The sequence below is a fragment of the Pristis pectinata genome, chromosome 12 (assembly GCF_009764475.1).
Source record: "Pristis pectinata isolate sPriPec2 chromosome 12, sPriPec2.1.pri, whole genome shotgun sequence".
NCBI classification, from domain to species: domain Eukaryota; kingdom Metazoa; phylum Chordata; class Chondrichthyes; order Rhinopristiformes; family Pristidae; genus Pristis; species Pristis pectinata.
The window spans coordinates 39727638-39950285 of NC_067416.1; the positions used below are offsets into that span (position 1 = coordinate 39727638).

Below are 222648 nucleotides of genomic sequence, written 5' to 3' on the forward strand. Positions count from 1 at the left end.
GAATGCAGCAGCCAACTTACACAGAGTAAGCTTCCACAGACAGCGTGCAGACTGAGTGTTCAAACTGGCCAACATGCTAACACCAACTCTTGAGATATGGGATATTTTACACCCAGCAGAGGAAGCAGCTGGAACTAGTTTTAATGTCTCATTTGAAAGATGACACCTTTGGCAATGCAACATGGTTCAGTTGCATGCTGGAGGTCAACTGGGGTCTTTTTGGTCAAGTGGCTGGAGTGGGACTTGACTCAAATTCAGAAGCTAGAATGCTATCTACTGAGTCATAGCTGACACATTGAAATAAAGTGTATGTAAAATATTTTCCTGAAAGCCACCAGGACTGACAGCAAATTTAAACACAAATGTACTGGTTTACACAAGATGGGTATTTTTGGATAACAGATGAATTGATTTTATTGCAAAATGTAAAACTTCTTTGAATTTTAATGTATAAAGCATGTAACACTTGTACTTTAACAAACTGAAGCAAGCTACGCTTTAAAAAAATACATAGTAGATGTATATATTTATATGTATTTACATAGAATATCAACTTTCTCCTTTAAAAGTCATTTTACTTGCAAAAGTCCACAATAACTAATATAAAACAGAATGTCATTTTGAATAAATTACGACACTGTAAAATGTTTAAATGTTACAATGAATACTTAATTAAAAGCTAATGCATATAGTATATCCATCCAGTCATTTTCTGTACTATAAGGAACTTCAAAGTGTATTTCTTTTGGCAGGACTTTAAGATATGACATGGATGGCTGTGCGATTCAGCGATTTAAAAATAGGCATTGCTGGTAATTGCACCTGCCTTTTCACAGTAACTGTCTCAATGTAGTGAAAAATATCAATTTTAGCAAACTAAACTGTACAAATCACATTTACATTAGATCTATAACACAGCATAAAGTTCTGTAATAATTTTTCAAAAAATAAATACATCTGTCATTTGCAAAATGTACAATATAGTACATGGAACACAACAGTGCTATTTTTTCCGCAGACTTATAGTTACATTTAATTTTTCTAATTTTTATACATTGGCCAATAATTATATTAGCCACTATGGCTGCACTTTTCTTGGCACTGTAGATGTTCATTTTTAAACAAAGGTGATGTAAAGTCACAATAACTCAGAAAACATTAAACCTTCTGATGAGTCTTTTCTTCATGCAGTCTCAGAGCTCCCACAGCATCTTTAACAGAATGGTAAATTATATTCTTTATCTGCAAAAACAAGTGAGAATTGATTAGTATAACAACTCAAGCAATAAATACTGGCTATCATTTACTGTACATCGTAGAAAATAATGGTTCCTACATTGTGTTTGTTCCATTGCTACTTTGGGAAACGTAGCTAGTCAGGTGGAGGGAGTAACAGTGGGGGAGCATTTTGGAGATAGTGGCCATAACTCTGTATATATTAAAGTGGGTAGGAAAAAAGGTAGGGATGGACCAGGAATAAAAGTCTTAAATTGGGGGAAAGCCAATTTCATTAACATGAGACAGGAGCCGACAAAGGTAGATTGCGAGCATCTACTTGCAGACAAGACTACATCTGCACAGTGGGAAGCATTCAAAGGAGAAAGAGCCAGAGTTCAGGACCAACACATTCCTGTAAGAGTGAAAGGCAAAGGTAACATATCCAGGGAACCCTGGACAATGAGGTATATCGAGGGTTGGATAAAGAGAAAAAGGGAAACATATGGCAGGTAGAGAGAAATAAATACCGTGGAGGCCTGTCGATAGTGTAGGGTGAATCTTAAAAAGGAAGTTAGGAAGGCAAAGATAGATCACAAAATACCACTGGCGGGCAGGACTGAGTTAAATCCAAAAGGCATTTTATATGTACAAGGGAAAAAGAATCACCAGGGAAAGAGTAATGCCCACTGGGGACAACAGGGGCAATCTGTGTGGAGCCAGAAGATACAGGGGAGGTCATAAATAAATGGTTTTCATCAGTATTCACAAGGGAAGCAAACTTTGTAGTTCAAGGATTCAGTGAAGAAGGTGGTGAAATTACGGTGCAAATCTCCATAAATAAAGAGGTATTCAATGTCTTAGCAGACTTAAAAGTGGCTAAAACCCGGTCTGGGTGAAATGTATCCTAGGCTGCTATGGGAAGCAAGGGAAGAAATTGCTGGGACTCTCATTGAGATTTTTAAAGAAGAAACAGGAGGACCTTGGTGTACCAAAGATCCTTGAAGGTGGCAGCAGAGGTAGATAATGTGGTTAAGGCATTATTCGTTGGGGTATTGAATAAAAGTGCAGGGAGGTTATGTATCAACTTTGTAAAACACTGGTCAGACGTCAGCTAGAATACTGCATTCAGTTCTGGTTACTGCACTATGGAAAAGATGTGATAGCATTGGAGAGGGTTCAGAGGAGATTTACCAGGATGTTGCCTGGGATGGAGCATTTCAGTTATAAGGAGAGATTGGAGAGCCAAGGTCTATATTTACTGGAGTGGAGGTGGTTAAGAGGGGACATGACTGAGGTATATATCCATCGAGGACATCTTCAAGAGGCAGTGCCTCAAGAAGGTGGCATCTATCACTGAGGACCCTAACCATTTCGGACATCTCCTTTTCTCGTTACTTCCACCAGGGAGGAGGTACAGGAGTCTGAAGACCCACATTCAACGGTTTAGAAACAGCTTCTTCCCCTCTGCCAACAGATTTCTTAAAGATCCATGAACCCATAAACACTACCACATTATTCATTTTTATTTTGCACTATTTATTTCGTAATTTATAGTAATTTTACATCTTTGCACTATACTGCTGCCACAAAACAACAAATTACATGTCATAAGACAGTGATAATAAATCTGATTCTGATAAAATTATATGGGGTAAAAATGGGGTAGACTGGCAGGTAAACTTTTACCCATATCACAGGTTGATAAAACTAGAGGACATACATTTAGAGAAAAGGGCAAGAGGTTTAGAGGGGATCTGAGCGGGATCTTTTTCACGCAGAAAGTGGCACTGCTGGAGAGAGTGGGGGAAGCAGAGTCACTGACAGCATTTAAGTATCTAGACGAGCACTTAAAATTGCCTAGGCATAGAAGGCTATGGGCCAAGTGCTGGAAGATAGGATTTAACAGGGATTGGTTGGACGCAGTGGGTGGAATGGCCTGTTTTCATGCTAAATGACTGACTGAATTATTGTCCTGACTAAACTTGTTACAAGTTCAGATGCCAGTGTGGCAGGGGTGAATGATCTTGGCTCTGGATCACGTTCCGAAGTTCCACAACTGACTATTTTTTCACCAATAGATTCTGACAGAAATCCTTCTGAGTACTCTGGACAACAACCAATGAAAACTAGTCAGCTGAGGCAGAAATGGTGAGAAGCTATAAGGATCAATCTGTTCACCTGAAGATGGAGTGCGTCACTGCAGCATTCCACTACCCCAGACCGTAATTTTCATTGTGAAACAATATATACCATTCCTGGTTACATTCCTGATCCTTTTTAAAAGGGATGGAAACTACTGGTAGCACTTAATCCTAGCACTCAGCTGGCAATTTAGGAGCTAGATATGAATTTTTAAACATGAAGATATAAAGATAAACTTAAATTTCAAGACAGGAAATTACCAGGTATTGATATACTGGATGCAACAACACAGGACACAAAAAGAAAAATGTGTATTTTTGTAATGGTCACTTGAATCCTCACAACATCCCAAAGCTTTACAGTTGATTTTTAAAGTGCCAGTTCAAAGGGTAGCCGACAAAGTGATGTAAGCAGCCAATCTGAATACAGAAAGGTCCCACAAATAATATGAGATTGACTAGATAATTTGTTTTTACAATATTGATCATGGGGAGGAGTCGATGGGAATATGGAGGGAATAAAATAGGATTTGTGTAAATGGGTGCTTGATGGTCAGCACAGATCCATATTTGAGCACAGCAAATATTTGAGGATAACATACAAGGTTACTGATATTATGAGACTATAAGAAGCTTGTAATATTCCCAAGTCTAGCAGTAGTAGCCCATCTGAACCTATCAGCCCATTCTGCCATTCAACAAGATCCTGGCTGATCTTTCAATTTAGTGCTAGCTTCCTTCACTACCCCAACATCCCATGATTCAGATAATATGCATCTGTTTTGAATTGACGCAGTAATAGCTTTCGCAGCTCTCATGGGTAGAGAACTGCAAAGAGTCACCATCCTGTCCTAAAAAGCCTACCCATTTATCCGATACTGTGAAGTTTGATTGTAGACTTCTCAGTTGAGAGAAACATCCTCCTAGCCAGTAAGAATTTTCTAAGCTTCAATGAGATCTCCTCTCATTCTGCTAAACTCCATGGAGTATTGGCCAAGTCTGCTTAATACCTCCTTAATGTGACAAATCTGCCAGCCCTGGAACCAGTTTAGTGAATCTTTGCTGCACTCCATACACGGCAAGTACATTCATTCTCAGGAGTGGAAACTGAAATAAAAACAGAAAGTGCTGGATGCAGGTTGGGCATCTTCTGTGGAAAAAGAAAGAGGATTAATATTTCATACTGAAGACTCTTCATCAGAACTGGAAAAATGAGAAAACAAGGGAATTTTAAGTTTCAGAAAAGGGGAGGAATAGACAGTAAAAAGGGAATATTTTTGTTAAGGTGAGGCCAGGGATACCACGATAATATGTTGTTTACAAAGCCTCCTGGTTGATAGATAAATGAGGGCATTTGGAATCAGAACACAAAAGGGGATATGTACTAACTCTGAAATGCAGATCAGAACTATTACAGAGCACTACCCAAAGCAGAATGTTGGAAATGCCCAAAAGAAAGCATCCTATCCGGATGCATCACTGCTTGGTACGGCAACTGCTCTGCCCAGGACCGCAAGAAGCTGCAGAGAGTTGTGGACACAGCCCAGCACGTCACGGACACCAGCCTCCCCTCCTTGGACTCTGTTGTTACCTCTCGCTGTCTTGGTGAAGCAGCCAGCATAATCAAAGACCCCACCCACCTGGGTAAATCTCTCTTCTCTCCTCTTCCATCAGGTAGAAGATACAGGAGCCTGAGGGCACATACCACCAGGCTCAAGGACAGCTTCTATCCCACTGTGATAAGACTATTAAATGGTTCCCTTATACAATGAGATGAACTCTGACCTCATGATCTACCTGGTTGTGACCTTGCACCTTATTGTCTACCTGCACTGCACTTCCTCTGTAGCTGTGACACTTTGTACTGTTATTGTTTTTATCTGTACTACGTCAATGCACTCTGTACTGACTCAATGTAACTGCATTGTGTAATGAATTGACCTGTACGATCGGTATGCAAGACAAGTTTTTCACTGTACCTCAGTACAAGTGACAATAATAAACCAATACCAATATCAGGCTGTGCCTGTAGAAAAAGATAAAATGAGTTAATATTAGAGATGAACAACCCTACAGCAGAACTGACCAGTTCTGATACCAACAGAGAAAGCGAGTTACCTGAAATTAATGAATTCACTGTTGAACCTCAAAGACTGCAACGCGCCCAGACAGAAAATGAAGTGTTGTTCCTCAAGTTTACTGTAAGCCTTGTTGGACCAATGCAGGGTATCACAGACAAACAAGTCAAGGTGGAAGTGGGATAGAGAATTAAAGGGACAAGCAACTGGAACCTCAGGGTTGCCCGTGGACTGAATGAAGGTGCTCTGCAATAGCAGTCACTCAATCTGCTCTTGGTTTCTCCAATGAAACTACCACATTGTCAGCACCAAGTGCAATACATTAAACTGAAGAGAAGTAAGTGAATTGCAGTGTCATCTGAAAGGACTTTTTGGGCCCCATCTACATTACCGAAATCAAAAGCAGATTATGTGATTGCTTTACTAAGCTCTTTTGTTCAGTTTGCAGAGGCATTCCTGTACTTTCCATTGTTAGTCTTCTAATTTTCCATCCTGCTCCCACTTTGAGCCGTCTATGGCCTCCTGCACTGTTTCAATGAGGCCCACAGTAAGGTTGAGGAACAACATGTCACATTCTATCTAGGCCACTGCAGTCTTCAGGTCTCAATACCAAATTCAACTTGCTGGGACATGGCATCTTCTTGTTACCTAGCATCTGGGAGGAGGTACAGGAGCCTGAAGACCCACATTCAACAATTCAGAAACAGCTTCTTCCCTTCTGCCATCAGATTTCTGAATGGTCCATGAACACTACCTCGTTATTCCTTTCTTCCCCCAAACCCCCCCCCCCCCCCCACCACACTAGTTATTTTTGTGATTTATAGTCATTTTTATGTCTTTGCACTATACAACTGCTGCAAAACACAAATTTCACATCATTTAAGTCAGTCATAATAAATCTAATTGATTTTTTTTCCTATCGGATCTGGTCAGGTCTGCTGTTAAGTTATCTGGCTCTAATATTAACACAGTACATCTCTCTCCACAGACACCGCCTGATCTGCTGGGCATTTCACACATTCTTTTGGTTTCCGTGCTCTGCAACAGCTCTGACCTGAATTTTACAGTTTTTACATGCCCCTTTGTTTTCTTACTTTTCCATTTCAGTTGAATTGTCTTTGACTGAAAAGTTAACTGTTTCTCTTTCCACAGATGCTGCCTGACCTACTGAGTATTTGCAGCATTTTCTGTTTGTACATCTTTTAGGTGAGTAGACCAAAGCTGTACATAATGCTCTAAGTATGGTCACACCAAGGTGGTAAATAATTGCTTGAGACTCCTGAAATCTCTTTCCAAATCCTCTTGTAATAAAGGCGAACATACCATTTGCTTAATGGATCTGCATGTTAACTTTTAGTGACTTGTATACAAGCACATCTTTGAAGATCAACACTACCCAATCTATCACCATTAAAAAACTCTGCTATTTGTGTACCAACATGGATAAGTTCACATTTTTCCATTTCATATTCTATCTGCCATGTTCTTGGACACTCAGTCAATTTGAAGGCTCTCTACATTCTTCCCCATACTCACAATCCTACCTAGTTTAGGTATCATCAGCAAACTTGGAAATATGGTATATTTTGGCCAATCACTAACATAGATTAAGAGGTTGGGACCCAAGCACCAAACCCTATTGTACCCCACTAGTCATAATCCATTTGTTCCCACTCTTTGCTGTCTGTCCAATAGCCAATTATCAATCTGTGTCAGCATATTATGATATCTGGGTGCTCGAACCTTGGTAACCAACCACCTGTGTGGGACCTTATCAAAAGTCTTTTGAAAATCCAAATATATCACATTCACTGGTTCCCCCTATCTATTCTACTCGTCACATCCTCAAAGCTATCCAATAGATTAATCAAACATGACTTTTTTTTCATAAATTCATGCTCATTCTGCTCAATCCTATTATTCCTTTCAAGGGGTTCTGTTATCACACCCTTCATTATAGATTCCAGCAGTTTCCAAACTAATGTTCTAAACATTAGTTTGTAGAACAGGTTGGCATTTCCCCATTTTTCTCTCTCCCTCCTTTCTTAAATAGTGGGGTCAATGTTTTCAACCTTCCTACCCACAACTCCAGAATGTGATTAGTTTTGGAAGATCTATTATAGGAGCAAGAGTTTTGGAAAATCTGTGGAATTTTGGAAGGAGGACTGGCAGTTTTAGGAAACTGCAACAGATGACCAAAAAAACTGAGGGAGACGGTAGATTAAGAGAATAAATTATTAAATGTAAAAAAAATTTTTAAATTTTTTAAAAAAATTTACAGAGTGGTAACAGGCCCTTCTGGCCCAACGAGTCCGCGCCACCCATTTTAAACCCCTATATTAACCTACCCATACGTCTTTAGAATGTGGGAGGAAACCAGAGCACCCAGAGGAAACCCACGCAGACACGGGGAGAACGTACAAACTCCTTACAGACAGCGACGGGAATCGAACCCCAATCGCTGGTGCTGTAATAGCGTCGCGCTAACCGCTACGCTATCGTGCCGCCCTTATCAGGAATTTAAAACAAATGCTGTAAGACATTCCACAAGCCTGTAAAATGTAAGAGTAGCAAAGGTAAATGTGGATCCCTGAAAGACAATGCAAGAAGAAATAATAAAGGAATGTTTGAGACTTTAAATATATTGAACCTAAATTATTCAAAGATAACACAATAATCATAGCAGAAACAGTACAAAATTGAGGATCCAATGACAGTGAAGTAGTAAGAGAAATACCGGAAGAATAAAGAGAAATAAAAGCTAACAAATTCCATAGACTTGATAACTTCTATCGCAGAATTTTAGGCGATGTGGCTACATTGGTGATGATCTTCCAAAATTCATCAGATTCTGGTAATGTTGCTGCTAAATGGAAGATAGCAAATGCTAAACACCATACAAAATTAGGAATAAGAAATAGGAAATTATAGGTATGTCAATCTGGCATCAAATGTCGGCAAATGCTAAAATCAATGAGGTCATGGCAAAAGTACATTCAGAAATCAAAAATAATCAAGGAAAAGTCGACCTGGTTTTATGAAAGGCAAATCTTATTCAACATATCTAAGGTGTGCAATGACCTAGCAGGATAGGTTCAGCGTGAAAAAGAAGTGCATGGAATATACACATACCTTCAAAAGGCATTTGTTAAGATACTGCTCAAATGATTATTACATAAAATTATGACTTAAAAAGGCTGGAAGTAACATATTAGCATTGGATAGAGAATTTATAAAGAACGGATGTAGAATAAATGCATATTTTTCAGGATGAAATGCCATTATTAGTGCCAGGACAATACTACAGGGATCATATTGGGTCCCTGCCCATTTATGATTAATATTAATAACTTGTATGAAAGAGACTGAGCATAATCTATTTGTTTGCTGAAGACTCAAACGAAGATGGGTAAGTGAAAAGGGCACACACAGGTTAAACATGTTGACAGAAAGGTGACAACTGGAGTACAATATGGCAAAATGATAAGAACAATAGAACAATCTTTAAATGGCAAGATTTAGCATATTTTGATTTGTAGAGGAATGTGTTATACTGGCCCTTGGGACAAAAGTAAAGATGCAGTTAGCAATTCAGAAAGCAAATAATCTGTTGGCCTTTACTGCAGATGGATTGGAGTGCCTAAGCAAGGGAGCCTTGCTGTAATGTACAAGACTTTGCAAGTCTAGCTCTGGACTACTATATTCTGTTGTTCCCTGCACCTTAAAGTAGATAAAGTTGCCTTGTTAACTGTGCCTTACTGATTCACTTGATTGATTACTGGAGTTTTCAATGAGTGGTTGAGGAAGAATGGCCTAAACTCACTGGAGTTTAGAAGACTGAGAAGCAATAACAGACATAAGACTCTGAGGGAGTTTACCACAGTAGAAACTGAGATGCTGTTTCTATAAGCTGAGGAATCTCAAACTTGGTGCATGCTCTCATAAGAAAATGGCTATTTCAGACAGAAAAGAGATTTTTGTTTAAACCAGAGAGTTGCATATCTTTGAAATTCTCTATCTAAGGGTTTCATATATTTTCTATTACTGAGAATATTCAAGGTTGAATTCAACAGAGTTTTAGGCACTTAGGACATTAAGGGATCTGGTAGGGATGTAGACTAGGACAGGATCAGGTTTTGAATGGCAGAGCAAACAAAGCTTTTATGACCTACTTGTGTGTTTATTTCCTATGTTTTTAAAAACCTGCACTGCAGCTTTGAAAGGAAGCCAATGAGGAAGAAAACTCAGGCGCAAGTAGAATTTAGAAAAAATGAGACCCTGCACACTATTTCAAGTTAAATATTAATTCAGCACAGGTGAACACTAGAACAACATAAGAACACCAGAACAACATAAGAACACCAAGCACCATGAAACTCAATAATGTCTCGATGCACAAGACTGCACATACTTTCTTCTGAAGGCAGAGGCAAAAGGGAAAACCTTTCCAAATAATTTTATAGAACAAAAATTAAAATAATGATGTTTAATTGACTGAGAATTTACTGCACAATACTGTCATTCTCCCTGTCATATCAGTATTTGGAATGACACTTGGAAAACAGGGATTTGGCCTGTATTTTATGGTAGGAAGTAGGGGACAAAATCAGACTACATTCTGATGAAATGCTGATGTAGGACATGAAACTGAAGGTGACTGTACTATCCCCAAAAACTGTGAATGACATGAAGCTTGGTAAATGTAGGGATGTAGGCAAGGGGAGCAAGGTGCAGGGGGTGAGCAAGCACAGGGAGGTGGGCAGGCAACATCAACAATGTGGATTTGGTGTAATTACAAAGTTAGATTATTCAAAATACAATTTTGTAAAAGCCTAGGAACATAAGAAATGAATCAGGAAATGACCATGTGTCTTCTTGAGCCGACTCCAGCATTTGTTGGTCTGTGCTGATCCTCCAATACATCAACTTCACTTTTCCACCTTCATTCCCATATACTTCAAATCCACTGTAGTCCAGAGGTCTATTGATCTCAGCCATGAATACTTTCCACAACTAAGCACACAGCCCTCAAGCGAAGACAATCTCAAAGATTCACAACCATCACACTGCCTCTAGGCAAATATATTCTTCCATGGAGTTTTCTTAAGTGTGGTCTCATCGTAAACTGCTGGCTTCGGGTTGGCAAGCTGTAACTATGGGGTGCTTCAGGCATCAGGGTGGGCATCAGCTATTCACAACATCAACTAAATAAAGGCATGTGGGAAAATAAACCGAAGTGAATGCAATGTGCTTGCAAAGAGATATAGATAAATTAGTGAACAAGACAGATGAATTGTAATAAGGGAAATGGAAGATTATTCACCTTAGTTGGAAAAATAGAAAAGCTGTATATTCTATAAATGGTGTGAGACAATACTGAAGTTCAGGAAGAATTTGATATCTTCGTACAGGAACCACAAAGTCAGCATGCAAGTGCATGCAAGAAAGATAGCAAATTGAATTCTGGGCATTATTGCAAAGGGTTTGGGGTATCAGAGGAAGGTATTCTCACTTCAACCATAAAGGGTTTTGATGAGATCAAACTGTGAACAGTTTTGGTCTCTGTTAAAGATCAGTGTTTGAGAAGTAGTTTAGTGAAGGTTCACAAGATTGGTTCCTGGGTTGTGGAAAATATGATTAAATGGGCCTGTACACATTGAAGCTTAGAGAAATGAGAGATGATCTCATCAAAACATACAAAATTCTGAGGATGGCTTGACAGGGTTCATGCTGTGAAAAAGTTTCGCCTCTTGTGGGAGTATAAACTGGAAGGCAGTCTTGGGTTAAGGGATGGCTTGTCAAACACTGATATGAAGAGTTATTACTTTCTTTCAGCAGGTTGTTAAGCCTTTAGAATCCTCTTCCCTGGGCAGTAATGGATGTGATTAAGCATGTTCAACACTGAGACATAAATTTTCAGATAACAGCAGAATCAAGTGTTATGGAGAAATTGGGCAGGAATGTAGTGTTGAGGAGAAGGTCAGACTATGACCTAACTGAATGGTGGAGCAAGCTTCAGGGTCTGTATGACCTATCCTGCTCATGTTTATGTATTTATGATCTAAACAAATGATGCAAGACCTCCTTATTCCTGTACTCAACCTGCTTATAATGAAGCCAGCATACCATTTTCCATCTAAGTAGCTTCTTGAACCTGCAGGTTAGCTGTATTTCATTATAGAGTCAGAGTCATACAGCATGGAAACAGGCCCTTCGGCCCAACTCCTCCATCCCCATTGTGTTGCCCAGCAAGCTAGTCCCAACTGCCCGCGTTTGGCCCATAGCCCTCTAAACCTCTCCTATCCATGTACTTATCTAGTTGGCTTTTAAATGTTGCTAATGTGCCCACCTCAACCACTATTTCTGGCAGCTCATTCCAAATACACATGACCCTTTGTGTGAAGAAGCTGCCCATGATGTCCCTGATCTCTTGCCTCTGATCTTAAACCTATGCGCTCTTGTTTTTAGCATCTCCTCCCTGGGAGAAAGACAGTGTGCTTTAACCCTATCTGTGCCCCTCATGATCTTATATATCTCTATCAGGTCACCCTTCAATCTCCTACAATCCAGGGAATAACGTCCTAGTCTAAGCAACCTTTTTTTGTAACTCAGGCCCCCAAGTCCAGGCAACATACTGGTAAACCTTTTCTGCACTCTAATTTAATAACATCTTTCTTATAACAGGGTGACCAAAACTGTACACAATACTCCAGTTGAGGCCTCACCAACATCTTACATAATTGCAACATAATTTCGCAATTCCTATACTCAATGCCCCAATCTATGAAGGCCAGTGTGTCAAACGCTGCCTTCACCACTGTATCTACCTGACATATGACTTTCAGTGAACTATGCACTTCCACTCCTAGGTCCCTCTGTTCCATAAGGCCCTACCATTCAAGGTACAAGTCATACCCTGGTTTAATCTCCCAACATGCAATACTTCACATTTATCTGGATTGAAAGCCCGTCCTCAGCCCACATACCTAGCTGATCAAGATCCTCTTGTAATATTTCATAATCTTTTACACTGTCTACAACACCACCTATTTTAATATCATCTGCAAACTTACTAACCATGTCTTGTACATTTACATCCAAATCATTGATATAAATTACAAACAACAAAGGTCCCAGCACCAATCCCTGTAGCACACCACTAGACACAGGCCTCCAGTCCAAGAAACAACCCTCGACTATCGCCCTCTGCTTTCGACCACTGAGTCAATTATGAATCCAATCAGCAATTGGATTCCTTGGATCCCATGCGATCTAACCTTCCAGACCAGCCTGCCATGCGGTCCATATAGACAACATCCACTGTCCTACCCTCATTGTTACCTCCTCAAAGAACTCCAAGAGAATTATCAGGCATGACTTCCTACTCAAAGCCCCGTGCTGGCCGTCCCGAATCAGACCACGTCTTCTTCAAATGTGGGTAGATCCTGTCCCTCAGAATCCCCTCCAGCAATTTACCCACCACTGACATCAGACTCAGCAGCCTGTAGTTTCCAGGCTTGTTTTTGCTACCTTTTTAAAACAATGGTACATTAGCCACTCTCCAGTCCTCTGGAACCTCACCTGTGGCCAGAAATGAAGCAAAATTCTCTGCAAGGGTCTCTGCTATTTCTTCTCTTGCTTCCCACAAGGTCTGAGAATGCACCAGGTCAGACGCTAGGGATCTATCCACCTTAATGTAGTTTAAGGCCTCCAGTACCTCCTCCCTGCTAATTTGTATGTGGTCCAAGACATCACCACTCATTTCCCTCATTTCCTTAGCCTTCATAGTTTTCTCCACAGTAAAAATTGGAGAATATTCATTAAAAATCCCCCATTTCTTTTGGTTCGACACACAGATGGGCATGCTGATCTTTAAGGGGACCTATTCTCTCCCTAGCCACCCTCTTATTCTCAATATACCTATAGAATCTCTTGGGATTTTGCTTCATCTTGCCTGCCAGATCCTTCTCATATCCTCTTTTCTTCCCTCCTAACTTCTCTCTTAAGTGCACTCCCATACTTCTTGTGGTCATCAAGAAATTCACTTGTTCCCAATTGCTTATGCGCAGTGTATGCCTCCCTCTTTTTCTTAACCAGAGCCTCAATATCTCGTCAACCAGGGTTCCCGAAACTCTTGACATCACACTTTTAAAAGCCTCCCACTTGGCAGACGCTCCTTTCCCTGCTAACAATCTCACCCAATCAACCTCTGCAAGATCCTGCCTACTGGCTCCAAAGTTTGCTCTGCCCCAGTTCAGGACCCTAACCTGTGAACCAGTCGCATTCTTCTCCATAGCTATTTTAAAACTAATATAATTATGGTCACTGGACCCAATGTGCTATATTAATAAAGGAAGCACTTCACAAATTCCACTCCATCCAAGCCTTTCACAATATGGTTGGCCCAGTCTCTGTTAGGGAAGTTAAAATCTCCCACTAATATTACCCTATTATATTTACAACTAGCTGCAATCTCTCTACGTATCTGCTCCTCCAATTCCTGCTGACTATTGGGGGGCCTATAATACAATCCCATCAGAGTGACCATCCCCTTCTTGTTTCTAAGTCCTACCCATATGGCATACAGGGTGATCCCCCAAGATTATCCTCTCTAAAGAGCTGTTATGTCTTCTTTAACCAAGAAGGCAACTCTCCTTCCTCTCTTATCTGCACCTCTGAAAGACCTGTATCCTGGAACACTGAGCTGCCAGTCCTGCCCTCCCTTTAGTTATGACTATGATATCCCAGTCCCCAGAGCCATTCCACGCTGAGTTCATTCACCTTACTTGTTAACCCTCTTGCAATGAAATAAATGCAGTTTAAACCAATGGTCTTTCCTCTCCCTTTACTGTGCTCCTGTCTATCCTGACAATTAAATTTGATTTGTGTTCGGAGAGACTTAAATCCCTTTGAATGTCAACAATTAAATTGACCATACATTTCCTCACATTCTGTACCATTTGTTACTTTCTTTCTCACATACTTCATCTGTTTGCCTCCTCACAGGTTAATTTTCCACAGCTTTGTATCATCAGTAAACTCAGTTTCTTTATCTAAATTGAAAGGCAAAAACCTGCATGTGCTGGAAGTCCGAAATAAAACAGGAAATGCTAAAAATACTCAACAGGTTGGGGTGGAAATTAAGAAACCCTAAATAACAAGTTGTGGTGGTGAAAGTTGAGAGGGTGTTGGAAGTTGATTAACTGTAAATATCTGCCTGGAAATAGGAGACAAATGAAAACAGAGAATGACAGGAGGGAAAACTCAGTACTGGAACTGTGAGCTGCAAACTGGACAAGCCAGACAGAAGATATTGTAAATGTGAAATAAAAACAGTGGAGGCTGGAAATGCTGGCCAGGTCAAGCAGTGTGGAGAGAGAAATACAGCTGATGATTCAAGTTGCAGCCAGTTCTGACACAAACTGGGAAGGCTATGCATCTGAAAAAGTTGAATTTAATGTCAAGTCCTGAGGGCTGCAACATGCCAGTCAAAAAAAAGATATGTTGCTCCTCAAAGCTGTGTTGGGCTTTGTCAGAACAGTGCAAACAGCTAAAGATGGAACGGTCAGAGAGAATTAAAGTGGCAAGCAACTGAAAGCTCAGAGTCACCCTTGCGACTCAGCAAAGATGTTCAATATTTCAATCTCACACAGGTTATTTCTTCTCGTCTTGACTTTATTCTTTCTGGTGGGATACATGACCTTACCCAGTCCCCCTACCTCACCACTTTCTCCATTATATCGTTAACTGGTTGGTACTGCCTCCTTATCTCATGCACAACAAAAGTTTCACCATTTTTGTTGGGAACGTCCACCCTGCTCACACTTTCATATCTTCCCTTCCCTTTTCCCACTGCTTTATCTCCACTCTATCTTCATTGCTGGGGATAGATTGGTGACCAATATCCTTCACAAACCCATGGACCCCAGTAGCTTCCTTTTACTACCCAGCTCCCTCTAAGGTCACCATTCTATTCGCCCAAATTCCCCAGCTTTATCATATCCATTCTGATGATAACACCTTCAACACCACTGCTTCCACGATGTTTTCCTTCCTCCTCAACTACTGTTTGCCCTCCACCATAGCTCACGGGCTCTCAGCATCACCTGCTCCATTTCCTACAGTTCTGTTCTTACTTTGTCTGGTCTCTTCCCCTCACCTTCCACCTGACCAGCCTCCACATCCTGTAATTCCCTCCACCAACTTCCCCCTCCCCTCTCAGTACTCTAAAGGGACCATTCCCTCCACGACTCCCTGGTTTGCACTTTCATCTCCACCAACACTTGCACCTTTTTTCATGGCACCTTCCTATGCAGCTTTAGGAGATGCAACACTTGCCCTTCACCCTCTTCCCTTCCTGTGATCCAGGGACTCAAATACTCCTCCAAGCGAAGCAGTGATTCACTTGTACCTCTTTCAATCTGGTATCATGATCAACGAAATCAAATGCAAATGGGAGAACACTCACTTGCAGTCCACAACAGTAACCCTGGGCTTCCAATTCCTTGTCACTTTAATCCTCCATCACACTTCCATTTCATGGTCTTTGCCCTCCTACTGTTCAACAAAGCCCACTGCAGGCTCAGAGAACAGCATCTCATTTTCCAAGTTCATATTACAGCCCTCAAGATTTAACACAGAGTTCAACAATTTCAGATAACCAATCTTTTCAGTTTGCATTGGAACTTGCTGGTTCCAATGACAGGTTTTCAACCTGAAAAATCCATTTGGATCCTCTCTCCTTAGATGCTGCTCAACTTAGTAAGCATTTCCAGCTTTGTTTTTGTTTCATATTTCCAGCGGCCTCAAAGTTTTGTTTCTTCTGCCTGTATTTTACAGCATTATTTTTATTTCTCTCCCTCTGTCCTTCTCTGCTTCTATTCATTCATTCCATTTATATCTCCTCCAGGTACACCTTCTCTGCCCTTTGTCAGCCACTGATAGCACCAGCATTTGTATCATTCAGTCCCTCTTGGTCTCCATCCTATCACAGACAATGTCCATTGCCCTTTGCTGCAATTTATGATGTTTTAATTTTAACTCTTCTGATGAAAGGATTTTCTCTCCACAGACGCTGACTGCCTTGCTGTGAGTATTCCCAGCACTTCCTTGTTTTTATTCTTTTATATGTTGTTAATACAGACTGCAAACAACTGAGGCCTGAGTAATGATCCTTGTGGCATTCCACTAGTAACAGGCAACCTTACAGTGAACATGTTTTCCTATTCCTTGTTTCTGTCTTTGAACCATTCCTAATGTAGTACCCCAACAGTGAATCCTCATTTTGTGTAATAATCTTTCACGACACCTTATTAATGAAAATGCACTGATACTACATCCACTTATCTATTTTCCTTTCACAATTCTTTTGATTGCATTATCAAAAAATTCAGATATGACAAACACCACTGAAAGCAAGGTGTTTCTACCTGATATCAAGATTTTCCAAGTGCCTTATTAAACTTCCTCCATGATGGATTCCAACAATTTCCCAACAACCGATATCAGGCTAACTTACCTGTCGTTCCCCGTTTTGCCCTCCCTTCTTTCATGAACTCCAGACACATCCTTGATCCCAAATCGTAAATATGACTCATTTCCATTCTGGTTTTGTACATTCTGAGGTGGGAAATGAGACCAGTGTGGAAATCACTGACTCTTGCACAGAAAGGACAGATGGTGGCTTTTGAGGTAGGCAGTTGAGTAGTTTGAGGTGACAATCTCCTTCTATTGCTTATGCAGGGACTCTCTGTGCTGCCATTTTATGGCATCAAGATTCTTAGTACCCATCCCAAATGCTCCTTCCCTACTTTGAGTGGTTATGTGTTGGGACATTCCCTGGAGTCAGTGGGGATGTACAGCTGGTAATCTCTTTCCAAGACAGAGCTCGGAACAGAAGTTTGTTTCAGGAGTCTTATGTCAGGCATGTGAATGATATGGCTTGGCCAACATAGCCAAACGTGTGTAAGTGGAGTCTCAAGTACCAGAGAATGTAGGTTCACTTATCCTTCCAGAAAACTGAAGGTTTTGCAAAGATAGTTTGGTGATATTTTTCCAATGCTTTGAGATGCTATAAGTAGTCCTACAAACCTTCCAATTCACTGTGATCATTCCATAGTCTAAGGAATTCTTGAAGGTCAATGTACCCACTTTTACTAGAACCTTCTTTTTTGGAGTATAAGAATACTGGCCATTAGGTCCAAGTGATTTTTCTGCTTAATTTCTTCAGCAGTAAAGAGGTGGATAATAAAAGAGTTCTAAAGGTTATGGAGCACATGTGGAGAGATGAAATTTAATACTGAGATGTGATGTATTTTGTTAGAAGAATGAGGAAAGGCAACATAAAATAAACTGCAAAATTTTAAAGGAACTGCAGAAGTAGAAATGCATCAATATTTGAACTGGCTAAAACAAGTTGAGTACATTCTTAAAAAACATGGGACCTTTAGTTTTATCGATAAAGTACAAAAACAAGAAAATGCCAAAAACTATAAAATACTGGATAGAATTCAGCCAGAGTACAGTGGTTAATTTTGGGCACCGCACTTTACTAAGAATGTTAAGCTCTTGGAGATGAATCACAGGGGTTTTTTGGAATTAACTCAGTTACGTCAAGGAGCTGGAATTGATCTTAGAATGGAGATCAATAGCAGATTTTATAGAAATATACAAGTCATTTTGATAAAATAAAGAAAACTGTTTAATAGCAAAAGGGTCACTAACCAGAGGATACATATTTAAATGACTGGCTAAGAACCACAGAAAATACTGGAGATTTTTTTTCCTGTCTCCCTATTTATGTGTACAGTAAATTGGTGGAATTTGAAAAGGGTGGCAATGTTCAAGAATAATTGAAAATTATTGAAATACTCAGATGAAAAGAAATAGAGGAATAAGATTAAATGGATAGCTTACCAAAGAATCAGAACTACTAGAAGAGGCCAAATTTTATGCAACATCATTCAGTATCTACGATGTAAAGTGGAATTACCTGTGCCACACGTAATGTGCTTCCTATAGGAGGGTTAGTCAGTGAATTCTATTTGTCAAAATTGTTGTAACTCAAATGCATGCACAGTAGATACTTATAAAGAAAAAAATGAAGTACAATTCCAGTGAAAAAACAACTATTATTCACATTTATGAAGTGGAAATGAGCGGTTCTGCTGTCTCCAAGACCTGAAACTAACATGCATTCCGTAGACCTATTAATCATCTGTTTATACATCCTTGCAACATAGCTGAGGCAATAAAAATGAAATGGTTAAATTATGTGAAATTATAAACTAAGAATTCAATGAACAACACAACAATAATTTAGAATTCATTGATATCACTTCTCATCAACTCTTCCTCTTCCAAAACGTTTTTCTACAAAGCCTTAATTGGAACTGGCCAGTAAAATATCCAGAAAAGTCCATACCTGTAGTTTATCCTCATAGTTTATCTCATCTTTTGACTGGTGTCTTAGCTCATGTGTCAGATGGAAAGACTGTGCTACGTGCTCGGGTGACACAAAGTCTTCAGAAATTTGAATGCAACTATAAATACTCTGCATCTGTAAAGCAATAAACAGACCACTTTTCAATGAATCTACCATACATAATTAGCCAAAACAAATTACTTTTTAGTAGAAGAACAATTAAAGCAATGATTCTGATTTTTAAGAATAACACCTCAAAGAATTTAGAAATATGCATTGTGCACTGATTTTGGAAGCAGACAACTGCAATTAAAATATAACTGAAGCTTACAGTCTGAATGAGAAACTTGTATAAAGTTCATTCCTGGAACTGCTAGGTTTTGCCTTTTATCTTTATATGAAACCAGGATATAGAATCATACTGCACAGAAACAGGCCCTTTCAGCCAACCTGATCCATGCTGACAAGTGATGCCTACCTACGCTAACCCCATTTGCCTGCATTAGGCCTGTCCTGTCCAAGTAGCCACCCAAATGCCTACTAAACATTGTAATTGTATCTGTCTCTACCACCTCTTCCAGCAGCTCATTCCAGATAACCACCACTCCCTGTGTGAAAAACTTACCCCTCAGATTCCTTTAAATTTCTCCCCTTTCATCTTATACCTGTGCCCTCTCGTTCTTGACTACCCTGTCCTGGGAAAAAGACTATCTATCCTACCGATGTCCCTCATAAGTTTATGAACCTCTAAGGTCATCCCTCAGCCTTCTACATTCCAGTGAGAATAAACCCAGCCTGTCCAATCTCTCATAACTACAGCCCTCCATCCAGGCAACATCCTGGTGCATCTCTCTATTGCTACCACATCCTTCTTGTAGTACGGCAACCAGAACTGTACACAATACTCCAAGTGCAGTCTAATCAATGTTTTGTACTGCTGCAACATTACATCCCAACTCTTATACTCTATGCCTTGGCCTACGAAGGCAAGCATACCAAGTGTCTTCTTTGCTACCCTGCCTATCTATGTCACCACTTTCAGTGAACTATGAACTTAGACCAAAAGGTAGTCAAATTCTTTGATTCTATATCCTGATTTCTTTGTCTTCCTTCACATGAAGATAGAACACTAAACACAACAGTTCCAGGAGCAATGCTCTCAAGGTCCCTGACACTTACTCGATATGTCCTACTAGAATTTGACTTTCCAAGGTGCATTACCTCGCACTTGTGTAGATTAAATTCCACCTGCCACTGCTCTGCTCAGCCTTCTAGTCAATCCATGGCCCCACTGCACCCTTAGGTAAATTTCTTTGCTATCTATGACTCCACCAATTTTTGTGTTTGAAAACTTACTAATCACACTACCTACATTCTCATCCATTTATATATAATACTACAAACAACAAAGGTCCAGACACCGATCCCAGTCAGAAAAGCACCCACCCACCACTACCCTCTGGCTCCTATCACCAAGTATGTATCAAGATTTACCGGCAGAGAATGTCCTGAATTACCTGACGCAGTGTCCCAGCTGGTATTAAGAATGTATCACCCAAGAACTGCAAGATGGACCTGCACTGTATTCCGCATTCTTCATAGAGCCTCTGGCGTAGTTTCTTGTCCAGGTAACAGATCTGATCATGGAGTGGATCGTGTTCAGAAGATTCTTGACCCAATTCCTCATTAACCTTTTTGAAAAAGTAAAACAATAATGTTTCAATCACCATTGATAAACTCAGTCTATCAAATAACATAATATGATAAGCAATTTTTTCCAAGCACGGCCCAATTTCAAAAATTTACATTATTTAACAATGTTTAGAAAGCATAAAATCAAAGTAAATACAACTTCTCAGAGGATATATAGCAAGTTGTCTTGTTTTAATTAAATCCATTAGATTTTAAAAACTCCATCAGTATCAAACAATGCAGTTCAAGTTAACGAGTTAAATTTCTCAGTTTCCCCTGATAAAGTGGTTCAGCTTTGGGATCTGCTATATCAATAAAATCAGAAACAAACCAAGGCAAACTTGTCCTATCTAAGCAACCCTAAAATGCATTTCATTTCCTAAACATCTGACATTACTGATATTTTGTTTCTTTACTACTATAGTTTAATGGTTGCACTTAAATTTTAAATTTCCCACCACATATGACTGCACCTTTCCTGAAGTCTTACATTCAATGAAAGCATACCTTTTGCAGGAACTCCTTTATTTTGTTTGTATCTTTGGCTGAAAAGATATGCCACAAAGCACCTGGAGTCTCATCACTGTTCTTCAATCTATTCTTTGTGCTTTCATCAATTTCTTCTTCAGTTTTTTTCAAGATAGCTAGAAAAACATGATATGGGAATTTTAGTTAATATCATACGGTATTGGCTCTTTGATTTAAACGTTAAGCATATTGTACTCTAAACTGACTTTCCAAACAAACAATAACTAGCTATTAAAATGTTTGTAAGGATCTAACAAGGAATTTCATCTAGCACACATATCCTTGCTCTCATCCTTTATGAAAAAAACTAACCAATGATATGGGAAAATATTTCTTCAGGCACAGGTCATTTTAGAGAAAGTGTGTAATTTTGAAATTCTCTGCTTTTTTTTTACTGTGATGTTATGGGTAAATCTTCTCCTGTAAACTGTGATAATGTAGGCCTAGACCACAGTAATAATGGTGAGCTAATTCACTGATATTACAAGGCAAATGTGACAGCTATTTGCATGTGAACAATTATATGTGGAACTTGCTTGTGGAGGTGTCTTTTCTTTCACATGTGCTGTTGCAGTCCTCAGCAAAAGATTAGTCATTAAAATAATTGCAACAATGTGAATTGCTGTGCTGGCTGCATTAAAAGTGACAAATAAATTTAGGAGATTGAAGAATGAAGTGAGCTTTAAAATAACATGATAATTACTGTTTAACAATCAGCCTGTGAAAAATTAATATTACAAATGTGGATTCTCATTTCCCCATGAAGTGGAAATGAGCTGTTCCCCTATCTCCAAGATCCTGAAACTAACATACAGTGGTGGAAATTTACTTTTTTTTAAAAAACAAGCTTTTCCTTTGTCTCTTACCTTTTCTTTATTCTCATTGTTTTCCCAAACATTATTTGGCTTAGGTACATATAATTTAAATATAAACTTCTATTTCCTAATTTTGAACTCTGTTTATTTGCGAAGATTCTTCAGTCCAATTGGACAATTTTTTTTTTATTATTTGGTCACACAGGCAATACGGGATGGAGCAAGTGTGCACTCTAAAAAAAATCAGTCAAACCTTTGTGGTAAGCCATGCTATCCTTTTGCTGATGTAAGCAAAATCTAGGACATGTATCCTTACAGGAAAATACTACAAGATTACTTACCACCTACAAAGTTTTGCAGGCTGAGCTATCTTAAGCAGAAGAGGAGCAGGGAGGAGGTTTGGTTTTAGGCAGATGATCGGGTGTGTGGGAACTACAGTATTAATTATTTAGGTTTTCTGCCAAGACTGCCAGTTTGGTTTTCTCTTGTACTGCATAGTCACTACAATAATTTAGATTTCAAGCTGTATCAGGAGTAGCCCAATGAAAACTGAAGTATGGGAGTATTCCAATCTATAAATCAAAAGGTCTGAAGACCATTGGACTTCAAAGTCAACATTCACTTTGGAGCTGTAAACTACAGGGTGAAGCTCATGGCACATCTGTATTGCTACTTGAAGGCCACTTGGCACATGCAGTAAAGTCAAATTGCTTAAAAGGTTCACTTGTCCAAAATTCTATCATACATACAAGAACAACTCTCTGGTTCCAACCCTTGTAGGATGGAGCTCTTTAACACTTCAGAGAGAAGAAAATCTGAGGTATCCACCTTCCACCATGCAAGTGCCATATTTAAACTTCCACTGTTACTGATTGCCCCTACCCCCTTCATGGCCAATCCTGAGGCATCACTAACCATTCCCCTCAACCCCAATTCATCTGTATAGGCAAACCCACACCAAGATCATCTGCCTCACTCAACCAAGGCCATCTACCTGACCACACACCTTCGTTCATTTGCCCAATCCCACCTCCCAATGTGCATTCTCTTTGATTCCAAAACAATCAAGTTAGTAATATCCAAATACGTAACTTTGAAGCTCAGGTAATACCTTCAATTTTCTTGAATGTAATTGTTGAAGAGCAGTTTCCAGTAGTTCAAAAGAATTGAAGATTATCCCTCAACAACTACATTCAAGGTTATTGCATTGAAGGTATTTCTTAGAATTGCAGTGAGAACTGATCAAGTTGCCATACATCTGAAGGAGCAGGACAAAATCTTCTGTTTTAAACATTGTTCGTTCCATCACCATTTTATCTGCTTTTAAAAGCCATTTTGGCATGCACTTTCTCTGCCTCCACTCGCCATCACTCCTTAGTTTGTAAGTGAAAGAATTGTGTTGCTCCTGAAAGTACATGCATTTCCTAGTAATAAAATAACCACCTTTTTCCCTATAACATTGTGATTAGTTGGATGAGTTAGGAAATTAGAAGATTTTGGGTGGAGTAGGGTTGTCAGAAGATGGTTGAAATGCACGAGGGTGGGAGGGTGATGTGGGTGGATGACTGGCTGTTTCTTGTTCTCTTCAAGTGTATTGTCTCATGCTTCTCTGGATTTCCCCACCTGACACTGATACCTTGCAGCCTATAACTTTCTGAAAAAATAGAGGTACTCTTATCTTCCCTACTTTAGAAATACCTGTCACCAGGTGATACCTGTCACCAGTTCATTTTAACAACTGTAGTTTGAAAACCAGTGTGTAAATTATATCCTAAACCTCTGTGGGAAGCATGGTAAAGAAAATTAACCCATATTTGTCTGTGGATACCAACATTTCCATTATAAAATCTTGGTTCACATTTACAGGGGAAATGGATCAAGTAAGTTTGTGCTGTCATGCTTTCTACTGGCTATGAGCTGTGGTCGGAGTGTAAAATGACAGTACAACAATTTCCGTATACAGAGCGGTTAATAACAAGGAGGTATAGATTTAAGTTAATAAGTAAAAGGATTGCCAAGAAATTGAGAAAGACCATTTTCAACCCAAGAATGGTAGGAGCCTGAAATTCAATATCCAAAAGGGGTGGTGGAGGCAAAACCTTCACACTTAAGTAACACCTTGATGTATATTTGATGTACCAAAACCTTCAGGGCTACAGCCTAAGAGCCAAGAAAACTGAATAGTTCTTTTTCAATGAAGGTGCAATGTCTAAATGACGATCTCCTGAAATTTGTGTCTACATTTGACACCTCATCCTGCTTCACCTGGTGAGCAATTTTCAAACCGTGCTGCTGCACGACATCCAATAGTCATTCATATTAATTTGGTCAATTTTGAAATAGCTCCAAAACCTTGACCTACCACTATATGTAACGTAATGCTATACATTTTCTTCACTTGTCATGTGCACAGTAAGTAAACAAAAAACACCAAAGCCATAACTTGCTTGGTGCTGTGAAAAACTGTTCTGGAAAAGGTCTGAACCATTTGTATACTTGGATGATGGGGGAATTTGCTTGTTTTTTCTTTCTTGAGAGGTTTCTTCAAAGATTCAGTGGCCCAGATATTTTATTCAGTATTGGAACCCTTGAGATCCCATGCTCATTCAGACCTGAATGGTGCATTGTTGAAGTCCACAATAAGGAATTCAAGGACTTTAAATCTTTACGTCATTTTAAGTGATAAGGTGTTATTTTGCTGAGTAATTGAATGGACCTTACTTGAGATCTGTCCCGGGTTGTGCGCTCACAGTGTTACTCTTTGAATGGTGGCACAGTGAGATTGTTTTTATAAGAGGCAATGCCACAGTTATCCTGTAAACTACTATTTGCCTCAGACTTTTCACTGAATCTTCCTCCTGCCCTATGATCTACCAAAAATATTTGTTCTCTTCAAAATCTGGTCTCCAGCAAATCCTCAATATTCTTCAGCCCAATATTAGTGCCCAAAACTGCCTAGACTCCCAAATTCACATCATAATTTGCCAGAAAATACAATAAACCAAATGATCAAACTGCCAGTTTGAGAGCAATGTGCTGAAATAGAACACGTTCATTTAACACCGACACATCTAGGACCTGAAAACATGGGAATAGTTCAAAATACAGAAAAAGCTAGAGTTTCATTTTACTAATTAGATTGAAATAAACATAAAACTGAAGTTAATGAAGGACCCAAATAAATGTCTTTAGAATAACATCACTCTTTGCAATCTGTATTTAGTGTATAATCTCATTAATTACATGTACATATGTCAAAGCAATTACTTTATTGCTAAATTGAGATTTAAATTTCAATTTAGTTCTTGAACAGTCAAGTAAAAATAAGATATCTTTATTAGTCACATGTACATTGAAACACAATGAAATGCATCTTTTGCATAGTGTTCTGGGGCCAGCCCTCAAGCGTTGCCACGCTTCCGGCACAAACAGAGCATGCCCACAACTTCCTAACCCATACATCTTTGGGATGTGGGAGGAAACCGGAGCACCCGGAGGAAACCTACGCAGACATGGGGAGAACGTACAAACAGTGGCTTGAATTGAACCCGGGTCGCTAGTGCTGTAATAGTGTCATGCTAACCACTGCACTACCGTGCCTGCTAACTGTTAGCTTCAGGCTAACTGTTGAGAAAATTAATATAATAAAACTCCCAATAATCCAATTCAATCCAATCCAATAATTCAGGCTTATCTTCAGGCTAACTGTTGAGAAAATGAATACAATAAAACTCCAATAATCCTCCAGCTGACCATTTAGAAATTCTAATAGTTTAGCATCTGCTCCCCAGGTAATATTTGCTGTGTTACCTCCTGCCTCACTGGGTCCCCGGCTCCCACAGTCCCTCTCTGACTCACAGGGCCCTGGTTCTTGCATTTCCTTCCAACTAACCGTGGACCCATTACCTAGGCTCTCTTTCAATTGACCTGGGTCCCTTTTCTCATGTTTCCTTTACATTTACTGAGTTCACCGGGAACTTTATTATAACTGTGTAACATCTAAAAAAGTGAACTAAAAATGTTACAGTATTAAGCTTGAATAACAAGCAATAGTCTGCAAAATTTGCTATTCCAGCTCCAAAGTCCCAAGAATGCCAGATTATTGGAATTTTATTGTACGTTGTTGATTCTGACTTGCCCAGCACCATAATGTAATGAGCTAAGTGGACATGGCAATTGCAATAACCTTAATTAAACAAACTTGCCTGTGCCATCGACTTTAATGAGTAGCAAAACTTACAATAACTGGCTTGTTCAACTTTTTGCTGCAAGATATCTAAGCAGCATCACAAACATCCAATTGATCAAATGGTACTTGTAAAGGCACGGGGCACACTGCCATAACATTCTATTAAACGCAAACATTATGTTTTCATTAACTTCAAATCCTAACCCCCCCCACACCCCCCAAGAACCCTTTGTTGGTGGATATCATCGTCCATCAAATTAGTAATAGTCAATATGTCAGTAGAAATAGATGAATTTTTGATCTGATTTAGATTATGGCTTTGTAAAGCACAATTATTTAAACTTCTCTGCTACACAATTTGTTTAAGTTTTCTTACTTTTAACATTGGTGATAAAGTTAGATAGGTAGAAAGACTGAAAACATTGCAGTAATGACTCATTAAAAATCTGTTCACAAACTGATGGTTTGTGAACATTACCTGCTCTGTGATTGTTTCCATTCCCTTTTGGTACTCCAACATAGACAAGGACATTGACTACATCAGCAACATCTAGATGGAGGTTAGTAGTTCCATGTTCTTTAACTGTGGTCTGTCCTGCAAACAATGCAATCACTTACATATTAGACCTTCTGGATCAAAAGAAAGTTGTTTTGAATACTGCATAATGCTTCCTGCTTACCATAAACACCATATAGTTTTGGACCCAAATCTGGTTGCACAAAGAAATTTGGTAGCCGGGATGCCAGATTTAGATTTCCTTCAGGATTACAATACTGCGGCAGTGGTAAATTTTTCATAAAGTCATCATACCTAAAAGGGAGGGAAAAATAGTTTATATATCCCATATATGTAAGAAAAAAAAACTTTGCAATGACTTAGTATCTCCAAATAGCAGAATACTGAGCTGCATGCATAAACAAAAAGTACACATAATTTCACGACACAGCAACATTGTTTAGGAGTTGGATCACATAATTGAATTGTCTTCTTCAGTACCATCTCAAAAGGGATAAATTCTACCTGCGGTCAATTCCAGGTCAAGTCACACCAATTGTGAAATCTGACCAGGCACTTCCTATCGTGAGTCATGCTTTCTATTCCAAGGTGATTTTAGGAAAACAGGTGATATTTTGGAGCACAGCAAAGAAACCTGACTACACTGTGCTGGGAATGTCTGTCATTGGATACTTAGTCTTAAAAACAGTGCCAACCTGGGAAGCCTGCAAGGTAAATAAAATTTATTATCTTCAACCTTGTACCCTCCCTGCACTCCAAAACTACCTTCAGCTTTCTCCAAGCTCCTGATCTGTGTATATAGTCTTAGCATTTCCCACTTCTTTTGCCAGAACATGCCAGACTCCCTCATCTTACCATACCTACCACCAATCCTGCCAGCTGCCCTCTCCTCCAACTACTGGATTGGTTATGCCCTTCCTCATTCCCAATTGCAGGGCTGAGCTCCACCCATTCCCCTGCAGCAAACTGCAGCAATCCTCCCCAGTACCTGACCAAAAGACAACAGCACCACTTGTGTCACCAAGACAAATTGAGGGACCAACTTCCATTGTTCCTCTAGCCAGTGGATAAGAGGTATGGGAGGTGCACGAGCGCAAAAATATGCAGTGTGATTGAGCGGAATTCTAATACGATGAATAACCACCTGAACTCTCATTGCTCCACCATGTCCATGCCATTCCAGCACATTCTTTAAGGCACACTGGAATTTCGAGGCATTTGTGCTTCTAGAAACAGAGGGATCTGAGGTGTATAGTGAGCACAACAAGAAGGTAGAGCTAAATGGCCATTTCCTTACAAGTTCCCACCGTTTAATTTTGAAAGAAATCAAAGTGCTACATTTCCTTTTGCACATATCTTGAGCAGGATTTGGGTTTATTTATTACTCTTCAAATGTTACCGATTTTATCTTCTCCACTACTGACTCAATTATGAGAGGTAACTAAATCATACGTCTTACAGATACCCTTTTCTGATTTTCAAAACAAAAGATCATAAAATGCTATTGAGAAGAATGCTGTTCTTCCAGGAACTATAAATGCTGCAGACAGACACAAGGAGGAAAACTAAAATGTGCCACTACTACCATATAACAGATAATCATTAAAATTCAGAATGTGTTTCAGCTTTTACCTAGAAGGCATCATGGTTTGAAAATCTTCACCAGAAGGCCAATCATTGAGCTTCAGTAATAAAGACTCCCCATTCTTGGACTTCAATCGCTCTGGATAAGAAATAAAGACTTCTATCACTCTGGACAAAGTATAAAGTACTCAGCTTAGAGAGGATCAAGTGTTCTGGTTATTCAATTAAATTTAAATCATCAAATGAACATTGGAAAAAGGTTCGTGACAGAGTGAGAACAAAAATTACTTCAGAATCAGGTTTATCATCACTGACATACGTCGTGAAATTTAGTGCTTTGCGGCAGCAGTACAGTGCAAGACATAAAAATCACTATGTTACCATAAATAAATAATAAATAAATAAAGAGTGTGAAAGAGTAACGAGGTAGTGTTCATGGACCATTCAGAAATCTGATGGCAGGGGGGAAGAAGCTGTTCCTACAATATTGAGTGCAGGTCTTCAGACTGCTGAAATTCCTCCCAGATGGTAGTAACAAGAAAAGGGCATGTTCTGGATGGTGATGATTTCGCAAATGAAGTCAAGAACAGTTAATTATTATTACAATCATGGCAACCTAGGGTGGTGGAAGCAAATTCATTAGGGGCTTTTAAGAGGGGCTTGGATGGGCACATGAATGAGAGGAAAATAGAGGGATATGAGCATTCTGTAGGTAGGAAGGAATAGCTATGTCAGCGTAGGAAGGAATAGCTATGTCAGCACAACATTGTGGGCCGAAGGGCGTGTTCTGTGCTGTACTGTTCTATTGTTCTATAGAATCATATGCAAATGATACTTACTAGTTATATCTTCAAAACCATCCCAGAAGTCTTGAATTCTTACACTGGATATTATACTGCCATCCTTGCAGTTAACTAAGTCAGCCTTCTGGTCTGCAAATTCTTCATTAAAGCTTTCAGGTTTCCAAATGTTGGAATTTAGTTTTTTGTGCACACCAGACACAACAACAGGCTGCAAGGTAATTTTTTTTTAAACAGTGATGAAAAGGGAAGAAGCAATTTTCAAGGGAATATTTCTAAGTAAACAATAATTGTGGTCTGATTTCAAATGAATTATTTTTAAAAATACTGTATATGGCCAACAATATCTAAATTTTTGGTTATATTACTAATATTTTCAACTAAAACATTATCCTTAAGTCATTTAACAACAATATATCTATAACGATAGCCACAAACCTAATTTCAGTGCTTTGATTTCCTCAATCCTAATTGATACAGACCTGTTCTTGTCTCCAGCATTCTCTGAATATCTTACAATTGCTGGGGTGTCCAGGATCGTGGAGCCACAGTACATTTCCCTCACAAAGCCAAGAATATGGTACTTCAGAATTATTCTTGCTCCTGGAATCTAAATTTAGGTTTTTAATTTCTTTTTGCAAATTTTGGTTTGTTTCTTCTTTCCCATGTGATTTCTCCGACTTAATTGCTGGGATCTTATTTTCCACAACCGATGCAATTATGTCATCCAAGAGATTTGGCATGCTTCTTGTACTTCTGCCAGTCTAACAAGTGACAAAGAGAGTACTGTCAAATGCTCATTAAGTACAAGTCATAGCTTATGTAAAATCTTGTACTAATGAAGAAGCCTACTGTGCTCAAGAACATTTTGTTGCTTATAACCCACTTAGAGTTCAATGATTTGGTTGTGTGTTCTTCTTTGTCTCTATTGCTAACCAACATTGGAGCAAGTACGGGAAAGCACAAAACCAGCTCCATTGAAGAATAAATCAGCACTGAGGTAAGCCACATTATATAACTAGTTCTACTATTCATTCATTGTTTGGTAGCATTGTTCAGTTTCAGATCTTTAATATAGAGGACCATAGATAAAATTAGTATTTCTGGAAATAAAATGCAGGCTGTAGCATTATCAATTGATTATCATGCTGTCAGCAACAGTTTTATTATATTTTCACTTGCTTCCTCCTACTGGGGCAGTTGTCCCACATGAAGAAATGTTTACACTACAAAATGACAAACCCTATAAACATCTAAATAATAAAATTCTACTTACAGGTGTCTCTGCAGAAAACACTGGGGCAAAGGCAATACCGGCATCAGTTGAACCTAACCGCAATTTGCCAGCTGTTGTAGTAAGTAAATCCCGCAGAGTTGACCCCTGTTCATTGTTGACACACGTGGTGGCAGTTTTACAATTTTCTGTTTTGTCCATTTGGTTTAATTCCATCTTCACTGCCTTGGACACATGCAATTCTTTGTTTTCTACAACCAATCCAAAGAAAAAAACATGTTTTGATTTAACATTTTACATGCAAATACAGATTAGTCTTGTACTAATATCACATCACTACAGGATGGAAACAAAAATCATGCAGTAACTTGATTTGCAGAATTATGAAAATAAATCATTAGTAAATTTACAATCAAGAATCCACATAGAACAAAAGAACAATATAAAATAGGATATGAATTTGCTGATTATAAAGGTCTGTTCACAATACCAACAATCTAATACGTTTGATATTGCAGGGTTTTTTTTTAAAATGAGGTTCTGTTACATGCTCAGATTGCTCTGCTTTTCAATATGCCCATTTATAGTACAATAGGAGTCTATCTGAAATTACTTAAATATTTATCCCTAAATATTAGCACCTATGAGTTGGAGCAAGATTCCAAATGCAAGATTGTAGGCTTTGCCCATTGAAGAAATGTCATAAAAGACAGTTGGAAGCAGTGGGCAAATCTTTTAGTGCCTTCCATGATGCAATTAGCACTTTATTTTGAAAGTGCAGCCATCAGCATGCTTGCCTTTAAAGGCATTCCAGTACAGTTATATCAATTATCAATAGCAGCTCCAAAAGTTACACAAGTTGAATTTATGGAACAACAGAGAATAGATTATGCTTCAAGGCCAAATTGTGTAAGAAAATAGTGGAACACATTTCTGCTTCAGTATATATCCAAGCTGATGAGAAAAGACTGGACCTAATTCTGGGAAATAACATGAGCAAATGGAGAGCATTCTGAAAAAAGATAGGTGGTGAGTAATTAAAGAAAATTAACTGTGATTAATTAGATGGTAAAAAAAAATCAAATCAGAAATTTCACCTGGCTTAAATCATAAAGTGAACAGTAAGGAAAATGCAATATTCGTTAACTATGCCATCCCTGGGTTACAAACGGGTTCCATTTTTACAGATGTCCATGTTGCATATACATGAAATCACTTGGTACGGTAACCATACTTCCACAGCATTGTAATAAATGGTGTTGGTTTGAAACCAAATAACATGAACATTTACTGTCTTCGCCTGTCTGGTTAAAATGGTACAGAACCAGGATGTCCCACGCTCAATGGCCTTGAAGTAACAGTGGATGCTACATTGTTTAACAGATACCATTGCACAAGTATCAATAGAAGTGATTGTTTGTCAATTTCCAAAGCAACTCTCTTATGTGGCTTCCTACAATGAAACTGGCAGCCTGTTTTCTTAAGAGACAATGGTGTGCTTACTTTGGGCAGGTAAACATTGTTTTCTTCCCTTCTTCTGCCACCAACACCCCGCCCCTTCCCCAAAGACTGGTTCTCGTTTGAATTTAATAATATTTATGGGAGCTCGTTAACGTACTGATGTCCATAAGTCAGGCTTTCGTAACCCAGGGAGGGCCTGTACCCAAGGGAAAACATCCCTCCTTTAAATTGAACGGCGAATGGAAAAAGGTTTGCCTTTATAACATAAAATAATACAATTTAAAACTCCCTTTTTGTTTAAATCCATCTGAGGAATTCAACCTTTTTATCTCTGCAATCTGCTCCATTCCTTCAGATCTCTGCATTACCCCGTTTTGGTTTTTCTGCCTATCTCCAATTTTCTTCATACAAATATAGTAAAACTCCGATAATTGACTATTTCATTGAGCCAGATGGAGAAACAAGGGGGCCCGATCCTGCACTGCCTTTAGACTCACTGGAGTGTGGCTTAATTGTATACCAACTGCAAACTCTACTGTTGCAGTTCATCTGACCTACTCTAATAGCATCTCCCAGAGCTCTGATTTATGTTACCAAGGACAGGACAGAAAAAAATACCCTCACAGGTCCCCTGCTAAGCCACACAAATCCCAGTTTTGAAATGCTTCACTGCTCTTTCATCATCGCTGGATGATGGTTCTGAAACTCCTTTCCAACAGCACTGTGGGAATATTTACTGCAGTGGTTCCATCCACCTTCTCAAAGAAAATGAGAGTAGAGGCCTTACTAACACCCACAGGTATCTCAAACAAACCAACCAAATATTTAAAATATTCAGAGCAAGAAACAAACTGCTGGAGGAACTCAGCAGGTCAGGCAGCATCTATGAAGAGAAAGGAATGGTCGACATTTCAGGTCAAGGTCCTCCATGAGGACTGATGGTCAGTCCTGATGCAGGGTCTCAGCCCAATAGATCCGGTATTCCTTTCCCTCCACAGACATTGTCTGACCTGCTGAGTTCTGCCAGCAGTTTGTTTTTTGCTCCAGATTCCGGCATCTGCAGTCTCTTGTGTCTACATAAAATATTCAGACATTGAAAGAGTGCTATTTAGTAACTTAATAAACATTAGCTTTCTTTAGTAAACCGAGGGTCACAAGGTATCATTCAAATAGCACAAAAGTGTTCTGGTATTGCAGCCAATTTTGCCCCTTAAACCACCCTCATTGGAAATGAATTAGTCATTATTCCTGGCACTACTGCTGACACAAAATATTTATTGTATTGCTCAACATGAAACACGCTGCAAAACTCATTATTAATTCATTCGACATAAATCAGTTTGAATGAAATTTGAGGGAGATGATAAGGCACTATATATTTACTTGTCTGAACAGTGAATTCAAGAATTTCCAATCATAATCATTGTTCCTATTTCATCATATGGCACAAAGTGGTAGTGATTATATTGTTGCCATTTAAGAAAAGATATCTTTTAGTCACATGTATTTCACTGTGTTTCGATGTACATCTTTTGCATAGGGTGTTCTGGGGAAGCCCGCAAGCGTCACCACGCTTCCAGTGCCAACACTGCATGCCAACAACTTCCTAACCCATATGTCTTTGGAATGTGGGAGAAACTGGAGCACCCGGAGGAAACCCACGCAGACAAGGGGAGAACATACAAACTCCTTACAGACAGCGGCCGGAATCGAACCCAGATCGCTGGTGCTGTAATAGTGCGATGCTAACCACTACACTACCGTGTCTGCCCTACATCCATTTTGCTTCACTGCAACCTATATCACACCTTTTTTATTGCACCATCAAACCTTTTGTTATTCTAACACTCATGCCTTTCAACCAAAGTTTCTTTTTTCAACATACAAGATGCTGGACAAACTCAACGGGTCAGGCAGCATCTACAAAGGGAAGTGGACCAGTCGACGCTTCAATTCGATAACCTTCATCCAGATTTCTGCCGTCTCTTGCGTGTCCAAAACTTTCTATTTTATTTATTCTGTCCCTTTCTCTGGCTTTGTGTTTAATTAAAACTTTCAAGCCCTCAACATTTACCAACAGAAGATCAGAAGGCTGAGAAGTCAACCCTTTATTATCACCGATTCTACCTAACCAATTCTAGCAATTTGCCATTTCATCAATCTCATTTTTTGTTATAACTGAAATTTCCTCAAGCAGAAAGCACTTCCTGTAATTGCACATACTGCTATCATGTAAAAAAGTATTTGGACTTCAGCTGGGGGAAAAAGTGTCAACTTATGGCTAATAGGAATTGGTAGCATACACTTGGATATTTAATATGAATAGCATTGCTCAGAATTCTTATGCACAAAGACAATATTGAGTGGACAGTCAGAGACCTTTTCCCCAGAGTGACAATGGCTAACACGATGGGACATAATTTTAAGGTGATTGAAAGAAGGTACAAGGGGATGTCAGGGTTAAGTTTTTTTTTAAAACAGTGGTGGGTGCGTGGAACACACTGGCGGCAGAGGTTGTGGGGGCAAATACAGTAGGGACATTTAAGAGACTCTTAGACAGACACATGAATGATAGAGAAATAGGGGGCTATGTGGGAGGGAAGGGTTAGATAGATATTAGAGCAGGATAAAATGTCGGCACAACATTGTGGACCAAAGAGCCTGCATTGTGCTGTAGCGTTCTATCTCTTATGTTCTATGAAATCTAGGGTTAGGGACAGTTGGAAATTGAACTTGCAGTGGTACTCTAACTGTGAACTCTCCAGTTAAGACTAAAGTTGTTAAAGGATCCAGCCAACTTTTGATCATTACTGTATTCCTGGATTTTTCTTTGTATCTACCTTTCTTTTCCACTAGATATGCCAAATCAATGAAGGAAGAATCAAATGGTGCCAACTTACTGTCTGCAATGATGTTTCTCCTTGGGCTGTTTGAACCACCATTAGTCTCAGAGTTCTCCACTGTAGAATGTTGCTTAGCCACTGAGTTGATGGCATTGCGATTTAGGACACACTGCAGAATCGGGCAATAGAAATGACAGAAAATACATTAGAAACTAGTCAAGGCGTTTATCATGAGGGAACATTGATTCTTTAGATTATAGCCTTTGTCATCAATAATTCAAACGGCTCTAAATTCGATTCAATATTCAACCCTCAAGCTGAGAAGCAATTCCCAGTAGCAACGTCTTCTGCTCAGTGCCAGGCAGTGTCTCTTTTTATCTAACTGTCTCAGTCCAAGAGAGCAATCAAAAGATGATGTAAGCTAGGGCAGTGGTATACTCCTCCTGTGTCCCTGATGGCTACACCTGCAGGAAGTGTATCCAGCTGCAGCTCTTGGCAGACCACTAAGAACAGTTGGAGCTGTGGATGGCCTCCTTGGGGAGAAAAGCAGCAACAGCCCCAGTTCATGGCACCATGGTGGGCACTGCTGTACAGAAGGTGTGGGGGGAGGGGGTAAGAAGAGATTAGGAGAACGACAGGGATAAATAATAAAGGTCTTAATTTGGGGTAAGGCCAATTTCATTAACATAAGGGAGATCCTGGTAAAGGTAGACAAATCTACATCTACACAGTAGGAAGCATTTGAAGGAGAAATAGCAGGAGTTCAAGGCCAACATGTTCCTGTAAGGGTGAAAACCACGGAGAGCAAGTATAGGGAAGCCTGGATGTCAAGGGACATTAAGGGTTGGATAAACATAGAACAGTACAGCACAATACAGGCCCTTCTGCCCACAATGTTGTGCCAACCTTTAAACCTCGCCTAAGACTACCTAACACCTTCCTCCCACATATCCCTCTATTTTAAATTCCTCCATATGCTTATCTAGTCATCTCTTGAATTTGACCAATGTAAATGCCTCCACCACCACCCCAGGCAGCGCATTCCATGCCCCAACCACTTTCTGGGTAAAAAACCTTCCTCTGATTATCTCCCTTGAACTTCCCACCCATTACTTTAAAGCCATGCCCTCTTCTATTGAGCATTGGTGCCCTGGGAAGAGGCGCTGGCTGTTCACTCTACCTATTCCTCTTAATATTTTGTACACCTCTATCATGTCTCCTCTCATCCTCCTTCTCTCCAATGAGTAAAGCCCTAGCTCCCTCAGTCTCTCCTCATAATCCATACTCTCTAAACCAGGCAGCATCCTGGTAAATCTCCTCTGCACCCTTTCCAGTACTTCCACATCCTTCCTATAATGAGGCGAACAGAACTGGACACTGTACTCTAAGTGTGGTCTAACCAGAGATTTATAGAGCTGCATCATTACCTCGCGGCTCGTAAACTCGCTCGCACGACTTATGAATGCTGACATCCTCTAAGCTTTCTGAACTGCCCTATCCATCTGTGAGGCAACATTCAGAGATCTGTGGATATGGACCCCCAGATCCTCCACACTACCCAGAATCCTGCTATTAACTTTGTACTCTGCCTTGGAGTTTGTCCTTCCAAAGTGCACCACCTCACACTTTTCCAGATTGAACTCCATCTGCCACTTCTCAGCCCAGCTCTGCATCCTATCAATGTCCCTCTGCAATCTTCGACAATCCTTCACACTATCCACACCACCAACCTTTGTGTCATCTGCAAACTTGCCAAACCACCCTTCTACCCCCTCATCAAAGTCATTAATAAAAATCACGAAAAGCAGAGGTCACAGACCGATCCTTGTGGGACACCGCTAGTCACAGCCTTCCATTCTGAATGCACTCCCTCCACCACAACCCTCTGCATTCTACAGGCAAGCCAATTCTGAATCCACACGGCCAAGCTTCCTTGGATTCCATGCCCTCTGACCTTCTGAAGAAGCCTTCCATGTGGAACCTTGTCAAATGCCTTACTAAAATCCATATGGACACATCTACTGCACTACCCTCAGCAATCTGCCTGGCACCTCCTCAAAGAACCCTATCAGGCCTGTGAGACATGATCTGCCCTTCACAAAGCCATGCTGGCTGTCCCTGATCAGACCATGATTCTCTAAATGCCCACAGATCCTCTCTCTAAGAATCCTTTCCAACAGCTTGCCCACCACAGGCGTAAGGCTCACTATAATTCCCTGGACTATCCCTACTACCTTTTTTTGAATAAGGGGACAACATTTGCCACCCTCCAATCCTCCGGTAAGAGATAAAAGGAAGCATATAGCAGGTATAGGGAACTAGTGCCTGTCAAAAATGTAGGGAGGTGCTTAAAAAGGAAATTAGGAAGGCTAAAAGGGATCACACAAAATCAATGGCAGATAGGATTAAGGTAAATCCCAAGGGGTTCTATAAGCGTAACGCTATTACAGTGCTAGCGACCCGGGTTCAATTCCCGCCGCTGTCTGTGAGGTGTTTGTACATTCTCCCAGTGTCTGCATGTTAGGAAGTTGTGGGCGTGCTACGTTGGTGCCGGAAGCGTGGCGACACTTGCAGGCTGCCCCCAGAACACTCTACGCAAAAAAGATGCACTTCACTGTGTGTTTCGATGTACACGTGACTAATAAAGATCTTCTTAGAATATTAAGGGCAAAACAATGACTGGGGAGAAAGTAGGGCCCATTAGGGATAACATTTCCAATCTTTGCATGGAGCTAGAAAGTGAGGTCCTAAATGAATAGCTTTCAGTATTCACAAAAGAAACAAACTTTGTAATTGGAGAATTCATTGAAGGGGTAGGTGAAAGTCTTGTGTACATCTCCATAAATAGAGGAGGTACTTGATACCTAGGTAGGTTTAAAAGGAGATAATTACCAGGAAAGGATGGGATTTATTCCAGGCTCCTGCAGGAGGCAAGGGAAGACATTGCTGGAACTCCAGCTGAGATTTTTAAATCTTTACCGGCATAAGTGAGGTACCTAATGACTGCAAACCAAAAAAAAAATGAGAGCAAACCTCCTCTCCCTTTCCAAGAAAGGCAGCAGGGAAAATCATGGTAACTATAGACCTGTGAGCCAATCACCAGTGATAGGGAAGATACTGGGAAAAATATTGAGAGAGAGAATTAATGATCATCCAGAAAGGAAGAGACAAGGCTTTGTCAAAAATAGATCCTCTCTGACAATTTGATCAAATTCTTTGAAGAATTAACAAAATGTATTGAGGCTGGGAGGGCAATAGATGTGATTAACATGGACTTTACCAGGGAAGATTAGTTCAAAAGAGTAGGGACCATGAGGTCCACAGCAAATTGGCAAACTGGATCCAAAACCAGCTTGGCAATAGGAAACACAGCATGATGATAGAGGGTTATTTTTGCGATTAGATGCCTGTGACTAGTGGTGCTGGGACTCTGGCTGTTGTAATGTACGTGAATGATTTAGATGTGGAGACATGATCAGCAAGTTCTCAGGTGACACAAAGATTGGTGGAGTTGTTGATAGTGCGGAAAGTAGTCTTGGGCTGCAGGGTGATCTTGATGTGTTGGTGAAATGGGCTGAGAAATGGCAAATGGAGTTTAATCCTGATAAATGCAAGGTGAAGCATTTTGAAGTACTAACGAGGCTAGGACATTACACCAATGAATGGCAATGTCTTGGGGAGTACTGAGGAAGAGAGGGACCTCAGAGTACAAGTCCATAGAACCTTGAAGGTGGCAACACAGGTAGAAAACGTGATAAGGAAGCATATGGGATGTGGCCAGCACACTGAATACAGCAGTAGAAAAGCTATATACTGATGTTATAAAACATTGTTCAGACCTCAGCTAAAGTACTGTGTACAGTTCTGGTCAGCATGCTATAGGAAGGATGTGATATCGCTGTAGAGAGGAGATTCACCAGGATGTTGCCTGGGATGGAGCTATTCAGTTATGAAGAGAGACTGGAGAAGCTATGCTGTTCTTCCTGGAGCAGAAGTGGTTAAGAGGGGATATGATTAAGGTGTTTAAAATTACGAGTATAGATAGTGTAGACTACTGGAAACTTTTCCCTGTATCAGAGGAAGATAAAACGAGAGGAGGCAGATTTAGAGTAAGGGGGAAGAGATTTAGAGGGGATATGAGTGGGAACCTCTTCATCCAGAGAGTGGCAAGAACCTGGAATGCCCTGCCTGAGGGAGTACTTGAAAGTGATATCGTTGATGGCCTGCATCACATTATGGATGGCCTTTGTGGTTTTGTACAATCTCCAGAATTGCTTTATTAACTGCTTATCTTGACCATCTGAGGGCCCATGGAAGGTATTGTTAGTCTTGATACTGAATATGACACCTTGGTCCACTGGCTGGGTAGGAGATGCTGTGTTTGGTAGAAGGTAGATCATCTCCACAGGCTATCGAGGTTCTGTGGATGACCTGGAGCAGTGTCAAGCACCCGTAGTATTTTACATTCAAGGTTATCTTTCTTGCAGAAATGCTTTAATACTGGGCAAAGATATGAAATGAACCACCTACTGGAAGTTGGTGACTGTTGCCTGAGCACTCATTTGCCTTCCACATTACAGGCAGCTGCTCTTTAAAAAAACTCCTTTATCGCTCTCAGATTTTCAGCTTGACAGATGACTTCTCCTCTTGGGAGATGATGGTGTGGCATCCTTTCCCAAAAATGCTCAACTCATTTACACTGAAGACAAGCAGAAGATGATGGTTGCTGTGTTTGATGGTGGCTTTGAGTGCACCAGGGTATTCCTGGCCTGCCTGCTTACCAGCACTTGCTGTTTTACTGTGTGCACTGGAGAGGGTGCAGAGAGGATTCACCAGGATATTGCCTGGAGTGGAGGACTTCAGTTATGGGGACTGTTTGGATTGGCAGTTTATTTTCCCTGGAGCAAAAGACACTGAGAGGTGACCTGGTAGTAGTATAAAAAATTATAAAAGGCATAAATATGGTAGATGGTCAAAAATCTTTTTCCCATGGTAGGGATATCAAAAACAAGAGGGCATAGGTTTGAAGTGAAAGAGGTTTAGAGGAGATCTTATTTGTAAGTTGTTTTTAAACACAGAGTGGTTGATACCTGAAATACAATCCCAGAGGAGATGATGGAATCAGGTACCATTCCTATATTTAAGAAACTTTTACACAGACATAGAACAGTACAGAACAGGAGCATGCCCTTCAGCCCACAATGTCTGCACCAAACGCGATACCGAATTAAATTAATTCTCTTCTGCCTGTACATGATCAATATCCATCCATTCCCTACACATTCATGTGTCTATCTAACAGCCTTTTATACACCACTATCATATTTGCTTCCACCACTCTCCTGAGCACCCTCTTGAAACTCTGGAATTACAAGGATGTTCCCTGAAGAGGTCTCTTGTAGGATGTAATCTTCAATACAAAATTCCTTGAACAAAATTCAATTTCCCTCCCATATAGGGTGAATTTTTTTTTAATCATTTGTTTGAATTAGTTGATAACACTGCAACCAGAGAATTAACTTATCATAGCAAATGTGATTGTTAGATCACGAGAGAAGCTTTTTCTAACTGCCACTAGGATTTGTGTAACTGCAATACAAGGCTCTGAATTCCTGAAGTGAGCCTCTCACCCAGGTTGGAAGCAATACCTAACAAGTACTCAGTGAGGAATATCTAAAATACCACTGAGGTTTACCAATCCAAATAATTTCTAAATGCATTTAGCCACATTTGTACTATACCTGTAAAACTCCATTAGTTGTGGAGAGTTTGGAAGGTTGCACATTTTGCTCCCTGCGAGGATAACGTGTAGCAATTTTCCAGCCGTCATTGATGGAATGCACTACCTCTCCAATATCTGCCAAGACTAACATTTAAAAAAAGTAAGAAACTTCTCTTTGATTTTTTTTTGAAGAAACAAAATGCATACAAGTCAAAAAGTTGTTCAGGTGACAAACTGTGTTATTTAACATTTTCTATAATGCTCAAGAACATCTAATAAATAGGGATGCTATTTTGACTCAAATTTCACATGGCAGTGTTTCTGTTCTGAAACAATGATATTTTTCAGAGAACCAAGTATGATATTTCTATTTAATACTGAACAAAATTGCCCTTGCATTCTATGATTAAGTAAATGGTCTTTTCTTGGTCATAATCATAGTATTAAAAACAAAAAACACTTACTGCACAAATGATTTTTTAAAACCTTTTCATGCTTACCAGAAGTTTAGCAAAACAGATTCACAATTAAATTGCAAATGTGGAACCTTACCAGAGCCGGGGATAATCTGTGTTGGCATCAGGCTCTTTGGATCATGAACTTGACCTTTGACACACTTCAGCCAGACAAAAACTTCTTTAACAGCTACAATCGTAAAAAAAAGGAAACATTCACTTATGGCTCCGTTAAAATGATCGTTGATTGAAGAAAAAATTTAATGTGAACATTCATACAGGTTCTATCAGTGATGAACACATTCTGAGTGTTGAAAACAGAAGTGTTTTTTTTAAAGCCTAAAATTAATAAAAATCAAGAATTCTTATATATTTCCAAATGTAATGACTCGAGGAGTTCTTTTCTTTTATATTTCCACAAATGGATCAATTGCTTTTGAGGAATACCCAGCTGATATTTTGTGATTCGAATACAGTTTGTGTAACTGTGGGTGGAAGGGAGAAAAGTTTGCAGAGAATTCCTCTTTCAAGAAAAACAGCAGAAGGCAAACCCTACCATTAATTATAAGAGCCAAGTCATGTTGCAGCTGTATAAAACTTTGGTTAAGCCACATTTGGAACATTGCATACAGTTCTGGTCACCCCATTACAGGAAGAACGTGGAGGCTTTGGAGGGTGCAGAAGAGGTTTACTAGGATGCTGCCTGGATTAGAGGGTATTAGCTATAAGGAGAGGTCAGATAAATTTGGATATTTTTCCTCAGGAGTCAGAGACAGAAGGGAGACCTGATAGAAGTTTATAAAATTATGAGAGGCATAGATAAGGTAGATAGTCAGAATCTTTTTAACAGGGTAAAAATGTCAACTACAAGACGGCATAGTTTTAAGGTGAAGGGGAAAGCTTAAAGGAGATGTGTGGGGCAAAGTTTTTTTTCTTTACACCAAGTGGTGGAGGCCTGTGGAAGTAGATATGATCGTAGCCTTTAAGAGGCTTGTACAGTAGATAGGCAAATGAATATGCAGGGATTGAAGGTATATGGATCACATGCAGGCAGAAAAGATTAGCTTAATTTAGAATCATGTTCGGCACAGACAACATGGGCCGAAGGGCCTGTTCCTGTGCTGCTCTATGCACCAGTCTAGCAACAGAAATCTCTTTTTTGTGACAGAAGAATCCTTGATTCTGAATTACGTGGGTGAAGCTGCCTACGCACCGAACTCCGTAACTGTTAAATACAAACTAGCAGAATCATATTTACATTGCTTGAATCTTTTCCTGAGACTACTTACATGGGGCTCTGTCACAATGGTTGGGGAAGGTACATGATTAAAGCGAGAATTGGAGAATATCAGCTCCTGAAACCTTTAAATTTACATACATTTACCAAATGATTTCCTGAGCACCTTGTAAAGCAGGTTTACAACACACTGGACTTTACACCTAAAGACATGCAAGGCAAATCTGTCCAGTACATGTCAAACTGTTTTGTTCCAGAATCAGTTTAAACCTCAAACTGAACTTTTGTTCAATCAACTTTATAAACCAGAATTTTGTGTTTGAAAAGGCAAAAATATTCAGCAAAATCATGCTACGTATGGCAGAAGACTACAATATCCTTTCATCTTGCAACATGAATTTTGGTTAAGAGCAATTGAACAAGCTTGCATTAATATAGCTTTTCATTGTCTCCAGATATTGCAAATGATTCAATCTTTTGTGAAAGTGCATTCACTGTCATAATGCAGCCAAATACAACAGTCAATTTACATAAAGCAAGGTCTTACAAACAATGATGTACCCATTTGATCCACTTTTTTGACACTTCTTGAAAAAGTAATGGCCAGAAAATGAGAATTATTTCTCATAAAAATCAGCTGTTTTGACACTTGCATTTAGAATTTATGATCATTTTAAATGATGGAAAAGAAACAAAGAATTCATATACTTCAGGGAGAGAGAGCAAAATAAAAGTAGCATTCAGCTTTCTGAAAAAGTTCATTTTTCATTAGCCAAGCATCTTAATTAAGAATGTGCTGTGGAAGTACTGAACAATATACTGACAACTGAAGTCTTGAAGAGGTACATCAACTTCACTGCACATTTTTACACACCTTGATGCAATTTTCATAGAACGGCACACTCAGTCAGATTCACCATTTCACACATCGATGACCCTATGCACTGATGATGAATGCATCACTTGGTAAAATTCCAAGAATTAATGATTTCTTATGGATCACAATAGCATGAATGCAAATGCAAAAATTACCACGACTTTCATTCCAATGACAAAAACAATTGCAGTCCCAGCATCAAAATTACTGAACAGCTAATGAATATTGCTTGCATACCGTTTTACTCATGGATCAGATTAATTCAGAAACTCACCTTTGGAACCCCTTCTTTCCTTTGCTTCATAACAGTCCAAACAGACCACAAATCCACATTTCTGGCAAACCCAATGGATGTTAAACAATGTGGCTTCACATGCATCACACATTTCTTGAACTCCTTTTACTGCTCTCTTCCAGGCTAGTTTGGCTGAAATACAAAATAAATAGTGTTAGCATACACTGAAGCTTTCAGTTAATAGGGGAAAGTTCACCAGTTTTGACTGCATTTTGTTTAGGCTACATCATGATTAAAAGTAATAACGATGGACAGTATTAAATGTTCCATGAATCATAAAAGTCCCCACAATGTGATGACTGGCACAATAAAAATATACTGAGGCCCATATCCTAAAACATGTAAATAGGAAAATACATACTTCAAACATAAATTTGCCTACATTATCTATTCATGTTCATTCAACATTTTCTTCTGATGCAATTCTTGAAACAAAATTCTCTTCATCAAAACAGACTAATAAGTAATTATCAACTTCTTTACAATGTAAATAATGTATAATCTATCAACATGGAAATCTCAGCACTACAAATGAGAAAAAAAAAAATCACAAACAGAATTCACATTACAGAAACAGTTCAGTAACCAGGTATGGTCATTAAACCATATTACCATCTGGTTTAAGCCATGTCATAGCAGTCTTCTCAGATGTTTCTATTTGACAAAATTTATCTCCAATATTTCTCAGTATGTATTTGGAAGATTCCATGTCCAAATTCAAATCTGCAGAATATTTGGGTAGCCACAAGTTTATTGCTTCCTCATCATACTGGTCTGGAGTTGAAAACCCATCTGTCCTTAGTACAGCATTCTTACTGAATGCCAGTCTGAGAAAGTAGAAAGAGAAAAGTATAATCATACAAGTTCCAGTTTATTGCTTTCTATAAATATAAATTCTCTCTCAGAAACTTCTCTATTTGAGCTACTTGAACTCCATTTCCTTTCTCTGTATTCTTTGTCGACCATCAAATATCAAATTATATTTTAAATATATTATATTTTAAATAACATTGTAAGTGCAGACTCAACAGCCACATGATAAAGTGCCCCATGCTCTCATTATCCTACCCTTGTGATGCTATTTCTCAGTCCATGTTGGCTAGTTACTATTGAACAATCCATGGAAAAAGTATTAGTTAACCTGCCAAATCTTTATATAATGTTGAATCATTGTAGCTCATTAAAAAGCTTAAGTTTTGACAACATCCTTTCAAGATATAATGTTTCACGATGGCTTCATTATATTTATAATTCATTGTCTAAAACAGGTCAACAACTTACTAACCAAAGTGTTGTTAGAATTTTGTTATTCCTTCTATTCAATTAAACTTCAGTATCTCCTTATTATAATCATCGGTTTATACAAGTTAAAGTAGGTAAACCAGAATTTCTTTCCAAGTATTTTGGTAAAAATTCAATTCTTAATCTATTCTCACTTTGTTTTCAAAATATGAACATACATCACTGGTATAAATTTTGCGTAATTTGGAAGTATTGTTCAAAATTCTTTGTTGTATCTTTTTTTAAAATTGTTTTATTGCAGTACCAAAATGGAGTGCTGGAACCAGGGCCCCCCAGGCAAGAGGAAAAGGAACATGGGAACAGCCCTTCCCTCCTCACTCCTGAGTTTTGCAAAACATGACCTGATGAGCCCAATGTCAAACTATCAGGATTTCCAAATAATCCAATAGTGGAGTATAAGAATTTTTACAATATAACTCCTGCTTACCTATTATTATTCTCATTTATAAATGACAGAAGAGTTATATTTATTGGACACGCAGCATAAAGTTTCCCTGCACATCTTTCATGTTGTCATCTGCGGATCTCCTTCCTCCATTCTTTTCATTATTGCCTCTTTCATCTGCTAACCACATTTTTAGAAGATACATTCCAGAAACCTTTGCTCCTCACAAGTGTTTGAGCACAGCCAAATTGATGTTGAGCTCAGTATTTTCCTATACGAGAATTACAACCCTCTGATATATTGTACCTCTTGCACTCTTAAATTTTGCAGGTCTAGAACATCCCCGATGTTACATAAGCTAACGTGGCTCCTGATCTCATCAGTTCCATTCTCCAAATTACTTGAAAAATTAGTATTTTTTTTTAGGTAAGAAAACAATTTTTTTTATTTATCACCCCGGCTTGGAGATCCTAGGCTACACTCTGATTATCAAGTTAACTTGACTGGTTCAGTTTAACAGGAAAAAAAAATCTAGTTTTCACTTTTTTGTTTCATTATGAATGGTCTCTCAAATATCAAGAACCCAAACTCGTATTTACATACCGGCGGAAGTAGTAGAATCTGCAAAATACAGCTGAATGACTGAACTCCTCATTTTTCCGATAACGAATCATACGACATTCCCTACACTTTTGTAGATTTGGGGCTATTTCAGAGCATGAGCCATCTTGCAGGAAAGGTTCTCCAGTCTGCTTGAGCTTTTTAACTTTCCTCCAGTCTTTCAAGACAGAGCGTGGTAAACCATCTGCAAAAGTAGAACAAGTATCCTTAAAACTATAGCATAGAATTATACAGCACAGATATGGGCCAATCAGCCCATCACACTCATGCTGACTTTTGCACTTAGCTATATTAATCCCATTTGCCCATACTAGGCTTGTAGCCTTCTAATCCTTGGTTATTCAAGTGCCTGCCTAAATGCCTCTGAACTGTTGTGATTGTACCTGCTTCCACCACTTCCCTTGGCAGCTCATTCCAGCTATCAACCACTGTGTGGAAAAACTTTCCCCGATACCTTCCAAACCTCTTCCCTCTTAAACCTCCGAGACCTGGGACTCAACACCTTGCTCTGCAACTGGATCCTTGACTTTCTGACCTACAGACTACAATCAGTGAGGATAGGCAGCAACACCTCCAGCACAATTATTCTCAACACTGGTGCCCCACAAGGCTGTGCCCTCAGCCCTCTACTCTACTCCCTATATACTCATGCCTGCGTAGCCAGATTCTGCTTTAACTCCATCTACAAGTTTGCAGATGATACCACCGTAGTAGGCCATATCTCAAATAGTGGTGAGTCGGAGTACAGGAAGGAGATAGAGAGCTTAGTGACATGGTGTCATGACAACAACCTTTCCCTCAATGTCAGCAAAACAAAAGAGCTGGTCATTGACTTCAGGAAAGGGGGTGGTGTCCATGCACCTGTCTGCATCAATGGTGCTGAGGTTCAGAGGGTTGAGAGCTTCAAGTACCTAGGAGTAAACATCACCAATAGCCTATCCTGGTCCAACCACATAGATACCACAGCCAGTAAAGCTCACCAGCACCTCTACTTCCTCAGGAGGCTAAAGAAATTTGGCATATCCCCTTTGACACTCACCAACTTTTATCGATGCACCATAGAAAGCACCCTATCTAGATGCATCATGGCTTGGTATGGCAACTGCTTTGCCCAGGACCGCAAGAAACTGCAGAGTTGTAGACACAGCCCAGCGCATCATGGAAACCAGCCTCCCCTCCATGGACTCTGTCCATACCTCTTGCTACCTTGGTGAAGCAGCCAGCATAATCAAAGACCCCACCCACCCGGGTCATTCTCTTCCCTCATCTTCCATCAGGTAGAAGATACAGGAGCCTGAGGGCACATACCACAAGGCTCGATGACAGCTTCTATCCCAGAGTGATAAGACTATTGAACAGTTCCCTTATACGGTGAGATGGACTCGACCTCACAATCTACCTTGTTTGACCTTGCACCTTATTGTCTACCTGCAATGCACTTCCCCATAGCTGTGACACTTTACTCTGTATTCTGTTATTGTTTTTACCCTGTACTACCTCAATGGACTGTGTGATGAACTGATCTGTATGAACGGCATGCAAGACAAGTTTTTCACTGTACCTTGGTACAACTGACAATAATAAACCAATACCAATACCTATGCCCTCAATCTACCCATCTCACTATCGATCCTATCTAGGTCTCTGATAATCTTATATACTTCCATCAGGTCATCCCTCAGCCGCCTTTGCTCCAGGGAAAACAAGCCCAGCCTATCCAATCTCTCCTTATAAAGCCCTCCAATCCAGGCAACATCCTGGTAAATCTCCACCGTACCCTCTCCAGCGCAATGACATCCTTCCTATAGTGTTGCAACTAGAACTGTACGCAATACTCCAAATGCAGCTTAACCGTGACATCCCAACTCTATATTCTCTGCCCCTTCCAACGAAGGGGAGCATTTGATACGTCTTCATCATCCTCACCTGTGTTGCTACTTTCAGGAAACTTGGACTTGTATCCAAAGGTCTCTTTGTTCATTAGCACAAACAGTACAATGTTTGCACAAGATGATATTTTACTAAAAGGCAAGCAACTCACTTGTACTCATCCTCAATTAATTTACCATCCAAAACTATACAATGAGAAATCAGAATTTTGACACAATTGCTCTCTTTTATTTTGGCCTGATGACAAGTTGAGTCGTAACTTCAAGACATATGGTCACAACAGGTTATGCATCCACATTTCCATGAATAAAACTTCTCTTCCCCTCAAAAAGGTTTAAATTCTATCAGCAATCACTGGAGCCCGACCTTGAATGGGTAATTTGGCATACTTTACCTGTACCCTGATAATGCCAAGCAGGTGTGGGAGAAGTTGTTCCTTCAAAGCCTAGTGAATATAGCAAAAACCTTTCTACTCCAGATACTAAGGAAGAAACATATCCAAATTATGCTGTAGTGCAGACAAGGTAGTGATTGGAATCCCATAAATGACCGAATAGAAGTATTACCAATGTAATACTGGCATGTTTACTTGTTGAAGGGAAATACAGTTGATCTTCAACTGCTGAGAAAGCCTTGTGCTACATACAGCAAATAAGAAACAGGACAGAAATTAAATTTTTTCATCCAATGGATGGTGAATCTTTGAAATTCTTTACCAAATGTGCTGCGAAGTCTGTCACTCACTATATTTAAGACAAATATTGACAGAATTTTCAGATACCAAGGGAAATCAGGCAAGTGGTATTGAGGTAAAAGATCAACCATGATCTTATTGAATGGTAGAGTAGGCACTCAGGGCCAAATGCCTAGTCCAACTTCTATTTCATATCCTTTTAAGCCTCTATCACTGCAGCAACTGTAAAGCCATTTAATAACACCAACTTTATTTAATGTACCAAAGATTGGAGACGACAGCAAGCTCAGGATTTTGGTGATGGCGGACTAATAGATTTGGATTATTGGATGCTGTTCGTACTAATGCAGTAACACATTTTGATACGTTGTTTTTAATAAAAGCTGCTAAATTGTTTTATAATAAAAGTTCCCAGTGTGGCGACTCACCGTCTAGTCGGGCGAACCGGCTCGGCAGTCGGGTCGCGCGGCGTCAGAGCGACGAGGCCCAAGATGGCGGCGGGCCTCGTCTTTCCGAGCGACGGGGAGAACCCGCGCGCGGGAAAGTCCTGATGACGTAGGACTTATGTCATTGCCGGTTTTTGGGCGGGAGTTTTTCTCCCTTAAAGGGCCCGCACAAGGCGGGAAAATAAACCAGTTCTGTTTGGCAATCCTCCGAGTAGAGTCTTGTTTTATTCCGCGGTAGCAACCGCTACATTGGTGACCCCGACAGTCCAAACGGCTTTTGGACCCGCGAAATGGACGACAGCGCAGCAGCCAACGCAGTGGCCCTCAAGCTGCCCACCTTTTGGACACCGGCCCAGCGTCTGGTTTGACCAGGCTGAAGCGCAATTCCACCTTCGGCAGATCACCTCCGACTCCACGAAGTACTACCATGTGGTTAGCTCTCTGGACCAGGAGACAGCCACCCAGGTTGGAGACTTCATCCAGTCGCTTCCGGAGGAAGATAAGTACCCGGCTTTCAAAGATCTTTTGATCCGGACCTTCGGCCTCTCCCGTCGTGAGCGCGCCGCCCGCCTGCTTCATCTGGATGGCCTGGGGGACAGATCCCCATCCGCCCTAATGAATGAGATGCTGGCATTGGCCGAGGGACACAAGCCATGCCTGACGTTCGAACAGGCCTTCCTCGAACAGCTCCCCGATGACATCCACTTGTTGTTAGCTGATGCCGACTTCAGCAACCCCCGTGAGGTGGCCGCCCGGGCAGATGTCCTGTGGAGGGCCAAGCGCGAGAGCGGTTCGTCCGTCAGTCAAATCACCAGGCCGCGAGCCCAACGCCTGCCTCGCCCGGCCCCAGCAACCGAGCAGCCACGCCCCAGGAACGCAGACGATGACACGGGTGACCAGCTGTGCTTCTACCATCAGAGGTGGGGTGCGGAGGCCCGTCGATGCCGCCCACCCTGCAAGTTTCAGGGAAACGCCAGGGCCAGCCGCCGCTGATGGCTACGGCGGCTGGCCGCCGACAGAGCCTCCTCTTCGTTCAGGACAAGAAATCTGGACGGCATTTCCTCATTGATACTGGAGCGGAGGTCAGTATTTTGCCCCCGACAGGCCGCGACACTCGTGACAGGCCACCAGGTCCTCTACTCAATGCCGCCAACGGTACAACGATACGGTCTTTCGGCACCCGTACGCTTCAATTACACTTTGGCGGCAGCCGTTTTACCTGGACTCCATTACCCTTTCTGGCGACGATTTCGCCAAGCTCCTAGCCAAATTCCCATCGATTTTGGCACCTTCGTTTACAAATTCTCGGCCCACACATGGGGTACGACACCACATCATTACCACAGGGCCACCCCTTCATGCCCGAGCACGACGATTACCTCCAGACAAGCTCCGCCTGGCAAAGGAAGAGTTCCGTCACATGGAGGAGCTGGGGATTGTTCGCAGGTCAGACAGCCCCTGGGCCTCCCCCCTGCACATGGTCCCCAAAGCCACCGGAGGGTGGAGGCCCTGCGGCGACTACCGCAGGCTGAATGACGCCACCACCCCGGACCGCTATCCCATCCCTCACATCCAGGACTTCGCAGCGAACTTACACGGGGCCCGCATCTTTTCCAAAGTGGACCTCGTTAGGGGATACCACCAAATCCCGGTCCATCCGGATGACGTCCCCAAAACTGCGATTATCACCCCATTCGGCCTGTTCGAATTCCTTCGGATGCCGTTCGGCCTTAAGAACGCCGCGCAGACCTTCCAGCGGCTGATGGACGCGGTAGGCCGAGACCTGGACTTCGTGTTCATTTACTTGGACGACATACTGATCGCCAGCCGTAACCGCCAGGAACACCTTTCCCACCTCCGCCAGCTGTATTCCCGCCTCCGCGATTTCGGCCTCACGATTAACCCGTCCAAGTGCCAATTCGGACTTGACTCTATCGATTTCCTCGGCCACAAAATCACCAGCGACGGGGCAACACCCCTACCCGCCAAGGTGGATGCTATCCGCCATTTTGCCCGCCCCGACACAGTCAAAGGCCTACAGGAATTCCCTGGGATGGTCAACTTTTACCATCGTTTCATCCCTGCAGCAGCCCGTATCATGCGCCCTCTGTTCTCGCTGCTGGCTGGTAAGGGCAAGGACATCACCTGGACTGACGAGGCTGCGGCTGCTTTCGTTAAGGCCAAAGACGCCCTGGCAGACGCCACGATGCTGGTACACCCTAGGACTGACGTCCCGACTGCCCTCACGGTAGACGTGTCCAACACCGCGGTGGGTGGGGTACTGGAACAGCTACTCGAAGGCCGCTGGCAACCCTTGGCATTTTTCAGCAAACACCTTAGACCGCCCGAACTGAAGTACAGCGCTTTTGATCGGGAACTTCTAGCGCTGTATCTGGCGGTCCGGCATTTCCGATACTTTCTAGAAGGCAGGCCTTTCACCGCTTTCACCGGTCATAAGCCTCTGTCCTTTGCCTTCTCCAAAGTCTCCGATCCCTGGTCAGCTCGTCAGCAGAGACATTTATCCTACATTTCCGAGTTCACAACTGACATCCAACATGTCTCCGGAAAGGATAATGTCGTTGCTGATGCACTTTCCAGACCAACCATCCACAACCTATCCTTGGGTGTCGACTACACGGCCCTGGCTGACGCACAGCAAGCCGACGACGAACTGCCCAGCTACAGAACTGCAGTCTCGGGTCTGCAGCTCCGAGATTTCTTGGTTGGTCCAGGTCAGCGGACCCTACTTTGCGACGTTGCGACTGGTCAGCCCCGCCCTATTGTCCCTGCAGCCTGGCGGAGATGCGTTTTTGACTCGGTACATGGGTTGGCGCACCCGTCCATCAGATCTACTGTCTGACTGGTCGCCAGCAAGTTTGTCTGGCATGGCCTGCGCAAACAGGTCAGTGAGTGGGCCAGGACTTGTCTGCACTGCCAGACGTCAAAAATCCAGCGACACACCAAGGTCCCACCACAGCAGTTCGAGCCTACCCGTAGGAGGTTCGACCACATACACGTCGACCTCGTGGGCCCTCTGCCGGTTTCAAGAGGAGCCCGGTACCTCCTTACCATCGTGGACCGGTTCACGAGGTGGCCTGAGGCAACCCCCCTGACTGACATCACAACTGATTCCTGCGCCCGAGCGCTGCTCACAACTTGGGTCTCACATTTTGGCGTTCCGGCCCACATCACTTCAGACAGAGGCACCCAATTCACTTCCAGTCTCTGGGCTGCATTAGCGAACCTGCTAGGGACGCAGCTGCACACCACCATGGCCTACCATCCTCAATCAAACGGGTTGGTGGAACGTTTTCACCGCCATCTAAAATCGGCCTTGATGGCCCGCCTGAAGGGTCCTAACTGGGTTGACGAGCTGCCTTGGGTCCTGCTCGGCATACGCACTGCCCCCAAAGAAGACCTCCGCACTTCGTCAGCTGAGCTTGTATACGGGGCGCCACTAGTTGTCCCCGGGGATTTCATACCTGCCCTTCAGGACCAAGGGGAACAACCCCCAGCAGTTCTACAAAGACTGCGCGAGAAGCTCGGCGCCTTGGCCCCGATTCCCACCTCATGGCACGGTCAAGCCCCATCCTGCCAGCCCAAGGAACTACGGGACTGTAAGTTTGTTTTCGTTCGCAGGGGCACACCTCGGGCGCCATTGCAACGACCATATGAGGGACCGTTCCGAGTCATACGGAATAACGGATCCACTTTTATTTTGGACATTGGAGGCAGGGAACAGGTTTTCACGGCGGACCGCCTCAAACCGGCCCATTTGGATCTGCAACAGCCTGTCGAGGTTGCCACGCCACGACGCAGAGGCCGCCCCCCTAAGCGGCAGCTGGCACAGCCCACGGACCTTGGGGACTGTCTCGCCGGTTCTGGGGGGGGTTGTGTGGCGACTCACCGTCTAGTCGGGTGAACCGGCTCGGCAGTCGGGTCGCGCGGCGTCGGAGCGACGAGGCCCAAGATGGCGGCGGGCCTCGTCTTTCCGAGCGACGGGGAGAACCCGCGCGCGGGAAAGTCCTGATGACGTAGGACTTACGTCATTGCCGGTTTTTGGGCGGGAGTTTTTCTCCCTTAAAGGGCCCGCACAAGGCGGGAAAATAAACCAGTTCTGTTTGGCAATCCTCCGAGTAGAGTCTTGTTTTATTCCGCGGTAGCAACCGCTACACCAGTGAACTTTTTAAGTCAGAAACAGGGCCCCATTGAGTCAGAAGGGAGTGTGTCAAACATCACCTGGTGAGCCAGATGCTGAACCATTGGGATTTCTGAATGTTTAGATACTGGATCATCAGAGTGTTACCGTAAAACTACAATTCTCATTCTGAAGGTGGACATACCTTGATAATATTCCTTTGCCCCAAACAACCCCCCGACTTAGCTGTTGAGGAACATCCACCCTGGCCCTCAATCTCTCCCCTCCATTCAAATTCAAAATTAAAGTGGAATAAATGAACTATCTTGGCTCAAGCCTTCCAGGGTTACTACACCCTTCATACAGTCAGTGCATCTTCCACCAATGACCCCTACACCAGATCCCCTACCCCTCCCACTCCTCAATTCTTAATTCTAAGTCATTGCCAACAGAATAAATGACCCAGATTAATTTTATTTAAATGGGCAAACTATCTGTGGAAGTGCCACAGGTACCAATGGTTCTCCCAGTTAAACTTTATCAATGTTTTTCCAGCCAGGTTAGAATAATTCATCAACATTTCTGTTATGTGATTCCCATTTCCATTGACTGAGGGCCACCACACATTACACCAAACTAAGCTCCTGCGACAATTTCACTCAGCAGAACTGCACTCCATCACTCTCCCTCCATCAGCATTTGTCTATGTCTGACAGACTATTATCAAAAGTCAACTGAATCAAAAAGAATTTGTCAGAAAGATATACTGTATCTGACTGGATGCATTGTTTAATAGTGACATCATTTAAGTCATAGACTGGCAAAGGATGTTGTCAGTCATTGAACCCACGGATGGGGTTTCACCAGCTGTCAAAGACATTCAGGTACAGAGCCAGCCATGTACAGTCGGTAACAGTTCAGCTGGTCCAAGAACAAGGAGTTTGAATTCAGATGGCTCATCGGTCCTGGGAAGACCCAGCCCATTAACTACTCATTTCTGGCCACAGTTCCCACTTTGATTGATTTCACAACTTCACTGGAATTGCATGCTTGTGAATACCAACAACAGACAGATTCTGTGACATAAGGCAATGAAGCAGCATGATGACATGCATTGCACGTTCCCAGACATAAATACAGTAAAAATTCGATAATCCACTATGCCATTGTTCAGAAATCCTGACGGTTCAGCATCTAGCTCACTGGGTGCTGACTCCAAGGTCCAAGGACACGCTGGGGCCCTGGTTCTCATGCTCCTTTGAAACTTGTAGTGTTGTTTCCCCACACTCTGCTTGAACACACCAGGTTCTTGCTTTCTGTACTCCCTTTAATCTTACCTGGTTCACTGGAACATTCATTGAGATACAGCATGGAAACAGGCCCTTCAGCCCAACTCATCCATGCCGATCAAGATGCCTATCTAAGCTAATCCCTTTGTCTGAGTTTGGCCCATATCCTTGTAAACCTTTTCTATCCATGTACCTGTCTAAACATTTTTTAAATGTTGTAATTGAGCACTCTTGCAGCCCATTCCACGTTCCCATCACCCTCTGTGGAAAAACATGCCCTTCAGACATCCTTTAAATCTTTCCCCTCTCACCTTAAAACTATGCCCTTCAGTTTTAGACCCCCCCCCTACCCTGATTATTAACTTCTATCTATGCCCTTATCATTTTATAAACTTCAAAGTCACCCCTCAGCCTCCTTCGCTCCAGGGAAAGAGTCCCAGCCAGTCCAATCTCTCCTGATACCTCAAGTCCTTCAAGTCTAACATCCTTGTAAATCTTTTCTGTACCCTCTCTCCCTTAATCATACCCTTCCTGTATATACTTGTGATTACTAAAACTATACACAATACTCCAATGCAGTCTAACCAGCATTTTGTACAACTGTAACATGATGTCCCAACTCCTGCACTCAATGTCACAGACTAAGAAGGCAAACAAACCATATACCTTCTTCACCACCCTGTCTACCTATGTCACCACTTTTAGGGAACTACATACCTGTATCCTTTGGTCCTTCTGTTCAACAACACTCCCCAGGACCCTGCCATTTACTATGTCCTGGGGATTAACTTCCCAAAATGCATCATTTCACACTTGTCAGAGTTAAATTTCATCTGCTATTCCTTTGCCCAATTTCCCAGTTGTTCTGTCCTGTTGTAATCTTAGATAACCTTCACTCTCCACTATACCGCCAATTTTGGTGTGATCTGCAAACTTACTAGTCATGACACCACATTCTCATCCAAATCATTTATATGACAAACAACTGGAGACCAACACCAACCACTGCGTCACAGGCATCCAATCTGAAAAACAACCCTCCCCCACCACATAAGGAGCCTAGTGGTATGGTATCAAGACAACAACCTTTCCCTAAATATCAGCAAAAGAAAGGAGTTGGTCATTGACTTCAGTAAGCAGGGTGGAACACATGCCTGTCTATATCAATGGTGCTGAGGTGGAGATATTTGAGAGCTTCAAGTTCCTGGGTATAAATATCACCAACAATTTGTCCTGGTCCAGCCACATTGACGTTATGGCCCAGAAAGCACAACAACACCTCTACTTCCTCAGAAGGCTAAGGAAATTTGGCATGTCCCCAATGACTCTCAATTTTTACAGATGCACCATACAAAGCATCCTATCCGGATGCATCACAGCTTGGTATGGCAACTGCTCTGCCCAAGACTGCAAGAAATTGAAGAGTTGTAAATGCAGCCCAGTCCATCACGCAAACCAGCCTCCCCTCCACTGACTCAGTCTGCACTTCCTTTTGCCTCAGGAAAGCAGCCAACATAATCAAAGACCCCTCCTACCCCAGTCATTCTCTCTTCTCTCCCTCCCCACCACCAACCCCCCCCCCCCCCACAAAGACAGAGCGTACCACCAGGCTCAAGGACAGCTTCCATCCAACTTATGAGGTCCATTCAAATGCTAAAAGATGAACTCTTGATCTCCCAATCTACCTCATCATGGTCCTTGCACCATATTTGTCTATCTGCACTGCCTCTATATTCTGCATTGTTTTCCTTTTTATTACCATGATGTACTTATGTATGGAATGATCTGTCTGTTTGTATCCAATTGGCTAGCTCAGCTGGATCCCTTGTGTTCTAATCTTCCAGACCAACCTACGATGTGGGACCTTGTCAAAGTCCATTTAGACAACATCTTCCCCCATTATTCCTCTTGGTCACCTCTTCAAAAAATCAATCAAATTGGTGACACATGATTTCCCACACACAAAACCATGATGCCCATCCCTAATCAGTCCTTGCCTTTCCAAATGCAAACAGATCCTACCTCCACTGATGGCACGCTCAGGCCTGTAGTTCTCTGGCTTCCCCTTGCAGCTCTTCTTCAGTAAAGGCACAACATTAGCCACCCTCCAGTCTTGTAGTACTTCACCTGCAGCTAACAAAGATACAAAAACCTCTGCCAGGGCTCCAGCAATTCTTCCCTTGCTTCCCACAATGTCCTACGATACACCTGGTCAGGCCCCAGGGATTTATCCACCTTTATGCACTTCAAGACTGCCAAGACCTACACTTTTGTAATGATTACATGTTTCAGGATAACACTATTCTCCTCCCTGAACTCATTAGCTTCCATGTTCTTCTCCACAGTAAAATCTATCACACTACTGTGTAAAATGTAAAAAAAAACAATATGGAGTGTTAGTAGAATAACATTTGATAGTCCTGAAAATCTGTCAGTCCAGCACCAAAACTCAGAACAAGCCAGATTAACATTGTTTAGGTGTTAAGAACAAAAGGTGCATGTGCAATTGTTAATCCGCAAAGAGTTACTATCATTAGGAAGAGAGAAATTTTACATAAAAATTGATTGAATACAATTCTTGACCACATTCAAATCACTGAATTATTGTCCCCTTCTTTGATTCTAAACTAATCATTTTTCTTCTGAAAATATGGCGGTATCCCTCTTAGTTTACAGTATCATTTAGTTTAGAACATTTGTTCATGATACATAGTGTGCAATAATCTGGTGATCATAATACTGGATCAGCTACCCAAAGCAATTGAGAAATGAAATTCAACCCATCTGATAACTTGTGGGCTGATAGCAGAAAATCGACTGTAAAAGTGGTTCACTAATGTCTATCTGCAAGAGACTTGTCGTTAATTTGCCAGGATTAGTTTGCAACTCCGATTCTATTATTGACTCCCAACTTCTTCAAATAACAGAGTAAGTACTTTCCTAGCTTTGCTACTCAGATCCCAAGAATAAGGTCAGAAGTTCATTCAAATGCTTGATTGTCCACAAGTATCTGTCAACATTGCACCAGAACATCCAATTATAAGGATACATAATTCAGTTCAATGATTGCTGATATTCTACTGTTGGACCCAAAAAACATCTAAACTTGAAACATACCACTTTTTGATATACTTTTAAACATTAATAATTTGAAACTATAAATTTCAAAGTAAGTAAATAGCCAACTTACTGCTCTGAAGTTTACTTTTCTTTTCCTTTGCATTTCTATATAAAGCACCATTTGGTTTTATTTCCACTTCCTCCCTCTCAATTTCAGCTTTTCGCTTTTGCAGATCATTTTGCCTCTTTTTATAGGTTGGCTTGGGTTGACGCTTGACCCTGTGCTCCAATTTATTTTCGCTTTCATCTGACACATCGCTTTCAGAGCCAGATTCATAAGTTCTTTTTGTTCCTCTTGTTTTTCTTTCTTCCTGCTCAGTCTTCACTTCACCAGAGTGAGCTTTTTTGTCCACATCATCGGTTGTGGAAGCTGGTGAACTAATTGTAATTGGCTTCTTTGCATCATTCGTTATAGTTTCTTTATTTTCCATGTTACATGTGTTTTTGTCTTCTTCAGAGTGTCTAGTTAGCCAAGCTTTTTTCAGTTTTGTGTGAAAACTAGGTTGATTGGATTGAGAAATCTGGCCATTGGTGACAGAATTTACTTTACAAAATGCACTTATTGTTCCAGTATTTTTGGGAGGTACAGCTGCTGAACTTTTATCACTTTTGAAACTAGCAGACTCATTGTTATCAGGAAAAGTACTTCCAGAATGGGCTATAGCCAGTGCTGCTTTGTGTTTCTTCAGCTGGTAGTAATCAGTTGTATTTGGGATTCCTGTGTTACTTTGCACAGTAGTTCCTGTTCTTCCAGCATCTGCTGAGGAAACTGCAGCAGATGTGGTATAAATCGTGCATTCCTCTATCTGCATTCTTAAATGATCTGAAGTTTTGGGAATAATGCGTTCTGATATACTGTTATTGACAGGGGTGCACGACTGACATGAGGTTATACTTGTTTCTTTGTCACCTAAGATGTTAGTTGTTGTGGCTCGAGAAGTTGAAGGGTTGGCACTGCTATTGTATAAAGAGTTGGTGACAGCATTGGAGTCCAAATTGTTGCCTGGAAGGAAAACCTTGAAGTTTCTTTCATGTTCTGCACTTGTAGTATCCAACTTCAGGTTAGGCAAAATGATTTTACACACTTCTTTGACTTTTGAATCAAAGGAATCTGATTGCATTAACAACCTTTCCTTTCCAGAATCCTTTGCTTTACTTTCTTGCTTAACTGTGGAAGACGGTCTTACAATTACAGATGCTGGGGAAACTTGTAATACTTCACTGTTTTTGTTGTCCAAATGGGAAGCAGGCTTATGAAGAAATCCTGCACTGGTGTTCCAACTGATATTAGAAGTGACTGTATGATTATTCACACAAGTTTTCACTTCAGGCCTTGGCTCTGGTAGTAAAGTTGGAGGTTTCTGCAATTCAGAAAGCTTAGCAGCATTGACAGGCAGTACTGGAGTTAGGGTCGGTGGGGAGAGATTGCGATAGTTACCTTCTTTTCGTTCTGTAACATGATGAGATGGATGTTGGTAAACAGGAGCTCGATGCAGAGATGGCATGCCTCTCGTAACAACTGATGGTAAAATTGGCAACTGTTCTGTAACTCCCTTGTGATCAGAAGTATTTGAGTCGTGACTTTGAGAAGTCACTTGGTGGGCAAACTGTTCTGTAGCTTTGCCAACTGATCCCTCACTCTTAGGTTGATGCTTAATAAGCGGAGGTGGTTTGGAAAGAGTCTTATTATAGGAAAGGAGAGCAGGAGTTGAAGGATTTGTCTTCTCAGCATAAGGATATGCATCTTTAGACAGATATAACCTAGGTGGTTCATTTATAATACTGTTTGACAAAGTAGTAAAATAGTTGCTTTGGGGCACAGAATGAGGTACTGAGTTCTTTGATGCATAAAGTTGGATTGCGTAACACTTAGTTTCACTATCCTGTTTTATTTTCTGGGGTTTTAGGCTTTCAGTAGGCAAGGGTGGAACTCTAGAATAGCTATCTTTAGCAATTTCATTTGTCTTGATTGTGGAAGCAAGACGAGCTACTTCAATGCTCTCCTGTAGAATCTTACGACTCTCTTCTTTATATTTAATCTGACTGTCACTTTGTTCCTGGAGTGATCTTTTTGGCTTATTCTGACAAAGAACAGTGTTCATAAATCCTCGGGCCAGCTGGTTTTCCATCCCTTGTGAATGTCTATCGTGATTAAATTCAAGCTTCATTCGAGTCGAAGTAACAGAATGGAATGAATCAATTAAAGTTTTCTTGTCAATTTTTCTATTTGAAAAGCAAAAGAAACAGAAAATTACACACAATGATTTCCTTGAAAGAATATTCATATATTCAAATTGTTGCAAACCTTTCCAAGGGTTTTGAGAACATTGAAAAGCATAGATATTTGTTTTTCCTTGCAATACATGCATTTTTTCCTAATGTACCAATATTAAAATTGAATTGTTAATGAATTTCTGTGAAAACAACTTTTATCCATCGTACTATTTTTCAACACTTTGCAGCCACAACATTTGCACTAATCATCAGAAGGCACTTGCATTTGCATGGTAGTTTTGAAGGATTCAGTTGATAAAAAAATTATTAATGTAATTGTGTCATTTGCATCAGTTAATTGCTGAAGCAAATCTGTTTCTAAAATAAATAGCTTCTATCGAAATAGCTCTTTTAAATAGCTTTTAATTTTTTCCAATTATTTAAAATTTTCCCAACCGTTTCTTATTAGAGGCATTTGCAAAACATGAAAGGGCTTTCTGACAACATGAGCTATCAGGAGGTTATCTGGGCAATCAATGGAAAGGGCTTGTTTGCGTTGCGTTGCCTTGCACATGAGGCAAGTGCAAAGGGGTGAATGCAAAGTACAGGTCAGCTCCAGCATGATCCAGCCAATAGTGAAGTTATCGATGCTCATTCTCATTAAGTTGAAAATCAGAGACAAACTTTCAGTGTCTACACTCATGCAGTTAAATGCAACGATCAAGAGATTGTTGCCTACATTGAGCAATTTAACAGTGGAATAAAGTCTTAATTACAATTAAATGATTTCTCTGGCACTGGAAAATTACTTTTATAAATGTGGAGCTTCACCTGTAGTTTAATAATCACTGGAGTTTTTCTTTTTAATATTTTAATGGTCCTTTTTTTCTTTCACTGCTCAATCCAATCATTTTCCCCTCTTTTTTTCTGTACTATTAGGCATTCTAAACTTCCTGGTTTAGATACTGCCTTGTTCATTAAAGTTCTTCAATTCAATTGGTTGATAAGATAGTTTCTCTATTCAGCAAAGGAGGACTAACCCTTCGATAAGGAAAGAGAAAGTCGAACAGTAGACTTGCAAAAACATTAAAACAGATTACAGGAGCTTATCTGGCAGGGATCAATGCTGAGACCTTTACTGTTTGTGATATATGTTATATACAGCTTGTATGTGAACGTAGGAGATGTGATTAGCAGGTTTGAAGATGACACAAAAATTAGTGCTGTTCTGGATGGCAAGGAAGGTTGTCCAAGACTACAGCAGAATATAGATTACATGGAAAGTTAGATGAAGCATTGGCAGATGAAAGTTAAACCCAACAAGTGTGAGATGATGCATTTTGGAAAGTTAAATTGGGGTAGGAAATATACTGGACATGGTAGGGCACTCAGGAATGTTGATGAACAGAGAGAATATTTACACACACACACACACACACACACACACACACACACACACACAGAGTGGTTGACATCTGGAATGAGTTTTCAGAGAAGATACAATTTCTATGTTTAAAAGGCATTTAAGCATTTAGACAGACACTTAAATAGAGAAGGCAAAATATGGTCCTATTGCAGGCGAGTGGGATTAGAGTAGATGACAAATAGGTTGGCATGAATGTGGTGGAATGAAGGGCCCATTTCTGTGCTGTAGGAATCTACAATTTGGCTCTATGAATATTAGTTGAAATGGTTTATTGGGCTTCTCAGGGAAAAAATGTGAGATCTTGATAGAATAAATAGAAAGGCGAAGTATTTTTTTTTAAATGGTGTGAGATTGAAAGGTGTTGGTACTGAGATGGACATGGGTGGCATGCTTATGAATCAAAGTTAAAATTCAGTTGCAGAAGGAATTCAGAAGCCAAGGAATTCAGTTGACCTTAATAGCAAGAGGATTTGAGTACAATTATAATTAGAGAGAGGTACGGTGAGACGATATCTGGAATACTGAACACAGACTGGTCTCTCTAGGCAAGGAAGAATATATTTGCAATAGAAGTGCAGTTATGGTGCACCAAATTGATTCCTGGAATGGCAGATTTGTCATAAGAGGAGAGAAATGTGGTCCTTGAAGTTAGAAGAATGAGAGGACATCACATTGAAATATACAAAGATTTTAAGGGGCTTTACAGGGTGATGCCAGGTTGATGTTTCTCCAGACTGGAATGTCTAGAGAGAGGTGTCACAATCTTAAAAAAGGGGTTTGGCCATTAAAGGCAATTGAGAAGAAAGTACTTCAGTCAGAGAGTAGTGAATTATTGGAACTCAGTTGTTGAGTATATTCAAAACAAAGATGAAAAACGTTTTAGACATCGATCAAGAGAAATGGAATAAAGCAAGAAAGCGGAGCCAAAGTAAAACAAAATAACCATGATTTTATATGAACATCACAACAGGCATGAGGAGCCATTAATCTACTTCAGCTCCTATTTCTTGTCCCTAAGGATCAAGCCCTTCTAGAAACCAAGTTGTCCGCAGGTCATAATCCAATGGCCCAAAAGTATTCTGTGGGCAAATGTCATGGAGTCATACAGCAAGGAAACAGGACATTTGGGCCACCATGTCCATGCTCACGGACATCCATCACTATTAATCAGTCTTCTTGCACTTGGCCCATAACCTTTTACGCAAAGGCAATTCAAGTGCTTGTCTTGACATTTCTTAAACTCCGTCAGTGGCTCTGCTTCCACCACTCCATCAGTCAGTGTATTCCAGGTACTTGCCACTCTCTGGGTGAAAAAGGTCCCCCTCAAATCTCCTCCAAATCTCTTACCCCTTACCTAAAAACCAAATCTTTTAGTTTTATCCACCTCTGATATGGGGAAAATGCAGCTCTGTCAAACAATTAGCACCTTTCATTCATAATCACAATATTAAGCCCCCCATTCTATTTTAATGTGCCCTCTTTAGCATGACTCACAAATGCTTAATTAGTTTCACAGACAGGATGGCTTACTCTTTTTGATGATTGACACCTGGCTTAGACAAAGGTGGACTAGAACGCAGGACCAGTTTCAAGGGTCGATGAGGTTCAGCACTGGCAGGACGAACAGGAATGTGGTTTAATAACCCCAGATCATCAGCTGAGGTCACGGTGGTGTGCTGAGGTAGCCAAGGACTGGATGCATTCTGTTCCAAAAATACAGATGATTACATCAATAAATACTGCAGAAGCTGATAGCACAGAAATTAAGTGAAATTATTTCCTCAGGTAGAAACAGAATAAACCTGATCATTAAAGGAACATAAGAAATGCATTAAATATTTATTCTATTGGAAGTAATTCCAGCTACCCTGTTACAAGTAATCTTACTCCAGCTGCTTCTCAGTTTTAAGATACTCAAGTTAACTATACAATAGATATGTAGATGTGACAGAAGTCAAAAAAATTACACAACATAGAAACACGCAACTTTAGCCCACCCATTTATCCCATTTCCTTCTCCCTACATTCTCATTAACTTGTCCAGATTCTAGCACTCACCTACACACAAGGAGAAAATTTACAAATAGTCAATTAACCTACCAACCTACATTTGGAATGAGAGGGGAAACTGGAGCAGTCACATGGAGAACATGAAGATTCCACACAAAAGCACAGAGGTCAGTTTTGAACCTGGGTCACTGAAGCGGTGAGGGAGCAACAGTACAAGCTGCACCACTGTGCCGCCCTGATCTGATGAATTCAATTGGATCCATCCAATGCCTCCCAGTCAGTAATGTAATTAGGAAAAAAGAAAACATCATCTCCTATCATATGTTAATTCTTTGACAGCAAGCAATCTGCTTTTCTTCAACTAATGTGGTGAAAATGGGGGACAGGAAAATATAAACTAGTTCATCTTGACTGCTCTCAATTAAAAGCACTCAAGTCCTCAACTTAATTGTACATTTTAGCAAAACAAATGTTGAAATGTTTAGGGTATTTCCTATTACAATTATTTTCCACCTTGTATGATCCCCATTACCTCTCGTCATAAAGTTGGACAGCCATGCTGCTCCTATTCATTTATTCTTCTAATCTGCCTCTCAGGATCTATATATACCACCATCTGATTTTCTCTCATGCTAAGGGACATGATTTGATGGACATGTCCAGATCAAAGTCAGGCAGTACCCCAGAGAATCAAGTTTGGAAGTTTTAAAAGGGCTGCACCACCTGACTTATATAAAAAAAATCTATGCTTGATTTTCCTAAAATGCTATATCAGTAACTACTTGCCTAAGGCATACATAAAATCATTTTCAATGAACTAGATGCCATTTGAAGTCTTAACTTATTATCATTCCAATAAATTAGCCACAAGTATGAGGTATGAACTACCTAAAACAAATAATTTTGCAATCTTTCCAATAGCTTCCAATTAGAATTCATTAAAATTGTTTTTCTTTTTAAAGATGCAATTCTGTTAGTTGTATCAACCATTATCAATAATAGTTTACAACTTCAAAACATTTATTCAAGTAAATTAAACTTTAACATGCTACAGATTATATGTATCAATACTGAATATTGTCTTGGGTATTATTAAAATACAACCATAAGATACTTACAAAATCATATTTGAACAGTGTAAAATGTGTTTAACAAAGGAACATACCCTCTTAAAAGCTTCAGCACTCACTGAGTTTTCAGGGTGAATCCACTTAGGTGAGGCCATGCTTAGAGCCGAAGACAGATTCATGCTATTTGAATATTGCCATAGAACGGGATAGAGTCCAAGCTGATTATAAGGAGCAGGTGGGTGAGTCCGGCCAAGGAGCGGAGATGATTGCAGCTGTAAACACTGTTGCTGACACTGTGTCAATGTTAAAGGGTTTAAATTTCTTGCATGCACAGAATCTAAATGCCCACACACCAAAGATGCTGATGGAACTCCTGGTAACACTCTAGGAAGGAGATGGGAAGAGTGAACCGAGTGGGAAAGCACACTGCTGACAGCTCGAGCATCATTAGAACCAGAAGTCTGTGGAGAATTGGCAGAATCATGTGATGATACTCTTGCAGATAAATTAGAACTATTTGTCATCAAACAAGTTGAACGCGATGAAGTGTGAAGGGGGTGAAGATGTGGTTGCAAATATGGTGACAAAGATTTTGTTCCTGGCTCAGGCCCAACCAAAGCAGGATCCCTGTATACAGTAAAATGCTCATTTTTATCGACAATTAAAGGGCTTCTTGTAGTTTCCACAATTGTTCTTGCAGGCAAAGGCTGGAAACTTGATGACTCATTTTTATATCTTGAAGTTGACCTGGAAACTGAATCAGCTGGGCTGCGAGGATAAGAAACTTCAGGCTTCAGCGTTTCAAGTGAAGTAATCACTTTATTTGGTTTACTGATTTTGTTGATAGCATGAACAGAAACATTGGATTGTGGTCCTGAAGGATTCGATGCTTTTTCATTCTCCAAACTATTATTGTATTCAGTAACAACTGAGAATTTATTAACTTGAGATTTGACTTTGTTAATTCGGTTGCTCAACTCTGCATCTACCTCTGATTTTTGAATACCTGATGCATGTTTTTTTGAAATTGAATGTGTTGAGCTGATAGAATTAATTTCCAGTTTCTGAGATGCAACACTGAGGGAACAGGTATCGCCAGCTTCATGAAGCACATTTTTGGATAAGGTTCCATTACTGAAACCAAGTATAGGTTTCTGTACAGAAAAATTTAACAGCTTATCTGGAGACGGTTCCACAGATTCACTGATGGTTTTCAGTCCTACACCAGTGCACCCACCAGTTACTTTTTGCGATGTTATACTTTGTTGACAATCAACTTCTGGCTTATGGAGATCAATATCAACTAATTCAGGCCTCTGAGTTTCATTGTCCTTTTTAACCTCTTGCATCTTATTACAGTGAGAAGAGTTAGCAATTACCATCTTTTCCCCTAATTCTGTATTGTTCTGAAAGATTTTTTCATCTTTATTGTCATCCAAAATTATCTTGTTTGTCAGTTCATTTTCTGAACTCTGCTCAGTGGAAGAATCTAAGATGACTTTGTTAACAGAACTTTCAGACTCACTGCTTTCAGTGTCCGAGTTATTATTTGTTTTCAGTCTTTCTGAAGTCGCTTGCTTTTCATCTTCTAATGGCTTTCTCCTTTTATTAACCAACTGCTTTGTTTTGCTCCTTGAAGATTCTATATGAAAAATATGGAGTATGTTTAGCCAGTTACTATACTTTGCAAATAGTTAAGGTGAGAAAAAATGAAAAACAAAACACATGGTTTTACCTTCTTTTACAGAATTTTCACATTTATCCTCTGTCTTATCTTCTTCCAGTAAACTGCAATCAGATTCTTTCCTTTTATTTGAGCGGATGATTCGTTGTTGCTGCTGATTCTGCTTTCCTGATGAAGTCTGGGAACTCATCACTAATCGCGGACTATTGGCTTGAGCACGTGTATAATGACCCTAGACATGATCAAATAGTACTATTTATACTTTGCCTCAATATTTGTTACAATAGTTCTCAACAGATTTCAATAAACTTCATTACATCTACAATCAGGAGGTACTTAATGTTTATGTGGAAGAACACGATTGATAACTATTAATTCAGTTTGGAAAAGTGTGAGGTAAGACATGTGAGAGGTAAGCAAGACAAGGGGTTACCCTATAAATGGTTGTAGACAAAGATGTGTAGAGACACAAGTGAATTTTGGAGTTCTTGAATAGGAATGCATACGAGGTGGCAAAGGGGGCAAATGAAATACTTATCATTATAGATCAGGGCTTAGAATGAAAGACAAGAGGGGTCATGGTAGAATTGTACAAAATGCTTCACTAATTCATGCTATTCTGGTCATTACTTAATAGAATTGATGTGATAGCACTAGTAAACTCCTAGGGTACAGGATACTTATGAGTTTGTTGCCAGGTCTAGTGAATTATGGTTATGCTGAATGAGGCTGGGGTTTTCTTTGGAGTGAGGGGAGATTTAAACGAGGTATATAAAATTATGGGACATGTAAACTAGGTAAACAGTAAGGACCCATTTCTCATAGCAGAAGGTAATTAAGTGGAAAACACATAAAACTGCAGATGTTGAAACCTTTAACAAAAACAGAAATGTTGAAATAACTCAGCCAGTCAAGCAGTATCTGTGGAAAGAGAAACCAGTCCGTTTCAGGTCAACAACCCTTCCTCAGAGCTGGGGAAAAGTGGAGGATTTACAGTTTTCAAAGCAGAGCTGGGATTTAAAAGCAATGGGGTAATAAAAGGATACGAGCATGATAATGGGAAATGATGAGCGAGCAGTTTACCTTAAGTTGGCAAATTCAATGTTTCACTCCAGAAGGTTGCAAAAGTGCCTTGACTTAATACAAGATGTTCTTCTAATTTACATCCCTGACAGTGGGGGCCACAGACAGACAGGTCATAAAGGGAGTGGGATTAAGAATTAAAGTGGCATAGGTTTAAGTAAATTGATAGGGGGATTAGAGAGGAATTAAGAAATTTCATCACACAGTGATGAGGGGTGGATCTCATTGCCTGTAAGGGTGGTGGAGGCAGAAACCATCACCACATTTAAAAAGTATCTGGATAAGCACTTAAAGAATCATAAGAAACAATCTGCTGAAGGAACTCAGCAGGTCAAGCAGTCTCAGTGGGAGGAAAGGAAATGTCAACATTTCGGTTGAAATCCTACATAAAGAAGCATAATGTGCAGGGCTACAAACTAAAAGCTGGAAAATGGGATTGAATGAGTAGCTTCCATTTGTTCTATAATTTTCTAAAATTCCCAAGGGACATTCCTTTGCGCATTTTATCTTCTTATATTCTATCGAAATATAGCCAATGATTTCCATTTGCAATGCTGCAGATGTCTAAGAATTTGAATTTAGCATCTGATCTGCTTGCAAGATGCAAACTACAAAGGAAAGTTGAAAATCAAACTGTTACAGTTTTTGGGTGCACAGAAAGCCAGGAAGATATTCAGACTTGTATAACAGAAGGACAGATAACATGCTCTAGCTCTGACCACAATGATGCAAAGAGAAAAGGAACTAGACTTTGAGATACAGGGTGATAAGCATAGATTTGTTGCTAGCAATTGTCCACAGGCCAAAGTCTTTGGACAGCAAGATAATGCTTGAGCTTGTATGTGTATGGGAGGAAAAGAGTTGGAAGGGTGGGCCATGTATCAAGTAGGCTGGCAATGGTGATAATTGAAAGAGGCTAACACTTTAAAGGTAAAAATCAAATAGAGAAGCTCAGTAAACACATGCAAGACCACCTCAGAACTGATAAGGATAAAGAGAACAGTTCTTGTTTGTATTTCCAGTGTTTGATACAATCTTGTCTCTTGCAAATTTGTGTACACCAGAAGCATTTACAAGAAAATACCAGTAGTGAATCTCAGTATGATAGTTACTTGATAGATATTTAACCTAGTGAAGAATAAAACTCACAATAAATGGAAAGCTGGAATTCACGGGTGAAGAAAAATGCAATTTCTATTTACATTGCACCATTCACAACATTAGGACATTACAAAGTGTTTCATAGACAATTAATTACTTCTTGACACATAACAATGATGCACTTTAAGAAAACACGGCAACCAATTTATGCACAGAAATACTCAATGGACAACAACTTGGAGAAATCTGCTGGCTGAAGCCAGTGGTTCCTCCAGGTTCAGCGATTCTCATGCAAATCTCGGACTCCAGATTCATCTCAAGTCTGAGACTTGCTTAATGCCACTGCACCTTTAACTCTGCTGTGTCACTGCACTCCATGGCACTGGAGACCCCATTCAATTGAATGGAAATTCTCCATCTGGTAAATGGGGGTGGAAAGTGATTTTTCTTATTATTTTCATTTAATGCCAATGTATCAATGTTTTAATTAAATTTGGTTTTAATTTTCCAAGTTTTTTAACAATTTTTTTTATAACTGACATCACTTTAATAGTTCTTAAATTCTCCACATCAGAATCTGCAAACTCAGGTTTGATGAGAAATCAAAGTTCAGTTGCAGCTTTGCCCTCTGTCAAAGGCGACTGGGATATTCTGTGTGTGGAGCCTTGTCCTGGAAGCTTACTCAGAATTAAACTCTTGCTGTACCTCACCACCCAACTCCAAGATTACCCCTGGCATCTACCCAAGTTAACATAAGCAAGCAATAACCACAGGTTCCAAGCAGAAGGACTAGTAAAGGAAAATTTATCCCACAAGATAATTGACTGAATAACAATTTCAATAAAGCTAAATGAGGGACAAAATATCAAGAGGTCCCCTGTTCTTTCCTGAATAGTACAATGGGAACATTTATAATCAAGTCTATGGCCATGGGCATCAAGGGAAAAAGTTGTGCCTTGCACAATGTTGTAGTTACTAGAAGTCAATCACCCCAGCCCCAGGACATCACTGCAGGAGGTTATTAGGGCAGCAATCGAGGCCCAAACAGATACCTTATCAATGACCTTGCTTCGTTCACAAGGTCAGAAGAGGGGATTTTCAGTGATCATTGTGTGACAGCCACTTTCATTCACAACTCCTCAGCAAATGAAGCAGCTCGTGTTTGTATGCAGCAGCACCGAGACAACTTTCAGACATGGACTGAAGTGGCAAATAACACTTGTACGAAAAGAAAGTGTACCATATCCAACAAGAGAATGTCTAACCACTTAACCTTGATGTGCTTCGGTATTATAATCATGAAGTCCCCTCCCGTTAACATACTGTGGATCACCTCTGATGAGAAACTGGACCAGCAACAAGCAGTATGGATACACAAGCAGGTTAGAGGCTGGGTAGGCTATTCTGATTGCCCATCCCAAACCTGTCACCTCTAGCACAAAGAAGGGAAAGCAAAGCTTGCAAATAGGAAGACCACCACTATGCAGACTTGGAAATGTAATCGCCTAGCCTTCATCATGATCAGGTCTAATTTCTGGAGTTCTCTACCCAAAAGTAATGTGGAGTACATTTATCAAAAGGACTACAGTCATTCAAAGCAGCAGCTCACTGCCACCTTTTCAGGGCCATTTTGAGGTGGGCAGTAAATGGTGCCCTTTGCCAGCAACACCCAGGTCCCAGAAAATGAATAAATAAATAAATAAAGAAATGAGACTGTGGATGGGCTTTGATTTTATCGGCTGCATCACCAGTGAGAAGGCAACACTCCCTCAGAATGGAACCGAACTGTTATTCTAATTCATTTACTGAAGTCTCTGCAGTCATGCTTGAAACAAAGACATCTAATTTAGAGGCAAAAATATTACCCCTGAACTGTAATACCACATTACTATGGGCTTCAGATTTGGGGGGGGGGGGGGGGGGGGGCGCGGAATGGATACAGAAAGAAACACTGATGAATTGTAAAAAAAAAACCAGCAAAAGAAAATATGAGAGGCAAATAGAAAGGTATGCAAACAAAATTTATTATCATAGAATGTCAAATTAAGGAAAGCAGGTAACATGATGAGATAATATAAAACCTTGCTGTTTTGCAAGTTAAATGAGAGAATTTCAACCAAACCACATTTAACATTGGATTTCCCAAATGATTCAAGGCCATATTTAGAAAGTGCAGTAAATTACTGCTTCATGACCCACTACAAGGAGAGACTGGATAAGGTGAGGCTGATTTCCCTGGAGTGTAGGAGTCTGAGGGGTGACCTTATAAAGGGATATAATATCATGAGGAGCATAAATGAGGTGAATGGTCTTTTTCCCACGGTAGGGGAATCTAAAACTGGAGGGCAGAGATTTAACGTGAGAAGAAAAATATCTAAAGGGGACCTGAGGGGCAAATTTTTCCCCACACAAGATGGTGGGTACGTGAAACAAGCTGCCAGAAGAAGTGGTAGAGGCACACGAGTGAACATGAGGAAAGCACCTGGCCCAGATGGTGTTCCTGCCCGTGTGCTCAGATCTTGTGCTGATCAGCTGGCAGAAGTATTTGCGGACATATTTAACCTCTCCCTGCTTCAAGCTCAGGTTCCCACCTGTTTTAAGACGACCACCATCATCCTGGTACCAAAGAAAAGCAAGGTAACATGCCTCAATGACTACCGACTAGTGGCTCTGACATCCACCACCATGACGTGCTTTGAGAGGTTGGTCATGGCACACATCAACTCTAGCCTACCAGACAACCTGGACCCATTGTAATTCGCCTATCGGCAAAACAGGTCTACAGCAGATGCCATCTCCCTGGCCCTACACTCAGCTCTGGAGCATCTGGACAGTAAAGACACCTACGTTAGACTATTGTTTATTGACTACAGCTCTGCCTTCAATACAATAATCCCAAGTAAGCTTTGTCACCAAACTCCGAGATCTAGGACTCAACACCTCTCTCTGCAGCTGGATCCTTGACTTTCTAACAAACAGACCACACTCAGTGAGGATAGGCAGCAATACCTCCGACACGATTATTCTCAACACTGGTGCCCCACAAGGCTGTGTCCTCAGCCCTCTACTCTACTCCCTATGCACTCATGACTGCGTGGCCAGATTCTGCTCTAACTCCATCTACAAGTTTGCAGATAATACCACCATTGTAGGCCGTATCTCAAACAGCGATGAGTCAGAGTACAGGAAGGAGATAGAGAGCTTAGTGGAATGGTGTCATGACAACAACCTTGTCCTCAATGTCAACAAAACAAAAGAGCTGGTTATTGACTTCAGGAAAGGGGGCGGTGTACATGCACCTGTCTACATCAATGGTGCCGAGGTCAAGAGGGTTGAGAGCTTCAAGTTCCAGGGAGTGAACATCACCAACAGCCTGTCCTGGTCAAATCACGTAGAAGCTACGGCCAAGAAAGCTCACCAGCACCTCTACTTCCTCAGGAGGCTAAAGAAATTTGGTTTGTCTCCTTTGACTCTCACCAATTTTTACAGATGCACCATAGAAAGCATCTTATCTGCATGTATCATGGCTTGGTACGGCAACTGCTCTGCCCAGGACCGCAAGAAGCTGCAGAGAGTTGTGGACACAGCTCAGCACATTATGGACACCAGCCTCCCCTCCTTGGGCTGTGTCTTTACCTCTCGCTGTCTTGGTGAAGCAGCCAGCATAATCAAAGACCCCACCCACCTGGGACATTCTCTCTTCTCTCCTCTTCCATCAGGTAGAAGATACAGGAGCCTGAAGGCACGTACCACCAGACTTAAGGACAGCTTCTGCCTCACTGTGATATGACTATCGAACAGTTCCCTTATACAATGAGATAGACTATGAGCTCACGATCTACCTTGTTGTGACCTCGCACCTCATTGCACTGCAATTTCTCTGTAGCTGTGACACTTTACTCTGTACTGTTATTGTTTTACCTGTACTACTTCAATGCACTCTGTACTAACTCAATGTAACTGCACTGTGTAATGAATTGACCTGTACGATCGGTTTGTAAGCTTTTCACTGTACCTCGGTACAAGTGACAATAATAAACCAATACAAATAACAACCTTTAAAAGACATTTACACAGGTACAAGGATAGGAAAGGTTTAGAGGGTTATGGGACTAGCTCAGTTTGGCATGGACAAGTTGGGCTGATGAGCATGTTTCCGTGCTGTACAACTCTTTGACTCCATCACACTATTCAGGTATACAACTTTAGAATTCAGCAGATACCAGAGCATGGTGTTTATTTGACTACATTAGTAACTCAGCAGCCTGGATGAGTCATCTAAAAAGGAAGAATTCAATTCCATAATGGTGTCCCTGAATTAATTAGATAAATTAGCACTACAGTCTAGTATCTGTAATTATGACCATGAACTTATTGGTATCACGAAAAACTCATTTGATTCACAGATGGCCTTCAGAGGTGGAAAAGAAGTCTGCCATTGTCAACTGGTTTTGGCTATTTTCGATTTCAAATTCCAAAAAACACCCAAACAAGTTCCTCAGTTGTTTTAAATTGGAATATAAACTAAGGAAACCGAACAAGTCATTTGGCATCAACCTATATACAAGCACAAAAACGGCACCCTTTGCTCAGTAGGCCCACTGCCCTACTCACTAACATTTGGAGACTTGTGTCAACACTTGAACAGCTTGACAATCACATTCATAGAATCACACCAGACTCTATTATCACCATCACTTTGTTCCCCAGTTGGACATATGTACCACAGGTGACAACATAGTGGTACATATAGCCTGGGAGTCCTCAACATTGACTCCAGATTTCCTGAAGTCTCATTTCATCAAATCAAGCATGGGCCAGGAAACATGCTGATTACTAACCACTGTGCACTCTTAGCTGACAAATCAAGTTTCCTCCATGTCCAATAAGCACATGGAAGATTCAGAGGACAACATAGCACAGAATGTACCAACTGGGCTTTGAAAGATCATAATGTCACAGTAAACCTGTAGCAGGTTGTCAGCAAAGTAACACAAAGCAAGATTAGTTGCCTTCATCCTCACCAATCTACTTGTTACTACTGAATCTACCCACTTCAGTAAATTAAAATCAAAAAACTGTCAATGCTAGAAATCTGAAGTTAGAAGCAGAAAATACTGGAAATAGTCAGGTCAGACACATCAGTTCTGACGAAGGTCATCAGATCTGAAACATTAACTCTGTCTCTCTTTCTGCAAATTCTACCTGACCTGCTGAGTTTTCCAGCATTTTCTCTTTTTATTATTCATTTCAATAATGATTGGAGGAGCAACCACTACATGGTATTTGTGGAGATAAAGATGATAACATGAACGCACTTTGTTTTCTGCAGAGACACAAACATGTTAAATAAGAAAGCATCTCAAGCTGGTCATCCATGAGGAGTTCTGGAGTCAAGGTAATTGGCCTAAAACATTAACTTTGTTTCTCTGACCACAGATGCTGTCTGACACATAAAGCATTACCAGCATTTTCTGTTTTTATTAGAAATTTATTGCATTTACACTATTTGGCTTTTGGATCATAAAGGAGTGCTCAGCGGCAAAAATGTTTTTTATCACTATCTGTAAACTCACAGTCAGTCACATCTCTCACTCTTCCATTATTATCCAGAAAGGACAGCAACATTGGTTCAACAAATGGTTGAACAAAGTGCAACTTGATGAAACTACATGAAACTAAATATGCATGTTAAAGGAAGCTACAAAATGTAGTCAGAATTAAATGAACACCAAATAGTCCAACTAATAGAGAGGACGCACAACTTCTCCCATTTTCAATGATGTTGGTACTCAATGTGTGTGCAAAACACAAGACTGAAAGGTTTGGAATCATCCATAGGCAGAAGTGCCTACTGGATAGTTCATCTCAGCTTCCTTCAGAGATTGACACCATCACAGAAACTGGCATTCAGCCAGTTTAATTCACTTCACATGATGTAAGACTTAGCACACCAGATACAGTTATAGCTACGAGCATTTGGACTGCAGTGCAGAAACCTTAAGCTCCAGAACTAGCTGTGCCCCTAACCAAGCTGTTCGTGCAGTTACAACACAGTATTTACAAAATTCTGTTGAAAATCCCCCAGGTATGTACGCTCTACAATCTGACCAATTACTGACTGAACAGTCTACTTTTAATCATCAGCAAAGTAATGGGAAGAGTCACTGGTAATACAAACAAGCAACAACTGCACATCAATAACCTGCTAATTAATGCCTAGTTGGTGTTCTGCCAAGACCATCTGGTTTCAGATTTGCCTTTGATAAACATGGACAAAAAAATAAAATGAATTCTGAAGCTGAGGAGAAAGTAAATACCTTTCACATTAAGACCAAGGGCAGAATCAAGGAGCTCAAGTAAAATTGGTCAATGGGAACGATGTATGGTGGGTGGCAGGGAGTAGTGGTGGAAGAAGAGACTTCAGTGGATGGAGTCATACTTAGCACAGCCGATGATTATCGTGCTCAGTCTCAGAACTCAGCAGCAAGAGCAAGAGCACACCTGGGCAATATGCTACCTGCCTTGAATGGGTAGGGAATCACCATTAACAGGAAACTTGACTGTATCAGCAACATTCATACCATGGCTGCAAGAGTAAATCAAAGACCAAGTATTCAGTGGCAATGATTCATTTTCTGCTTCCACAAGCCACAAGGAAAAGACACATTTGGAGAAGAATGTGGCTCCAATGACTCAAGAAACTCAACACCATTCAGGACAAAGCTGTATTGCCATTCAGTTCACCACTGCCACATTCAGCACAGTGTGAATCATGTACAAGATAGATTGCAGCAACATGCCAAGGCTTCTTCAGCAGCAACATGCCAAGGCTTCTTCAGCAGCACCTTTCAAAACCATGACTTCTAACACCTGGAAAGACTCTCTAAGTATCCCAACCTGGTAAATTAATCACCTTTCCTTCATTGTCTCTGGATTCAAATCTTGCAATTCACTAACAGCATTTTGAAAGTACCTTCACACTATTAAGGCTGTTGAGTTTCAAGATGGTGGCTCAGTGCCAGCTCTCAAGAGCAATTAGAAGTGAGCAATTAATGCTGGCATTGGCAGCAAACTTCATATCCTGTGAATGAATAAATGATAAGAAATTTAATGAGCCAGTTATAAAGCAGGGATTAGGCCAAAAAACCTTAACTAGTGGAGAAATTATTTATCCTTTCAGTGAGGATCAGTGAAATAATTTCGAAGACACAAATTGCTAGACAGATTACGTGCCTACAGTGAACAAATATTAAAAATTAGAAAAGGTTCACCTCAATGTGGAATAATACGTTAACCTGTCAAAAATGAGAAAAAATAATCTTCACAAGAAAAAGTGAAATGTTTTACAGTAAACTTCAGAAACAGTCATTATGCACAGGAGCACAAATGTTAGTCTGTCAATGGGCACTAAACACAAACTTCCCTACTTCTGAGGGACTGTTATCCCAAGAAACCTGATTTAAACTAAATTATCATATACCTGGATTTTCAAAAACCATCAACAATCTTTCTCTGAAAATCTTGTACATGAAATGAAAGTAGTTGTTGTCACAGACACTGAATTCTAATTAGGGCAGCAATGTCGACTGAGAATGTGCAATCTATATTAAAAGCTTGCAATTCCAAACCATGATGGAATAAAATTAAGTCTCAGGCACAATATTGAAGGCGTGGGCAAGACCCAACTAAAACCCAAAATATAATTTCTTTATCTGAAAATCCAATTTTATGGTTTCAAAATGTTTTAAATTGAATACACAAAAATCTGCGTTATTGCATTTCTTTAAAACATGCTGTACTTATTATTTATAAGCAAGATGCTAACTTTCATGATTGAAGATAAAACAAAAGGCATAAATAGAGTTTTCCTCAGATTCCAAACTTTCACTTGTTGGACACCAGTTATCAATGTTTCAAGGGGAAGATGTGTGTAATTTTTAGTGCGACTTCTTTACACCATTTTAGGAAACACCAGACCATTGGGCTGCATTTACAAAGACCAGTGAGCTGCCTCAACTCACTGGTCATCAGCCTTTAAAGACCATTTTTACTCGAAGTGGATCTTCAGGTGCAATCTTTTCTTGGGAAGACTGCAAGGCCAGCACAGCAGAGCACCTCACTGTATAATTCAGAGGCTCTTCCCCTAGAATTGCTTGGGCAACCCCTAGCTCATGGACTGCCAAAGCTATCTTGAGATGGAATATTTATGATTAACTCAGATATTTGAACATTTAAAAGTCAATGTCAAAAACAAAGTAATTAAAAAAATATAAAAGCACTAGAACACAATTATAAATAAATATCTTATCTGAATGAATTAAAGCAAATAAAAAGGAAATTACTTTGTAATTATCCATCTACCTGCAATATTAAGTGCTGGGAAATCTGTAGGTGTTTGGACATCCCTGGAAGACTACATGAGCTCAGAAGGTCTAAACTCTATCCTGCTAACTGGGCAAAGGCTGGTAGTTAGGACTAGAATTGCCAGCTTATAAGCAGAAGATGCATCCCATTTGAGTCTCTTTGCATGTTGCCATTTGACATGCTCTTTTAAAGGGCAGGAATTAACAACTGTGGAAGATGAGTTGGATCAAGTATATGTACACTCAAGGTAAATATCAAAAGTAGGAACTGAACGTTAATTACTTACATGAATGAAACATTGTTTTCAAGCCAATTGATTTAAAGAACCTTATCTATTGATGAGGAACAAAGGTGTCCCTGTACATACACATTTATGGCAGTAAAATATGAAACGTTCATAGAATAAAAGGTTGCACTTTACTTAGCTTCGTTTCTAATTTAGCTTTGATGATGGACATTGGCCAGAATGTACTGACAATGAGCTGGCAGTTCTGTAGAGAACCGCTGGCTAGCTGCAGGTATAGAAACGTGGACTGAGTTGGAGGTCAGATGCAGGTATGCCATTGCTCACACAAAGATCCCTATATGTGCTGCATTCACTTTGATGTTCAGATGTGTGGAAGTTCAAGTTCCTCATGTTATAATCAACATATCAAATTAATCTACTGACGCCTTCCAACTGCCTCCAGACATTTGACTATTATGCTTTATTTAAACAAAAACAGACATTGATTAAATAAATCAGATTCTTTGTCTGGAAACATAGGAGCAATTAGCATTTACATGAAATAATAAGATTCTGAAAAACTCACATGAACTGCTGAACTGTTTTGATTAGAGCGAGACCTTCGTCTTGATGTGATGCCTATGTTTTCACCTTTCAGCAGAGAATGAACAACATCATCCAAAAAAGTCATTTGTACCATAGAAGGATCGACATTCTGTGGTTCTAGCACCTGGTTTGTTCACAAAAGTAGGACAGCATTTATAATGTGCAGCAAAAAAATTATACTTATGTTCTCATGTCAGAATACTGTACATTAAACCCTGCAGTGAATAAATGTTAATGCCATTCAGCATTGGTAATATTTACATATTTCCTATCCTCAACAGATTGCTGGACGGTATACATGTTGAATATCCTTTCAATATTCATTATTGTGGTTCACATCTGAAAAAAATGCCACTTTGATAAGGTAAGTGAAGTTTTCTAGCACCAGGAAAACTGAACCATTTTATGCATCATCACCTACCTTAAGGTGATAAACAAACATATATTCATAAAGTTATGCAAAATTTAAGGTAGGGATAATTTAGCTGAAATTTGTGCAATGTCCACATTTAATTTTTCAAAAAGAAAATGAACAAATTCATGCAGCCCTAGTAAACATCTCCTCAAGTCTGTTTACCTGGTCATTCATCACGATCATAGTGCGACTTAAAAGATCGTGGTAAGTAATGATACCAGTGAACCACTGGGTGGCAGAATCTTGCCTGTATACTCGTACTCTATAGCCGTTCAATGAATAGGGACCTGTAAGGTGCAAAACACAAATTGAGCAACTAGTAATTGCATAGGTAGAGAAAGGGCTGGAAATAATTTTTTTTACATCAGTTTTGCTGTTGTAAGAGTTGAATAACTCATCCTAAAAATCCTGTTTGTATTTGAGGATTAGAATCTAGGACACAGTGCTCATAACATTTAGCATGGGTATAGAAAAGGATATGAACCACTCCAAGATTTTAAAAAAGTCAGTGGAGAAGGGCCAATTTCAATGGATAAGAACAGATCTGGACTGGTTAAATAGGAATCAAAGCTTGGTAGACAAAATTTCAATTGAACAATGGAATGTCTTTAAAGTGGAAATGTTTCAACCTTCCTTTTAGAGGACAGTGAAAGACCAGGCTGCCTGGATGACAAAAAAGAAAGAGAAAATGACAGTGAAAAATAAGCATATGACAGCTGTCAGGTTGTTAAATGATAAGAACAAAAATGATAATAGGAAGTTCAAAGGGGAAATAAAAAAGGAAATGAGAAACAAAGAGAGATCATGAATAAAGACTGGCAGTAAACATATAAAGGAACCCAAAAATATTCTTTTTGCAAGTAAACAGGAAAGGGCTGTGAGAAGAGAGGCAAGGCTGATCAGACACTAATGAAATCTTTTCATGAAGGAAGAGTGACAGCTGAGGTACTAAATCAGCACATAGCATCACTCTTCTCCCAAGCTGAAAAAGCTATTGGCGACTCAGTAAAAACAAAGTAATACAAAAGAGTTACTAGAAAGGCTAGCTGCACTTGAGTGAATAAATAACCTTGTCCAGACAGGATGTATCCTAGGCTGTTGAGGAAAGTAAGGGAGGAAACAGCAGAAGCCAGTCCATAACCTTACAAACATCTACAGATACTAGCAACTAGAAAATTGTAAATGTTACACTCCCATTCAAAAAAAGGGGCATAGGGATAAACCTGGTAACTTCAGAGCAGTCAATTTACACTTAGTGTTGAGGAGAGTTCTAAAAACAATAAATCAGGGACAGAATTTGTGGTCACGTGGACAAAAGTTGGATTGATTCGAGAAAATTGGCATGGAATCGTTCAAGGTAAACATGACAATCTAATGACAGTTTTTTTTGACAAGGTAACAGAGATGGTTGAGGAGGAAAATGCAGTTGATATGTTATATATGGACTCTGCAAGGCTCTTGACAAGGTACAACATAATAGGTCTTTCATCAAGATTGAAAGCCTTGGAATAAAAGGGGATGTAGCCCGATGGATAGAAAATTGGCCAAGTAAAAGGAAACTGGGAGTAGTATTTACTACAATCTAATTTAAAAAACATCTTTATTTTGTAAATAAATGTGTCTTGTAAGGATTTTTCCGACTGGCAGGAAGTGCACATTGGAGTTTCCCCAAGAATCACTATTAGGACAGAATGCCCAAAAGGACAGGTAGGTTACAGATGAATTTTAATACTGAGCAATATTAAGAGTTACATTTTCAAAGGAGGAACAAGAACAGGTAATATAAATTAGAAGGCATAATTTTAAAAGGAGTACAAGAGCAGAGAGATCCTGGCATATGCCGTGCACGATTCCTTTGAAAGTGACGGAAGGTTGAGAAAATGGTTAAAAAGAATACAGAATCCTCAACTTTATAAATAGTGTACAAGGCAAGGAAGTCATGATTCAGGTTTATAAAATGCTGTCAGCCACAACATATCAGGTGCCATATTTAAGTAAAGATACAAAGGCTTTACAGATTAGAGTTACTGAAATGATTCCAGGGATGAGTAATGTGGATGAAATGCAGAAGCTGGAGTTGCCCTGGAACAAAAGAGGTTGCAAGAGGATCTGATGGAAATATTTAAAATTGTGAAGGGTACAGTTAGAATACATAGTGGGAAACTGTTCTCATTGGCTGTATGGTCAAGAACTAAGGGACTAATGGCCATAGTTCAGAAGTGACATGAGGAATTTTTTAAATTTAACACAGCAAGTGGAATACACTGTTGGGTGTACTAGTGAAGGCAGATTCAGCTGTAGCATTGTAGCTAAGTACCTGAAAGGAAAAAGAAAATCGCAAGAGTGGGAGAGGGGACAGTAAAGTGGGATTTGCTAGATTGTTCATACATAAAGCAAGTCCAGACTAGACAGGCCATTTGGCCTCCTTGCATGCTGAAACCATTCCACGTTGTATGAAAATTAAGAGGATATTGCTATTGATTTTTATAATGTTACCACAAGATAAACACAAAATAATACCTTGCATAAAAATTTCCTGAACTTTTTGTTCTTTAACCCAGGCTTTCACTTCTTCATGAAGCGGGGGGTTGTCCCTGAGAACTGGGCTCAGACTGTCTATGTCATCCTTTTTAAAAATAACAAGTGACTGTTATTTTGAAAATTTCAGTATGGTTGCATTAATTAACACTAAGCATACATTACTCAAAAAAGCAATCTTATGTGATATTTCTTTACCAGAGACCTAGCTAAACACACTTATCCCATTAATTTTATACATAAGTTTAATTTTTGCAGATCTAAACCAATGGTGCTTGAAGCAGTTTCTTATAATCGATATTCCAATGAAAAAGTGGTTGAGAGTAAAAACTGTTCAATATTCTGTAGCAAGATATAACAGCAGGGCATGAGATGAGAACTACACTGAGAACTCAATTTTGGAGGTTAGCCATTTCAATAGCAGGGTGAAAATTCAATCAAAATAGTCATTTCTCTAGTTGGCATAGCAATGTGCTAAATGGCTCAAGATTCAACACAGTTACTTACAGCCTTTAGGGAAGAAAATGAGACAATTAGACAAAAATAGTGTTAAAACATTCTGATTTTTACCATCAATGATATTAATTTAAGACATTATTCAAAACACAGCTTTTTAATTAATACTTAAGGGCCATGCATTCAAGCCTGCCCCATCTTCAATGTGATCATGGCTGATCTGCCGCAGGATTTTCTCTTCTATGCCAGATTCCTATTGCCCTCAACTCTTTGATCATTCAAAAATTTATCTACTACTTCTTTAAATCCCTCACTGATCTATCCTTCACAATCTTCTGGGTAGAGAGTCTAGAAATTCTCCACCCTCTGCAAGAAGTTCCAATGCACCTCAGTTTTAAATGACCACCTCTAGTTTTGTAATTATGTCCCCTTGTACAAGATTCTTCCCTAGTGGAAACATCTCGACATCTACCATGTCATGCACCCTAAGGATCTTATATTATTCCATAAGATCACCCCTCATTCTTCTAAACTCCAAAGAATATAGAACTAATTTCTTTAGCTGCAGATGATTGGGAAACCCTCTCAAGAAGTTAATTAGCCTAGTGAACCTATCTTTAGACTGCCTCCAATGCTAGTAATATCCCTTCTTAAATAAGGGGACCAAAACAGTGCAGAGTATTACAGGTGTGGCCTCACCAGTACCACATAAAATTGCAACAATACTTCTCCATTTATTAACCCAACCACCTTGCAATAAAGGTCAATATTCCATTTGCCTTCCTTAACACTTACACCTGCCAGCTTTTGGCAAATTCATGCACAAGAACATGAAGAACCCTCCGCACTTTGCTCATCTGCAATTTTTCTTGAACTGCAACATTCTAACTTGGAGGTGAGAGTGCTGGAATTGAGCCACAGATGATACATGAAATGTAAATAAATTTAACTAAAAGTGTTATTTTATCATTGTTCCAAGGTATTGGCTACATTATGCATTCAATGCTGACCTTGCATCACAACAGCTAGAAAAATTCAAAACTTGAAAAGAATATTGCATAACAGTTAAGACATTTCCTTCATCATTTATATCTTATTAATTGAAATTTGGCAGAATAAAGTTTCAATAAAAGGTTTTATAATGACAACTAACCCCATTCCCTCAAATTTACCTCCTCCACATCCAGACAACCTTGTTGGCCATGATGGGTCCAAAGCCAAACACAGCCCTAAGCAGCAGCAGAGTTTCATTTCAAGTGTGGTACTGGGGTTAATCACCCTGGAAACTTAGTCAGCAAAATCCTACTCCCATGTTTTTCAATGCTTCCAAATATTTCTGAATGTCAAAGCATTCAAGTATTAAAAATGAAATATAATTAAAACATTTGAAGATTAAAAATATTTTTAAGATATATCAACCAAAAGCTTTAACACATTAAATAATTTAAAAGTTTAACTACAAGTAATTTAGCTTATTCTGATCTTCCTTCTTCTCACAGCCTTACAATTCCAATTTAAATGAATGAACTCTCAGGCCCTGCAAAAGGTATTAAGCCAGGTCTCTTTTGGGAGTCCAGTGGTAGTGCAATTTCCCAGCCAGTGAATTCAAGACTTCTGCATCTGCGTGAGCACACTGGAAAATACTTTAGCTGAGAAATACTACGTTCCATGGGAATGCTATTGAGAATCCTGAGTCCATACTGGGGAGCAAGCCAGTCCACTCTTCAGTTTCTGAACAAGTTTGTCAATGACCTTTTGATTATTTCAATGTACACTTGATATATTTCCACTTCTCTTGACTTTATTTGCTTATGTTCTTAATCTACACATTCTTGAGGCAAAAGGACAATTTTCTCAGCTAAACATGAATAATTCTTATCCCCTTACTTGTATTCTCCAGCATAGGCAAGAAAAACTAATTGCTCTAACTTTGAAGGGATGGTAGAAACAAGGCGCTGAAGAGATGTACAATGGTTCTTTGAAGTTAGGAGAACAATTTGAGAAGGTTATTGTGAATCATACTAATCCTTGGCTTTAGAAACAGAACAAAAACAAGGAAAATATTAGTTCTCACTTAATTTTATCCTAATAAAACTTTAGGCTCCAAACAATCTGCTGCAGGAACTCAGTAGTTCGAGCAGCATCTATGGGAGGTAAGAAACCAGATGCAGGGATTTGAACTGAAACGTCAACAATTCCTTTCCTCCCACTGATGCTGCTTGACCTGCTGAGTTCCTCCAGCAGATTGTTTATTGCTCCAGATTGCAGCATCTGCAGCCTCCTATATCTCCAAACTTTAGCCTCCAACTGGAATTGTGTCTACCTTTCTGGGCAATATGCATTAGGTGGACATGGTATGTAAAAATACAAGAACATAAAAGTAAATCCAAAAGACCATACCACTTCTCAACTTTACTCTGGTCATTCAAATCATGGCTAATATTACACTTCATCTACTAACTCCCATGTATCCAAAATACAATTCACCACATTCTCAAGCTGAACACCAGTTGGAGCCAAAAGTTCAATGGGGGAGAGAATTCCAAAAATTTGCGACTATCATCTCTAGAAATTTCTCATCTCAATCCCTATCCTGAGGCAAAGTCTTCTAGTTCTAGATGCTTCAGATGGAAGAAAACAGCCTCTTAACATCTACCCTGTACATCCTCTCAGAATCTCAAATGTCAAGCAATCACAGTCATCCTTCTCAACTCCAATGACCATAGCCCCTACTTCTGATAACCCTTCCCATATCACTCACTCCAAACATCTCACTGCAGCAATGAATCAACTAAATATATGCTTCACAGACCACAAGGCAAGTATACGCTTCCCTGGGTATAGAGACAAAAATCATACAGCAATACAGATGGATTTGCATCAAAATATTACACAATTTCATGAAGACTTTACTTTTACACTGCAAACCTCTTTCAATATAAGGCAACATAGCACTTGAGTATCTAATTATTTGCTCTACAGGCACATTTACTTACTGCTTCTCATGAACCAGAACATCAAGATCCTTTGTGTATACCAATATTATATGTTATCATTTATAAATCATTTTCTACCAAACTGAATAACTTCATATTTTAACAGATTAGTCTCCATCTCTCACACTCTTGCCCATTAACTTAATGTGTATATATCCCTTTGTCATACCTCTGCATTCTCTGAACATTTCACTTTTTCCACCTAGCTTTGCTATCAGCAAACTTGAACTCATTCCACTTAAATCTTTTTGTCGAAGTCATTCATAACAGTTGGAAATAGTTGAGAGGGTGAGCTACCCCCAATTAAAACAATTGATTAACCTAAAATATATTGTTTTCCTGTTTATTCATTCCTCTATCTATGCCAATACATATTATCCCAGTCAAGTTCACGTAACAACATTTGGTATGCTTTAAAATGCCTTTTGAAAGTTCAGATAAATTGTATTCTTTGGTTTCCCCGATCTATACACATAGTAACATCCTTGATAAATTATTAGATTTATCAAACATTTTTCTATTTATAAAATAATAGTGACTGCCTAATCATTTGATTATCCAAGTGTCCTCATACCATATCTTTAATAATGGATAGTCTTTTGGCTTCAACTGATATTTGGGTAAATATAGTTTCCTATTTTCTCTCTCCTTCCTTTCTTAAGGAATAGTATGAAATTAGATACTATCCGACCTGATGGTTTTAGGTTTCAGGTTTTAGGGAAATCTGGAAGTTCAACCCCAAAGCATTCATTTTTTTTCCCCGTTGCCACCTCTTTCGGAACCCTGGGATACAGCATATCTGCATAAGGGAGTTCGCTCGCACTTGGACTGCCTAATTTCTTCAATATTTTCTCCTTAGTGACATTTTGCTCTCATTAATCCCTTGCTTCCCCTCTATTTCTACTACCCTTACTGGGTTTTCTACGGTTATGACGAACACAAAATGTTTGTCTATTGCTCAGGCTTTTTATTCTCCAATTTCTTCTGCCTTTGATTTCATGGAACCCACATTTATGTTTGGAATTTCATTCTTTTAACAATCTCTTTTTTCCTTAAAATATTTAATTGTAATTTATTCATGTACCCGATCTTCCCTATCATTTGCAATCATACAGCACGGAAACATTCCCTTTGGCCCACAGTATCCATGCCAACCATCAAGTATCTATATCAATCCCATTTTCCAGCACTTCTCTCATCAACTTTGAAGGCAATTCAAGTGCTCATTTAGATGCTTAAATATTGTGAGTCTGCCACCGCCACTCCCTCAGGCAGAGCGTTCCAGATTCCAACCAAACCCTGGGTGAAAAAAATTCTTCCCCAAATTCCTCTGTACCTCCTGTTCCTTACCTTAAAGCCATGCCCTCTAGTTTTAGACACCACAGAGTAAAGTTTCTTACTTATGTACCCTATGTCTCTCATTATTTTCTAGACCTCATCTGACCCCTTAGTCACATTCACTCAAAGGAAAACGTACCCAGCCTATCCAGACTCTCCTCATAACTGAAATGCTCCATCTTCTCTGCAACCTCCAGTGCAATCATGCCTTTCCTTTAGTGTTGTGACCAGAACTGCACACACTATCCTAGTGTGGCCTAACCAATGTTTTATGCAGTTGTACCGTAACTTCCCTGCTCTTACATTCAATGCCTCAGCTAACAAAGGCAAGTATCCAAGTATGCCTTCTTAACCTTTTTGTTTACCTATGCTGCTACTTTCCAGGATTCTTGGACTTGATTACCTCCTTGGGCTCTTCCATTCATTGTGCATGTCCTAGCCTAATCAGTCCTCTGAAAAGCATCACCTCACATTTATCAGGATTAAATTCCATCTGTCTTTGCTCTATCCACCTAAGCAATTCACCATCATCACCCTGTAGCCTAAAAGTACCTTCTTCACTATCAACACCACGATCAACTCTCCTGTCACCTATAAACTTACTAATCATACCTCCTACATTCACATACTATTTGTTATATACATTAACAATTTGGAAGGGTTACAGCATTAATCTGTATGGTACACCACTAGTCGATAATCTTCCAATAACAAAAACAACCCTCCACCATCACCCTCTACCTCCTTTGACCAAGCTAATTTTGGATCCAATTTGCCAACTTTCCATGGATTCTAGCCTTTTGGATCAGTCTGCCATGAGGGACCTTGTCAAAGACCTTAATGAAGTTCAAATAGACTACATCAACCTCACTAGACAAAAGATTCTGCAGATGTTGGAATCTGGAACAACACACACAAAATGCTGGAGGAACTCAACAGGTCAGGCAGCAACTATAGAGAGAAGTAAATTGCCGAAGTTTCAGGTCAAGACCCTTCATCAGGACTGGAAAGAAAGAGGACTGAAGCCAGAATAGGATGGGAGGGGGAGGAGCACAAGCTGGCAGGTGATGGGCGAGTCCAGATGAGAGCGGGAAAGTAGGTGGGTGGGGGAGGGGGAATGAAAGGGAGTGATGTAAAGTAGCTGAGAGGTGATAGGTGAAAGAAGCAAAGGGCTGAAGGAGGAGGAATCTGGCAGGAGAGGACAGTAGACCATGGAATAAAGGGAACGAGGTGGGAAATAGATGGACAGTTCATGAGGGCAGGGGAGGGGAAAGAGAAGGGTGAGGGGCCACAGAAATGAGGGAAAACAAAGGGGGGGGAAGAAGAGGGGATCTCACTAACTTTGTTACTTATTCATTCAAAGCTGTCAGATAAGATCTCTCCGCTAACAAAGCTATGCTGACTATCTTTGATTAATCTTTGCTTTTGAAGGAGCACTTACACACCCTTAGTGTTATAGAGCCAGTGTTATGTCTACTATCCTCTCCTGCCAGCAAATACACCTCCAAATACCCAAATGAAGAACTTACAGCCCCTTGCATATCATCAAACTGTTCACACTCTCTAAGTTTGTACATCCACTACTTCAACTGAAGGACAATTTCACATGTAATCACTAAGGAAACAACATTCGCTGTTTGATATTCTGAATCTTGAAAATGCGTCCTTTTAAAAAAGTTCATTAACCTTAAACATGTTACTTCACCTACTTTACACGTGAAACTAATTTTTTCCTCTAATGACTTATTTATCTGGGAATAGTACCAATCTTGTAGCATCATCTCCAGGGTTAATTTCCAACATCCACTTTGGTGACCAGAACTGGTCATTGTGCTGGAGCATGGCTAACCAACACTGTCCAACAGATCTGGGTTGTTGGGTTTAAGTTGGGTTGGGTCAAAGTTCCGCTAAAACATGCAGGTTCTATTCAGTACCTATGCATGGCTGGCCTGAGTCAGTACTTTATCTGGCTCAATGTTTTGCTTAGTGTTACCTCATATGTCCTCTGCTCTACATCAATATTTGGTGTTTCATGCTCAAACAGATCAATAACATGTTTGAGATTGTTTTATTTACATTGATGGCTGGGTCAAGTATATCTGACAAGTTTAGCAGAGCCTACTAATATCATCTCAACTACCTAGCCTGTTAGCCTGCCATCAGTAGTAGCATAAGTGCTGGAATCAATTACTAAGAAAATAGTAACTGGGCACTTGGAAATAATAAGGTTTGGTCACAGTCAACATGGACTTACGAGGGGAAAATCACATTTGATAAACCTGTTGGAGCCTTTTGAGGTAATAACTAGCAACATAAATAAGGACAAACCAGTTGGTATGGTGTGCTTGGTCCTTCAAAAAGGTTTTCATAATGTGCCACACAAGATTATTAAACAAAATTAGAATTTATGGTTTTCAAATAATATGGATTAAGGACTGGTTAATCAATGTGAAACAGTAGGATAACTGAGATCATTTTCAGGTTGCAAGACCATGTCCAATGGGGTGCTGCTTATATCGGAGTTTGGGCTCCAGCTGTCAACAACCTATATCAATGATTTGGATGTGGAGATCAAGTGTAATATATCCAAGTTTGCAGATGATACAAAGGTATGTGCCAGTGTGGAACACGAGAAGGATATAGAGAGGTTTCAAGGGGCTTACAGCCAAATAAATATGCAAGGACAGGCAGATGGAATATAATGTAGAAAAAGATGAGTTCACCCACTCTAGTAAACAAAATAGCAAGGTAGAATATTTTTTTTAAATGATGAGAGCTTGAAAGGTGTTGGTGTTCAGACAGTGTTAAGAGTACAAGGGTTGGGACATTAAGTTGCAACTTTACAAAACAGTGGTTAGACTGCACTTGGGAGTACTGCATGCAGTTCCAGTCACACCATAGGAAGGATGTGATTGGGCTGGAGAGGAGATTCACCAGAATACTGCATCAAGGATGACTTGTTATGGGAGAGATTGGATAGGTTGGGCTTGTTTTCCCTGGAGTGAAGGGGGTCAAGGAGTGACCTGATAGAAGATTGTGAGAGGCATAGATAGGGTAGGTATTCAAAATCATTTTCCCTGCGGTGGGGATATCGAAAACAAGAGGGCACAAGTTTGTGACGAAAGGAGTTTTAAGAGATCGGAGGACTACGTTTTTTTTTTAAAAACAAAGGGGGTGGTTAATATATGGAATGCCGTGCCTGAGGAAGTGGTGGGTCAGAAACAATTATTATGTTTAAAAAAAAAATTGGACACACACTTGACTTGAATAGACAAGGCATGGAAGGAGACAGTAGATGGGCAAAAGGGTCAGTGTGCACGAAGGGCCTGTTTCTGAGCTATATGACTCTATGACGTGGGTGTCCTTGTATGTGAATCATTGAAAGTTAACATGCAGATACAACAAACAATTAGAAAAATGAGCTGTATACTGGCATTTATTACATGATGATTTCAGTACAAGAAGAAACTCCTGGCTTCAATATATTGGGGTCTGGTGAGGCTGCATCTGGATTACTGAGTACAGGTCTGATATCTCTCTAGACAAGGGAAGCTATACTTGTGATAGAGGGAGCGCAATGAAAATTTACCAGATTAACTCCTGGGATGGCATGTCTGTCATACAAGGTGAAATTAAGTAAATTGAGCCTAACTCTCTGGAGTTTTAAAGAATGAGAGGTGATCTTAATTAAACATAAACAATTCTTAGTGCTTGGCAAGGTACATGAGGGTTTGATGCTTCTCCTGGTTGGGCATCCAGAACCAGGCATCAGAGTCTCAAAGGTGTCAGCTGTTTGGGACAGGGATGAGAAGAAAGTACTTCATCCACAGGGCAGTGATCTTTGGAATTCTCAACTCAAGAGGACTATGGAAACCATCACTGAGTGGATTTTTAAGATAGAAATCAAGGGATGGGGGTGGGGGAGAGAGGGGTGGAGGGCAGTGCAGGAAAATGGCATCAAGGTAAAAGATCAGCCACAATATTACTAAATGGTGAGGCAGGCATGATGAGCAGAATGGCCTGCTATTGCTTCCCTTTCTTGTTTATGTTCTATTTCATCACACGAATTCATAATGATCCAAACTAACTCAGATTTTGCCTTGTTTTTTTTGCAGCTTCCCAAGTTTGAATCCTGAACTAAATCATTAGTCCAATATACATGTCACGTTTTGCCTTCCTGCAGAAAACTGCACACAATAAGGTTCCACAGTTTATACAAGATCATGTAATCCACCTTTGTCAGATCTGGCCAATTTTAATGTCAAAACATTAGAGTTGAGACTCAACAATGCTGTTGCAATTGGATAATGCACATATTGAAATACATTATGGATCAGCACTTAAATACAATGACTATAAATCTGCAGCTGTGGCATGAACAGAATATTTTGATTACTATTGTCATTAATTGGCAAAAGGCACAGGTTTTGAAATAAGGGTGAAAGAAATGGGCAGGACTGTTTGCACAGAAATACATTTTGTCAGATAATTATAATACCAAATGAACACATCCCGAGTCCTATGTAGCTCCCATCTCCTGCATTGCTGACTGAATTTGCATTTACTCCAAAGAGATTTGGATGTCCATGTACACAAAACGCTTTAAAGAAACATCAGCAAAAACAAACGAAGTGCAAAGGTAGAAGAGCTGAATTCTATTTCAATGAGAGAACAGCCACAGTAGGCTTCAGAGATATTGCAGATGCTTGAATCTGGAGCAAAAGTGTCCACCTGGTGTAGACTTTACATTCCGATGTAAAAGCACTGTTGTTAAAAACAAGTTGCCAACATATCATATGTATCTTCTTTCCAAACAATGCCATAAAACTCTATTTCAATAGCCTATATACAAAACGCATTTAAATTGAATTCCATGAGAAATCCTTGAAAAGGCAAATAATGAATCTGTCTATTGTCACTGCAGAGCTGGAAAAGCTGCATTCCAAATCTCTTTCCAACGGAACTCAACTGTGATGAGAGCACTACTCAGCAAGAAATCTGTCTGTCAAAAATGCATTGGTGGAAAAAAAATCAACTGCGTTACCATGAAAAAAATAAATCAGACTGATATTTTCCCACTTCAAAAAAGTAGGTAAATGGAGTTTCATGTTTGAAAAACACATGAATGACTATTAGTCCAATTGGTACAGGACAGCATTATTGATGACATTTCTAAACCCTGCTCGTGCATGAAACTTATTCATAATAGTCACATGGTATCTGCATAGCCACAAGTTAGAATGATTCCCAACTGTGAACTTTGTTCCAATTACTACATTCTCACATGTATCCCCATCAAATTGGCAACATTTAAGAGAAGCACAGGCACAGAACAAAGACTTGTGAAATTGATAATTTACTCTGACCTATCTGGATGCATAAACATACTAAAGCATCTATTGGGACAGAATCTCTCCAGTCAGTCTTTTCTAGTTCTTGTTAACTTCCAAACTTCCATAGTTGACAAGTAACCTCCCAACAAAATTTGATAAGAATGCAAAGGCCTTGAAAGTAGTCAAACATTCCCACCTCAAAAACTTGAATTTTCAATCAATGCATCAGAATTCAGATAGTCAAAAATTTGGTTTGCATGGGGGTTGCCAACTCTTTGGCGGTGGGGGGGGGGGTGGTTGGGGAATGGAATTAAATTACAAAATTACTGCAAAATAAAAACAAACTGCAGATACAAGAAAACTGAAGTAGAAACAGAAAAAGGCTGGAAATACGTAGGTCAGGCTACGTCTGTGGGAATAGAAATAGAGCTAACATTTCAGGTCAAAGCTGTGTTGTCCGAACTGGGAAGTAGAAAAAAAAGACTCGTTAGGCTGCAGGGAGGGGGTGGTGGAATGTGTTTAATACATTAAAACTGGGATGACAATGGGGATAAACTGTAAAACAAGGTTATCTGGTCAATAAATGAATGGGAGCAGATAGAGAGTGAGAACATAGATTAAGGAATGTAGGAGTTGGAAATGCGGAGCAGAAAGACCTGGCCAGCAGATGGGGCTGGGCATGTCCTCCCCTCTCCACTTGCAGAGGAAAAAAAAGAGGGGAGGGGGGGAAAGAATAATAAAAATGGGGAAAAAAGCCAATGAGTGGATGACTGATACAGACAGAAATACAGATTCAAATTCTATCTGTATGACTTATCCAACTGTGAGACTGGCTCGGCTTATTTTTCTTTCCCCCCTTTTCTTCCTCTTGGTCTGAAGAGTGGAGGACATGTCCAACCCAACCTGCTCTCTAACTGTTCCTATTGACCAGATAATCTTTTTATAGTTTACCCTGTGGTCACTTGGGTTTTACCCTACCAGAGATGTCCCTCCCTCCCTCCCCACCCCCACCTTCCCTGCAGCTTAACAAGCTTCTTTTGTCTCTTTCCCAGTTCTGACGAAGGGTCTTTGACCTGAAACGTCAACTCCGTTTCTCTTCCCACACATCTGGCCCAACCGACAAAATGATTTTTTTTATTTCACAAAACCAGTCAGAAACTGCACAGGCACAGACACCAAAAACCACTGACAATTCCTTAAGCTATTTACTCAACCGATCCTATATGAGTTATGGAAGGAACATACTTAAAACTTGGATGTCCTGCAAAGCTGCTACATAACCTACACTATCTTTTGCTGCTGCATTTCAAAACCTGACAGTTTCCATCACTGCTGCCTTCAGAAGAAAATTCCATATGATGGCATGGGGAAATCCCAGCTTATTGTAGGATAGGATGCAAACAATTTTGTTTGAACTAATAACCATTTCAGAATATGTGCAGATTTATATTGTCCAGAAATTCTACCAGAACTGAGAACAGCAGGTGGTCCAAAAAAAAGAGGTGCACAGATGCACTCAGAACTAAAAGTTTACAATATTCATGACAGATGAGGTACAACTGCAGAGAACAGTTATATGACACAAACTCTGCAATTTCACCACAGACTCAAAGAGGAATTAATCCAAGGTCTTTACTATCAGCACCTCAGCAAATCACTACCTAAATGTATGTGACCACATTTGTGGATTACAGATTAACCTTATTTTACACAAAGAAGTTTACTGATAAATAAGGTGCTTTGTATCAGTGGCTCAGTTCGTAGATATGTTATATATTTATATAACAAAAGAAAGAAAAATGATGGAAACACTCAGCAGATCAAGCAGCATCTTTGGGGAGAGACAGTTGACATTTCAGGCCTCACCCTCGCCTCTGCATCTGAAAACATGCTTTTTCTCCAGTTCTCGGTTTTCCCGTTCTGATGAAACACAACTTTCTTCCTTTATAGATGGTGCTTGACCGACTGAGTGCTTTCAGAATTTTATATTTTGTTTGGATTTCTGACATCTTCAATTGTTGCTCCAATATGTTACTGCACAAGTCTTCTCAAGCAAGTCAGTTGATGACACAAACCCAGGTCCCTTCTATTGATATTGCAGCTCAAAGCCATAGTCGATTTTGTGTGTGTGTGTGTGTGTGTGTGTGTGTGTGTGTGTGTGTGTGTGTGTGTGTGTGTGTGTGTGTGTGTGTGTGAGAGAGAGAGAGAGTGGGGGGGGGGGGGAGGGACAGGATACAGAAAGGAAAAAAAAAGTGGGCACCAACATTTATCATCAGAAAAATGAAAAGAAATAAGGCATACAGAGATTTGGAAATGATAAAAAGCATTAGATTAAGCACCAGTTCACTATTAGAATCAGGTTTATTATCACCGATATGTGTCATGAAATTTGTTGTTCTGTGGCAGCAGTACAGTGCCAGACATAAAAATTACTACAAGTTACAAAATAGTGTAAAAGAGGAACAAGATAGTGTTCATGCACAGTTCAGAAAGCTGATGGTGGAGAGGAAGCAGCTGTTCCTAAAATGTTGGGTGTGGGTCTTCAGGCTCCTGTAACTCCTCCCCGGATGGGGAGGGTCCTTAATGATGGATGCCACCTTCTTGAGGCACCGCCTCTTGAAGATGTCCTCAATGGCAGGGAGGGTTGTGTCTGTGATGGAGCTGGCTGAGCCTACAACCCTCTGCAGCCTCTTTCGATCCTGCACATTGGAACATCTGTACCAGGCAGTGATGCAACCAGTCAGAATGCTCTCCACCGTACATCTGTAGAAATTTGCAAGGGTCTTTGGTGACATACCAAATCTCCTCAAACTCCTAATGAAGTAGAGCCATTCATAGGCGTGCCTTCTTCATGAATGCATCAATGGGTTGGGCCCAGGACAGATCCTCTGAGATGTTGATGCCCAGGAACTTGAAGCTGCTCATTCCTCAATGAAGACTGGTGTGTGTTCTCCCGACTTCCCCTTCCTGAAGTCCACAATCAATTCATTGGTCTTACTGACGTTGAGTGCGAGGTTGTTGTTGCGACACCGCACAACCAGCCGATCTATCTCACTCCTGTACGCCTCTTCCTCCTCATCTGAGATTCTGCCAACAACAGTTGTGTCATTGGCGAATTTATAGATGATGTTTGAATCTGTGCCTAGCCACACAGTCATGCGTGTAGAGATTGGAGCAGTGGGCTAAGCACGCTTCCTTGAGGTGTGCCTGTGTTGATTGTCAGTCAGCAAGGAGGAGATGTTACTACTGATCTGCACTGACTGTAGTCTCCCAGTAAGGAAGTCAAGGATGCAGTTGCAGAGGGAGGTACAGAGGCCCAGATTTTCAAACTTGTTGATTAGTATTGAGAAAGTCAATTAAATTCAAAGACAGGTTTAGCATGTATGTGCAAAAATGCACAAATTGCAGTTACACAGGTTGATTGGCTGCAGGAACAAACTGATGTGGGAAATGATGTGACAAAAGGACAGGCCTGTGCAATAAATATTTTGTGTTACAAGATGCCCAGGTAAGATAGGGGAGGGGAAAAAGGTGAGGAAGGGTAGTGGAAGTTAGTGCATATTAAGGAAGATATGGTACTGGAAATGTTTTTAAGGGGCCGAAGACTATATCCATAAAATTAAAGTTAAGAAACAATACTTCACTGGGCATTTTCTACTCGTCACCAAATAGAGACAAGGAGATAGAACTGCAAATCTGGTGAGAAATTACAGAATGACAAAAGAGATGCACAGCAGCTGGTAACCCCAATATTAATAGAACTGATCGTCTCAGACAAAGAAGGGGAAGGGACTTCCATGAGAATTTTCTCGATCTCTATGTTCACACTCCAGAGGAGGAAGAGGAGGAGGAGATGGTGATGGATGTGCTTCTGGGCAATGAAATGTACCAAGGGGCACTCTGGGAATATTTAATCATAGAACAGTACAGCACAATACAGGCCCTTCGGCCCACAATGTTGTGCCGACCTTTAAACCTCGCCTAAAAACTATCTAAACCCTTCCCCCGACATCTCTCTCTATTTTAAATTTCTCCATATGCTTATCTAGCAATCTCTTGAATTTGACCAACATACCTGCCTCCACCACCGCCCCAGGTAGCGCATTCCATGCCCCAACCACTCTCTGGGTAAAAAACCTTCCTCTGATTATCTCCCTTGAACTTCCCACCCATTACTTTAAAGCCATGCCCTCTCGTATTGAGCATTGGTGCCCTGGGAAAGAGGCGCTGGCTGTCTACTCCATCTATTCCTCTTAATATTTTGTATACCTCCATCACGTCTCCCCTCATCCTCCTTCTCTCCAATGAGTAAAGCCCTAGCTCCTCTCGTCTCTCCTCATAATGCATATTCTCTAAACCAGGCAGCATCCTGGTAAATCTCCTCTGCACCCTTTCCAACGCTTCCACATCCTTCCTATAATGAGGTGACCAGAACTAGACACAGTACTCCAAGTGTGGTCTAACCAGAGTTTTGTAGAGCTACATCATCACCTCGCGGCTCTTAAACTCGATCCCACGACCTATGAATGCTAAAATCCCATAAGCTTTCTTAACTACCCTATCCATCTGTGAGGCAACTTGCGGGAATCTGTGGCGATGAACCCCCAGATCCCTCTGCTCCTGCACACTCCCCAGAATCCTGCCATTAACTTTGTACTCTGCCTTGGAGTTTGTCCTTCCAAAGTGTACCACCTCACACGTCTCCGGATTGAACTCTATCTGCCACCTCTCAGCCCAGCTCTGCATCCTATCAATGTCCCTCTGCAATCTTTGACAGTCCTCCACACTATCCACAACACCACCAACCTTTGTGTCGTCTGCAAACTTGCCAACCCACCCTTCTACCCCTTCATCCAGCTCATTAATAAAAATCATGAAAATTAGAGGTCTCAGAACCGATCCTTTTGGGACACCACTAGTCACAGCCCTCCAATCTGAATGTACTCCCTCCACCACAACCCTCTGCTTTCTAAAGGCAAGCCAATTCTGAATCCACACGGCAAAGCCTCCCTGGATCACATGCCTTCTGAAGCCGCCTACCATGTGGAACCTTGTCAAATGCCTTACTAAAATCCATGTAGACCACATCTACTGCACTACCCTCATCAATCTTCCTGGTCACCTCCTCAAAGAACCCTATCAGGCTTGTGAGGCAAGATCTTCCCTTCACAAAGCCATGTTGGCTGTCCCTGATCAGACCATGATCTTCTAAATGCCCATAGATCCTATCTCTAAGAATCTTTTCCAACAGCTTGCCCACCACAGAAGTAAGGGTCACTGGTCTGTAATTCCCTGGACTATCCCTACTTCCTTTTTTGAATAAGGGGACAACATTTGTCACCCTCCAATCCTCCGCTACCATTCCCATGGACAACGAGGACTCAAAGATCCTAGCCAACGGTTCAGCAATCTCCTCCCTCGCCTCGCGGAGCAGCCTGGGGAATATTCTGTCAGGCCCCAGGGACTTTCTGTCCTAATTACTTCCTAACAGCTCCAACACATCCTCCCTCTTGATATCTACACGGTCCAGAACATTAACCTTACTAACACCGTCCTCAGCATCATCAAGGCCCGTCTCCTTGGTGAATACTGAAGAGAAGTATTCATTGAGGACCTCACCCACTTCCACAGCTTCCAGGCATATCTTCCCACCTTTGTCTCTAATCGGTCCTACCTTCACTCTCGTCATCCTTCTGCTCTTCACATAAGTGAAAAAGCCTTGGGATTTTCCTTAACCCTACTCACCAAGGCCTTTTCATGTCCCCTTCTTGCTCTCCTCAGCCCCTTAAGTTCCTTCCTTGCTACCCTATATTCCTCTCTTATCTGATCCTTGCTTCCTAAACCTTATGTATGCTGCCTTCTTCTTCCTAACTAGTTGTTCCACTTCTCGTCACCCATGGTTCCTTCACCCTGTCATTCCTTCTCTGCCTCACTGGGACAAATTTATCCCTAACCTCCTGCAAGAGATCCCTGAACAACGACCACATCTCCATAGTACATTTCCCTTCAAAAATCTCATCCCAATTCACACTTGCAAGTTCTAGCCTTATAGCCTCATAATTTGCCCTTCCCCAATTAAATATCTTCCTGTCCTCTCTGCTCCAATCCTTGTCCATGACAATGCTAAACGTTATGGAGCAGTGGTCACTGTCCCCCAAATGCTCACCCACTGAGAGATCTGTCACCTGACCCAGTTCATTACCTAATACTAGATCTAATATGGCATTCCCTCTAGTCGGCCTGTCAACATACTGTGACAGGAATCCGTCCTGAACACACTTTACAAACTCTGCCCTGTCTAAACCTTTGCTACTAAGCATGTGCTAATCAACAGTTGGGAAGTTGAAGTCTCCCAAGATAACAGCCCTATTATTCTTGCATCTTTCCAAAATCTGCCTCCCAATCTGCTCCTCAGTTACTTTGCTGCTACCCGGGGGCCTCTAGAATACTCCCAGTAGAGTAACTGCTCCTTTCTTGTTCCTAACTTCCACCCATGCTGACTCTACAGAGGATCCCTCTACATTATCCACCCTTTCTGCAGGGTAGAACTTAGGGTACAATGCTCATAGTACTCTAAGTCTAAGCTTGCAAGGATCAAGAGCAAAGAGCAACCTAAATGAGAACTTCTCAGCTGAAGGAAAGGCAACTTCAAATGGAATGAGGGGGGAACTGTCAGGGATAACGGGAATAAAAAATTGGCAGACAAAATAGAACAATGGATAGTCTTTAAAGTTTAACTGATATGGGTACAGTCTAGGTAATCCCCATTGCAGCAAAAAGGCACTGCAATCAATTCCCTGGTAGGTGAAAAAGATAGATATTATCATGAAGCAGAGAAAGGGACTTTTGGCACATTAGGTTAATAATACTAGTGAGAACCAAGCTGAATACTGAAATTTCACAGCAGTGGTGCTCAGCATGTAGCCCAATCAGTACATTGCTATACCTAATGTGAATTAAGTTGTCGCTCACATAATACTGCCAGCTGGAAGTGTGACCCACTAGAGCATATAGGTTGTGAAGCAGTAGTTCACAGGAAAGTGAAAAAGCATGTAATAGGGATGAAAAAACATGGTAACAGACAAACATAAAAATGACCTGAAAATCTGTTTGTAATTAGAAAGCAGGGATTAATTAGGGATCAAAATGTTGACTTCTGTATGGAGACAGAGGGCATGGCTGGAATAGTTAATAAGTATTTTGGCCCTGTAATTTATCAAGAGGATGCTGGCAAGAATTGACAAAAGGGAAGGTAGTAAATATAGCAGAAGCCATGAAATCTAATGAGAAAGTACTCGATATACTAAGATTAAAGGGTATAAATTACCCAGTCTGAATGAAATTGAAGTGGGGGGGGGGGGGGGGTGGCAATTTTAGAAGCAATGTCCATAATCTTCTCATGCTGCCTTCCTCTGCTGTTGTTTGAAATGTGGCTTAAGGATAAACCCTGTAACTAAAGACCAGTTAGTTTAATCTTGATGATGGGGAAACATTGAACTGAAAAAATAGTCACAGGGAGAATACTGAAAGTAAAGGACCAGCAGCATGGATTTACTAAAGGCAAGAATATGTTTGACAGATCTTTCGCTTTGGTGACAAAAAAGTTGAAAATTGTGCAATAAATGTTGTCCGTTTGGATTTTCAGAAAACGTTTGACCAAGTCTCTGAGAAAAGGCTGATTAGCAAAACTGAAGTCAATAGAATAAAAAGGTCAGAATCAGATTTATTATCACTGACATATGTCGTGAAATTGGAATGAGGAGGGAAACATAGAGAATGATACAATTCTAAAGAGGGTGCAGGAACAGAGAAAGCTGGCTATGTACAGAATTATTTGAAGGCAGGTTGAGAAAGCAGTTAATAAGACATATGGAATCCAGGTTTCATAAATAAAGGCACAGAGTACATAGCAAGGAGGTTAAATTGAACATTTGTGTAACACTAATTAGGCCACAACCAAAATATTTGTTTATGGTCACAGGATCAATATGAAGGATGTTAAAGCCCCAGGGAGGGTGCAGAAAAATATTTGTGGGATGGTTCCAAGAATGAAGGATTTCAATTACATGGATAGACAGGCAAGTCTGAGATTATTCTCCTTGGAGCAGAGTAGGTTGAAAGGTTTGCCAGAAGCATACAAGATTGCGACCAGTTTAGTTAAGATAAACAAATAGAAACTATCCCCTGAAACAGCAGAGTGGTCAAGGGTCAGATAATGCAGATTTAAAGTGAGAGAAAAAATCCCAGAAAAAGTTTCATGTCATGAGCAGTTGTAATGTGTAATCCACTGCCTCAAACCAGGGTGGATGCAGATCGTGGTTCTCAAAAGGGAATTGAATAGATATTTGAAAATATAAGTATATGCACATACAAGGGAAAAGAGTGGGCAATGAGACTTAATAGATGAGACTCTACCAAAAGCTGATACAGATTCCAAAGGCCAAATGGCTCCTCCTGCTCTGTAACACTTCTATGATTCTGGTATGTCAATTTCTCTTGACAGTAAAATTAGAGTTCAAATATACTATAGGCTTAATTTTAAACATCAAGTTGTCTTCTTTCGTTTCCTGTTCCCTTTTCTAAACTAGAGCAACAGTTTCTATACTATAAATCCAACACATTACATTCAAATTGCACCATCTTTAATCAGAAAATTTTATCAAATCCATAGCACTCAAGCAACCTTTAAGTGTGGATATAATACTTCAACAACTCCAGGAACATCCAAGACAAACAAACATGAACAGCGAGATTACAATACAAATTGGGTGCTAATACCTAATTATACCCCAATTCTAAAGCCTTGGGCTAAATTATATTTTTGTATCTTAAGCTTGTGTATTTCTAGTTTCTCAGTGCCAAATGTTTTAATAATTTCAAGCAAAAACAAATTTAGTTGCTTCTTAAACAACTTAAATTCAACTCTGTCAAGAAAATTCTCACACCCAAGGACAGTGAGTTTTCTTCATGTCTCATGTCCTGTGAGCACAAGAAAGAACACCTTTCTCTGTATAAATGACATATGAAAAATAAATCAGCACTCAACAAGCTGTAAAATATCTCAACTTTGATACCACAAATATTTTTCCAACCTCAAAATATATTCGTTACTGAAAATTTCTTGCTGATACTATTCACTCATTTAGTCCTCTTTTTATCAAAAAATAGCATAGTGTAGCTTCCACAAAATGGCTCATTGCTGCCATGCAGTACCCTGTCTGATGATGGTACACCATCTCTTTCTATCATGTTCTTTGTTGTATTCACCTTAGGAATAATCCCTTTTTCAACGACTGGTGCTAAGCACAAGGTAGTTCTGGGCAGTGCATCTTGTGGTTTTCAATTCATTTCCCTAAACCACTTCCATCTCCTCCTTGTCATCATTAATTAATAGATTCTTCTTGGCCAGGAAATTCCAAGGATCTTTTATATACACATTTTGGAAAAGTCTCAAGCTTAAGGACTATTCCTGTTTTAAGTTTCAAGCAGTCCAAGTCTTAGAGCATGTTGAGAACATTGCTGTTGCAGATATCTGCCCTGAAGTTGGATGTTCATCAACATGGTAGAAGTTAATGCCTGAATTCTGTATGACTTCTTAATTTGTCAATCAACTTCACCTGAAATTTTTGCTTTCCCTGCTTTCTAGTTATCACAACCATAAACTGACCTTAATGGAACTTGCACAACAGATTATGGTGAAGAACTTGCTGTTTCTTCGTCCTTATTGGCAAATTTTCAACAACATGGGCTTAATGTTAAATAATTACAATATTCAGCTACTTCCTATGTATAACCCACAAACACAGAACCTTACAATGATCTTGTCTCAGAAACGTAAATGATAATTTAATTAAGTTAACTTTAGATCTTAGTTATTAAGTTACCCTTAAATGAGTAATTATTTTCTGAAGTTGATGGAGACATTGGCTATGTATTTCAGATCAACAATGGTTTTATTTTCTGAAGGTTATAGGAGATGTATGCTGAACAACACTTAAGCTGTTTTAATTCAAACCACAAAGCAGATAGTATGAAATGGCTGAAATGAGGCAGTAGCATTTGCCTTGGATGAGGGAAAACACATTACTCTCATTAACTGAAAAGGTAAATCTTAAATTTAGACTAATACTAAATGAAATCAAATCTTGCCAGTGAGGCAAAGTTCTGCAGGTTCAAACTGAGAACAGTTTTAACAAATGTGTTGCTTGCGTAAGGGACGGCCTTTGTTTGGCTGTTCACTCAGGCATGCCACCAGCAAGTAGTTCTAATCTGCAGGAAAAAGCACCAGCAATAAATATGAACCCACCAATCCCATGAGATATTGTTTTCTTGCCCTAGTTATTCATCCCTATTATTGAGGTAGGGATGCCTGGAAATTCCTGCTCATCTTAAAGCCATGCTCACTCATCAGATATGAAAGTTGCATCTATCCACCAGCTGCAATAACCCTTGTCTTCTGAGCATAAAGAAAATTTTTAAAACTTGGCAATTTTCATAGAATCATAAAATCATAGAATCGGGCCCTTACGACCCACCTCATCCACGCCAACCATAATGCCTATCAATGTTAATCCCATTTGCCCGCGTTAAGCCCTTATCCATTTACTCCTTTCCAAGTACCTGTCCAAATGCCTTTTAAACATTGTAACAGTATCTGCCTCCACTACTCCCTCTGGCAGCTTGTTTGGAGGTTGTGGGGGCAGATACTTTCTTTCACCAACCCTTCTAACTTCATTCTACCCAACTATCTCTTTTACATTTTATAAAGTCATCAAGTCAGAGTCATAGAGAGATGCAGCTTTAGCCCACTGAGTTCACGTCAATCATCAACCACCCAATTCTATACTAATCTTGCCCCAACCCATTTTATTCTCCCCATATTCTCATCAACTGCCTTCCCAGATCCTACCACATACCTACACACTAAAGACAATTTACAGTGGCTAATTAACTTAGCAACCTGCACATTGTGGATGTGGGATGAAATGCACAATGTCACAGGGAGAATGTGCAAACTCCACACAGACAGCACCGCAGGACAGAACCAAAGTTTCTATAAATATTACTGAGGCCGCAGTCAATATTTATAGTAACTTTTCTTTCTATTTGCTTCCAATGTTTTACGTATGATCTTCCCAGTTATTCTGTTTTCCCCTGATTTCACACTTTCCTGGCTTAATGTGCAAATATTGAGAGTTCCATTGACGATTTCCAAGTGGAAGTTAGTTTAAGAAAGGCAATAAGATTAAAGTGAAGACAATCAGTCAAATGAAAGAGTAGAATATATCATTTCTGGAGGGCCAAGGAAAAAAATTTAGTCCATCAAGAGACTGAATGGTGGCTTAAATTTACGATTTAAAAAACTATGGAAAAGAGTCCAACGTTAAGTCGGTTTGGGAGCCTGTTCACCCTGCTTATGGCTTGTACCAGTAAGGTCAATGATTACGCATCAGGTCCCCAAAATCAGGTCCCCATCAGGTCTTCATTGGCAACATTGGTAAGAGTGCAAATAACTGATAGGCACATTGAAGATAAACTCTATTCAGGACAATAAAAAGACAAATTAAGGAAATTTACTAATCTTAAGCATGTCTAAGACCTTTTAAGAAAGAAAATACAAACTTCAAAAGCATTAATTTAACATGCTTTCTGAACTATAATTCATGTCCAATTTTAGCTTATTCCACAACAGCACTCCCTTACCATTTAAACAAACACACCACATGCAAATCATCCAGAATTACCTTTTCAGATACCTTTTTATAAGACAGTACTCACACATTGGTCATTAGTTAAATATAAATAATTGTGTTTTTGATTTTTTGTTAAAAATTAGTAATAATCAAAGTCTTTGGGCATGTCATTCAAATGTAGAGATTAAATTTTCTCTAGGCATCTGTTGAAAAGGTGGATAAATGAAAAGCAAAAATACCAGTGTGGCAAACTGAAGAGATTCAAATAGTGAATTTGAAAATGATGGGTAAAGATATACAAAAGATGAGACATGCTTAAGGAGTTGAGAGAGAAATTGGAAATGGAATGTGTATTTAAAGGATGGATTTCTTCAGAAAGAATGTGATAATGACAAGTTTGAAAACATATGTTATACTACCCAAAGCAAGACGTTGGGCTAGCTTGTATAGGGACCAGGAATACAAGGTCTTATAACAAGGAGTGTAATAAGAACAGGGTAAAAGGAGGTGAAAGGGTTCCAATCAATGACACTGCTTTGAAAGCAGAGCTGGGGCACATGCAAAGTTTGCCATGGTAGGAAAGATAATGCTGGAAAAATAGCACATTGTCTTAACAAACGATCTCAACCTTAATAAAGAAGCCCATGAGTTCATACTTGTTAGAAAGAGAAGGTGAAGTAAGCAAAGGAGTATAATTTGAGAAGGTGGTTGGTCATGGGGATAAAATGCCAATCGTTATCTTTTCAGGATAATACTGAAGATCAGGTGGATTTGTCAGAAGAGAGTGAAGCAACCAGCAATAAAGCTCACCAATAGTCCGGGACGTTCAGCCCAACTCGTTCATGCTGACCGAGAAGCCTATCTATGCTAATCTGATTTTCCTGCCTTTGGCCCATTTCCCGCTATTCCTTTCCTATCTATGTATCTGTCCAATTATTTTTTTAAACACTGATTGGATCTGCCTCTACCACCTCCTCTGGCAGCTTGTTCCATATACCCACCTTTCTGTGTGGAAAAACTTGCCCCTCAGATCATCTTTAAATATTTCCCCCTCACCTTAAACCTCTAGTTTTAGACTCCCCTACCCTGGGGAAAAAGACTGTGACTGTCTACTTATGTATGCCCCTCATAATTTTATACATCTCTATAAAGTCACCCTTCAGCGTCCTGCACTCCCATGGAGACATTCTCATCCAAGTCAGGTCCCAGAATCAATCCCTGCAGTACATTACTGTTTATAGTTTTCCAGTCAGAAAAACAACCGTCCACCACTACTCTCTGCCTCCGATCACCAGCCAATTTTGGAACCAATTTACCAAAACACCTTGGAGCACATATGCCCTAACTTTCTGGACCAGTCCACTGTGCAATACCTTGTCAAAAGCCTTGCTAAAGTCCATGTATACCACGTCCCCACCACCTTGCCGCCTTCAATTTTTTTTTGTAAACTCCATAAATCAGATTTGTGATGCAGAATCTTCCAAGTACAAAACCATGCTGATGCCCCCAAATCAGTCCCTGCCTTTCCAAGTGATCCGAAGTCCTATCCTTAAGAATTTTTTCCAATCGTTTCCCTACTTCTGATGCAAGGCTCACCGGCTTGTAGCTTCCTGGCTTATTTGTACTGCCCTTCTTGAATATGGGAATATTAGCTACTCTCCAGTCTTCTGGTACCTCACCCGTGACTAACCCCCTGCAAAAATCTCTTTCAGAGCCACAGCAATCTCCTCCCTTGTTTCTCATAATACCCTGGGATCGACGGCATCAGGCCCAGGGATTTGTCCACCTTAATGTGCATCAGTATTTCAAACACCTCTTCTTTCCCGATACACATATGTCTCAGACTACCAGCGCACACATCTCCTAACTCCCCATCCTTCACCCTGGCAAAATATTCATTCAGAACACCACAAATAACCCCCTTATCCACAGAAAGACATTCCTTCTGGTCCCTGAGGGGACCTACTCTTTCCCTAGTTAACAAATCCCACCCCATCTAGACCTCTTATACTCAGGCAATCGCTGTCAATATTCAGAAAATTAAAATCACCCACTACAACAACCTTATGGCTTTTACATCACGCTGCTGTTTGTGTACATATTTGTTCTTCCAAGTCCTGCTGACTATTTGGAGGCCTGTAGTATAATCCCATCAAAGTGATTGCCGCTTTCTTATTTCTAAGTTTCATTTGCTGATCCCTCCAGTATATTCTCCCTCAATATTGCTGTAATGCTCTCGCTAATCAGCAGTGCAACATCTCCTCCCTTTTGGACGTGCCCCCCCGCCCCCCCCCTCCCCGCGGTCACACCTGAGAATACTACACCCAGGAACACTGAGCTGCTATTCCCGCCCTTCCCTCAGGCCCGTTTCAGTGGTTGCCACAATATTATAATCTCACATGCTGATCCACGCTCCCTGCATTAAAGTAAATGCAGTTTAGCCCACCAGCCCTCTTTTGCACCCCACCCATCCCTGGCTGCTCTGCATCCTAGACTTGCCTGTCCATTTACTACATATATTTCTCTCTTCCCTCCTGCTGCACTGTCATTTTGGCTCCCACCCCCTGCATCACTAGTTTAAACCACCTCAAGCACCACTGGCAAGACTTCCTGCTAGGATATTAATCCCCCTCTAGTTTAGGTGTAACTCAAATTCTTCTTGTAGAGATCACCCCTGCTCCTGAAGACATTCCAATTATCCAAATATCTGAAGCCCTGGCTCCTGCACCAGCTCCTTGGCCATGCACTTAGCTGTTCTGCCTTCCCATTTCTAAACTCACTCCTGCGTGACACAGGAAGTAATCCCGGACCAGCTGATTTGATGAAGTATCGCTAAGACAACTATTCACCACATACTTGAGTTAGTCTGCACAACCTGGAATTTGAGAGAGCTAAGTGGATGACAGTGAGTAAATGGGGAGAATAAATATTTTGCTGGGTTTAAAGGCAACCAAGCAGAGCAAACAAGTGACTAAAATATTAGCAGATGCTGAGATTTTCTTACAAATGGAAGGCAAGATGTTTGGCATCGTCAAGTGCAGTTACAAATAATGTGCGATGTACTATCTTCATGAAGTTGACAATACAGAAATATAGGTTGTGAAAGATATTAGAAAGTGACCAAGGAAGATGGCATGGTCAGGAAGTGTCCTTGCATATGGGTGCAAGAGATTAACTAGTACAGAAAATTGAGACAGAGGGAAAGGAGAGCTACATTAGAAACTGCAATCACCATGGATGAGCGGCATCATAGCAAACAGGCTGAGAAACGATTTTGCGAGTAGAAATCAGGATGGGTGGGGGTGTGGAGGGGGAAGGGAGTTACATTAGAAAAAGACCTTTAAAATTTAAATGGGGGAACACAATGGGATGTATAATAAAAAAAAGGTAGGATGAGATGTTTGATGAACAAAGAATGTGTAACTTGACGAGATGATTGTGGTAATTTAAGAAATATTACCAGAATACATTGTTAGAAAGCATATTAGGATGGAGAGAGAACAACAAGGACTAAGATGTTGTCATTCAAGAATGAAATTTCAGTCAATTCACTGTCAATAAACTAATGGAATCAAAAGCCTTGTTTCATGGTGAGCATGTATTCCGGAGGAAGATGAAGAAGTGGATGAATGCTGCTCCATTGACATAGTTAATGCAAACAATAATGCTGGCAAGACCAAAGGAGATTGGTGAGGTTAGCTTCAATCAGACAGTCACCTAGCAAAGAATATGGGGCAGTTGTGGTTTTATTGCAGAAATGAGGTCAATGATGTGTGCCTCAGCTTATACAATTATCAACACTACAATAACGTCTCAGGGATCATACCTATTACAAAACAATCATTTTCAAATATTTCAGGTCTAATTTTATAAAATACTTCCATTTCATAAAGTTGAAATATTTTATTATCATTTTCTGACATTACAGAAATGTTGAACACTGTCCTACCTGGTAGACCTGGAAAGCACTGTCCCCAGGTATAAAATTCAGCTGTTTATCCACGAAGAATTCTATTGCAATTAATAAATGAAGCACAGTCTTTCCAACTACAGACTTGAATGTCTAAACAGAACAAGAAAATAACTTGGTTGACGCTTGATTGATTACAGGTGCTGCAATTAAAATTAACATTTTTAGCAGAGAATCCAAAATGAGTTAAAAAACATGGGTAAGCCACCTTAATTAATATATTATGTAACTATCCAACAAAAATACAACAACTTCTTAAAACTTGTTGATTTGAAAAGTCACCAACCTGAAACGGGAACTATAATTTTCTCCACACAGAGCATTTCAAGCATTTTTTGTTTTAATTTCAGATTTCCAGCATTCATTGTATTCTACTTTTGCATTTTAACATAGTTCAAGCACACCACATGCAAACTACAACATAGCACACCACATGCAAACTACAACATAGAGTCATTGAGTCGGAATCACAGTCACATAGCACAGAAGCAAATATAATTGCATTTTTTGTTGTTTTGCACTTCATAATCCACATTCATGCATGATCACATATGAAAATAATTCAATTGAAGGTGTTCTTAGGATAAATAAACCAAAGCTTATGTTTTTTTAAAACGGTTGTCACATAGATAAGATATGGAATCAAAATTTCAATGTCATTTTGTGGTGCAACTGTAAAATATGCAAAAAAAAAGCGCGAGTCCCTTAAATTACTACTCAGCATAAAATATTAATGCAAGGTAGTATACAGTCTGAAGAGGTATTAAGAAGCAGCTTTAATGAAAGAAGATTTAGATTGGATTTGCCTCCAGTCCTGAAGGTTTGCACAGGGAATGGCAATTTTGCTGAGGGCCAATGGTCTCTCACCTTAATAATGAACTACTGGCCCTTGCCAATATTAGATCTTGAAACTGACAACAACTTCAAGAATTCCACGCATTCACAGCTTACGTGAAGATCCCATAATCGTTGACAGTGATTCAACTCTCCTACAGCATTGTTTTACAATATTTGGCATCATGAACATCCTATAAAATGACCAATAGTTTAGTCTTTTATTAATCTTACTCTGAAATGTCCAAAAGTATGACATTTTGTTGCATGAGGTGCAAGGAAGTTTTTTTAAAAATGGCATAAGCAGCCATGATTACTGCTTGGAGAAGGGAATAAAGGAATTAGCAAAACTAATAGTTAGACCCAAGGGTTAAGGGTGGAACAGAAGCAATTGCTATTTGTCCTTGGGTATAGCTGCACCTTGGAATGCTGGGAAAGAAAGGGAGTCTTGCAAGAACCTCTTAATTAAATCTGAAATGTCTCTGAAAACCATTGTGAAATATTTGATGAAGTATTGTAAAATTAATCTGATTAATACTAACCAAAGACAGGATGAGATGAGGGCAGGACCAATTGATGTGACCAAGGAAGAAGAGCAGAGATTAAATTAACACCTCTGGTGCAAAGACATGGGGGAATGATTGAATAAACAAAAGATATCTGTTTTACTTGATCCTGTAATGTACATTAAAAGTATATAAACAGAGGGAAACTGTGCTTGGGCAGAACAGTCTCAGAGTTTCTGGGCTGTTCTACTGATTAATTAGTACTGCGCAAAAAAGCTTCTCTCTACTACTCCGGACTTCTTGATTTTATTTCACCTCTACACTGCTCAGTAAACTTTTTCGGATACAAAATTAAATTTTCTCTTTGTGGATATAACTCCCTCATAAAACTTTATCGGTATGTTCCAATTTTATACAGCTTTCTGTATTTTGGAGGAGGAAATTGTACTTCTTCCTTTGGTGCCTATGAGACATTATGATCAGCCTCTCATGAAGCTTGATGACATAACAGTTAACAAGTTCCAGGGATCTCCTTGAACTGATGACAGAAAGTAACTAATTTGTGAAATATATGGCAATAATACTTCATTGCGAATAGTTTTCCTTGAAGTCAGTGCTTTGCTGCTAACCACAAGACCCAGGCTACAAATTTGAAAAGAGGAATAACTCACGAAGTGAGTTAAAAAAGTTTTTTTTTAAAAATGGTGGATTTTACTATCTTTGATTTACTTTGCTTTGCTATATTTCACTAAAAAAAATGCACTTTTCACACAGGATCCAAGAGAACCACAACACAAAGAATGTTATTTTCATAAAGCAGCACATCATCTTCAAACTATCATATCACAGAATTGAAACAAAATTAACAAGTATTAAAACAACTGGATAGCATGACCTTTGGTTGGTCACGAACTTATACTTGACATTATTACAAATCTCAATTTTAAAACACAGGAACGTATGAATTAAGAGCAGAAATAGTTCACTCAAACCCACTCAGCCATTTAATAAGATCATGCTGAACCGACCATAACCTCAGCTTCACATTCCCATCTACCCCACAGTAACTTCTCATCCCCTTGCATATCAGGTATCTGACTACCTCTTCCCTAAAATAATTCAAGGACACAGCTCTACAAACAAATGACATATTAACATTTTTTAAAAAGTTAAAGCCTCCAGAAAACAGTGAATCACTTGAACAGGTACAGTAGTTTCATATCCAAATCAGCAGCAACGCAGTCATTTGCACGTGGCATGAGTGTAGATTTCTGTTGCTAGTTTTTCAAACTGTCATCCAACAACAATGGAAAAAGAGAAAATGGAGATTTGTGGTTTGATCCACAGCTGCCTGTTCTGCAGTGAAAAGCTGGCAGTTTTCCACGTAAGTGCTACCAAGTACAAAATGTTCCTGCAAACGCCAAAATCCCAAGCTTACTGAACATTCTTCTTTAATTTCCCCATTGCACTGCACTGCAACATTCTGGAGTCGAACAGCAAAGGAAACTTGCTTCAGTGAACTAATATTTATGCTGCAAAATTTGCTTACGGACAAATGAACAGTCCACTAATTCCAATGGAGAGAACATAGGACACAGAACAGTACAACAAAGGAACAGACCCTTCAGCTGACTATGTTGTGTTAAATTAATTAAATGCTTAACTAAACTAATCCCTTCTGCCAACACAATGTCCATATCCCTCCATAAACACCCGTGAAGGACTAAACAATTTACATTTAGTTTTTGGTAACTGAATTTACTTAAATACTGCCAAATTTGTGCAAGGAACTTGATAGTTTAATTTAGACTCTTCTTGATGATGGTCACTATCTGGTACACATATAGTGTGATTGTTACTTGCCACTTATACAATCATGCATGATGTTGCACAGGCATGGAAGGCATCATTTGCTGAGCAGTTGTAAATGAATTGAACATTGTACAAACATCAGGAAACGTACCCACTTCTAACCTTAAGGAAGGAAAATCTTTGATGAAGCAGTTGAGCTGGCCCTAGCACCAGACCCACAGGAATACCCTGCAGTGATATCCTGGAACTGGAATGATCGACCTCCAACAACCACAACCATCTTCTTGTGTATGAGGTACGACTCCAACTATCTTAATATTTTCCCCAATTTCGAATGACTTCTACAAGCCATAAAATACTGCCAATGATAGCAAGGGCTTCACTCTCATCTCACTTCTGTTGTTCAGCTCTTTGGTCCATGTGTGGTCCAGGGGAAACCCACAATGGACATTAGTGCATTGGTCAGTAAGCGCTGCTTGACAGCACTGTTGAAGATGCATTCCATCATTCTCCAGGCAATTAAGATTAGACTGAATGGGCACTAAACAGCCAGAATGGATTTTTCTTGGTTTTTTTTTGTGGACAGGACATACCTGGACAACTTTCCACATCATCCAGCTCATGCCACTACTTTAACTGTACTGGAACAGCCTAACTAGAGATGCAGCTAGTTCGAGAGAGTGCAGGCCTTCAGTACTACAGCTGGGATGTTGACTGGCCCCATTACCCTTGCTGTATCCACTGCTGACAGACATTTCTCAAAATCGAATGGACAGAAGACCAGGCGGGTACTGTGATGTTGGGACTGAAGCAAAGTGCATCATCCACATGGCTATTCTGGCTGAATGTGGTAGTGAAAGCTTCAGCCTCGCCTTTAGCACTTACATGGTATGCCCCATATCACAATGCCAGAACAAACTTGACCCATGAACCTCCTATGGAAACCTTAGATGAGCAGTAAAATACCATGCCAATTATGTCATTAATCATCTCAGTTTAAAGTGAAAAATGAGGAATTTAAAATTACAAAAAAAAAATTCTAAACAAAATGAATTAAAGATAATTACAAACATTGCAACAAGCAAAAATAATTTTTAAAATGTAACTTACCTATTCTTCTTTCCTCTACCACAATTAGTGAGATCTAGAACCTACCACCTTCTGGATTAAAGATTTCTTCCTCCATTCCCCTCTAATCTCACCACCAATTACTATACATCTATAACGTTGTGTTTTTGATCCTCTGCAAAAGGGAATAAAACTTTCTAATTTATCTTGGCCCCTCAATTGTTTTTTTTAAGGTTTCAAGTAAGTTTCTCCATAGCCTTTTCTATTTCAAAAACAACAACCCAAGCTCAACCAATTTTTCTGGTTGGCTACAATTTTTCAAATTGTCATGAGATGATTATCTCCACTATGCTCTTGATGGATAGAATTTACACTGTAATTCAGGGAACTACTCAATAGCCACTGTACAGGGGTTGAGGATGACTCTGGCAATGACTTTCTCTATAGCAAAGAGCTATAGCAAATTCCTCTATGGAAACCACAATCAATCAGATTCATCTCCTTTCTTGAAGATGATCACAATTACAGAATCACTGAGGTTTCTTGCTGTATCCCCTTCTTCCCAGAAGTGGATAATGAGATTGTGGAGTTATAACTGAAGCTCTTCACTGCCAAGTTTTAGGATTTCAGCATCAATGCTGTCTGCCTTCAAGGCCTTATTTCTGAGCTGGAATGCAGCCTTCAACTTCTTGTTGGTCAAGGGCAGCAGTAAAAGTGACCTAAATGCGATGTTGTGGGATCGAATCCAGCGTGCTCTTGGTAAAGACAGAATAACCGTTGCAGTACTCTTCGAAGTGTTCCTTCTGGTGGGTGTCGAATGCCAATCTGTCCCTGATGAGTTCACTTCCATTCCTGGCTCTCAGTGGTGTGTGGCCTTCAGTGTTGGAAAGAAAAATCTTGTCCTAACTGGAAAGGATTTAACTGGATACAAAAGTACCATATATTTCAATATCATAGAAGAAACAAAGAGATAATGTTTTACTGTTCCATGTACACTGAAGAACGAAGTTACTTACAGTGGCATGCAAAGGTTTGGGCACCCCTGGTCAAAATTTCTGTTACTGTGAATAGCTGAGTAAAAGATGACCTGATTTCCAAAAGGCATAAAGTTAAAGATGACACATTTCGTTAATATTTTAAGCAAGATTTTTTTTTATTTCCATCTTTTAAACTAACAAAAAAAGAAAAGGGCCCGAAGCAAAAGTTTGGGCACCCTGCATGGTCAGTACTTAGTAGCACCCCTTTGGCAAGTATCACAGCTTGTAAACGCTTTCTGTAGCCAGCTAAGGGTCTTTCAATTCTTGTTTGGGGAATTTTCACCCATTCTTCCTTGCAAAAGGCTTCTAGTTCTGTGGGATTCTTGGGCCGTCTTGCATGCACTGATCTTCTGAGCTCTATCCACAGATTTTCGATGATGTTTAGCTCGGGGGACTGTGAGGGCCATGGCAAAACCTTCAGCTTGTGCCTCTTGAGGTAGTCCATTGTGGATTTTAAGGTGTGTTTAGCATCTTCAGTTTTTTTTTTACAGACGGTGTGATGTTTGCTTCCAGAATTTGCTGGTATTTAATTGAATTCATTCTTCCCTCTACCAGTGAAATATTCCCCATGCCACTGGCTGCAACATAAGCCCAAAGCATGATCGATCCACCCCCGTGCTTAACAGTTGGAGAGGTGTTCTTTTCATGAAATTCTGCATGCTTTTTTCTCCAAACTTTCTTGCATCCTCACCACAAAATTCAGCGTCAGAAGTTTGCAAAGGAACATCTAAACAAGCCTGATGCATTTTGGAAACAAGTCCTGTGGACTGATGAAGTTAAGATAGAACTTTTTGGCCGCAATGAGCAAAGGTATGTTTGGAGAAAAAAGGGTTTACAGAAAGCGTTTACAAGCTGTGATATTTGCCAAAGGGGGTGTTACTAAGTACTGACCATGCAGGGTGCCCAAACTTTTGCTTCAGGCCCTCTTCCTTTTTTGTTATTTTGAAACTGTAAAAGATGGAAATAAAAAAGTAATCTTGCTTAAAATATTAAAGAAATGTGTCATCTTTAACTTTATGCCTTTTGGAAATCAGGTCATCTTTTACTCGCTTAGCTATTCACAGTAACAGAAATTTTGACCAGGGGTACCCAAACTTCTGCATGCCACTGTATCTGCCATTTTGAGATGTGGCTGCAGAAAAACTGTGTAGACTTTTTAATTGAAGCCATTAGGAACACTTGAAACATTGTGCTACGTAACAATAGAAGCACTAATATATTTTGAGTGCTCTGCTTAGTTACTACAATAATCAGTCAGTTTTTCAATTATTATTTATATAGCAGTGTCCGATCAAGAATGTTCAGAGGTTGTAATAAATTCAAGATACTATTCCCTCGTGATGACAAGATATATTACAATCTGGCATCCTTCCATGAAGTACTTGCATCTTATAAACCAAAAACCTTTATGCTAATGTTTATGGGCAACTCTAAAGGCTGCCTTAACTGGTTATCTATGAACAGACTTTTAGCTTCTCTAAACGAGAGATTGAGGTGCTAATTAACCATAAATACAAGCCATTCTTAAGACTGGAAGCTCCAGCTTTCCTCAAGGAAAAATAAACAGTCTTACAGACACCTAAAGGCAGAGATCCAGCAGAAAAATGTTCTGCTGCATCAGATCCTTCACAACTCTCCACACCATCAATCATCCATAGTTATTCATAAAACACTCATGGGATAGTATTGAGTTCTACATGAAATTTACAACAAATATTTCACAAGGCAGCGTAATAATTTTTAAATACTTAATGAATTCAAGCAAAATGGCACTACTCAGTAACTTTACAACTGCATGACAAGGACATCATTCAACATGTTGTGCGGCACTTCTAATGTGCTTAATGGGAGAGATTCAAAAAAGATCCAGCATTCAAAAGACATCTATGAGGAGCTATGGACCATACACCGTAGAAGTGTATTCTACCATAAATTGTAATTTCATGGACCAGCATATCCCTCAGGCTACCACTGCAATCAAACAAGGGCTCAGTAAGGAGTGCAGAATGACATACCAGCTGCAGTACCGGACATATCAAAAACTGAAGTACTAACCTGTTGAAATTGTAATGAAGAACTGTATGCTTGCTCAATTGCAAAGACAGCAGGAAATAGACAGACTGATGTGATCTCACAACCAATGGATCAAACCTCTACAGTCATGACAAATCAATCATGAATGGTGGTGGACAACTTAACGGCTAATACAAAAAGGAGTCTTCAAAAACGACTCCATCCACAAAGATGATGGAGCCTAGCCCATACTTGTATTTGAGGTTGACGCATGTGGCACTTCTGGCTGAAGATGCTTCTGATCAGATGATCCATCTTGAGAGATCCTTCTTTGTTACTAAAGCCATTTTTCAGCCAAGTTATTCTATATATCATCAAGGAACAAGTGCACTGGATACAGTAAAGACTATGTATGGGACCACACAACATCATGACTGAAATTTGTGCTCCTGAAGCAGCCACCCCTTTAGTCAAGTTGCTCCTGTACAGTTACATAATCAGCAACAACCTTGCAATGTGGTAAATGTTCATATATATCCTGTCTATAAAAAGCAGGATAAAACCAATTGGGCTAATTATTACCCAGAATACTCTTAATTATCAGCTAAATAATGGAATGTGTTCTCAATAGCGCTATACTGAGTTATACCTCCTCACTAATAACCTGCTCCTCAATGTTCTGTTTGGGTTTCACCAGCAGATTCTGGACACACCAAAACAGACATTGTGTTCTTGTCACTCCTCCTTCTCTGCAAACATGATAGATTTCTAACTTATCCTTGCTCTGATTAAAAGGTTATTGACCTGAAACATTAACTGTGTTTTTCTTTTCACTGATGAGTATTTCCAGCATCTTCTTGTTTAATTTTAAGTTTTGCTAGTACAACTTAGACCCAGACCCAACTACATTAATATTGTGGCTACCAGAGCAGATCTGATGTTGGATATCTTGTGGCAAGTGATTAACGTCCTGACACCCAATGCTTTTCCATCATCTGCCGGGCACAAGTCAGGAACATAATGAAATATTCTCCACTTATCTAGATGTGCAGTTCCAACGACACTTCAAGTGTAACACCATGCAAGACAAAGGAGCCAGTTTGACCGGGCACTCTAACCACCACCTTAAGCATCCATTCCCCCCCACTTCCGGCACACCACAGCTGCAGCATATACCACTTGGCCATTTTGACAACAAAACTATAACCTCTGCACCCTATCCTTCTGGTAGCAGGTGCCTAAGAGCAGGAGCTCTACACTCCCCTTCTGGTAGCAGGTGCACAAGAGCAGGACCTCAATACTCTCCTTCAAGTTGCACATCACCTGTTTTGAAAATATATTGCTACGCTTTTATTATTGCATGGTTTAATTCTTGAAATCCCAACCTAAACAATACTGTGGAAATACCTTTACCAACATTTAGACAAGCATATAAACAGGTAGGGAATGGGGGGATATAGACCACGTGCAGACAGATGGAATTAATTTGGATTGGCATCATGGTTGCCACTGTGGGCTGAAGGGCCTGTTCCTGTGCTGTGCTATGTTTCAACACAAATGCAGCACTTCCAAGGTGATGAGGAGCCACCTTCTTTTCAAAGGCAATTAGGAATGTGTAAGAAATGCTAGAATTACCAGTAACACTCCCATCTTGAAAAAAAAATTCTTGAATTTATCACCTAGTTATGCCAATATGCATCAAGCTGGGATCCAAGATTAAGCGGTACACTTTTGTAGAAATGTAATGTGTGATTAAACCACCATTTAGAAACACAACACCAAACCAAAAAAGTGTTTCCATTCTATAAATAGACAACACTACAGCTTCTAACAATTTAACAACTAAAATGAATTTGAGCTTGTCTACACACATTTCCATTAATAACTAAGATCTTAATGGAGTCCTACCCACAGTGCAGCTGGACTAACCCAGTCAGACACTCAGATTTGCAAGACCTGTGAATTCTTCGTGGCATATATGATACAATGACTACGGAAATGTCTGCAACAACTATATCCTGTTTTGGGTTTGGTGCAGTACCACATTCCATTCACAAGAAAAGTGCAAAACTAATGAATTCTTACTGTATTTTTAATCAAATGTTTCAACTAAATATTAACACAATTTCAAACTTACTAAATTGAATTAACTGCAATGTTACAGTAACTATGGCAATGAGAGCAGCCAATTACCCAAGTCACAAGAACGACAAAACTCAATAAACAAAAAAAATTGACCGAAGGTAATCCTAGGAAATGACTATAAATTGTTAATAGATCTGCCGTACAGTGACTTAATACTCACCCACAACTGGGGAAAAACGATATTCTTCAATGCTAACTTGCAATAGAAAATGTAATCTCCAACCTCGGCAGAGCAACCAAGTCTCTTTATATAAACACGTTGAAATTTGAAAGTCCAGCTGTTCAGCCAATCAATCAGCAAATCGAGGTTATGCTTCAATAATTCAAGGTTGCATTGAAAATTGTACTGCCATTTTTATATCTTAGCAGTCCTCACAAATGAAATATGATAATTATTTACTGCATGTATTTGATTAAGAATTCTGCATTTGAATACCGTCCAGTTTTGCGTAAATGCTAACCGGTGCAATGTTAAATAAATCAGCCTCACCGAGATATTTTTGTTCAACGGTGTCAAATCAAACGGTAATCCACTATCGTTGCCCGACTCAAAACACACTCCAATCCATAAACAACGAAAACAACATCCGAGAAAAACTATTTCCTCCCAAGGAATTCCTCTTCAAACTGTCGCTGATGTGTGAACAGACCAGATGCCCATGATTACAGACTGATATTCTTGTTACAGATCAGTACACGTTCACTCGCAGGATCAGTGAACTATTTGTTTAAAGTGCAGAACAGTTGAAGGCGCCGTACTACATTCCAGCGATTCAGTATCTAACACACAAAAGCGGCAAGCAATATACGTGTTTTAAATTTTCTCTTTTTTTTCGGAAAAGCAGCTGAGTACCTCTGCTCAGAGAGCGCCTTCTCCCTCCCTTCACGCTCGAATGCGGATTGTGCAGAGGCGGATCACTGATCTCCCTTTGTCATTATTACGTAGTGTTAACGAATAATAAACCTTGCAACTGTTCGCGCTCCGTGTAAAGATCTAGGTCACGAATATTACCCCAGAACTAGTCAGCCGCCCAAAAAGGATAAGCGAAAAAAATAAATACAAAATTAATCTAAAAGGTTTTGTGCCGTGAGATATATTTTTTGGACTTGATGAACTTTACAAAATAAACCGCAGAGGAGCACGGGCAACCCTAATTCGACCTCCTTTTATAAAGACAGCTCGAACGAGGCGGAAAAGGGCGGTCATTCGAACTAAAACCAAGTCACAGGTGGTAAAACAGTCACTTCCAGCATGAGTCATGTTAATGATTACTCAGTCTAACCAAGAGATATTCGGAAGGAGGCGTTTACTCGCTGCACCAGATAAAAACCAGATTAATGTCAACTCTTGGGCAATTCTCGGCTGGTTTCCTTGTAGACAATACCCTCGTGTAACAATTCATTCTCTTATGAAAAGGATCACTTTAGACTGTTTCAAATTTTACGGATGCTGCCTAACCTATTGTGAATTGTCCTTTATTTTGATTCAGACGTAAGTTTTTGTTCCTCTTTTTTTTTGGAGAACGGGCCTAAATGTTGATACCCAGACCAGGGAAGCTGTCAATATTTTTTTTTAAAAGCCAACAATACCATAGGCAGTACGCAGATGCCACTTGCTTAAGTGCACACTTGGAGGCTGAGCTTCAAGTCATTGTTGACTAGTTCACTGAAGCATGCAAGAGAATGGCCTTAACAAAGGTCCTCTACCAACTGCCCCTCCATACAACACTTCCTCTGACGAGACCCTGGAAAATATGGGCCACTCCTGCGGGATACCTCTCTGTAAAGACAGACATCGATGAAGAAATTAACCATTGCCTTTAATGCACCTCTACTATCTCTGGCTGCCTAAGGAATAGGGTGTTTGAAGATCAAGACCACACCACAAAACTGCCATAGAGCTCTTGGTCTTTCAGACTGCAGTGATCCCTGCCCTCCAGTATGCTTCTAACAATTGGACTGCTTACAGCTGGCAACACAAGCACTGAAGAGATAGCACCAACACTGTCTCCACAAAATCTGAATTCACTGGAAGGGTAAGTGAACAAATGTCAGCATCTTCTCCCAGACCAATACTCTGAGCACAGAGACCTTAATTACTCTGTTGGACAGGTCACGATATGCACATGCCAGATTCCCACAGCAGACATTTTATTCCATGCTCTGTCATAGCAAGACATCACCAGGGGAACAGAGGGAAAAATTCAAGGATGTTTTCAAAACCTCCTTGAAAAAGTGCAACATCTCTACCAACTCCTGGCAATGCCTAGTCCAGGAACATTCCAAGAGAAGAATGAGCATTTGGGCTCGAATTGAGAACATTTGCGTCCATGCATCGAAACACAGGGAAGCCAAGCATCAGGGAGTGAACCACCTCTCAAACACCACGAGTCTGCAGATCTCAATTCTGCAGGATCACCTAAGAAAATGCCATATAATCTTTATCACACACACCAAACTTTAATGCTGAATGACAGACCAGCCATCTGAAACATAGAAGTCATACAGCATGGAAACAGGCCCTTCGGCCCAACTCATCCATGCCAACCATGGTGCCCACCAAGCTAGTCCTATTTGCCCGTGTTTGCCCCAATCCCTCTAAATTCCTCCTATCCCTGTACTTATCCAAATGTCATTATTGTACCTGCCTCAACCGCCACCCTCTGTGCAAAGTTGCCCCTCAGTTCCCTTTTAAATCTTTCACTTCTCCCCTTATACCCATGCCCTCTAATTTTTAGTTCCCCTTCCCTGGGGAAAAGGCTATGTGTATTCACCCTATCTATACTGCTTGTGATTTTACACACCTCCATAAGGTCACTCCTTTATCACCTAAATTCCAAGGAATAAAGTCCTAGCCTGCCTAACCCCTTCCTATAACTCAGGACCTCAAGTCCTGGCTGCATCCTTGTAAATCTCAGCACTCTTTCCATTTTAATGATATCTTTCCTACAACAGGGTGACCAAAACTGTACACAATACTCCAAGTGTGGTTTTGCCAAAGTCTTGTACAATATAAACTGCAATTCTTTTGCATGGATGCTGCCTGACCTGCTGAGTATTTGCTGCATTTTCTGTATTCAAAGCTAACCTCTTCTTGAAACATGGAAAGAAGCCATTTGCTCACTGTCAAAGCCCGTTCAAGCCTGCTGAAAACGAAAGAGCCATGGGTTAATCTCACTTCCCCAATTTCATCCACGTACCTCCAAGTTAAGGCATATCACATTCTCATCCAGGTTTTTTTTTGTTAAATTAAATGAGGGTTTAATTGCTTTATCAGAGGGACACGAGGGACCACTGTGTACTTGGGTTCGCAGAGACGTGGCTCACCCCCAACTCTCCTGATATGGTGCTCTAGCCCAAGGGTTTTTCGATCCACCACATGGACCAGATGGCAGTGTCGGGTAAGGGAAAAGGTGGCAGCATCTGCTTTATGATAAATTTGTGGTGCACAGATGTGGCAGTCTTGTCCCATTTCTGCTCCCCCAACCTGGAACATCTAGCAGTGAGGTGCTAACCATTCTACCTACTACAGGAGTTCTGTGCAGTCTGCATCTCACCTTAGGCAGACATCAAGCTAGCACTTGAAAAACTAAGCGCTGTAATCAACCACTGCTAAAGCACCATCAAATGCCATATAATCTTTATCACACACGCCAAACTACTGCTCCATCCCTCACCTGCACTTTGGTCAGTCCAATCACCTGGATGTGCCTCTTCTGTCTGCGTACAGACTTAGACTGAAAAACACAGCACCGGTGAAGAGGACTATGAAGACCTGGACAGAAGAGGCATACGAGTGAATTCAGGATTGCTTCGAGTCAGTGGACTGGACCACGCTCAAGGATTCATCAGCAAACATAAATGAATATGCCAGAGTCAGCACTGACTTCATAAGGACATGTGTGAACAAGTGTGTACCCACAAAAATAGAGTCTTCCCCAACCAGAAGCCCTAGATGAACCAGAGATTCATAGTCCTCCGAGAGCTTGATCTGTGACGTTTAGGGCTAGTGATCCAGAGTGATACAAGAAGTCCAGGTACCACCACTGGAAGGCCATTGCGAGTGCAAAGAGGCAATTTCAGACTAAACTGGAATCATAGATGGACACTCAACAGCTACGACAGGGCTTGCACAATATAACTTCCTACAAGGCGAGATTGGGCAGCATAAGCGTCAACGACCCATCACTCCCTGATAAACTCAATGCCTTTTATGCACGCTTTCATAGGGAGAATCATGACACACCCAGACAAGCTTCCACAACTCCAGATGACCGTTGATCGTTATCTCAATGCACAAAAGGAGTCTGGTCCAGACAGTGTATCTAGATCTGTGCGGACCAACTGGCTGAGCATTTACAGACATATTCAACCTCTCACTTCTGTGGTCTGAGGTTGCCACCTGCTCCAAAAAGGCATCTATTGTACCGGTGCCCAAGAACAGTGTGGTGACCCGCCTTGATGACTACCATTCAGTAGCACTTACATCAACTTCGAGAGGTTGGTTATGGCGTAAATAACCATATTCTCAACCAAACTCCTGCCTCAGAGATGACCTGGATCCACTTTAATTTGCCTACTGCCACAACAGGTCAACAGCAGATGCGATTTCTCTGGCTCTTAACTCCGCTTTGAACCATTCACTACAGCTCGGCATTCAACACAATCATCCCATCCAAACTCAACATCAAGCTTCAAGACCTGGGCCTCTGTACTTCCCTCTGCAACTGGATCATTATCAGCAGACCTCAGTCAGTGAGGATTGGTAACAACATATCCTCCTTGCTGACCATCAGCACAAGTGCACCTCAAGGCTGTGTGCTTAGCCCTCTGCTCCACTCTCTTTACACATATGATTGTGTGGCTAAGTACAGCTCCAATGCCAAAAACAAATTTGCCGACACCACCACCATTGTTGGACAAATCACAGGTGGTGATGAGTCAGTGTACAGGAGTGAGATAGGACATCTGGTTGAGGGGTGCCACAACAACAACAACCTCTTGCTCAACGTCAGTAAAACTATAGAGCTGATTGTTGACTTCAGGAAAGGGAAGAAGGGCAAACATGCACCAGTCTATGTTGGGGGATCGGTGGTGGAGCGAGTCAGCAGCTTTAAATTCCTGGCCGTTAACATATCAGATGACTTCTCCTGCGACACAGCACATAGATGCAATCACAAGGAAGGTGCACCAGTGCCCCTATTTTCTGAGGAGATTAAGGAGATTTGGGTTCTCACCGATCACTCTAACAAACTTTTACAGATGTACTGTTGGAACTATCCTGACTGGCTGCATCATGGTACAGCAGTTCAAAGGCGCAGGAACACAAGAAGTAGTGTACTTTGCCTAATAAGTCACGGGCACATCCCTCCCCACCATCGGTAGTATCTACAGGAGGCACTGCCTTATGGCGGCAACATCCATCAAAGATCCCCACCATCTGGACCATGCCATCTTCTCACAGCTACCAAGAGGCAGGAGGTACAGACGCCTGAAGTCCCACATCACCAGGTTCAAGGAAGCCATTTCCCTTCAACTATTCAGATCTTGAACCAACCTGCACAACCCTAATCACAATTTCAGTACAACAACACTATGACCACTTTGATCACATTGCACTGAAATGGATTTTTTGTTTTGTTTTAATTGTGTTCTTTCTTGTAAAAGTTGTGCATAATTTGTTTTTCTTGTGAATGCTGCTTAAATGATGCCACGTGCCTGTGATGCTGCTGCTTCAATTAAGTTTTTCATTGCACGTGCATATGACAATAAACTCAACTTTGACTTTGCTTCCATCACTTTTGGACACTGAGTCCGTACTCTCATCAAAACAATTTATCTTAGTTTTCTTCTCATCCTAAACTTTTGCCTGCTGGCTAATGACCTCTCTGCTGATGGAAATGCATCATTCCTGCCTACCCTTTTTATACTTTTCTCTGTCTCTGACAAGAGAGAACATACCTAACCTCTCAATTAAATTTCTCCATTCCTGGCAATATCCTTAATTTTTCTCCAGACCTCTCTGATGCTATAGTATAATTCTAAAATATAGTGACCAGAATTGTTCACAGAACCCTGACTCCAAGTAATCATAGTTTTATTAAGTTCCAGGATGACTTCCTCACACTTTTAATTCTTTGGCTTGGCTAATAAAAGCAGGTATGCCACATCTATCCATTAACTTTGCCTATAAAGATGAAGAATAAAAGGTTTGGGGAGGGCACTGCTGGAGTAATCTGAGCAATTAACTTCAGTGCATTTTGTAGACGATGCATACAACAGTCCACCAACTACTCTGCCACTGATGCATTGTGACTAAGTGAAATTTTAACATGGTGGATGAGGTGCTGATTAAGCAAGCTTTTTTGTCCTGGATAGGGTCAAGCTTTTCAAGTATATTTTGAACTGCATTCATCCACGGATTTTTAATTACATTCCTGGCATACCTCGTAGTTGGTGATCAGGCTTTGGCAGGAGAGTAACTCGCTGCAGGAAATCCAGCCTTTGACCAGATTATGCAGCTATAGTAATTATGTGGTAAGTCTAGTTAAATTTCTGGTCAACAGTGACCACTAGGATGTTGATGGGGAGGCATCCAATGGTAACAATGCTGCTGAATGTCAAGGTTAGGTGAGCAAACAATTTCTTGACAGAGATGGTCAGTATTTGGCACTCATTAGTGCAAATAATACTTTCCATTTATCATCACATACCTGAATGTTGTCTAGGTCTTTTACACATGTGGGTTGCTTCATTTCTGAGGTGTTACAAATGAATTGAACATAATGGCATCATCAGCAAACACCCCAACTGACTTTTTGATGGAAAGACTCATTGATGAAATGGCAAAACATATTTAGGCTTTGAAAACTGCCCGAGAAACTTATCCAGCAATGTCCTGAGCATGAGATGGTGTCCCCAAACAACCACAATCATTCTTGAGCAAGTTATGACTGCAGTCAATGAAGAGTTCTTTATGATGCCAACAAACTTTAGATCCTTGATATATACTCAGTGAAATTCTGCCTTGATATTTAGATCAGACAAACACAGTACACTGGTGATGACAAGATCAAGTACATATATCCCTTAGATTGGTTTACTCACCATCTATCAACACCCAGTCTGGCAGCTATCTTCTTCAATATGCAGTCAGCAGTGCTAATGCCAATCCATTCTTGATCATAGACATTGAAGTTCCTATCCAGAGTACATTTTGTGACAAAGGTGTCTAGAATGCTGACTGGATATTTATAAATCTGTCAACAGATACTAGGCTTTGATTTTAATAGTCTGTAGAGGAACCCTCCCTATTTAGGCACCGGTTCCATAGATTCAGTTAGGAGGATTTTGCAGTTTTGAAATGGTCTGGGCTGGAAGGAATTTTGCCACCTCCAAATCTAATTCCAAGGCTGATGCCAGGTGGTCAATCTAGCTTTATTCTTATTGTATATTAATATAGATATAATTGAATTGTGTGATAGCCCAATACAAAGGGCTATTAAGAATCAACCATTTTGTCTGGAGTCCTGAATCGCATGTAGACCAGACCCAGGTAAGAACAGGAAATTTTCTTTCCTCAACTAAATTTAGTTTCCCGAGTTGCCAAGGTAAGATTTGAACTCAAATTTTTTTGTCCAGGTCTCTGGGTTACTAGTAATTTGATGTCTGTGCCAGCATTCTGCAACTTCCCTTAGGAAACCATGGACATTTTTTTTTTAACCAATTTTCCATGTGGTTCTTTGTCGAAAGCCTTGTAAGTTGATGCCAAATTTATTGAGGAACTACTGGTTTGGACATTTTGTGCATGTACTTGAATGAGGAACCAATGGTATGAAGCTATCTTCTTTAGGAATTATGACTCTGTCTTGTAGTATGAGAGCACATGGCTGTCACGTGACCATAACAACACTGACCCCTCTGGTCAGAGGACAGCATTGCTTATCGGATCGGAAGTGACACCACTGTCAATCAAGGTTTGGCTCCACCCCGCCCATCAGGTGTGGGCATAGGGATTGGCCTTGGAGAGCACCTTTGTTCCTGAACCTGCCTGACCATTGGCCTGGGTAAACACCTTTGTCCTTGACCTCCAAGCCATTGGCCTGTCTAAATCACCTGGCCGGGCTCCACCCAGCCTCCCAGCGCTATAAAAGGTGTTGCACTCCCCTGGCCCTTCCTCTTTTGACTTCCCTAGGAATAGTGAGACAACGCTGCAGAGACCACTGGTAAGAGTGTGCACCACCACGTGATTTGGGAACATTTTAGTCAGATTCCAGGGAGTGTTAGGGCCAATGCTTGTCTGGGTTAAGGAGTTCAGGCTTTGAAGTGTTTATCCCTCGATAAGCTGTACCTTGTTTATATTTTTAAGCATATAATCCTTGTTGCGATTCCCCCTCACATTCATGGTCTCCTGCGTGTTTGTGTGCGAATGTGCATCTGTTCCCATTCATTCTGTCCCTGCGTTTGCCTTTGTGATTAAACTATTTTTCAAATCCAAAGCCTGTGTCCAGAGCCCTCCATCTTTAAGATTCCAAAAAAACCTTTTCACACAACATGTCTCTACTTCAGAATCTCACTTAAAACACCCAATTTTTTTTAACACATTCTTTTTAACAGGGTTACAGCAGCATAGTAGTGTGAATGGGCTAACAATCTCGAAACGTGAACTACACGAGTTTAAGTTGCCGCTACAGTAGTAAGGGAACTTATAATAAATAAATCTGGGGGAATAAAACTGTAATGACTATATTGTTACAATCACTCAAGAAGGAAATCTGCCCTTCTTACCTCATCTGGTCAATATGTGTATCTAGACCACGTAACTCAGTGTTAAGTGAAATAATCAAGCAAGACACTGAGCTCAAAGACAATTCAGGATGTGCAGTAAATGCTGACCTTGACAGCAATGCCAAAGTTTGTTTGTGGAAACGAACAGGGATTGTGTTACAGAGTTTCCACAGCAGGAAAGTAAAGCGTCTTCTGATGCATACTACTACCAACCTGCTATGGGAGCACACAGTTCATTGTATTAACAAGCCATGACCTTCGATTACAAATTTGCTGCACAGCCAGCAAACGTTCACAGTAATATTGGATGAATAAATTCTCTGAAAACCAGAAGCAAATGTGTTAATAGGAAATAGTTTATCTGGTACAATTATTGAATTAATACTTGGATGAAATGAATTTTGTTACCAGTGAACTGTGGCATTAATGTAAATATTCCATGCACCTTTTATGAAGTTTAAAGTTATGGAGTTGAACAGCACTGAAACAGGCCCTTTGGCCCATCGTGTCCATGCCTACCTTTTTAGCCCATCTACACTAATCCCATTTGCCTGCATTTAGCCAAGTTCAGTAAAATTGACACAGACTTCACTGTACTTTTCAAACAAAGCAAAAAAACTAATATTTACTTAAGTACACAGTTAGGCCACAAAGTTAGTTTTAAGTGAGCAACAAAGGTCCTCAAAATGAACAGTCTCATTAAAATATGTCAAGCCCATTTTTAAGAAAATCTGTTGACTCGTGCATAGATGAATTCATTGAAAATTCATACTGTGAAAGGAATTTCTTAGACTAAGTGTAAAAATAAAACCTGTATTTTGTCTTTATGGTCATATTACTAATTACTTTAGATCAGCTTTCAAAGCCTCATTGCTCAAGCATGTAGTGAATACACAATAAGCCAAAGTAGCAGAAAAATTATTTTCTTCCCTCCTTCAGGAAAAAATGAATTTCATAGAACAAAACTATTTAGTAATTTGGCTGAAAACTAGCACTGCATTCTCAGTTCAATTGAGTGATACTTAAGGCCTTACTTATATTGTGACATCATAGAAACTGCAATCCCAGTTATTACATTGAGCCTCTACTGCAATTGGTTGATCCTGCATTTTGGAAGGTCACCAGCTCGGCTGGCCAAATCTGCAACTAATTGAAAGAAAAGCACCATGATGGCGCAGCAGTTAGTGCTGCTGCCTCTTAGTGCAAGGAACCCACATTCGATCCTGGCCTCTGGAGCTGCAGCAAAGACTTTACACATTCTCCCCGTGACTGCATGGGTTTCCTCCAAGTGCTCCAGCTTCCTCCCACTTCCCAAGATGTGCTGGTAGGTTAACTGACCACTGTAAATTACCACTGAGTGTAGATAATTAGTAGAAGAATTTAAGGGAAGCTGGGCATGAAGGAATAAATTTATAGGAGAGAGGAATGAGACTGTTAAGACTACCCTGCTGGGAGATGGCATCAACCCAAAGGGCCAAATGACCCCCTTCTGTCTCATAATAAGTAAAATATTACTTTCACACAATTGTGTTATGTAAGCTGTGATCCTAAGTAACAGGCTCACATGTCCAATCTCAGTCAAGATTACTGTCAAGCACGGCTGCACCTTCACCCCAAGACTTCTTTCAATCTTTCTCATAGCAATGCTCTATTTCGCCTTCAACAGGCTTCCCACTGGACTGGAGCTAGTCCACAGGACTGATTAGTATTGGTTTATTATTGTCACTTGTACCGAGCTACAGTGAAAACTTTGTCTTGCATACCGATCGTACAGGTCAATTCATTATACAATGCAGTTACATTGAGGAAGTACAGGTAAAAATAACAGTACAGAGTAAAGTGTCACAGCTTCAGAGAAAGTGCAGTGCAATGCACTGATGCAATGATGATAAATTATTTAACCTAAATCAATGCCACTCCAAAACCAAGGCACCCAAACCCCAGAAGCTGAGCTGCAGTATACAGATGATGTTTGTAAATTAGCAAGTTCCAAGTTATTATTGATTCATTCAGTGAAGCATATGAGAGGGTCTCATACTCAACAGCTGCAACAAGGTCCTCTATAAAAGCATAAATCAAGAGTCAATATTTCACATTGATATTTGCGTATCAGTGTATGCAAGTGAACACTAGACCAAATAAGAATCACTCTCCTCAACTACCTCTGCCTATTGACAGAATTCACTTTAGGAAATCTGATATAAACCATAGGAGCCCAGAGCAACTGCAAGAGAGATTGAAGATTTTGTTTAAATCTCTCAGGAAATTGGTCCAATAGGACAAAACACTGGCAAAAGAAAGAAATTGGGGCAATAAATAGTTAAGAGTCAATGCCAACAAAAGGTAATGAGGAGAGGACTTTAAAGTGGGAAAGGATTAGTGCTGGTGCAAAACTGGGAGAAGAACTTGAATTGATGAACTGAGTGGACAAAGAATACAAATTTACATTAACAAGGGAAGTGACAGGATCCAATTGAAGGGATAAAGGAAGGCCAGCAATATGAACTGGAAGATTTGGAATATGCATAAAAAGCCACAGAGATGGATTCCTTGTTAACTCAAGTTTACAGTCTCTGAATTGAAAGTCCAAGAAATCAGAAATTCCAAGACTGCTGTTCATTTAATTTAGAAGTTTTTCATTAGTAAACTGAAGTAGTGAAAAAATAAAGATATATCTATTATGACACAATTTTAAAGCAAACATCTGCTCTCCTCCAAAAACGCAAATATCATCCACTGTCTTTCAAATACTATTTTTCTTCTTAATACTAGGAAAGTTGAATACACTCACATCTTGTATTCCAAGGCTGTTGGAACTATTCTTCCAGAGTTGCATTCACATTGACAAAGATATGTAACTGAAGATTAAATTTACACAGTACATTCTTACAGGGAAAAAAAAGGTGGGTGTAGAAATGCTAATGCACTCTAAAGGGCTTCATTAAACTGATGTTCTGTCTGCCTTCTTTAGCTGATTCAAAACAAAGAACAGGCCTAACCAACTTCTATCCATAAAGCAATTTTAAAATGATAACCTTGACAATATTTCTGATTTTTAAATGGGCTTTCACTGCTGCAATTTTTTTTTTGCAATTAGCTACAAAGTAGTTACTGGTACATTGTCTGCAAAATGTTTTGGGATATTCTAAGGCCCAGGTCAGGGAGTTTCAAAAACTGAAATATGTATCACAAAGTACTTATTTCAGAGGCCAGTACCGCAGGTTAGGCAGAGGCAGTGGATTCTAGGGGGTCAGAAGATGAGATGAGATGAGATTGGGGGACAAAGGGAATAAACTGGGCACTGACATCACAGTGGTGGGGAGGGCTGAGTTGTAGACTGGCTTCACATGGAAAGGGGGGGCAGAAAATTCTTTTGATTTTCATAGTGGAGAGATGGGGAAGAAAGAGAGATCTGCAGGGTCTGGGATAGCAGCGGATAAGGAGTCTCAGGGAGGCTGGCTGGAGGGAATGGGCTTCTTCAGGATGAAGTAGTTCACTTATCGAACAGTCATTCTTGGGCATTCCCAGCATAATGTGATTCAAAGCTGGCCAAAACTCCCCCACGACACTTCAAAATGAGGAATGCATAGGGAATGGCATCTTTATGTGCTTCCCTAACACAGAAATCAGGTCAAGGGTGCAATGTTGACTCACACCAAGAAGTCCCCAGTCGAGTTTCCAGAGTGAAATGCAACAAGCCTAGGAAAAGAAGCATTTTGCAATTGTTTTTCTGAGCAATAATCTGAAGTTAAACTGGTTAATGTGCCATTTTTGGTGATGTTTACCTAGAAACTCCATATAACAGCTTGTCTTGTTAATTAATAAATGTCATTATGTTAGAGAACCCCTGATCTTGAGCATCCAGCAGGAGGATAGCAAGGGTTCTTCAGTTGGTTTTGACTTGCACAAGGTACGCTACAGAGGAAAACACTGCCAAGGAGAAATTTAGAAACAGGGTGTGCCAGGGCAGTCAAGATTTGAAAAAACATGCGAATGTGGAGCATTTAAAAGTGCCACGAAAAGGATACAACTTAGGGTGAGCTCAAAGGAAGCTCTTTTACAACAAATAAGATGACTTGATGTGGGATGTAAAGCTTGTTACTTTCACGTTATTACAAAAAGACAAGTTGCAACAATTAAACAAAGAAAATCAAATCATAAATGCTGCTCTGTAGGTCTTTCACTTTAAAAACAGCAGTTTAAATACTTGCATCAAGTTCCATCACCCCAAACATATTTCAACTTCGTCCATCATTGGAGATACTCAAGCACAGATGCAGATAATATGAGTATTTAATCCATTTCACAAAATAATTCTATTGTATTTGAGTTGATACAGGGTAGTGAGAGGTAATTCTGAGTGAAATGAGAGACCACCCACTTTCTTTTAAACAGTGCTCCCAAGTAGAAACATAAAATCAGTAAATTTATTTCCGTTGAACATAAAAACTTGCAGTTACAGCAATGTTGATGACTTCTGGACATTCCAAGAACTTGAAAACCCATGAAGCACTTAAGCAGACCCGCTGGAACAAGTACGAGTGCAAATGAAGTTGCACTAACAGGAACAAAAGAAATGATAAGATGCTTATTTTAATGATGTTGGTTTTGAGATAAATATTAAGTAGGGCATCAAGGAAACAATAAGTAATGACATGGATTATTTGACAGAAATCATGTTTGATAATCAACCAACCATTCATTACTGCACTGTGACCTGAGCCTAGATTGTGTTCAGATCCCTTAAGCCAGTGGTTTTCAACCTTTTTAATGCTGCGGACCCCCAGAACATGTCCTTGTTAGATGGCGGACCCCCAAGGTCCACAAAATCAAACAATCGATAATTCATGCATACAACACTTAACTTACTGCACATAGGCCCTATTGAAATAGTGACTATTTCAATCACCAATAATTACCAGCAGTGTCTTTCAGTGCTCAGTTCAATGTGTAGGTTGTGCCCGTTTTGCATTGCAGAGTTTGTCCAAACGTGGTGGTATATGCGACAAACATACACGTATGTCATCCTCAATATTCAGTCTTGATCTGTATTTGGTTTTCATGGCAGTGACTGCAGAAAATGCTATTTCGCACAAGTAAGTGGTTGCAAATGGTAACAGAACATTGACGGCTTTGCCAGACAGCAGTGGATACTCCTGGGAACATGCTATCCAGAACGACAACAGTGACATTCGGTTGAACTGCAAGCACAAAGTCCTGTCAGATGACAGTTCAGCCAATTCTTCTTGTTCACGTCCAGTTAAATCAGTAAGCATGCATTCAAACGGATTTCGAATCCAATCAAACATGCTCGCGTGATTGTCGACGAAATACTCATGGAAATAATGTGACAGCTGTTGAATATAGTTCAAAACGGTGCTCGCAATGGCCTCTGTCTTAGTCTCGTTCACTTGTCAGAAAGTCAGCTAGCAACGGAAACATATCATAGACGCCTTGCTCGCATCTTCCCTTCCAGATACGGAGTTTTTTCTGGAAGGCATTGATTTTGTCATGCGTTTTCAGAACATTTGAGCCAGGTCCTTGCAATGATAGATTTAAGCTGTTCAAAATGTTGAAAATATCTGCAAGATAAGCTAATCTGGCAACCCGTGTCTCATCTGTCAAGAACTGTGCCAATGATCCGTTATGCTCATTTAGAAAAACGAGCAGTTCATCTTGCAATTCATATACACGCTGCACAACGCGGCCTCGTGACAGCCATCTGACTTCTGTATGTAGCAACAAATGCTTATGCTCGGCTTCCATTTCACGGCATATGTTTTCAAACAAACGATGATTGAGTGGCCTGGCTTTGATAAAGTTAACGATTTTAATGCACGTGGAAAACATATCCGCAAGATTTTCATTCATATCCTTTGCAGTCAAAGCCTCATGGTGAATCATGCAGTGGGTTGCTGCTACATGTGGAACTACTTCTTTCAATCGTGCGACTAGACCCGACTTCCGTCCTGTCATTGCGGCAGCACCATCCGTGCATACTCCAATACACTGTGTCCACGCCAATGCCGATCGTACAAAAAAAAAAGTGTCAAGCACACGGAAAAGTTCTTTACCGGTTGTATGCCCTGGAAGCGCCTTGCAAAACAAAAAGTCTTCCAAAGCCTCTTCTTCCCAGCAATATCGAACATAAACCAACAACTGTGCAGCACTGGCAACATCAGTACTTTCATCGAGCTGAATCGCAAATCTGACTTGCTGAAGACATGCTATCAGCTGGCTCTGTATATCTTCCGCCATATCGCCAATTCTTCTGCTTACTGTGTTATCAGACAGTGGAATGGCTTTCAGTTTTTGACTGGATTCTTTTCCCAGTACAACTTTGCACATGTCTTCTGCTGCAGGTAGTATAAGCTCTTGTCCAATTGTGTGAGGCTTTCTAGAACGTGCTATTCGTAATGCTACCAAATATGATGCGCAAAGAGCCTTCTCATTTACAGTGGCACAGGCTATCATTTTGCCTTTCTGCCTGAGGTACAGCTCCTTTTCCGCTCAAAATATTCCTTCGGCTTGCTGGCAATATCTGGATGTACTGTTGTTAAATGGCGCTTCAATTTCGCTGGTTTCATTGCATTGTTGGACAGTGTTTGCAAACACACAACACAGAGAGGTTGGTCCGCATTTGTCCCCACTGCGATGAAGCCATATGAAATGTATTCTGGATCGTACTTGCGTTGTTTTCTCTTTCGGTCACCCTTATCCCCTTCGTCATCAGAATCTTCTGGTTTCTGGTCAGATTTTCTCTTCAGAAATTTCTCCATACTCAGCAATACATGCTGGACAGTTTAATTACTATTACTGATAAACAAAATTATCAAAACTAATCTAAAATTTACACGCTTGCGCACTTTTCATTTAACAGTGACGTCGCTGTGGCGTAAATGCACGGTAAGTAAGCAATATTATTAAGGCACACCAACAATGTCACTCAGTCTCACTAACACTACAGTGCACAACAAAATAGTAGTGAGTAGTGAACACTGCTGACTACTCTGACTACACAAATTGAATATTAAGCAGCAGCTTACCAGAAGGGAACACCGTCTAAGTCTCTAAGATTGTCGCCTATAACAGATAGAATAGATACGGCCAATTTTCTGAATAGTGGAAAACTGGAGCAAGTAACTAAGCTACGTCTTTGTAACAGGTCGCTTTTCCATTTTTTTCTTGGCTTGCTCGCGGACCCCCTGACAACCCGCCGCGGACGCCCAGGGGTCCGCGGACCACAGGTTGAAAACCTCTGCCTTAAGTGGTTGAATTTGAACTCTCAACCTGATGACTGAAGAGACAAGAAAACATGATCACTGAGACAAAGCTGACTAACCTTCAATCACATATATTTTCAATTGAACACGTTGCAAGGAAATGGGGCCTTCAATGATTAATTGGCAGAATACATAATGGGATGCTTCATCACTTCCTGATTTTATAGACCAGCTTTTAGATCTTAATGAAAGTTATGTACTGATGAAAAAAGACAAGTTTAATAAGGCAATGTTTTAATTGTTTTCTAAAGAGTCAATTCCTCAGCTATTCAAGCAGCTTTATTTTTTGTTTTATTCAATTTCAGTTATGTTCAAATTGGACAGGTGGGGAAATAATTTTCAATAAAGCATAAAAGCTGGATTTTTAAAGCCAAGAATTGATAAACCATGCCATTCTCCTGTCATTCTGATCATTCAAAGACAGCCAATTCACACTTTTATCAATGTTTATAATATTTGAGGGTGTTACATTTACTGCCAAAATGATGTTCATTCTATCACCTTATTACCCCAGTACACTAAGATCACAAAATATGCAAAATACCCAAGTTGCATTTTCACTAGCATCAGATTACCACTGATGTATGATGTGAAATTTGTTGTTTTGCAGCAGCAGTAGTGCAAAAACATAAAAATCTATAAATTATTAAAATAAATAGTGCAAAAATTGTTTCTTCAAATGAACAATATTCTGATAACCTGTTTACTATTATATCAGTGATTTACTATAATTTGAAAATTGCAATATTTTTGAAAGTATGTTCTCATTTTAAAAGTAAACTTGTATCGCGTCAGGTATCACACTCCATAGAAATGGAAATGAAGATCAGAGTAACACTAAAATCTAAACCAGTAGTCAGATCATCAGATGAAAGATATTCAAACGACAACTTAAAAAAGTATTTTATTTCACCTTCTTTGCAAGTTCCAAGAGAATGCACTAAAACAGTTATTTCTGCTGATTAAAGCTGAGAGAGAGGGGCATTTCCTTTACTTACTCCATTGGACAATTATTTTTCTCTCCTGTCTCAGAAAAATACAAAAGAGAAAAAAAAATCCCAGGATTTGTAGCCTGCTAAGGAAGTCACAGGGTCAAATGGCATTGAAAAAAGTCAAAGTCCAAATTATGGGAACCACCATTAGTACCACGCCGTTTCTCAGCATTTTGCTGCGAGATTGGCATCCAGTATTTTGGGAGCACTTTGGAAGCTCAATGGGAGAGGCCCAAAATGTTTCAGTATTAAAGGGGAAACATGGTACTACAGTACAAGTACATAAATGGGCAATGTGGCAGGTGTTAACAATAGTTCACAAAAGTGTGTATTATCCTGGAAAACTGATCTGTGCTTTTGCTGGATCTCTGTAAATAATTATTTAGGTTTTCCTTAAATGCCACATCTTCAAAAAGTGAATTATTCCACCCTCTCTTTCTCTCAGTGGAACAGTAACAGAGAAAATGATTGCTTTGGTTCTATCAGAAAGTGGGTGGAAGAAAAAAATGACTATGGCATCATTGACAAAGGGCCTGTTGTGCCCAAAATATTTAATTTTGCATTATAAACCTGATCAAATGGCATACAAAATTAGTGTGCACATTTTAAAGTTTTCATCAATTTCAAGGACAGCAGATTTTTTAAGATGTTAATGATGATATGTAGTTGTAATTCTACAAGTTCTAAACTGAGGATTTTAGCTAGAGACATGTTTAGTGAAAAGTATCAGGTCATCTACAGAAAACAGAATTTCAGTTCAGAAAAGTGATAAACATTCTCAGCCACAAAAGACAGTTTTGTGTGGCACATTTATTGTGATATATGCAACCTTCATGACAATTCTAAACCTTGCTTGTTTTTTGGGAAATTTCAGATAACAAAGAAAAAAAAACGACAAAGGATATAGTTTTCATGTTTCTGTATTCTTTTCAACTAATTGATCATTTTCATCAATTAAGTTTCTTAATCTGTTATTAATATGCAACATCACCACTGAATAAGTAATACATTTATTCAAATATAAATTGATATCTTTAGCTTAAAGATATCAACATATTGTGTTCAGGAAGGAATACATTCAAGACTTGAGGCTGAGTCTAATCAAAAGCTATAGGGGATGCTGTCATTTGAATAATAGGTTGAATTGATATCGCATTGGTCCCCTCAGTCATAAGTGATTCCACAATATCACTGAAGAGCAGGAAGTTCTGCACCCCCCCCCCCCCATATTTAATCGCTCTTTAAAAAAAACATACAAAAATAAAAATGGGTCATTTGTGTCTGTTTGTGATAGTTCACTATGCAAAATTAGTTGCTGCATTTCCTACATTAAAACTGTGATGACAACACAAAAGAATTTCATAAACTCTAAGGCACTTTCAGATATTTATATTTTAATGTAAAACACAGGGCTTACCTGTTCACTTTTTTCTTTGTACTTAACCATGACAAGCAAAATGTGAAAGGCATATTGTGTGACTGTTATAGGGCAATCACAAAAGTGTACAGAAATGTGGAAAAAATGTTGAAAACCTTGATTAAGATATATTTTAATGTTTTTCCTATTACATTATTCATGGTAATTTAGTAACGCAGCTTTTTATTTTTACCACAGTTCAGCCAATATTGCAATTTTCCAAAAGTAATACATCTTGATCAGCTTATCATAGACATATCTCACATTCTATTAATACAGTCCTCATTAATATTTTTATATCACAATTTACTTATTACTTAAAAGATTCAAGTTTGTTCCTTTCAATGTTTAGCAAAATTATTTTTTGTTCAAAATAAATACAAGTTCTTTCTTTCACTCTTCCAAATACTAAGCATTTTGCTTACCCTCATTACTTTAATAATAGTAACTAAAATGCGAGTCATTTGTTTACTACAAGTGTTTTTGCAATGCAGCACTGCAGGAGTTTTTATTTCCCCCAAACATTCAGTCTCCAGGGATCAAGTAATGACATCTTTTATTTTTATCAACAGGATATGGACATCACTGGCAATAACTGTACATCTCAAATAGTCCCTTAAAGTGAATGGCTTGCTAAACAATTTCAAGGAAAAGAATCAGGCACATAGATATTGAGTCAAAGGCTGGGGAATGGGGCAAATTTCTCTCCTGGAAGGACATTGATGACCATCTGCATATTTAAGATAAATTAATAGCTTCTGATACCAGCATTTTACTCCAGACTTTTTGAATGTAAATCTCCAGCTCAGTATTCATATTCATGCTCATGTCTCCAATTCAACAATTTGGATGCCAATGCAGTATCTTAACCCAATATCCAGGTAGGACAGCTTGGCACATAACCAAGAACTTTGTGTTTCTTTGTTGTTGTGCAGCATGCTATAATCAGTCATGGTAGCCACTATAAGACATGGTTAGTGAGGAGTGGGTTGTGAGAAGGTGGACAAAAAGGTCCTAGTCACTATTTATCAACAATTGCCACAAGTATCTATGTGAGAATGTTTGGTAAGCAAGCAATAAGCTTAGGTAATGAACAAATTAAAGTGAAAGATATCAGTGAATGCTGTATACTTTTGTAACAACCACCGAAAGAGCCAAGAACTAACTGGAAAAAACAAAATTGTTTTCTTTAAAAATGGGATAAAAGTTTCAACTGACACATTACATGATTGTGAAATACATACAATTTATCTCACCATACAAATATCCCCTTTAAAAGCAAACACTGACGTAGGTTGACAGAACAAGCAGCACGAGATAGCCATTCAGCCCATCATACTTGTGTTAGTTTTGGTTGGCAAGAAGTCCAAACTCTTCCACAATTCTCTACATATTTTCGCATCAAATGTTTGTCAAAGTTCCTTTTGAAAGTTGCTATTGAATCTGCTGCCACCACTTTTTGCACAATACATTCAAAGTCACAACTTGCTGCAATAAAATTCTTCTTCTTCTTTAACCAAATGTCTTTAATCAGCTCCTCTGGTTATTGACCTCTCTACCACTGAAAATATCTTTTTTTAAAAAATTATTTATTACTCTAATTACTCTATCAAAATGCTTCTTGATTTTGAGAACTTATGTTAAAGATCATTTTGACCTTTCCCCTGTAAGTCGTGAAATCCAACCTTTCCAATGTCTCCACATAACCCAAATTCCTCTTCTCTGCTTTCCTTCTGGTAACCTTTTTCACCTTGTCTGAGCCCTCAGCATTGTTCCTGAAATACATACACCAGATATAAGCAAAATATTGCAGTGATGCCAAAAGCTTTATTAAGGTTTAGATGTCCCAGACATGAAACAATAACTGTTTCTCTTTCCACAGATGCTGTCTGACCTGCTGAGTGTTTCCAGCATTTTCTGGTTTTATTTGAAATTTCCAGCAACTGTTTTTCTCCTCTCATTTTCATAAAGATTTGGTGCTACCTCTTGCCTTTTCACTGTGCCATTATTAATAATGCCAAGAATCCTGTGACTTCTTAAACAAGCTTCTCAACTTTTCTTGCACCTTCATTTGTGCAATCCTCTATCCCTGTGTTCCCTTTAATTGTACCACTTAGCTTACATTACCTCTTCCCATTGTTCCTTCCAATATGTAGAAATTAGGCTAAACTTCATCTGCCATTTATCATTGCTTTCAGTGCTAACCCCAAAGTCTGCTGCTATTCTCATCATGTCATCATTAAACTTTAAATAAATGGGACAAATTCACAAAAACAAGCAGCAGTCTTAATATCAAAACTTCAATATACTACTGCATCAATTCAGCACTAATCCTTACTTTCTGGCCCTTCACCAATTCCATGTTTTGTTCAATAAGCAGAAAAACACAACTGCTGTAAAATCAGAAATGCAAATAGAAAATTCCAGAAGTACTTAATAGGTCAGACAGAATCTGTGCAGAAAGACTCTACGAATTCCATTTCTCTCACATTTGCTGAGTACATTTAGCATTTTCTGCTTTCATTCCATACCTATGTTGTCACTGTCCAATTAAGCCCATTGCTTCAAACATTAAGGGTTACTTCATCAAATGATCTTTGCAAGTCCATTGTGCGATGTAATGCTACTGAATATGAATGCATTCTAAAGGATAATTTGAGTATTGTTAATTTCAGCACATATGGATAGAAACATGTCATCATGTGAGTTAAAGGCCAGTTGCAATTTGCTAACCAGTTCTAGAAACGGTAAATGTAATGGAAGATGCATTAAAAAATATTGTTCACTATCATAAGAATATTGACAACCCATAAAACAAAGTGAGAAATTAAGGTGAATGGCTATATCACAGTACCTATTAATGTATAAATGCGTAGCATTTAAAACAATTTTTATAATTGGGTATATTTACTGGACACATCAACTTTCCTTACTTTAAAGGATGTTACTTGCATCTTTCTTTCAATTTAGAATAGTAATGTATTGTAGCGGTTGCTACCGCGAAATAAAACAAGACGCTAGTCGGAGGATTGTCGAACAAGAACTGGTTTATTTTCCCGCCTTGCGCGGGCCCTTTAAGGGAGACTGTTCCCGCTCAATCCAACCGGCAATGACGTAAGTACTACGTCATCAAGACTTTCCCGCGCGCGGGTTCTCCCCGTCGCTCGGGAAAGACGAGGCCCGCCGCCATCTTGGGCCTCGACGCTCCGACGCCGCTCGACCCGACTGCCAAGCCGGTTTGACCAACTAAACGGTGAGTCGCCACACAACCCCCCCCCAGAACCGGCGATACAGTCCCCAAGGTCCGCGGGCTGTGCCAGCTGCCGCTTAGGGGGCCGGCCTCTGCGTCGTGGCGTTGCAACCTTGATAGGTTGCTGCAGATCCAAATGGGCCAGTTTGAGGCGGTCCACCGTGAAAACCTGTTCCCTGCCTCCAATGGCCAAAATAAAGGTGGATCAATTATTCCTTATGACTCGGAACGGTCCCTCATATGGTCGTTGCAACGGCGCCCGTGGTGTGCCCCTGCGAACAAAAACAAACTTACAGTCCCATAGATCCTTGGGCTGGCAGGATGGGGCTTGACCGTGCCGTGAGGTGGGAATCGGGGCCAAGTTGCCAAGCTTCTCGCGCAGTCTTTGTAGGACTGCTGGGGGTTGTTCCCCTTGGTCCCGAAGGGCAGGTATGAAATCCCCGGGGACAACTAGGGGCGCCCCGTACACAAGCTCAGCTGACGAAGTGTGGAGGTCTTCTTTGGGGGCAGTGCGTATGCCGAGCAGGACCCAAGGCAGCTCGTCAACCCAGTTAGGACCCTTCAGGCGGGCCATCAAGGCTGATTTCAGATAGCGGTGAAAATGTTCCACCAACCTGTTTGATTGAGGATGGTAGGCCGTGGTGGTGTGCAGCTGCGTCCCTAGCAGGTTCGCTAATGCAGTCCAGAGACTGGAAGTGAATTGGGTGCCTCTGTCTGAAGTGATGTGGGCCGGAACACCAAAACGTGAGACCCAAGTTGTGAGCAGCGCCTGGGCGCAGGAATCAGTTGTGATATCAGTCAGGGGGGTTGCCTCAGGCCACCTCGTGAACCGGTCCACGATGGTAAGGAGGTACCGGGCTCCTCTTGAAACCGGCAGAGGGCCCACGAGGTCGACGTGTATGTGGTCGAACCTCCTACGGGTAGGCTCAAACTGCTGTGGTGGGACCTTGGTGTGTCGCTGGATTTTTGACGTCTGGCAGTGTGGACAAGTCCAGGCCCACTCACTGACCTGTTTGCGCAGGCCATGCCAGACAAACTTGCTGGCGACCAGTCGGACAGTTGATCTGATGGACGAGTGTGCCAACCCATGTACCGAGTCAAAAACGCGTCTCCGCCAGGCTGCAGGGACTATAGGGCAGGGCTGACCAGTCGCAATGTCGCAAAGTAGGGTCCGCTGACCTGGACCAACCAAGAAATCTTGGAGCTGCAGGCCCGAGACTGCGGTTCTGTAGCTGGGCAGTTCGTCATCGGCCTGCTGTGCGTCAGCTAGGGCCGTGTAGTCGACACCCAAGGATAGGTTGTGGATGGTCGGTCTGGAAAGTGCATCAGCAATGACATTATCCTTTCTGGAGACATGTTGGATGTCAGTTGTGAATTCGGAAATGTAGGATAAATGTCTCTGCTGCCGAGCTGACCAGGGATCGGAGACTTTGGAGAAGGCTTATGATCGGTGAAAGCAGTGAAAGGCCTGCCTTCTAGAAAGTATCGGAAATGCTGGACTGCCAGATACAGTGCTAGAAGTTCCCGATCAAAAGCGCTGTACTTCAGTTCGGGCGGTCTAAGGTGCTTGCTGAAAAATGCCAAGGGTCGCCAGCGGCCTTCGAGTAGCTGTTCCAGTACCCCACCCACCGCAGTGTTGGACGCGTCTACCGTGAGGGCGGTTGGGATGTCAGCCCTAGGGTATACAAGCATCGTGGCGTCTTTGGCCTTAATGAAAGCAGCCGCAGCCTCGTCAGTCCAGGTGACGTCCTTGCCCTTACCAGCCAGCAGCGAGAACAGAGGGCGCATGATACGGGCTGCTGCAGGGATGAAACGATGGTAAAAGTTGACCATCCCAAGGAATTCCTGTAGGCCTTTGACTGTGTCGGGGCGGGCAAAATGGCGGATAGCGTCCACCTTGGCGGGTAAGGGTGTTGCCCCGTCGGTGGTGATTTTGTGGCCGAGGAAATCGATAGAGTCAAGTCCGAATTGGCACTTGGACGGGTTGATCGTGAGGCCGAAATCGCGGAGGCGGGAATACAGCTGGCGGAGGTGGGAAAGGTGTTCCTGGCGGTTACGGCTGGCGATCAGTATGTCATCTAAGTAAATGAACACGAAGTCCAGGTCTCGGCCTACCGTGTCCATCAGCCGCTGGAAGGTCTGCGCGGCGTTCTTAAGGCCGAACGGCATCCGAAGGAATTTGAACAGGCCGAATGGGGTGATAATCGCAGTCTTGGGGACGTTGTCTGGATGGACCGGGAATTGGTGGTATCCCCGAATGAGGTCCACTTTGGAAAAGATGCGGGCCCCGTGTAAGTTCGCTTCGAAGTCCTAGATGTGAGGGATGGGATAGCGGTCTGGGGTGGTGGCGTCATTCAGCCTGCGGTAGTCGTCGCAGGGCCTCCAAAGTGGCTTTGGGGACCATGTGTAGGGGGGAGGCCCAGGGGCTGTCTGACCTGCGAACAATCCCCAGCTCCTCCATGTGACGGAACTCTTCCTTTGCCAGGCGGAGCTTGTCTGGAGGTAATCGTCGTGCTCGGGCATGAAGGGGTGGCCCTGTAGTAATGATGTGGTGTCGTACCCCGTGTTTGGGCCTAGAATTCGTAAACGAAGGTGCCAAAATTGATGGGAATTCGGCAAGGAGCTTGACAAAATCGTCGCCAGAAAGGGAAATGGAGTCCAGGCGCGGGGCTGGTGTGCTGATTTCTCCCAGGGGATAGGTCTGGAAGGTGCTAGAGTGGACTAACCACTTCCCTCGCAGGTCGACTAACAGGTTGTGGGCCCGAAGGAAATCGGCCCCTAGGAGTGGTCGGGCGACGGTGGCAAGAGTAAAGGTCCAGGTAAAACGGCTGCCGCCGAATTGTAATTGAATTGTACGGGTGCCGAAAGACCGTATTGTTGTACCGTTGGCGGCATTGAGTAGAGGACCGGGTGGCCTGTTACGAGTGTCGCGGCCGGTCGGGGGCAAAGTACTGACCTCCGCTCCAGTATCAATGAGGAAACGCCGTCCAGATTTCTTGTCCTGAACGAATAGGAGGCTCTGTCGGCGGCCAGCTGCCATAGCCATCAGCGGCGGCTGGCCCTGGCATTTCCCTGAAACTTGCAGGGTGGGCAGCATCGACGGGCCTCCGCACCCCACCTCTGATGGTAGAAGCACAGCTGGTCACCCGTGTCGTTGTTTGCGTTCCTGGGGTGTGGTTGCTCGGTTGCTGGGGCCAGGCAAGGCGGGCGTTGGGCTTGCGGCCTGGTGATTTGACTGACGGACGAACCGCTCTCGCGCTTGGCCCTCCACAGGACATCTGCCCGGGCGGCCACCTCACGGGGGTTGCTGAAGTCGGCGTCAGCTAACAACAGGTGGACGTCATTGGGGAGCTGTTCGAGGAAGGCCTGTTTGAAATTCAGGCATGGCTTGTGTCCCTCGGCCAATGCCAGCATCTCATTCATTAGGGCGGATGGGGATCTGTCCCCCAGGCCGTCCAGATGAAGCAGGCGGGCGGCACGCTCATGACGGGAGAGGCCGAAGGTCCGAATCAAAAGGTCTTTGAAAGCCGGGTACTTATCTTCCTCCGGAGGCGACTGGATGAAGTCTCCAACCTGGGCAGCTGTCTCTTGGTCCAGAGAGCTAACCACATGGTAGTACTTCGTGGAGTCGGAGGTGATCTGCCGAAGGTGGAATTGTGCTTCAGCCTGGTCAAACCAGACGCTGGGCCGAAGTGTCCAAAAGGTGGGCAGCTTGAAGGCCACTGCATTGGCTGCTGCGCTGTCGGCCATTGCGCGGGTCCAAAATCCGTTTGGACCGTCGGGGTCACCAATGTAGCGGTTGCTACCGCGAAATAAAACAAGACGCCAGTCGGAGGATTGTCGAACAAGAACTGGTTTATTTTCCCGCCTTGCGTGGGCCCTTTAAGGGAGACTGTTCCCGCTCAATCCAACCGGCAATGACGTAAGTACTACATCATCAAGACTTTCCCGCGCGCGGGTTCTCCCCGTCGCTCGGGAAAGACGAGGCCCGCCGCCATCTTGGGCCTCGTCGCTCCAACGCCGCTCAACCTGACTGCCGAGCCGGTTCGACCGACTAAACGGTGAGTCGCCACAGTATAAACAAAAAAAACCTTGTCAATCCACTCGGTACAAGTTTAAAACAACATCATTCAAATAAAACCAAAATTCAAAATCACAATGGATAAATAAGACCATGAAAATCTGAGTTCACCCATCCAGAATATTCTCAAGTCCACGTGGTATCTAGGCAGTAATTCCAGGGGTTTATGGAAGACAGAACAGTACAGGAACAAGCCCTTTGGCCAACCACGTCTGCATTGACCACGAAGACAAATTAACTACTTCGTTCTGACTGCACGTGGTCTATATCCCTCTATTCCCTGCCTGTTCATGTGTCTAAGTGTCTCTTAACGTTGCCATCATATCTGCTTCTACCACCTCCCCTGACAGCAAGTTCCAGGTACCTACCACTCTGTGTAAGAAAAAATTGTAAATCTCCTTTAAACTTTCCACCTCCCCTTATAGCTAATACACTCCAATCAAGGTAACATACTGGTGAACCTCCTCTGCACCCTCTTATAAAGAATAAAGAATCTATTCTAAATTGATGAGAATGTGGGGAGAATAAAAAAAAAGACGGGATTAATGGAGGATCAATATAAATGGATGGTTGATGGTCTGCATGGACTCAGTGGGCCAAGGGTCTGTTTCCGTGCTGTCTATCTCCATGACTCTCATTCCAGTTAATCCCATTTGTTCATCTACCATGACAACAACATGTTCACACATGCTTTTCAAATTGTGAAATGCTTCATATCAGTTAGAGTTTCCTATTGCAAACACCCACATAGCTTATTCTTATTTTAAGTAGCGAGCTTAAGTAGTAAAATTGTGAAGTCAACCACTGGATGTTGTATGGAATTCTTATCCAAGTCACTTATTTTATATTCAGAAAATATCCATCAGTTTGGAAGTATAGTTACAAATGTAAAAGCAAACTGAAACAAAAATAATAACTCCAGAATACCTTCGTATTTAATGTAATTCTGGCTGCATGACCTCAAATTAACGGCCAGCTGTTCCTAAAGCATACAGTAACTAAATTGTATACAAAGTTACTTCTCTCTGGTGGTAAGCAGTCTACAAATGAATCAATACCAGATTTCCAGAATTTGATGATTATTGATTACAACAATAGAAAGTAAAGAATCAGCACTCATTAAGGGTTCTTTTTTAAACTGCTCTTATACTAAACCACTGAGAAACTTCATATTCAATTACAAATAGAAGAATCTGTCCATTTCACCACGTCATTGTTTACAGCAGCCATTAGATATTGCTTGATGAAACTTATTATTCAGGCAGGTTTAATTTAATTTAATTTTAATTTAATTTAAACATGTGAAATACAATTCTTGTACGAGATATGTTTACTGTACAAACAATCTCTCCATTGTTATTGACTGCTCTATAATTAATATCAAAATAATCAGATCTCATTAATTCAATGTGTTTTTAACCTGCAAGCCAAAAGTAATGAATGCCATAGTTTATTGAGACACTTCAAGATCACAGCAGCCTTTGTTATAGAAAGCAATATTTTCCCCATTTGAAGAAACCACAATCCAAAGTAAACCAAGGCCAATTTTTTCAGTAAATGATTAACTGCATACCTTCAGTGCGATGGAAAATTAGTATTCATAAAGAGTTGAAGTGATATCACATGAAACTTCTACAAACGTAGAAAGCAAGATTCAGTTTAAACATTGCATGTGTTTAAATAGCTTTACAAACATAGGAAATATGGTCACAGAAAACAAAATCCAGCAAAATCTTTTTAATTTTCTAACAAGCTATAAATCTCTCACCAACAATTTATAGCATCACAGCAGTAAGGTTAACCATTTTTTATTTTAATAATCAGACTTCACTCTCTGAGTTTATGCACAGATTTAAGGCATTAAAATTATAAAACTAGCTGGAAGCATCCAAGAATCACAGTTAGACCACATTGCTCAGGAAATATGTTTTTTCTTAACAAATCAGATTAAAATCATTTTATGACATCCTTCATAGAGTGAAGCTTTACCAATCCAGAGTCAAATGGTGTAAAGTTCAAACACTACTCAAAACATTCCTGTTGAGCCAAGAATAAAAACACAAAGTGCTGGGTGTATTCAGGGGGTCAGGCTGCCACTGGAGAGAGAAAAACAACAATAAAATTTCATTTGAAAGATTTTTCATCTTAAATTCTGCTGAAAAGGTCCTTGATCTGAAATCTGAAGTCTATTCAATCAACTCAAACTACGTGAAACTTGATTTGATCACTACTTCCAGCATTTTCTCTTTTTACCTCTAGCATTTGCAGCATTTTGTTTTGAGTCAAAAACTCAATTCTACTTTTAAATCTGAGTTAACATCCAGTGAGAAGTTTGTGATACCTTGATAAATAGAAACATAAAAATTGTTTATCATAGATCAGGGTTGATGTTGTGACCTGTCAGACTGATAATCTTTTCACAACTTTCTTCAGATGAAAATGTGAAAACATTTAAAGTGAAATCTTTCTTTATAATTTTTGCTGTCATTTGAAATCAAGAGAATATTTCTTGATGTGAATGCATAAACTCATTTTGTTTGGGAGCCTTTGTCTTTGTGGTGTACTTGTGGAATTGACAGGAACATTTTGGGTTGGGATGATGATAATCTCCATCTCTCTTAAAATTACACAGCCTTCTAGTTTCTGACAGTATGATTCAATGTGATGCAAATCAATGCTTGTTTGCGGTTTAACTCATTAAGCAACGTGATATTTTGTAGCTCTGAAAGCCAGTTTCTGTTCATATACCCACTCAAGACACATCCTTTAGTTCTTTGCAGAAACCGTCTGAAACAATTGTACAAGAATTGCAAATGCATCTACTCTCATTTCTCTGAAGTCCTGTCTCCACTCAACCTCAAACTGCAGGTTTATTCAATCATTTATAAACCATCCACCCACCTCAATCAACAATTCATCAATGCATTTTCACCCAAGAAAAAAAATTTACAAATTATCTCTCCACTTTCAGCTCACCAAAACATTTTTTCCTCCACTGTCCCTACTCCATACCTCCAAGACTGAAGGATGCCAGTTTGAGTTTGCCTTGTGCCTGACTGCCCTCCTTGGATCTGGCAAGACACTTTAAACAATTCCTGCTTCTTGTAAACAATGTTGCAACAGTTAACCTTTCAGCAGAGAATATTGGAAAAAGGATTAAATTTTTCCTTTCCTGGTCGAGGAGACTAGAGTCCAACTGGCTCAATTAAAATCTACACAGCCTGGGGACATTCTAAGTCTGTATGACCATGAAACTCAGTGACATTGGAAGAATTTATTCACTTGAATAAATATCTGAATAGCATTTAAAGATACCTTTACTAAAAAAAAGAATTTGCCTCATTGTTCTTTAATAATGCTTTCACACCTATCCATCCTCTAGAAGGTGGTGACCATGAAATACAGGCAAACAAATTAAAATCTACAAGTTTAATGAGTAAACCCATCTTGCAAACCACAATTTCAAGTATGGCAAAATCCATTCAGCAGATGACTCAATTATAAACCAGACACCACAAGAAGATGAATTTGTTCCACGGAAAATTTCATGATCTGTAATCATCTTGATGCTCTTAGCTTTCAAAATGGGAAATATATCAATATTGCATCAACTATTTTTGCTGATCTTACACTGCAGATGCTTGTCACTGCGAAAGGAGGCCAATTTCTTCTCATCTTCGATTCATATTCACAGGATGCAGCCATTCGTTGGCAAGACCAGCAGTTATTGCCTGTCCCTTATGAGGCAGGCTATTACATTCTCTTGCAGATTGTTAATCAATTTGTAAATCATCACCCATCTGCATGATATGCTTTTTTCATTTTATAATATGAATTGCAACTCTCAACTTTTGTTTCTCCAATATGAAAAGAAATTAATCCACTCATCATCTGCATTCATACAGAGTTATTGGCATTTAACAGGACAAAATTGATTTTTCACTTGGATAGAAGGATGGCAATCAGGCCATTGGAACCTGAACTAGAACTCAACAACCAGATTGAAGAGCAGGAGTAAAGCTTATTGCAATCAATCAGATGTCAATTTCTTCCTCTTCAGGTTGCTAATTATATTTTACACTTGAGAATCACAGCATATTTTTAAAACTAGCTAAAGCAATAAAGGTGCCAAAATATATCTACTAAATAAAGTTACTGAATTTTTGCTGATTTGAATATGCTGGTCAAGATCTCACGAAAGTAAATCTGGGACAAACCAAGGGACTTATATCTGTAAAACATGTACTACAGGTCTTGTTGCTTATCCTGCAACCTTTAATCTTTGCATCCCTCTCATATGATATCATGCCTAATTGTGGAGTCCCGACTTTAGGATCTATTTCCCAGTTCATTGTCATACTGAGGTCCTTCAGCATAGAGATTGGTTTGTCCAGATCCTGGATTGATCATTTGGCAACATGCACCACAACCCAAGTTTCTTATTTGCAGGGCGTTGGCATTACAAGCAAGCCAGCATTTATTTGTCAATCCTTAATTGCTCTTCAGAAAATGATGATGAGCCACCTTTTGGAACCAATGCAATCTTTCTGGCAATGGCACTCTCTCACTGTTGTTGGCCAAGGAGTACAAAGATTTAGGCCCAATTATCAAAGGATATAAATTCCAAGTCAAGACAGTCCACAGGTGGTATTCCACCTGCTGACCTTCTTGGTAACAGAAATTTCAGAAGAGCTGTCAGAGTAATCTAACAAGCAGGTGAAACATACTTTGTAGATGGTACACACTACAGCTGATGATGAATGAATATTTAGGATGGAGTGCCAATCAAGGATAGTGACTGAGGAAATCCTTCTGTGACAGAATCATAGAGAGAAAAGGCATAGAAACAGGCCCTTCAGTCTACCATGTCCTCGCTAAACATCAACTACCCATTTGCACTCATCAAGAATGGCTTTTTTCTCAATGGTGTAAAGCCTCTTGAATGTTGTTGGAACTGTATACGCCTAGACTAAATGGAAGCTACTTTATCACATTTCTGACGTGGCTCATAGATGGTGAATTCAGGAGGTGAGTCACTCACTGCAGAACACCCTGCTTCTGACCTTTTCTTGTAACTTTAGTATACATGTGGTTGCTTTGGTTGACTTTCTGCTCAAGAATTAATCAAGGATAATGACGGTGAAAGTTTCAGTAATGGTCATGCCAGTGAACGTCAAAGTTCGATGGTTATAATTACTTGTTGAAGGTGGACATTATTTGCCACTTGTGTGTTGCAAATCTTGAGTGTCATTTGATGGCCCATGCTTGAACATTATCTAGGTCTCAATCCTTTTTCTGAGGAATGAAATTCAACATTGTACAATCATCAGCAAACATTCCACTTCTGACCTCATTATGGAGAGAAGGTCATTCAGGAAGCAGCCAATATTTAGGCCAAGGACACTGCCCAAGCAGATCCTGCAGTGACAGGATCATAGAGAGATACATCATGGAAACAGGCCTTTCAGCCTATTGAGTTCATGCCAAACATCAACCACCCATTTGCACTGATCCTACACTAACCCATTTTATTCTCCTCCCAGGCCCGGATTCTATCACTCACCTACACTAGGGACAATTTACAGTGGCCAATTAACCTACCAACCCACATCTTTGGGATGTAGGGAAAAACCAGAGCATCTGGGGGAACCCATGTGGTCATGGGGGAACATGCAAACTTCACACAGATAGCACCAGAGGTCATGATATTTCCTCAGACCTTGAGAGAGACTATTGTAGAAATTGCAGGGGCCCTGACAGATATATTTAAAATGTCCTTAGTCACGGGTGCAGTGCCGGAGGATTGGAAGGTAGCTCATGTTGTTCCGTTGTTTAAAAAAGGCTCTTAAAGTAAACCAGGTAATTACAGGCCAGTGAGCCTGACATCAGTAGTAGGTAAATTATTGGAAGGTGTTCTGAGAGATCAGATATACAAGTATTTTGACAACCAAGGGCTGATTAAGGATAGTCAGCATGGCTTTGTGCACGGTAGATCATGTTTAATGAATCTTGTAGAGTTTTTCAAGGTTACCAAGAAAGTAGATGGAAAGGCTGTGGATGTTGTCTACATTGACTTTAGTAAGGCCTTTGACAAGGTCCCATATGGGAGGTTAGTTCAGAAGGTTCAGACACTAAGTATCCATGGAGAGATTGTAAACTGGATTCGAAATTGGCTGTGTGGGAGAAGACAGAGAGTGGTAGTAGATGATTGTTTCTCAGACTGGAAGCCTGTGACTATTGGTGTGCCTCAGGGATCTGTGCTGGGACCATTGTTGTTTGTTGTCTATATCAATGATCTAGATGATAATGTGGTAAATTGGATCAGCAAATTTGCTGATGACACTAAGATTGGAGGCATTGTGGACAGCGAGGAAGGCTTTCAAAGGGATCTGGACCAACTGGAAAAATGGGCCAGAAAATGGCAGATGGAATTTAATGCAGACAAGTGTGAGGCATTGCATTTTGGAAGGACAAATCAAGGTAGGACATACACAGTAAATGGTAGGGCACTGAGGAGTGCGGAGGAACAAAGGAATCTGGGAGTTCAGATACATAATTCCTTGAAAGTGGCATCACAGGTAGACAGGGTTGTAAAGAAGGCTTTTGGCATCCTGGCATTCATAAATCAAAGTATTGAGTATAGGAGTTGGGACGTCATGGTGAGGTTGTATAAGACATTGGAGAGGCCAAATTTGGAGTATTGTGTGCAGTTCTGGTCACCTAACTATAGGAAGGATATCAATAAGATTGAGAGGGTGCAGAGAAGATTTACTAGAATGTTGCTGGGTCTTCAGGAGTTGAGTTACAGGGAAAGATTGAACAGGTTAGGACTTTATTCCTTGGAGCATAGAAGAATGAGGGGAGATTTGATAGAGGTTTACAAAGTTATGAGGGGTATAGACAGTAAATGCGAGTAGGCTCTTTCCACCTAGATTAGGAGAGATAAGTACGAGAGGACATGGCTTTAGGGTGAAAAGGGGAAAGGTTTAGGGGGAACATTAGGGGGAACCTTTTCACTCAGAGAGTGGTGGGAGTGTGGAACAAGCTGCCATCTGATGTGGTAAATGCGGGCTCACTCATAAGTTTTAAGAATAAATTGGATAGATACATGGATGGGAGAGGTCTGGAGGGTTATGGACTGGGTGCAGGTCAATGGGACTAGTGGAATAAAGTTTCAGCACAGACTAGAAGGGCCGAATGGCCTGTTTTCTGTGCTGTTCTGTTCTATGATTGTGGAGTTGGGATGATCAACCACAGCCCTCTTTCTTTATACAGGGTACAACTTTACAAGTGATTAATTTACTCCTTGATGTCCACCGAATTGTTTGACTGGAGCTTCTTGATGCCACATTTGGTACATGCTGCCTTATTGTCAAGAGCAGTCAATCATTACCCCACCTCTGGAATTCATCTCTTTAATCCACACTTGCACAAAGACCATAATGTCTGAAGATCAGTAGCCATGGTGAAGCTTAAACTGAACATCAGTGAGGAAATTAAATGCAAATGATGTTTGATGGCACTGTCGACAACATCTTCCATCACTTTTTGATGGTTGAGAGTAGAAATAACAACCCCTCCCTGCTGCAGCTTCTACCATCATAAGTACTGCAGAATGGGCAGGTAGCTCATTAGAACCTGACATTTTGGCTATCTGAGAAGTGAAGTTTCCATCCATTTCCTCCCGTATGCAAACATTCCTGATCTAGTTTTTGAATTTGGCCTGCACAATATGCCCATTGTTCACAACCTTTTTAAAAAAAAATTATTTACAGGACGTGTGCATTGATGGCAAGGCTACCATCAATTGCTTATTCATAACCAACCTGACGGTGATTGAAAATAATACATTGCAGATGCTGTAAATTGGAAATTAAAAACAGAAAATTCTGGAATTACTCAGCAGGTTGGGCAACGTCTGTGGAGAGCAAAATGGTGAATATTTCAGACTGATGATCTTTCAGAAAGAACTGGGAAAAGTTTTTTTAAAATCTAGCATGTTTTAGGTTGCAGAGTAGGGGAAAGGGGTGCAGAGCACAACGGAATGCTGGTGATTGGGTGCAGATCAAGAGAGATGGTATTGATGCCAGTTGAGATAGTAGGTGAAGGTACGCGAGTCACAGCTGCTGTGCTTGAGAAAGTGCAAATAGAAAGTAGAAAAAATAAAAAAATACCAGAAGCCATTGTGTGAAATCTAAAATACAAGAGAATACTAGAAATATTCAACAGGTTAAGGGCAGCTATGGAAAAATGAAAACTGAGTTAATATTACATATTGATGACACTTCATGAGAACCAGTTTTGAGATAAGTCATCTGGATAGGCAGGTCATCCGAATCTGAAGTGTGGTGACCCAAGAACTGTAACCAGCCCAGACAGATTATGACTCGCAGTTCCTTGAAGTTATTTTGGGCTTCACTGAAACAAGCGTTGAGGCGAAAGACAGAGATATCAGAGTGTAATGGAAAATTAAAATGGCAGGTAACCAAAAGCTCTGAGTCACGCTTGTGGACTAAATGGAGGTCTTCTGCAAAACAATTACCCACTTTGCACCTATGTAGGGAGGTCATAGTGTGAGCACCTTATTGCAATACACTAAATTGGAAGGAGTGCAAAAAAATTGCCGCTTTATCTGGAAGGAGTGTTTGACTGCCTGAATGATGGAAAGTGATGAAGAAAAAAGGTTAGGTGTTACAAAGAGCTAGAGTCATACATCATGGAAACTGACCATTCGGCCCATCACATTCATGCCAATCAGTGAGCGCCTATTTATACTAATCCCATCTTCCAGCACCTGGCCCATAGGCTTCTATGCATAGGCGATACAAGTGCTCATCTAGACACTCGTAAAATGCTGTCAGAAACTCTGCTTCCATCACACTTTCAGGCAGTGTATTCCAAGTACACAACACTCACTACACTGAAGAGGTCCCCTTCAGATCACCTCTAAAATATCTTATGCCTTACCCTAAATCTATGTCCTCTAGTTTTATCTAGATGTGATATGGGGAATAGTTTCCTGCAGTCCACCCTATCGAGACCCCTCATAATTTTATATACCTCAGTCATGTCCCCTCCTCCACTCCAGGGAGGACAGACCTAACACACACCAGTCTTCATTGAGGGGTCAGTGGTGGAAAGGGTGAGCAGCTTCATATTCCTGGGCATCAGCATATCAGAGGATTTATCACGATGCAATCATGAAGAAGGTACGACAGCAGCTCTACTTCATTAGGAACTTGAGTAGATTTGGTACGTCACCAAAGACTCTTGCCAATTTCTACAGATGTACGGTGGAGAGCATTCTGACTGGTTGCATCACCGCCTGGTATTGAGGCTCCAATGCGCAGGATTGAAAGAGCTGCAGAGGGTTGTAGACTCAGCCAGCTCCATCATGGGCACAACCTTCCCTGTCATCAAGGACATCTTCAAGAGGTGGTGCCTCAAGAAGGTGGCATCCATCATTGAGGACCATCACCATCTGGTAAATGCCCTCTTCGCGTTACTACCATCAGGGAGGAGGTACAGGAGCCTGAAGATCCACACTCAACGTTTAGGAACGGCTTCTTGCCTTCCACCATCAGATTTCTAAACAGTCCACGAACACCACCACGTTATTCCTCTTTTGCACTATTTATATTGTAACTTATAGTGGTTTTTATGTCTTGCACTGTACTGCTGCCATAAAACAACAAATTTCACAACATATGTCAGTGATAATAAACCTGATTCTGAACATCCTGGTGAATCTCCTCTGCACCCTCTCCAGCACCATCACATCTTTCCTATAGTGTGGTGACCAGAACTGCACACAGTACTCCAGCTGATATCTGACCAATATAAAATTGAAGCATGATCTCCCCTCTCTTATTCAATGCCCTGACTAATGAAGGCCAGCATCCCACATGGCTCTGTAACCACGTCATCTACATGCAGGGTTTCAGATCTGTTGATCTTTGGGATCTCTTCTGGAGAAGCTACGACCTGTACAAAAGGGATAGGTTACACCTGAACTGGAGGGGGACCAATATTCTTGGGGGCAAGTTTGCTAAAACTGTTGGGGAGGGTTTAAACTAGTTTGGTGGGGGATGGGAACCAGAGTGATAGGTCAGAGGTTGGTACATTTAGTGTACAAGTGTAGAAAGACTGAGGAAGAATAGGCATTTGAAAGGGCAAAATTGCAGTCAGTTGGATGGGCTGAAGTGTGTCTACTTTAATGCGAGAAGTATCAGGAACAAGGGTGATGAACTTAGAGCATGGGTAAGTACATGGAATTATGATGTGGTGGCCATTACAGAGACTTGACTGTCACAAGGGCAGGAATGGCTGCTGAATATTCTGGGGTTTAGATGTTCCAAAAGGGACAGGGACTGAGGTAAGAGGTGGGGGAGTGGCTTTGCTGATCAGGGACAGTGTCACAACTGTAGAAAGGGAAGACATCCTGGAGGGATCGTCTGCTGAGTCACTGTGGGTGGAAGTCAGAAACAGGAAGGGAGCAATCACTCTATTGGGAGTATAGCAGCAGACGCACTGAGGAGCAGATCGGGAGGCAGATTTTGGAGAGGTGCAAAAATTACAGGGTTGTTGTCATGGGTGATTTCATCTTCCTTAATATTGATTGGCACCTCCTTAGTGTAAAGGCGATAGATGGGACAGAGTTTGTTAGGTGTGTCCAGGAAGGATTCCTGACACAGTATGTGGACAGGCCGACTAGAGGAAAGGCCGTTCTGGACCTGGTACTAGGCAATGAGCCTGATCAGGTTTCAGATCTCTTGGTGGGAGAGCATTTTGGAGAGAGTGACCATAACTCCTTGACCTTTACCATAGCCTTGGAGAGGGATAGGAGCAGACGATATGGGAAAGTGTTTAATTGGGGGGGGGCGGGATTATCATGCTATTAGGCAGAATACAAGGTTAATGGCAGGACTCTTAGCAGTGTGGAGGAACAGAGGGATCTTGGGGTCCATGTCCATAGATCTCTCAAGGTTGCCGTGCAGGTTGACAGGGTTGTTAAGGCGGCGTATGGTGTGTTGGCCTTCATTAGTCAGAGTATTGAGTTCAAGAGCTGCGAGGTGATGTCGCAGCTCTATAGAACTCTGGTTAGACCACACTTGGAGTATCGTGTTCAGTTCTGGTTGCCTCATTATGGGAAGGACGTGGAAGCTTTAGAAAGGGTGCAGAGGAGATTTACCAGGATGTTGCCTGGATTGGAGAGCATGTCTTATGAGGATACGTTGAGTGAGCCAGGGCTTTTCTCTTTGGAGAGGAGAAGGATGAGAGGTGACTTGATAGAGGTGTACAAGATGTTAAGAGGCATAGATCGAGTGGACAGTCAGAGACCTTTTCCCAGGGTGAAAATGACTAACATGAGGGGGCATAATTTTAAGGTAATTGGAGAAAGATATAAGGGGGGTGTCAGGAGTAAGTTTTATCTGGATTAAACTTCATCTGCCATTTCTTAGCCCATTTCACCATCACACCTACAGTATATCACACTGTAGCCTAAGACTAACCTAAACATTATCAGCAAATCCACCAATATTCGAACTTATTGATCATGTCTCCTACATCCATATGCAAATCATTCATGTACATTACAAATAGAAAGAGTCCCAGCACCCATACCTGTGGAACACTAGTAACAGGCAACCAATCACTAAATCCACCCTCTACCATCACCCCGTCTCCTACTGCAAAGCCAATTTTGGACCAATTTACTGACTTACCCTGGATCCCATGGGCCCTAATATTTTAGGCCAGTTTCCCATGTGGGACCTTCCAGAGACCTAACTGAAGTCCCAGTAAACCACACCTACTGCACTTCCCTCATCAATAGACTTTGTTACCTCTTCAAAGAATTCAATTAACTTGATCAGATAGGATCTACCCTTGACAAAGCCATATTGGCTGTCTCTGTTCAGTCCCTGCCTTTCAAAGTCATCATTATTTCTGTCCCTCAGCAATAACCTCTATACTACTGATGATAAGCTCACAGGTCTGTAATTACCAGGCTTTTCCTGGCTTCCCTTCATGAAAAGGGAGACTACATTTGCCTCCAGTCATTTGGTCCCTCACTTGTGTCCAGTGAAGATTTCAAAAGCTCAGTCGGAGCCCCAGCGATCTTCCTTTGTCTCTGATAGCATCCTGGAATAAATCCCATCTGGATCTGGGAATTTAAATCACATCTAAGCCCACTGAAGCATCAAGTACCTCCTCTTTATTTATGGAGATTTGCACTAGAATTTCACCTTCTCACCTCCCTCTGTAACTGGATCCTTGACTTTCTAACAAACAGACCGCAATCGGAGAGGATAAGCAGCAATACCTCCGGCACGATTATTCTCAACACTGGTGCCCCACAAGGCTGCATCCTCAGCCCTCTACTCTCTATATACTCACGACTGTGTGGCCAGATTCTGCTCTAACTCCATCTACAAGTTTGCAGATGATACCACCGTTGTAGGCCGTATCTCAAACAGCGATGAGTCAGAGTACAGGAAGGAGATAGAAAGCTTAGTGGAATGGTCTCATGACAACAACCTTTCCCTCAATGTCAACAAAACTAAAGAGCTGGTCATTGACTTCAGGAAAGGGGGTGGTGTACATGCACCTGTCTACATCAATGGTGCTGAGGTCAAAAGGATTGACAGCTTCAAGTTCCTGGCAGTGAACATCACCAACAGCCTGTCCTGGTCAAATCACGTAGATGCCACGGCCAAGAAAGCTCACCAGTGCCTCTACTTCCTCAGGAGGCTAAAGAAATTTGGTTTGTCCCCTTTGACTCTCACCAACTTTTACCGATGCACCATAGAAAGCATCCTATCTGGATGTATCACAGCTTGGTAAGGCAACTGCTCTGCCCAAGACCACAAGAAGCCGCAGAGAGTTGTGGACACAGCCCAGCACATCACGGACACCGGCCTCCCCTCCTTGGACTCTGTCTTTACCCCTCGTTGTCTTGGCGAAGCAGCCAGCATAATCAAAGACCCCACCCACCCGGGACATTCTCTCTTCTCTCCTCTTCCATCGGGTAGGAGATACAGGAGCCTGAAGGCACGTACCACCAGACTTAAGGACAGCTTCTACCCCACTGTGATAAGACTATTGAATGGTTCCCTTATACAATGAGATGGACTATGACCTCACGATCTACTTTGTTGTGACCTTGCACCTTATTGCACTGCAATTTCTCTGTAGCTGTGACACTTTACTCTGTACTGTTATTGTTTTTACCTGTACAACATCAATGCACTCTGTACTAACTCAATATAACTGCACCGTGTAATGAATTGACCTGTACAATCGGTTTGTAAGACAAGCTTTTCACTGTACCTCGGTACAAGTGACTATAATAAATCAATACCAATACCAGTCGCTGAATCCTCGAATTACAAAGACAACCTCTTTTGTGAATACCAATGATTTAGGACCTCACCTATACTCCCTGGCTCCATGCACATATTGCCTCTGTTATCTCTAATGGGCCCTACTCTTTCCCTTTTTGCTCTTCTGTCCCTAATGTACCTATAGAATACCTTTGGATTACCTTACACCTGTCTGCCAGAGATATTTCATGACCCCCTCCTTGCCTTCCCAATTTCCTTTCAGAGCATCTCCCTACTTTTTATACTCTTAACAGGCCTCCCCTGCCTTTAGTCCACTATACCTGACATATGCTTCCTTTTTATCCATCTCCCTCAGTTGTAAGTCAAAGTGCTGAGAGAAGAGAAATGAAAGAATGAATCAGGAAATTGTGCAGGGAATAGTTCTATTGGAATGTTGAAAGGAGGGGCAAAGATGTCTCTGGTTGTGACATCTCATTGAAAGTGGCGGAAAATACATGGAATGATCCATTGTATGTAGAGACTGATGGGGTAGAAGATGGGGACAAGTGGACCTCCATCCTTGCTGCGAGTGAGAGCAGAAATATGGAAAATGCAGCAGACACAGTTTAGAGCCCTATTGACTATAGTGGAGAGCAAAATGCATTCAAGGAAAAAGGAATTCATCTCAGAAGCACTGGAATGGAAAGTATAATCATCAGAACAGATAAGACACTGAAAGAATGGAATATAGAGTTCTTGCAGGTGGGAGGAAATGTAGTCAGATAGCTGTGGGAGTCTTTGGGTTTGTAATGTGGTTTCACTACTCCTTCTCAGCCACTCTCCTGGACCACTGTAGTTCTGGCAGTTAAACATTGTTGAGTCAGGACTTGTAGAATTTAGACCCAGGAAGTTAAAAGGAACAGCAAAATGTTATTGTCAGGATCAAGTTAGATAGGAGGAGATTTCACATATTATGTTCTACTGGATCTGCTGCTCTTGCTTTTGCAGTTTTGGAAAGCATTCCTCTTTCACATCTCCTTCTCAGCTCTACACTTAAAAGTTTTAAACCAGAGATATACAGTAAAGGAACCTGCCTCTTTCCTTTCTCCTTTGGTTCTTCTAATTTTCCAAATTGTTCCTCTCTCAATGGCTTTCCCTAATCTGTATTGTTGTTGCTACTCCTGGCTCTGCAAAGAATGATAACGCACTACCTTACCCTACTTTCCATTTGAGTCCCAAGTTCAAATTCCTTGCCTTCTTTTTCTTCTTTGTTCCGTTTTCCACTCCTGGCACAACATGAAACTCTTTTGATTTCAAACACCCACCCTGTTTTCAACATCTCCATCTTAAATGCAAAGACCACCCCCATCATCATCACCTCCCCCCCACCCCACCCTGCAACCTTCCTGAATGCCTACACTTGCAATTGCAAACACTCCAATTCAGCCTGGATAGCAGTGATCATTTCTTACCACAGAGCAGGAAACCTACAATGTGGCAGGAAATGAAAACACATGACTGAAACAAATGACAAAGACAATGCGCTAGAGACACATGCCCCACTTCCCAAAAGTACCAGTTATTCCAATAAAAGCATGTGTTTAAGAGGTTTTTTTTAAAAAATCCATTTAGCATCTGACAGAAACCACTGTTGGATTTTTAAAAATCTCCAAAGTCACCTTTTCTCACTTATTGTTGCTTCAACCCACCGAGATGTTCAATGTTTACATCTGTAAGAGATCATCATCATAAGCTGGAAATGCCCCCGGGTTTAAATGGCAGTTAATACTTATTATAATGAAAATTATCTGGAGGTATATATTACAGTTGTTTTATTGGTACGTATTTGTCCCTTTTATTTGGAAAAATGATTGTATTTATCCTCCTTTTTAAGAGTCCTGTATACAAAATCAACATGGGGGTGAAAAGGTGTTTTATTTCATTTTTGTTTGAAAAGACTTCTGTATTGAGGATTTTTCTGCAGTGACATGCTAAAATGATCTGTCAGTTTGTACTAGTAATGGTATATAACTCAAAGCTGTTCTCATAAGCACTCATCGCCATCCATAAAGAAGTCAACATTGACAGATAAATGCAAAGAATGATGTTAATAATCAGTAATCCTATTATAATTTTACAACTTCACACAAAATTTCTTTTGCATTCACCATCAAGGACCCTTCTTTTAACAAAGTACAGGCCAAAATATGAGCTTATACATACAATAAAGGATTGTAGCACTGTCTAAACACTTGTCTTGAACGGAAGTCTTATTACAAAATCAAAATGGGCCTATTCCTTTTTGCATAATTGGAACTTTCAGATTAGGACTCTGACTGCACATTTTCAGGTATAAGTTATGAAGTGTATTTAGTACAAGTTACATATTATTACCAGGAAAAACCAGAATATATCAGCATTCATATCATGATAAAACCTTTACTTCACACCACTGTCAGTTAGCAAATATATAAGCCACACGATTTTCAAAGTTAGAGTCAGAAAACGATGGAAATACAAACCTGTATACAAAGTCACGTCCCAGCTCAAAGTTTTAATACATCTACTTTTGTTGAAATCTGCTGGGAACATACCTTTCGTACCTTTGAAATTTCAAATGGAATGCAGGAAGTCACAATTGTCTTTCACAACTCAAGTGGCAAAACATTTCTTTTTTGACAGTACTTTAATAGCAGTGAAAATTGTCAAATAAAATCGATTGCTACCTCAAGAATAGAAATCATCAGCTACATTCACTCAAGAGTGTAACATTCAGCCTGTTTTGCAAACAGCATTTTAAGTATCTACATTAAAATGGATAGTTAATCCCTTGGTCAAAGGGGTGGATTTTGAGGAGTTTTAAAAAACAATTAGTAGGTGGAGATTTCAACTAGTTTAAGGAGGGAATTCCAGAATGTGAGGCCTGAACTGTCAACGGTGCCATGGCAGCATGGGAGGGAGGCACATAAAAAAAGAAAAGAACAAAGAGCTTGGAAGGAAAGCCAGGTTGAAGATAACACCGGGAAGGACAAGGCATGGAAGGGACTCAAGTACAAGGACAAGAATTTAACTGGGTGACTGGGGAGACAACGTAGGTAGGCAGTAGTAAAGAGGATAGGCATCAACATTTACTAAGTGGGTAATTTGGGGAAGGAAAGCTCAGTCAGCCAGCTGAACATTGGACATGCTGAACCTGAAACTGTAGTTTGAGGCATGGATGAGGCCTGGCACAAGAGACAGATGAGCTTGCGATGCCACAGGCAAATTACAATGACGTACCTCAACGTGAATTCTGATCGAAGGAGCCAAGGTCCATACAGTTTATTACTTTTTCTTATTTTTAACAGATCTGTAATCTTTCAAGGAAAGGCTTAAGATTCACAATGTTACAATGGTAGTAGGTAGTTTTTATTAAGTCTTGGTAGCTCAGATCAAGGGTGAACCTAGTTCTAAGATTGACAACAGTCTATTTTGGCTGAAGAAAATAGGCAGGAGAATGAATGGAATTCCAAACATAACCGAGACTCTAAACAACATTAGAAGTGGAACTGGATATTGGCAACTAGCAAATGGAATGACTGTTTTTGTACTATTGTGAATCTATTTCATTTAAAATTTCATTTCCTAAATTGGTGTGATATTAGGAGGTACTGATTCCCAATAATAGGAACAGAGTCTTACATCATATTCATGACCTCATGTCATTTTAATATTTAAATTGGCAATAAACTACAGTTCAGTTTCATTTCAAAATATCAAAAATCTGATTCTTCTACAGAATGAGGAACAGCGACAAAAATCTCAAAATAATCCCTCATTTGCTGTTGGTATTCCTCCTTGATAATTACTAATTTCTACAAAATTGTAAACTCTGCCCTTTTTTTAAAAAAAGTTTCCCTTACGATAAAAATTAACAAACATTGGGTCAGCCTGAAGATTAAATTCTGATGAGCATTTCTGAATGTACTTAGATCTGCCTATTTATCAAGAATCAGCATGTTTTTAGACAATTAAGTATTTTTGGAATTTGTTAACTTCTTCAAAAAATTGCTCTTCAATCTTTGATACCATTATGGTTTGTGACTTGTGTAATTCATAGGTGCAATTCTCAGACAGAACTGAGCTATGCCAACTTGAAGGTCACAATATATTCTCTGATATATTAATCTCAATTGAGATAGCAGTTTGAGTTCTGCAAACATCTCTGCTTGGAAGAAAATAAATTAGCCACAGCTCTGATCCTTGTACTATTCAGTGACCCCAAAACTGTGTGTAAATATGGATGCTTAGCAAAGTTAGGATTGACCACAGTTGTGATGCCATCACTGCCGACTGATGTCCCAACACCCATTGCACAAGCTTATATAAAAAGAACAACTATTTGACTGAGCTAAGCAACAGTTATTGCCTTAATGGCTCTAACTCAACACAGAACTTTGTTTTCGTAGGATAGAGAGCAAAACTGGTGGTAAGGTGGAAAAATATTTGGGATGAACAAAAGAACAAGTTTAACTCTGAACTTCTACACAAATCAGAATGCAGAATTCCCCCCCCCCCCCCCCAAATCCTTACTGTTGCCTAACTGTCCATAAATATTCTAAATGTAATCACAGCAAAGACTTACAAGGGGTCAAATCTATCTATTCCAATAATCAAGTTATAATCAAAGCTGCAATTTTGGTGTGTACCTTTCATAATGAACATCTCATTGTTACATAAACCAGTATGCAGATTTATAAAACAAGTCACAAAAAATTCTACCAAAAATTTTTTTAGTTGATCCACATTATTTGGCCATATCTCAATGAATGCTCCTAATTTTTTGGATTAAAATGTCAGCCTTAGCTCCATAAGAGCACTTAGACTATATTCAGAAATTGCAGATTATTATTCTTAATTCAAGAGCTTCAAGAACTTGACCTAGGTTGGCACTTTAGATACTGAAGCTCAAACAAGGCATTAAACTGAAGGCCAGTTTCTTCTCAGGCATAAATAAAAGATTCTGTGGCACAATTCAGAGTGAAAAGCAGTTCTCCAGCGTCTTGGACAATAGGAATTCTAGCTAACATCCAGCATAAACAACTTTCCACAACTAAATCCTTCCATAAAATATGCATTAAAGATCCTGTGTTGTCAAAATTATTTATAACATTCTGTCAACCAAAAATATTTAGTCTTGCAACACACAAGAGTGCAGTTGCTGGAAATCTGAAATCAGAAAAGAAAATGCCTAAATATTCAGCAGGTTAGGCAAATCTGTGGAGAAAAATAAAGTTTCAAATCTGTGGAGAAAAATAAAGTCAAATATTGACCTTTCATCAAACTGCCTAACCTGCTGATGATTTCCAGCATTTTTGTTTTTATTATTCAATCTGCTTCAAAACTGAAGATTAAAGGAAACAAAAGAAAAATAACAGTTCCATGAATTAAGGGAAAGACTTCATATAACACTTATGCTTGGTTCAATTAAACATCACAATGCTCGAACAAATACAGATTATATTTAAACTTACCAAAGCAGGCCACTGAATCTGCTTATTCTTTGATCCCTGAGACTGGCTAGGGTTCTTTCTCTTAGCCCAGACCAGCTGGTGCTCTACCAAGAAAATTTGGAAGTCTTCGTAGACTTTAACCCATTCACGTTTTTCCCATTCTAGGTCATCAAATTCCACATATGCCTAGGAAAAATTAAAAGGAAAGTTAAGACTTCAAAATCTTTTGCATTTCTCAATTCGTGTGATTTGTTTTTATTGATAATGACACTGAAGTTCACGAGCACAATGGCCATCTAGAAAGCAGAGGTTTCAAATCTTATTGTCACAGAATAAAAGACCAGACTTGTTCTTAATCATTAAACTCATTTTCTCCTGCCAAGATATTAAAAATAAACCTTTAAAAAGTAATGTGAGAATTTTGGTTTATGGCAAAGCTCTGTTTTAAAAACATCCAACTGAATGTTTAAAAAAAACTGTTGTTGTTGTCAGTGGAAAGCTAATAATTCTATATTTTGTGTAGATGAAAATTTCAGTGAATAAAGCTTTGCACTTGCATCCCATACAGCCAACTTGTACATACCAAGTCCACGATGCCGATTTCAAATGTAAACAGCACAATTCTGATCCGCCTTTTAATCATTTCACTCTACTGCTTTGAGATTCAAGCCACAATGATGGAGAGAATTCTCCTGTGACTTTGAAAATTACTTAAAGTATTTCCTTGCACAAGCAATTTTGAAGTGGCACATTGGCAGAAAAAGTATACTAAGTTCAGAATCAGAATCAGGTTTATTAACACTGACTTTTATGACACGAAATTTGTTGTTTTGCAACAGTGGTACATTGCAAAGACATAAAGATTACTACAAATTACAAAATAAATAGTGCAAGGAATAACGAGATAGTGTTCGTGGACCCTTCAGAAATCTGATGGCGGAGGGGAAGAACCTGTTCCTAAATTGTTGAGTGTGGGTCTTCAAGCTCCAGACCCTCCTCCCTGACGGCAGTAATGAGAGGAGGACATGTCCCAGATGATGAGGGGGTCCTTGGCGATGGATGCCACCTTCTTGAGGCACCAGCTCTTGAAGATGATCTTGATGGTGGGCAGGGTTGTGCCTGTGATGGAGTGGCTGAGTCTACAACCCTCTGCAGCCTCTTTCAATCTAATACAACCAGTCAGAATGCTCTCCACCATACATCTGTAGAAATTTACAAGAGTCTTTGGTGACCTACCAAATCTCCTCAAACTCCTAACAAAGTAGAGCTGCTGGCGTGCCTTCTTTGTGATTACATCAATATGTTGGGCCCAGGACAGATCCTCTGAGATGCTGATGCCCAGGAACTTGAAGCTGCTCGCCCTTTCCACTGCTGACTCCTCAATGAGTACTGGTGTGCGTTCTCCTGACTTCCCCTTCCTGAAATCCACAATCAATTCCTTGGTCTTGCTGACATTGAGTGCAAGGTTGTTGTTTCGACATTTCTCTGTCTAAACCAAAACTAATATTCTTTGTATTTCAGTCACATATCTGTGCTTGAAAAAGTATGTACACAGCCTTACAGAGTGTACAAAATTATTTTTGGATGAAACCAATATGCTGAAGAGGTAAATTTTCACAAAAAAATCCAGAGTAAAAAGATGAAACCTCCTCATCAAATTTGGCAAATATTTTACCGGTATTTCACAACATTTTATAGTGATGATTTAATTTTGAACCTTTAGCAGAATAATGTTCATACATACAAAAGTCAATGATTCATTAATGCAGGTATTAAACAAAGCCAAACAAATATCACTATTGTGAACTGGGAAACAATTACTTACAAACTTTGGCAATTTTGAGATACCTTCTTCATGAAATTACATTGCACGCAATTCAGAAGTATAGGATTACCAATTTAAAATTTTATAAATTTTCAAGTCTAACCTGGACATCATCTGTCTCAGAATGTTGAATTAAATTTTCCCTTCTAGCAGCAGTGTAAACTGCTCTTGTTTCAGTGCATAATTGAGAGCAATTAACAAACTACTTCTGGCAGTTTCTACCAAATTTCATATTTAAGTATTATATCTGACATAAAAACGTTGCAGTTTATGTGATGTCAGAATAAATTGTTTTTTTTAAATATAAAATCAGCCAGGTGCATTTCTTAGACAACCCTAAATACTTGTGGCAACCATTACCAAACCATTTACGTGACTGCACAAATCATACGATAAGACTTCAACAGCCGATTGATGAGAAATTAATTAAGGTCCTAAATTGGTTTCTGTATTGATTTCAAATCCTGTATTTAGAAACCAGTAAACGATAAATATCCCTGAATGAAATAATATTAGATTTTTGTTCACATGTAACTTAATGAAACGGCAATGGATGATTCTAATCCTGAGTCTTGGAGAAATGAATGCAAGTGACAAGGCAACTTACCTAAGAAGAAATAAAAAAAAGTTGTTCAAATCAAGTTACTTCAATCTACCATAAAACTGTCTCGAATATCAACTGATTCTACTTCATCTGAAGCAAATACCTACACCAATTCTGCAATCCAAAAGCAACAGCTAGGATTAAGTCAGGGTCCTAAATCACTAAATTTCAAATTATCGAGGACAAAATGTACATTCCAAAATAATATAAAGCACTGATATAAAATATTTGGACTCTGAAAATAAAATGTATATGCTAAGTTATGGTACATATAATACCGTTTCTTAAAGTGTTCAGCTATTTGGAAATATCAATCCCACCAACATGTATACTAAATGTATGCCTTGATCTTACTCTGCTCCAATCACTGCTATAGATGTTATAATGCTCATTTCAATCAGTTTAGCTACATGGATTTCAGTCCTGGCTTGGTGCCAGCTCTAACATCTTAGGCTGAAATTTCAGTGCATTCTCCAATGCAACATTTTGCTCTGGAAAGCCTTTTCTTTCACTTGTGAGGTTGACCAAAGCCAGTACAGTTACCACAATGGCATCCACACTGCCATGATGTAACTGTACTGGGACAACTTGGCTCAAGGCACAGCTAATTCTGGAACAAAAATCTGAAGTACTACAGCTGGTATGTTGCATGTTCTCATATACAGTGCTCTCAGCAGTTTCTTGATATCATGTGGTGTGAATCAAATTGACAGAAGACTGGCTTTGGTGATGGTGAGAATCTTAAGAGGAAGATGGATCATTCACTCAGCAATTATTGTACTGTGGCGACCCACCTTCGACAGAAGCAAACCGGCTCCGAAGTCGGCGCGCGCGTCGGCAGACAGGCCAGCCACAAAATGGCGCTGGGCCGCCTTCTTCAACAGCAAGGGGAGAAAGCCCGCACGCGGGAAGGGGTTCGGTTGGCGCACATCTGAAGTCATCGCTGCGCGTCAAGCGCGGGAACTTAACTGCTTAAAAGCCAGCGCGGCAAGATTCGAATAAACCAGTCAAGTTCAACCCACCAACTAGGTGTCGTTATTCCTTGATCCATGTGTAGCCCATCGCTACATTGGTGACCCCGACAGTCCAAACGGGATTTGGACTGAAGATGATTGACTCTTCATCTGTTCACGCAGTTTCGCTGAAACTGCCACCCTTCTGGATGCTGCGACCACGCCTGTGGCTTGACCAAGCAGAGGCCCAGTTCCAGATTTGGCAGATATCTTCTGATTCCACGCGTTACTATTACGTGGTGAGCTCCCTTGACCAGGAGACAGCCACCCAGGTTGAGGATTTCATACAGTCGCCCCCGGAGGAAGGCAAGTATGCAGCATTCAAAGTGCTGCTCATACAGACCTTCGGCCTCTCACAACGGGAGCGCAGTGCCCGCTTGCTACACCTGGACGGTTTGGGGGACTGGCCGCCGTCAGCATTAATGAACGAGATGCTGGTCCTGGCTGACTGACACAAGCCCTGCCTCATGTTCGAGCAGGCGTTCCTGGAGCAACTGCCTGAGGACATACATCTGATACTGGCCGACGGAGATTTCAATGACCTCTGGAAGGTAGCAGACTGGGCAGACGTGCTGTGGAAGGCCAAGGAGGAAAGCGGGGCGCCCGTCAGCCAGATTACCAAGCCACATGCCCAACGCCAGGACAGACCAGGCCCAGCAATGGAGCGCACACAACCCAGAGGCAGGAGTGAGGAGGCCACTGTACAGGGGTGTTTGTTCCACCAGCAGTGGGGCGCAGAAGCCCACCGGTGTCACCCGCCCTGCAAGTTCTCAGGAAACACCAAGGCCAGCCGCCAATAGCTACGGCGGCTGGCCACCAGGACAGCCTCTTGTACGTCTGGGACAAACAGTCGGGACGCCGCTTCTTGGTCGACACCAGAGCAGAAATCAGCATCTTACCCCCGACGGGGTACAACACCTGTAACAGGGAGCCAGGACCCACCCTGAGGGCCGCAAATGGCAGCACGATACGTACCTACGGCACCCGCACAGTGCAGCTGCAGTTCGGCGCCAGCCGGTTCACGTGGGACTTCACACTGGCTGCCGTGGCCCAACCACTCCTGGGGGCGGACTTCTTGCAAGCTCACAGCCTACTGGTCAACTTGCACAGGAGAAGACCGGTCCATGCCAAGACTTTCCAGACATTCTCTTTGGGCGAAGCCAAGTTGTCGGCCCCACACCTGGACTCCATCACGCTGTCGGACAACGAATTCACCAGAATCCTGGTGGACTTCCCATTGGTTCTGGCACCGCAGTTCACGGCAGCCATACCCAGACATGGAGTACAGCACCACATTCCGACCAAGCGACCACCCCTCCACGCCCGCGCACGACAGCTTCCCCCGGACAAACTCCACCTGGCGAAGGAGGAGTTCAAGAGGATGGAGGAATTGGGGATTGTACAGAGGTCAGACAGCCCATGGGCTTCCCCCGTACACATGGTGCCCAAAGCAGCCGGGGGCTGGAAACCATGCGGCAACTACAGTCGACTGAACGAGGCTACAACCCCAGACCGCCACCCCGTGCCACACATACACAACTTTGCAGCAAACCTGCACAGGGCAAGCGTCTTTTCCAAGGTGGACCTCGTCCGGGGATACCATCAAATCCCGGTACACCCTGAAGACATCCCCAAGACAGCACTCATTACCCCATTCGGCCTGTTCGAGTTCCTCCGAATGCCGTTCGGCCTGAAGAATGCCGCACAGACGTTCCAGCGGCTAATGGATGCAATGGGACACGACCTGGACTTCGAGTTCATCTATTTGGACGACATCCTCATAGCCAGAAGAAATCGTCAAGAGCATCTGTCTCACCTCCGCCAGCTCTACTCCCGCCTGAGTGATTTTGGCCTCACGATCAACCCGGCCAAATGCCAGTTCGGACTCGACACCATCGACTTCCTGGGCCACAGGATTACCAAAGACGGGGCAATGCCCCTGGCCGCCAAGGTAGACACGATCTGCCACTTCGCCCAGCCCAACACAGTCAAAGGCTTGCAGGAGTATGTGAGTATGGTCAACTTCTACCGCTGTTTCCTCTCCTCAGCAGCCCGTGTCATGCGCCCTTTGTTCACCCTGATGTCAGGTAAAGGCAAGGACATTACCTGGGATGAAGAGGCTACAGCCGCTTTTGTCAAAGCCAAGGAAGCCTTGGCAGATGCCACAATGCTGGTACACCCCAGAATGGACGTTCCAACCGCCCTCACAGTGGACACATCCAACACGGCAGTCAGTGAGGTGCTGGAGCAACTCATCGAGGGGCGCTGGCAACCCCTGGCGTTCTTCAGCAGGCACCTGCGGCAACCCAAACTCAAGTACAGTGTTTTCGACCGGGAGCTGTTAGCACTACATCTGGCCATCCGACTTTTCAGGTATTTCTTAGAGGGCAGGCCGTTCACCACATTCACAGACCACAAACTGTTGACCTTCACGTTCATGAAGGTGTCCGATCCCTGGTTGACCCGCCAGCAGTGACATCTGTCCTACATCTCTGAGTACACGATGGACATCCAGCAGATCTCGGGAAAGGACAATGTCGTGGCGGATGCACTCTCCAGACCAGTTATCCAGGCCCTGTCCCGGGGGCGGACTATGCAGCGCTAGCGGAGGCGCAGCAGGCAGACGATGAGTTGCCCAGCTACAGGACCACAGTCTCGGGTTTGCAGCTGCAGGACCTCCTAGTAGGCCCAGGTGGGAGGACCCTCCTGTGTGACGTGGCTACCGGCCAACCTCGCCCCATCGTCCCGGCAGCCTGGCGGCGGCAAGTTTCCAACTCCATACACGGTTTGGCGCACCCATCCATCAGGACAACTGTCCGGATGGTCTCCAGCAGGTTCGTGTGGCACGGCCTTCACAGACAAGTCAGTGAATGGGCTAAACGTGCGTGCAGTGTCAAAACAGCCAAGGTGCAGCGGCACACCAAAGCCCCGCTGCAGCAGTTCGAACCCACCCACCAGAGGTTCAACCACATTCATGTGGATATCATGGGGCCCCTGCCAGTGTCAAGAGGAGCGCGGTATCTCCTAACTATGGTAGACTGGTTCATGAGATGGCCAGAGGCGGCCCCGCTCACTGACACCTCCACCAATTCCTGCGCCCGAGCACTGATCACAACCTGGGTAGCACGCTTCGGGGTACCGGCCCATATTACCTCCGACAGAGGTGCCCAGTTCACCTCCAGCCTGTGGTTGGCCGCGGCCAGCCTGTTGGGAGCACAGTTACACCACACTACTGCCTACCACCCACAGTCGAATGGACTAGTGGAACGTTTCCACCGCCACTTGAAATCGGCTCTCATGGCCCGCCTGAAAGGGCCTAACTGGGTGGACGAGCTCCCCTGGGTCCTGCTCGGAATCCGCACAGCACCCAAAGAGGACCTGCACACCTCGTCGGCCGAGCTGGTGTACGGCGCACCCCTGGTCGTCCCAGGAGAGTTCCTACCAGCCCCAAGGGGGCAAGAGAAAGAACCTGCAGCAGTCCTGGACAGACTACGCGAGACGCTCGGCAACCTGGCCCCCGTACCGACTTCATGGCACGGACAGATCCCCATCTGCATACCCAAAGGCCTGCAGGACTGTAAGTTTGTATTTGTACGGAAGGGTGCACACCAGACACCGCTACAGCGGCCGTTCAAGGTACTCAGGAACAACGGGTCCACGTACGTTCTAGACATTAGGGGGTAAGAGGAGGTCTTCACGGTGGACTGGTTCAAACCGGCCCATGTGGACTTGGCGCAGCCGGTTGAGGTTCAGGCTCTGTGGCGCAGAGGCAGACCGCCCAAACAGCGACTGATCCAGGCTGTGGACTTTGGGGGTTTAATCGCTGGTTCTGGGGGGGGGGTTATGTGGCGACCCACCTTCAACGCAAGCAAACCAGCTCCGAAGTCGGTGCACACGTCGGCAGACAGGCCAGCCACAAAATGGCGCTGGGCCTTCTTCAACAGCGAGGGGAGAAAGCCTACGTGCAAGAAGAGGTTCGGTTGGCACACGTCCGACATCATCGCCACATGTTGAGCATGGGAACTTAACTGCTTAAAAGCCAGTGCAGCAAGATTCGAATAAACCAGTCTCGAGTTCAACCCACCGACTATGTATCATTATTTCTAGCTCAGTGCGTAGCCCATCGCTACAGTACATCACTATTCACAACAAGATTTGGCGGAGCTGCTGAGCACTTATCTAATCCACTGGATGTGGGGTCACTCAGCTCCACCTACTGCTTGCTGCTTAACACACGAGGTAGGCCCATGCTGCAACTTCACCGGTTGGCCCCTTGGGCTGCTCCCATTATGCCCTTCTACATTCTTTATTGAACCAGGATTCATTCCCGGCTTGATTATACTGGTAGAGTGAGGGCTATGCATACAGTGTTACATACAGTGATGGCGTATGTTGCTGTTGATTGTCCACAAGGTGAATCCGGTCTAGAAAGTTGCTGGAAGGTCATGGGCAACATTCCAGAGCAACCCTGGACAGGATTCTGCTGCAGGTTACCACTCTGCCTTACGGCCTTGCAGCCATGCACAAAGGTCTGGTTATAGTCATCTTGCTGCTTATGGGAGCAAACTGTATGTATCTTAAGTTGCTGCTTTACAATGTGCAGTGGCTAAAATAAATGAATTCTTTTCTGGAAGAGTCAAGTGCTTTGGGATGTTCTGAAAGGGATACGAAAGCAACAATTTAAGTGCAAGTCTTTTGACTATGAACATGCTTCCTCTCTTATATCCAAAAATGTAAAATTGTAACTCATCTTTATAGCTTGCCAGTTTGTGAGCCTCATCTGATATTAAAAGATAATTCAGAGTTGTACCATTGACCATGAAAAGCAACATAAACTTGCAACCAAGGGGGGAAAAAAAAACAGCACAAATTATTTGGAGCACCATGTAAAGGGCATTGGCTGGGCATTGCAGCAAATTATGCTCTCAAACCGTCATCTAAAGCAACATATCCTCCCAGTTCCTCTTCACGATAATAAGTAGTATCCAGCTAGGCTTTTGTATGATAATTATCACCCTTTTGTTTGCATGATAGGAACACTTAACAACTGCTGGGTTTCAAAATCTATTTAATATTGTTAAGAAAAAATAAAGAACTCTGCCTGCCACAACCCCCACCACCGCCTCCGCGCGCGCTCCCCACCCCACCCTGTGGCAAAAATCAACCCTCGTCCAACAATTCTGTCTGATGACCAATACAGAAATCTTAAGCTAAGTTAGGGAACAGCCTTTGATAAGAATTTTTGACATGAGTTCTGAGACAACATTTAAGTTTGACGACGATCGATACTCTGCAGTGTTGGCCAATCTGCACCATCCATATTATTTGTAACGTACCAATTTAACTCCAATATACCCGATAGTGCATCTTGGAATCAAAGTAAAGAGTAGGTAGCCTTGCCTTCATCGATAGCCTCTGATCAACAATGTATACCACAGTGCCACTAATGACAGATGTACTTCCTGCAAGTTTTTGGAGATCCAGACTACCTCTAACAGGCACTTTAAGACAGTGAAAAGATACCACCAATATTGCCTCTACAAAGTCATCCAAATCCAATGGAACGATAATTGAACAAATACCAGTGTCCTCTCCTAGGCCAACATTCTCACCATCGAGGCTCTGTTGGGTAGCCACATCGCTTAAATGTCTGACACCAGGCTCCCAAAACAGACACTTTTCCAAGTCCTGTTATGGGAAAAGATTATCAAGTGGACAGAAATAGAGATTCAAGGATGTACTTAAGACCTTCTTGAAGAAATGCAATATCCCTACCAACTCCTGTGAATTTCTGGCACATGCCCACTCATAATGGAAAAGGAGAATTGGGTATGGAATTAAGAACCTCCAGTCCATGCAATGGAAGCACAGAGCACAGTTAAATGGCAGATGGAGTGCATCACTTCACAAACTATCCACACTTCTGTCCCAACTGAGAAAGAGTATGTGGTTCCTAATTTGGTCTTATCAGTTGCCTGAGAACTTACAAAGCCAGAGTGGAATCAAGTCATACTTGATCACAAGGGACTGCCTAAGAGGAGGAAGTATCATCATGACACACGTTACTTGACATCAACAGAAACTTGCAGTAAAACTCATGACCAAAATCTTGAATTCCTGAACTAAAAGTTCACTTGCTTGTTACATTTCTAACTTGTACGTTTGTATAGAACACTTCTCTTCCTTGACTTCTTCATATCGATCTCAGAGGATAAGTTAGCGACCAACACCTATTGGAAGCGCATCGACTCCAATAACTATCTTGACTACACCACCTTCCACCCTGCTCCTGCAAAGAATTCTATTCCATTCTCCCAGTTTCTCCAACATTTTGGCATCTGTTCTGATGACAGCACCTTTTGCACTAGGGTTACCAAGTTATCGTTTTCTGCATTTGTGGTTTCACCTTTCCAAAATGACAGGGTTCTCAACCACATCTGTTCCACTTCCTACACTACTGCCCTCATCCACGCTCCACCCACTCTGGAACACGAATACAGATCCTGTTGTCCTCAACCTCCAACCTACTCTCTTCTACCTTCAACAAGTTATCCTCTGTAATTGCCAAGTGATGCCGTCAATCGTTACATCTTTCCCTCTCCTTCCTTTCCTTTCAGCATTCTGAACCACTCCCTTGCTCACTAATTTTTAATTTATATCTCCACCAATACCCACATCATTTATCTGCCTCAATATAAGATATTAAAATCTCAAAGCATTTTCCCATACTGCTGCAGGAGAAGCAAAACATCCTTTTATCTTTCAGTACCCAGCATCCAGGTACTGAAATAAATCCCTTCCAGATGATTTAGCTATTCACTTCTACCTCTTCCAATTTAGTGTACTTATTGTGTGGTCTCCTCCACAATGGAGAAAACCTATGCAGATAGGGTGACCACTTTGCACAACAACTCCATTCAGACCTCAGGAGTGATCTTGAGCTTCCAGTTGCCTCCTATTCTGACTTCATTGTCTTTTGCCTCATACACTCATGAAATTAAGCCCAATGTGTTCCACTCTATTTTTTTTCAATTCTCATCTCAGTTCAAATAAGTAAATATCTGCTGCAGATATCTTCAATACTCATCTCCCTCACCTTCCACACCAACTACTCATGACTTCAAGCTCTAATTTAGTTCATCATTAAACCCCTCTTACCATGGAGGAAGGTGTAACCTAATATGGCGGGGTGATAGACAAAGGAAGGTAGCAATGGAGAGACAACAAAAATGAATGAAAAAAGACTAGGGGTGAAAAAAGGTACCAGAACAAGAAACAAAAGTATGGACATCAGACCAAACCAAGAGGGAATACAGAAAGATCTAACATTAGTTTACGGTTCTTGTATATAAGAGGAGCACTTAAAACAAGGTTAGTGAGCTGCAAATGCAATGAACCATGTCCACTTATAGCGGCAATAAAAAAAACATGACTGGGTTAACAAAAAAAAGGGACAGGAATGGGTTCTAGGTGGTCCTGGGTCTAAGATGTTCAAGGAGGACAGGGAAGGGAAAAAAGGAAGGAGAATGATAGTATTGATTAAGGAGAATACTACACTGTTAGAGAAAGATCAGAAAGAATGTTTATTTGCACACCCCCCTCCCCCACACAATTTCTCATTTCTTTTTCTTTTTTCCCTTTTCCTTGGAGCAGACTCGATGGGCCGAATGGCCCGCTTCTGCTCCCTTGTCTTGTGACCTTGTGAAGTCCTGGAATGATCAAGGACAGACTCTCATTGGGATAACATATAAGAAATTGTTATCATAATATCAGAAGGTTTAGTTTAGCAATGAAAAGGTATACAGACCACTCTCCAAGGTAAAAGTAGTCAATTGGAGAAGGGCCAATTTCAGCGAATAAATCTGGCCTGGATCAACTGAGGGCAAAATTTGACAAGAGTTAAGAAATCAGAAATGCAACTAAACTACTGGCACTATTCTATAGACCAACATATTAAGAAGAACATCTGCCAGAAACTTACTGAGAAATGCAAAAGCCAATGAGTATTGACAATTGGGGATCTCAACCATCCAAATATAGATCGTTATATCTATAACGAAGGGCAAAAAGGGAAGGAGTTCCTGAAGTGTGTCTAGGATAACTTCCTTGAGAAAGGTGGTACTGCTGCACTTGGTTCTGGGAAATGAGCCAAGCCAACTGGACCAAGTATCACTGGGAGAACATGTAAGAACCTGTGATCATAATATCAGAAGATTTACCATAGCAAAAGGAAACTAATACAGGCCACTTTCCAAGGTAAAGATAGTTAATTGGAGAAGGGCCAATTTCAGTGAACAGATCTGACCTTGGCAAACAGGGAGTCAAGCTTGGCAGTTAAAACTGTAATTGAACAAAGGAAAGCCAAGGAAATCTCAGAATGCTAGGCCATAATCTTCCGAACATCTACAGATTCAGGAATGCTGCCAGAGAACTGAAAAATTGCAAATGTAACATCCTTCTTCAAAAAACAAAGGATGAAGAAATAAATCAAGTGCCTATAAACTCATTTAATGTGGTGGTGGTGGAGAAACAATAATCAGGGACAGAATTAAATCAATTTGACAAGTATGAATTTCCTGCACCAAGGATCCACTCTTGCACCACCCCTTTCTCGCCACTTCACAGCCTGTCATTTGCTGGCCCTCTGGAAAATCTATTGAAATCACAGTGATGTATGCTGATGGCACTCAGTTTGTCATTAAAACCTCTGATACATAGAATTTATAGCACAGCACAGGCCCATCAGATCAGCAGGTGTTGTGAAGCATGCTGATCTATTTTCAAGTTATCAGTAACAGTTTAAATGTGAATCATTACAGAGGGTTCTCTGAACAACACCAAGGGATCTTTTACATGAGGGACTAAATAACACCTGAATTTTAAGAGTTCATCCAAATCATGATGTTGATTGAAAGGTTAGTCTGAATCTTATGCTGGTGCGGAACGTAAAACTCAGATCTCCAATAAAAAGAACCAATTATTTTTATAAGGGAAGAATTACCCCATTGTCAGTAGCTTCCACTTTATGTTTATAAATGGCAGCACGGAAGTCAGCCTGAAGTCAACATAAAGACTGAGCTAGATCAATCTTTCTGTGGTATTGTGCCTTCATAGATGACAGCAACTATATTTGAAGGTAGAAAGAGAGCGTAGAAAAGTCATAGATGTTTCAACAACAACATAACAAATTCAACTGCAGTGAATGCATTATTCCAACAGATTTTGCCATCTATTTCAGTAAACCAGAACACATTGGCAAAGATCTCACAGTTCAGTCCCTAGTGTGGTCAGAGAAATATTATAGAGTAACCAAGTCCACTTCCTGGAGCTGTTATTAAATCGTAAAATTGAAAACCCAAAAACATAACAGTCTTCCCAGTACTTTCTACTGAAGTGTACACAGTTAGAATATTTATACAGATTCTCCAAATTAGCTTCAGTGCTGCTCTGAAAGTTCCTTCTGGTGCCACATATTCAATTAATCTTACTCTTGTTTCATTATCTCCTTTTCCCCACCATTCCAATTCACATCTTTGAAGACCATTTTCATCCCCAGCACTTAGTCCGTTCATACAAATCTCTGCTCTCATCTTTATGTACCACCTTCTCAACACCTTTTGGCATTGATCCCCTCTTTCTGGTTTGTCTCCATTCTTCCCTCTCGTGACAAGAATTTAAAAAATAAAGCAAGGCATCCAGACTTGAAGCTATTTTTTCTACATTGGTCTGGAACAGTTTTTTTGTGGCTCATATAACAAGGTCCATGTCATTTAGTCTCAGTGTCTGAAGAAAAATAACAGTTGTTGGAAGAAACCCTGATTGGCACCAAGCTACTCTGTCAATTTGTTTTTCACCACATTGCTCCTTCTGGAAACTCTCTTGCATGTTTACTGTTAATCTATAAAAAAGTTTGGTGTTTACACAGGTATTTCACATTCAAGAACTGAACCTGCAGTATCCCATTTTGGTGCATAGTAGTCATCCATCTAAAGATATATAATAGAATAGAATGTCTGTGTGTCCTACACATAGCTCTGTAATTAAACAACCTAGAAATCTTAAATTTTGCACACAAGTTAGGTTTAGCACAAGGATGTGCACTACACTCTTAGTTTTCTCTAAAATCCCCAGGAGGCCCTCCACAGTCCAAAGGGGACCAATTTTAACTTTCCCCATTGAAAATTTGAGGGTTTTTTTCCCCAGATCTATTTTTGAGGTTCTAAATATTTGGGCAGACCTGACCCAAGTACTTTTGGTCTACCTGACCCACAAAGAGAAACTAAAAATTTAAGCACCAAGTTTCTGCAGTAGACCAGCTATGATTAAAATGAGTTAGATGAGTATATCCCAGAGAAAGAACCAAGTTTAGTGAGATACCAAATGCCTTAGATACTATTACAGAAACTGTTTACAATGACCAAGGAATCTTTTTTTTATGCTTCTGGTGGAACAGGAAAAACTTTCCTTATTAATCTAATTTTGGCTAAGGTTCAAACACAAAACGTGATTGCCCTGGCCCTGGCATCATCACGCAATGCTTCAAGGCAAGACTTTTAACAGGGTGGTGGAGAGGGAGGGGGTTGGAAACTGCACATTTGCAAACTTTACATTTGATAAATGTGGAGACTTCGACATGTACATTTGTCAGTGGACTGCAACAGAAAAAAATTTCAAATAGATTATAAAGTAATTGTCTGGGATGAATGTACCAAAGCTCGCAAAGCAGCCACTGAAGCATTAGATTGAATGCTGCAAGATCTTAGACATAACAAAGTCATGGGAGGTATTACTTTAGCGCTAGCTGGAGATTTTCCTCAAACTTTACCAGTAATTCCACAAGGTAAAAACAGACAAATTGAAAGCATGCATTAAAGTATCATATATTTGAGAAAATGTTTAAACGATTATACCTGAAAACCAATGTGCTAACACATGTGGCAGGAGATCCATCTGCAAAGAAGTTTGCTTCAAATTTACTCAAATTAGGAAATGGGGAAATTAAACATGAACACCCAACAGGAATGATTTCGATGAAAAACTTGGGCTGAATTGTTACCTCACTTCATGATCTGATGAAAGCTGTTTTCCCAAATGTCATTCAACATTATTTGAATCACCAATAGTTGCGTGAAAAACTAACAGTGCAGGCCATGAACAAAGAGCTTCTTTTGATGCTTCACAGACAATCTGTACAATATTAATTTATTGACAATGTAACAGACATCGATGAAGCTGTACAATTTCCTGCGGAATTTTTAAACTCTCTCATCATCCAGTGTACTATCATATAATCTTGATCTGAAAGGAGTAATGCTACTCGGGAATCTGAAGCCACCATTACTGTGCAAAGACACAAGATTATCAGTTCAAAAATTACTATGTGTAATTGAGGCTACAAAGAACAACTGATAATGCTTTTGGGAAAATGTTTTCATCCCTTGGATGCCAATTATCTCATGTGATCTACCTTTTCAATTCAAGTGACTTCAGTTCCATGTTCAACCAAGTTTTGCCATGAGCATTAACAAGGGGCAAGCTTCAAAAAGTTTTTGGCCTTAATATTGAAATGAAATACTTTTCCCATTGTCAGCTATATGTTGGCTGCTCCAGAATTGAAGATAAAAATAATCGATACATTTTCACACCAGATTCAGAAGAAATATAGTGTATCCTGAAGCACTTCAACATTGAAATCAAGTAAATTTACAGTGTGCATAAGTACATAGCTACTTAATGAGAACTACATTAAATGTAATTTTTTTACATACATATTTACTTTCAGTGTGTCCATTTTGATTGGTAAATTTAGTTAAACTACACAATTTTAACTCCCTAATTATATGAAATCATGGAATACAGGTGACCCCCACGTTACAGAGGGGCTGCGTTCCTAGAAAACCATGTGTATCATGATTTCCTGTAACCCTAATCCCCCTTTTCTATTGAATACCATGTCATAAGTTGTATGTAGTTCCGTTGTATAAGAAAGGAGGGAGGCAGCATAAAGGTAATTACAGACCTATTAGTCTGACGTCAGTGGTGGGAAAGTTATTGGAATCTATCCTCAAAGACGGGGTTACGGAATACCTAGAGGCGCAGGGCAGGATAGGTCCTAGCTAGCATGGTTTTGTGAAGGGAAGATCCTGCCTGACCAACCTACTGGAGTTTTTTGAAGAAATCACAGGCAAGGTGGATAAGGGAGAGGCGGTAGATGTTGTGTATTTAGACTTTCAAAAGGCCTTTGATAAGGTGCCTCACAAGAGACTGATTAATAAGATGAGAGGTCATGGAATTACGGGTAGGATAACAGAATGGGTGGAGCATTGGCTGGTTGACAGGAAGCAAAGAGTGGAAATAAAAGGATCTTGTTCTGGCTGGTTACCGGTTACTAGTGGTGTGCCGCAGGGGTCGGTGTTGGGACCGCTTCTTTTTACCTTGTACATTAACGATTTGGATGATGGAATAAATGGTTTCGTGGCTAAGTTTGAGGATGACACCAAGATAGGGGGAGGAGTAGGGAGTATTGAAGAGATAGGAAGGTTGCAGAGGGACCTAGACAGTTTAGGAGAATGGGCAAGGAAATGGCAGATGAGATTCAATGTAGGGAAATGTGCAGTTGTACACTTTGGAAGCAGAAATAAGCAGGCAGATTATTATCTAGGAGGAGAGAAAATCCAAAGCACGGAAGTACAAAGGGACTTGGGGGTACTCGTGCAGGATACCTTAAAGGTTAACCACCAGGTCGGATCGGTGGTAAAGAAAGCTAATGCTATGTTGGCATTCATTTCGAGAGGTATAGTGTATAAAAGTAAGGAAGTGTTAATGAGGCTCTATGGGGCACTAGTGAGGTCTCATTTGGAATATTGTGCGCCGTTTTGGGTCCCGCATCTTAGGAAGGATGTGTTGACGTTGGAGAGGGTTCAGAGGAGATTTACGAGGATGATTCCAGGAATGAAAGGGCTTAAGTATGAGGAGCGTTTGTCGGCTCTTGGACTGTACTTGCTGGAGTACAGAAGAATGAGAGGGGACCTCATAGCAACATTTAAAATATTGATAGGAAAGGACAGAGTAAATGTGGCTAGGCTGTTTCCCTTGGTGGGTGAGTCCAGGACCAGAGGGCACAATCTTAGAATTAGAGGGTATAGTTTCAAAACAGAGATGAGGAAAAATTTCTTTAGCCAGAGGGTGGTGGATTTGTGGAACTCCTTGCCACGTACAGCAGTGGAAGCCAGATCAGTGTGGGTGTTCAAGGAGGAGATAGATAGATAGATATCTAAATAGTCAGGATATCAAGGGATATGGGGATAAGGCCGGTAATTGGGATTAGAATCGTTTTTTTAATATATTTCTTATTTATTTATTTATTTGTTTGTTTTCTTCTTCTTCTTCTTCCCCCATTCCCCATTTCTCATTTCTATTTCCCTTTCCTTGGAGCAGATTCGATGGGCCGAATGGCCTGCTTCTGCTCCCTTATCTTCTGATCTTGTGATAAGCGGAGATACATTCTTATGTTTTTCTCTCACATTAAGCCACTTTAATCGCCGGTGACAAAGTGACCCACTGCCATTACTTAACAGCTGAGGCCAACATTAGACTCAGGGATGGACAAGGCTTGTGCAAAAGAAACAAATTTTGTCAATTTTTAATTTTAGTCACTCAGTACTGTGTGGCAATAAGATTTGGATATGGTGCCAATTACATTGGCAGTCACAGCCAAGTCCCTCCTGTGCCATGCCCTCTCCAGTCCAAGGACATGCGAACAGATGTCTTTGAGTGGAGCATTGCCATGCTCTTCATGTGCAAGGCATTTTCTCCGATACGCAGGGCTCATGGATTAGGGTAGCGTTTAGGAAATTGAAACATCAGAGACATCAGGGAAAGGGATGAGATTCGGGGATCATGGTGGAAAAGGAATTCAGGGGAGTAATGGGTTAAAGTGTAGTGACTTAGGGGAAATGGAATAAAGGCTGAGGGATTACCTTAAAGAGCTGGTCATGGCTACTGCAACTTTGCATAATGCAGCGCGTCAGAGAAAATGCCTTGCAGATGAAGAGTGCAGTTCACATTCTGGGACTGGAGAGTGTGGCAAAGGAGGGACACTGGCTGTGACTACCAACACAATCGACGTGGTGACATCATATCCAAATATTGCCCACAGCTCCAAAACAAACATTGTTAAGCCTCTCCTCATTCTTTTTTTCTTTAAAACTCTACTTAAGGCCATCTTTTTGACTAAAATATTATTCACCTGCTTTACATTTTAAGTGGCTCATCGTCAATTTCATTTTTGTTCTTTATATTCATAAAACATGTTTCAGTAGCTTTAAACAGAAGTTGCTGTACCAAGTTACCAAAAATTTCTTTCACCAATCACCGACAATGCAACATTTTGTTCTTCATTGATGTGACAAAAATAAGGAACAATCTGTAAACTGATCAGATTACAATCTGGAAAACTTGAAAAAAAGTTAAATTTGCACAATATAGGATCAATGAATGGACCTGCACACTTTTCTTTGTAATTAGGAATATTACATGTATGCACAGGTACAATGAAAAACTTACTTACAGCAGCATCACATACCCATGCCATCAAATACACAACATTCATAGCAAAACACAAATTATACACAAATTAGATAAAAATTGTAAAAGAAAGAACAAAACAAAAAAAAACAAAATCCATTGTAGTGCAAAGTGGTATAGTATTGCTCTACTGAGGTAGGGATTATGGTTGTACAGTTTAGTTCAAGAACTGAATGGTTGAAGGGAAGTAGCTGTTCTTGAACCTGGTGGTGTGGGACTTCAGGCTTCTGTACCTCCTGCCTGATGGTAGATGATAGATATTGCCTTCTTGAGGCAGCGCCTCATGTAGATACTACCGATGGTGGGATGTGCCAGTGATGTATTGGGCTGACACCTATACTCTCTGCAGCTTCTTACATTCCTGCTCATTTGAACTGCCTTACCAGACCATAATGCAACGAGTCAGGATACTTTCAACAGTTCATCTGTAGAAGTCTATTAGAGTGTTTGGCGACATGCCAAACCTCCTTAACCTTCTAAGAAAGTAAAGATGTCGTCACGCCTTCCTTGTGATTTATTACAATTATAAGTTCCTTTCAAGGAAGTCTTCCTTAGTTGCTGAAGTGAGTCTCATACATATTACACACTATTGACAGTGGTGAAGAGAGTAAAAGTTTCAAGTTGTGAGTGAGATGTTAATCAACCTTTACTGTAGGCAGTGTCAAGTTTCTTCACAATAAGAGATGCACTCATTCGTATTCCTTCAGATGAATGACGTGTCTTGTACACGATGGAAAGACTTTGATGAGTCACTGACATAAATAGCGATTAGGTCAGAAGCTTTTAATTATGCGCCTGGTTCAGTTAACTTGCAAGTCAATACTAACCTCCAGGATGTTGATGGTGGGATTTTTTTCCCCCCCCCAATTCATTTTCAGTATCTGGTTGTTGCTGGCAAGGCAACACTTATTGCCCATCTCCATCTAGCTTAAAAAGATGGTGGTAAGCATTCTTCCTGTAGTCCCAATTTATGCCTTGTATCTGCCAGAGTACAAGGAAGCCAGCAACTTGCCATGAGATATCCTGACTCCGACCTACTCAGGCCAAATCAAAACACTGGCAACCGGTCATTGATAAAGTAGTTATACAGTCAAACTTTGATTGTCTGGATGTTTTTCCAATGCATACCCAACACACCTTCAATTCACTTTTTTCTAAAGATATTACACAGTATAATAATACATTTTCCAGTAAACCAGGTGATTTGGAAGGGAGATACAGGAATCGGGGCCCCAGTGAGTTGCAGAAGAGCACAGGAACCAGGGCCCCAGTGAGTTAGAATACAAGGTCAGAAACTTTCACTTCTCCCCTTTAGAATTTAGCTTTCTTGTCATGTTTGGAGCAAGGATGCATGGGAACGCAAGAACTTAAAAAAACAGCAATGAGGTCATTCAGCTCCTTATGCTTGCTCAATAAACATCATGGGTTATCTTTCGCCTTGAACTAACTTCCTGCACTAATCCCACCTTCCTTGATTTGCTTCATAATCAAAAGTCTGAAGCTCTATGCTCGCTGTAGAATACGAAATGGACATCACATTGAATGAGTTGATCAAATAAATGCCATTTGATCACACCGTCAACAGTATCTTCCAACACTTCGTTGGTTATTGATAAACTGTTAATTGACGAAGTTGGATTTGGCCTGATTTTTGTGGAAACAATATATCTGGGCAATTTTCCCCAATTCATCCGTATTTACACAGCCTAGCATGATGCATGGCTAGTCCTGATGCACAACTGTTCAGTACTGAATCTCCATCCTTGTCTGCTAGATGCAAAAAGAGACAGCTGTTTCTTGGCATTGCACAGAGTGACTTGATTGCTTGAACTCCTCCTGAATTCACATTCTCTAATTTTTCATTCAAGATCCTTGTTCTTCTATACAAGTAACTGCATTCTCATCCCAACACCAGCCTCTTTCATAAAATCTCAGTCAAACTTCCCAGCTCAGACCCCCCACTCTAAATGTGAGCTTGCTTTACAACCAGTTTCTCTAGCAATTTTCCTGTTGTGTCTTTCATTAATAATGGATTAAACCCAAAAATTTATGCCTAAATCCACGATCAGTATCATCAGCTATTCCACCCCCCCGAATCTTGTTTACCCTAATTTCTCTACTCTTAACTCTTACCTGTTCTGTCCCCTTCCATTCTAACCTCACCCCACACCTCCCCCCCCCACCCAACAAGCCCTATAACATACTGCCATGCCTGAAATGCATTGCGTGCAAGCACTTTAGTTATTTAAGTTGAGTTTATTGTCATATGCACAAGTACATGTAAGTACAGGTGCAATGAACAACTTACTTGCAGCAGCATCACAGGCACATAGCATCACGTAAATAGCATTCACAAGAAAAACACAAGTTAAACATAAATTATACACAGTTTTTACAAGAAAGAGCATAATTACAACAAAAAAGTCCACTTTAGTGCAAACTGTTCATAGTGTTGCTAAACTGCAGTGATTAGGGTTTTGCCGGCTGGTTCAAGAACTGAATGGTTGAAGGGAAGTAGCTGTTCTTGAACCTGGTGGTGTGGGACTTCATGCTTCTGTAACTCCTGCCCGATGGTAGCAGCAAGATGGCTGCATGGCCTGGATGATGGGGATCTTTGATGATGCATGTCCTCCTATAGATACTACCGATGGTGGGGAGGGATGTGCCCATGATGTACTAGGCTGAGTCCACTACTTTTCGCATTCCTGCACCTTGGAATTGCCATACCAGACCATGATGCAATCAGTCAGGATACTTCAAACAGTAGATCTGTAGAAGTTTGTTAGAGAGATTAGTGAGAACCCAAATCTCCTTAACCTCCTAAGTAAAGAAGCTGGCACACCTCCTTTATGATTGCATCCATGTGCTGGGTCCAGGACAGGTCATCCGATATGTAAACATCCAGGAATTTAAAGCTACTGACTCACTCCACCGCCAATCCCACAACATAGACTGGTGCATGTTTGCCCTCCTTCCCCTTCCTGAAGTCAACAATCAGCTCTTTAGTTTTGCTGACGTTGAGCGAAAAGTTTTGTTGCGGCACCATTCAACCAGTGTCCTATCTCACTCTGGTTAGCTGATTCATCGCCACCTGTGATTTGTCCAACAACAGTAGTATCATCGGCAATTTTGAAGATGGCATTGGAGCTGTGCTTAGCCACACAGTCATGTGTGTATGGAGAGTAGAGCAGGAGACTAAGTACGCAGCCTTGAGGTGCATCGGTGTTGATGATCAGCGAGAAGAGGGTGTTGTTACCAATCCTCACTGATTGAGGTCTGCTGATGAGAAAGTCAAGTATCCAGTTGCAGAGGGAGGTACGGAGGCCCATGTCTTGAAGCTTGATGATGAGTTTGGATGTGATGATTGTGTTGAACACCAAGCTGTAGTTGATGAACGTCAGCCTGATGTACGAGTTAAACAGGATAATGGCCCAAATGATTATACTATTCTCATCAAACCTCAAATATTCAAAGGCAACAGATATAACTGATAAACAAATTTCCATTACACATCCAGAAGAACATACACTTCGGCTGGGAGTTATTTTGGTTTGGAATAAATGTCATTTATATCTTATTCAAGGATAAAGCACTCAGCCAAAAGGTGCGCCATCTAGTGGCTTAGTAAGAATGACTGAAATTTGTTAGAAGTGAAGAAAATTCTAAATGACAGGTAATATTAGTTTTAAATTTCTACGTCAAATAGGTGATCTAACATTGAAGTACAATGAAACTTCCATAATTCCTACAGTATTACTTAGCTGCATTTAAAAAATTGAATATCTCCTGAAATCGTAAAATGGTTAGGATTTGGGTTTTACCAGAACCATTCAGCTCCAGACTTCATCACAGTGTTGGTGTAATTGTGGGCTAGAGAGTTCACTCCCTAAGGTGAGGTGAAAGTGACTGCCCTTGACATCAAGGCACCTGTTGACAGAATGTAGCACCCAGAAACCTGGGTAAAACAGAGGTTAATACACACCAAGGGGAAATTAGTTGGAGATATAATTCACACAAAGGAAAACTTGGAGGACCATCATTCTAGTCCTAGGAAATTGCTGCAGGAGCTCCTTGGGCCAGTGTCTGAGGCCCAACAATTTTCAACTGCTTCACTGATGATCTTCCTTCCATCACAAAGTCAGAAGTGGTGATGTACAATTCTATTTGCAATTTCTCAGTAAATGAAGCAGTTTGTGTCTCCATGCAACAAAATCTGGATAAGAGTCAAACACTGGTTGATATGTAATATGAATGTTACTCGCCACTTTGGTGCATACTAATGATCATCTCCAACAAGAGTCTAATCACCTACCTTGATGTTTAAAGGCATTACCATCACTGAATTTCCCACCCACCATCATTATTCTCAATGGGAGCAAAGGGTATGTGGAAGGAGGGAGAGTCACTATTAACCAGAAACTCAGCTGGACCACACACATAAACACTGTGGCTACAAGCGTAGGTCAGTGGTTGGGTATCCTACAGCAGCAAGCGTCTCATCCCCTGACACCCTATACATTTCCACCATCTACAGAATACAAGTCAGGAGTAAGAACGAAATACTGTCCACTTGCCTAGATGAATGCGACTCCAACGCTCAAGCAGCTCAACAAACCAAGACTTCACTCCACAACTTCATCATCCCTGTGTCTAAATCCTGAAACTCCCTACCCAACAAGACTCAAGAAGTATTCATTGATTTAGCATTTGCATATGTGGCATGCTAAGCCAATTGAAGCTTGCAGACTACATTGCTGAACTTGGGCAGCAGATACCCGTTAACAAAATGCATAATGATTAATGAATTGAATAGTATGGTGTGCCATTCAATTTGAAGTGCATTTAATTACACTGACTAAAATCAGTGGGAAAAGCTATTTATTATGGAAGTTAATTGATTTTTTTTGATTTTATTATACAATAGTTAACAAATAACAGGAATTACACATTATTTGTCTTAATGATTTAGTTTGATTTGTCAATACAAATTAATTTTATGGATTTTTTAAAATTTAAATTGCGAAGGGCCCAGAGAACGATGGTCCACGTTTCACACAGGTACAAGTTGAATGCAACTCACAGGTGCTATAAGTTTTAAGACAGGATAAAGGAAAGAGAAGGAACAAAAAGGTCTACATTGTGGTGAAAGGCTGGAGAGATTAAGTGATGAAAGTTATCATGCCAAGGGGATTCAATGAGGAAAACTCCATGCCAGTTATAATTGACCAATGTCAAGTTAATTACCAATGGCTAAACAATAGGTGCTGTAGTTATGAACTAAAATCATTGAACTTAACATCGAGTCCAGATTAATAGACCAAGGACAGATAAATAAGAGGACGTGTGGTGCAGACAGTGGCAACAAAATTTCTGTGAAATAAGCTTAACTAAAGGCTGGAACCAGACCAGCATGAGGTATGAGGCAAGGCCCCAATGGAACATTCTCTCAGCTTCAGTAAGCAACAGTAATAAACTGAAAAGTTAGCTTGCTTTTCTGAGAGCAAAGGTCTCAGAGACCTAATAAATTAGAAGCAATAAGACAATGGTCAGCTGGTTGCAGTCAGGCGAGAACAATGGATCCATTCTAAAACATCTCCAATAGCAGGCAAAAGAGCTGGCTGTCACTATGGTGATAAGAGATAACTGGAGGCCTAGGTTAAGACTGGGTAATGCCCATCAGACCCACGTGGAGAGCGAGGTCCTTATTTGAACTGTCCAGAGCAATAAATTCCACACTCCTCTGTACCTGAATGACTCAATGCCAATAACCAGGATGTCACACAATTGAAGTAAAAATGGAGGTGATTCTGTGGTAACCAACAGTCCAACTGCAACAGGATTAAGGTGGGTGAAAGTGTCAGGCCTAGGCATGACTATCAATGTGGTATCGCCTCACGGAAGGAGAACAGAAGCAGGGAGATGGATCTTGTAAACAGGACTCCTTAACAAACCATGGAACAGCACAAGAACCTAGGGTTACGGAGAGACCCAAGGACCAACAACCACAAGGAGAGACCAGAGTCTGGAACTCAGAACAAAGGGGAGCCACAAGTCTGACCGAGACTGATCACCTCATGTCTTGATGAGGTATAGTGTGCAAGTTACGACTGATTGTACTTTGTCTATTCAGTTAAAAGTTTAAATAAAGCTATGTATACCTTTCACCAGATGTCAACAGCATGACTCCAGGCACGGTAGTTTAGCGGTTAGCGTAACACTGTTACAGCACCAGCGACCCGGGTTCAATTCCGGCCACTGTCTGTAAGGAGTTTGTACATTCTCCCCGTGTCTGTGTGGGTTTCCTCCAGGTGCTCCAGTTTCCTCCCACATTCCAAAGACGTACGGGTTAGGAAGTTGTGGGCGTGCTATATTTGCGCTGGAAGTGTGACAACACTTGCTGGCTGCTCCCAGAACATTCTACGCAAAAGATGCATTTCACTGTGTTTCGATGTACATGTGACTAATAAAGATATCTTAAGTGCAAATTTGGCACAATAGTACTGAGAGCTGGATTAGTGGGAAAGCAACAGAAGATTATCAAGGTGGAAATTTCAGGTCATTAATCCTTTAATCAAAAGAGAGGAAAAAGTACTTTTACCATACTTGCTACCATCCTGATGTAGGGTCTCAACCCGAAACGTTGACTTCAGGAAAGACAATTTAAATGTGTTATCTGCAGATCCAAATAAAAAGATAAATATTGGGAAGATTCAGTGGAAAGATGTGTCTCCAATATGCCCAAGTCTATTCGAACTACAAAAATGAAATTTCTAGTACAAAATCACACACTCCATAAGTCAACAGCATACTTTTAAGACAACTCATGCTATGCAGATAAAACTGCACAAAGCTTGCCTGCTGAGCAGCCACTTTGCTATTGAATTTGACACACAAGGATGATTTTCCACCATGATAACTATAGAATTATCTGTCCTCATCCATATTAAATATACCCATTTTCTCAAAGACAATTTTCAGATTAATTTAAAAGCTAAATCACAGATTAAAGGGGAGAGGGGAAGGAAGAAGGGACATGAACTAAAGCCGAATGCATAGGTCAAGAGCAACCCAAAGACTATGTTTATGCAAAGCTCTATATTAAATCTGCACAAAATTTGCTACAGCACAAAAACAAACTTGTGTATCTTGTAAAACACTATGTGAACTGGGACTGTTAATGAGCTGGTCATTGAGCCTCTGACCCTGAAAATGGGCCTGATGGCAAGGATGGCAAGCCAAACATCAGGCTTCAGGTCCTGGGAATGGGGCTGGCAGTGAGCCTGGCATAACATTTCCATCAATGATTTCTGTGTTGCATTACCTAGGTCCAAGCTATGACCACTACAAAATGCAGGCAATTCAGCTATTTTTAAACTTATCATTTGCTGTTTCGATGATGTATACTATTTTCAATTTATGTTTAACATTCAGGTTACTTCATTTTCAATTTTGAAATTAAAGGGTATTTATAAATACTCATTTTTTTGCTCCAGGTTACTGTCTTCCATGCTTTAACACACCAGGGATGGAGTGTTCAAGGTGCCTGTGCTCTTCCTCACCATTGCCTCCCCTTTCCACCCCTGTTGCCCCAGGACAAGTATGGCAATGAGCACAATTTTGTTCTAAGTACCTCAATGTTTTAGCAATTATAGCAGGCTCGCCCTCTACCTTCTATTTTCTACCACATAGGTGCTCTAAACCATCTCACAAAGCCTTACTTCCACGAGGCTACAGCCTATGACCTGTGGTCCGTTTCCACAATTTGCAATGTCCTCAGTTTTCTGCCATTGCTGGGTCCCTCCCTTCCCGCTGATTCGTCAGCACCTTGTTCTTCACAACGTAACTCTCCATTCCCATCTTTGCTACAAATAAAATCCAATTCTGTGGCTTTAATAAGGATATCGACAGAATCTATGATCACAACCTGAGTAAGCGCAGAAATTCATATGGCTGGCATGAAGGTACTGACAAGGTCTGATCACAAATCATCCTTTGCAAATATAGTGCTGGCAGATTACTTTTTAAACAATGTTATAATTCAGCATCATCCAAATGGCTAGATGTCTCTTCCCTTCCATATCAAATACAACACTTAGTCTTAAACTGGCACAACAAATCTTTTATTCTCCGTTGTTACTGCTCCTACTACTTACATTAATCAATTAATTTCCCCAACTACAACTCGTCAGCATCATCAACCCCCTCAATTCCAGCTAAGGGACTTCATTAAGACACCAGGAGGCACTCAACTCCAGTCAATTGACTGCACCCTTCCTTACCAACTTGTCTTATCTATTCTCTCAAGAGGCTTAGACTGTTACCAAAATTCAAATAAGTGAGATAAAACTAGAATGAAGAAAAAGTCTCAATTGTTGAATTCCCGTCTGCCTTTCAGTTTTTAGAAAGTAGGATTTTATGTCAACCTTTGTGCCAAAAAGCAAGAAATTAGTTGACTTCAAAGTGTAACTTATTTTTCAAAAACTTAAGTGATTGTATACGAGTAAAGATGAAGTATCTGTCCTTCTCACCCCACTTTCTTCCACATAACTGCTTTCTCCCTCTAACATGTCATTCCCTTTAGGCTCACACATTGATGTTTATAGGACAAAATAGTAAAGGAATCCAATAATAATCATTTTTTAAGCCTTACACACTTTACATAAAGTACATGCTGAAGTTGCATGATTTTTAAAATAGTACCAGACCACCTCCTTCGGTTTCATCCAGAGATTCAATAAATATAGTTCAATAGACAATGTCCAATTCCATCCACAACTCCTCACAAAGTAAAGCAGTTCATGTCTGATTTAGACAATGTTCAGGTATGGATCAATAAGTGACAATAAACATCAATGCCACAAGAGTGGCAGGCAATGACCATCATCGTAAAAGATAGTCCAACCACCTACTCTTGATGTTCAAAGGCATTACCAGAGTCCTGCACCACCAAGATCCTCAGCTCAGAAACCTACCATATACTGTAATTTCTACAAGAGTAGGTCACAAGCTGAGTACTAAGCTGCAAATGACTCACTTCCTGACACAACAAAGACTTTCCACCATTCACACAGTACAAGTCAGGAGCATTCTGGCATACTGTCCACTTGGATATCTGCAGCTCCAACAACACTCAAGAAGTTTAACACTATCCAGGACAAAGCAGTCTCCTTGACTGGCACATGATCCACCACACGCAACATTCATTCCTTCCACTGCCAGTGCGCCATCTACAAAATAAGAACTCTAAGATACAGGAGCACAAGTAGACTAATTGCCCCCCCCCCCCCCCAAGAGTCTGCTCATCACTCAATAAGGTCCGATCTTGGCCTCAACAACACATTCAAACTCTCCCTATATCCTCAGCTCCCTATGCAGTGTGATTAATCACCCAAGCTAGAAATCATCTTCCACTAATCCAGCAAGCTCTACCATCAAGGACAAGGGCTTCATGTACATTGGGACACTACCAGCTGCAGTCGCACTGCAAGTCTCACAACACCCTGACTTGGAAATAAACTAGAGCGCCTTCATTGTCACCAGAACGCTGTACCAAAAAGCACATAAGCTGCAGTTGAAGGTGGCTCACCACCACCTTCAAAGGCATTTCTGAATGGACAATTAATGCTGGGCCAGGCAGTGGCAATTACATCAAAAAAATATTTGCCTGAAGACAAGGCAAAAGTTACCAGGCAAAATATACAAAATTCTTTGGGTAATTGGTCCATGAAAAAGCTGGCATAATTCAGACTCATGTTGAAGACAAATTCAGAGATATTTTTTATAAAATAGCTTTAAATTTCTATATCCACGTATATAATAGTTAAAAAGTAACTCTCACTTAGATATTGGACATAGATGAAAAATTATGGTTAAAAGATTGTAGCACAGTGAACATGTATGGCTTCCATCAAGATATTCAACTGCAACATTTAAAAATCAGTGTCATATTTGAAATGCAAAACACTGCCTTATACAGCAACAGCACTACAATTCTAACATCAAATACCTGCTAGCTGTTTGTCCAGCAGCCAAAAGGGATTGCTCCAACATCATGCAGCAAGTTGCGTGCTTTTGACAATGCATCAAAGGATACCAACACCAGAAAGTATGCTGTAGATTCTGAGAGAGAGATGTGGAAATCCTGGTGGAAACAACTGAAGAAAGAAGGTATCTGCTTTGCATTAGGGAAGGCAGGCAGCCTACCAGGCCTGGGACATGGTGCCAAGAGAATCATCAGCATCTTCTCCAATTCCTAGAACCATGGATCAGTGCCACAAAAAATTTCTCGTCTTGGCTAGATATCAAAGTGGGATCTCATGCTCAAATGATTTTAAATTTTGGGCTAAAGATTTAAAGGGACGCGAGTAAAGGCCTTGAAGACAAAAGAGACTGCAGATGCTGAAATCTGGAGCGAGAAACAGAACACTGGAAGAACTCAGCAGGTCAAGCAGCATCTGTGGAGGCAAAAAGGTGTAGGTCTACGTTCCAGGTCAAAACCCTGCATCAGGAATGAGAGGTAAGAGGAAAGATTGTCAGTGTATAAGCAGTATGAACATGGGTGGGATTGAGACTGGTAGGTTCAACCAGCAGGGGAGGGGATGATGGGCAGATGGAACCAGGTTTTGGGGGAGGGGGGATAGGCAAGGTGAACAAAAGGGAAAAGAAAACTAGGTGGAAGGATGAATGTGTGGGGAAAAACACTGGAGGTGTGGGTTACCTGAAGGATAAGCAGAGCAGGCAGTCACAAAGAGAGTAGTCCCTGCAGAAAGCAGAAAGGGAAGGAGAGGGGAAGACATAACGGGTGGTGGGATCACGTTGAACCAGAGGAAATGGTGGAGGATGATGTGTTGGATGCAGAGGTTGGTGAAATGTGAGGACCAAGAGAACTTTAATGCTGTTCCATCTGGGAAGAGGCGGAGGGAGAACAGACGTGCAGGAAATAGAGGAAATGATTTTTACTTTTGTCATTCAGTCTCTACAAACTATGTGGTCATTAATGGATTCATTCAATCTGATGCACTCTCATGCATACTCAAGGAAGGTAGCAGAGCAGTACTGAATCATGATGTAAAGGCAGTGGATAGTAAGGTGGAACCAGTTGGGTTGAAATCATGAATAGCAGGGGGAAGGAAGGCACGGGTGGGGGTGGTCTATAGACCCCCAAAAAATGTGACCAGGATAAATGGGGAAATAATCAAGGACATGTTTAAAAGGAACTGCAATTATCATGTGAGATTTTAATGTGCATTTTTACTGGAGGAACCAAATTGGCAGGGGTATCACAGAAAAAGAATTTGTGGACTGCATCAGGGATTGCATTTCAGAGCAGAACATTGCAGAGCCTACCTAGGAACAAGCTATTTTAGATTAGGTCTTGTGCAATGATGAAGGATTAATAAGGAATCTTGTGGTTAAAGATCCCCTAGGATTCCAAATGCAGTTTGAGAATGATTACAGGTCCATAAACAATCTTCAATGCAAGGGCAATCATAATGGTATGAAGGAGGAGTTGTCCAAGGTAGAGTGAGTAAACAAGCTAAGAGACAGGTGAGTAGATGAACAGTGGCAGATATTCAAACAGCTGAGTTATACTGCTCAGCAAGCGTTTATCCCAAATAAAAAGAGGGATCCCATGAGAAAAAAAAGCACAATGCATGCTTAACAAAAGGAGGTAAAGGATAACGTTAAGTTGAAAACTTGGATATACAAAGTGGCAAGGGCTTCTGGTAGACCAGAGGACTGGAAAGTTTATTTGGTTTGAACAGTAGACCAAGAAGGGAGAAAGAGAAAACTTGCATGTGGGACAAAAACAAAAGAGTAAAAGTTTCTATAGATACATAAATAAGAGGGAAGCTGATGAATTAATAGCAGCAAACAAAAAAATGGTAGAGATGTAGGAGACATTGTTAATATCCCAAAAATATCAGATGGGCTAATTTCAACTATCATGGTAGAACTTACAAAAATATCAATTACAAGGGATGTACTGGAGAAACTCAGGGGACTAAAGGTGGAGAACTTGACGGAACCCAATGGACTGCATGTTAGGGTTTTAAAGGAGGAGGCTGCAGAGATAGTGGACCCATTGATTGAAATTTTTCATAAAAGTTAAACTCAATGAGGGTAGCAGAAGATAGGAAAACAGCCAATGTGACTCCCTTGTTCAAAAAAGGAGAAAGGCAGAAGATGCGGAACTACAGGCCAGTTGGTTTTACAGCTCAGTGGCAACATGCAAGAGTCAATTAAGGAAAGTGAAATAAAATTAAACCTAGTCAACATGGTTTTACAAAAGATAAATTGGGTTTGACAAATTTGCTCAAATTCTTTGAGGACATACAGGGAGAGTTGATAGAGGGGAACTTGCAAGGTATTTAGAATTCCAAAAAGCATTTGACTCAGTGCTACCTAAGAGCTGGTGCATAAATTAAAAGCCCATGGTACTGGAGGAAGTTTGTTTAGAATGGATTGAAAACTGGCTGTCTCATAGAAAACAGAGTTGGAATGAATGGGTCCATTTCAGATTGGAAGAAGGTAACTAGTGGAGTACTGCAGGGATCAGTTCACGGCCTGCAATTGTTCACTACTTACATTGAATGACCTGGAGGAAGAAACAGTATACAAGATTTCCAAATTTGCCAATGATATAAAAATAGGTGGAAAGGCACGTTGTAGTAAGGATATTGTGATTCTGCAACAAGATGCAGATAGATTGAGCGAGTGGGCAAAAGACTAGAAAATGGAGTTCAACATGGGGAAGTGTGAGGTTATGCACTTCGCTAAGAGAAATCAAAAGGCAGATTATACAAATGGAGAGAGACTGCAAATAAGTAGCTTAAAACTCGCTTAATCAATTCAGCACAACATCGTGGGCTGAAGGGCCTGTTTCTGTCCATGCTGTTCCAAGTTCTGCAAGTACAGAAGGATTGAATTATTCTAGGTTTCAAAGGGGGCCAAAATGCCATTAAATGTTAATGGCATTTTGGCCTTCATTGCAAAAGGGTTGGAGTTTAAAAATATGATGGTTTTGTTGCAATTGTACAGGATGTTGCTGAAGCCTCATCTGGAATAGAGCATACAATTTTGGTAAAATATAGTAACAGTGGAACCAATACAAACAAGATAGACCAGGCTAATTCGAAGGATAAGAGGGTTGTTCTACCGGAGAGACTAAATAGCTTGGACCTGTATTCCTTTGAGTTTAGAAGAACTAGAGGGTGACCTTATTCAAACATACAAAATCCTAAGGTGGCTTGACAGGGTAGATGCTGGGATATTTTCAATGGAACAGTCTCAAACAAGGGGTCATAACTACAAGAGGCTGGTTATTTAAAACTGAAGTACATAGAAATTTCTTCTCATAAACGGTGGTGAATCTCTGGAATTCTCTGCCCCAGCAGGTGGTGGAACCTGGAATCATTATAAGTATCTTAAGCAGAGTTGGATAAATATTTGATAGATCAAGGAATAGGAGAGTACGTAGGAATGGCACAAAAGAGGATTTGAGGCCAGCATAGATCAGCTATGATCATATTAAATGGCAGGCTCATGTTGAAGGGCTGATGGCCTACTCCTGCTCCTATTTACTTGTGTTCTTGTAAGAATAAATACATATGCAACAGCACCAAGACATAACACACCTCATTCATGCAAACAAGAAATGTCATAACTGCACACAAGAGAACTTTTTTTTGCAGGCTTAAGTCACCAGAAATCACATTACCTCTAAATTGCCGGTGGACCATTCATGACAAAGATGTGTACTCATGAAGTATGCTGTAGGTCTGCCACAACCACATAGGATGGCTGAGAGTGCCCATGCAGGATTAGATTTGTTTGAAATCTCTTATTTACATTACTGATCTTTCCACAACTGATCATTTGCCTGATCCTGGTTTTTAATGGAACAATCTCCACACACATGAATGTCATATGCAAGGACAAGTATCAAAAGCCACAGAAAGAATGCAGCACCCCTTGAGGGGCAAGACGAAGAAGAAGAGATGACAGAGACACATGTTCCTAGAAAACTGGCTGTATTTCAAGTTTCAATAACGTGAATCCATATCATCTTACTTTTTCCTCCGACAAATTCCTTGAGAGTGAATTTTATTCCATAACTCAAATTTTTGGGTAGTGAATTCCGTAAGGACAAATTTCTGTAACCTGAACAGCTGTAATGCGGGGATTGTCTGAAATTCAAGAGTCTGGACCAACGCGAACTCAATCCTTTAGTTCATGAAGATCTCTGCTGCAGTCATTGCATCCAATTCCCCATAGCATCAGCATAGATATAGAAACTACGAGGGATAAGCAGCCAGAATGTAGTGCGTCGCATTTCACAAAAAGACAAATTTGGTACTAGTGGGTTGCAGTCAGGCCAAACAGGATAGCAGGTGGTGTGGAGTGGCTTTAAGATCTGGCCAGAAGTCATGTCAGCAAAGCAAGAGAACACAGACGAGCATCATGAAAGAAAAGCACAGGAAAAAAATTGGAGACAACATTTAACAAGATGTTGATGGCAGCAACTTGCCTGACTGACAACTTGCTGGAGCATGTTGGGAACACACAGAAGTCCTTTCCTATATCCTTGCATTCTGTCACTCCAGAACTTTGGGAATGATAACTCAACCTATAAAATTATTCAAAGAACTAAGTCTTCCAGCAATGTCACCCTGGCAATAATATGGCTTTGTAGAAGATAAGCTTCCATTGTAGGATGCCACCCCTAAGCGAACTGCTGCTCTGCATGCAGAAAGATATTATGCAGGAGCAAAGAGATGCAAATCATGACTAAGCGGAGCAGTGCATGATGGATTCTTCACTGTAAGCAGATTCCAGAGGCTTGAGTAGCAAATGGACAATCTGCCTCACAGCTGCAGAACACCACATTTGTGTGACCCAGGAGTGGGGTTCTATGAAATAAGTGAGAAGGAACATGTCAGCTTCCCACAAGCTGTCATCGTTTCTAATGCACTATTAGCTCTTGTACATCCTTGCACATAACCCTGAATTTGCATCCCCAAATTGCACTCAATCCTGGTGGGATAGAGGAATGAGAAACTGGCATTGTCATGAAAAGAGTTATTGCAGCAGTTAAACATAATCATCTACAGTATGGAAAGAGCACGATCAGGCTTCTTGGATCTTCGTTGCAGCCAGAAGAGCAGCAATATATGGTACTCAGAGTTACTAAGCCCACATAGAAGGCTCTGAGTAGGAAGGGAGGCATCTAGATATTCTTTTGAAGGCCTCCTTTCCTTTCAATTTCTGCAGTGTAAATAATAAATTTGCTTGAATTGGGATAGAGTAAAAACTTCTCAGCATGCTTCCACATTAAATATAGAAGAGCACCCTGTGAGCATTTTACACACAGACATAGAATTGCAGATAGGAAAGAACTCAAAGTGAATAGTTCATGTACATGGACTTTCAGTCACTTGGTAGAACTTTAAACTGCTGTGTACATTATTTTTAAAAGAAACAAAAACTACAACTGTGCTTTCAACACACCAGAAATTGCATGAACATGCATTTCACTATTGATCAGAGGTGAATCATTAAGCATCCTGACAGTTTCCATGGTCCATGTTTTTGTTATATAAACATACTCAAATGGTTGACTGCAGTGTCCTGCAGACACAATTTCCAGTGTGACTAAAATCAGGGATGAGCCAGGAAAAATACAGTTGAGGCCAATCATCAGATCATTCACGATACTGAATGTAGGAAATGTATTGCTGGATTGCACTGCCTAATCCTGCTATTCTTTATTAAGACCCTAGCTACTTTCACAGGTCATTGTAAGCATGCATAGAAAATTGGCTAAACAACAGGAAAGAGAGAAGTCGTCAGAGGTCATTTTTCAAACTGGGGAGAAGTGCACCATGGAGCTCACCGTCGCTAATGCTCTGAGGACAATTTCCAAATGACATAAAACTTGGAGGCATAGCAAATTGCGAGAGGATAGTATTAGACTTCAAGGAAATACAGACAGGCTGGTGGAATGGGTGGATCAATGGCAGTTGAAATTTAATGCTGAAAAATGTGAAGTTTTATATTTCAGTTGGAAGAGCAAGGACAAGCAAAACATACAAGAGAGCATAATTCTGTAAAGGATACAACAGATTTGGGATCACACATGCATGGTGCATTGAAAGGAGCAGGGTAGGCCGAGGAAGGATAAAAAAAAGTATATTTGACCTGGTCATAGCAAAAGAGTCATGATGAATCTAGCTGGTTCAGCCACAGCTACAGTACTGGATGCCACATTTTAAAAAGGATTCAAACGTTTTAGAGAGAGTGCAGAAGAGATTTAATAAAATTATTCCATGGACAAGTGACTTCAGTTATCTGGACAGACTGGCAGAGATGGATTGTTCTCCTTAGAACAGAGGAGCTTTTGAGGAGATCTGATAAAGTTATTTAAAATCATGAAAGGTATTGATAGAAAAGTCAAGATCGGAGGGTCATAGAGAGAATATAACTTTTAAGAGGCATTTAGACAAGCACATGAACAGGCAGGGGATGGAGGGATATTGACCACGTGCAGGCAGATGGCATCATGGTTGACTCCAATATCATGAGCCAAAGGGCCTGTCCTTGTGCTGCACTGTTCTACATTCTAAGTACCAAACTGACTTGATACAATTCATTCTGTGCTTTACAAGGTGAGTAATTAGTGTGTAGAAGGCAACGCCAGCGTAGTAGTGGAGGCAAATTCAAGTGCAGAATTCAAGGGAGCTGAATAAATATCTGAAAGGAAAGGATTTGTGAAGCTACAAGGAGATGAGCAAGACTAGCTGGGTTTCTTTTGCATGTAGCTGACAAATATTCAACAGGCTGGATATCCTCATTCCATATTATAACTATTTTGTTGTTTGTAGGCCGTAAGTGAGCAATTCTATTACAAAGATCATTTCAGGAGGTATTATGAAGCATTGTGAGATGTTCCAAGAAGAGGAAATACCCTACATGAAGACTAAGGTCCTTCTTTCAAGTCTACAGTTTCTATGTATTTATCACCATGTCAGTTTTGAAAGACTGAATAGCACAAAATAGTCACAGATTTCAAAGGCTATGATTTTTTTTGTCCCCTAGGATTCAAATTTCTGTTTGCTAAAGAATTTGTTTTACCTACTAAAATATCCAATTAAACACCACTCAACATTAAGCATAGTCAATACAATTCAGCTGTTTTCACTTAACCAAGACTTCGATCAGTGGACGTAGACATGAAGTCTGGAAATCTGGTGAATTTCTAGCATCAATCTAACCTTATCTTGCTTTTATGCAGAACTTTTATAAGAAACAGTATCACTGTCATCAATCAACATTTTTTTAAAAAACAAAATGCAGTAGAACTGTTAAGTTTACATTGCATATCTTTCAGTCCCTTGAGAAAATACTTAAAAATGTTTTTTTAAGAAGGGTTTACTGAAGGGAAGATAACCAGTATGTATAAACACACGTCCTTCTCAAGCTGCAGGTTGAGAGATTAGCTGGGGCCACATTTGGCCGACCATTGGACAGCAGACCCCTCGGTAATAAGATGCTGGACTGGCCTCCACCTCCTATTGTCAGGATGCATCTCCAACTCCTTCGTTCAACAGCCAGATGACCTCTCCCATAACGAAAGACCATATTTCCACTCATACTTATCAATGGTAAGGGCCTAAGGTACATAACTAACTGCAGCCCAGAGACATTGGCAGTGAAGGTACAAGTTTGAAGCTTTGTTTGGCAAGCTTTTCAAACCTTATCATTTGCAAAGCAAATTTTCTCATACTATGTATTGTCTGAAAAGTAAATAGCTCTCAGTAACATGGATTGAAAGCAATTTGTGAAGATGAGCTGGGGATATTTTCCAGGAAGTGTTTTACTAAAATTAAAATCTCCAGATCAGAGGGATGGGGTGAGCAACTTACACATGGACATAATTTAAATGGTAAAACCAATCTTTTGGTAGAATTTATTTATTAAAGTTATTCTTTTAAATATTAACCAAGACAATGTTTAAGCAATTTTAAGTGAATCAAATCTTCCAAGTAGACACCACAACAAGACTCAGAGAGGATATTTCATTTCTTCCAGTCAAATAAAGAAACGATTCCATTAAATCAGAACAATGATGGTACAGGAATTCTCTAGTTTTATCAGGATGTCATGGGGAGGTAAGAGAAAGGGAAGAGATGTGGCACAGCCTTCAATGAATTGGGATGGGTGAAGGGCAAGGCTTATAGGAGCAACACCACACTACTTTGATTACCTGCTTTGAAGAAGATAAGAAGCACTTCAAAAATTTCTAAATACTATTAAAAGGAAAGAGCTGCTTTAATCTGAATATTTACTATTTAGACAACTCCACATCAATCTTAGTGAGTGATGCACATGTTCAAATTCATTGTTTCTTTACATGGCCTAACATCCAGGAAAAGATGACCTGCAACTAGTCCTGCTGATTGTGTATCTGCTATGTGGAAATAAATCATGTAAATGTCTGATTACATTTTAAACAAGTTTCTATATTTACCACAACTTATGCCAATGTTACTTGGCGCCATTTGCGTCCAAACTCTATATCATGTCCTATTACATGGATATTTTTGTAGCCAAGTTGAATTAAATTCAAATTTTAACTGGTCCTCATTTTCTACCTGTCCCTTGGCTACTGTTTCTTCCTCTCCAGTAATCACATCTTATCCTATACATTTAGCTTGCTTCCCTTGCTCAGTATTGATGTCAAACTGCTGTCTCTCTCCCCCATCCAATAAACACTCAAAAGATTTTAAAAATGAACGATTACTGAAACCCACACAAACCTTCTAGGTGACAATGCAACTATAATCATTTCCAAAATCTTTCATCTGACTCGTGAGGAACATTGGGAAATAGAATCAATTAGATTGTTATGGATGGGAAATAAAGTTAAAGAAAGCTAGGTAAAGATAGAAGAATTGATAATGTTAGTCAAATGGTGAGTACAATTGGGCAGGTGTCAGAAATTCCAGGACAAAAGCAAGAGACCAACTAGTACTGTTGAAAAATGTTGAAAAGAGCCAGGAGATATTCACAGATAACAAAAGATGAAAAAATATATGCAAAGAGTAAGAAGACTGCAAGAACAGAAAAAAAACATATGCAAGTGGAAAATCATAAGGTGAAAGAATGAAGAGTCAAGGAGGAGATAGAATGGGGGTTGGGGAAGAGATAATACATACTTAAATAAAGAGATATGCCAATAAAAATAAAACAAAAATCACAATGGCAATAGTGGATGCTATCAGTGATCTATTCTGCAATGCTATGTCAATCAACCAAAGTAGGAAGAGACATAAAGGCCAAAAGGAAGCGATATAACACATGAGCAGGGAAGATGAAAATTGCATCTTCCAAGTTAGCAAGATGTAGCACTACAGAAAATCAACCTGTACATTCAGAAATAAATTCAAGCTATCAGTGGCTCAGTAAGTTTATCCACTGCACATGTGAGCACAAGGGTCTAATATTCCACCTACAGTTTGCACTGGTTGATGAAGTCAAGCTAATATTATTACATATAATCCTTATATCCTGGGATAGCAAGAAGAAAAGTCCAATTTTTCCCCCATTTTCCATCAATCTACACATGTACATGTTTAATAATGCAGGGAGACTCAACTCTGATCATTCCTGGAAACAAAGTCCATGAAAGTTCACTTCACGAAAGAATGGCCACTTAAGCAAAATAATTGAGGCCAACTGCTACTTCACTCATTCTCTGGCAAAAACTGAAGAACTTGAGAGAAAGGCAACCTAGGAAAAAGGAGTCAGAGCATTACTGTCATCACAGAAGCCAGTCTAGTGTCATGTTTGCTTGGGCCACTCTGCTCCAGTCCTTATTACAGTCTTGATTGAAGCACAGACAAAAGAGTTATTTCCAACACAAGATAAGAATGACTGGTCTTGACCTTGAGGTCAAGTGTAGCATTAGGGAACCCAGGTAAAATTGAAGTCAATGGAAGGGGGTGAATGCTCCTCCAGCTGCAGCCACAACGTGTGCAAAGGATTTATTTAGGCTGATTGAAAACAGTCACCTTAATCCCATCTTTAGTTGTTGTTTCATCAATGACTTTCTTCCATCCTAAGATCAGAAGTGGGAATGCACAATGATGATTGTACTATGCTGAATTCTGTTCATAACTTCTTTAAAAATGAAAGAGATCATACCTGCAATCAGAAAGAGCTGGACAACATTCATGCATGATCTGATAACTGGCAAGTATTGTCTGGCACCAAAGTGGTGTAAACATTAACCATTTCCAACAATGGAGTATAACCACCTACCCTTGGTGTATGATGTCATTACCATTGCTGAGTCTCCCCATCATCCTCCTGAGAGGCACCACCAACCCAAAAATTAACTGAATGATCAAGTACAGTTTAGTGGTTGGGTTCTCATAGCAGAGGATTTAGTTCCCAACTCCCCCAAGCCTTTCACATCTACAGGGCACAAGTTAGAAGCATGATGGAAGCTGCTTGCCTGTATCAGTGTAGCTCTACCAACAAAGCTCAACATCATCCAGGACAAAGCAGTATGCTTCATTGACACCCAATCCATTATCCTAAATATCCATTCCACCAATTTGCCAGGCACTGTGGGTGCTGTGTATATCACCTACAAAATTCACTGCAGTTACTTACCCTGGCTAATTCAACAATGCCTCCCAAACCCACTACTTCTATCCACAAGAAGAATGAGGACATTGGGTAAGTGGGACCATCTTCAATTTCCCCTTCTAGTCACACAAACACTCTGACCTGGAAGTACATCAGCATTCCTACAGTGTCACAAGATCTAAATTCTGGAACACTTTATGGAAGCACCTTCCCCTAAGGACTATAAGAATTCAAGAAAGCAGCTCATAACCTTCTCAAGGACAATAAATGCTGCCCTTCCCAAGAACCCCACATCTCATAAGAACTGATATACTCAAGAGAAAAAGTGTGCAGATATTTTTCCTAAAGTTCAATGACATACATACTGATAGACAGGCAATGCTAAGACTTTAAAAAGCTGGAAAATATATATGTATGTGAATTAGCAAAAGAAGAAAAACATTGTTTTCAGATTCAGTCACAGCTTCTTCTCCGAAACAAAATAGCCTCAGGTCTTTCAGGTTTATTGCAGAGAATGTTAACAGAAATTCTATTAACATATTCTATTTCACTTTGATGAAGTGTCACCATCTCCCAATTATGGACTACATTTCAGATGCTCCAATACACCAAACTTTATTTACAACGACAATAAGCAAGCAAACCATGCATACTTGTACAACAATGAGTTTCATAACATTAAAATCAGAAAATGCTTTCAATAAGCATTCAGATCACATTATTCCTTTTGAATTAACCAGTACTTTTTATACAACTTACATTATATACACAGTAACAGGCCATTTACTCAACTTGCTGCACTCGCATTTACATGGGATATAGAGCACAGGGAAGGCCATTCAACCCAACCAGTTTGTGCCAGCATTTATGCAAGAAAGTAGGAGTAGGCCATCTGCCCCCTCAAGCCAGCCCCACCGTTCAAAATGATCATGGCTGATCTAGGCTGGCCTCAATTCCTCTTCTGAGCCAGATCCCCATAACCCTCAATTCCTCATCTTTCAAATATTTATCTCCATCTTAAATACATCTAGTGATCTAGCCTCCACCACCCTCAGGGGCAGAAAATTCCAGAGATTCACCACGCTCTGAAAGAAGACATTTCTATACACTGTTTTAAATGACTGGCCCTTTATTTTGTAGGTATGTCCCCTTGCTTGTAACTCTAACACTAGTGAGAATATTTTGACATCTATCCTGTCAAGCCCCCTTAGGATCTTAATAAGATCACCCCTCATTCTTCTAAACTCCAAGGATTATAAACCCTAACTGTCTAGCCTCTTGATAGGGCAACCCCTTCTTCTGAGGAATTAACTTGGTATATCTCCTTTGGACTGCCTCTAACACTACAATATCCTTTTTAAGGCAAGGGGATCAAAACTGTGCACATTATTCCAGGTGTGGCCTTACCAACCTGTACAACCGTAACAAAATCTCCCTATTTTTAACCAACCCCTGTGCAATGAAAGCCAAAAGACTTTGCCTTTTTAACTACTTGTTGGATCTGCCTACTAACTTCATCGTCATCCATGTACTAGAACTTCACTCATTTGCTGTCTCTTCCTAGTTAGATAATAATCTGCCACTTATGCTCTCTTCAGGCCTCTTCCCATCTTTTCTCTTCTAAATCTGACAGTGTTACCCTCTATTCCCTTCTCCCTTATGTGCTTGAGTAGTCGCCCTTTAAATGCACGAATACTTTGCTGTAGTTTCAGGCACAAATTTTATTTGCTTTGGTTCACGGATGCTTAACTTGATTCTATCTGCTGTTGAGCCCTATGTTCAAAGGGGCTGGACAGCAGATAGAATCAAGTTAAGCATCCATGAACCACAGCAAATAAAATTTGAACAGCACTATGTTCAAACTTATTGGTTGACAAAAAGGCAGGGAACTGTTGCTCTTAAAACAAAATATTTAGAACAATAAGTAACTTTTTCTTTATGTAACACAACAATTACTTCAATGGTAAGGAATGATGCCCTCTATGGGCTTGGAGAATAAAATCCCACCCCATTTTGACGAAGAATAAAATATCAACATTTGATGTCTTACACATCTTTGGAATGTACCAAAATACTTCAGTACCAATGAAGTGTTTTTTCAAATTTGGTTCTAAAGTAGAAAACTGCAGCAGCCAACATACACACAATAGTCCCACAAACTGCAATGAAATAAATGGCCAGATCAGATGACCTTGTGTTGTCAATAGGAGTAAATATGTGAGGAGAATTTCCATGTCTTGATACATTCTAAAGAACTGGATTAAGAACAAGCCACGTAACCATTCAACACCACTGCATCACTCACAAGATCACAATTAAGACCCCACATCAATTCCACCTTTTATACTCCGCAAAAAACTATATCTCAAGAATGAATACACTCCTATTGCTTTTGCATAGCTCTTTGGTTTCTAACTCTACAGAGAAATTTCTCCTCAAATGAGCTGGTAGTGGCTCAACTGAAAAACCTCTGACCCTAACCCCTAACTTGGATTATGAGATCAAATTTTCAGAGGCTAAACCCACAATATTGATACTTCAAGGAATCTTCTCCCATCCCAGCCTTTCAGGTTATTTTAGCATTCCCTTTTCACTGAAGTAAATCATCTGTTTCATCTTCAAAGTACCAGAACTATTACAAGTGTGTTTGATTGAGGCTAATGAGTCGAACATCCTTGGACTTACTCTCCCAAATAAAGCAATTTCTCTGTATATCCCAATGGATCTATTACCAGCTACTTTGCAGTTGTAGCCACTAGTTTTTGATTTTCGCACAAGTGAGAGTATGCTGACCAATACTTCCAGCCAAAACATATTCTTAATTTTGAAGACCCATGTCAGTTATCCAAGTCTTCTCTTTACTAGAAAGAAAATCTCCAACTAGGTCAGTCTTCACACAAGTTGTAACACTGCAGCTCTTGTACTATCCTTAAAAGCTTTGCTTTCTCAGAACAGACATCAGAATTGTGCACAATGCCCAAAGTGTGGCCTGAGCAAGGCCCTGCACAAATTTAACATACATTATGATCTTTCAACTCTACATCCTGAGAAGAAAAACAATATATGGAGTTGTATTTATCCATTTCACTTTTTCCCAAAGAACTTTACAGCTATAAAAATACTTCTGAAGGGTAGTGAAATAGTGACAAAGATTTTTTAACATGCATTTGAGGCCAGAGAGCACATCTTGTTGTGTTGTAATTGATCAGCAGCTCCTCCAACTTTGCAACACTCTCAGTGTCTCTCTGGACCATCAGATAAGATTCCTATGCTGAAATGTCTGAAAAATACAAACAGAAATTGCTACTATCTGCCACTGAAAATAAATTGCAGTACTTCATCAACATTTTTAATTGGTATTATGTAATTTTGCTATTAATTAATTATTTACTGTGCCTATCTTCAAAGTGTTCCTCGAGGCTGACATCATCTCCCCATCCCTGATAAGTTCACACATTCAGGGCTCTTGATGTGGTGGGATCTTTGGTGTTGGGCTGCAGATGGTTTTAACAGCATTAAGGAACCCATGCACGTCATGGCACGTTAGCCAGTTGACAAGCCTCCAACCCTCTCTATCCATCATCTGTTCTTTAAGTCTTGGGTTTTCTGCTAGCCCTCTACTTTCAGGTTCCTGCAAATCTGTTTTGCTTCTCTCCAGGAAAGGTGGTGTTTCCAATACAAGAATGCCCTTCATTTGTGATTAGTTGCTTGAGCTCAAGATCATTCTCATCAAACTAAACGTGCTTCTTCTTGTTAGAGAAACCAAGAGTCTCCTCACAGATGCTAAATTATATTGGACCAGGGTAGCTCACATTGGATACAAAGGTTGTTTGGGGTTTTGTCTGAGAAGAGCTGGCTTTCTGGGCTCAAGAGGTTTGACATTAATCGTCTTGCAGCAATACTTCTGTTGATGCTGACATTTTGGGGCCAGGTTAGGCAGTCATCAGACCAATTGTCATGCTGTGGGTGATATGGACATCTTTGCAGAACTTTGCTCAAACAATGATAATGATCTTCACAGATGATGATAATAACCTAACAGGTACCAGTGCCTGGACAGAGGGTGTTGCCAGGATGTCTTGCTTTCATCTCTCATGAATCAGGGTATCTGTTACAATGAGGTGGTGCTCTGTGCATTTTGTAAGGGAAGGGGCCCCACTGGAGTAGGCCTTTCCTACTCTTTCCTTGTTGACAACTTGCTAGAAGTTGTGCCCCTTCCCAATCTGGCACTGAAGTTCAATTTGTCTCCCTTTCATAAACAAACCTAGCGTTTTCCCCCAGGTTGGTGCAGAAATTCTCTTTGGTTTCATGCAAAGATTCTAGGTTCAGGCTGCATGCATTAATGATCTAAGTGTCTCAAAGCGCTTCGTGTCTCACTTAGTGCAGCAATGTCAAAGCATCTGAGTTTCTGAACTATGATTGTAGAGTAATGATCAGGTCTGATGCTGCTGGGATAATTCACAAAGATCCTGATATTCCAGGTCCTGATCTTGATATTGTGGACTAGAAGCTAGTTGTGCATGGTTTATTTTAACATGGGGTAGCTGTTGCATACCAGTTTATCACATGGACTTCAGAGAGCAAAATCTCGTACTAGAAGCAAGAGGGCCCAAAACAACTGGAGATCAGGCTCTGTGACATGGGAATTAATGCCCATGCATTATTAGATGCATGTGTTTTCTCATATTATTGAAAAACATATTATCCATAACCTGCAGTTTTCTGCCTTTCAATTACTGTTGAATCTTTCATCATGTTCCCATACTCTACATTGTCCCTCAAGAGTTAGCTGCATCCTCAATTTTATCGTCTACAAATTACTTGCAACTCCATATATAAATTATGACCAGAGATCACAGCAACATTCCTTGTTGTGCATCATTTTCTACCATCCTTCAATCTGAATAACTATCCTTTAGTGCCGTGACCATCATGAACCCTTGGTATCATATAAAAGCTTTTTGAAAATACAAGAATATTACCACTTTATCAACCTTGACTGCTCTGCTACTCCTTCACTTACATTCTCAGGTTAGTTATGCTTAACTTTGCTTTTCAGAATCCATGAACTTACTTTTCCCTTTCACAGTTAAATCATACCCCTCCAAAGGACCGCACCTATTAAAGTCACACCTTGTTCTTAATTACGTAAAGAGTTTGATGACTAAGTAAAAAAAAGCTTCAGTACTATCGATCTTTTTTTATATAAAAAATGATTACATGAAGACAAGGTAGCGAACTGTGAAGGAATGTCCAAATATTAAAGTATACAAATGACAGTGACAGAGTATAGAGTTATTTTACTGAAAGGCATTCATAAATCAAGATCCTGATCCACAAATACTTGTGTTATAATGCGTAGCTACATTTTAATTCTTACTATCTTGAACCGATTGTCTCCCCGTTTTGCCAATATTCTTGAAAATCGAATGGGATGGGTGGCGATACCACGAGACTGATAGTTTCTTTTCAATAACGAACATATGTAGCAACGGGGTATCAAGTTTACCTTAAAGCAGTGGCAACATAATCAGCCCAAGAAATGTGAATCTGCAGGGCAAATGCAATGCCCTTCATTCTCGAACTGCACTACTGTCGCGACAGCAAAACAAGGCGAACATTACAAAACATCAGAATCGTGCCACGCTCTGGTGAAATTACAGGTCCTTGCACCCCGCCGGCATTTCTTCCCTCGAGGACCACAACATACCAGTACTCCAGAATTTAAATAAGCACGCAGTTTCTTCCAGAGGGGCACGTAGATGCGACGAGCAAAATTAAGGAAACAATTGTTGTTGCGTATTATTACCATGCATACTGTTTACACTGTGAGCTTCGCGCAAGGAATTTCACTGCACCCTGGTGTATATGACAATAAACTAATCTGAATCTGACTTTACTTAGTAATAGAGGGCAATTCAGTAGTGGGTCAGAGCAGGAGCTGGCACAGTCCCACAAAACAGTGTCAGCAAACTACGCGTTGAGAGGGAGTCCCGAAGGCAGCTGCAGAGCGGCGGGTCTGCGGGCTCCTCTACGTCGTTGACCCAGCGCCCTGATCCCCGTACTCACCGACAGTTCACTGTTGGAGGGCTCTCTGTAAGATACGGCCCTGATCACCCCGGCTCGCCATTCCCATTCATGGATTCTCGACACGTCCAACTCACTGCCGCTGTCACCCACGCACACAAACCGCTTGCCGACCAGCTCCATCCGCGGACCCGCCGCCATCGCCTCCTTTCCCCCCGCGGAACGCCGAGAGAGAGAGAGAGAGAGCAAAAAAATCACACTTCACCCAACTGACATCTTTCTCCACAGAACTGCTCTCGCTGAGATCTCGTCAGGAAAGAGGCGAGACGAAGAGGCACGGCGGGGGAGTGTGTGTGTGTGTGTGTGAAGGGGGTCGGGGCAATCAGAAACCGTCGCGTCCGTCCCGCCTCTGCTCCCGCTCAAGGCCCCGCGCTCGCCGCAACCAACATCCAGCGCAAGCCGGCTGCGTATCCCTCCGCTGCGGGGAGGGGGGGGGGCGGAGGGGGTGGTGGGAGAGAGAGAAAACAGAAGAGGAAGGGACGGAAATCGCTGTTGTCTCCGTCCGCCAGTCCGGACGACCACGCGCTTCCCCACCACAAAACCAGACAGCAAATAGTTCTCCTCCACCATCAGCCGCAGCCTCAGCCTCAGCACTCTGGCGCTTGACATCCCTCCCCACCCCCACCAATACACTTTTGACAGCTCTGCGGAGCTCACAGCTACTTCCCACCCCCATGACAGTTATGTTTTGAAAATAATTTAAGCCATAATTCATTCAGAACATATGGAGAACATTAACCAGATGGTGGGTGTCACGGACTTGGCAATACGTGTGTTTCCCATAATATTGCAACCTTTATTCCCTCAAACACGGTCCAGTTTCCTTCATATATGGATGTTTGTCTACTGACAGCTCTAAGGGTATGTGTACAGCTGTCACCGTCGAATTGAGCTTAATGCCACTTGGTGACATTAGATCTGATGGAGTTAAATTACATCCCAATATCAATCTTGTGTGTGCGTGTACAGTAAAAGGGAATTTCCCTAAATCTGAACTCATTATCATCAACGGTGATTCTCACTCGCAGTAGTTTATTGCATTGTCATGAGTATTTGCTCAACTGAGAGCGGATTTTGACGATAACGCTGCTGCAAGGCTGTCTTATTCTCGATACACAACGCAAAGAGCATTCTTCAACGAATGGATCTCTTTGTATATCGCCATCTCAAACACGGTTCCCAGACTCTGCCACAGCGAGGGGTGAGGCGGGGAAGTATATGAGCCTGTCCCAATTGAATTCCAGCGTCAATTAAGCAGCACAACTGAGACAAGGACTATAACAAATACTTGCAGAGTCAACGTGGGGAGAGAGGGATTAAACAATGTGAGTAACACATTTGAAGACCCGTATGGACTTAATTATTTACAGGTATAGACATTCTGGATAAATTTAGTAGTTTTTAGTTATTGTTAATGTAACATATTTCGAACTGGATTTTAACATAGAATAATTGATGTTTTTATAACAAAAATAATTTGTACTAATTCGTTGAAATGTTGAGGGGAAGTATTTTTTAAGGAAACCAACATAAATCAAGTTTAGTACATACAAAATGCTGGGGGGACTCAGCAGGTCAGGTAGCATATATGGAAAGAAATATAAACAGTCGACGTTTCGGGTCGAGACCCTTCATCTGGACTGGAAATGAAGAAGGCAGAAGCCGGAATAAGAAAGTCGGGGGAGAAGAAGAAGAAGAGGCTGGTAGGTGATGAGTGTCTGGGTGAGAGGGGGAAGGTGGGGATAAGATGTAAGGTGATAGGTAGAAGAGGCAAAGGGCTGAAGAAGAAGGAATCCGATAACAGAGGGTAGTGGACCATGGAATAAAGGGAAGGAGATGGGGAAGGGATAGGCAGGTCGTGAGGGAAGGGGACCTCCAGAATGAGGGAAGACAAAGAAGAAAATAAGGTGGGGGCAGAAGAGGGGAGGGGTTTCTGGAAGTTAGAGAAATCAATGTTGGGGCTGTCAGGTTGGAGACTACCAAGGTGAAATATGAGGTGTTGTTCCTCCAACCTGCGTCTGGCCTCAACATGGCAGTAGAGGTGGCCATGGATGGTAGATATGTCGGTATGGAAGTGGGATGTGGAATTGAAGTGGATGGCCACCGGGAGAGTTTTGCTTTTGTGGCAGATGGAACGCAGGTGCTTGACGAAGTGGTCGCCCAATCGGAATCGGGTCTTATTGATGCAGAGGAGGCTGCACTGGGAGCACTGGATGCAATAAATGACACCCTTGGATTCATAGGTGAAGTGCTGCCTCACCTGGAAGGACTGTCAAGGGCCTTGAATGGTGGTGAGGGAGGAAGTGCAGGGGCAGGTGTAGCACTTAGTGCTGTTGCAGGGATAACTGCTGGGAGGGTCATCTACAGGGACAAGGGAGAGAGTGATCCCTATGGAAAGTGGAGAGAGGGGGGAAGGGGAAGGGGAAGATGTGCCTAATGGTGAGATCCCATTGGAGGTGGCAGAAGTTGCAGTGAATGATGTGTTGGATGCGGAGGCTTGTTGGGTGATAGGTGAAGACAAGGGGAACCTGTCTCTTATGTTAGGGGAGGAAATAGGGTGAGGGTAGATGGTGGGAAATGAAGGAGATGCAGGTGAGGACAGCATTGATGGCGGTGGAAGGGAAATCCCGTTTACTGAAGAAGGAGGACATCTCCAATATCCTGGAGTGGAAAGCCTCATCATGGGGACAGATGAGGTGGAGGAACTGGGAGAAGGGGATGGCATCCTTGTGGGTGGGAAGAGGTGCAGTTGAGGTGAATGCGGGAGTCAGTGGGTTTGTAAAGAATGTCGGCAGTTAATCTGTCTCCACGGATGGAGACAGAGAGATCCAGAAAGGGGAGAGAGGTGTTGTAGTTAGACCATGTAAATTTGAGGGCAGGGTGGAAGTTGGAAGCAAAGTTAATGAAATTGGTGGGCTCAGCATGGGTGCAGGAAGCAGCCCCAATGCAGTTGTCTAAGAGTTGAGGAGCATAACCAGTGTAGGCTTTGAACAGTCCAAGACTTGGAACGCTCCCCAAGTCTCTCTGCTAGTTTACATGCAGTAATAAAAACTTTAATTTTGCAAAGAAAATTCTTTTACTGGAAGTTTGCCTGTGGTTTGTATTTAATTTGTTTTCTTTATTATGTTCTGTTGTAAGGTTTGATCTTCCAGATAGATTATTTAAAACAAATATCTCAAAATTAAAGATAATTATTTGCAATTCTACCAAGTTTACTATTGTCAATTCACAATGAACTGAAGGATTTATGTTTCAGGAAGCTTATAAACGTATACTGAGTTTAGACCTTAACTGGAGGAAGTGCAGTTGTTTTCTGATCTCAATAATCATTTAAGGGATTAAAGTGAAGCAGATCATGCCCCAGCTTTGGTTCCCACCACCATCCCTCCCATTGAGATAATTGGTGCTGATATTTTCACAAAATATCTTTTTATTAATTTAGCTGTTCTGAAGATTTCCAGATTCTAGCTTTATTGCAAAGTCCTTGCAGTACAATGGTATGTTCAGATAAATTTACTTTCTCTTTTATTAGTGGCAAAAATAAATCAGTGATCTAAATGTTGATTGAAAATAAAAATCCAAGGTGATGTTTCACAGCAATGTGAAGAAATTCTCAACTTTCTTTTAAGCAATGAATTACTTAATTTTAGGGTCAATTCAAGTACAGGACTGTGATCTGGCATTCCAAATCTTCAGGAAACAAAGCAGTCCATGTCTCCATGCAACAAGACCTCCACGACATTCAGATATAGGCTGATAAGTAGCAAGTAACTATCGTGCCACAGAAGTGTCAGACAAAAATCATTTCCAACCAGAGAGTCTAATCACTTACCGTTGATATTCAATAGCATTACTGTTACCAGTGGGATTACCCTATCATCAACATCCTGTGGGTCTCCATTAACCAGAAACTCAGCTGGACCGAACACTAAGGAAATCAAGCAGCACCTGTAGATGACAGATGTACTGGGCAGAGGCTGGGTATCTTGTGGTGTGCAATTTACCTCCTGACACACCAGAGCCTTCTCTACCACCTGCAGGGCACATTTCCAGCTTGTTGGAATATTCTCCACATGCCAAGTTTAGTGCAGCTCCAAGAGCACCCTAGAAGCTTTATGCCATCATGAAAAACATACCATGTTTGGTTAATACTCCATCCACCACCCTAAACACTCGTTTCTTCCACCACTGTCACACATTGGGAAGTAGTGCTGCTTGGATTACTTTGACAGGAGTTCTTAAGCCCATGCATTATACCACCAAGAAGTGCAAAGACGGTAGGCACATGCAAATTCCACTCCCAAGACTCACATCTTTCTGACCTGGAAATATATATTTCTAATTCCTTCAACATCACTGGGTCTAAATCCTGCAGAAGGAGTCCAGCAGCTCAAGGAAGTGATTCACAACTATGTTCTCAAGGGAATTCAAAGTGGGGGGTGGAATGTTGCCCTTACTAATGATGCTCCCTCATTACAAGTAAACAAATGAGTTTAGGGCTGAATGTGGTGAGAATTTTGTATATCGTATCCCATTTGGGTTTCTTAATAGATAAAACCAATGTTTATGGTGAGGACAGGAACAGTTACAACTGTTGGATTTTGAACTTTGTTGTTGGTATTGTATGTGACTCTTAATTGTTATTCAGCCTATTTTCTCTGTGCTGCTGCCTTAAGTGGGCTGGTCAATTTTAGATGACATACTTTAGGAGCAATGCGACAACTCCAGATTAGATTTCTTTTAAATACAAGAATAGTAATGGATGAGAGATGTAGAGACAAAAGAAGCTGGAGACACCAGAGAGACTGCAGATGCTAGAAATCTGGAGCAACGCACAAAATGCTAGAAGAACTCAGCAGGTTGGGCAGCATCTATGGAGGGAAGTGAACAGTCGACGTTTCAGGCCGAGACTCTTCAATCAGGACCTTTCATCAGGAATCAAGAAGATGGAGTTGTTCTCCTGACACCAACAAAGTTGAAGAGAAGGTTTGATAGATGTGTCCAAATCATGCACAGTTTTTGACAGAACAAGTAAGAAAAAAAATGGCTACTGATCTCTCAAGCACTGGAAATGGAGGAAATCGAGGCAAAAGAGCCAGAGGAATTCTGAGGAAACCTTTTAGTGCAGCCAGATATTGTGGGTCAGTAATCCCTGTCTAACAAGCCAGCAAAAGCAGATTCAACAGTAATATTCAAAAGAAATTTTGATAAATATTTAAAGGGGAAAAATAATTACAGGTTTTTCAGGAAAATGGATACCTGTACCATAGACCCAGCACAAGCATGTTGAATCAAATGGCCTCCTACTGTGCTGCATCATTCTCTGATTGATTGAATTATTCTTTATTCTTGTTCTACTTCCATAATCTGTAAGTAAAAGAAATGTTTTTTTATCATTTTTCTTTTTCACTTCCCTTTTGTGGAAATTATTATTGAATCTCCTTCTAACATCTTTTCAGAAAGTGTATTCCATATATCAATAACCTGGCAAGTAAAACAAAGTCTTCTTTTGCTGATTAATTTAATGCAACTTCCATTGGTAAATGTTCCCTCCTATGGACACTGTCAACTCGCTTTAGCATTGATAATTAATTATTTTACTTTCAATAGAGTATATTAACCAATGTTTGGATATATTATAAAGTTAAATTTGGTCTAATATTAATTCATACGTGGTTGTCCCAAAAGTTGCAAATACATATTTCTTTTCTGCGTAAGTGTCGGCATTCTGATGAATAGAGAAATCCAGATGGCATTTACTCAAACATTTAATTAAAAGATCATTGTTAAACAATCAGACATTCAAGGCAAATTCTCTGCAAAACAATGCCAATGTTTCCAAAAAATGGTAGCTACACAGGTTTTGTGCAATGATGTTTTTGCCTCTTGTGGGTCCCAAAATGTGCTGTTTTACAAGTCTTGCTTTCACTGTTGTCAGTATTCAATTGTCTTTAAGATTTAGTTTTGGGTGTGTATGTATAAAATGGATTCAAGATTAATACTAAGGTGTAATCCGAGATGTGCCCTCTTCTCATTTCTACCATCAGGGAGGAGGTACAGGAGCCTGAAGACCCTCACTCAGCGATTTAGGAACAGCTTCTTCCCCTCTGCCATCTGATTTCTGAATGGTCCATGAACACTACCTCATTATTCCTTTTGCACTATTTATTTATTTTGTAATTTATAGTAATTTTGTGTCTTTGCACCATACTGTTGCCACAAAACAACATATTTTATAGAATACAAGTCGGTGATCATATATCTGATTCAGATTCTAATTGGGCCTTCAGTACCACTTTGTGTATGGTCTAAGAGCTATAACACATCTGAGAGTTAGGATAGATTACTTATGTTACAGACTAGGTTACTATTGGTGAATGTCCCTTTAAGATAGAGCATAGTGATGTGTGTGTGTGTGTGTGTGTGTGTGTGTGTGTGTGTGTGGCATGGTTACGACAACAGAAGATAAAGGACGTAATGCCATTTTTGATGTAGTCAGTCGGGAGAGAGAGAGAGACCAGCCTGCTAGTCCCTATTGATGGATGAAAAACAGTAACTGTGTCTGTCACTACAATCCATGTATGGATTTTTGGAGTAATCCAGTGGAGTCCACTTTGTCGTTAACTTGAAGAGGGAAACAGGTATTTGTGTGGCCGGCCACATTTCAGATGCCTTTCGGGGTGGCAGATACTTCGGAACAAAGCTGTGCAGTTCACTTTGTTGTTGACCTGTAGAAGGAAGCAGGTATTTGTGTGGACGGCCACGATTCGAGAGCCTTTTGGGGTGAGGCAGATGCGGTGGAGTAGTCACTGCTGAGTAGACACTGAGGTGTCATATGGGTTTCATCGTGAAACATCTGGATTTTGTAATTACTCTCTATTTTCTCTCTACATCTACGTCTTATCTTCAGTCAGTGGTGGTTTTGAAGAAGCCTTTGATCACGTTTCACCTTATGGCTTGCTGAACTGAACTTTGAAAGCCATTCCTGGACTTGGAGTTTGCCACACTCACACTACAAGTTTAGTTTTTGGGGTTAATGTTTAAGATTTAACATTTTTACTTTTATTTTTCTTATTATCATAAGTAGTTATTAATAAAGTAGTTTTTAACACTGAATCATAACTCGGTGTGTTTCTTTTGTTGCTGGTTCGTAACACTTAGATAATTTATTTCATCTAACAAAGTTCTGCTGAAGTACTGGTTGCATCCTGGTCTGGTATGGCAATTCAAATGCACAGGAACATAAGCTGCAGAGAGTAGTGGACTCTGCCTAATATATCACGGGCACATCCCTCCCCACCATTGGTCGTATCTACAGGAGGTGCTACCTCAAGAAGGCAACATCTATCATCAAAGATCCCCACCATCCAGGCCATGCCATCTCTTCGCAGCTACCATCGAGCAAGAAGGTAACAAAGCCTGAAGCCCCACACCACCATCAAGTACAGCTACTTCCCTTCAACCATTCCGTTCTTGAACCAACTGGCAAAACCCTAATCACTTCAGTTTAGCAACACTATGATCACTTTGGACAAAACTGGACTTCTTTTGTTCTAATTGTGTTTGTTCTTGTAAAAATTGTGTATAATTTGTTTTTCTTGTGTAATGCCATGTGCCTGTGATGCTGCTGCAAGTCAGTTTCTCATTGCACCTGTGCATACATGTCCTTGTGCATGTGACAATAAACTTGACTTTGACCTTCTCTTTAGAAAGAGAGTGAAAATTCACTACCCTGGATTGACTCCTTGGGGAAAGCTGTTAACAAAGTGGAGCAAAAAACTTCCTGAAGCTTTGAAGGTGTTTATGTTCCATCCGCTGCTCCTGAACTGCTGCTGTAATCTTCCAGATGACAGGGACAGAATTAAGAATTGCAGGAGAGGTAAGTTATTGCAGATGTGCCCAGAAGAGGCAGAAGGGAAAGGGGTGTGTATATTCTTAAAAGATCAAGAAACAGAAAAACTAAGGTAAGTGAGTAGTATGTAACAGCATGGCACCAATGGTATAATATTAATAATGCAGTAGCAAATAGAGTAGGGAAGAATGGAAGCATCAGAATTAGCTTGTCATGTGAACCAAAGAACCAATTTTGTTACTGCTTCAGTTCATTTGTTGTTGCAATCTTGAGGCTTAACTATTCCAATACAATTTTAGGTAGTCTTTCATTTTATCCTTTGTAAACTTTTACAACCAAAACTCTGCAGTTTGCATGCTTTCTTGCATCAAATCCTGTTCACCCAACACCTCTCTGTTTGGTATATCGGAATCTGTATAAGCAACACTAAAATTTAAAAACCCTTACCCTCATTCTTGTTTTCAAATCCTTCTATGACCATGCCCCACCTAACCTAAATTGCCTTCTTCCCATAATTGCAATCTTCCCTCTTTAAATCTTTCCATAATTTGGCAGCTGTGCTTGCAACTGCTTAGGCCCTGAGCCACTAAACTTTTTTTTTGTTTTAAGGTCTGTAAAACTTCCTTTAGATCAAGAAGCAACTCTGTCCCAATAAACCAATGGTGCACAACCTTTGTCCTGGGGTCCACCTGACCATTACACAGTGCTTCCCTATTTGCAAGTGCCTAGTCTGTTCCCTGACCTGGATCACCAACATCATGTAAGTACAGGGTCTTCCTATCTTAAATGACAGGCATGCCTCAGAAGTACTTTGATAGACAGTCTTTATAATTCACAAACATAGGAAAATAATATAAAGTTGTGTTAAAAATTATCTACTATTAATTTAAAATTATTACATTTTATAAAGGTTCCAAGATCAAAACTGTTAATGCTGAATAACAAAAACAATTTGTTAGGTCTGATATGGTGGACAAAAGGGTCTGTTGGTGTGCTGAACTACCTAAATTATATTTAAATATAACAGTAAATTAAATTAACTAACCTGTGAATTGCCTCCAATTTTGTCTCCATTGCAGCTATCCTCTTTCTAGTGTAATGAATGGAGTGGCAGAACTTGTGCCAGGTTTACACTGGCGCACGTTTTAGGGTCCCGATTTCCCAGAATAACTGTTGGACTTTAGTTACCACTGCTGAATTCCAAGGGGCACCTGTCATTGGAATGCAGTCAAAATGACAGCAGTGAGATCCTTCCTGAAAGTTGACACTTCCATTATTTGCATTAATAGCTCTCAGAAGTGATTTTTTTTTTGTGTGTGTGTCACCTTGACCATCTCCACAAAAAGAAGTTGTGATTTGAAGCAGTAATTTACATACCCTACTTCTAAATTTGTATAACTGTTTTGGCTGCTAGGATATTGACTCCACTATCTTCTGCAAGTCCAATACAAAATGGTGACCAATTATTGAAATACTTCCCTTTGGTCTGCAAGTATGACCCCAGAGCTTCCAGCCACCTGTCACTTTAATCTTTCATCTCATTCCCACTGTGACTTCTTTCCTCGTCTTCCTGCACTGTTGTAGTAAAATTCACTGCAGTTTGAGGAATAGCAACTCGCCTTCTGCATAGGCACATTATAACCTTCAACACTGATTTCAACAAATTCAAATAATCAGAATTTCTATTTCAAATTTAAGTATTCATTTCATCTTTCTCTTGTAATTTTGGATAATTATTCTGCAGTTGCAGGTCCTCCAGAAAGATTTATTTTCTCTTCCTTTTGGTTCCCTTTACTATCATCTTTCACTATTGCCATTTTATGCTCTTCTGCCTCCACGTTGTTGCAGATCTTCCCCTTTCTTTCCCTTCTCTAACTTCCCTCCAGTTACCTTCTGTTGACTTTCCTCGGCATCTTAATGCTTATTTTTTTTATTTAACTTTCTGAAGTTCTGCCCTTGACCCAAAACCTCAACTATGTTTCTCTCTTGACACAAGCTGTCTGACCTGAATATGCCTAACATTTTCTGTTTGATTTAAAACCTACCTTTTTAACCAAATTTTTGGTCATCTGTGTTAAATTCTTCTTGTGTGGATCAGTGTCAGATTCCATTTGAGAACACTGAAATGCCTTGTGTGTTTTACTAAATGAAATGTACTACATAAGTACAATGTATATTACAAATGAGAATTTTGATGTTTTGAAATTGTATTCCAATCATAAACTTAAAATAAATCTCCTTAAATACAATTACAATATAGCAAATAATTCACAAACATCCTCGCAGCCAGTTGGCTCCTATTGTATATCAAAATTGACACGATATATTGTTTTGTGACCACATTATTGTTCCATGTAATTTATCTTATATAATTCCAATTCTGTGTCTGAGCTAATCTGTAATTATTCAAGGATTAATCACCTTCTTTAAAATAAACTATTATTGTTTAAGCTGTAGTCCAAACCCTGCCCTTGTCAAAGTCTTTTCCCATCCCAGGCCCAACATCGCCTTTCCTGACTGTAATTACCCTGGTCAATTGAGAGACTGTAAATACTTTCCTTCTCTGTGGATGACTTTTCTTTAATTTGTTCATTTTTCAGGATCTAGGCTTCACTGGAAAGGCCAGTATTTATTGAATGACTTGCTAGGTCATTTCAGAGGGCACTTGAGAATCGCTTCATTGGGCATGGAGTCTCATATAGATCAAAACCAGATTTATTTTCACTGACTTGTATGACGTGAAATTTGTTGTTTTGTAGCAGCAGTACATTGCAAAGACATAAAAATTACTATAAATTGCAAAATAAATAGTGCAAAAAAAAGGAATAATGAGGTAACAAACAACCCAGAGTGGTTGGTGCATGGAATGCACTGCCTGGGGTGGTGGTGGAGGCTGATACGTTGGTCAAGTTCAAGAGATTGTTAGATAAGCATATAGAGGGATATGTGGGAGGAAGGGGTTAGATAGTCTTAGGTGTGGTTAGAAGGTCGGCACAACATGGTGGGCCAAAGGACCTGTATTGTGCTGTATTTTTCTATGGTTCTATGACCGTTCAAAAATCTGATGGAGGAAGAGAAGAAGCTGTTCCTAAATTATTGAGTGTGGGTCTTCAGGGTCCCGTACCTTCTCCCTAATGGTAGTAACGAGAAGAGGGCATGTCCTGGATGGTGAGGGTCCTTAGTGATGGATGCTAAACTTCTTGAGACACCTCCTTTTGGAGGTGTCCTTGATGGTGGGGAGGATTGTGCCTGTGATGGAGCTGGCTGAATCTGCAACCAGATTGGGTAAAAGTGGGAGATTTCCTCCTGTGAAAGACATTGGTGAACCAGATGGGTTTTTACAATAACCCAGCAATTTTATAATCATCACTATTCCTGTCCAGGTTTTTTTTAATGCCAAGTTATTAACTGAATTTAAGTTCCATAGTTTGCAGATCTCTGGTCTCTAGATTACTAGTTAAGTAATGTAACTGCTGCACCACCATCAAACCTCTGAAGTTTTGATGTCAAAACCAACATTGATTGTCCATTCATAAGTGTCCCTCAAAAAGAAGTGGTAAGCTGCTGTCTTGAACTACTGCAGTCCATCTCTTTACAGTACAACCACAGTGCTGTTAGGTCGAGTGCTCCAAGATTTGATCTGGCAACAATGGTGAATTAGCAACATATTTCCAAATCAGGATGGTGAGTCACTTGGAAGGGAAGAAGCATCTGAGAACACTACCAACTCTAAATACAACCCTGCTAGACAGGACAGATCATGGGTTTGGAAGTTGAAGGCTTGTTGAGTTGTTGCATTGCATCCTTAAGTTCTGCACACTGCAATGGTAGTATTCCAGTCGTGTATTAAAGGAATGTTTGGATGGCGTATCAAATGTCTCTGAAGTGGATTTCTTCATTCTGGATGGCATTCAGGTTCTTGAGTACTGCTGTAGTTGCATTAGTCCAGGGAAGTTGAGAGCATTCCTTCACACTCCTGAACTGGGCATTGAAAGTGGTGAAGAAGTTTTGGGAACATGGACCATGTGCCCCAGGACACCCAGCCTCTGTCCTGCTTTTGTAGTCATGGTACCTGGAGCTGGTTACGATAATTTTCTGGTCCATGCTGACCCCTGAGATGTTGATACTGGGGTATTCTGCAATGGGTGTATCATTAAATTTCATTGGGATTTGTTCTGATTTTTTTTTTCTCTTGGAAGATATGGTTATTGTCTGGCATGTGGTCACGTGTAAATCCCACGAGTGTAGATGAGAATTTGCTGCAGATGGGCATTGCTTACTTCATATGAAGAGGTGCAAATGAAACTTGTATCATGAACACAATAGTGAACATTACCACTTGTAAGATTGATGAAGCTGCTGGTCATGATTGGGCCAAGGATATTACCTGAGAAACTTGGGGTGAAACCCTAAAATGATTGCCCTCCAATGATCATAACCACCTGCCTCCAAGACCAAATATGACTACGTACAGAGGAACTTTCTCCCCTGATTCCAAACAACTTGAATTTTATTGGGAATCCTTCTGCCAATTTTACATAATGAAATGGTGCCTTGATGTCAAGGGCAATCATCCTCAACTTGACATTAGAATTCAGCACTTGCGTCTATGTTAGGACCAAAGATGTAATGATGTCTGCAGTGGAGTAATTCTAGCAAAACCTGAACTAAGCATTATAATGTCATTGGTGAGTATACTTTGCTTGATAGAAGTATTGATGATTGCGAGTAAACTTGAGGTAGTAGTGGGGCAGATTGGATTTGGCCTGTGTTTTGTTGACAGGACATATGTGGGTAACTTTTGCATTCTGATGGTTGGATGCCAACGTTTTGATTGTACTAGAATAGCTTGGTTAGAGGCATGACTATTTCTGGAGCACAGGCCTTCAGCATCAGCGTAACAGGAAGTAGTCAGAGGAAAAGATTCAAGGACATGCTCAAAGCTGCCTTGTAAAAATGGCATTCCCTGGCCCACAACTGTTCAAAGTGAAGAAGGAGCATTCAAGATGATATTGGGAGCACATGGAACCCCAGCATAAATGATAGGAGTGCACCACTTTACAAATGTTCCACCTTTCTGCCCTATCAAATATCTTGTGACCCACTTGTGGAAGAGTGTTCCCAGCATTTTCTGTTTATAATTCAAATTCCAGCATTTTCAATTTTTAAAATTTTAATTTACATTTGAATTCAGTGCTACTTTTTTTTTAGGAATGCCAAAATTGAAGAAGTTCTGTTCCTCTCTCCAACAGAGTTTTTTGCATTTTCCCTCTTCTACTCTCTCTACAACTTAAAATTGTTTTCCCTCTTTCCTCGTTTGGAGGAAGGCTCTTTGACCTGAAACATTTTACTCCATTTTTCTTTCCACAGAAACTGCCTGACCTGCTGAGTGCTTCAGCATTTTCTGCTTTTATTGTGAAAGAATCTGTGGACTCATCATTCACATCGAAATGCACAAAACCAGTGTAGAAGCAAGCCATCCATTATTCTGAGCGAAAGCTTAAGAGGATGTCTCTCGATGTGAGTGCAGAGAACTTTGTATAATTGACGAGGCTGAATGTACTTCATTATGTTCAATCCAAGCAATACATTAATAATGCATTAAAGTATATGTAATATTACATAAGTAATTTGCCTAATTAAATGCAGGCAATTCTTTTTAAAGTAATTTATCTTCCCCTTTGTCCCCTAATCCTTGGGGTCTCCGTTCCTGCATCAAGTCAGACCTGGCACAGGAAACGAAAGGCAGAGTGAACAGACATACATGACCCTGCGAATCTGCCACTAAGTCCCAGATTTTGTTTTGCAGTGTAACTGAAAGTCTGGAAGTTATTGCTGTTTAAATGGCTGAACATCAGCAGTCCTAATCAGTCAAGATACGTATCCCAGTATAACCAACAGAATATCCCTAACGATTTCCATCCCATCCTCCAAGCAAATTAATTGCAAACCAAAGCAATGCTTTAGTCCTGCTCTTTGATTGACCTGGTTTGTTGTAACAAGTAGCCTGTCATCAGACTCAGAAAACAAGTTTACATGGGAAATGTGAAAAATGAGCCCGGATTAAAGTTCTTAAAATATTTTCTGATTTAGCACTGGATGATATGGAGTTAAATTAGTACTCAAAATTTTCAAAGCGGTTCACTATAAATGGGGAGAAATTGTTGCCCCTAACAAGAGGGACAGAAACTGGAAAGCATGAATTGTGGGGGGAAAAAAAAGAGAAGCCAGAAGAAATGTTTCTAGACACAGTGATTATTTGAAATGCTTTGCATGGAAGGTTAATAGCAGCCAGTTCAATGGGAATTTACAAATTAAACTGGATAAATAACCAAAGGGGAATTATTCACTGGCTTCTGGGAAAGAGCAGTGTGCTAGGACTAATTAAAATAGCTCTTTCTGTAGAACTGTGTCGGTTGTGCGGCTTACTTCTGTGCTGTAAAAAGGGAGCATTGGTTGGGTTAGTAGTCCTTCTCCTGGCTATAAGATTTATTTTTTATAAAGTTAGCATTCATGTCCTGCACCACATTGTGGTACATAGTCTATGGTGACAGTTCAGTCAAAGGATAAGGAAGTGCTGCATTATCAAAGGTTCTCTCATTAAAATCAACTAAGGCTCAGTTTGCCGGTTTGAACAGAAGTACAAGATTGAACTAATCGTATTTTACAACTACAAATCTGGTTACATTATACTAAGCACAAATGTGGAGGTTTATAAAAGAAATTGAACACTCCATTAAGAGTCACGTTATTTGAATCAAATAGCTTTTTTTAAATAAAACCCTACAGAAAATAACATTAATACCCCCAATGTATACCTTTGGAGACCCTGTGAATATCTTGTTACGGCATATTTCTTATGTATACCATCAGATTTGACTCTAAATGAACATGCATCTAAATTTATTCCTGTGGTAAAGTTATCATGTGTTCTCATTTTTGTATGCTTTTGTTTATGACTTAGATGCAAGTCCTGATTATAAAACTGCTTTAAGGAAAGGAGAGTGAATAGGTGTAGGAACAATATGATCACATGGGACTAGGCAACTATTCATAAAGGTAAATGTTCTGTTTATATGTTGTAATTTCAATAAAATTCATATTGATGGGTTAAGCAAAATGTGGGAAAGTAAAGAAATCAATGTTGTAATGTTTTAAGTAAAGGAAATGTTTTAAAGTCTGAATTTTAGTAAACTAGGCAGTTTCATTCCACTAACGGTTCGTTCTGTTTGGATGGGTTTATTACTTCTTTGTGGATAAATTGGCTTGCTTGATGCTCTATTTTTAAGAAAGTATGTGAGCAGCATCTGCAGCTAAAATTAATGAAAGCTTACCTGAACTTTGAGGGAAAGACATAAATCGTGATGATTGTTTATAGACTTTTTTCTCATTGATATCATACAACTTGATTGCAGAGATGGATTTGAATTACAAAGGCAATTGTGCAACAATGTATCAAAATATAGGAAACCCATCTGGTCAACCATGCATCTTCCATGGACGCAAGAATGCTCTAATAGTTGGGTATTCTGTGGAGAGTGAATCTGTCTTGGTTTCATAAGATTTCCATCATATATGAGCCACCAATTGGTGCTTATAGTGTAATAATGTGCCTCAAAATTTTTAGAAGCATTGCCAAACAAATTTGACACAAAGCCACATAAAAAGATGTTAACAGATGGGAAAAGGTTTAGTTAAAGGCATTAAGATCTCTCCTTTCACATCATTCCTTTTGCTATTTAATCCCTCCTAACATTCATGCTATGACTCTGCTTCTGTTTTGTTCTACCCTCTTCTTTCTCTTAGCCTGCATATATCTCTGCTGAATATTTCTAGCATTTTCTGTTTTTATTTCAGATTTCCAGCATCTATGTTATTTTTCTGATCTTTGGGCTTAGCTAAAGATTTAGGTTTTGAGCACTATCAAATGATAGCAATGGGTAGAAGAGCAACACATGCTTTGCTTTACAAAGGTGGGAGACCACCACATGGATTAAAAAAAATCTAATTTCATTCTCTCAGAGATTTTAACATTTAATATTTTAAAACATAGATTTAGGGAGGGTTCTCCAGAGATCTAAGCTTTGGCAGCTGAAGCTGCAGTCACCAGTGATGGAATTATTAAAATCAGCTGTTCCAAAGTCCAGAGGATTTGGATAACTAAGAGAGGTTACAGAGCTGGCGGGTGGGAGAGGAGGGACAAGACCATGTAGGGATTTAAAAATAAAGATAGTGTGCTGTTCAACAGGAACTAGAATAGGATTCTGTGGTCAGGGGTAATAAATGAACATCATCCAGAGAATTTTGAATGTTTATGGAGGGTGAAAGATGGGAACCCAAATAGGCAGGCTTTGAAATAGTGAAGTTTAGATGCGAGTTTGGGGAAAGGGAGTATGGACATTGGCTGAGAGTTTGCAAGGACTATGGGGTCAAAGGGAAGTTTTCTTCAGGAGAATCTTGAGGATGATCAAATTGAAGGGGAGGAGGTGATACCTAAAAAGGGAGAACTTTTAATGTTACTGGCTCTCATGGGTTCTTAAAACATAATTTCAGAACAGTGCTGATAAAGAGTCATCTACCTAAAATGTTAACTCTAGAGGAATGGGGAATTGACAAGGAGAAGGGAGGGAGAAAGCAGAACGAGGTAAATGCATAATGTCTATCTTGTTGACAAACGTCCATGAGCTCCTTGGACATTCAAGGTTTGGTGGAGGAAGCAGGGAATATATTCAGCACTTGAGAAACACAGCCAGGTTTTATTGTTTTATTTCCATGATGGCCCTGGAATAGTTAACAGAGAAGGGAGGGACCCAGTTGATGTCTGGTGGCACATAAAGTTGAAAGCAGATCTGATCACAGCCAAACCAAATTTACTCCAAGATTAAAAGTATCTGATCTGGAGGCATTTACAACAAAAGAGGAAAATTGTATTGGCTATGCATTGTGATTTACTGTATATAGAACAGAAAATATGTGTGGTTGTACTAAGGAAATTATCTTAACCTAGGTAATGTCCTGAACCAGGCCAGCAAGGCAGAGTGCAGACTGGTCATAATCTGATGGATACGACTGGGTTTCGTTTGGCTTGTTTTTGGTAAATAGTTTCTGGACCCCAGTAGTATTTAGTGGTATAGCCAGATCAAATAATGAATGACTAAACCAGCTGTCTTGTATTTGTGCCAATTAATCTTCTGTATCCAAAATGATTCAGTGTGGACCTACATTGGTGACAGTTGATTAGAATATTGCCAATAATTTTAAAGAGTACAACATAGACTTGCATTTCCCCATTTTCCTTGGCAGTGGACAGAACTGCATGTGTTTGTAAGCCTCTGGTTCTTGTTTCTGACTCATTTAAGTGTCTGATTAAATTTTGTCCTGGGTCTTTCCAACTTTCTTGCTTTCGGGATACTCTTATGCAACCACAATAAAAGAATTCATTAATTTACATCTGGCCTTTCATTGTCTAATTAGAGAGGACGTGCATACAAGGCATGCCGCTGCATTCTCCTGGTCTTGTAGGCCATTTCCTTGCATTGCTTGTTTTTTTTTGCATTTTGTTGACCTGAGCTCAGACGCCAATGCAACTGCACAGAATATGTCTCCAGTGGAGACATATGGCATTCTTACAGTTTAATAATGCATACATGAACCCTTATTCTGAAAAGATTCTCTTCTGTTTACCCATTGATTCCATGGAGCTTGACTGACTTTTGTTCCTGTGCATAGCTATCTCCATTACATAAGCTGAAAGCGGACTTTTAATTAATTGCTTCTTTTTCTCCCCATCCCTCTCTTTTACTCTACTTTGCAGCAAGGACCAACAATTACTCTTATTATGCATGCTTAGAGCTAAAGCAGAGCATGGAAGTTTTAAAAATTTCTATCACCAAAAATAGAATAATGGAAGATTTTTGGAGTTTTGCGCACATTCCTTTATGCATCTTTTAGATTTAAAGGAACTTGGATGAATGCCATACTAGTTTGGAATAGTATAATTTTGGGATATTATAAGGGACAAAAACATCAAGAACAGAAGGTGAGGCACAGGAAGTCCCTATTGTAGAATACTGGGAGTATCAGCACCAAAGGAGGTCATTCACCAACATTTTCTTAATGGCAAATAACAAAGCTTGCCAATTTTGGGAAGAGGGTGGGTGGTGGTTGGGGAGAGGTTATGTGGTAGCTGGCATGCTCACTGCTCATTAGCAAGATGTCTGTCAAGGCAATGATGTTGAGGTGATCATTCACAATAAGTTGATGGCAGAAATAGCTTTAATTATATGAATGAACTTTCTGAAGGGGAGGCAAGCGGGCACTGTCAGCCAAGTGTATAGGGTCAGCATTAGAAGACCAGAGCAGAGTGAGTAGGAAGTAGGAAAGGTCCTCCAGGTTCTTTCTGGATTTAAAGAAAAAGCTCCTGAGAAAGTAGTCTGGGACAGTTCTTAAAATGTATTGCGAGAT

At 40.7% G+C, this 222648-nt stretch overlaps 1 protein-coding gene across 4 annotated transcripts; it reads right to left on the reverse strand.

Annotated features, from left to right (window-relative positions):
* Window positions 1-466: 466 nt before the first annotated feature.
* Window positions 467-204880, reverse strand: jmjd1cb (jumonji domain containing 1Cb). 4 transcript variants are annotated; one of them, XR_007957276.1, is made up of 27 exons: window positions 204315-204880; window positions 159584-159748; window positions 105500-105613; window positions 79717-79822; window positions 77359-77483; window positions 76762-76905; window positions 65450-65630; window positions 63810-65356; window positions 62165-62337; window positions 57065-59217; window positions 45400-45601; window positions 43722-43936; window positions 43089-43241; window positions 40798-40890; window positions 40265-40389; window positions 34581-34692; window positions 30262-30470; window positions 29468-29749; window positions 29025-29196; window positions 28234-28324; window positions 26765-26895; window positions 26563-26679; window positions 21060-21196; window positions 20378-20551; window positions 18861-18995; window positions 4224-4509; window positions 467-1242 (listed from the first exon to the last, which is right to left on the reverse strand). XR_007957276.1 is itself a non-coding variant. In XM_052027380.1 (26 exons), the coding sequence occupies exons 1-26, from the start codon at window positions 204471-204473 to the stop codon at window positions 1159-1161; spliced, it is 7299 nt and encodes a 2432-aa protein (XP_051883340.1). In that variant the 5' UTR covers window positions 204474-204880; the 3' UTR covers window positions 467-1158. The 4 variants fall into 4 exon arrangements, 1 of the variants encoding a protein (XP_051883340.1); XR_007957277.1 differs by lacking the exons at window positions 159584-159748; window positions 204315-204880 and adding an exon at window positions 115426-115539; XR_007957278.1 differs by lacking the exons at window positions 159584-159748; window positions 204315-204880 and adding an exon at window positions 115096-115163.
* Window positions 204881-222648: the final 17768 nt, after the last annotated feature.

What these genes read in the sequence shown, in the direction of transcription:
- jmjd1cb (XM_052027380.1), bottom strand. Translation starts at nt 204,473, where the DNA reads ATGGCGGCGGGTCCGCGGATGGAGCTGGTCGGCAAGCGGTTTGTGTGC. An exon ending in GGAAAGAAGGGGTTCCAAAG is followed by an intron (nt 40,891 to 43,088) that starts GTGAGTTTCTGA and finishes TTACGATTGTAG; the next exon opens with CTGTTAAAGAAGTTTTTGTC. An exon ending in CAAACCATGATGCCTTCTAG is followed by an intron (nt 26,896 to 28,233) that starts GTAAAAGCTGAA and finishes CCTCCCTTTTAG; the next exon opens with GTATGATGACTTTATGAAAA.